Here is a 288,358-nt window from a genome sequence, read left to right on the forward strand (position 1 = left end):
TACCCTCCAGTTCCATCCACATAGCTGCAAATGGCAAGATTTCATTCTTTTTGATTGCCGAGTAAGACTCCATTGAATATATATACCACATCTTCTTTATCCATTCATCCATTGATGGACACTTGGGATCTTTCCATACTTTGCTATTGTTGATAGTGCTGCTATAAACATGGGGGTGCATGTGTCCTTTTGAAACAGCACACTTGTATCCCATGGATAAATGCCTATTAGTGCAATTGCTGGGTCATAGAGTAGTTCCAATTTTAGTTTTTTGAAGAACTTCCATACTGTTTTCCAGAGTGGCTGTGCCAGTTAGCATTCCCACCAACCATGCAAAATAGATCCTTTTTCTCCACATCCTCGCCAACATCTGTTGTTGCCTGAGTTGTTAATGGTAGCCATTCTGGCAGGTGTGAGGTGGTATCTCATTGTGGTTTTGATTTGTCTTTCCCTGATGGTGAGTAATGTTGAGCATTTTTTCCTGTGTCGGTTGGCCATCTGGATGTCTTCTTTGAAGAAGTGTCTATTAATGTCTTTGCTCATTTCTTCACTGGATTATTTGTTTTTTGGGTGTTGAGTTTGATAAATTCTTTATTGATTTTGGATTCTAACCCTTTATCTGAAATGTCATTTGCAAATATCTTCTCCCATTCTGTCGGTTGCCTTTTAGTTTTGCTGATTGTTTCCTTTGCTGTGCAGAAGCTTTTTATTTTGATGAGGTCCTAGTAGTTCATTTTTGCTTTTGTTTCCCTTGCCTCTGGAGATGTGTTAAGTAAGAAGTTGCTGCAGCCAATGTCAAAGAGGTTTTTGCCTGCTTTCTCCTTGAGGGTTTTGATGGCTTCCTGTCTTACATTGAGGTCTTTCATCCATTTTGAGTTTATTTTTGTGTATGGTGTAAGAAAGTGGTCCAGGTTCATTCTTCTGCATGTCGCTGTCCAGTTTTCCCAGCACCACTTGCTGAAAAGACTATCTTTATTCCATTGGATATTTTTTCCTGCTTTGTCAAAGATTAGTTGGCCATACGTTTGTGGGTCCATTTCTGGGCTCTCTATTCTGTTCCAATGATCTGAGTGTCTGTTCTTGTGCCAGTACCATACTGTCTTGATGATTACAGCTTTGTAGTATAGCTTGAAGTCTGGGATTGTGATGCTTCCTGCTTTGGTTTTCTTTTTCAAGATTTCTTTGGCTATTTGGGGTATTTTCTGGTTCCATACAAATTCCAGGATTATTTATTCTAGCTCTGTGAAGAATGCTTGTGTTATTTTGATATGGATTGCATTGAATATGTAGATTGCTTTGGGTACTATTGACATTTTAACAATATTTGTTCTTCCTATCCAGAAGCATGGAATCTTTTTCCATATTTTGAGTCTTCTTCAATTTCTTTCATAAGCTTTCTATAGTTTTCAGTGTATAGATTTTTCACATCTTTGGTTAGATTTATTCCTAGGTATTTTATGGTCTTTTGTGCAACTGTAAATGGGATCGATTCCTTGATTTCTCTTTCTGTTACTTCATTTTTGGTGTATAGGAATGCAACCGATTTCTGTGCATTGATTATATATCCTGCAACTTTGCTGAATTCATGAATCAATTCTAGCAGTTTTTTGGTGGAATCTTTTGGGTTTTCCATACAGAGTATCATGTCATCTGTGAAGAGTGAAAATTTGACCTCCTCCTGGCAGATTTGGATGCCTTTTATTTCTTTGTGTTGTCTGATTGCAGAGGCTAAGACTTCCAATACTCTGTTGAATAACAGTGGTGACAGTGGATATCCCTGTCTTGTTCCTGACCTTAGGGGGAATGTTCTCAGTTTTTCCCCATTGAGGATGATATTAGCATTGGAGTGTTCATATATGGCTTTTATGATCTTGATGTATGCTTCTTCTGTCCCTACTTTCTTGAGGGTTTTGATCAAGAAAGGATGCTGTATTTTGTCAAATGCTTTCTCTGCACCTATTGAGAGGATCATATGGTTCTTGTTCTTTCTTTTATTGGTGTGATGAATCACGTGAATTGTTTTGCGGATATTGAACCAGACCTGCATTCCAGGTATAAATCCCACTTGGTCATGGTGAATAATTTTTTTTACTGTATTGTTGGATCCAGTTGGGTCATATCTTGTTGAGGATTTTTGCATCCACATTCATCAGGGAAATTGGTCTATAGTTCTTTTTAGTGGGGTCTCTGTCTGGTTTTGGAATCCAGGTAATGCTGGCTTCCTAGAAAGAGTTTGGAAGTTTTCCTTCCATTTCTATTTTTTTGGAACAGCTTCAAGATTTTAGGTGTTAACTCTTCCTTAAATGTTTGGTAGAATTCCCCTGGAAAGCCATCTGGCCCTGGACTCTTGTTTTTTTGGGGAGATTTTTGATTACTAATTTGATTTTCTTACTGGTTATGAGTCTGTTCAAACTTTCTATTTGTTCCTCTTTCAGTTTTAGTAGTGTATATAGGTTTCTAGGAATTTGTCCATTTCTTCCAGATTGCCCATTTTATTGGTGTATAATTGCTCATAATATTCTCTTATTACTGTTTGTATTTCTGCTATGTTGGTTGTGATCTCTCCTCTTTCATTCTTGATTTTATTTATGTGGGTCCTTTCCTTTTTCTTTTTGGTCAAACTGGCTAGTGGTTTATCAATTTTGTTAATTCTCTCAAAGAACCAGCTTCTGGTTTCACTGATCTGTTCTACTGTTTTTTTTTTGTTCGTTTGTTTCGACAGCATTAATTTCTGCTGCAATCTTTATTATTTCCTGTCTTCTGCTGGTTTTGGGTTTTATTTGCTGTTCTTTCTAAGCTCTTTAAGGTGTAAGGTTAGGTTGGTTGTGTATTTGAGACCTTCCTTCTTTAGGAAGGCCTGGATTGCTATATACTTTGCTCTTATGACTGCCTTTCCTGAGTCCCAGAGGTTTTGGGTTGTGGTGTTCTCATTTTCATTGGCTTCCATGAATTTTTTAATTTCCTCTTTAACTTCTTGGTTAGCCCATTCATTCTTTAGTAGGATTTTCTTCAGTCTCCAAGTATTTGTTACCTTTCCAAATTTTGGTCTTGTGGTTGAGTTTGAGTTTCATAGCGTCGTGGTCTGAAAATATGCACAGTATGATCTTGATCTTTTTGCACTTGTTGAAGGCTGATTTGTGTCCCAGTATGTGGTGTATTCTGGAGAATGTTCCATGTGCACTGGAGAAGAATGTAGATTCTGCTGCTTTAGGATGAAATGTTCTGAATATATCTGTTAAGTCCATCTGGTCCAGTGTGTCATTCAAAGGCATTGTTTCCTTGTTGATTTTTTGATCAGATGATCTGTGCATTGCTGTGAGTGGGGTGTTGTGGTCTCCTACTATTACGGTATTACTATTGATGAGTTTCTTTATGTTTGTGATTAACTGATTTATATATTTGGGTGCTTACACATTTGGCACATAATTGTTTACAATTGTTAGGTCTTCTTGGTGGATAGACCCCTTGATTATGATATAATGCCCCTCTACATCTCTTGAAACAGTCTTTATTTTAACGTCTAGATTTTCTGATATAAGTATGGCTACTCCGGCTTTCTTTTGTTGACCATTAGCATGATAGATGGTTCTCTATCCCCTTATTTTCAATCTGAAGGTGTCTTTAGGTCTAAAGTGGGTCTCTTGTAAACAGCATATAGATGGATCTTGTTTTCTTATCCATTCTGTTACCCTGTGTCTTTTGATTGGAGCATTGAACCCATTAATGTTTAGAGTGAGTTCTGAAAGATAATAGTTCTTTCTAGTCTTTGTTTCTTTGGGTCTTTATTTACCTGTTTTTGTTTTTTTTTTATCTTTTCTTCCCTCAGAAAGTCTCCCTTAAAATTTCTTGCAGGGCTGGTTAGTGGTCACAAACTCCTTTAATTTTTGTTTGTCTGGGAAACTTTATCTCTCCTTCTATTTTGAATGACAGTATTGCTAGATAAAGAATTCTTGGCTGCATATTTTTCTGATTGAGCACATTGAATATATCCTGCCGCTCCTTTCTGGCCCGCCAAGTTTCTGTGGATAAGTCTGCTGCAAACCTGATCTGTCTTCCCTTGTAGGTTAAGGACTTTTTTTCCCTTGCTACTTCATGATTGTCTCCCTTGCCTGAGTATTTTGTGAATTTGAGTATGATATGTCTTGTTGATGGCCAATTTTTGTTGAAACTAATGGGGGTCCTCTGTGCTTCCTGGATTTTGATGTCTGTGTCTTTCCCCAGGTTAGGAACATTTTCTGCTATGATTTACTCACATAACCCTTCTACCCCTATTTCTCTCTCTTCCTTTTCTGGGACCCCTATGATTCTGATGTTGTTCCTTTTTAATGAGTCCCTGATTTCTCTAATTCTCAAATCATGCTCTTTTGCCTTAATCTCCCTCTTTTTTTCTGCTTCATTATTCTCCGTAAGTTTGTCCACTATATCACTGATTCTCTGTTCTGCCTCATCCATCCTTGTTGCTGCAGCATCTATTCATGATGGCAGCTCAATTATGCCATTTTTTATTTCATCCTGACTAGTTTTTACTTCTTTTATCTCTGCAGAAAAGGAGTCTAATCTCTTTTCGACTCCAGCTAGTATTCTTATTATCGTGATTCTAAATTCTGGTTCAGACATCTTGCTTGTATCTGTGTTGATTAAATCCCTGGCGGTTGTTTCTTCGTGCTCTTTCTTTTAGGGTGAATTCCTTCCTTTCATCATTTTGAAGGGAGAAAAGGAATTAATGATGTAGAAAAAATAAAAAAATTAAAATTAAAAAATATTAAAATTAAAAAATTAAACACACACACACACAAATCCAATAAATGATGGTAGATTCTAGGTGTGTTTTGGTCTGGGTGTTGAAAGTGGTTTTATAGATTAGAGAACAAAGAGGGGAAAGGAAATCGTTTGAGAATTTGAAAAAATGAGTACATTGAAGTAGACTAAAATGAAATGGTGGGAGTTAGAATTTGAAAAAATTAACACAAAAATAAAAAATATAGTAGAAAAAAATTAAGGAAAATATTTTTAATAAAAAATTAAAAATAAAAATGAATTTTTTCCATTCTCGTATTCAAGAAAAAGAGAAAAAGAAAAGAAATGAAAAAGAGAAAAAAGAGGGAAAAATAAGGAAATCGTTTGAAAATTTGAAAAGGTGAATACAGTGTAGTAGACTAAAATAAAATGATAGAAATAAAATAGAATTTGAAAAAATTTTACATAAGAGGAAAAAATGTAGTAATAAAATTAAAGAAATATATTTTTAATAGAAAATGAAAGTAAAAATGAAATTTTTCTCTTTATTCAGGAAGAAGAAAAGAAATGAAAAAGAAAAAATAAAAAGAGAAAAAAGGAAATCGTTTGAAAATTTGAAAAAGTGAATACACTGAAGTATACTAAGATAAAATGATGAAAGTAAAATAGAATTTGAAAAAATTTACACAAAAGTAAAAAGTATAGTAAAAAAATAAAGAAAAATATTTTTTAATAAAAATTGTAAATAAAAATGAATTTTTTCTCTTTTTGTATTCAAGAAAAAAAAAGAAGTGTAAAAGAGAAAAAAAAGAAAATTGAATAGATGGACCTGCTAACAGATTGAAGTAGGACTGAAATTGATTTGTTTTCCCCTAGAAGTCAGTCTATGTAGTGCTTTATAGTCCATAAACTAAGCTGGCGGTGAGACTTGTGTTCTTGAAGAGAGAGGTTGGCCCAGTTGGGTGGGGCTCAGTGTAACAGCTCCATTCTCCACTAGATGGCGCTGCTAGCCTACTGGGGTGGAGTGATGTGGTGGTCATAGTTTCGTATGTGCATGTGCAGGAGCGGTGAAAATGGCGTCACCCTACCCAGTCTCTAGTATCAGAACTCTGTTCTCCCTGATCAGCAATTATGCACCAATCCTCTGTCTTCAGCTTTCATCCACTCCCCACTTTTTCACTGTCTGTGACCAAGCCCCAGGCAGTACCTCTCTCTCGAGTTTTGTCTCAGATGTGGCTGTTTTCCCCGGCCCCTTACTTCTGAAGGACTGCGCCTTTGATCTGTTCTACCCCTCTGCGGGAGGGTCTCACAGAGCAATGGCCGAATATTGCCTGCACCCAGGAACACCCACTGGACCCTGCTGTTGCTGGTGCCCCGAGACTGCAGCTAGGTGCCAGCCTGCCCCAGAAAAACTTTGCGAGACAGTGTAGCAGCATTTCAGGGATTATGGAAAATCACAACACACATCTGGCACCAGGATTCACCCTTAATGACCTTGCCCCAGCACTAGTGAATGTGGCCACCTTCTGGGGTCTGCTGGGACCAGGTGGCTTCAACAGTCTCTACCAAGTGCCCTTCCAGCAGTGGAACCGCTTTTCTCTGTGTGGCCCAAGAACCTCCTGGACCCCACTCTGTGCCTGGGTATTCACCTTCCCACCAGAGCACCTCCAGGTATGGAACTGCGGAGTTGCAGACTTTGCACTCCCCTTGTTTACAGTCTTAATGGAATTTAAACCCTCTTCTTTCTCCTTTCTCCCTTTTTTAGTTTAGTCCCTGTGGCTGTGTCCAATTTTCCACTTTCTCTCCAACTGCTTTTGGGGAGGGGTGCTTTTCCCGTATTCTCCCCCACCCAGTCTCCGTCCTCTCTCTGCCCGCAAAAGCACCTCCCTTCCTGCGGCTTCTCGCTCCCCAAGTTCACCTCTCCATTCCGCGTACCTGCTGAATTCTGTGGTTCAGGTTGTTCAGATTGTTGTGTTCGTCCTCAGATCAGTTTTCTAGGTGTGCAGGATGGTTTAGTGTTGGTCTGGCTGCATTTCATGGATGTGAGACACACAAAAAACTTCCATGCTGTTCCACCATTGTGGCTCCTCCCCAAGCCAATGATAATATTGATTTCATGGCATGTGAAGATGAAATCTGATAATGCACATGAAATACTTGGCACAAGAGATCCGCAGTGTAAATCTTGTTATCACTGTTGTCATCTTTATTATTACATTTGAGTTGGGAGAGGGGAGGAAGGAATTCTTCTGTTCTGCTTTTCAAACCTTCAAACTTCTAGAGCGCACATTTCTGCTTTCACTCACATGTCCTTTTCCTTTATCAAACAAAGACCTTGGGAATATCGTATTCCATTCCCCTTCGCCTGCACCATGTTGTAAACAGATGCAGTACAGGTAACATGAACACCCAGGACCAAAGAGTTCCAAGCTTTAGGGGGATATATAGAAAAAGGCAAGGGCTGGTCACTCATCCTGGCTTCAGGATAGCTGGGAGTAAGTTTATGCTGGTGTAAAAGCTCAATGTCATCTTTTTTTTGAAAAATTAGCTTACAGAATCATGTCTTTTTCAGGCCATGGGACCATGAAGCCAGTGCAGTAAAAGAGGTCTTCCAGAACATGCAGAATAGGGTGTGGGTCTTCCCATTCTGCCTACTCTGGTCACCCTTTTGAGTACTTATTCTCAGTCCCTTAGGAGACATGGAGACCAAATTCTGTGCTGGAAATCTACAAAAAGATCCATGACAGTCATCTGGTAGGGGTAAGAAGTTACTGGGGCTTGATGCTTCTGAGCCAAGGCATCCAGTTCCAAATCCAAGGCCAGTGTAGATTGAAGCCAAGAGTGGTCCTGATAACCTAAAGTATCCGATACAAAATAAATGCTTCTTATCCCATAGATATTGCCCTAGACAAGCACCTGAGCCTTCCCAGCCACAACTTGGCATCATCAGCAACATGAGAAGCAGAGAACCTTATTGTTTCTTAAAGAGAGGGCCTTGCATGGCATCTGTAGGTGGGCTGCTGGAAGACTGTGCCCTACAGTCTGCATATCTCTGGGTGGTGGGCATAGCCATACATTGATTTTCAGCCTACCAGTATGACAAGTCCCACTGGAATACTAGGACCATCATGAGGCATCTGGGAATTGGCAGAATATACACCATGATTAGGAATGTGGGATAGTCAGATAAGAGGTGGGGTGGTGAGGAAAAAGGCATAAGGAATCCATTGTGGATCCCCACCATTGGCTTGCATGATCAGACTGAGAGTTGTCCTGGTGGGAACAGAAGCACATGTGACTATATGTCCATAATGATAAGTCCCTATTTCCAGGCCCCATGTAGTCTTTATTTTATTTTATTTTATTTTATTTTATTTTATTTTATTTTATTTTTTAAAATTTATATCCAAGTCAGCATATAGTGCAACAATAATTTCAAGAGTAGATTCCTTAATGCCCCTTACCCATTTAGCCCATTCCCCCTTCCACAGCCCCTCCAGTAACCCTTTGTTTGTTCTCCATACTTAAGAGTTTCTTATGTCTTGTCTCTCTCCCTGTTTTTATATTTGCTTCCCTTATGTTCATCTGTTTTGTATCTTACAGTTCTCATATGAGTGAAATCATGATATTTGTCTTTCTCTGACTGACTAATTTTGTTTAGCATAATACACTCTAGTTCCATCCATGTAGTTGTAAATGGCAAGATTTCATTCTTTTTGATTGCTAAGTAATACTCCATTGTGTGTGTATATATATATATATATATATATATATATATATATATACCACATCTTCTTTATCCATTCATCCATCAATGGACATTTGGGCTCTTTCCATACTTTGGCTATTGTGGATAGTGGTTCTATAAACATTGGGGTGCATGTGCCCCTTTGAAACAGCACACCTGTATCTTGTGGATAAATGCCTAGTAGTGCAATTGCTGGGTCATAGGGTAGTTCTACTTTTAATTTTTTGAGGAACTTCCATACTGTTTTCCAGAGTGGCTGCACCAGCTTGCATTCCCACCAACAGTGCAAAAGAGATCCTTTTTCTCCACATTTTCGCCAACATCTGTTGTTGCCTGAATCGTTAATGTTAGCCATTCTGACAGGTGTGAGGTGGTATCTCATTGTGGTTTTGATTTGTATTTCCCTGATGATGAGTTATGTTGAGCATTTTTTCATGTATTGGTCAGCCATCTGGATGTCTTCTTTGGAGAAGTGTCTATTCATGTCTTTTGCCCATTTCTTCACTGGATTATTTGTTTTTTGGGTGTTGAGTTTGGTAAGTTCTGTATAGATTTTGGATACTAACCTTTATCTGATATGTTGTTTGCAAATAACATATTCTTCTCCCATTCCATTGGTTGCCTTTTAGTTTTGCTGATTGTTTCCTTTGCTGTGCAGAAGCTTTTTATTTTGATGAGGTCCTAGTAGTTCATTTTTGCTTTTGTTTCCCTTGCCTCTGGAGATGTGTTGAGTAAGAAGTTGCTGCAGCCAATGTCAAAGAGGTTTCTGCCTGCTTTCTCCTCAAGGGATTTGATGGCTTCCTGTCTTACATTTGGGTCTTTCATCCATTTTGAGTTTATTTTTGTGTATGGTATAATAAAGTGGTCCAGGTTCATTCTTCTGCATGTCGCTGTCCAGTTTTCCCAGCACCACTTGCTGAAGAGACTGTCTTTATTCCATTGGATATTTTTTCTTTCTTTGTCAAAGATTAGTTGGCCATACGTTTGTGGGTCCATTTCTGGGTTCTCTATGCTGTTCCATTGATCTGAGTGTCTGGTTTTATGCCAGTACCATACTGTATTGATGATTACAGCTTTGTAATACAGCTTGAAGTCCGGGATTGTGATCAGGCCCCATGTATTCTAATGTGTGTCTTCCTTTCTTCAAACATATAACCAAAATGATGCCCAGGCACAGGAAAATCATGCTCATGGTATTGACTCCTAGGCTACTTCAAAGTGAGCTCCCTACCAGCTGGCAGGAATATACATAAAAGCATATAACCTTAGTGTTGGGTACTTCATTCATTTGAATCCTTAACCTGTGAATTTTTTTTTAACAATTATTTATTTTTGAGACAGAGAGAGACAGAGCATGAACAGGGGAGGGTCAGAAAGAGAGGGAGACACAGAATCCGAAACAGGCTCCGGACTCTGAGCTGTCAGCACAGAGCCCAATGCGGGGCTCAAACTCATGGACCGCGAGATCATGACCTGAGCTGAAGTCAGACCCTTAACTGACTGAGCCACCCAGGTGCCCCTACCTGTGCATTTTTAATAGGGTCCTTTAGAGGGCAGCAGAGACAGTCCTATGGCACCCATGAGGAACCTGACCAGAGGTGGGGCTAGAGGTGGTGGTAGTCACATTCCACTGGGATTGCTGAGGGACTGGCGTTTGATTTAGGAGGATTTGAAATTAACAGTAGAAAGGAGGATGTGGCTGATAAGGGAGTGGAACTTCATGACCTTAAAAACTTGGGGAGGTTTGAAAGTGAGTCATTGCAATGGGCAAACATTTCCTGTGAGTGATTGTGTCTGCTTTGCCACGGAGGAATATCCTAGGCTTAGGACTTTGTGATCTTTTAGTGACATTTAGTGAGGTATGGCATTGAGTGTGTTTTCTACCATCTCTGCTTTCACATTCCTCCCACTGGGCTATAGTGAACATCTGTCTATTCCTCTGGACTCGAGGGCAGAGACCAAGTGCTACAGAAATTTATATTCCCAAATCCCCCCAGCAGGGCACCTGCTACCTCATGGGTGCCAGGCAAATGTTTAGTGGATGAGGTTGAATTATCAGCTGCCAAATCTTGATAGGTATAAAATAAACTGAAAATGTCTTCTTCCCTTTTTGAGAAAGTGTTTGTATTGTCCCCAAATTTCTAAGGCCAAAACAGAACGATGATCATAATCATCCTTCACAGCATCTCTTTTTGACCATCTGGACCAATCAGGTGGTTGCCATCTTTAAGAAATAGTTATTGCCCCTAGGACCCTTCTGCCAAAACAAGTACCCCTCCAGGTGGTGGTTAAGGAACAAGAGGACAATGCGCATGGATCAGCGAGGATAAACCAAGTCCAGAAAGAACTTTGTGGGCAGTGAGCATGCACTGCCTTGCCCTTCTTCCTCCACTCTGTTTGGTGGTCTCTTCATGCACTGATGTTCTCCAAATGGTTACACTGGCATGGTTAAGAGTTGAAGGCACAGGAATCTGGCAGCCCTCTGGAGATTGCCGTTCTTCCCTCCCAGCCTGGAGGCTGGATCTGTTATGTCAGCTGCTTCTTTTAAGTACAGGGACTAATTCAGGAGTTCTGTTCTGAGAGCATCTCAATTAAGGAAAGTGGGTGAGGGGGAGGTGGGGTTAGGGGATAAAGGGAAAGTGTGGGTGGGTGGGTACATGGACTGGGCAAGCGGGGATGTGGGGAGATGGGAAAGGGAAGTTGTTAGGGATGGTCGTTCTCACTATCACACCAAATCCTCTTTATTGATGAGCATACCAGGAAGGCATCCCAAGTAGTGGCATTAAAACCTAGAGATTTCATCGTGGTTTGTGAATTCGAGCCCCACTTCGGGCTCTGTCCTGACAGCTGGGAGCCTGGAACCTGCTTCGGATTCTGTGTCTCCCTCTCTTTCTGCCCCTCCCCTGCTCGTGCTCTCTCTCTCTCTCTCTCTCTCTCTCTCTCTCTCTCTCCCTCTCTCAAAAATAAATAAACATTAAAAAAAATTAAAAAACAAACCTCAAAATTTCAGCAGGGAGAGTGTCAGGTGAGGGCTTCCAGGGATGGGAACAATGTTGGAGTAAAGCATGGAGAACAAAAGGAAACTGGAAATAAACAGAGGCAGAAAAAGGGAAAGGACACAGGTGTATGCAGTTCAGAGGACCTGGGTCTGAATCTGCATGAAAATCTCTGGAGCTGGTGTGACATATGCTGCTAACATGCCATGGGAGAGTGACAGGGCAGGGGCAGCCGCCCATCAAGCTCATGTCAGTGCTGATACCTGTGAGGTACTTGCTTCTAATCAGCAGTGTGTTCTCCTTCCTAGCTTTGCTGCTTGAGAGGGAGGCCAGGATCAAAAGTCACTACTGCTTTATGTTGAACGCAGTGCTTGTGAGATATGCCCTTCCAGGGCCTCATTCTCCTTCCTCCCTGTTTTCCTGAACTGGATACATGTAAAGGAGGGTGTCTCAGCACACTATGGGGGGGGGGTGGTCAGGAAAACAGTTTCTATAGCCAGATGCTCCCCTCACCTTTGAAGATGAATGAGGGGAACATGCCTGGAGTGTCCCCACCTGGCCTACCTCTGCCTGGGGTCTTGACTGAAATCCCCCCTAAGGTTCCAGAGCTAAGGAGATCTCAGATGCACTTGCATCTCACATACACTTGCATTCTGGCAGCCCCTGGGGGTGTATCACTATAGGCAGCTGTGGCTCCAAAAGCTAAGCATCTGCGGTGTGTATGTGGGCTACATGTGCCCACACAGGACTAGATGAAACGTCTTTGCCTTTCCACGGGAAAATCTGTACTCCATAGCTGGTGTGATCTGTTTGCCCATAACTCAGGTTAGTCCTTCCTCACCTAACAAATACTCGTTTTCCCAGGGAGAAGTGTCAGCACACCCCTTAATCATGAATTTGGTGTTTTTACTGCCATGGACATCTTTAATGATGTTCTAACAGCTTTAACTCATCTGGGCATCTGGGGTGAATTATGATTTTGTTCCAAAGTGGTTTCCAGTTTCCAGGAGCTGCTCTGATTCTCCAGGGCAGCCTATACCTGTCACTGTGCTCTGAAGGTCTCAAGGCTGCTCATCCCTGTCCTATAAACACTATCATTTTTCTCCTTTTCTGTAGAATGGAGGGCGACTGATTTCTCTTGACAAGATTCAGGTTTTGCATATTACACACATGCACACAAACACGCACTGGCGATGTGTTATGTATGACTTGTAGAAATCTTGAGGTGGTTTGTGTATCCCTGGAAGCTTCTACAAGAATATCAGTTTAAGGTGCTTTGGTTTAAATGGAAACATTCTTATTATTTGCATTTGATACTGCATATGCATATGCAGTTGGACAGTTGGGTAACTGTCCATATTCTCCTCAAAAGTCGCTCTTTCAATACCTTTACAACCTTTGTGTCATTGCAAGTCCACTGACAGCTCTCCCCACTCTTTTGAGGGAGGTGCCTGAGAGGTGAGGTGGTACAAGGTGGCCCCAGGAAGTAGGAGGCAGGTTGCCAGGGTTCACAGACATTACCATTAAGGTTTCGAGTTCTGCCAATTATTTCCTGACATGAGTTTTTATTTTTATTTTATTTTATTTTTTAACGTTTATTTATTTTTGAGACAGAGAGAGACAGAGCATGAACGGGGGAGGGGCAGAGAGAGAGGGAGACACAGAATCGGAAGCAGGCTCCAGGCTCTGAGCCATCAGCCCAGAGCCTGACGCGGGGCTCAAACTCATGGACCGCGAGATCGTGACCCGGGCTGAAGTCGGATGCTTAATCGACTGAACCACCCAGGTGCCCCGACATGTGTTTTTAAAGACAGGGGGCTGGACCAAAGCTCTGGTGGCAGTCATGGGGGTCCCAGCTCTCATGTCCCTTCAAGAGAGAACTGGGGTTGGGGAGAATCATCTGGTAGCCTCCAGCTGCAGTGCCTCAGATGCAGCCCACTCTCTCCCAGGAGAGTTCCCAGTGACAACGTGTGGCAGGGGTGCCAGACCTGGCCATTTATGCCATTGACAACTTTTTTTTAATGTTTATTTATTTTGAGAGGTTGGGGGGAGCAAACATGAGCAGGGGAGGGCAGAGAGTGAAGGAGAGAGAGAATCCCAAGCAGACTCTGCACTGTCAGCACAGAGCCTGACATGGGGCTTGATCCCATGAATCGTGAGATCATGACCTGAGCTGAAACCAAGAATCCAATGCTCAACCAACTGAGCCACCCAGGCTCCCCTCTATGGGAAAACTTTGATGTGGTTGTGCCATCTGAGACTTTTCACAGCTTCACCATGGTCTGAGGCTCTGCCTGCCCATCCTTCCCACCCCCTTTCATCACAGGTGTCACATCTGTGCTGTGCTTCAGGCTTCCCCTGCCTGCTTCTGCTTCCTCTCCTCTCTTTCCCAGGCGTCCCGCCAATAAATCTCTTGTACTTCTAACTCTGTTTTGGTATCTGTTCTGAAAGGGCCTGCATGGACACAGCTCTGTTCACAGGTGACATTGTTGGGCACTTCACACAATCCCACCTTACCTTCCCAGATCCCTACCTGCAAACAGCCACCAGTTTGCCAACCCATTTTGTCACAGAGTTAAAAGTCTATTAGGTGTTAGTTTCCATCCTTGTGGCTATGCAAGTGAGCAGGGTTCATCATACCATCCCATTCAGCATCCTGTAGGGTGCTGAGGTTCCCCAGGGATGAGACAGAGGCGTGAGATGGTCAAACACACACTTTATTTCTGTATGGAGATTCTTTCCAGGATCCCAGGCTGGATAACAGAAACCTCAGGAACGACCGCTGTCCACTTATAGACTCTTCTTGAAAACCAGGTCAATGAGGTCAGCTCCTGAGTCCCCTTTTCCCAGGAGACCTCTTAGTCCTTCCAAGAGAAAGGACATTCCAGTGTGTCTTCAAATTCTGGTGGGGGTGGGGAGGACAAGGATTCCTGGCCTTCAGTTCCTCCCAGAAAGGTCTCCCACCCACCCCTCAAATACTATGATTTGACTGAGTTTGTGATATATGTCTCAGCTCCTTTCTGTGACGAAATGAAGAGGAGGATTGGCACAGTACAAATAACACATTGACAGCAACTGGATCCCACTTTTTGGAAGTAACATAATAAAGATGGCCCCATGATATCTTATATTCTTTTACTACTGAACACTATACCAAGGAAAAACACTCGGGAGATAAACACAGGGTGACACATTTCTATAAAAATGAGACCCATGCACAGTGCAAATCATGGTGTTTCTCACACATGGGAGCTGACAACATTTTAATAAGTTCAGTGGAGAATGGGTTAGAGGAAGGCTTGCTGGGCTCTCTCAGTAGGATGTTCTGCCATAGTTGAACTAGCCAGGACCATCCAGTATTCTCTCTTCTTATGTGTGGTGTTGATGCTGTCCAACCACATCCCTTCAGTTCCCTTGGTGGCTCCCTTTGCAATGATCTCAGAGAGCTCATTGCAAAAGTCTCTCTGAAGGTGCTAGGTTTTGGCTTGATTACCGCTGTTGAGGGTAGGTCTTTAAAATCCTGGGGAGAATGTGCTTCTCAGCTGCCTCCATGCCTGATGGGTAGTCTCGACCTATTAGGACAGGTGAACTAGCCACAAACCAGTCTGGTAGGTTCCTCAAGAGCGGAGGAGCTTTGTGTCCCCAGCTCAGGGCTAAGCACAGAGCAGGTACTCAACAAATTGTTGAATTCAACTCTAACCTCTTCAACAGAGAGGATGTTCCCAAGTCCTAGACACTTTTCTTCTTGGGTATTTTTTATAATCATTCTGGTTCCTTATATACCCCTCTGGAATGAATAACATGGTGCAGTTTTTATTGGAAGTATAATTAATGCTTTGGGCATTGATTTTTTTTTGCCCCTAAATTATGTCTTTCATCCATATGTCTACACTGAAATAACTTTATTTAATTTATTTAATCCTTCCCATGCTGCTCTGCAGAATGTGGCTATTGGGTTATTTTGGCGTATACTGTTGCTATACAACTTTCTCAGGGCTGCTGATGCCCTGGTAGGGTTATAGCCCTCATGGCTAGTAAAGGCTAGAGAGCCTGTGGGCAGCATTGGTCTCTGTCAACACCACAAATGCAGCACATGTGCATCCATTCTTCAAACCACAAGGAAGACATTCATGGATGTTACATGAGACTTCTGCTTTCAGCCACATCTGGACAAAGCACAAATCTGGGAGACATCAAGAAATTGTGTGCTCACCTGCTGGAAACCTCAAAGCTTTGCTGAGACATGGAGGATTAAATTCATGGCTCTTGGTAGACTGACTGTCCTGTGGGGTTGGTGGGTCTTCCCACCCCTTTCAGACAGGAGGCCAGTTAAGCCATGGGGGCAGGAAGGGAGATTCAGAGAATCTGAAGGGAAGATATAAGGTGGCCTCTTCCCACAAGTGGAGCTGCAGGGTCCAGCCTCCTTGCTCACTGGACATCTGAGAATAAAGCTAGAATAATAGAATAAAGCTGAGACTGCATTAGTGCCCCTGCCCTAAGATACCCCAAAAGGCCAGAGCAGGGAGCCCACATGTTTATCTTCCTTGATGGCATCTCCACCTGTGGAACTTGGCCTGCTAACACTTGATGGAGAGATGCAAACTTTGACATGAAGTCCTCTGCTCTGTCAAATACCAAAACGTTCCAGAAGAAGGAAAATACTCGTGGTTTTAGGATAAGTCCGAGCATGTTTGATATGGATATTGACACGTTGTAGCAGTTGCTACTCTCCAGAAACAGGGTACTAAGTCACTAGACTTGCTGTTCTTATTCTTTTTGAGATTACCAATTGATAAAACTAACAAAAAACTCATACAATCCTTGAACCACTGAATGTTAAAAGGAGTACTTAGGTTATCTAGCTCAGCCCCATATTTTACAAATAAGGAAAGAGAGGCTCAGATAGATTAAGTATGGCACAGGCCTCCTGACTCTTGGTCTGTAGCAGACATTAGCTGGCATCACTGGACCTATTTTGCCATACTGGTTGTTCAGGACAGTCCCTGGGGATATAATCCACATGGACCTGAGGCTCTCAATCTCAAGAGGTGTCGATGCACTAAATATTGAGGTCTCTAAAGGAAGGCATCCATGCTTCCTTTTCATGGATGCTTAGAAGACAGAGTTAAACCTTTCCTTTGGATTTTATGTGGTTCCTTCTTTTGTTTACCCTGATGAGTGAAGGTTGATGTGATGTGCTCCACCAGCTAAAGGAGAATAATGTGAGCACGACTATGGACAACTTCACTGAAGTTCATGGAGGCTCCAGGCAAATCCAGGTGCTGTAGGATTCATCCCTAAATGAGCCCCCACATATAACCAAAGTTAATTTTAGAATCATGGAAGAGATTTAGGGGAAATCAAGTCCAACCTTGCCATTTTACAAGCTCAGAGAAGTTCAGCAGTTTGCCTTGGGTCACACAGCATGGGGGATATCAAAGTCATAGAAGAATCCAGATTTTTTTTTAAACTCAGGATTGGATGTTTTCCCTAAAAAATTCTGAACTTTTTCACAAACCCCAGTGTTAGGGAATTTCTGATGGTTTCTAGATCAAGGCATTATCCATGCATGAAGTGAAGCAAGACAAAAATGGTGGTGGCTGCCCCTGCTGAAGACCTGCGGTCTAGGAGAGCATGTTGGAGTAGAAGCTGAAGCTCTCTGTCATGGTCTTGGAGTTGCTGCGAGAGGAGCCATTGGAGGTCAGATCCAGGGACGAGGGTGTGGTCTTGGGACCATCCTCCAGCTCCTCCTCATGGGTCCCCACCACCGTGGAGATGGTGGTCTCCAGGCGGCTGACTTTATACACGCTGCCCTGGGTTTGGAGGTACCGGGTGGATTTCATTTCGAGCCCCTCGTAGTCGCCGGCACTGATAAAGGGGCAGCACCGGAAGGCATGCTTGAAGCCCAGGCGGAACCTGGAGAGACAGAAGATGGGAGAGGTGACCCTTTGGGACAGTCTGCTTCCAGAGGGCATTGTCACCACTATGTCAGCTCTTTAACGCATAGACAAGCCTAAGTATGACTCTCTGTTGTTATTGTTATTATTATTATTTAAAGCTTATTTATTTTGAGAGAGAGAGAGAGAGCAGGGGAGGGACAGAGAGAGAGGGAAAGAAAGAATCCCAAGCAGGCTCCACACTGTTGGTGCAGAGCCTGATGTGGGGCTTGAACCCATAAACTGTGAGATCATGACCTGAGCCGAAATCAAGAGTCCGACACTTAACTGACTGAGCCACCCAGGCACCCGGATGACCACCATTCCTGATGGGCTCTCCCTTCTCTTGCTTGTCTAAGGTTGGCTTCTTCTGCCAGAACAGCTCTCCTGATCAGTGTGACTAAGTAAGGGCCTTCCAGGCACTGATTCCTCTTTGCTTACCCTGTCCTGCTGGAACTGCTAGAAGAAACTGGGTAAAGCTGCCCAAATTGTATGATGAGATGAGATGGAAAGAGGAAAGTGAGAGGCCAGTGAAGGGAAAAGATGCCCTATGGAGAATGGTATTCTGTGGCCATCAATCTCTCTTTGTGTCTTACTCTCCCTGTCTCCCCCCCGCCGCCCCCCACTGCATGCACAGCCCCCTGTGCATGGATCCACAGGGCAGAGGGAACAAAATCACAGGCCATGAACTAGATCCAGCTTTCAGGCCTATTTATATGCATCAATAACAGAGGTTTGTTTTTTTTTTAATGTGCACCCCCACCCCCACTAACTTAGTTGCCAGTGTCCAAAAGTCAGAAGATTCACACAAAAGTATGGATGTCTGGTTCTTCTTGGAGAAGAAAAACAAAGTCCACTTTGGGCTCATAAAGCTGCATGGCAATAATTAGTAGGGATGGAGTAGTGTGGTCTTTTTGCTGCAGTCCCTCCCACCCCCTCTTGTCTCACAAAGATTTTGCTCATTTAGGTTGGCTGTTTGGCTGCTATAGAGACAAATGATCTTGTCCCTGGAGAGAGTGTGGGGGATGAGGTCCTCACCTGTCATTGAGGCAGCAGTAGATGATAGGGTTGTACATGGTGGAGCTCATGGCCAGCCACATGATGGCCAGGTAGACCTGCTGAATAAACTTCTCAAGGTAGAGATCAGGGTTGATGTAGGGCAAGAGGAAGAAGATGTGGAATGGCAGCCAGCAGATGGCAAAGGTGCACACCACGACGATCATCATCTTGACCACCTGGCAGGAGGATGGGGCAGGTGAGGTCACCACCACAGCCAACTTTTCTCATGGCTACTTTCTCTCTCCTCCCATGCCCCTCACTGCACACAGTGCAGTGTGTGGTGGGAAGTGTCTATAATAACCCCTTTCGAGGAGGAGACAGGACCATTTATATGTGGTATCAAAGGACTTTGATTATATCAGTAGTTCTCAGAGTGTGGCTCCGGGACCAGCTTTGTAACCATCATTTGGGACTTGCCAGAAATGAGAATTCTTGGACCCCATCCCACACTTACAGAATCAGAAACCCTGGGGGTGAGACCCAGAATTCTGGTTTGACAAGCCCTTCAGGTGACTCTGAAACACAGTCATGTTTGAGAACCTCTGTGTGATGTCACCCCTCTGGGCAGTGGCTGCAGAAGCCAAGGGAGAGCAGACAATGACCCAGGGGAATGGGTATTCAGTGGGGAGAGACTCAGTAAGGAGGAGGAAGCAGTGAGGGCAGGGGGGTGGGGGAAGGTGGAGAGGAGGGGCCAGGGTAGTATCAGAGGAAAGAAGAGGAAGGGAGGCATCTGGACAGCTGCAGCTAGGGAGCACCAGATGGTTAAAAGGGATTTAAAAGGTTTTTTATAAATAGTAATGTGACCCACTGTTTCTGTTCTCCATCACTAGTTTTGTTCCTTTTAAAACTTTTTGATGTTTGAACCAAGTGAATGTATTATTTTGTCAAACTTTAATAATAAAAGAGGACTTAACTCTTCAATGCATTTGTAGTTAAGTGTGTGTGTGTGTGTGTGTGTGTGTGTGTGTGTGTGTGTGTGTTAATGGCTTGACAGGTTGCAATTACTCTTAAGGCAAGAAAGAAGTGGCTCTTGCCTATACAGGCAGGCCTAGGTTACAAATACAACCAAGAAAGATCTCTTCCCTCCTCTGTCCCACATCTCCTCTCCTCCTTCCACTGTTCCACAGACCCAGGGATGTTTTGTGCCTGCTGCCTCTGGGCCTCCTGAGGTTCTGAGGCTCATATGCTTGCCAGCCTGAGCCAGGGCGGGTTAGGTGCTGCTTGCTCTTTGCTTACCTTGCGCTTGGCAGAGACCTGCTCATGGTAACGGTCAGAGGAGTCCCCAGGGATCTCGCTGGCCCACAGTGTGATTCCCACAACAGTGTACGCATAGCCAATCACCAGCAAGGGGAGGAAGTAGATCAGCACAGTTACGCAGATGTGGTACCTGCAACAGGAAGGATGGGAGGGTTCAGTCTAAGGACAGGGATGGTCAAGGCTTGCCAACCACCTTTCTCAGCATTTGCCATTAATGAGCTTGGATGATAAGGCAGCATGGAGTCTGGCCACCTGCATTGGGTGGTTGGCTGATATATGAATGGATAAACTAGAGAAAGCAAATCTCTTCAACTTAGGTTTTTCTTGTGGACTTTTTCCATAATAGAGATTCCTGTTGAGATTGAAGAAAGAAAAAACATTGATGAAAGGGAACTGAATCTGTTGTATACTTATGACAATTTCAGTTGATGGTAAGTTCAATATTGCTTACATTCCCCCTCCAAAAAAAATGCAACCTTAGGCTGCATTAATAAAAGTGTATTCTCTAGAATGCAGGAGGTGTTTGTACCACTCGGTTAATTCCAGTCAGATTACATTTAGGCTGGGCTTTTGTGCAGGAGTGTAGACAAACTTGTACATTCAGGTGAGAACCACTAGGTGGTTGGTGAGCTCTCATTCTTTCTGTAGGACAAGTGGATTCACAGGTATAAGAATAATTAGCTTGGAGGAGAGAAACAAAATTTATCCTAGAACTAGGATCAGTGGGTGAAAGCCACAAAGTATAAGCTAATTCTAAGCCTGGCCCTTAAAAATATATCTGCAAATGGAAGCTTCCTGGGTCTCTGGGTTACAGCTTGCAAAATAGATACCAATTGACTTGAGTTTGACTGGGACAAATTGACATGGGCAGGAAATAAGCTTTTGCAGTATTAAACCACTGAGAATTTTTTCTCCAAGATTTTATCTAAATTCAAGTTAGTTAACACATAGTGTAGCATTGGTTTCAGGAGTAGGATTTAGTGATTCATCACTTACATACAACACCCAGTGCTCATCACAACAAGGCCCCTTCTTAGTACCCATCACCCATTTAGCCCATCCCCAACCTCCCCTCCAGCAACTCTCAGTTTGTTCTCTGTAATTAAGAGTCTCATGGTTTGCCTCCCTCTCTGTTTTTATCTTATTTCTGCTTCCCTTCTCCCATGTTCACTTGTTTTGTTTCTTAAGTTCCGCATATGAGTGAAATCATATGATATTTTCCTTTCTTTGACTGACTTATTTCACTTAGCTATAATACACTATAATACACTGTAGTTCCATTAACATCATTGCAAATGGCAAGATTTCATTCTTTTTGATGGCTGAGTAGTATATACATACCATATCTTCTTTATCCATTCATTAGTCAATGGACATTTGGGCTCTTTCCATAATTTGGCTATTGTTGATAAACTACTGAGATTTTGATGTTTGTTGCAACAACATAACTTATTCTATTTTGTTTAAGGCAAGTGTCCTTCTAAGTAGGATGCTCAAATAATTTTTTGAATTTTGAGAAAGGATATTTTTCTCAGTGAGTGCTTTGTATATCTGGTTAGTTATAGCCCTTTTCTCCTGATGTGAGTTTAATGGAGAGGATCCATTAGTAGTAATAGTAGTAATAATAGTGGGAACAGCTAATATTTTAGGGAGTTCACTCTAGATCGCTATGTTGATAATAATGTTAATGATAGTATTAATAGCAGAAACGATAGTTAGATTTTATTTAGTGAAGAGCACAATGCCACTCACTTTACCGTTATTCTTATTTAATCCTCAAAAAAAATGATTAGGCGTGTACTATCATAATCCCATTCTGTAGATGAGGAAACTGAAGTTAAGAATTTAATTAACTTTCCCAAATTCACAGCAGGTAAAAAGAGGAGGGTGGAATAAGAAGGCAGGACTGTGACCCCAGAACCAGCTTTTTGTCACTGGAGAAAAGTCATCCAGTGATGACTCTGTTTATGCTTATTCTCTTAAATGATTTTTTTTCCAATAAAGAAAACCTACTTATTCATTTAATTTCTCTTTATCGGTACTATGTTTTCATTACTTCTTTGCAAAGCTCCACAGTTTTACTTATTCAGCTTCCTGTGAATATTAAAATTTGCAACTTGAAGACACTTGAAGAGCTCTTAAATAATGCACAACAGCTTCAGCAAAGCAGGGTGCTGAGTGCATCCGTTTTGTGCAGACAGGCTGCTCCAACAGTCTCAACAGGCTGTTAAGGTCCCCCTTGATTGTCACCTCCTCTGGGAGCCTCTGGGTTCTCCAGTCACCATGGCAGTGAGTGCATACTGAGTTTCCTACCTGATCTCAACCTCTCCCCCGATTGCTGTACTTATCACTTGGATATAAGGGGACAGGGAGACCCTGGGAACCTTCAGGATACACCTGCTTCTCCTACGTGGAAGAATAGTCCTGCCTTATGCAAACCGATACTTGGTTGATGATCAAAACACAGTAGTTGAGCTTTGTGGGGCCAGTGCCTCAGAGTGCTGAGCATCTATATGGGAGTCAGGGACACGATGGAAGGACACTGCAGTCCAGTCACCGGTGCTCCTAACCCTGAACCAGTGGATCCCAAACTTGAGCCAGCTTCAGAATCACCTGGGGGAGCTTGTACAAACACAAAGGGCTGGACCCCACCTGGACTTTCCCACTTAACAAGTCTGGGGTGGGCTTGAGAATCTGCTTTCATAACAAATTCCCAGTTCATGCTGCTGCTGGTCCAGGTTCAGACTTTGAGAAACACTGTCCTAAACCAATGGTTCTTGAGCCCGGAATCACATGAGAATCACCAGGGGAGCTTTTAAAATGATCAGTGCTCAGAGACACATTAAATTGGCCTTGATTGTAGAAGCAGGAAACCACAGCTGAGAAAAATTTCCCAAGTTATTCTTGCATATGGTTAGCACTGAGAAGCACTGTTTCAAGTCCAAGTCTGCAAGCCTGTTGGAACCCCATTGTTTGAGATTTTATGACTTCACTAAGATGTGTGTTAACCATATTTTTTAGTTTCTGTATCTGATGCTTTGAGGTCTAGGCCTTGTTGACCTGGAAAGGATTGTGCCTCCTTGGGTTAGTTAATTCCTAGAGATAACTCCTGCTAGCGTGCCTTTCCTATGCAAACTAACGAACCCAGGGCCTATACTCCCCACCCACTTGTTTTCTCAGGGGCTCTTACACTGTGGGATGATATCCAGCTGCCATGGTCACTCCAGGGCCACTTCAGACAGTCAGGGGCACAGAGCTCATGGAAATGATTCAAACTAGCCAATTCTAAGCCTGTTTATCCTGCCTCACCCATTCCTTCTCTGGAACACACAATAAAAGCCTTCCTGAAGTCTCCTGCACTCTCTCTCTGCCCGTGGCCCTATGTGGCGCACTTGCCCCTTTGTCCTGGGAACTATGAGTAATAAACTATCTTTTCAATGGCAATCATGTCCTTATCTGTTGGCCTCACCATACTTGAATAGAATATAAAACATACACTTTAAAACAAAGTACCCTTTGGAAAAATCACAGATCAGACCATTAGGAAAATGCTAAAATGAATCAATAAACATAAATTATCAGCTTCTATTTTTTTAAAAGAAGGAAAAGTAATTTTCTTATTTGTAAACAACAAAAAGTATGAACTTAATTTCAGTTAAAAAGTACTATAGTCAGGGAGAGTATTAACTTGTCCATTGTAGAACAGGGATAATTGAAAATAACACAGGAATATCATCCAGCAATTCCACTTCTAGATATATACCCAGAAGATTTGAAAGCAGGGGCTCAAATAGATACTTACACACCAATGTTCATAGCAGCACTATTTCCCATAGCCAAAAGGTGGAAGCAACCCAAATATCCCTCAAAAGTTGAGTGGATAAACCAAATGTGGTATATATTTACAATGGAATATTACTCAGCCGTGAAAAGGAATGAAGTTCTAATACATACCACAACATGGGTAAACCTTGCAAACATGTTAAGTGGATAAGCCAGACACAAGAGGACAAATACTGGATGATTCCACTTAAATCAAATATCTAGAATAGGCAAATTCATAGAAACAGAAAGTGGAATAGAGGTTACCAAGGGCTGGGGAGAGGGGATGGAATAATAGGTACAGAATGTGGGATAATGGAAAAGTTCTGGAAATGGATCGTGGTGATGGTTGCAACAATATGGTGAATGTAAAATGGTAAGTTTTATGTTATATGTATTTTATCACAATAAACTTAATTTAAAAAATCCATGAGAAAATTCTAGTGAAGCTGGGGTCTTACATCTCCAGATGAGTAGTTTTCTGCTCCCTTTGGGAGCCCCTCAACAATCTCCCTCCCTCCCTCCCTCCCAAATCATAAAAAAACAAACAAACCTGTAGGTTTGATTCTTGGATGGGATCAAAGGTAAAATGTATCCTCCTAAATCTTGCTCAGATAAGCCCCTTTTGCCTAGTGCAAGTACTCGGGATGCCTGAGTAGTTCGGTTAAGCGGCTGACTTAGGCTCAGGTCATGATCTCACGGTTTATGAGTTTGAGCCCTGCATCTGGCTGTCTGTTGTCAGTGCAGAGCCTGCTTTGGATCCTCTGTCCCCTCCCCTCTCTCTGCCCCTCCCCCAACTTGTGCGCGCACGTGCACGCGCTCTTTCTCGCTCTTTCAAAAATAAACAAAAAATAAAAAATAAAAAAAGAATTGCAAATACTCAATCCAAAAAATGTCCAAGTTACTAAAAATTCTAAATGACTACATTAAAGAAGTTCAAAAAAATTCTAAGGTCAAATGAATGAAATTCCATCATTAGAAAAAATGAAAATGAATACATTTCTTCCATCTTGACACCTTCTTGAAGAAATTTTACCATATTCTTGTAGTTAGCTGGAGATAATCCTGTTTTGTAATTTTTTTTTCCATAATCATTGTTTTAAAGAGCCCGCCAATGGAATTTCGTGTAATCTTATTATGTGAGGCTCCATGCTTTTTTTTTTTTTTTTTTTTTTTTTTTTTTTATTCTCCCATCTGATATTCCTAGGTTCCTGCCAGGCAGGGTTTAATCAGCTCTCAGAGTTAGTATCCGCCTTGAGAGAAGAGAAGAAGGGGTCAGGGGTGCATCTGAAGTGAGTGAGAGAAAGGACCAGGAGTGACAGCAAGAGGCTGTGACAGCAGGGGTGGCTTGGTTCCCACTTGATGAGATATGTCGGTGGATTCCGATCATTAAATTTTGCCAGTGGACTTACCGGTACCCTCGGAAGGCAAGTGCATGCAACAACCTCCTACCTTTGTTTCCTCCAGGTCACCCCTCTAGAAGCGGCACATATTACAAGATAAAATTGCTGTATACAGACTGTGTCACCCCAAATCCTGCAGATTCGCCTGTCCTTAATGCCGTAATGCTCACTAATCCAAGTTTACTAACGTTTCACTATCTGGAGTCACTCATTGCTCAAGCACCAACAGTTCCAGTCTCTGAAATAGTCCTCAGCATCTGAAATCAGATAGATGGGTTTATTAAATAGTATCCAGTGTGTCTTCTAATGCACTTCATGGAGGCTCTAGGTGCCCTGAGGTGGGGGAGGAAGGGAGACAAGAGGGCAGAGCTCTGGGGTTCCTGCTGTCCCTCTAAACAAGCAACTCTGCTGGGTTTATATGTGGCTTTCTGTGGATCAGGTTGTTAGGTGGTGGTGGTGGGAGATTTCAGCTGTCACAGAAAGGTGGATGAGCACTGCTGTGCTTATCTGATTCAATGCGTTAACCCTCATTCATTGTGTCAGCCTTCTCTACAGTTTCCACACCATGTAATCAGCCCCTTACTTCTTGAATACCCCCTGTGACGCGCTGCTCACTAGCTATAAAGCCAGCACCATCGGCAATACCTGGAGCTTGTTAGAGACGAAGATTCTCAGTCCCCACCCTGGATGGGCCAAATCGGAAAATGTGTACTTTAATAAGACTTTCTGGTGATTCATGTGCAAGTTCAAGTTTGAAGCACAGTGCTCTCCATCTGGGCTGCACACTGGAATCACCTGGGGAATGTTGAAAACTTCCAGTGTGTGGTTTCCAGTCTCAGCTTCTGACTTAAGACTGGCCTGCAGTGCTGCCTGGGCATCAGAGTGTCAGAAGCTCTCCAGAGGGTTCTCCTTGTGGCTGGGGCTGAGAGTCATCGTCGTTGAGCCTACTCCTGCTGGCAGCTGTGACTGATGTCGTTCCTTCTTAAACTAAGAACCTGTGGCCTGGTAGCTTTCACTACATCCTATGTCACAGGCAACAAGCTGAACCTGCCTCCTGGGATGGTCCTGCCAAGTTGAGATAACCAGGAACACGCCTGAGCCCTCTTTGCATCTCGGACTTGTGGGGCCACCCCTCGATAGACATGAGCTGAGCAGTACCCCCTTGCTGCCCTTCCTTGAGCAGCCCTCAGGCTGTCTCTTCCTCAAGCACAGTGCTAGATGCCTGCTTAACTTTTTACTTCCTTCCAAAAAATTGTCTTCTTTGCAGATAAATGTGGTTTCTTCCTAGTAAAAGAAAAAAAAAATCCATATATTTTTTTGCTCACTTTCACTTCTAGGCATTAGACCAAATCCCAAAGCCCTTGCAGTCCTATTGGAGACAAAAAGAAACTGCAGTCTACTAATTCATAAATTCTGTGGCCCTGTGTGAGGAATCCAAGCCTCTGTTCCCATTACCAGGAGCTCAGTCTTTGGGGGACACAGAGAAGTGCCGAAGAATGTAATATGGGAAGTGACTGACAGTGGTTACCTCTTCAAGTGGAGTGGAGACACTGAGAAAGGTGTCAGGGGCCTTTATAAATATATATAAAATATAAAAAATACATACATATGTAAACAATTTTTAAAATTACCCTGAAAACAGTAGGCATTTTGTTACTAAGTGCATGGAGAATAATGGGAATGCAGAAGTGAGACTCTCAACCAATCCAATCAGGGACGCTTCCTGCAGGAGGTGTGCTTGGCCACGCCCTGATATGTGTGCAGGAGGTGGGCACTACAGGTGGTGAAAACAGCAAGTGCAAAGGCACCAAGGGAGGACCTTGGCATGATGCGGTGCTGTGCTGTGACTCAGACTAATGGAACATGGCTGTGTGAGGAAGTATCAGGAGACTTAGACAGAAAGGTAGACAGAGGACAAATCATGAAGTGCATTTTATGACATGCTGGAGAGTTTATAATGTATTTTGAAGTTGATGGGAAATCACAAAATGGTTTTAAACAGGGAGTGACATGATCAGATACTTGTGCTCTGGCCACAGTGGGGCTTGGATGGAGGCAGGAAAGGCTAGAGGCACCAGCCTTTAGGAAGCTGTGCAAGGAGCCAGGCTGGAAGCGGCAATGACCTGAGCTAGAGCCATGGCAGACTGGATGGATGGGGAGGAGAGGAAGACCCCAAGGGGTGCTGTGGCTGGGAGGAAAAGCTGGTGGGCTTGGCTGCCATTCGGCACTTTAGCTGGGTTTCTGGCCTGTGTGAATGGGGGAGAGTGAGGCTGACTGTTGCAGGTATGGGGACCCGGGAGGAGGAGCAGGTTTGTTGGGGAGGTCAGCAAGCTGACGTTTGGACATGCTGACCTTCAGGGCAAGCAGTTGAATGTCTGAATCTGGCTGGAACTAGGACAAGAGGCCTGGGTGGAGATTAGATTTGGATCCCTTGGGTATCCCCAAACCCTGAGAAGATGAGGGAAGAGAGGGGGCTGGCAGAGGAGGCCCACATGAGGATGAGCCCAGGGCAGGAGGGAAGGAGGAGAGTGAGGGGTGGGAGGTGCAGGGCGGGGAGGGAGAGTCCAGGGACTGGTGGAGCCTGCCTGGGGGAGGAGTGTTGGGAGGCGGAGGTGGGATGAGGACAGGAACTTGCTCTGTGGTTTTGGAAATAGGAGGTCATGGGCAGATTCCATTTTTGTGGTGTGGTCAGCGATGATTAGAGCAGGTGGGCCAGCTGATGGGGAGTGAGGAGTGGGGGCAGTAAGTGGGGGCTCCATTCCTAAACTGCTGGGTCACAAAAGGGAGGGAGAAGTCAGGGGACAGAGAAAGACATTTGCATGGGATAACAAAGCCCTCGTGTACCCTCCCCTGCTTGTGACCAGTCTACCCTGGGATATAGAGATGTGAGGACATGTCCTCGCTATCCTTGAGAGAGGGCTGGGATCATACTCCCATCAACTGCATCCAGGCATAAACTTGGGGCAGAAATGCCCCCAGGTCAGCCTCTTTCAGGATGTGCTGACCAATCAAGGCAGATGCTCAAGTATATTCATTGAATTCACAGAAAAATTGGGTTCCCCAGATTCCTACCCCCAAATGGTGCTGCCTCCTGAAGGCAGTGGCTCAGCTCCTGCCAGTGAACAAGAGGAAATAAAACATATGTTTTTCTGCAGTCATTATCCAAACCACGCAAGTCAGAATTTTGATGTGTTCTTCTCCAGGCTCCTTTTTATGTTTTATCTGCTTCATTAGATGCTATGGTCCTTGGAGACAGAGCCCAGCGGTGTCCCTCTTTAATCACCCTTGCAGAACTGGCCCCAAGGAAACTCTTCATAGAAAGATACCATCTCAGGCTTGGAAGGACATTAGAATTCTCACCTGCTCCATACCCACAGCCAGCAAGAAGCCCCCCTGAGGGCATGCTCTTGAATACCCTGCAGGCACAGAGCCCCAGGCCTGACCATTTCCCATTTCTTCATTTTTTTTCTTCTTTCTTTCTTTCTTTCTTTCTTTCTTTCTTTCTTTCGAGAGCGAGCAAGCACAGGGTAGGGACAGAGGGAGAGAGAGAGAGAGAGAATCTTAAGCCCCATCTCAGGGCTTGATCCCATGACCCTGAGAACATGACTTGAGCCAAAATCAAGAATCAGACGCTTAACTGATTGAGCCACCCAGGCACCCCAATTTTGTAATCAATAGTTTTCTTGTTGCAAGCACTATATATTCATTGTGGATTTGAAAATACAGGCAAGCATTAAAAGAACACCTTTAGAAGTTCTTGTGAGCCCATGACCTAGAAATAAATCCTAATAAAGTTGACATCTTCCTATACCTAGCTGCACATTCACACTCTTACTTGTACATACATAGGTATATTTTATATTACTTCAAAAATAACACTGTGCCACAATCATCTTTTTATGTCAATGAATCTATTTCTTTGACAATGTTTCTAACCAGTGTGACCATGCCCCATATTATAGAAGTACATGGGTATTCAGCCTGCCTTCTAATTGGGACGTTTGAGTTATTTACAATGTTTTTATATTTAACTGATACTGTAATTAACATCTTCAATACATATCTTTGCTCTCATTCTCATTTCCCAACAATTAATTAGCCAGAATTAAAGTATTATTAAAGGTTTGGCATATATTGTCCCTCTTCAGAAAGTATCTGCTAACTTATGGCCTCTGGGCTTTCTCTTTTTCCTGCATGGTGGCACTGGGTGTTGGGATGTGTTAGTCTTTAACAACATGATAGCTTACTTTTAATATTCTTTATTCATTATAAATTGAAATTTTATAATTATGCCTTTTGTCATTGTCATTTTTTCTTTTCCAAATTGACCACTTGTATAATTCGCTCGATTTTACATGGGGTTGTTCATACAGTCCTTACTAATTTGTGAGAATTCTTTATGGCTTCTATCATATTATACTCAGAATTGCCTTTTCAATATCATAGTTATGAAAATATTCACCCCTGCTTTCTTCCAGTTTATTTATTTGATTATTTGTGTTGTAACTATTCAGTCCATCAGGGATCTATTTTGATGAGTGTTATGACAAAAGCTGCCACATTGTTTTCTTCACTAATTGTCTACAGCTTTCCCAGCACCGCTATTAGATATTGCGTCCTTTCCTTGCTGAATTGAAATTGCACTTATACCTTATACCACTAACATGTATCCTTGGCTCTGTTTGGGCTTTTGTTCCGTTTCCTTGATCTTTCTTTCTGGTGCTAGCTCCACACAATCTAGTTTTTGTGGCTTTGTAGCATATCATTTATCCATGGCAGTACAACTCTCGTATTATTTTACTCAGTTCTCCAATACGGAATATTTCTAGACCTTCTTAAGAAGAGGGTCAGGGGATAGTTTCAGTTATTTGCGGCCAGGATTTCAGCTTCCCAGAAGATATCATATGGCAAATCCACTGGCCCAACCCTGCACTGGTTCTCATGATGTCCTGGTTTCAGAGTTTCTCTTGGTCAGCTCTCTCAGACAAAGAGAAAGGTCCTAAAGAGGATGTGTTGCCGGGAATGGCTCCAGAGTTTGGAAATGCTCTAAGAAGAGACATGTAAACAATGGACTCCCAAGCAGAAAGAAACCAAGCTCCCTTACCCACACCCCTCCTCCTTCCAGTCTGCTCATGGGAATAGGGTAGAGACAGGAGGACTATACCCCTGCCTGAAATTTTCACTGGGCTATATGTTAAAGAACAAAATAAACCCTGAATTACAAAGCTTCTGCAGACTTCATAATGCTGAGAGAAGAACATAAATCAGATGGCCCTTGGTTTAGCCGAGGACCTTATTGTGTTCAGGCACAAGAAGATAGGCTAGAAGTTTAATTTGAGGAAGGGAGACATATGCTCAACCTGTCTCTGTGTAAGAGAATATCAAGAGTATAGGTAACAAGAAAAAAAGAGAAAGATGAGCGATTAGGCATGAGAGGGAGGCGAGGGGGCCGGGAGAGACAGAGAGAACAAGAGTGAGCGTTCCTGAACCCCATGACTGAAAGCAGGGATTAGTAAAAGGGCACAGCCAGCAAGAGTTTGCCTGTGGTGAGGACTGTTCAACAGAGTACAAAGAACAGTGGTATCTGAGGGTAAATTCAAGAAGGTATTATCCTGTCTTGTCCTGTAATTCTCCAATTTCTATAATCACTCCTCTCATGTTCTGTAAACAGCCTCGACAACTCCACATCAGTGGGGCCTTGAGGAAATTAAGGAGGAGGAGTTGTTTCTGGAGTGGGGCCAAGGGGGCTGGTCTGAGCTAGTGGTGGCCAGGAAGATGCCGTGGTGGGTGAAGGTTCTTACTTCGGTGGGGTAGGTAATGTGGTGGAGAAGGAGACTCTGTCTCAGGAGGCAGGGAGACAGAGAGGGAGCCCCTGAGTCTGTATTCCATTCCCTGGTCAATCTTCTCTGTCTGGCAGATGACATCAAATCATGTAGATATTCCTGGAATCCCCTTAGTAGTTTTGGAAGCCCCAACCACGCCAGACAGCCCAGATAGCGACGTTTGGGCAGACAATCACCACCAGGTGGCGCCAAACTGAAACCGGCACCCGGACCAATCAGCATTTCCTTGAGAGTGGAGGCATTTCCCCGTAACAGGGGCCTTAAAGCATCGCGCATTTTATGTGCTTGCATTCGTCGCACAGGGCCCAAGTCACCACCCGCCCCCCCCATCCCTTACCATGTCATGATGCCATTTTCCAGTATGTACCTCGGTCCAGTGTTTACCAACGTAGCACGAGCTTTGCTAGCCTCTTTGGTTTATTACAATCCCATTGAGAACAAGACTGCATTTTTTGTCTGCGACATGTTTTTTACAAGTATTGGCAGGCACTGATGAATGTTTTGCTGATACAACTCACCCACCCTCAACCCCTCCAGATAGTTAATACGCTCTGCTTGAGGTTGGCAGACTATCACTTCAGCGAATCCACCTTGCTGGATGAGTAACCAAGGACAGATCTGGGATGTGCTTTTTGCCCTGGCTGCTGCAGCCTTTAATGAAATTGGAGTTGAGGGGGACTCAGATACATGCAGCAGAACTGATGCTTGTACTTTATCATTCTCTTGAACATTTAACATAAAGTTACTTATGTATTTATTTTTTGGTGGGGCATTGTTTTAAAACTGCTCCAATCGGTGCCAAATGGTATCGGTTAACATTTCCTGATGTAAGTAAGTTGCACCATAAATGTAGGTGTTGGCTGATTTTTACACTCCCCCTCGTCCCTGGGATTTGAGGAACACTTAAAATAATCAAAACAATCCGAGTCATAATAGCCTGTCCACCCTGTCTGGACTAAGTTCCCAGACTCATGGTGCTCATGCCCAGTGCCCCTTCTCATGCTGTGTCTGCAAAGTATCTCCTCTTCACAAAGCAAATCTTAGCACTAACACCTGCTAACAAATGGCCAGTTAGTGGCCATTTTCCTTTTCTTTGGGAGATATCTTCTGATGAAATCTAGTTTGAAGCATGGTACAATATAAACAGCTGTTGGCTTGTAAAAGATGTAGAAATTTCACATTGCCTGTGTGCAGTAGTTTCATTGTAAAGGTGTTTCTGCCAAGTGGATTTGTCTTTGTGTGATTACCTCTGGGACTTGGGGTAAGAGACAGTTATTGCTAACCCCATTTTAAATTGAAAAATTAAAGTACAGGGAAGGTAATTGCCTTGTTCAAGTCACTCAGGGTTGAAATGGGAATAGAAAACAGATCTGTCCTTTTCTCTTTGCAACCCTTTGCATTTTTTCCTCTTTCTGCTCAGATGAGCTCAGAAGAAGAATGGATAAATGTCATGCAGAGCAGGGAAACCATAGTTTTTAAAGAAGGAACACATACACCAAGCACAAAAATTATCCACAGCATTTGATAAAGGCAGGTAATTTATTGAAAAATAGCATAGCTAAAAACATCAGGCCTAGCATTCAAGTTCATCTACATGGATGACTTGGAATGTGGACAAGTCTTGGATTCCGGTTTACACCTGAATTCATTCTTGTATTTCTACTGTCGTTTCTTGTCTTGAACCCTGAGCCCAAAGAGGATCTCAATTGGCTGAAACATGTGGGAAAGACAAACACCCTACTTTCTGTTCCTCAGCCAAAAGTTAGTGTCTTCTTAGCATAGACACTAGACCATTATACCATGAGCCACACAGGCCGCCAGTTTGTAGCTTCCATTAACAAATTGAGCAATGCAATTTATGTGTCTCACAAAAAATATTCAAGGAGACTACATTAATCAATTTGAAATCGGATGGGGATTGTATATGAGAGGACAAACATTTTTAATGTGGGAGTATTGATAGATTTTCATGCCTCTCCAAGCTGGCCAAAGAGAATCTAGTAATTTCTGCAACCAACTTTTATGAGCCTTTCCTCTTACAAAAAAAGGGGTCTTTATTGCTGGAATAAAAGCTAAGCTGATCTGTGCCTTAGAGACAGACATTCTGTGTGGACTTGATGTGGGAAGAAGGTTCTGACTGGGGAGGGCCTGAAGGGGGCAGTGATGCGTATGAGAGCAGGAGGTAGGAGAAGATGAGGAATTGTTTGTGATTATTGCTGTGGACAACGGTTTTTGCCTACTTTTTAATAGCGTTCCTATCTTTATTACTTTTGCCTATTAAACTAGGCTTCCTACTAAGACCGATGCTTTGTTATTAAACAAAGTTCAAGACTGCTTGTTTTTGACGACTTTGACAGTTTTGAGTCAGGCATTTTGTAGAGTGTCCCTTAGCTGGGATTTGTCTAATGTTTTTCTCATTACAAGATGGGAGACATGGGTTTTTTGGAGGAAGACCCCAGAGGTAAGATGCCATTCTCATCACATAATACCAAGGGTACATGCTATTAATATGGCTTATCATTGTTGGTATTGATTTGGATCACCTGACTGAGGTAGCATTTGTCAGGTTTATCCATCCTAAAGCTACTCCCTGCCCCTTTCCATACTGTACTCTTTGGAAGAGAGTCACTACACACAGCCCACACTTGAGGATAGGGAGTTATGTACCCCTTCCTGGACAGTAGGGTATCTACATAAATTATTTGGAATATTTCTGCATGGGATAATATGGGACCAATAGAATATTTGTCTGTTCTTCCTCACCTACTTGTTTATTCAATCATTTATATAAATATGGACCTATGTATATGTATTCTATACCTTGGATTATAATCCAATACTACTTTATTTATTTTGTTCTAATTGCCCCAACTTCAGTCATTGGGAGCTCTTCTGATTGCCCCTCCATGTCTCTTGACTTCCAACATTGTTTGTTTGTGTGTGGAGGTGTGTGTGTTGGTTCCTTTTTGTTAAAGCCAAAATTAGAAACCAAGATCTGGGTACTGGGTGATACAAAGCCTCATTACCTTTTCCAAGTGCAACCATATTTATTTTGTCATTTTCTCCCGCCCACCTCCTTCCCTCCTGCCCCAGCCAATCCCCCTCAGAGTGAGTAAAATCATTCCAACTCTACATAAGAGGAAACTAAGGAACTGCCCTTCAAAGATCATGCAGCAGATCTCAAACGAGACCCTAAATCTCACACCTCTGAGTCTCAAGTTATTTCCCCATCACACCTATGCTCTGTACTCTGTGCTCCTCTGTGCCTCTGGGGAAGTTTCATGGGTTCAAGACTTCCTGCTCACTTAATCTGCACGGCAACCAGAGGAAATAGATGCTCCTATCTTTATCTCTACTCTGAAGGTGAGGAAGCTGAGACACAGTAGCTTCTGCATAGCTGTGCATCTGGTGAGTCGTGGTGGTGGAGGGGAATGGTCAGGTGTGGACCCAGGTCCCCTGACACCACACGGGACTCCATGCTTTAGTCCTCCATGGCATGGGCTACAAACTACTGCCCATCGGTCAAGTCAGGTGACCACCTGTTTTCATAGGGTTTGTGAGCTAAGAATGATTTTTACATTTTTAAATGATAAAAAAAAAATCAAAAGAAGATTATTTCATGTCATGTGAAAATTATGTGAAATTCAGATTCAGGGAACATAAAAATTCAGGGACCATAAAAATCTCTTGGAACACAGCCATGCCCATTGCTTTAAGTATGTCAGCAACTGCTTTTGTGCTGCAGCGGCTGAGGGGAGGAGCTGCGGCAGAGACCCCAGGTCTTGCAAAGCCTGCGGTATTTACTACCGGCCTCTTAAAAGCCACGGGCCCCTGCTCCACTGCACTGCGAAGAGAAGGGGTTGGGTCACAGCCACTGCAGAGGAAAGCAGTGCTGGCCAGCGCAGTGCCTTCACCGGTCTCATTTATGCTCCTGGGCTGTGCTTCCTTGTGGCACCAGCCCTAGCCCCACCCTTCTTCGAGGGTAGCTCCAAGCTTCTGTTGGAAGCTTCTCTGGTCTTTTTAACCCCTCCAATTCCTCTGATCTTCCAGACCACTTTCCCTCGACTTAGTTTTTGATTACTTGATGCCTTATACTGTTCTTCATTCCATGCACACGAGCTTTATCTTCCAAGTTAACCTGCAAGTTCTCTGAAAGCAGAAGCAGAGAGTATCTTTCTTCTCCACTCCCTAAATTATCACCCATAGATTAAGCTTGCCTGAAACCCAGCTCTGATCAGTGATACAAATGACCTCCCTGTTCAGGCTTCCATCTGCTTACCAGAGTAAGCATGAACTCCTTAGCAGGATGCTTAAAGCTCTCTGTAACATAATCTGCAACCCCTGCTCTTACTCGTGAGCTGGTGCCCAGATCAGTGCTTGGAACCTGGTGGATGCTCAGGAAATGTTCCCTCCTGCTCTCACCCACATTGTTTTCTCTTATGCTCTTCCCACAGTGGAAAAGAACTGAGGACAGACTACTGGATTTGACAATGATGAGGTCACTCATGAGCAATTTCAGCGTCAGGATGGGGACAAAAGCAGATAGCAGGAACAAAGGAGTATGTCAATGAAAACTATAACTTCAGTGAGCATCACATAGATGTTTGTGCTGAGATGGCGTAGTGGTGAGGCAGCCAGGAGGCCAATGTTTAGTCTGGGGAGAGCTCTGCATGGATTTGTGAGTGAAGACAGGAGTCAATGGTGCTATAAAGAGGGGGTTAGCTGGGGATAGCTCAGAAGGAGCAGGACCAGGCCTCAAGTGTAGGGGGAGAGAGGGAAGGGAGGAAGGAAAGGTCCAGTTTCTGTCTTCTCGGTGGGGTTGAAATGAATAATCTGCTGAGTCAAAGGTACAGGGAAGGAACAGAGACCTGAGGAGGGCAGCCACAGGAAGGCAACTCATGACATCAATATGGGAGGTGTTGGTAGGTTGCCGGCAGTGTGGACTAATACAGCTATACTTAGCCAGATTTCCTGATTTCTGCTGGCATTCCTGGGACGTGCAGGTATGCTAGGGGAAAAAAAATGTAAGAATATGAGGTGGGAGTGCAGAGGCTGCAGATGGGCCATGGACACTGTGGAAAATGTAGGGAGTGATGCCTTGGTGAAGTCATTTTTTGAGCTCCCCTTGGTTTAGCACCAACTGCAGGCCAGCAAGTTACCATGCATTACCCTGTTTAATGCCTACACCAATCTGTTAAGGTGGGGTTTCATTACCTCAGTTTTCCACTTAAATTTGAGGTGGACTGATATCACAGTACTAACATGAAGTTTGAGCTGGGATTTTAATCTCTTTCTCTTTTTCCACTCTACCATTCTGCCCTCACACTGTGGAAATGAGGTCCCAAGAGGCCCCAGGGTACCAGAGATTAAAGGAGTAAGAGAGGCCTTGAAGGGTTAAGAAACTCTTTAGCACTCTCACAGCTGTCCCATCCTGTGTCCCTCCTCATTATGAAGCCATTCACAGAACCCCTCCTGGCTGTCTCTTGTGTTCTGCTGAATTGTCGGTGAAAAGCAGAACCCTGAGGCCACCACTGTCCACCTGGGGGAACCACGGGCAGGTGGATGGAGGAGGCCACTTGTTGCATTCCTCTCTCTCCAGTCCCACAAAATCAGGAGTGGGAAGGGGACCGGTAAGGGTCCAACCTCAAAACCTCTTTGCTTTTCACTGTGACTCTCCAGCAAGAGCCCTGCTATGGACTCAATGTTTGTGTCCCCCAAATTCACATGTTAAAACCTTAACCTCCAATGGGATGGGATGGGAGGTGGAGTCTTTGGGAGGCAATTAGGTCCTGAGGGTGGAGCCCTCATGATAGGATGAGTGACCTCATAAGAAGAGGTGCAAGAGAGATGATCTGTCTGTACCAAGTGTGGATACACCAAGAAGGCGGCTCTCCTGGGTCTCGCCGGGAACGAAATAGGCAGGCACCTTAAGCTTAGACTTCCCAGCCCTTAGAACTGTGGGAAGTAAGTGTTGGTGGTTGTAGCCGCCCAGTGTATGATATTCTGTTGGCGGCAGCCCTAACTGACTGAGACAACCCAGGCTTATTCCAGACTCTGAGTTCATTCCTTGGGTCAAAACCTGTTTTGGTGCCAACTGGACAATAACAAAAATTTGTTTTAAAGATAGGAAATAAGTTGGCTTCCTGGGCCTAGAAGGAGAAAGCCTAGAGGTTTTTCCCATCGTGTGAAATCCCGTTGGCTGTCTTCCATCTCTATGGCTGTTGTTCTCAGATAGATTGCCTAAAACAAAAAATCACCATGGGCATGTTTTTAAAAAGCTGATTCCTGGGCCCCACCCCAGAGATTCTGAGGGAGGGCCTGGGACCTGAGTGTTAACCAGTGCCTCAGTGGTTCTGAGGCAGGTGGCCCCACCTACATGTGAAGACAACTCAAAGAGGGAACCCAAATCCATCCGCTTAAAACAGTATAGATCCGGATTCAAGTCTAGCTTAGAGCAATTGTCCAAATTCCTCCCTAGACAGATTAGTCAGTGAACTTTACTGCAGTTTGAAAGAAAATGGGTGTCTGTGGCACACAAAGATGTCTCTGGGGATGGCTGACTGGTTGGCTACAAGAGACCCCCAAAAGGCATTCACCTTGCTGAGCTCTTTCGAGTGCAGGAGCTGGCCCCAGGCTTCGGGCCCCAGAACCCTCATTTGTCAGCCTCAGAGGCATGGGCATGCTAACCGTGCTCTCAGGAATCTGATTTGTATGCCATCTTCTGGGAGAGGTATGATTGGTAAGCAGACCAGATGCTAGTGCTGGCCAGATCCACAGGCTGCAGATCACATAATCAGATGGGGCACTGGGAGGGTTGCTGGCTGAACGGGGCCTCCTGGCATCAGACTCCAAGAGGCTGAAATGCAGTGCACCCTCCTTCACAGTGGGGATCTGTCAGGGGTGCGAACACGCCTGCCCCCCCAGGGGACACCCGCAGCTCGTAAGTGCCTGGCACACAGCTGGTGTCCTGAGGATGGCTTAGCAAGGTGAGGTCAACTTCAGGACACTTTTGCTCAAGCCTTCAAGGTCTGTGGTTCACAGACGTCTACATTTCGTGGAAAAAGTTTAACAAAACTTGTGGACTGATGTAGGTTTTCTTTCTTTTTTTTTTTTTTCAGTCTCTTGCTGTGTCAAGTAAGGACATTACAAATACTAACCTAAGGTAAGCCAACTTAAGCTAAACCAAAGGAAACTAAGCTAAGCTACTGACTCCTGGCATCATTACTATATTCAGTAAGTTACATTTTAACTACGGAAAGATGTAAGGGCATAATTTCTGCAGAAGAGGCAGACCTTTAAATTAAAACATCTCACTACATTAAAAGAGAAAACTTCACTAGCCACCAGCATTTAGACTGGGTGTCTGGAAATCACTGAGAATCTGGCCATTGTTCAAGGACCATCATTCCGTGTTGTTGCCTGTGATCGCCATCCAGATGAGCTACCGTCCGTTGACTTCATTTCCCACTCCTGGCTCCCAACTGCATTGCAGCCCCCCACTCCCAGATGACCCTGACTGGGTGTTGAGGTGACCCCCAGCCCTGCAGCCTGGCCTTCACAGACAGCTCTTGCATCCTGTGTGTGGAAGTGCCCAGTGACATCTAAAGTCAGAGGGTGACTTCATTTCTGAGAGGAGGAGGAGGGATGAGAGGGGTTGTGACTGTCTGCTGGTCACCAGCCTTGGTTCCTGTGTCTTCTGTCTGACCACCTACCTCCGAGGGAGTGTGTGTGATAAGGGGCTGCACGTGATGTTGTTGCCAGCCAGAAAGGCAGCAACTGGTGTGAGCCCAGTTACTAAATGGGGTGAAGGCCAAAGAGAGAAAGAAACAAGAGGGACTGAAGGACGAGGGCATAGTGGTTGCTCACAGGTGAGGGTGCTCCAGGGACTTTCCTTGCCCAGAGTCAGGTGGGCGCCCACTGAACTGGTCTGGCGGGGAGGGAGCTGTTAGCCTGCGGGGAGGGCAGGCTGGCATAGGCTTCTCTGTCTGGAGACACTCAGGGGGAGGTAGGAAGACAGAGAAGAGAGTCCCCCTGCCACTTCCTGAGACACTCTTCTGGCCATTTAATGGGATTCTGGGCAGATTCCTTTTTGGACTAAGAGACACAGGCCAAATAAAGCAAGGCTCCCAAACCTGCCGTTTGGGACCGTTTCTGCCAGGCAGGGTGAGGCAATTACAGAATAGGTTCTCCTGGGCCCACCTGGGAAGCCCTTTCCTACCCTAGGGCTTTGAACCTGAACCTGAAGGCAACTTCACAATCCCTGAAGTGAATAAAGGATGCTTACAGTGGCCTCTTGCCATTCTGTGCTCTGCCCAAATAACAACAAAAAGATGTCTTGGAATTATATTGCACCTACAGTGTCTGAGATAAACCACACATATTAGAATTTAGGTCACTAATTAGTGACTATTTTTTAAAAGCATTTCTCATGTTACACTATTTACCAAACGGATGGAAGTATCAGACTACTTTCACAACAGGTGCAGCTGTGCGCATGCGGTCCTGCTAAATGCCAGCCCAGCTCACAAGAAGCACCAAGCCTATTTGCAAAATGAGGAACTGTTGACACAGGTGTTGACTTGTGCTGTCATAACTTGCTGCAAGGGAGAAAAACCGACAGTGGTGGTTCCTGTCGTCTTTGTTCCCTGAAACCCCCAACTCTGGCAAGAGCCCCATTAAGTCTGCTTTGAGACACAGGCATCCATCAGGAGCTCCTGGGTGTACTCAGACCTTGTGGGGGAGGCAGAGTTTGGATTACATGTCCGCATAACGTGGCTCTATAGCATGTGGCTGATTCTCCCAGCAGACTGGCCCTGGGGCCTGTATCATTTTTGAGATGTGTTTTCGAGCCATCACATTTCCCCAGCCGGGGGAAACAGGGATTTTTAGAAAAACAGCTACTAAGAAACTGGCATACAATGCAATGTGATCCAGATTTTTCTTTTGAAGTAATAAATAAAATTCTTTCACTCACCTTATTCACTGAGAACAGGGATGGTCCTTTGGAGCAATGTTTTCAGGTGAGAAGGTAGTTCAGATTGCAGCTATATGCTGCCATCTGCCCCCATGGAGACCAGGCCTGTTTTGTGTGTGTGTGTGTGTGTGTGTGTGTGTGCACACGCGCATGACAATTAGGCTCCTTGCATGGAGTAAAATGTTTTAGGACTAATAGGGTTGGAAGACAACGATATGTGTAGTGTGAGTATGTGACAAGCTTGTGGCTTGCTTGGGATTTTTCTGGTTTTAAAACAAAAAGTCCTGCATCTGAGGAAACCTGTCAGTTCTAGGCAAATCCGAATGGTTGGTCACCTTAGATGTGGGGGCACTGTGAATCTCCTCTTCCTAGTTGTCTCCTCTCTCACTGGCCTGTGATAGGGCTGATTATACACTACTTAAGATCCATTCCTTTGAGTGCAGACATTGTCCCGCATTAAAATGCAGACATCTTTGAGAGGGGTGACCCATTAAGCCATTACATCTAGAAGCAGCATTCTATGCAGCTGATCACTTCCTGCTCCTGAAACAACTATGTCCTTCCTCAGGAAAGGCAAATTCAGACCACAAAAAGATTGCATTTCACATTTACTAGATAAGCAAAAATAAAGAAGCCCGACAACACCAAATGTTAGCAAGGACATGGAACAAAAGGAGCTCTTATTCACTGCTGGTGAATGTGCACTGGAACACTCACTTTGGAAAACAATGATCTTAGGGGTGTTATCTTACAAAGTTGAACATGTACAAACCCGTTGATTTCACTTTAAGATATGTGCCCTAGAGAAACCCTTCTACTTGCAACTCAGGAATCATACATAAAAATGTTCACAGTAGCAAAAAGTGGGTAACCACCCAAGTGACAACGAGTAAAAGAATGGATAAGTAAACTATGGAGTCCTTACACATGGAATAGTATGCAGCAGTTAAAACTAATAAACCACAGCTACATACAGTAACAGATAAATCTCAGAAACACAAGGTTAAGCAAAAAGTTTAAGCTAATCATGAAAACTACTTGAAGTAGGACACCATTTTTATTAAGGTGAAAATCAAGCAAAACTAAGCAATCTGTTGTTTAGGACTGCATACAGACCACATATGGGAGGGAAGGAAGGAGGATTTCTGTGGCTTAATAATGCTCTAGTTTACAAGATGCTCATCTCATGTTTCAAATTATTAATATGTCCCATTACTTATATATGTGCCATATACATTCATTTATAAAAATAAAAAATATACATAATAAATATTCTAGGAAAATAAAAAGGTAGAAATAAAAAAACATGTCAATGATCATGATAAATGTAAAGAGACTAAATTCACTGGCTGAAAGGTTGGGACGGTAAGATTATATTTTAACAACAACAACAACAACAATGATTCCAGCTAAATGCTCTTTATGAAAGATACACATAAAACTTAAGGATACAGAAAGACTGAAAGGAAAAGGACAGAAGAAAATATTCCAATAAGAGGCACTATGTTAACATCAGACAAACAGACATTAAGGCACAAATTAGGAATATCTAATATCCTAATGTCCAACATTAGGAATCAAGAGAGTCTCTATAAAACCACCAGAAAGTTATAACTTATTTGAATCTGTACAACATAGCTCCACTATGTTATACTATGGGTATAAAGCAAAAGCTAACATAATTACTAGGAGAAATGGATAAATGCACAAACGCGGTGGGCAGGAGATTTTAACACCGCAAGTGAGTGGCAGACATAGGTTTGTGCTTGGATCTGCTCTGCTGTTCTGTCTCTCCTAATTTCCTATGTAATCTTGAGCAAGTCTTTTCCTCTTGCTAGACCTCAGTTTCTCATATCTGAAAAGAAGGGAGTGGGCCATTTGGGTCAGATTCTATGAAATACTCATACTCCCATGTCAGGCAGTGTCTGGGGAAAGACCTTGTCACATGATGGATTCTTCTGAGCCCTGTGGCAACTGGTGCTCTTTACTCAGCAGGTCTTGGGAGAATCTATCACCTGCAGTTTTCCCTGACAGTTTCACCTCCCCAACTCCCCCCACCCCGATCCCAGGCAGCTTTACACATATAAAAATTTATAAAGCTCTTTGTCAGCTGAAGAACAGCCTGGTTGATGCAACTTCTGGGAGCTCCATGTCTGGTTTGCCTCTTGAAGTCAATTAGGAGGTGACAGAGTGAGGAAGGCCGTCCAAGCCGCCTCCACTGGAAGGCTGGCATTAATACAGAGCAAATGCTTCTCCAAACGTGGAAGAGGCCATCTGTGAAAACTGGGAGTCTAGCCTCCCTAAGTGGCAATTCCAAGTGCAGCATAAAGGGGCTAACAGGGCATGGCTAGTGTGGTAACAGGGGCTGGCTTTGCTGGCCTTGATTATCACTGTTGCAACACCGGGCTAGCTGTGGCTTGTCTCTGCATCTCTTCCTTCTCTCTGTAGTGATGGGCTGGGTTCTCACCTCTGAGGCCTCCCCAGCTCTCATAGACACTGGAAACTCTAAATCTTGGAGAGGTAACTCTTTTGTTTATTGACTATTTTCCTCAATAGGAAGACGGGAGGAAACTAGCATATACCAGGTGCCTACTAGATTCCAGATGCTTTATACAAGTAATTTCACATAGTTCTCACCACACACCTGTTATTACTTTAATTTTACTGATAGACTGAGGCTCTGGGAGGGAAGACTCTGGCAGTAATACTGACAGGATTCAAACTCAAGTCTTTTGACAAACAGAGACTGTGCTTTTTCTGCCAATCAACCGACAGTGGCTAGGACATCTCCCCTAAGAGGGGAGATGGTTCTGCTGTGAATTTTTCTTCCTATATGATGAAACTTTCAGAAGGGGCTAGAAGGAAGAAGAGATTGTTGGTAAATGCCTGACACAGTGCTACAAAAATCCATAAATATCTGATGATTGACTTGGTAACAACAAATACATGAATATCCTGGCTAGAGATCTTAGGAGGTCATCCCAAGGCAGAGAGACCTGTAGTCAACAGGTCAGCATGTGCGTTCATTCATTCCTTCACCCATTTGCCATTTTCTGTGCATTTACTGTGGAACAGGTCTGGGATGCTGGGGGTATAGTGATGAATAACGCGGACTCTGTCCCTGCTCTCTTCATTCACCTGCTAAATTCTTGGCAGCCTGAGTCCACTGAAAATTCAGAGGATTCATGGAGGGAAGAATGGTGGCTCAGAGCTGTCAAGTTGTGATGATCAAGAATACAAAACTCAATAATTAAGGAGCCCAGGATTAAATTCAGTGTCCCTGTCCAGATTCCATTTGGATTCTTGGTTATTGTCTCATTTGGGTTGGGAGTAATGGATTTTGCATGAATTTGCAAGTTGTGTGACCTTGAGTGAATCTCTAAACTTGCCAAATCTCAGTTTATGTATCTATAAAGTGCAGATTATGTTATAGTTCTCCTCATAGGAGTTTCTGAGAGGCAAATGAGATTGCTCATTTAACGTGCCTAGCATATTTTCTCCTCTAGGATTTTGATGGTTTCTTGACTCACATTTAGATTTTTCATACATTTTGAATTTATTTTTGTGTGTGGTGTAAGAAAGTGGTCCAGTTTCATTCTTCTGCATGTCACTGTTCAGTTTTCCCAGCACTGTTTACTGAAGTGACTGTCTTTTTTCCATGGGATACTCTTTCCTGCTTTGTCAAAGATTAGTTGGCCATACAATTTGTAGGTCCATTTCTGTTCCATTGATCTATGTGTCTGTTTTTGTGCCAGTGTCCTACTGTCTTGGTGATTACAGCTTTGTAATGCAGCTTGAAGTCCAGAATTGTTATGCCTCCAGTTTTGGTTTTCTTTTTCAACATTACTTTGGCTGTTCGGGTTCCATACAAATTTTGGATGTCTGTATCTATATATCTATATGATCTATATTTATATCTATATATAATGGAATATTTCTCAGAGATAAAAAATGAAATCTTGCCACTTGCAACAATGTGGATGGAACTAGAATGTATTATCCTAAGCGAAATAAGTCAGTCAGAGAAAGACTATCATATGATTTCACTCATATGTGGAGTTTAAGAAACAAAACAGATGAACATAGGGAATGGGAAGGAAAAATAAGATAAAAACAGAAAGAGGGGCAAACCATAAGAGACTCTTAAATACAGAGAACAAACTGTGGGTTGCTGAAGGGGAGGTTGGTTGGGGGATGGATTTTTTTATAAATAAATAAAAAATAAAGTGCCTAGCATAATACCAGGCTCACATAAGGGCTTGACAAAAACCCAATATTATTTAAAATAAAAAAAACTTAATTTCCATTAGTTCCCTCTTGCCTCTGTTTTATTATTTCTCCTTTCTATTAAGATCCTTTTCTTCCAAGCAGAATATCCAATGTCATCTTGGTTTGCTTTCCCATGTTCTACCCCAACCTGTTTCAATCACACCATTCAACCACTTTCAACCTTATGGAGGCAGCACAGAGGTGTAACCAGGACCCTGGTAGGGATGTATTCAGGGGAACTAAAGATCTTCTTTGGGCATCAGAAAAGCAAACTGTAACTCATTTGTTCCTTTTCTGATAATTGTGCTGTGTGCAAAATTCTTAGCACCATGACTTGCCTCTTGTAGATTCTGGATAGATGAGAGCTCTTTATCCCTAGTTCTTCTTCCCCTTCCCACCATCTTTTAATCTATTCCATCATAAATCCTGAAGATTCTCAGAATTATAAGGGGAAAATGTGACAAAATAGTTCTAAAGTTCAAGTGTAGTGAACATAGATGTTGAACCATACATCCACAAGCTCTCTGGCAAACCTAACAAAGCATCAAAATCCTGTCTGTACTTGAGGCCCCACCAATGACAGGGAGCTCACCACTTCACAAGGCAGCCTGTACCATTACTTCTCAGTAGTAATTATTCCTGAATTTATCTTTACATGGAAGCCACATGAAGTGCCTCCATGTCACTTCCATTCATTGGTCCTAGTTTTGCTCTCCAGAGTGACCCAAAGTCAGTCCCACACCTGCTCCATGTGGTAGCTTTTTACTCCCATTCTCCTATTCATCCCTTTCTGTCTCAACACATGATTACTACTGTAGGTTGTCCATCATAGTTGAAGGGGCTGTTGTAATAAGTCTTCTTAGCATGTATCTTTGTGTCTAGTCTCTCCCCTCCAGGCTTTCTTCCCTATTCTTTCCAGATTTCTCTTCCCCAACCTGGATTACTTTCTCCTGGTTAAAGTTCAAATGTTGAACTTGGCCCGTGAGCCAATGCTACCATCTACCCTGTCCTTCATGCCCTCCACTGCTGGTCCCCAGCTGTCCAACCTGCCTTTCCTGCCTCATCTCTCACTGACTGTTTCCACCAGTGGTACCAGTGGTATCTCTAGTCACCATGGACAACTCGTTGCTAAGAATGCCTTGTGATTTTCTCCTTCCTTGTTTTCATTCATTCCATAATCATTCGCTCTCTGGAATGTTATCCTGCCTCACCCTCTATGTTCAAATGAGACTTATTTATATCTCAGGAGAAGTCTAGGTTGTGCTTCTAGACCTAATACATTTTTGTTCATTATAAAGTAAATCGTTTCCATCCATCCTGAGAGATTATTCTTCAGGGAGATGTCCCAGTTGTAGCAACATTCTGGAAGATGGATACCATGGTTGTCTCTGGGGTTATCTGGAGGGAAGAAGACTGAAAGTGGAGAAACCATTTCATTTCCTAAGCAGCCATGTCATGTCGGGCAGGCTGCTACCATCACAAGGTGCAGAGAAGGTTGCCAGAAGCTGGATTTGAAGTAATTAAGCTGATACTGACAGCTCACAGCACAGAAGGAGGTAGTTACTCTCCAATCTTACAGAAGATTGTTCCATGTCTATTACTTACACTTCAGGATATTAAGATTGGGACAGAGATAATTCTTACTGAAATTAGAAATCGAAATGCAATTAGAACTTCCTAATTAAGTTGTTATAAATATTTATAAGAGTATAATGCACATTTCAAATGGCTGTAACACTGAATGTCTCTTTGAATGTTCTGAGCAAGAAAAATGTAGTGCTCAGTCACTAATCCCTGAATTGGATCCCCAAAAGGCTGAAAACACACAAAGCACATACATGAAAACACACTCCCACACACACGATCATCATCTCTTCCCTTGAGCACCTGTCATTGTTGGTATGCTCAGAAACAGCTCTTCATTTGGACTTTTAATAGTTACACAGTCACTGGCCCATTGGGCCAGTTATAGCTACATTTTATAGTCTTTTTAACTCAGAACTTTGGAAATATGTTGCATTACCCACCATACAAGAACATTATTAGGAGGCTCAGGAAACTGATGTGGTGTCTAGAGCCATCACTTGGTTTAGGGAAGAAAACATTTTACTCTAGAGGTCAGAAGACCAGAACTTCAATTCTGGCTTATTTACTCACCAATCCTATGAACTTGAGTAAGTGTTTTCTCCTTTCATACTTTCAGACAGGGCTAATAGGAACATCTCTACCTTTGAGGGCTTTGGGGAGGATATGTAGAAATAACCAATGTGAAGTACTTAGGAAAGTTAAAAAAAAGAATGAGGCACCAGGTATTATTGTTGTTGATGTAATTACTACTCAGCCCAACTAGCTGATGGATTAGCACACACAGAAGAAACACTTCCTAAAGTGTAATACCTGAATGGGGAAGGTTGGAGGAGGGAAGCTGTGGGCAGGAGCTGAATGCGAAAATAGGGGATGTGCCATGAAAATGGATGGATTAGTCAGGAGGAGCCAGGGAGGAATCCTCTTCACAAAGCCAATTGGGAAAGTGCCCTGATTCCAGGCCACTGACAGACTGCTTGTGAGAACAAAGGCATGTCAATCAATGCATCAGTCCCTCAACCCATCCCACCACAGGTGCTGGGAGGAAGACAAAGAAGCACTAAGCCTGCCCCTGGGGGAAATTACCATTGAGTAGAGAAATATGATGTACACTCAGGAAACAGAATAAGACTGTATAATAAATGATGTGAAATTGTATAAAGGGAAAGTACATTAGTGCTGCTAGCCCTACCCTTATGCCCGGGGAAGAAGGGGTCACCATCTTGTGCCCTATGCTTTAGGACACATAGGTCCTTGTATGACCAGGCCCACCTACACAGATTGAAGAGTCTATGCCTTTCTTGGAGTCAAGAAGACATGCCCACAGGTGACCCCTTTACTCTTGTCATGATGATGTACTTGGGACCCTGGAATTCCCTACAGCCTACTTCTAGGGCCTGTGTGGGCCTCTTGCTTTGGGACAGTCTTCCCAAGGATGGACAATGCTCCTTGTGTTGCCTGGGGTGGCCAAGGCACCAAGAAGTTGGGGAGGCACCAAGGCACCTGGGGTTGCTCTTGGGGGCTGGGGGTGGACAGAGCTTGGATTCAGAGATTGGGGTGTCACATGGGTAGGGGGCAGAGGCAGGGGTGCAAAGGGAAGTGGGCCAGGCTGAGAGCTAGAGGTTGGGCTGTCCTGCAAGGCCATGTTCCCACAAAGAACTCCAAGGATTAAAAGGTTCAGACTTGGCCTCCAGGTCCTTATTAAGGTATAAGTTTTCAAGATAAAAGGATAGAGATTTTAATTAATGTTTTATTAGCTTGATTTATAATTTGTTAGTATTTATACAGGATATAGTGGCTGCACTCTTATTTTTGGCCTGCAAATGTTAGCGGCAGATCTGAGTGCTAAGGTAGTTCCAGAAGGGAGAGATCAACATTTCCTAAGCATCTGTATCACCTCAGGCAGGCTGTTGCATCACAAGGTGCAGAGAAGATTGTCAGAAGCTTGATGTATCCATCAAGGCTGGGAAAGAATTCCAAGGCACATGAATGATTGAGGCAAGTCTTGGAGGTAATGAGGTGACCTGGCTGGAGTCAGTCATTGCTGATTCCTTCCAGCCTCTACCACTGTCGCTACTCCCCATGTGGCTAAATTCCTGACCATTTCTTTATATCTTACTGAAGTGCCACCTCCTCTATGAAGACTTCTCAGATTTTTTCATCCCATAAAATCACTTCTCTTTTCTGGTCCCTTTAAAATACTCTATCCACACCATCAACATGCACAACATTTTTTCAGAGAACATACTGTGTACATGGGCATTACTAGTTGGCAACCCTGTTGAGAATTTAATTGTGAAATAATAGTTTCAGAGATGTTAGCTTTGTCTCCCTAAAACTCAAACTTCCAGAGATCAAGAGCCCTTCAGCTAAACACAGAGTGATTACAAGAACTGTGGCAAGCTCATTCTGACAGCTCTGTGTTGTTTGGGTTGAGGAAAGGGCAAATGGAGAAGGAGGAACAATTACTGGTCTTAGACTTTTTGATCAAAGTTGCTTCTTGCAGCACAGGAACTGGGAACTTGTATCCTCCTGGGATTCCGAGGGCATAGCCCAAAGCTATGCATGTCGAGCCTAGACATTTATGTGAAGCCTCTTGTTTTATCTCCAAATTTCATGTAGATTTTATATTCTACTCCATGATACATTTTTGTATCTGTTAAATTTTTAAATTATTTATCACTGACTCTTGGAAGATTATCATGCCAGTTTTAAAAAGTGTGAATTATTCTCAGGCTAAGCACAGCACTTGGCACATGGTGGACATTCGATAAGTATTTGCTGAATGAATAAATGAACGAACAACACTGGGGAGTCTCATGTCCCCAGTCCATTTCATTATATTCCCTGGAGGAAGCATGCCAGGTTTGAGTAGCTGGGGATTACATCACTGTTTCAATGGTCCATGTGTGAGAGAAAGGACCCAGTCAGAGTATTGGAAGTATAGGGGAAGGACAAATATGAGAGATGCTTCATAGGAAGAATAAACAGGAATAAAACACTGGCTGAAAATGGAGGCCAAGAGAATCAGAAATGGGGAAGTTTCAAAAGGGAAGGAATGTTTAATTCAGCTTTGCCATTTGAGTTTGTGATCATGGAAGATTCAGATACTCTAGGGTCATCTTTTCCAGGCAGAAGAAATTGTCAGCTCAACATGCAACAGGCAGAGAGTCACTATCACTGTGACCCGGAAAATATGAAAACTTCAATCTGATAGAAGAAACCATCACTGTCTAGACCCCATCCCGTCCAATATGGTAGCCACTGGCCACATAGGACCAGCAGGAATTGAGCTGTGCTGTAAGTGTAAAATACACACTGGATTTTGAGGAGAGTATATGCGCACACACACACCCATATCCACATTCAAAGAGTATAAAATAGTCCATTAATAAATTTTAAATTGATTTACTATGTATATGTTAGGTTCAATAACATATACTATTAAAATTAATTTCATCTGTTTCTTTTTACTTTAAAAAATGTGGTTACTAGAAAATTTTAAATGATATATGTGTCTTGAATTTATAGTTTACATTATGTTTCTATTGGGCAGTGCTGGTTTAGACTGAGGAAGTAAGACAATTTGGTCACAGATCCAGGAAGAGAGATCCCAGTAGCTCTTCCCTAAGGACTACCAAGGACAAGCCTTTGCAAACTTCCCTCTGCAAAACAATGTTTATCTCTCTGGTGTATTTGGAACACACTGTTAATAGATGGTTGCAGAGAATGATCATCATTCACCACACACATCTGATAGGGTTTACTATTGAGAGAAGCTGTAGAAGTGTAAATTCGAATCGAAACTAATTAAAACCTTTGCCTAAAGAAGCCCTATCAGTCACAAACAACTTCAAGCAGAGATGTGTGATTAAACTCTCTTTTGTGTTAGTCAACACTTACCCAGCTGTGTCTTCAGGTTGTCATGGACTCCTCCACCCCTTGCCATTTTAAACAGTAAATAATTGGACTTCTGCGCATCTCCTTGCCATTACTTAGCACTTCTCCCCTGCTGAGACCTGGTTCTTTAAACGAGTCTTATTCCCTTGGAGGATGTTGCTTAAATATCTGTCACCAGTTCTAGCAGATTTAGGATTCCAATCGCCTACTTCCTGTTTGTGGTATTTCATGTAGCAAAGTGCTACATGGAGTTACATAGAGAACCTGTAAGGAACTTGGCCCCCCCGGCCCCCAGCGACAGGCATCCAGGGATGTTTTGGGAATCCTTCCAAGGGAAATTCCCGTCTGTGGTGGAATGAGCTTCTCTCATCTGCAGTCCTGCCTTGCCTGGGTCCTTGCTTCTCTCTCTGACCTGTGCCTTGTAGTGTGGTCCCGTGGTGTGAGGCTCCAAGCCACCCCTCTAGTGACAGGTGGATAGGCGAAACCCAAACCCTCAATGTGGCCAGCAATGCTTTGTGTGACATGCCACCCCAGGCCACTCTCCCCTGCACCCCACTCCAGCCACCCCCGCTGGCATTGGCTCTTGTCCCTGTCCTACTGCTTCCAGCCTTAGTGTCTCTCCTTGCAGTGCTTCCAGCTTGGAATGAGATCCTCTTCCCTCCTTCGTTAGGCACCAGCTCTTTCCCAAAACAGCCCCTCTTTCTTGAAACCTCCAACCTTTTAATTCGCTCTCATACAGGCCTGGGCTAGTCTTTCAAAGTGCTCATCACAGTTGATGACCTATGGTTTCTGTAGTTGTGTGCTTATTTGATGCCTTTGCCACTTGATTTCAAGCACCTGGAGGATGGGGATAATTTTTGTTTTGTTCACTGCTGTAGAGACTTAATAGCTATTTGTTGAATAAATTTATAAATGTGTTTGTTCTGTTCCCCCTGCAGACTGCCTGGAATAGCCCTAGTGGGGGTACTGACCGTGAGGCTGGGATGTGGGGGTGGAGAGACACATGGTCCTTCCTTCTTCCATCAGGTGGGGACCCCTAAGGCTATAGACCTTAGGGCAATGGTAGGGTAGCTAGGTCAGTTCCCAGCAAACATATGGAAAAGGTAGGACTTCTGGTGTAACCTGCACCTCTCAAACTTCCAGTCACTGCCCCCTTTCAATTCCTTGGTCCAAGCTACTTTCCTTCCTTCCCTGAGATTTCCTTCTCTTTGCATTTCAAATCTTCTCCCCTTTCCCTGTAATTTTCTGCCCCAGCTGCTTTCAGCTTTTTCCCTCCCTTTCCATCTTTAAGCTAGTCTGGCAGTTTCCCACGGAGAGCTTCGAGCTCTCAGGGCATGTGGAGGCAATTTTCCATCTGATCATAGTGGTTTCTAGTTTTAATGCACCTGCATAAGGCAGCACAGGCTCAGCGAGCTATCTTGGAAGCTCATCATACGGTCCTCTCTTTGGCATAGCACACAGGGCTGGGGGCCTGGTACAGAGTTTCAGATAAGGCCACTGGTTAGAGCTCTTCATGTTCCAGAGATGGCATCTGCCACCACTTTTTACAGTAAGATACCTCATGGCTCACCTGATGCATAAATGCAAGATTTTTCATATGCTAGTTCTCCCTTCAAAGATATATCAGGAATCAGATCATTGCTCACCACCTCCAAAGGCAGCATCTTGGCCCAAGCCACTGCCATCTTTCTACAGAATGACTGTCATGCTCTCCTTGCTTCTGCCTTTGAGTCCCTAGTTCAGCACTGCATTCTGCATGATCTTATTGAAATGTAATTCCACCATGCCATTTCTCTGCTAAGATCCTCTAACATAAGGAAATGCTGCCATTTGAAACAACATGGATGGACCATGAGGGCATTGTGCTAAGTGAAATAAATCAGAGAAAGACATCGAGCATATGATCTCACTTATATGTGGAATCTAAACGAATTTATAAATCAAAAAAATTTTTTAAATGTTTTATTTATGTTTTAGAGAGAGATTGAGTACGAGTGGGGGAGGGGCAAAGAAAGAGGGAGATACAGAATCTGAAGCAGGCTCCAGGCTCTGAGCTGTCAGCACAGAGCCCAATGTGGGGCTTGAACCCACAAGCTGTGATATCATGACCTGAGCCAAAGTCAGATGCTCAACTGACTGAGCTACCCAAATGCCCCAAAGAATCTATGCAAATTTAACTCATAGAAACAGAGTATAGATCAGTGGTTGCCAGAGACAGGGGAGCGGGAGTGGGAGAAATGGATGAAGGTGGTCAAAAAGGTACAAACTTTCTGTTATAAGATAAATTAACCCTTGGGATGTCATGTACAGCATGATGACTATAGTTAACAATACTGTTTTGTGTGTTTGAAAGTTGCTAAGAGAGTAAGATCTTAAATGTTCTCATCACGCACAAAAAATTTGTAACTATGTGAGGTGATAGATGTTAACTAAACTTACTGTGGTGATCATTTGGCAATATAAGCATATATCAAATCTTATGCTGTACATCTTAAACTAATACAACGTTATATGTTTAATTGTATCTCAATAAAATTGGGAGGAAAAAAAGATCCTTCAGTGGATTACCCGCTGAGAGTGAAGGTGACATTCATGCAATTGCTCCCCACAACCTCCCTCTTACTGCTCTCCTATTGCTCATTCCACTCCTGCAAACACTGACTTCCTTCTGGTTCCTGGACTATGCCAAAAATGTTCCTTCCTCTGCATTATGTATTTGCTGTGTCCTCTGCCTGGAATGCCAACTCTTCAGTGTGCACACGGCTCATTCTCATCTCCTCCAGGACTCTGCCCAAATGTGATCGTATCAATGTGTGGACCCTGCGTCTTTGTTCTAACCCTGTATTTGTCTCCTCTTGTCTCACCTCTCTGAAAACAGACAGGCACACTGTTGAGATTATGGGGAAACATTGTCTGGCTCAGAGCCCCCTCCAGAAAATCAGCGCTCCAGCTTGAGGGCATCTGTAGATTTGTAAGAGACCACAGACACTAGGGCGATGGTTTTAAACTTTAAAAAAATAAATGGAACCCTTTCATCAAATGAAACCATATGTCGAAGATCTTACTTTGGCAAGTTTTAGAGAAATGAATTGTATGAACACATGAACACATTGCTGGGAATAGAAGCTGTCACTGTCTTAATTGACAGATTAAGCGAGTGAGGCCAAGCCAAAAGAAGTTAAATTCTTAGTGTAGGAGCTGGAAGCAGTGAGGGGAGACTGGGCTTGGAGGCCTTGGATTTGTCACTACCACTGCATGTCCCACCCTCCCCCCTCCCCCAACCAGAGTGCATTCTAAGGGTTTTATGAATACTAAAAAAGAAAAAGAAATTTCTAGAAAGCACAGCATTAAATGGCTTAAAAAGTCTGGCTTAAAATGAATGCACCAAATATGGCAGCTCATCACCACCCTCACCTCCATCAAATCTTTATCATTACTGTTAATCTAATTGTCTGCGTCGTATCACTTTGTCCAGAGGGATGGTATGAGGACTCATCGCATGCATTTACTAAAACAAATGTAACTCCCCACCTCCTTCAGTTCTGCTCAAAGTTCACTTCTCAATGATATGACCATCCTACTGCAAAGTGGGACCCTCCTTTACCCTCCCCTGTTCTCTCATTCCACTCACTCCACCCTGCTTTGTTTTTCCCATAGCGCTTTTCACCTTCTAACATGTTTTATAATTTACTTATTTGTTGTTATTTTTTTTTGCTCCCCTCTGCTAGAATGTAAACTCAGCATGTGCATCCCCTCTGTCTGTTAGCATTCCATTCTCCCTTCAAGTTCCAGTCAGGGCCCAACTTTCTTTCCTGGCTCTGGTTTGCATCGATTCTGCCTCCTGATTTCTCACATATTTCGGTGTTTGATAGAATTACTTATTGTAATCTTCCATTTCTTTTGTGCTTGGAAGTAGAAAAATAATTTCCCACTGAGCCTCCACTCCCAACTGTGCCATTACTCAATGGTGACCTTGGGAAATTATCCAACCACTCTGAACTTCAATCTCTCCATTTTATAAGAAGCTGAATTAGATGATATTCCAGTCCTCCCCAGATTTCACATTCTAAGAGATTAAAGCAATTTGATAGTAGCATCCATGAACAACAGCAACAGCAACAGCAACAACAACAACAACAACAACAACAACAACAATAGCTCCCATTCAGAAGTGGGAGGACCCTTCAACTACACCATTTCCAATTCTCTCAATGATCCAATAAAGGAAGTACTATTATACCCACTTTACAAATTAGGAAAGTAATAACTCAGAACTTAAAAAACAATCAGACTTGCTTAAATGACTATCAGTGAGATAGGGCCTGGAGTCTATCTTGAGTCTGTCTAACTTCTAAGCCTATGTCCATTTTCCACTTTGATATGGTCTCTTGTATTATATTTCTTTTATATTACTTTTGGTTATGAATGAAAGACTTGGGCACAGTACATGGTCTGAGGTGACTTTTGAGTCATACTCCAAAAGAGAGGAATCCATTTGCCTTTTCTTGCTTGGCTCTGACACCTGACTGTTGCATGGGCTGGGCTGTACCCTCTAGGATCTCCTTGATGCTGGCAGTTGGGCAGAAGGCAGACACATGGGGAAGAAGTCATTGTTTTACTCACTAATGTATGACTGTGGACATGTTACATAAGTTTTATAAGCCTTAATTTACAAATTATTTTCATCTATTAAATAAGGACAATAGCATCTACCTCCTAGGATTATTAGGAGAAATTTAAACAAGGAGATGAGTGTAGCATCAGCATGTTGTGTTTTAAAGTTTTTTTAAAAAATTGTGATAAAATATCCACAACATAATATTTATCATCGTAACCATTTTTAAGCCTACAGTTCAGTGGTAATAAATACATTCATTTTGTTACGCAACAAACACCTATCTCCAGAACTCTTCTCATCTTGCAAAACTGAAACTACATGTGGTGTTTGTTTTTGTTCCAACTCAATATAGATGCAGAACTAAGCACACTTTCTAATTCTCTCAAAAGCACACACACACACACACACACACACACACACACACATGCACACACACACACACACACACACAGAGAGAGAGAGAGAGAGAGAGACAGACAGAGACAGAGAGACAGAGACAGACAGGGAGAGAGGCAAAGACCTCCCTGATGATCTTACAAGGTGATACAAGAGTGTTTAAATCACATTCACTGTAGCAAACAACTAAATGCCCACATTCTGCATTACCTTTCCCCAATCCTCACGGGTTCCCAACTCTTCCATTCCTTCCCAACTTCAAATACCACCCCACCTTTGATTATGCAGAATGCAATACCACCAGCTTTAATCTCCAAACTTATGTTTCCAACTCATTATGGTGCTCAGAAATCAAGGTCCCCAAAGTTAACAGGATTCACTCTCTTTGGACAGTAATTGGGATTATAAATAAAAAATATTATTTTCCTTATGCATTATCATCATCATTATCTTCATCATCAAAAACTCTGGTTGGTAAGCTGGAAGAGCAATTCAGAAAAAGACAGGACAGTTTAATCAATTTTCAAAAGAGTTACAGAAAAACAGATCAAGAGAATCCAATGCTGAATAAAGTAGCTCTGAAACGCAGCCTCCTAAGCTCACAAAGACTGAACCAACTACATCCAGCAACTGAAGCTCATCTATCACTCCACACTGGTTGAGTATACTGATCCTGCACCTACCCCAAATTCTGGGTGGGGTGAGGAGGTCTCCAAAGACCACTTGGCACTGTCTTACCAGGACGATCAGAGCCCTCCTCCCTGGGCTGATATGTGGGGTCCTCCATAACCTGGTTCATGAGACCAAGCTCAAAGAGCAACACTCCCTATCATGGACTGTCTGCCAGGAACTACCATATCAGTGTGACTACCTCTGGAGGATTCCTTCCAAGAATTAGGTGGAAATCCAATTTATCTGGATAGCTTTACATGAAAGCTATCTGGAGTTGTGGAGAAATGGAGAAATGGAATTAAAGCTACCAAAATAAGAAAATTCCTGATCAGGAGTCTTTGACTAGTCTTTGTCATCTACAGGCCAAGTTATTTTTTTGTGTGGTAAGCTAAATTTGTTTCTGATACCTTAGTGAGCAATAAATCACACCAACAATGGGTAGTATGCAACAACAGAAAGCAGACTGTGTATCTGGGCACGGGGTCCTTTAAAAGTACACAGGAGGAGAGGACAAGAGAAAGGGCAAATATGTTGCAATTTCATATTTACAATTCACAACAACCTACCAATGTTTAATTCTGACTTTCTTCTTCCTCACAAATTAATCTCCCATTTCCTCCTGTATGACTTTCCACAGAACCGAAAAAGGATTTACCTGAATATTGAAGATTTTATCTTCTATTTTTGCACAGTATCTATGCACTGTAGATCGTAGGAGTTAGAGATGAGGCAATGGAAGGGACCAGAGGTTTGTCAGTGACAGCTGTAAGCTTTGCTCTCTTAGCTAGATTTTCTCCATAATTAAACTTGGAGCAGAATGAATCCGATCTACTCTTAATCCCCCTGTGGAATTCTTAACAAATTCAAGACTGAGCTGGCTAAAGGCACTGACAACAGGCTATGGTGCAGGTATTAGAGATGAAAGGCCTTGATGTCTGGGAAGAATAGACAGGAGTCTTGCAGCCATTCAGTCTGCCCATCTGTACCACCAGATGCCTTGCATTTGGTAGTTGGTAATTCTAACTCTTTGTGCAGTTATGGCTGCCATTTTCTGTTTGATTTGTAACACCTCAGCTATTTGAGGAGGGAACTTACTGAAGGGTGAGGAACCTGGGATAACTTCATGGAAGAGGTGATATTTGATCTGAGTCTTGAGAGAGGATAGAGTTTGGATAAGCAGAGAGAGACGGTGTTTCATGGGGAAGAAAGCAGGGGCTGAGGTTTAGGCATTGGAATGAATGGATCAGTTTGACAAGTGGAGGCCCATGAGATCTGTTGGATAGACTCACTGTGGTCACACTAGGGGAGACCTTGGATGCTCAGGTAAAAAAATCTGGGCTCCCTCTTAGGGCAGGGCTTCTGAGTCAGGACAGTTGGTGCTCATTTAATATCTCTGGGTTCCCCTTCATGTTGAAGGGGCCCTGTGAGTGTGCTCTGGCAAACAGGAATGTGGCACATCACTTTCACTCAGGTCACCTTGTCTGACCCCTCTGCCTCTTCTGACCCCTGGGTGCCTTTGAAAATTCTCCAGGTGATGCAGCTACAAGATGGCAGAATCTTCATTACCCAGGACCTCGACTATAAACAGAAGGACCCAGGACACATGCTATGTGTGAGAAATAAGGTTTTGTTGTGATAAGGGCCTTAAGTTTGGCAGCAACCTGATAGTTTCTAAGGCTTGGGGTCAAGCAGAGTTGGGGGTTGTGGGTGGGTGAAGGGATATGTACAAGGTCACATCCTCTTCATCGATGAAGCTTCCTCTCATGTGCAATCAGATGGCGCGTTACTCTTCTGGGCCCTGGGGAGAGCAGTTGATTATAAATCTATGAATGCCTCTCCTTTTCGCTAGGCACCATCCCTCTCTCTGTGCTGCTCTTTGAACACCTTGGAACAGCGGGGTTGACATGGAGAGTGAGACACTTGAAAGGAAGTGTGATACTCTAGTTGAAGCGGGAGTTTAGGAACCAAGACCCTTTAGTTCTTTCCAAATATCAGCCAGTCAATGGAGATTCTTTAGAACTCCTAGTGCATCTGAGAATCCAGTTTGAAAATACCTTGGTAGCATGGAAAGTGCACAGGAATTGGATTTAGAAGATCTGGATTTGACTCCTGGCTCGACCAGTTACTAACTGCATGAATATGGGTAAATTTCTTCATCTCTCTAGGCCGCATTCTTCATGTGAAATTGGATACAATAACTGCACCTCCTACTGTACAGGCTATTGTGTGTGAATGACGCTTTGTGAACTGTGTAGAACTCTGCAAATATGTGTGGTTTGTTCATTATCATGCATGCATGGCTGCAAAGCTGTTTCAGTTGGGGCCTCGTTGCTCCCTGTTACATTGCTTATGTTGTACATTCCAGAACCTTCTCCCTTCTTTGTGTGGATGACCTTGCCTTCCGTTTCACAGAGACTATCAAGAACTTCCAACTTCTCTCTATACCTTTGTACATTCTCTTATTGTTCTCTCCCATTTCAGGGGAAGATAGTGTTTCTCTCTGTTCCAGCGCCAAACCCTCCACTTGGGCTCGCAGCCCCATTTTAGCACAGCTTCATAACTGCTCCATCCATCAGCATCTATCTCCTATATTACAGTATTTCTGTCCTGTCAATCAGAGAATGTGTTCAAGTCTTGTACCCTAAAAAAATTCCCTTACCATATTGCCTCATAAGGCTAAGTCTTATCTTCTCTCCTTCTCTTTACTACATATACTTCTGAAAGAATAGCCCATGTTCCCCACTTCCACTCCCATGCCCACTTGGAGCAGGAAGAATGGAAGTAGATATTTTTGGCCACAATTAAAGGGACAGCTAACTTTTTGTGGGTGTGATGAATGTGGGTAAGGAAAGGGAGGTGGTTCTTCAGAATCTTTTGTTCTGAGTAGGTACACAGTATCACCAACAGAAAACGTTTCACAGCCAGAGAACTAGACAAAATAACTCTGTAACTTTTCTTTACACTTTGGGTTTTCAACAACACTGCTGCTTCATTGATTTTTTTTATTGTAGGTGATGAAACTATTTCTGTTCTTTGAAGTGTATGAGTATATGAGTATTTGGAGACTTGAACCAAACATCCCCTCACCTAATAAATAGCACACTCAGGATAAGAGCTAACCTGGGTCTTTTAAAATAAATGACAAAACCATGGAACTCAACATGGGAAAAACAAGGGCAGTGACAGATCATCATATGGGGGCAAGAGTCAAGTTTATGGGGGCCAAGCCAGTTGCAAGTACCCTTTCTCACTCCCAGTTTGGGATGAGCAGCCAACTACTGTTTTTGCCCTGGTTGGGGGGGGGGGGCACTCGATTTAGAGGCAGACATTATGTACCCACTAAATCCAAGAGAAAGACTGTATTTCTTCCTATTGCTCAGCTAGGACATGAACAAGTTGTTTCTCTCCTCTCTAGGGATCTGCATCAGGGTAGAGACATGGAGCGTTCAGTCTCTCAAATCTTTGCCTGCTCCTGGGTCTACCCAGATTTTCATCAGGCACCCCTGGTTGGTGGTGACAGCTAGTGGTATGTTGGTAACACTTATATCTTTGTAAAGAAAAATCCCTAATTGGTAGCATTCTGTGGTGTAAACACATTTGCCATGGCCAATTTCAAGCCACGCCATGATGTCACTGGATATGGAACTGGGAAGAGATGTGCACAGTTGGAAGCTGGAAGCACACTACTGAATAGGCCACACATTCTGTTAACTAGGTAGTAAACATACCATAGAAAATTTGAAAATCATGGAAATGCACGGTAGTTTGCAGAGAGAAAAATGTGCTAGGAGCTTTATTACCCCCCACAAATATAATTTGACATATTCCATTTTCAAAAAGGAAAACTATACATAGATTGCTTCCAATGTTTGGTTCTGCATATTTGTCATCATCATCCTGCAGTTTGGTTTCCTTTTTATGTCTACTGTAACATAAGCAGTGCCCCATGTTATTACAAATTTGTCCTAAACATTTTATTTCTTTAAAGAATTTTTTAAAGTTTATTTCTTTTGAGAGAGTGAGGGTGAGTGGAGGTGGGACAGAGAGAGAGGGAGAGAGAATCCCAAGCAAGCTTCTCGCTGTCAGCAGGGAGCCAGATGTGGGTCTTGATCTCACCAACTGTGAGATCATGATCTGAGCTGAGATTAAGGGTCAGACACTCAACTGACTGAGCCACCCAGGTGCCCCTATGCTAAACATTTTAGGAGCTGCTGAATATTCCAATGCATGAACAAACCAGTACATATCATGGGACATTGAGGTTGTTTTTGATTTGTGATAAAAAACAATCTTGTTTACCATAATAAACATCCTTAAATCTTCTAGAAATACTTCTGAGGAAGCCAAGGGAGCAGGTGTCCTATGAGTACCTCTGTGAATAGCTGCCTCCATATTGGCCAAACTCCGGGGGATCACAGGGCCTGAACTGAGGGACTCTTGTCTGCTAAAAAACTTACAAGCATTGTCCCTGAAACCACATTCCTGTTGACCTTGCTCCCAACCATTAAGGTCACTCTACAAGTTGACTCTCATCTCCCTACTTCTGGGTTCATCCCATTAGCTAATCTAGTCTCTCTCACTTCCCTCTCCTGCTCTGCCTTTGAACTCCTCCTTTGTGGCACATAAACTCCCATCTATCCTCACAGTTTTAGGAATGTTCCTTCACTTCCAGCCTTACTAGAACCCTGGCTGGCCCCTGAAAACATGTGTTCTCTGTACCTCTGTTCTCTGTTTTTCTTCTCATTCTTACATTTACTCTCCTCAGAGCCAGGAGGTGGGTGCTCCTCATTGCCACTTCCAGACCACTTCCTCCTCTGTCCTATCAAATACTATCCCTTTGAGGAACATTTATCCAGCCACAAACCTCTCTCCTTCATTGCTGTCATCCTTCAATCTCCAGGTCACTCTTCCCTTGTCACTGAGGACTTTGCTCTAGCTGGAAGCTTTCTCCTCCATCCTGCCTCTGTCTCACCATGGTGACTTCTTTCTCCTGAGGAAGACTGCCCAGCACTCTGGCATCTCAGCTCTCAGACTACTTATCTGTCTCCTCAATTCAATTATTGGTTATTGGCTTCCTGGTCACACCTAGAGAAAAGTGTATACCACTTTTGAGATATGGTTTTCAAACATCCCCTCCATACATATCTTGTCCATCCTCCTGCCTCACTTGCCAAAGAACCTCCACTGTCACAGTTCTGTCTCAATGGAACTCAAATAAATTGAGCCTGCCACTTTCTTCCTATCCTTCAGCCTCTTCAAGTTTTATTTCCCTCCTTGTCCATCAATATAATCACTCTTTGCAGCTGCCACCAATTCCCTTACCCTTTTCCACCCTGTATGATATTCACAGGATAGCATCTCAGGCCTAGATGAACGAACCACTCATATTCTTGTCTGCTGCTTCTCCAGATGCTGAACACTGGGAGAGGTTAGCAGAGCCAGACTGACTTGATTTTCAATTTCCAGGTTCCTTTCATTCCATGATACCATGACTCTACACCCTGAGTTCCTTTCCTATCCTGCTGGCCACTGGTTCACAGTCCCCTTGGCTGAGTCCTCCTATTCTTCTGACTTTCTCCTTTGTCCAGAACTTCCATGATTAACTCTCCCCAGGTGACTCATGTATCTCAAAGGTTGTAGAACCATCTATGAGCTCATGGCTCACATTTTTATATCTCTAACTCGAACTTCACTCATGAGCTAGACCCATATGTCCACTGGGATGCACCTCACAAAGTGTCTCATAACCACCTCTTGCTTCAGGGTTTTCTGTTCCAGAATTTACTCCCCACTGTTGTCAGGGTAAAGTCTAAATTCCTCAGTGGGTATACATGATCTCTAGCCTGGTATTTCTTCATTTATTCCCCATCCTGCCCCACCCTCCACACCACACACACATACACACACACACATCACTCAAATACACAGAATTTCTTCAGAGAGGCAGGAAAATATATAGTAGCTAATGAGTGAGTTCCACAGCTAGAGTTCCTGGGTTCAAATTCTAGTTATGCCACTCACCACCTGGCAAATCTTGGACAATTTACCTACCTTATTGAGCTGCTATGAGGATGAAATGAGATGAGGCATGTAAAATTCTTGGTAGAGTGCCTGGAACACCATAGGGGCTTAATGAATGTTAGCAATTATCATTTTTAAAATTCAGTTTTTTCAGCATAACACATGATCTCTCTTTTACAGCATATTATTGCTTCAACCTGGAATTCTTTCTTCCACTGAACCCTGAATACCCTTAGCCCTGCCCCATCCCTACCACATGCTGTCTGACTAACTCAGACTCAACCTCCAGGACTCAGCCAGTTACCTACTTGATCTGTTGAACATTTCATGACCCCTTCTTTGTGCTCTCCTGGCACTGTAGGCTTTTTCTTGTAACACCTATCACCCACCACAGTATTTGCATGCACCTTTACCTCCCTGATTTCCTAGTAGACTCTGAGAGCATTGAGGGCAGGAGTGCATCTTGGCCATTGTTGTATTTCCAGCATAGTTCCTGCCATAAACTAAGTGTTCATAAATAGTTGTTAAGTGAATGAATGAAATGATAAACTGAGTAACCATAGCTCTCCTCTTTTAAGAAGAATAAATCAAAAGAGAAAGTTTATGGGAACTAGGAAGTAATTTTGCGATTCAGAGATGCAACCCCTAATTCACTAAATATCCTTGGTGATATGAATAAGTGTTCCCTGAAATGGATAACTACAAAAAAAAAAAAACGATACTGGTGAAATAGCTAATTTTTGTACTCAGAAATATTCAATAAGATGCCATCTTTAAGAAACAAAAGGAAACTTACATTAAATGAGTTCCAACATCTAAATCTAGCCAACCATGATGAGAATCATGGTTGCTGAATTAAAAAAAAAGAAAAGAATAGTAAACAACATATTGGACAAGGCAGAAAACTGAATTAGTCAGGCAGAGGACAACTTGACTATTTTCTGAGACTAACTTAGATAAAGGAAAACAGGTGAAAATAAAGGTATGACATATAATAGGAATAGAAGTGAGATTGCAAGAGACTCTAGTTACCAAAAAAAGATAAAGGAATAAAGAAAGATGTTGTATCTTTTTTTAAACAAGTTTTTCCAGAAGTGGTGCTGTAAGATTTTCATAATTGTAATAATAATTAAATAAGCAACTTAAGAAATAGTGGCTATCTGCATTTATTGGATGATTACTATGTACCAGACACTGTGCTAAGGGTTTTACATGCAGTATATCATCTAATCCTCCAATAATTCATGGTGTAGGTACTATTATTATTCCCAATTTTAATATGGCAAAAGTGAGGCTCAGAAGCAAAATGAAGCAATTTTCCCAAAGTCACATAGCTGGTGAATATTGGTCCTGCTGTGGATTACTTCAGGAGTGAGCTCTTGACCCATGTTCGGTAAATCATCATCATAATTCTATAACTTTACCTTAGAAATAAATGCCAGGCTCTCTTCAGCAACTAAAAGTAAAGACATGACCATATTTTCTGCCATATGGTTTGGCCAACAGCATGTTAGCAAATGCAGGGCAAGCAGAGATTTGAAAAGCACTGGTGCAATGGGGCTTATCCTCTCTTGCTGTTTTTGGAATCCAACCACCATGTGAAGAAAGCTTAGTGTTCCTGCCAGATGATGAGAAACTCATGGTTCAGACACCTCTGTGACCTAGGCTGGCAATCTTCTAAGTGCCAGATATGGAAGTAAGGGTTCCTAGGTTATCCAGCAGCCAGATGACCCACAGCTGACTGAAGACAGATGAGAGAGTCCTACAGAGTTCACTTGAGTTGACACAAACCAGATCAGGAAACCAATTCACAAAATCATGACCTACATGAATAGTTGTTACTTTCAATAACTGAGTTTTGGAATAGTTTGTTACTCAGCAGGTCTAACTGATACACTTTGCAAAGTCAGCTTCTATTATTTGCAGCCAAAAGAGTACTAATTATAATTGTAATTATAATAAAGTTAAAAATTTTTATATCTAAAATATAGGTTGGCCAGAAACTGTACAGTGACAATCCTGTTAGGGGAAAACATAATATTTCAATCCTGTTTGGATTTCCTAGATTAATATGTAATCTGATAAGTATCTTGGAATACATTTCAGGCTAGTCCCAAAAGAAGAAAACATTTTGACTTCAAACAACAAAAGAGTGACCGTTACAAAACTTAAAAAGACACAGGATACTCCACCAATATACACCCAAACTATTTGTATGTATATGCAAGAGAAAGGTATTTTCAAATATGAAGGAAAGTACTCTTTTCTGCAAAGAAACTACCAAAAGACATGCCCTAGGACAATGAAAGATGAATCAAAATGAGAATTCAAAATCAGGAAGCCCTGGAGCTAATAAACTGGTGATGATTAATAAAACACAAGTATATAGAGACAACCATGGGTCATTGTTTATAAACCATAGTTATAAAATGGAAGAGAAAATACTTGTAAGACAGGTCTGTATCAGTTGTTCTCAACCTCTTTGGTCTTAGGGCCTTTTTACACTCAAAAAAATTACTGAAGATCCCAAAGAGCTTTTGTTCATGTGGGTTCTACCTATCAATAGTTACAACACAAGAAACAAAAACTGAAGAAATTTGAGTGTTTGTTAAGTCGTTTAAAAATAACAGTAACACCTCTAGAGCCCAGATCTTTGTTTCTAATACCATTCTCCTGAGACAGAGGAAAGGGGCAGGAAGTATGATTTGCTATGATTTTCATCTTCCCTGCTCCCTCTCCACTGTAGAGGGGAGATTAGAGATACTCAGAGCCCAGTCCCCCTTCTCTGGTCATCAGGGTTCATGACTACAAATGTTGAAGCCATTGGGAATCTGGGCAATGGCCCCTGAGCTGGCAGTTTCTTCCCCTGAGGCCTACTGCACATTCCAGAATTGAAAGGTTCAAGGTCTAGCCTTACCCATTCCCTCAAGCCCTTCCTTAGCATCACCGTGCAGCCTTCTGCACTGACAGATTCCTGACACTTGTTTTCCCTTGTGAGTCGTTCTTCTTCCATCTGGCTGCATCCTCCCTCTATCAGGTCTCAGGTGCTCAGCTACCTGAAAAACTTGGACCCTGTCCAATGGGTAACACCCTGCACTCATTTTCTAGAGCTGAAATGGGTTTCTACATTTTTCTGACAATTTTAGGGGCTATTCCAGAAGGAGAAGTAATTAACTATATTGGACTTAAACTAGAATATTACATTCAAATTTTGAAATGATCCCTTTAGGATATAGGAGTGCTGATGCATAGGGGCACACGTACCCCAATGTTTATAGCAGCACTTTCAACAATAGCCAAATTATGGAAAGAGCCTAAATGTCCATCAACTGATGGATGGATAAAGAAGATTTGGTTTATATATACAATGGAATACTACTTGGCAATGAGAAAGAATGAAATCTGGCCATTTGCAGCAACGTGGTTGGAACTGGAGGGTATTATGCTAAGTGAAATAAGTCCGTCAGACAAAGGCAGACACCATATGTTTTCACTCATATGTGGATCTTGAGAAACTTAACAGAAGACCATGGGGAGCGGTGGGGAGAAAAAAGTTACAAACAGAGAGGGAGGGAGGCAAACCATAAGAGACTCTTAAATACAGAGAACAAACTGAGGGTAGATGGGGGGGTGAGGGAGAGGAGCAAGTGGGTGATGGGCATTAAGGAGGGCACTTGCTGGGATGAGCACTGGGTGTTGTATGGAAACCAATTTGACAATAAATTATATTAAACAAAGAAATGATTCCCTTTATATTTTTCAGCTGGTAACCACAAATTAAAAACCAGTAATAGATATGGAAAATATTAAATAGAGAAAGGAATCCAAGCATATCACTAAAGAAAGCCAGCTAATGGTGAGGAAAGAGAGCAAGAGAAGAAAGGAACAGAGGAGAACTATAAAAACAATCATAAAAAAGTAACAAAATGGCAATAAGTACACACCTATCAAAATTATTTGAATGTAAATGGACTGGACACTGTAATCAAAAGATGTAGAGTGACAGAATAGATAAAAATGTAAGACTCACCTATAAGAGACCCATTTCAAACCTAAAGATACATGCAGATTGGAAGTGAAAGGATGGAAAAGCATTTATCAGGCAAATGGAGGTGAAAAGAAAGCCTACATAGCAATACTTACATTGAACCAAATAAACTTTAAAATAAAGGCGATAACAAGAGATAAAGAAGGACACTATACAATAATAAAGGGAATAATTCAACAAGAAGATATAACAATTGTAAATATTTACTCAATATGGAAGCACCCAAATACATAAAGCAGCTAATAACAAACATAAAGGAAGAAAGTAATTGATAGTAATACAACAATAGTAGGGGACTTTAACACTCAACTTTCATCAGTGGATAGATCATCCAAGCAGAAAAATGTCAAGGAAACAGTGCCTTTGAATGACACATTGGACCAGTTGGGTCTAACATATATATTGAGAACATTCCATCCTAAAACATTCCGTCTACTTTTCAAGTGTACATGGAACATCCTCCAGAACAGATCACATATTAGACCACAAAACAAGTGCCAACAAATTAAAAAAGATTGAAGACATACCATGTATCTTTCCCGAACACAATGCTATGAAACTGGAAATAAGTTACAAGAAAAAATCTGGAAAGAACACATAGAAATCTAGAAATACATGGAGGTTAAATAACACGCTACTGAACAATGAATAGGTCAACAAAGAAATCAAAGAAGACATAAAAAATGCATGGAGACAAAAGCAAATGAAAACAGAATAGTCCAAAATCTTTGGGATTCAGCAAAAGCTGTTCTACGGGGGAAGTTTATAGCAATAGAGGTCTACTTCAAGAAGCAAGAAAAATATCAAATAAACAACCCAACTTTATACCTAAAGGAGCTAGAAAAAGAACAAACAAAATCTGAAACTAGTATAGAAGGAATAATAAGATTAGGGCATACATAAACAAAATAAAAACAAAAACAAAAAAACTCCAGATCAATGAAACCAGGAGCTTGTTCTTTGAAAAAAAATCAGTAAAGTTGATAAACCTTTAGCTAGACTCATCAAGAAAAAAAAGGAAAGAGAACTCAAATAAACAAGATCAGAAATGAAAGAGGGAAAATAACAACTGACACTAAAGAAATACAAAGGATTGTAAGAGAATATTATGAAAAATTATATGCCAACAAATTGGATAACCTGGAAGAAATGGATAAATTTCTAGAAACATATAACTTCCCCAAACTGAATCAGGAAGAAATAGAAAATTTGAACAGATCAATTACCAGCAATGAAATTGCCTTAGTAATAATAAAAAAAGAAACAACAAACAAAAGTCCAGGACCAGATGGCTTCACAGGTGAATTATACCAACATTTAAAGAAGAATTAATACCTATGCTTCTCAAACTGTTCCAAAAAATACAAGAATAAGGAAAGCTTCCAAATTCATTCTATGAGGCCAACACAACATTTCTCTGATGCCAAAACCAAATAAAAGCACTACAAAAAAAAAAGAGAGAGAAAGAGAGAGAGAACTACAGGCCAACATCTCTGATGAACATAGTTGAAAGAATCCTCAATAAAATATTAGCTAACCAAATCCAACAATACATCAAAAATATCATTCACCATGATCAAGTGGGATTTATTCCTGGGATGCAAGGGTGGTTCAGTATTCACAAATCAATCAACGTGATACATCACATCAACAAGAGAAAGAATAAAAACCATATGATCATCTCAATAGATTCAGAAAAAGCATTTGACAAAGTACGACATCTACTCATGATAAAAGCCCTCAACCAAGTATGTTTAGAGAGAACATACGTCAACATAGAAAAGGCCACATATGAAGAGCCCACAGCTAACATCATACTCAATAATGAGAAACTGAAGAGTTTTTCCTTTAAGGTCAGGAACAGGACAAGGGTGTCCATTCTTACCACTTTTATTTAACATAGTGCTAGAAGTCCTAGTCACAGCAATCAGACAAGAAAAAGAAATAAAAGGCATTCAAATTAGTAAGGAAGTAAAACTTTCACTATTTTCAGATGACACGGTACTATAGAAAACCATAAAGAGTACACCAAAAAACTACTAGAACCAATAAATGAATTCAGTAAGGTTGTAGGATACAAAATCAAGGTACAGAAATCCATTGCTCTTCTATACACTAATAATGAAGTAGCATAAAGAGAAGTTAAGAAAAACAATCCCATTTACAATTGCACCAAAAATAATAAAATACTTAGGATAAACTTAACCAAAGAGGTGAAAGACCTGTACTCTGAAAACTATAAAATACTGATGAAAGAAATTGAAGATGACAGAAACAAATGGAAAGACACTCCATGCTCATGGACTGGAAGAACAAATATTGCTAAAATGGCCATACTGCCCAAAGCAATCTATAGATGCAATGCAATCTTTATGAAAATACCAGCAGCATTTTTCACCAAATTGGAATATTTATTCCTAAAATTTTTATGGAGGCATAAAAGACCCCAAATATCCAAAGCAATCTTGAGAAAGAGGAACAGAACTGGAGTTATCACAATTCTAGATTTCAAGATATACTACAAAGCTCTAGTAATCAAAACAGTGTGTTCCCAACACAAAAATAGTGAGATCAACGTAACAGAATAGAGAGCCCAGAAATAAACCCAGAAAAGAGAGCCCAGAAATAGACAATTATATGGTCAATTAATCTTCCACAAAGGAGGCGAGAAAATGCAGTGCAAAAAAGTCAGTCTCTTTAATAAATGGTATTGGGAAAACTTGACAGCTACATGCAAAAAAAATGAAACTGGACCACTTTCTGACACGATACAGAAAAATAAATTCAAAATGGATTAAAGACCTAAATGTAAGACTTGAAACCACAAAAATCCTGGAAGAGAGCACAGGCAGTAATTTCTGTGATATCGGCTGTAGCAACATTTTTCTAACTGTATCTCCTGAGGCAAGGGAAACAAAAGCAAAAATAAGTATTGAGACTATATCAAAATAAAAAGCTTCTGCACAACAGAGGAACAATCAACAAAACTAAAAGACAACCTACTGAATGGGAGAAGATACTGACATATCTGGTAGGGGTTAGTATCCAAATAATGTATCTAATTAAAGGTTAGTATCCAAAAAATATAAGGAACTTACACAACTCAACACCAAGAAAATAAATAATCTAATTTAAAAATTGGCAGAAGACATGAACAGACATTTCTCCAAGACATAAAGATGGCCAACAGACACATGAAAAGATGCTCAGCATCACTCACCATTGGGGAAATACAAATCAAAACCACAATGAGATATCACCTCACGCCTTTCATAATGGCTAGAATCAAAAAAAAACACAAGAAACAACAAGTGTTGGTGAGGATGTGGAAAAAAGGAGCCCTCTTTCACTGTTGGTGGGAATGCAAGCTTGTGCAACTACTGTGGAACAGTATGGAACTTCCTCAATGCAATTCCTATCAAAATAATGCCAGCATTCTTCACAGAACTAGAACAAACAATTCTAAAATTTGTGTGGAGTCACAAAAGACCCAGAACAGTCAAAATAATGCTGAAAAAGAAAACCAAAGCTGGAGGCATCACAATCCTGGACTTCAAGTTGTATTACAAAGCAGTATTCATTAAGACAGTATGGTATTCGCACAAAAAGAGATGACACATAGATCAATGGATCAGAATAGAAAACCCAGAAATGGACCCACAAACGTATGGCCAACTGATCTTTGACAAAGCAGGAAAGAATATCCAATGGAAAAAAGAGCCTCTTCAGCAGATAGTTCTGGGAAAATTGGACAGTGACATGCAGAAGAATGAAACCGGACCACTTTCTTATACCACACACAAAAATAAATTCAAAATGGATGAAAGACCTAAATGTCAGACAGGAAACCCTCAAAATCCTACAGGAAAAAACGGGCAACCTTGTGCAATGTTATTTTTAATGGCTGCAAAGTTTTTCTTTGTGTGGATGATATATTGATGATTTAATCAGTCCTGTATGATGGCATTTGTTTCTAATTTTACACTTATAAACCATGGTGATATCAATATCTTGCATATATATTCATGCCCTCTTGACTTTCTGTGTATAATTGCTGATCCAAATCAAGTGCATATTTAATCTTTTTAAGTTCTTATTTTAATTCCAGTTAGTTAACATACACTGTTATATTAGCTTCAGTACAGTATAGTGATTCCATATTCCATACATTATCCAGTGCTCATCATGACAAGTGCACTCCTTAATCCCCATCATCTGTTTAACTCATCCCCCCATTGCCTCCCCTTTGGTAACTATCAGTTTGTTCTCTATAGTTAAGAATCTGTTTTTTGGTCTCTCTCTCTTTCTCTCTCTTTCTGTTTTTCCCTTTGCTTCTAAGTGTCTATCAGTTGAATGGATAAAGAAGATGTGTTATATATAAATGTATATACAGTGAATATTATTCAGCCATAACAAAGAATGAAATCTTGCCATTTGTAACATGGATGGATCTAAAGAGTATAATGCTAAGTAAAATAAGTCAGTCAGAGATAAATACTATATAATTTCACTCTCAAGTGTATATTTAAAAACCTTGATGGATATTTTCAAACTGTCCTCCTGAAGACAGTGCTCATCTTCCCCACAACCTTGTTAACATTTAGAATTTTCTTTAAGTTTAATCTGGGCTAATAAAATAAAGAGAAAATTGGAATACAGTTTTTCATATCCTTTTATGAGCTATTAGTTTTTTGATTAAAAAAGCCTTATTCTTATTGATTAGTCAGAGCTTCTCTATGTTAATTATATTCATGGTTTGTCTCATACATTGTATTTTTCTCTTAATTTGTCATTTGCAGAACTTCCTCACAGAGTTTCTTTAATTTAAGAAATATATCTATATCTGTATTCAAACCAGCAATCTCTTTCATTTTGGATTTGCCTTTGATGTTAGGAAAACCCCTTCTCCATCCCAACTTACATGGAATTTATACTGGTCTTAAGTTGTGAGAAAGGAATACAGCTTTATGATTAGCCCAGAGGTTCCCCAGAATATGTTTTATGGACAATGTTTCTGTGGAATGTTAAAGATATTAATCAAAAGAAGGATTCTATGATCAAATAAGCTTGGGGAACATAAGGTTTAAACATAAGGTTTAAGGTGTCAGTTTTATTGACTTCGATACTTAATCAGGGTGGAGCCAATTTATTGCAGTTTAACTTGAAATAGGTAAACACTAGGAACAATCCAAATATACATGAAAATCATAGCAGATAAATAAATGATGTTTTATCCACATGGAGGAATACTACACAGCCGTAGAAAATGAGAATGCTTGCTCCATATGGTGAAAAAGGATATCTGAGATAAATTGTTTATTGAAAAAGCAAGATTCAGGTATATTATATATTTTGTACAAGAAACAAAACAAGATTATATACACAAAATTTTAAAGATAAGCATAAAGAAACTTTAGAAAGCTCCCAAGAAAGTAAGAACAGTGGCTAGAGGGAGAAATCTTCTACTGATTACCCTTTTACACTAACTGTTTATTTTAAACCACATGAATGTATTTCCTATGAAGATAAATTTAAAACATTTTTGAATGAAAAGCCTCTCAGAGGCTTCAATATGCTAATATATATTGTGACTCTCTCCAAGTTGTTGGCAGTGGTGGGTTACGCAGTTGCCTATAAAATCATTTGAGTTAGAAAATTCCACAGCATTTTGGTTGATCAGGTTTCCCTCCAAATTTATGGAATAATACTCACAGATATGACATGTCATCTGTAGCATATAGTAAAGACAACATTTTAGAGTCTTGGGTTTCTGTGTATGTGTATGGGTGTGTGATTTCTGTTCTGTTTTTCTATTGATTAATTCTATCCCCAGAAATGAGTATTTTCATATCTGGAAGAGCATGCCATTTCTTATCATTGTTTTTCATTACCTTGCTGATATCAAAATTAATTCTTCTTGTTCAAGGTTTTGTATTTTTTTCCAAAAACAAATTTTTATTTATTTATTTATTTATTTATTTATTTATTTATTTATTAAAATTTACCTCCAAATTGGTTAGCATACAGTGCAACAATGATTTCAGGAGTAGGTTCCTTAGTGCCCCTTACCCATTTAGCCCATCCCCCCTCCCACAACCCCTCCAGTAACCCTCAGTTTGTTCTCCATATTTATGAGCCTCTTCTGTTTTGTTCCCCTCCCTGTTTTTATATTATTTTTGCTACCCTTCCCTTATGTTCATCTGTTTTGTCTCTTAAAGTCCTCATATGAGTGAAGTCATATGATTTTTGTCTTTCTCTGACTAATTTCACTTAGCATAATACCCTCCAGTCCCATCCATGTATTTGCAAATGGCAAGATTTCATTCTTTTTGATTGCTGAGTAATACTCCATTGTATATATGTACCACATCTTCTTTATCGATTCATCCATCGATGGACATTTGGGCTCTTTCCATACTTTGGCTATTGTTGATAGTGCTGCTATAAACATTGGGGTGCATGTGCCCCTTGGAACAGCACACCTGTATCCTGTGGATAAATGCCTAGCAGTGCAATTGCTGTGTTGTAGGGTAGTTCTATTTTTAGTTTTTTGAAGAACCTCCATACTGTTTTCCAGAGTGGCTGCACCAGCTTGCATTCCCATAATTTTTTAAGTTTATTTATTTATTTAGAGAGGGAGACAACAGGAGTGGGGGAAGAGCAGCTAGAGAGGGAGAGAGAGAATCCCAGGCTGGCTCTGTGCTGCCAGCACAAAACCCGATGTGGAGCTTGAACCCACAAAGCCATGAGATCATGACCTGAGCCAAAACCAAGAGCTGGACGCTTAACCGACTGAGCCACCCGGGCATCCACAATCTTTTCTTGAATTATTTTTACTCATTTATTATTTCAAATGATTTGCTTTATCAGTTACCTAAATATGCTTGTGGGAAGTTTGTGGAGAGCTGATAGCTTTATGGAATTATACAAAGACAGAAGGGTGTTTCCACCTTTTGACTATTGTGAATAATGCTGCGATGAATACTAGTGTACAAATAGGAGAAAAAAGATGGAAAAGGAGACTGTTTCCTATACGCCCTTAGATACTTTCCAGGGTTTGAGTCAAGTGAAATGCACTTCTCAAATATTCTCTTATGCCAATCAGTAAAGTCTAAAATAGCATGATGTTTTTCATTTTCTTCATGTAACTCCTATTTCTTAAATACTCAAAGTGTTATTTTGTTTCTGTTGTAAAGGAGATCTGTTATTCATTTATTTTCTCAAGGATTATTGCTGATATAAGCTATTGTTTCTTTAGTAGATATTACATTTTAACAAATTTATTTTGACATTTATTGAAACAGATATATGATGTTTTCCTTTTACCAATTAGTTGAATGAAATATAATAGATTTCCTGATAAGTTACTAACATTATTTGCTGGAAAAAGTCATGCTTAAAAACAAACCATTGTTATTTTAATATAATTTTGAATTTTGGGGGTGACTTTTAATTAGGTTCTTTGCATCTATGTTTGTAAATGGAATTGGCCTGAAGATTTGTTTTTGAAGTTCTCTGTCAGTTTTTTACAATTATGTTGTGCCAAATGCATATAACAAATTATCAAGTTCTCCATATGGGTCTGAACTCTTGAAGAGCTTATAGGGTATTTGAAAGAATTTCTCTGCAAAAATTTTGGTACCAGTGCCTTTTATAAATGTAATTCTTGAGCAGTATTTTCATCCCTCTCCCCTCGAGCAGCATCAATTTGATATTTGTGGTTTTGTAGGAAATCATCCATTTTTATCTTACTGTGAGTTACACTCTCTGGCCTGTGTGTGCTTTGTCCTCAGTCTAAGAGCAGCTGCTTTTGGAAGCTGATGGTGGCAGCCCAAAGGAATCTCCAACTAGGGTGGTGGGTTCCCATCTTTCTCAGGCCTACACTTTCCTCTCCTAATTAGGGGCTGCTAGTTTATGTCTTGCTCATGACAGTCCTTGGTGGCTGCCTCCTCTTTGGCTCTTTCTGCTCAGTGTCTACCAGAAAACCGAGTGAAATTTCTGGCATTTGTATGTCAACCTTCCTAGTTTCTGCATTAATGCAGGCTTTTTTCCCCCTCCTCCTCCTCCTTCTTCCTTACTTTGCTCACTCTAATTTCTTTATGGAGTCGAGGTTGAGGGATTGTTTTTATGCTACCATCTTTCCCTGAAGTGTTAATGTACTTTTCATTCTTGGTTTAACTGCTTTTCATCAATAGCCGAGACAATACCAGGGGCCCTCAGCTGTATCTATAAATGTAGCAGGTGTCAGGGGAGGAGATTAATCATAACAGCTAGCATAAACAATCAGTCCCTGGAAACACGAATATGCTGACACCCCTTTGGCCAAGGCCTGGAAGAGCTTGGCAAAGGATACACATTTCTTTCCTTTCATTTATTTGTGAAATAGTCAAGGAGGTGGAAAATTTGAGAAGTAATGTTGCAGATACGTTTTCTGATATTCCCTTTCCCCCTCTTATTCTGTCAATTAGTTGACTTTCAGTTTTCAGTGCTGTTAATGAAATTAAAGATCTGTATAAATATAAAAATTTCAGCTAATTTCTGATGATGGAGTGTAACACATAAAAGACAAAATGCTGCAAAAAAAATAACAACACATATTTTTATAGTCTTTGTTACAACTGGTACTTATAGAGAAATATATTAGAGTTAATATATACACATTCATGTACACTTCTACAAATTTTCTAAGTAACAGAGTCATGAATGATGCTATTTTCTGGCATCACCTCCTTCCCAAGTACTACTGATAATATTTGGAATTCAGGATAGGCATGTCTTTCTTCTTGCTACAACTCTACTGCATCGTTCGGTACATACAAGTTTAATTAATAGAAAATGATATATGACCAATATTAATAAATGATTCAGGAAAACTGAAATTCCCCTGGCTGTCTCAATCTTGTTCTTTTGGATGTCTTTCTCATTTTTCATCCTCATTACAGACTTTTTCTTGGCCTTGATGGTGGGCCCTCTGATAAAGAAATGTTGGCTCATTCATCTTCCTTGTCCTCAGGGGCCTTGCCCCTTCTGGGACCACTGCAAACTGACAGCCTGTATAGCATCCTCAAGTGTGAGTTTGGCTCTGAATGACTTTGAAAGCTATGGCACATTCCTCCGTGTTTTAACAGAACGGGGAAGTCTATGCATTTTTCAAAGCCAGTGGTTTCTCTTTTATACTTGTCCCTTCATGTGCATTTTTCTAGACCAGGAGGAGTCACTTTGGGTCACCCAGGAAGCCAGTCAATCCACTCCCCCTTCATAGGACTTCCTGGGCAGTTTCACAGTTCACCAGAGCAGCAGCAGCAAAGCTGGCAGCTTGCAAATTATGGCAGGATTCCATTACAGATGATGATATTATTGCATTAATAATGAGCCCACATCTTCACTTTCATCAATGTTACAACATTAGGATATTTTCTATAACCATGCATTGTAAAAATAAGCAGAATGGCAGAGGACCCTGAAGTAGTCCCTGCAAGGATCTAGGAATATAGCTAGAAGCAGCTTATTTTAAAGCTTAGTGTTTTGGAGGCGCCTGGGTGGCTCAGTTGGTTAAGTATCTGACTTCAGCTCAGGTCATGATTTCATGGTTTGTGAGTTCCAGCCCTGCATCGGGCTTTGTGCTGGCAGTGTAGAGCCTACTTGGGACTCTCTCCCTCTCTCTCTCTGCCCCTCCCCTCCTTGTGCTCTCTCTCTCTCAAAGTAAATAAATAAACTTAAAAAAGCTTAGTGTTTTATCTTAAGTCAGCTAAAAGAACCCACTGGAGTAATTAATTTTCAAAGAGCAGATTAGTTAACAAAATTATTATTTATGCACACATTTAAACATATGGGTATATGTTTTCATATCAGGTTGTAGAAACATGTTTAATGACACAGGTAATCATTTATGGTATGGTAAATGAAATAAGCAGATAATAAGATGTATATACAAATTATCCATTTTATGAAAAGATATTCAACCCTACTCATAATAAGAAAAATGCAAATTTTTAACTATAATGGGCAAAAATCTAAAAGTTTGACAATACAGTACTTTGTTGGTAGGGTACAGAGAAACAGGGACTCTCATACACTATTTGTGAGAATGTAAATTAGTACAATCCCATGTGAAGGGCAAATGTCAAAATTAAAATGTTATATATCTTTGACTCAGCAATTCCATTTTTGGAATTTTTTGGCTATGGATAGCCTGACATGATACATGTAAAAGTTATCCATGGCAGCACTCTGTAATAACAAAAGACTGGAGACAATCCAAAGTCCACCAGAAGTGATGGCTTAAATAACACTGTACATTTGTATCATGGAGTACTATGTAGCTGAGAAAAAGAATATAGAAGCTCTTCATGAACTGACATGGAAATATCTCTGAGATATATTAAATTAAAAAAATAGGGTACAGAACAATGTGCATAATAAGCTACATTTTGTGTTACAGAGAGGGAGACAATCTATATTTGTGCTGACTTGTATGTATGTAAAACACTTCAAAAGAAACTAAGAACAGTAGTTCCCTAGAGTTGGAATAAAAGACTGGAAGAATATTCTTCAAAATGTTAGAGCCTTTGATAAATGATGGGCATGTGGGTGATTAAAGAAATTATAGGACTTTTCAGTATACTCCATGACTTATTTGTATTTTAAAATGCAAAATACAGTTTTAAATGATTTTCCATGGCACAAAAACAGACACATAGACCAATGGAATAGAATAGAAACCCCAGAACTAGACTCACAAACGTATGGCCAACTAATCTTTGACAAAGCAGGAAAGAACATCCAATGGAAAAAAGACAGTCTCCTTAACAAATGGTGCTGGGAGAACTGGACAGAAACATGCAGAAGGATGAAACTAGACCACTTCCTCACACCATTCACAAAAATAAACTCAAAATGGATAAAGGACCTGAATGTGAGACAGGAAACCATCAAAACCCTAGAGGAGAAAGCAGGAAAAGACCTCTCTGACCTCAGCCATAGCAATCTCTTACTCGACACGTCCCCAAAGGCAAGAGAATTAAAAGCAAAAATGAATTACTGGGACCTTATGAAGATGAAAAGCTTCTGCACAGCAAAGGAAACAACCAACAGAACTAAAAGGCAACTAACGGAATGGGAAAAGATATTTGCAAATGACATATCGGACAAAGGGCTAGTATCCAAAATCTATAAAGAGCTCACCAAACTCCACACCCGAGGAACAAATAATCCAGTGAAGAAATGGGCAGAAAACATGAATAGACACTTCTCTAAAGAAGACATCCAGATGGCCAACAGGCACATGAAAAGATGCTCAACGTCGCTCCTCATCAGGGAAATACAAATCAAAACCACACTCAGATATCACCTCACACCAGTCAGAGTGGCCAAAATGAACAAATCAGGAGACTATAGATGCTGGTGAGGATGTGGAGAAACGGGAACCCTCTTGCACTGTTGGTGGGAATGCAAATTGGTGCAGCCACTCTGGAAAACAGTGTGGAGGTTCCTCAGAAAATTAAAAATAGATCTACCCTATGACCCAGCAATAGCACTGCTAGGAATTTACCCAAGGGATACAGGAGTACTGATGCATAGGGGCACTTGTACCCTAATGTTTATAGCAGCACTCTCAACAATAGCCAAATTATGGAAAGAGCCTAAATGTCCATCAACTGATGAATGGATAAAGGAATTGTGGTTTATATACACATTTGAGTACTACATGGCAATGAGAAAGAACGAAATATGGCCCTTTGTAGCAACGTGGATGGAACTGGAGAGTGTGATGCTAAGTGAAATAAGCCATACAGAGAAAGACAGATACCATATGTTTTCACTCTTATGTGGACCCTGAGAAACTTAACAGAAACCCATGGGGGAGGGGAAGGAAAAAAAAAAGAGGTTAGAGTGGGAGAGAGCCAAAGCATAAGAGACTGTTAAAAACTGAGAACAAACTGAGGGTTGATGGGGGGTGGGAGGGAGGGGAGGGTGGGTGATGGGTATTGAGGAGGGCACCTTTTGGGATGAGCACTGGGTGTTGTATGGAAACCAATTTGACAATAAATTTCATATATTGAAAAAAAAATGATTTTCCAGGAAATTGACCAAGTCTACCTGTAGCATTTTTTAGCCCAGAGGTATATGCTTATGAATACAGCAGCAAGGGATCAGGGCTGTGGAGACTGTCTGGGTCTTATTTTCTGGTGAACATTTGTCTCTCCCATCAGGGACAACATCTGTCCTATATTCTCTTGAACAAATTGGGAAAATTCCAGGTGGGCTTAAGCGTAAAAGTCAGCAAGGCAAAATGCACGAGGTCAAGTAAACATGAGAATGAAGTTGGCTTATTCAAAGGTAAATACTTATGAATAATATCATTCCAGGCAAAGTCCCACACCTCAAAAGGTAGTTTCTTATGAAGGAACTCTTAGGATTGTTCCAATGAGAGCAGTTTCTTAGGAGCTTGTAAAACCAAAACCCTTTGAATAACATTTAATTTTAAGTTAAAAAATATGAAACATACATTCCAGAAAAAGTGGATGAAAACAATTACCTGGTGTTAGGAGTAATTTTTAAGCAAACACTCATGCTACTACTATCTAGCTCAAGAAATATAATAGTGCCCGCCCCTCAGAAGCACCTCTAAGTGCATCTTCTTGATCACACCCCTTTCCTCCCATGAGAGATAAACATGCCGTTGCTTTCATGGTCCCTACTTCTTTGTTTGCATTTATAGTTTTGCCACCTACTGATGTGCCCTTGAAGATGTACTTTCATTTTGTTTTAAATTTTTGTTTGTAAGGGCCATCCATGTTGCATGGAAATACATTTTGTTCGTTGTATTAATTACATAGTATTCTGTAACATGCTTGTACCACAATTTTTACCCATTGTACTGATGATGGACATTTGGAGTATCTCCAATTCCAGGCATTAAAAAAAAACACTGATATGCTTTATATGCTAGATGTTTCTGGGTGTATACATGCGTGAATTTCTCCAGGGCAGTTACCCCTCAGTGAAACTGTGGGGTTATGGTGTATGGATAGTTTCTGCTTTTCTAGATAATACAAAACGTTTTCCAATATGGTTTTATCAATGTATACATCTAGCAGTCTACAAAGGTTCTCATTGTTTCCTAATTACACCGAAAGTTCTAAATTCTTAGTTGAGTCTGACTTCTTAACATTTGCTAGTCTAATAGGTGTGCAGTAAGATGTCACTGTGGTTTTAATTTATATTTGACTGGTGATGAATGAAGTTGTGTGCCTCCTCATGTATTATTGGTCATTTGGACATTTCTTTTTGTGAAGTGCATGTTCAAAACTTTTCCTTTCTTTTATTGGATTGCTTTTCTTTAATAGTGCTTAATTTAATCCATGTATTAATAAAGAATCTGAATGATGAATGATCAGGACTGGGGTTTCACCATGCAGCCAGAAGGCAAATGCAGCAATCTAAGATTTTTCACAAAACCCTTTTATATGGTTAGCTGACACAGATTTTTCATCAGGCAAATTGGGATTAAGCACCTGCCCACCACACTGCCAGTCATCTGTCTGTGCATCCAGATCAATGAATGATGCTGATGGCTGTAGTTAACACTCACCAGTCTCTTCTCCTGTGCCTGGCACCGGGCTAAGCATGTGCCTTATTTACTTCTCTCAATACCTCTTTGTGGAATGTTCCATTAGGCTCAGAGGCTTAAATAACTTGACTGTGATGACTCAATTAGAGTGTGATATGGCTGGGAGTTGATCCTTCATTTAACTCCAGAGCCCATGTTCTTATCCTACTCTTTATACTGTCTTAAATGAGGTTTCTTTCTGGTTTCAAATTTGGGATTATTGTGTGCTTTGGAAATGGCAATCAGTTTTAGTAGAAGAGAATATAAGGGAGTACTTAGTTTAGAGCTAGTAAAAAAAATCCCTCAAAATATATCATAATGCATTATGAAGGATATTGACAAAAAATTGGCTTACATAAAGCTTACTATGCACTTGAGATATGTTCACTTCACTTCACAGTCTGTACGTGGATGGCAAATACGGATTCCTTTAACTTACTACTGCATCCATAAACAACTGACACATCTTGAATAGATAAAATCAGATGCTCTTCTCCAGACTCATTTTTTGAGGTTAAAATCATGAAATAAACATATGGTATTGTCTTTCTCTGACTTATTTCACTTACCATTATACTCTTTAGCTCCATCTGTGTTGTTGCAAATGGCAAGATACCATTATTTTTTATGGCCAAATAATATTCCTCTGTGTGTGTGTGTGTGTGTGTGTGTGTGTGTGTGTGTATACCTCACATTTTTATCCATTCACCCTCACTCATATATGGGATTTAAAAAACCAAACAAATGAGCAAAGGGGAAAAAAAGAGAGAGAGGGACAAACCAAGAAACTAGAGTGAACAAACTGAGGGTTACCAGAGGGGAGGTGGCTGTGAGGATGGGTGAAATAGGTGAGCACTTATCATGATGAGCACTAAGTAATATATAGAATTGTTGAATCACTGTTATGCTGTGTATCCCTGAAATAAACATAACACTGTATGTTAACTATACTGGAATTAAAATTTAAAACTTAATAAAAACAAATAAATAGAAAAGAAGTTTAAAAATCATGCAGTAAACAATGATGGCAAATCTAATCATGCATCCAGTACAGCCACCCTAAATTCTCCTAACCGACTGAGCCACCCAGGCGCCCTGCCCTAAATTCTCAAAGCAAGGAAATAAGACAATCTGGCACACTTTGTTGAGTCTCAAAGGGCTTTCTAGTCATTAATAAGCATAAAACAGCAGAATGTTCAAAAGTAAAACTTTAAATACTACTGTTTCTTGGACAAAACTCCAGAGATCTGTGGAAAAATAAACCTTTATTTCCACATTAAACTTTGAATTTGTTGGAAGATAAATGAACTATATTTTGAAGCAAAACTTTAGAATGGTGACCAGACTTGGAAAAGATCTTGATAATCAAAAGCTGTGCTATAGTCCACACAGTTGAGGGCAGTTTCTAAGCAGTTTATAATGGGATTTAATTCAGAGGGTTTTTATTTTTCCCTTTTCAGGGAACCTTCTGGTTTGAACACATTCGCAGGCCCTGTATGGTTTGCAAAGCTATGTTCTTTCTCCCGCTGAGACCCCGCTCAGGCTTGTGGTGTCATTTGAAAGAATAATTTCCAATGTCTCCTTCTAGGCTGAGCATTAATCCCCCCACTGCTTGATCGATTAAATCCCACTGCCTGTGTCTGGAAGGCGAAGTCTGAGCTTTATGTATTGCTTTCTGGCAAGCCCCATTTCCATGCTCCCCGGGACAGATGCAGCAGTATAACTCTATGCAACAGGCTTTTGGACCCTCAAATCTTGGGGGCAACAGGTAATGTCTCATGTAACCATCTAATGAGATTAAAGGCCTATAATGACTATACTGCTACCTGATGAATTCGGCTCGATAATAATATCTTGCCTTTTGTATGGCATTTAGTTGCTTACAAGGTGAGGATACATTATCTTGTTTGCTCTTCACAATAGTTGTTTATGGGAAGCAGTGTTTTATCATCTTGCATTTTAACAATGAGGGGAGATTGTTATCCTTGCCCAGAGTCACATAGCTGGTAATGGCAATCTTGTTATTAAAACATAGATCATCTGATTATTAACACCAGTGTACTTTTATGATTCACATAATAAATCCAAGATTGGAGGATTATAGAGAACTTTCAAAAGGACCCACATTATCCATGTGCTCTGAGTCCAGAAAACTGATGGTAATATAAATGTCACATTGCCGCTCACCTGGGCAGAATGAAACAAAGAATAAGCCATTTCAGTGTCACCTGTAGGAGAAGTAGACTTGGAGAAAATTGCCAGAATTTCTTTGGAAAACCTTAAATGTGATCAGTCAGGCCCTGGAAGATAAGCAGGCCTGCCTTGTAGGAAACTTGTAACTCATAAGGTCTCAGTGCCCTGGCCTTGCCTTCCCGTGCATTTTGAATGCACCTGGAATGCATTTTCCCCACCTGGAAAGCCCTAGAGGATAGGTGGTTTGGCTTGATTTTCCCCAGAGGAACATCCTGAGATAAAGATTCAAGTGCAAGTGACTTGGTTAGGGGGAGAAAGAGATACTAGTAGGGAGTGGGCCGGTGGTATAAGGAAAGGTGTGTCATTGAGCCAGATGCCACTGGGGTGACTGGAGCTTAATCCCAAGACAAAACCTTGGGTATAGTGTAAAACCCACACTTCAGAGACATCCCACTTGAGAGGTGAGGGAGCTGGGGTGTTCATACACCAACTCCTATCAGTTGTTGAGAGCTGCTGCGTGCAGGGGATAATTCCCCCACCTTCTGGCATGCTGAGCAAGAGGGTAGAGTAGTGTTCTATAGGTGAGGAAAAGGCTCCCAGGCAAAGCAATGCAGACACTGGCAGGGCAGAGTTGTTGGTAAATGGTGGGAGGATATGGAAAAACACCTGGAGGGTAGGCTATAACGGGATGCAAGTCTGACAATTTTTCTAATTTTCATTCAAAGTCCACAGTAGTATTTGGGATATAATAATCCCTTGATAATTATGGACATATCAACTTGACATCAAGAGTGGCTATGAGAAATGCTTATAGATGGACACTAAATCCTAACCAACAAAATAACATGAAAAGAAAGAAGAAATAAGAAAAGGCAAAAGAGGTACCGGGGAATCACCCCTACTCACACTTTCTCATAAATCTTGTTGGGATGCTCTGGCCATTCAATCATGCACACCACTCTGTTGGGCATGGTCTCCGTGGTCGAATAGTAGCCCTGGGGGAAGGCCAGCAGGAGAGCCAGGACCCAGATGACACAGATGACCACCTTGGTGGCCGTGGCTGACAACCGGGGCTGGAGGGGATGGATGATGGCCATGTACCTGGAACAGAGAAGAAAGGACAAATTTTTGACTTGGTCACCAAAATTTGCATTAGTGATTAGCATTGTTCCTATCAATGAAAAATTCCAGGGAAACCTTTGACTTCTGATGATTTTTACAACTATTTTCTGATCCCTTTTTGCATATTCTATCTTTAAGTTTTATGACTCTTAGGACATAAACCCCTAAAATCCATGAGAAAAGTCATCCAGGTTCTTAAGTATTTTAGAGCCCATCTAGCAACATTCTAGGAGAGAAGTTTTCATCACTAGAACACTCATGGTCTGTACCCAAGTATATATCAGTGGCCTACAGTAGAATTAGAAGAATAAGAACAATGTTGTAAATTTATTCAGTATAAACACTACCTTTATCCTTTTTGGATTAAAGAATAATGCTGATAGAAATAGTGGTTTTTAAAGTCTTTATGTGGCAATTTAAAAGGTGAGATGTAATTTAAAAGGTGGCAATTTAAAAGGTATATGGTGAGAAAGTAGTAGCCTAACAGTAAAACATCAGCCCCTGGATAAATCTTCAAGTTGAAGTTCTCTGAACATCTACAAGTCAGTGTGTGGCTCACAACACATGCTTCACGGAGGAAAGTCTCCATTTGCTGAAACAGACGCACTTAAGTTTATTATAGTCCAGGGTAGATGGAACGTCTACCCTGAAGGGAAACAGAGTGAATGATGACCCAGGACTTGGAATTGCTCCCTCCTCCATCTCCTCTCACCTGGGATGGAGCACTGAATGGTGTCAGTTGAACAAGTGTGTCCACCTCTGAAATGCAGCAGAGATCTTAGGAATAATAAATATTCCAATCAGCATTTCATACCAATTATAATCCCATCAATTCTGCATCTTCCCTTTTGAAAGGCATCCTGCCCTGCATGTTTTTCTTGCAAAATTTATGGATCCATCCCTTAAAATATGCATTTTTTTTGTCAGAGTAGAAATTATATCTCACCCTGCCTTTGGGACTTAAATATTATCTGACAAAGCCTCGTATGTGATTTTCTGACACGCAGGTATTTCTGGCTCCTGTGGGACAGAATGGTCAATGGAGACTTCAGAAATGAGCAGACAAATAGCATCCCAGCTGTCAGCTGTCTTCACATAATTCCACATAATTCTTTTTCTACACTCTTTGGACTCCTAGGATCTGTAGGCCAGAACTGGTGCCACGGTTGCAAGTAAAGCAATTTCATTCAGTATGTGCTCTACACACTCACACTGGCACCTGCTGCATGTGGAACACAGCTTTTCCTTCTTGGCTCCATGCTTCTAATTTCTTCAGGGAGAGTAGGCGCATAAATAAACAGCCACAAAACATGACAGTGGGATATGTGATCTCAAGTGGTAATCTGATAAATACCTTAGAGCCTTACTGAGGGTGAGGAGGTAATCAAGTTGGTATGGCAGGGGGACTGCTGGAGGGGCTTAAAGAGGTGTGCTTGCTGGATTTGGGACAAGTCTGCTGAGCGTCCAGCTTGAAGGGCCCGAAACATTCAGAGCCTTCCTCTCTTCTCTGTTATGATTAGATCTGACTCCCTGTCTGGGGAGCTTGATGGCTCAGTTTTTGCAAAGGTTCGTTTGAGTGTCCTATCATAATTCTCAATTTTTTTAAGTTTATTTATTTATTTTGAGAGAGACAGAGAATGCGTGAGTTGGGGAGGGGCAGAGAGAGAGAGAGAGAGAGAGAGAGAGAGAGAGAGAATCCCAAGCAGGCTCCACACTGCCAGCACTGAGCCCGATGCTGGGCTCAAACCCACAAAACCAGGAGATCATGACCTGAGCTGAAACCAAGAGTTAGACACTTAACCGACTGAGCCACCCAGGTGCCCCATAATCCTAAACTTCAAAATACTTTTCTGGGGCGCCTAGGTGGCTCAGTTGGTTAAGCATCTGACTTCAGTTCAGGTCATGATCTCACAGTTCGTGAATTCAAGCCCCATGTCAAGCTCTGTGTTGACAGCTCAGGGCCTGGAGCCTGTTTCAAATTCTCTCTCTCTCTCTCTCTCTCTCTCTCTCTCTCCCCCCCTCACCTGCTCATGCTCTGTCTCTCTGTCTCTCTCTGTCTCTCTCTCTCTCTCTCTCTCTCTCAAAAATAAATAAATAAATATTTTAAAAAATTACAAAAATATAAAATAACTTTCTCTACATTTTCTTGCTAGGGACCTAGGCTTTCTTCTTTGGTCTTTTATAGTTATGCTCCCGAAGGTGTTCAGTGTGTAGAGGCTGGATATTAGGGTACCTCAGGTCAGCCTTTACATATATGATCAGAAGTGATAACCTTCAGGAAGGAACTCCCCAGAATATTTACCTTCTGCCTCTTTTGGAAAGTGAGCAGGCAGTCTGGAAGTCAGGAGAGAGTAGAATTAGGAATAGATTTGGAACAGATATTTTGGTGGGGGCAAGCAGTAATCTATAAATCTTTGGGCAAATCTCCTCAGTTGAGTTGGTGGCTATAAAGGTAATCATTCAGCTGTTCTCTAGAGCACCAAAAGGGCAAAGACGACTCTCAAGATACTGTGAATCAAGCATTGTCTGTCTTCTTTAGGTGACTTCAAGAGGAAACTAGCTGTTTCCTAGTGAGGTCCACTACATAATAGACCTGATGACCTTCCATCCTTGGGGTGGTCTCCTGAAAAAAACCCTGAGAAGTCCTGGTTTCCCTCCTGAAGGAATTTCTTGCTGCCTGAAGGCAATGAAGCACTGGTTTTGTCTTCAGTCATGGGGTGGCAGTGGATAGGGAACCCAGAAACAGAGCCGGCAGAGGTGAACTGTGAAACCACTATTGTCCTTTCCGATTTGGTGAAGAGCTGGACCTGGATAGTCAAGGCCAGAATCTCTTTGAATGTTTGCATTAATTTAGGATTTCTTGATCATTTCCCAGAGGCAAGATCTTTCCCCTACAAAGCTGGACACATAGCCATAAAGATGTCTTTCCTTTCTAGCACCATCCAGGCTTCTGCTCTCACTGTAGCTGTGCCATTCTCAGGCCTCTGCTCTCACTGTAGCTGTGCCATTCTCAGGAGCTTGAGACCCCACAGAGGACAACGTGCTAATTATATTGCCCTCTTTTAATATTATTTCAAACGCAAGATTTTAATTTTCATTTCACTCAGCATAAACATTCAATCTTAAATAAACATACCTTACAACCCATCCCCAACCCCACATTGGTGATACACTGTTCAGAATCAAATGTGACTAGGGCTTAAGGGGAACTGCATCAGCATATTGGTGATATAGCTCCAAATGGGTTGCAGAAAGTCATATTTTATCTTTATTGCAAAAATTACAACTTGGGAGCCCATTTCAGTTAACTCTGCCGTTTCTTGAGTGTAGGAGCCATTTCAGTGACAGATGAAAGCATTACGCACATAAAGCCAGAGAGAATACAGAAGATTGGCCTTAAAAAATGTATGTATTTTCATTTGTTCAGAATAGAGCCATTTATAAATCTCTCTCTTTCCTTTCATTTTTTCTCCCCTTCCTTCCTTCCTTCTTTCTTTGGCAATCCTCACTTCTGGGGCTTAAGAGACACGCTTCTCTCTTATTTACACCAAACCTAGTACCACTCAGGTAACTTGTCCACTGATGAATGTGTGTTTTCTTTCCTGATGACCATTCTGAGCTTGGATTCCATTAATATACACTTATATAATTATTTGTAACCCCCCTGAACAATTCTTGCTTATTCAGTTATGAGTTATCATTGAGCAAGTGCTCTAAGCCTTAGGAAAATGCATTCAATAAATATTTATTGACTGCACTGTGCTCAAGAGACCAGAAGGCAGTCAATGAAACGTCCTCCTGGTTTACACATTAATCATCAGGCTGCCAGAGACAGGGGTCCGGAGGCTGTGTGGGGTGTGGATTATGTTTTCCACGTCAGGTTGCTCCAGTCCCACGGAGGGCCAGTGGCTCTGATTTGAATTGCATGTGGCCTCTGAGCTGAAACATAGCACCTGAGGTGCTATCTTCCTCTCGCGTGATCATGCTTTATAAAAAGAACTCTCCATAGAGTCCCTGAAATCTGGCAAAATATAAGGCTGCACATTTTTGTAAAGGCAGAGTGAAATAATCTTACTGTGAAAAGGAATTCCAATCTTCTGACAATGCCCAGTATCCTCATAACGTCCTCTTGTACCAGCCCTAAATCACCTGGCAGAGAGGATGTCTTTCCTCTGCCAAGAGACCCGACCTCCCAGGCCCTTCCTCCAGGTCCAGTCCCTGCCCTCCTTTACCCCCACTCCCTCCCTCCTGGGATGGTAGAGTTTCTGTCAAGGGACTACATCTTCCTGGGTTCAAATGATGAGGAATAGTGGCAGCTGAGAGCATGGCTGCTATGGTCTGGTTCAAAAGTTGGCAATCTTTCTCTGTAAAGGGCCAGATAGTAAATATTCTGAGCTTTGTGGCCCATAAAGTTTCTTTCATAACTACTCAACTCTGCCTTTGTAGTGTGAAAGCAGACAAGGCAACTATTCATGACTGTGTGTCAGTAAGACATAATTTACAAAACTGGTGGTGGCTGGGCTTGACTGTAGGCCATAGTTTGCTGACCCTTGGTCTGGTTTATGGGAAGTGAAGAGCAGGAGGAATTAGAACCATAGGAGAACATGGTGTACTCTTCAGAAACACTCTTTAACTTTGGCAGACTGAGAACTCTAAGACTTAAACTCACTGGGTGGATAGATCTTAATGCCCACAAGGAGTTAGTAAAGTGGTCAGCTACCATTCATGACCCATAATCCAGCCCCTTGTCTGAGTATAGTGGTCACTAACCCATGATGGTTTTACTCCTCCTGGATGGCTCCTACTTATTTTCATGAGTTGGCCCATTTATCATGTCCCATGACTGGGTTTAGGTGCCCTGCCTTTCCTGCTGTGAAGATCTCTAACCTTGTATGGACCACATTTCAGTTTATTTGCCTGTCTACCTTGTCTCGATTCATCCTTGACAGATTCTTTGGAGATGGCAGCTGCTGTGACTTATTCAAGCAGGTTTCCTTGGCTTCCCTCAGTGCCCAGGACATAGTAAATACTCAGTGAAAGCTTAATTGAATAAGTGAATATACAAATTTCTTGGTACATAGCAGGGGCTCCATAAATGGCTGTTGAATAAAAATAAATGCAACAGGAGAACTACATTCTTACTATACCTTCATTCGTCCCAGTCTGAACATACGTGAGACTATTATGTGGGAATAATTATTCCTTAGTATTTTCTGTCATACAGACATCCAGGATAATCTTGCAGGAAGGGCTCACTGGACCTAGGTCTTCAGAAGTTCCTATCTCTTGACATTAAACCCTTAGGTAAATTCTCAATAAGTATTTGCTGACTAACTTTCACATTGACCACTATGTAGAAAATTCAGTCTTTCTACATGGCATCACCGTCCAACTCTTCCTCTGAACAAGAGGTTGCCCCATGCTTTCCCCTCCTACTACTCACCCCTTTCCATCCCAGGGAGCACCTGTTGGGGCATTAGTTGGGGTTCTCTTCTAGGACATTTCTTTAATTATCAAAATCCTCATTTAGCCAGATCACTTGACCAGCAACTTTGTCCATTCAACTAAGCTTAAGCGTCACACAACTATAATCAAAGAGGCCTTTGAGCAGCCAACAGATGTGGCCTGAAGTTCACATACTACCAAAGCATTTTTGTTCATGGCAAAGCCCCTTGAGTCCTCATTGCTATGTTATGCACGATTCTAAGCATGACTTTTTGACCTCCAAACCCAACATAGATTCACATCACTGTTGGTGGACTCATTTCAAAAAGGGTTAGCTGACAGCAATGGCACAGTCAATAAAACCATAATAAACAGATGCAAAGACAAGTGGAACTGAGAGCCTGGAACAATTTAGAGTTAATTGAGCGGGGGGAATTTAGCTAACTGATGGCTGAGCTGTCCTGCCCTATGTGTGATCAAAGGATCTATGTGGTCCAAAGGTGATGCAGATATAAAGTCTTCAGTCAGGGCTACCATAAAACTATGCATGACTTAGGCCTGAAATGAACTGTGGGGGAAAAAACAGTAAAGATCCAAACCAAGTACAATATCTGAAGGCTTCTACCTATAGAGGTGGGCCAGATTTGCATGAAAACTTAAAGCAGGGGCACCTGAGACAGAAAGGTTGGGTGAGGGGAGGGGCGGTTCAGAGAACGGCATGTTCCCATCTCCTCCACCAGAGCACCCTCTCTTCTCCCACAGGCCTCCTTTCTTCACCAGATAAAGGCAGGATCATGTGAGTGAGGCACTCATTGCCAGGCTTGTACAAATACAGAGTTGGTTCTTTGTTGATAATTTTGATATTTTGCTCAGCATATATTTTCTGCGTTAATTTTTTAGATTTTAAAATATTGCATTAAAATATTTTATTTTGATTGCTGAATCATTTGTGCCAAACTTAAATTTGCACCCAAGGTTAATGCCTCCCTTGCCTCACCCTAATCCCGGCCCTGATAATATCTCCCACTCAAGTACATTAGGCGGGACAATCACTGGTGAAGTGAAATATACTTGGACTTAGGTAGTGGTGGGACTATTGTTCAATGTTTCTAGTCCCATCAACCACCTGATAAACAGTCAGTTATGCTGTGTCTTCTCCCTATAGCCTTGTAATGCCCAGGTCACCAGACCATGGTTGGCAGGGTTGATATGAGGCCTGGAAAATTATCACTAACATAAGCAGAATAGAGGCTGAATAATTCTACTGTATAGAGCAATTTGGACACTCTTTCTGTAGTGATTTTGCCTTTTGTTGTACATGCAAACCATCAACTATTTATTTTATTGACTGATTGGCTGATAGTGCTTTCTTAGTTAAAAAAAATTCTCTGACAGCAGTAATTTGTTAACAAACAAAAGTGTATGTTTAATGCCAAATTATAGGCTTGATTTCTGCTTTTCACTAAAATTGATGATGAATGTATAACCTGAACAAAGGGATTGTAGACATGTACCTTCGTGTGAAAATCTGAGGACATAAATCTGCTGAAGAAGCAGCATCATCTCCACCAAAAACTTAGTAGTTATTTTAAGCCAATGTGTCCAAAGATGTTGATTTAACATATGCAGTGAAAATGGTGTGTTTGCCCATTACTCTGTGAACCCATGATTTTTCATTTAGAATAAATAAGTGTTCTAAATTAATTCCACCAATTTTCAGTTCTAATTTTTCTTGTGCATGTACAAAAGTTCCAGTGGTAGCTATTAGGATCTTGGCTCGGTTAGCAGAAGAACTTGGCAAATAGCTAAATGATTCTAATTTTATATGACTGTCATCAGATATTTCAAATAGGAAATCAGGTAATATCAATTATGGTTCAATTCTTTTGTAATCTAATTCATGGAGTCAAAGTTTTTGGAAGTAGAAACAACTGGTATTGTGAATATTATCATAAATTCACTTCAAATTTCAACAGGGAAGATAAATTGTTTTGTTTTTATACTAATATGAATAAATGTGGTAAACATAATGTCCTTACTAAATTAAGAAACCTATGGAACAGAAATGTACTTGCAATAGATTGTGAGACATGTAACTTGCAAAACAAGCTCTGATACTTTATCAACTTAAAGCTGACGTTGTTGAAATTTACAAAAACTTTTGCAGGTGCAGGGTAACTGAACTAATTTCTTTTCTTCTTTTGGTAGTAAATTTGATGATGAATATAAAAATATACTTCAGTGGGATTTTGGACGCATTGACGCCTTTGACAAACTGTTTTGTGAATTAACCTATGTAATAGTACTAAACTTTTTGCACCTGAGTCCTCTCAGTTTTGGTTGCACTTGTTTAAGATTAGTTGAGTATCTTCAATTGCAAATATATTTAAAAAAATTTTTTTTTTTTGGGAGAGAGAGAAAAAGCACATGGGCACAGGTGCGCAAGCTGGGGAGGGGCAGAGAGAGAGAGAGAGAGAGAGAGAGAGAGAGAGAGAGGGAGAGAGAGAGAGGGAATCCAAAGCAGGCTCTGCACTATTAGCATGGAGTCCAAGGCGGGGCTTGATCTCATGAACCATCATGAGATCATGACCTGACCTGAAATCAAGAGCTGGCAGCTCAACTGACTATGCCACCCAGGCACCCATAATGCAAATATTTTAAATGGAGTATCCCAAAATATGAGCTTCTGAAACTTTTAGAAATTTGTAATTTTTGAATACAAATATGATAAACAAAAAGACATTGAAATTTATCCCTATAAGGGCAAGAGAGGAACTGCGTAAAGTAAGCAATGGAAGCTCGAAGGTGTGCACAACTTAATTTTGGAATTCTTGAATTGCCTTTAGGAATATTTTGACCTGTGGAAAGACTCTCTTGACAGATCTCTACTTTTTCAGTAAATAATTTGTACTCTGTCTCAGAATGGACTGGTATGAAATTGGGATGGATTATAATTTTGCAGTATCTAAATTTGGTAAATCAATAAAAAGAAACAGAGAGACAACCTATTTACTAACTTAGATAACTTAGTTTTGTCTCTTAAATCTATGTTTTTGTGTCTTTGTGCTGCCTTCTGGATACTTATTTTGGATCAATCTTCCAGTTCCCTGATTCTTTCTTCAGCATATGTAATCTACTATTAGACCTGTCCGTTAATTTACATTTCAACTCTTATTATTTTTCATTTTTATAATTTTGACTTGCCTATATTTCAATATCCTTGGTCATTCTTTATATTATTCCCCTGGTCCTCATATTTTCAAGCTTTTTTTTATAGGTTCTTTTATATTTCTTTATACATAATACACATAGTTTATATTCTGTCTCTGTTAATTCCAATAACTGAAGTATCTGTGGATCTGCTTCTAAAGGTTCTCACTCACATTGATTTATTTCATTATCTGTCTCATTTTGACTGCATTATTTTCCGTGGAACTTTATCTGTGAGAATTCATTAATGCCTGGATTGAAGGCGGTTTCCTTTAGAGATTTGCAGCAGTTTCTGCAAAGAACCTGGGAACACTTCCAGGTTGGGACCACTGTGAACTAGATTTCTGTGTGAGATTTTTTTTTTAGATCAATCAACTGATATGAGTTTGGCCTGCATACCATGTGTGGACTCCTTTTCTGCTGCAAACTTTCAAAATATATTTTTTTTTTCTGTTTACTCGGCACCACAATTAGAAATGAATAATTTTTCTTGTAGTCCCTGAGAGTGTAGCCCTTTGTGTCTCAACTTTAAGCGAACTTACCCTGTTAGACAGCCCACAATGGGCAGGTCTTAGGCTTTGAGTCTTGTCCCTGGTACTTTACCTTGTGAGTCAAAGTCAAGATCAAATACCCTCAAGACAAAAGCTAGCTTTACTACTGTGTCCAATAATTAGAATTGCTGCCCTCATTTAAATTTTGACCTCAGTATTCCTGACTTTCTTGCAAGGTAATGAATGCATTGAAGAAGTTTGTGTGTGTGTGTGTGTGTGTGTGTGTGTGTGTGTGTGCGTGCACATGTGGTATTGTATCCAGAATTTTTTAATTTAAAAATCATCCAACCAGGATATCTAGTCTGTAATTTGGCTGAAAGAAGAAGTTATGATGTCTTATTTTTATTTTATTTTTTTGTTTTATTGTCAAATTATTTGGTGTAAAATTTCAAACAATACAGGAGGAGAAAAAGGGAAAGCCTCTCTCCCACTTCTGTTCCCTAAGAGAAACACCTAGCTAACATACTGAGCACTTGGGAAGTGCCAGGCTCCATTCTATGTGCTTTCGGTGTATGAACTCATTTTATCTTTCACCAACTCTTCAAGGTAGGCCATTTTTATGACCCTCATTTTCCAAATGAGCAAACTAGCTCAGAGAGGTCAAGTAACTCATCCACCAAGTAGTGGGGCTGGGTTTGAACTTGACCAGTCTGGCTTCAAAGCCTTTGTACTGCTTTGTCCCCCCCTCCCCCACCCGCCTTTTGCTTTGCTTTTATTTATTTTATTTTTAAAAAAAATTTTAATGTTTATTTTTTGAGAGAGAGAGAGAGAGATAGAGCGTGAGTGAGGGAGGGGCAGAGAGAGAGAGGGAGACACAGAATCCGAAGCAGTCTCCAGGCTCTGAGCTGTCAGCACAGAGCCCAACAGGGGGCTTGAACTCACAAACCCCAAGATCATAATGCATGAAGTTGGATGCATAACTGACTGAGCCACTCAAGTTCCCCTGCTTTGCTTTTATATTATGGCACTATCTAGGACTCTCATACCTACTGCTAATAATGGATGCAAGTCTTCTTTTCTCTGCACATATAAACCTATATATTCATACTTTTCCCTGATTGATTCCATCCATTCGGTAAACATATGGATTCCTTTCTATGTGTCAGGTAAGAGTTCAATATGTCTCTGTTTTGAAAAAGTCTGTTTAGTGGGAGAGGCATACAGTTATACTGTAATGAAGACACAATGCCTGTGTACTGAAGGAAAGTTGCAATGTGTAGGAAGCATGGGACAAATAGGTTGCCATTTTGGCCTGGGCACTGAGGTCAGGGAAGTTTCTCAGTGGAGTTGGTATTTAAATTTGACCCTGAAGGATATATTGGTGTGTACATCAACAGAGAGCTGTATGCAACATACTTTTCTAGGAGGAGGCAACAGCATATACAGAAGTCTGCTGACCTGGAAAGAAATGGCTTGTTTATAATCACTTAAAACATTTTATTAGATGCTTCTCAGGAAGGAGCAGCTAATACATCTTCTATTCTTACAAATCCCTGGCTGGGCCCAACATAGGCCCGCAGTAATCACCTATTAATTGACTTAATGCACTCTCCCCCCAGTCTATTAAGCAAGCAGATGTTGGCCTCTAAGTTTGGTCCCTCCAGATGTTGATGGAAAAACAAGGATAGAGGATTGAATGAGGAAGGACACGGTCCTGTGGTCTCTGTTGAGGAAAGTGCCCAGAGAGAAAGCTAGCATCCAAGGGAACATATGGAGGATGCTGAGACCAGGGCTGCCAAACAGAGCAAGATCCCAAGAGAGAGAAACATGCTTTCTAGAAAGCAAACACTCCTCAGGCCTGTGTTTACAGACCACCCTGTGGCCTGTCCTGCTGGTGATGTTGGACTTCCTCAGTCTGCATTGCCAGATGCTGGAGACCCTGCTGCCTGAATTAGGACTTTCTTCTTCCCAAGGAGTTCTCAGCACAGAACATACTTCTTTTCCTCTCCCCCTCGCTCTTACTTACTTCTTTTTCAGCTCTTTAATCTCTCTCAAAGTGATTTCTCAGTGTCAGTTTTCTCCTTGTGAAGTAAGGACATCTTTGTTGACGAACATTCCCAGAGGCAACATAGTATCTTCTCAGAGGCTCAGTGCCTAGTTTAAATCCGGCTACCAGGTGCAATAGACACACTGCATAAACGTCAGCAAGACTGCCCAGATCCAGGGTCAGGTGCCCAGAAAGTATTCAAACAGCAAAAGGCTGATGAGGCAGTGGCCTCAGCTCAATAGCTGTTGTCTATAATGGAAGTGCTCAATTTACAACTTAAATAGTATTTCATGGGAAAAATATAAAGGGGAGCAGTATTCATTTCCCACAGTTCCCATGACTCTACTGAGACATTTAAGCATGACACTTGCTGAAACATGATGTCACAGACTGACAAGGGGCACTAAACTTCAGCCAACTACACATCAGACCTTCTCTAGGGTTTGCTGGAATGAACAGTCTCCCCTGCAGGGGACCCCAAGCCCCAGCTTGCCTGTGGAAGAGGAGCCCGATTCACCCTCTCCCCATCTCCCAGGACTCCCCCTCCATGCAGCATCCTGTTTCACTGCCTTTTTTTTTTTTTTTTTTTTTTTTTTTTTACAAATGTCATTTCTGAGAGTGGTTGCTAGAGGCCCACCAGAGAGCCACTGTAACAGCAGGGAACTAGCAGGGTGTTGTCAGAGGACAGAGCACTGGCTGTGAATGTGGGGACTGCACAGGAGACAGCATCTTCTCAAGCAAGAAGGAGCGGGTGGAGAAGGCAGGAGTTGGCAGGACGGGGGCATGTGGAGAGGGGGCCAGGCACGTCATCTGACAGGGCACAGCCCACCAGCTAGCATTTCAAGTTCTCTGTCCAGCCTTCCTCTCTGGCCTTCGGAGTGGTGGTTGTTCCCTTGGGACATGTGGGTCTGACTCTAAGGGGCTTGGCCCTCACTCCTTTCCAAACAGCCCACAGCAGGGGACTCAGCATTTCACTCACTGGTGCCGCAGAGTAACAAAAACAAAATCTCCTTGGACTAGGAGTCAGAAAGAACTGAATTCTAGTTTTGTAAATTTCTCTGCCCTGACTGGTGTGAGTTTCTGGCAAATCACCTCCTCTCTGCATCCTGACGTCCTTATTGGTGAGCAGTTTCTGTAGAGTTCTGTGAGGTCCGAGTACAAGTCTGGCTTTGAGTCTTGGCCCAGAAGGTGGAGCAGGGCTGCCGCTCCCACCTCCTGAAGGCTTTCCCCCTTCACCCCTGTCCCACCTCACAGGACCTCTCAGCCAGCAGCTCTCAGAGTCCCCTCACTCCCATCAGAAAGGATCAAAGTCATAACAGGGGCTTTAATTTTTTTTTAATCTCATGTGCTCATGGTGAAAATCAAATAAGAAAATAAAAAACTGAGGCCTGGTAATCATTATAGAGGCATAGTTAGGCAGGCTCCCCAAACAGGCTCCCCAAATAGGCCCCGGTAAGACAGGAAAAAAGGCAACTCATCAGGTGTGTTATGCCACCTTTGGAGCTTTAGATAGATCATGGACAAGTAGAGGTGGATGACAGCAGAGGGGGATGCCTGGCTGAACCCGTGGTGCCCACACTGGCTCAGGCAAGGACCTCAACAGATAAGGATCTCCTTACTACAAGTTTCTATGGTCCCTTAGGAGAAATTGTTAGGTCAACTGTAAGTCACTATGAGAAGCAACTCAGGCTGTGGATCAGGTGAGCATGTCCATGTTTCTTGCATGCCGATGGCACATGGGACCTCAGTGACTATGTAGGGCTGTTAGGGCAGTGAGGGGGATTAGAGGTTGTTTAGTGCAGTCCCTTCACTAGACATGGGAGCTCACCAAGGCCCAGAGAGGTGGCATGAAAAACGAAGGTCAAGTTTAAGGCTAAGTGGTAGCTCTGGAAGTTCTATACTGGAAGGACTAAGGCGAAGATACTGGGTTGAAGGAAGGTGGGGGGATATCTTGAAGCTGCTTTTATGTAAGACTTTACATAAAACTGGAAAAATGTCACTTGTCTAGTTTAGCAAGTAGGAGGAAGGAGCTAGTGCAGCTGGGAGAGAACTAAAGCCACTCTTGGGCACCAACACGACTTCATGCCCAAGAACTCTGCTCCCCTGCTCTTCTCCACTAGATGTGGCCACCTGAACATTTTTAGGTGTAGGGGAAAGAAGACAGTTTCTCCTGTGTCCACAACAATGAGCCCACCGTCTGGACTAGGCAGCCCTACCCCCCCACCCCTGCCAGGGTCACGGGAAGCACTTGTGATGAGCGGAGTGGCGTCTGGCCTTGGCAACCGATGTTCACTGTACGGAGACACCTGCACTTCGATCTCATGCCCAGATTTGGAAGATCAGGAAAGTGATTTCTAGCAACAAACTCATTAGTACCAACCTCTATTACCCAAAAGCAATTTGGAGGGCTGATGAAATTCATTAAAATGGGATTTTCCTGATAATATTAACTACAAACAGAAAAGACAGTGACTTATGCCCAGCTTTGCAATGCCCTTGGGGAGGTGTGTGTGAAAGGATTCTCTCTCTCCCACTGAGTCTTGAAGGGCTCTGACCTTCTGGGACCTTTTCTGTGCCTAGGCGACAGGTGTCTCAAACAGATTAAAGACATTTGTTTAAACAGCTTTAATGGTTTTGTTTGTTTCATGACTACCCAGACAGCTTTTGAGGTCTCTCTTTCCAACATTTGCTTGCTTGCTTCTTTCTTTTCTTTTCTTTTCTTTTCTTTTCTTTTCTTTTCTTTTCTTTTCTTTTCTTTTCTTTTTTTCTTTCTTTCTTTCTTTCTTTCTTTCTTTCTTTCTTTCTTTCTTTCTTTCTTTTCTTTCTTTCTTTCTTTCTTTCTCCCTTCCTTCCTTCCTTCCTTCCTTTCTCTTTCTTTCTTTCTTTCTTTCTTTCTTTCTTTCTTTCTTTCTTTCTTTCTTTTCTTTCTTTCTTTCTTTCTTTCTTTCTTTCTTTCTTTCTTTCTTTCTTTCTTTACTATTCACTCTGAGTGGTTTAAATCCCCTGGGTGACTGACTAACTGACAGCTGTGGCCATGGGCCACTCCAGGAGCTGTTGTCCAAAAGGAAACGGATGCTTTGTATTTCAAGTGGCTCCTGGAATCTCACTGCAGTTCTGTCACCAAGTCTCGTACCCCACCTGAAATGAAATGGGACACTTTGCTTCAACAGATTTGATATGGTGTTGTTGTTGTTGTTTTAACATGGTGGGGCAACATGTAGAAATGTTGTTCTGATATCGAATAATGTGCAGGAAGTTACTTCTCTACCCCCGCCCCCACTCTTGCTTATCTCTCTCTGGCTCCATCTTTAAGGGAGGGTTGGTGAAGATGTGAGGCTGAGAGATGGGATGAGGTCCAGCAAGGGGATGGAGGAGTCCATTAAAGCACCTGGGATAATGATGATTGGATTTCTACCAACATGTCTTTGCCGTCAAGTCTCATCTATTTACAGCTGCTTACTTCTGGGTATCCACTGGGTCAGAGACCATCCACTCCTCCTCTGGGAAAGTAGTGCCCCTTCAGAGTCTCTGAGAACAGTGCCTTTTGTATCAGATATCCAGTTTATCATCCTCTGGGATATGATGAGCAGAGCCAGGTGGTGGGCCCACCCAAACTATGTTCTTTCCCTCTTCCTCAGTAACAAAACCTTAATTTGAGTCATGCAATTTCTGGCCAAATGGATGTAAGTGGCAGGTTGTGTAAAAGTTCTAGGACAGAGTACTTTTCTCCCTTCTCCTTTCATCCTGTTTGCTGCCTACCACGTGGGTGCAATGATTGGAACCTCAGTGGTCACTCTGGACCATGAAGTGGTCTGAGCATGGAAGCCATGTGTGGGAGAGCAAAAAGAGAAGGAGCCCAGGCGTCTGATGGTTTCACAGAGCCATTATACCTGTCCTTCTGTGGCCACTGACTTTTTAGCATTTGCCTTCCTCTGGCATCCTTAGACTGTCAGCCTGCCTCCCTCTGGGACTATTTTATGTAATAGAATAAACCTCTGTGTGTTTAAAAATAGTAATCAGTCCTCAGTTACTCTTAGCTGATGTGAATTCCAACTGATACCAGATTTTGGCACTTGTAAGTAACAGAAACTAGAATAAGCCAGCCCCTATGGCAGGGGCTGGGGGTGCAGAGGCAGGGATCATAAATACAACCCCTGACTTTAGGGAGCTCTGGTCTTATGAGGGTGAAAGACAGTAATCAACTAAACCTACAAATACATGTTCAATTACAGCTGTGGCAAGAAGTAGGGCCATGATATTATGTAACAAGGGATATTTGGACAGCCTTGGGGGTGAGGAAACATTCTCTGAGGAAGTGACATTTGGACCGAGACCTATAAAGTGAGTTGGATCTGGTAGGTGAAGAGCGATATGGGAGTGGAGTCATTCCAGAGAGGCATGGAAAACAGCATGCTCAAAGGTCCTGTGGTGGGAGAGAGGCGGTATGTACAAGGTACAGGAGCACAGGGAGTGACAGGGAGGGGTGCGAGATAATGACACTAGCTAATACCACTGGGTGCTTACTCTGTACCAGGTGCTATTTTTAAGTGCTTTATGTCTATAAACCCATTTAATCTTCACAACAACCCAAACAGGTAGATACTATTATGACCCACATTTCACATACGAGGAAACTAAGTTACAGAGGGATTAAGTAATGCACCCAATTTCATATTGTTACTAAGCAGTTTGAGTCCCCAGAAGCCAGTGAGCAGAGCAGTGAGCAGGGTGGGGAGGTGTCTTTACCCAGATGTGAATGGGAAGCCACTGTATGTTCTTAAGGTGAGAAGTAGGGTGGCCAGGTTTGCACTTTGAAGGGTCCAGTCCACTCTTGGTGCATGACAGCTTTGGGTGGGGTCATCTTAGACCTTCTGCCTCCAGTCTTCATGACCTCACAGGACATGTTCTCAGTAGTGACAGGCAGAAGAATGATGCTAAGTTATAAAAACCACAGTCCCCTGCATTCTATGTCCTAAGGGTTCTGTAGCTCAGGCCTCAAGAAGAACAGAGGTTACTAAGAGTCTGAATGAAGCCTCTGCAGGCATTGAGAAATCCATCTACCATGCCTCTTTGCTCCAATGGGAGGGATGAGCAGAAGGCAGGCTGTCCCTTCTCTCCAAGTCACTGTGATAGCCTCTCACCTGGGACCAGGGGCCTTGGAGGCTGCAATGGCTCCCTGCTTGCTGACTGGCCTCACTACCTACAGAGTGTCATGGTGGCCTAGATCACTGCTTCCCACGCCAGACTGCTCATCAGTTACCCAAGGAACTGTAAACAAAAGTTAGATGCCATCACCCCTCTTTAGATCTACCAAATCAGAATTTCTGGGAGGAGGCCCAGAAATCAGTATTTTGAAGAGCTCCCAGGCTGAAGCAAATCGCTTCTAAGGCCTCTTCTTGCTTCACAATGGTGATTTTTGTCTTCCTCTACATTTATCAATTGAAAGAGGAATAGGAAGAATGAGACACAGTGCTAGGACGCTTTATATATTTTCTATTGCTGAATGCTCACTCCAGCCCTCTGAGGGTGGTAATACCATCATCACTGGATGGATGATGAGACTGGTTCAGGATGTTTACTTCCCATTCAATGCCTCACACTTGATAAACACTGGAGCCACTGTTTCTCTAATACCCAGTCTCCTTCCACCAACCCGGGTTAGGGGGTGGGGGCAAGTGTTTTCTTAAAGGGTCAAACAATCAATATTTTTGACTTTGTGGACCACATGGTCTTTATTGTAACTACTCAGCTCTGCCTTCACAGAGTGAAAGCAGCCACAGGCAACATGTAAATGCATGTGCAGAGCTGTGTCTCAGTGATACTTCATATATAAAAGCAGATGGCTGAATGGATTTGGCCCATCAGACGTAGTTTGCCCACCCCTGCACTAAACAGTTAAAGTGTTGATTTAGCCTTCTTAAGGAAAGGGAAATGAAATGAGCATTTTTTTAAACATTCATTAGGGGATGTCTAACAAACAGGCTACCCAGGCATCATGCTGGACTCTTCATGGCTTTTATTTCCTATAGATGGCTTTGTCACCCAGGTGCTATTGTCCATATTTTACTCATTAGGAAACTGAGGCACAAAGCAATTAAATTATTTGTGTAAGGTCACATTGCTAGTGAGGCAAAGAGAGTGTCTGAGTTGGCCTATTAGGCTGGAGGCAGGGATCTGGCAGGATTCGAAACTGGGTTGCCCGACTCCAGCATCTGTAATTTTTCTGCGAAAATGAGAATGGCAGAGGAGAATCTATGCAGCTGGCTTCCCTGCTGTGGTCACACAGGTGAAGCTATGGATCCAGTTGCTTCTGTCTGACCCGGGGGCTTAGGTGTCCTTTCCTTCCTGCTCAGGGAAGTTGTGTAAAGCATCATCTTCCAATGCACTTCGGCCACACTGGGTGCCCCCACCCCCCGCCCACAGAGAATCAGGAATTGTACACGAAACTGAATATTTCAGAGCTTTCTTCCTTCCGTATATAAACAAGTAAAGCATCAGCGTTCAATATTCTGGTAACAAAGTAATCTCCTTCCTGTTGAGCTGAAGATAAAGGATTTGAGAGGCTCCACTGGGGGAGAAATAAGAACCTTAATTGTAAGTTTATTTGAGACACAGCCAAGATACTAACATCTCATTCAGAAAGGGAAAACAAGAGGTCAAGAGGTAAATACTTTCAGACATTAGGTAACACAACAGCCCTTGTCAACACCCCCCAACAAATGAGAATAAAAATTTAGTTTATTAATTCTAGATGCATGTCCAGGTTGTTAATGGGGAAAGAAAACATACAATTCAGAAATCTGTATTTGTTCCTTTTAAAACAACATGCTTTCATTAAAACTAAAATTGAAGTCCTGTGATATGGGGGGTTATTCTCTGGACTCTGTAAGATTATCTCTACCTTTCCAGGCCACGGTGGAAAGGGAAGTACTCAATTTCACCCATTAGATTTTGGAAGTTACAACTTTGAATTTCTTTCTTTCTTTTTTGTTTTAAGTTTGTTTTATTTTATTTATTATTATTTTTTAACTAATTTATTTCAATTCATGTTAGTTAACATACAGTGTAGTAATGGTTTCAGGAGTGGAACCCAGTGATTCATCACTTACATGGACACCCAGTGCTCATCCCAACGAGGGCCCTCCTTAATGCCCACCACCCCTTTGGCCCATCCCCTCACCCACCTCCCTCCCATAACCCTCGGTTGTCTAAAGTAGCCTGCTTTCCTCAGTATTGTGTGCCGACATCTACTTATTAACAGCAAGGGCTGGGTGGGTGGTGAGTGCCTGCCTTCCTCCCACTCACCGTAATTCAGAAAGGCTGAGAGCAAATAAAAGTGGCAGTCGGGTGCAAGAAGTGGCATAAAAGGGTTCTGTTTTGTTGTTGCTTGTTTTTGTTTTGTTTTGGGAAAAGAGCAGAGGCAGGTAAATGTCCGTCTGGAGAAATGATTTTAAAAAGTCATCATAAAGAAAAAGGAAGCCAGATTTGCTTGTGAAGGTTACAGGCAGATTCTGTGAGGCGTGAGATTTAAATGGGCAGGGGACAGAGCTGCTTTTGTCTGCCTGGGTGCTCCCTGGCTGGTCTGTTTTGGGAGGTTCCGACAGGGAGCTCCTGAAAAGGCTGTTCCCATATTCTGCCAAACCAATCCGGCATCTCCCTTGTAAGACGCAACTCAGGGTGACCCTCAAGAAGCCCTTCCCAAGGCCTTTCTCTAATCACCTCCATCACTCTTTACTGAAAAAGTAAAATGCAGCCTGAAAGCCCGTTGTGCAATGGCTTTATATCTTGTCTGCACAATGAGACTGGAAGCTCCTTGAGGAGAAGGCCAGGTTGCCTGTTAAGTATGCATTCCTCGTGGTATTGGCAAGAAGGATGGCAAATTCAGAGGATTTAGGAGTCACTTGAGAAGACCCTGCTCTGCCCTTCAGAGGTCCAGATTAACTTGGATCAAATTGTCAGTTTTATAATCTCAGCCCTACCCATGCATGATATGTAGAGATTCTCATGGTCTTTCTTCTCACGGTTCCCGTTGTGACTAGTTCTTCAATGCATATACTATCTTTTTTTTTTCTCCTCAGTCACCTGGATGCAAAATTCTCACTTTTCTGGTTGGTGAGTCTAGTAAGAACTGGGGATGTAGAGATCACGGGAGGCGCTCTGGGTAACTCACATAGTCTTGGTGGCCCTCTCTTTCTCTTTCATTTCCTCTTAGATTGCCCTAGAAGTCTCAAGTCATTCTCCCTTGAATATATGGACTCCCCCGCCCCCTTTCCCCCAGCTTGCAAATCCCCATCTACTGGGTCTCAGCAGAACAAAGCTAACTCATCCTCCTTAAAAACAGAGCTTGAAATGATAGATAACCTTTTCTTGCTACATTAAACAGGACTTGCCTCTCTAACAAGAATCCCTCCTTAATAGAAGTGCTTTGCAACACTGATGATTTTATCTGAGAGCAGGAAGTTCAAAGTCTCGATGCTGGGAGGGGCAGGTTTGATATTTTATATTTATATTATATTTTATATTATACAGAGATTACATTGGGAAACGAAAGTGGCACAACAAAAGGTCATTATCTTTAAATGACTATTTCATAAAGATTCTATAGTAGAAAATTGATCTCTTAGTCTCAAATCTTAACATTATTTGTTATAATTTAAACTACATTTATTTAAGCTCACCTAAAACTTTATGCATATCAGGGACTCTGTGAACTCTGGACACCTCAGAAAACAGCAGAGGAAACAGAGCTCTGTCTGGGATGGCTTAACCACATCCAGATGTGGAGGCCAGGGCATGGACTAAATGGCTTGTACCATCTTCAGTAAACAACTCATTCCCATTACACATAGTCTAGAGGACCAAGGAAGTAGGAAAGAACAAGGGAGAAATGGTGTCAAGCTGTGTCTTTGCCCTCCCACTGCTCAGTGTACAAATACTTTCTGGTCCTCTCTCAGGCACTCTCCTAGATATTAGGACAACACAGATGAATGAAGTATGGGCCTTTCCCTGAAGAGCACTTATATGTGCTGGAAATGTGTTCTACCATGTCTCCATGAGTATTCTTGGATATCCTGAGAAGGTAGCTTGCTTGGTCTATCTCAGTGGTTTGGTTTTCATATCTTCTGCAACTGCGGTCTGCTTGCTAGACTGGACTCTATAGTTTCGGGCAGCTGCATCCCGCACCGTCTACTAGTCTCCCCACAAGAGTCCAGGCCCAGGCCTGTGGCTGCTTCCCATTGTTCTGCTGCAACATTTAGTGTATTATACTCAGTGCTTCCATATATATTGCTTCATTTTATTCTCATAACAACACTATGACAACCCATTTTTGGCCCTCTTTTATGAGGACACTGAGGTTCAGAGTGCCTAAAGTAACAGCAGGTGGAGGCTAGTGGAGGAGAGATGGGCTCAATCGCAGCATCCTCAATCTGTTTCCCATGTCCTGTCTAGCACACTGTTAAGCCCATTGAAAGCGCTGGCTCGTGCTTTCTGGCTGTTCAGTGTTTTCATTCTTCATGCCAATCCTCATGCCAACCTTGATTGCCAGATATTTAGGTCTCAGGAGATGGCTGTTATAATATAGTCCCTCTGATCTCCTGGGCCTCCTTTCTCAAGAAGACAGAAGGTTCACAGTAAGTTTGGCAAACAAGTCTGGTATATGTTGCCAAACAAAAAACAATGATTTCTGTCTCACTTTTAAGCTCCTAAGTCTCTGAAAGTCAAATGGGGGTGGGTAAAAGCAATGAACAACAAAGGATGGAAACACCTAAGAGGCTGGCGGCTCAAACATTTGGGGAAGAGGCGATTCAGTTATTCATTCATGCAACACATTTCTGAAGGCCTGGGGCTATGTAAGTTGCTGGGGACACGAGACGGGTATGACATGGTGCCTGCTCTAACAGAGTTCATGGCCTATTACAGAGGGGAAGGCATGCTAACCACAAAGGAGGGTAGATTAACCAGAGAGAAGGCATGTTAACCAGAGAGGATGTATTATGTAGCCTAAACTTGGCTCGTCCTCAGTTGTTTTATAAACATACGGATTCCTGGGCCCCACTCCTAAAGAATTAGAATCTTCCAGAACCATCATTTATATTTTTTAATAAGCTCCCAAGTTGATTCCAATAATCATGGCAGTTGGGAGTAAAGCCTCACAGTCACATTATAGAGAAACCTGCACTGGGTACAGTGTGGACCAAGGAGGGGTCTGTTGCTGTAATTCTGGGCTTCACAGAGAAGATGATACCTGCAGTGAGCCTTCAGAATTGCAGTAGAGGAAAAAATGTGCACAGGTGTGTGGAAAAGGGGAAATGGTGGAGGGCTTCCAGGTGGAAAGCTCCTAAGAGCAGAGGCCTGTAGTGTGAAATACCATGATAAGCCAGGAGGTGTGGGTGGGCTGGAGCCTGAGGTGCAAGAAAGGACTAGGTTAGAGAAAAGGCCAGAATGTGGTCTAGATCTCAGGTAGCCTTGTTAATTCCACCAACAAACTTAAATTTTACCCTCTTTGAAATGGACAACCATTCAGAGATTTAAATCAGTGAGTGAACTGATCAGCTTTCATTTCAGAACAATTACTTTAGAATTTCTGGAACAAGATGGAATTTTGAGCCTACACATTTAACTCTTCTCTTCCTAAAATTTTCATGGAAATATCCAAACAAATATAAAAAGGAGAAAAATCAGGGAAGGATGCCCTCCTCAAATTCCAAGTGTTGACACTCTTTGTATTAGTTAACATTGACCCAGCATTACTGGGTGTGGGCATTGTCTGGAATGCTTGGCATTACAGTACTCCATGAGGGAGGTGCTATCATTATCCACGCTGATGGGCTATTATTATCTTCTATTACAGATGAAGAAATCACAGCACAGGGAAGGTAACTGAGTCCATCAGTCCCATAGCTCGTGGCATAGCTGGTATTTGAACCCAAAGAGTCTGGCTCTAGAGACCAAACACTTACTCACAGCATTATACTGCTTAAGATATTGTAAAAATATTGTGCTAGTGGTCTTCTGTGACTTGTGGACCAAGGTCCCTAATTCTTTACATATGATGGAGAAGCTGATCCAGGTGGTGGGTGCATCAGGTAAAGAGTGCAGTCCCACTAATTTCCAAGCTCGGGGGGGGGCCTTCAAACAAGGGAGGCCATGAGCAGGGTGCAGAGGGAGTATTATAAGACCAGAACCTATGACAACAAGAGAAGAGGAACATTCTCCAACGGTTCAACAATGAAGTGCCCTTCCAGCAGTCTGCCTGCAGTTATAATTACTTTCCTAGTTTCCATGGTCAAGGGGAAATCAAACTTGGCACAAATGCTCCTAACTTTGAGCAGTGGGGCCAGGACTCCATGGGGCCATTACTGGGACAAAGGACATGGTCTTTCATAGTGTTCAGAAAACACAGTGGGAGCTGCTAGACGGAGCCCTCCTAGTCTTGGGAGGTGAGATAATTACTAGAGTGTGGGCATAGCCTGTGGGGTTCTGAGATAACCATGGGCTTCACTGTACACTGGAAGGAATCCCTCAGCACCACATGCGTTTCTCTTGTGCAGATGTCTCTGACTGCAGCCTTCCCTCACCTCCCCATCCCCTATGGCCAACTAAACCTGCACACTTCTCTTTTCTCTTTTTCTTGGACTTGAGATTTTACATAAGCATTCCCATGATCTCCGACAAAACCACTATAACTCACAACCCTGAATAGTACTTTCTCAGGAAAGTTGGGCAAACAGAAACATCGGCAGATATGTGAAATGGTTCAGCAATTTGAAAGAAGGAAATTAATCTGAAGACTCAGACAAATGCTCTCCTCTGAAGGAAGCTTACTCCAAAAAGTGAGACAGAACCAGAAGCAAAACAAAATGGATTCATATTCTTAGTGAAAAACATCGCTTAAACATTTTTTTTAATTTTTCAATACATGAAATTTATTGTCAAATTGGTTTCCATACAACACCCAGTGCTCATCCCAAAAGGTGCCCTCCTCAAAACCCATCACCCACCCTCCCCTCCCTCCCACCCCCCATCAACCCTCAGTTTGTCCTCAGTTTTTATCGCTTAAACATTTTTAAGAATTTAAACTTTTAAAACTTCAGATTTTAAGTTTCAAATTTTTATTTGCAAGTGGTAGCTGTGAATAACAGATTAGATAGTACCAAAAATCATATCAACGATTCAAAAGTCCAGTTTGAGACATTTTCCAAAAACCCAGAAACAAAATACAGAGATGAATATAATATACAAAAATGTAAGAGATACAAGGGTGTAGGTTTAGGAGATAAAATACAGTATAATGGGAATTCTGAAAGGAGAAGCAGTAATTAATTAATTCATAATGTAGTCCCCTGAGCTGAGTAAAATTTAAGTTCTTAACTTAAATGGGATCTTTCTAGAAAAAAATAGACTACAAAGATAAATTTAATATTAAGAACTCTATTAATATCACTTATCATATAACTAGATCAAAGGAGAAAAACTTCTAATCATTTTTTGGGGTAACTAAAAGACATTTAATAAAAATTTAACATCATTTCCTAATGTGAAATAGTGATAGAATAATATGCCATTAGTAATATAAAGCATATATATTTAATTTAATGATGAAAGGGCTTTTAACTGAATGATGAAAAATAGAAGTGGTCTGTTCTTATTAAAGTCAGAAACCACACAAATGACCATTATTACCAGCAGTAACATTGTTCTAAGCATACTACCCAATGCAATTAAGATAAGAAAAAGGAATAAGAGGCATAAAATGATGTAAAATAAGAGAAAACTATCATGATTTGCATATGACAGTCTATCTACAAAACCAGAGACAATCAATGTAAAAACAGAGATAAATTAAGGATTTCAGGAGGTGGTTTCAAAACAAATGCATAAATATCAACAGCTTTCCTATATACCAGCATGACCATTTATAAACCATAATGGAAATAAGATCACATCACAAGGGCCATAAAAACATACAACACTTAGAAATAAACACTTATGGAAATATATAGGGCCCCCATAAAGAAAACTACTAAATATTCTTTTACTGAAAGAAATAATGGAAACTTGAATAAATGAAGAAGGATATCCTGCTGAATGCATAGATGCAATCCTGCAACATTATAACAATCTCGTTTGTGGAATCTGAAGTTCTTATTGCACGCCCAAGTGGAGGGATACGGAAAGCACATAGGATATATATTTTGAATTCAGATGGGAGGTCTGGGTTGGCAACAGAGATTTGGGAGCTAACACTATAGAGTGAATGTTTGTAGCCATAAGCTGTATGAAACCCCTAGGAGTGTGGAGTGCAAAGAAAAAAGGACCAAAGACCAAATTTTGGAGAACATCAGCATTCATAGGGTGCACAGGGACAGAGAAGCCAGTAAATGAGATTGAGATGGTGGGCGTTAGGATGAAGGAGAAAAACCAGGAGGGAGAACTATCACAGAAACCAAAGGAGACAGCCTTAAGAAGCAGGGAGTAGTCTACATGGTCATTTGCTACAGAGGGGTCTTGCAAGAGAAAAAATGGAAAGAATCTATGTTATTTGGCTTCTAGGAGATTACTGGTCACAGTGGCGAGAATAGTTTCAGTGGAATTTGAGGATTCCAAAGTTGAGGCGAGGACTGTTGAATTTCTTATGATGCTAACAACCCCATGGACTCTACCAGTTGATGTGGGAAGTCACTAAACCCTGACAAGTCCCATTTTCCTCATCTATAAAGTGGAGTTGCAGTTGCAGGAAAAAAAAGTGTGATGACTGTAAAATATTTTATAAACTATAAACCACTATATAAACAGCGTTATTTTTAGTTCTGATGATCTTCCAGGCAATATTTTAACATGAAATGTGTTAAAGGTGATGGCACTGAGATAATGGCCCTGAAAATTTTCCCCATTGCTTCCTCTGTAGTCCCAATTTTTCATCCCAAGGCAGGTTCTGCAGGCTTGTTAACACAGAAACATAATCTGCTATGTGCTTCTGCACTGACGCACTAAGCTGCTGGGGAAGCCAACTGATCTGAAATGTTTTGCAATGCCATGCATTGTTTCAGCCATCGAAAAGGGAACAGAATTCCAGCTCCAATAAAGTGAGGTGGCAGAATGTGTTCCTGTTTGTCTAAGTAGATGCCAACACTTAAATAAATACCATGTTCCTTCCCAGAACTTAGTTGGAAAGCGCTCCCTCCAAACGTAACCCTGAGATGCTTGGCACATGGCCCAGACCATCTGACATTTCAATTGTCCTTCCCACCATTGTTGGGATCTCAAATGGCCACAGAGCTGGTATTTCTCTAGACCCTCAGTGGGAACATTTCAATGACAAACTATCAAGTGATCATATCATAATGGGCTTAGACCCACTTTCATTCCTTTCTTCATCCATCCCTACAAAGTACATTTGTTAAGCATCTATGAAATGCCAGGCACTTCACCAGGGATAAGGCTCACAGAGATGAATGACACTGAGTTGCCCTTGAAGAGTTCGTTGTTTAGTGAAAAAGAGAAGCATGGTAGCACTTCATTAAATACAGTGAAATAAAAACTTGAATAGATGAATGTCCAAAGTGCTATGGGAAGCTTGAAAAGGGCATCTATCCTGCCAGTTCAGACAAAAGTCCAAGAGTTGAAGTGTCAGAGGTCTGACTCCTTTTAGCTCTGAAAACAGAAAGTGTAGTAGTTGGTACATAGTAGCTGTTCAGTTAATGCCCAATAAATGACTGATGAATACTACTAAACATGCCTATCGACCACAGCTCTCCTAATCACCTCACATCTATTCCCATAAGGGTAGTTGATTTCTAAAGGGATAGTGACTGATGCTCCCTCAGAGAAGAGACTATATATCACACTCTGCCATCCTCAGTAGGTGAGCCAATGACCATTAATCCCAAAGAAAGATGGGGCCAAAACCCCTTGTAAGAGTTATTTTAGGCAAAAGTTCAGCAGGAGAGCAGGCCCGGAATGGCACCATGGTCATGATCACCCTGATTGAATCTAAAAGACAACACAGCACAAGATGGAAGCAGAGGTCAACGGGAATCTTCTGAAGTCATCCAGACCTCAGTGGGACATTATGAAAGATTGCTGCTAGGAAGATAGCCCTCCTGACTCTGAAATGCGGTAACTCGCCCAGGACAAGCCCTTGTCCCCCTTGAGGGTCGCTGACCCCATTTGTCACATCCCAGTGCTGCCTGGCTATGCTCAGATATCTCTTCCAAATCTAAGAAACTAGGATTTGTGTTTTTGAATCAGGAAAAAATATTAAAACGAATCTCTTAGTTCTTAGAGTAGTTGTGACCACTGGGGAAGAAGCGACGGCAAGATTCTTGAAATCTACCCAACGCATTCCCCATTTCCTTCCACATGGCTGCTAACACTTTAACTTGTCAGGGCAAAACATCCAGGTAGGACAGCCCAGGAGACAATTTTAACTCCTGTGTGCAAGAATTAGATTTCTCACACGTCGTCTCTCCCTCCTCACATTAATTCCAGGTTGTCAGTGTCATGTAAATAGTGTAACCAGGCCCATTTAACCTTTTACTGGAGTTGCTGGCTGTGGACAGCACTATTCAGCTCCATTCAGGGTGTCGTACTAAGAAAATCACTGGGGTGTCCTTGCTGTATAAGGACATCATCAGCCTTGGTAAGGGGCTGGCCTCCCTATAAGATTTCAAGAAAAGCTGTGCCTGATGGCTAATGGGTTAATTGAAGGGCAGGGTGGGGGCCTTGCTGTGCTCCCTCAGGTGCTCTATCAGGTGCCCCCTGCTAGTGCCCAAAGCAGTGCCTGGCCCCACAGGAAGGCTGCCTTTCTCCCAGGCTCCTGGCTTCCCCTCGGATCCCAAGGATCAGGGTCACACTATCGCTGCTGAGGCATGAACATCTTGTTCCTGAAAGCCTCCAAATAACAATACCCCTGAGGGGGACCACCAGGGAGTAGTTAGACCTTTCAGACTTGAGCATGTCACAAGGGAAGACTGCATTACTAAAGCCTCTCACTCTGGGAGATTTCTAATTGGAAGTTTGGCCCTAGGGAGGTAATCAGCCAAGCAAGAAACACTGGGGATTCAGGACCAAATCCAGCATCACTGAGTGAGAAATGCCAGGCTGTCAGCCACCCAGCTATGGTGCCTCTCTCTGACAAGTGTTTACCATCTGTCCCCTCCCTTTCATCACCACTGTAGGACAGGCGCTCGTGCATCCTGCCTGCACTCTGGCCAGAGTCTCCTGATTGTCCTGTGTTCTCTGATCTTCTTGCCCCAGTCTCTCCCTGTCCACCTGCCCTGCATTCCTGTTGCTGTCAGAGGAGTCCCCTAAAGCACTCTCCAAAGCGTTGCTCAGCTCCTGTTCTATACCCATCACTCCTTCTTTCTCACTATGTGCTGCTGGCTTCAGAGGCTGCATCCAGTCCATTTACCACCTCAGTCATGGGGGGCAGCCTGGGGAAGCCTCCCTCCTCCACAGCACTCTGGGCTCTGCCACTCCTTGGATCGCCCAAATTCAGACAGAGCACATTCATCTCTGACCCCACTTCTCCACATCAAAGGAAGGAACCGGGCAAATACAACTTTATTTATTTTAGAAGGTTGTTACGCCTTGACTTCCATTTTAAAAATAATAAAAACAAAACCAAAAACACTCAGGAACTTTCCCCAAGCCTCCTTGCCTGTCTCACCCTCATCCTTCAGGGATGCTCTTTCCATTCTTGAGATTTCAGCTCCTAAAATGCCTGAATTCTCTTCAGCTCTAATTGCCCTCTTTCCTGGTATGGCCTAGTAAGCCTCAAGCTCACTTAGCATCCTCTAGGTTTAATTTCCTCTCTTGCCATAAGCAACCTCATTTCATCTTTCTGTCTCTCTTCTCTCCCTTCCTTTTCCCATCTCCCCTGCTCTTTGCTTACATCCTCTCTACCCCCTTTCTCTCCTCTCTCTGCTCCACCTCCCTCACTAATGTCATTAGTTCCTATCAACAGCCCGTTCATCTCACCCTATCTCCAGCTCATCTGGCCCCTCTCATCTGTCTGTGTAAGGTTCTATTCCTTCCACAGAGGTTCCATACCCTGTTCTGACAGGTCACAGAGCTCAGATACACATAGATAGGGTCAAGACCATCACCTTCCTGCCATGGGAAGTCACCAAATTAACTCTCCTTTATCGTATTTCTCATGAAAGTGCATTTACATTTTATCATATCCACATGGCTGGGGGAGAGTTTTGGAAAGGAGAGGGGTCACAACATGTGTCGAAAGACATAGAAATCTTTAGATTAACAAAGACAGAAAAGATAGTTGGCCTTAATAGAAGGTTATTAGAGAACTTTGAAAAGAAATTCAGATGATTTAAAATATATTCAAGTACTCTAACCCAAAATGGGCAAATTATAGTCCCTGGCTTGTTTTTTAGATGGCCTATGGGTGAACAAAAGATTTTACATTTTTAAATGGATGATAAAAAATAAAAGGGGGAACATTTGATAATGTGTGAAAAGTCTATGAAATTTGAATTTCAGTGTCCATAAATTAAATTTTCTTCTAAAAAAGCCACACTCATTTATTTATGTATTATCTGTGGCTTCTTTCATTCTAGCTACAATGGCAGAGCCTAGTAATTGGCGTCACTGGTGAGACCCATAGGCCCTCTGAACTAAGGATTGACCCCTGGAACTCAGGAAACTTCTGGAGGCATCTGCCTGTTAATTTCATCTTTTAGGAACTAACTAATTGTTGGAAGAAGAAAAGAAACATTGAGGCAGATGGTGGTGCAGATGAATCAGAAAGTACCTGACAGTTACCTCAGCTTCATTATCATGTTAAAATCCCATCCCTTTCTGAATATTCATCCCAAGCCTTAATAAAAGGAGCCTGCTTACCCCTTTCCCAGGAGTGATGGCTTTGGGCATTATTCCCTGTGATCTCCTTGTTTGTACAAATAAAGATAACTTTGTGTGGCAACTCCATCTGGGATAATCTCTGTAACTCACCAAGAAGCAGATCCACTTTAGTCTAATCACGTTGAGACATAAAGTAGTTACAACAATTATAGCCCATAAACCCTAAAATATTTACTATCTGACTTTAATAGGTTGAATGCCCCCCCCCTAAAAAAAAAAAACATATATCCATCCCCTGATACCCAGATCCTGTGCATATTACCTAATTTGGAAGAAGAGTCTTTGCAGATGAGATTAAGGATATTAAGATAAATTCATTCTGGATTACTGGGGTGGGCATCAAATCCAATTTCAAGTGTTCATAGAAGAGACAGAAGAAGAAAAGATAGAGGTGGAGGAGGAGGCTATATCCCCAGGAAGCAGAGATTGACATTACATAGCTGCAAGCCAAGGAAAACTGGGAGTCACTAGAACCTGGAAGGGGCAAATAAGGATTCTCTTCTAGAGCCTTTGCAGGGAATGTAACCCTGCTAACACTTTGATTTTAGGCTCTGACCTCTAGGCCTGTGAGAAAATAATGTGTTGTTTTAAGCCACCCAGTCTGTGGTAACTTGTTAAAAAAGCCTTAGGAAACTGACACATTGACCTTTTCCATAAAGTTTGCCAACCTCTGTTCCTACTTGTATTCTACATTGCATCTTGTTATGCTCCTTCAAGTTTACTTTATTCTTAAAGGACTTAGTGGATACATTGTTTTTCTATGAACTTAAGATGAACAAGAAAATGTGAAAGCTGGCTGTGTGTCTGGCTGGCACCTCTTGCCTTCCCAGGTGGCGGTGGGAAGGGGGACCGGGTGTGCTCCATTCATCTCTCCAAAGGACTCATCCCTTCAATGTATCCCAGCACTGCCCTGAATCAATGATGGTTGGAAACTGAGGCTGGGAAGGATTATCTTCTCCGTTTTTACTGAAGTTTGTGGTAGTGGCAGGATGAGGTTTGGGAAGGGATAAGTAGGAAAGAATACTCCTCGGAGCAAACTGATAACTGAGACTAGACTCCACTCTAAGTCTGAACAAATCACCTTTCCTTCCATTTTCCTTTGCACCACCTGCCCCCTGCCGTCCTCCCCATCCACTCATGGAAGCAAGGTTCACTCAGCCGCCAGAGAAGGTACCCACACTTCTCTTTCCTACACTCCCCAAAGAGAGACTCAGGTCCCACAGATAAACCTTTCACAGGCAAGGTAAGGACTTAAAGGCAAGGATTGGACTTAGTGGAATCAGAGAATGAACTGGAAAGAACCTTTAAAGGAGGACTGCATCCACTTGGTTCCCCACTGTTTATGTAGTGTGCTAGAGAAGGGCAGATAAGTAGCCCGCGGCCCCCAGATAGCCCAGGGCCAGCACCACGACAACTGGCATCAATGGGAGCCCCACCCCTGCCCCAGGTCAGAGGCTAGGCACATGGATGCACTGCCCTCACACCTTGGTGGATTTGTCCCCCCACCCCCCCAAAACACACACACAACAACAACAACAACAACAACAACAACAAAGGAAAAGGAAAAGGAAAAAAATTATAAATGCACTGTATTTCTTTTACTAAGGAAGAGATGGGTCTGAAGCAATTTAAATATCTTATTCTGTTCTTTCAGTTTTGGCTTCTGGCCATTATTAGGAAGATGTGGGAAGAAGCCTGAATGAAAATCTTCTCATTATGGAGAAAAAATTCACAACAGTGAAGCAATTTACAGCCTTTGTACCTAGAGACAGGGAGGTAAGAACCTTCTGAGTCCAAGTCCCCATGGAAATGCTCTTCAGAGCTTGTCTCTCAAAGAACTTGCATATAGACACATGGATTTGTGCAATTCTCATCATAATCTCATAGGTTAGCTCTAAACCACATTTGATATTTGAGAAAATGGAGCCTAGCTTTGTTGAGAATTTATCTAAGGTCATAGAGATAGTTGAGGCCGGAGAGAGTATGAGTGTCCACCTGTGACCCAAGTTGGTTTTCCAACACTCCTCACCACTTTGGGGTCTAATTCATTTCAGGTTAATGTCTCTGAGAGCTTCAGATGGGCAAAGGTCTGGGAAAGGCATTATTCCAGGTACCTGATCAGTATAGTTTCAATTAAGCAAAGTGGGCATGGAGAGATTTCCAAGATTTACTAACTCCCTTTTGTTCTGTCTTCTTCGTAGGCAGAACATGCATATTGTGTATTCCCAGGGTCTGATTTAATAAAAGGGATTTCTATGAGAGGCAGCAACAAGACAGCTATTTTCCAAGATAAGACACATACTTAGATAAATAGCAAAAATAGAAATGGCCCTAACAGGGGGTTCTATCCCAGGCCTCAAGCAAAATTTGAACCTTACAATCTGTTAGTTTTTAACAGCAGGGTTAGAAGTTGTTTTTGTCAGCTTTGGGTGATCGCCATATATTTTCATCAATTAATTTTTGTTGAAATGCCTGCTGAGTATGTGGTGTAGCACAGGGAGTCAGCTGACTGTTGGCATCATAATCTAATTTGGCAGCTGGGCCCTGAAAGCTGAGTATTACTCAAATTAACATGCCCAGGATAGCAGAGGAAGCAGAACTGAAGACAGGAACCTGGTCAGTGAGATGCTTGCTGTGCAGTTATTAGTGAGAATTGAGGCTCTGCTTTGAACTCGGATGGTCCTGTATCCCAGCCCTGGCTCTGCCTCGGATCAGCTTCCAAGTTACCTCAGTCTCTGAACATCTGCTTCCTCATTTGTAAAACCGAGATAGTAATCGCACCAACTTCTAATGGTGTTGTACTAAGTGCTTCAGATGTATTATCTCATTTAATTCTTACAACCACCAGCTGTGATAAATAACTTTTTATTGGTACTTTTTTGGCAGAGGGGAATAAGTAAAGTACCTAATTTGGTTGGAAAGGCTAAGGAAGAGAAGACCTGATTTCTAGTCCAGCTTGGCGATTAATTCTAGATCTTCAAGGCCTCAGAAAGCAGATCCTAACAACATGCCTTCTCCATTTGCATTATTTAAAGTATTAAGTACTCCAGCCAACTGAGACACAGCAAAGTAAAGAATTCAAATGGGGAAGGCATGTCATAAAAGGTCAACTGGTAAGTACTGAACCCAGTTAAGTTTAGATAATTGTTAGCTGTTGTAGTATTTTTTTATTAAAAAAAAATCAAATTTTTCTTTCCTCCAACTTACTGAGAAATAATTCAGGAAAGAAAAGAGAAAGAAACTAGTTTCTATAAAACTGGAAACTCTGAGTATTTCTCAATGCCAGGAAACAGAAAGAATTTCTAATAGTCAAGGTTCTGAGGAAGCTTACAGGCAGGAGAAAGGAGAAGGGTGGTAGGACACTCTCTAAAGCTATGTCTCCTACAGATCTTTTCCTTCAAAACATGGAGTCTTACCACTCCATGTGGTAAGGGAAAGACAACCTAGAATAATTGGAGCCATTTTAAGCACATTTTCCTTGGCATTAATTGCTGTCTTCTTGCATGAATTCTGGAACTGTAATTACCCGCAAAGCTGTGTGACGGGAGGTGCTTATATCTAAGAGGGTCAGGTTGGCAACTGTTAGGAGCTAAGCCTGACAGAGTTGTGGTGTATTCTGGGAGTTCCATCGAATACTGGAAGAACTATATACTAAGCATTTACTATACGCCAAGCAAACATACCATTCCCTAGGTTAGGTAAGTAAAAAATTAGAAAAGATGTCTGACTATGCAGGAATCACTGCTGCTCATGAAAATATAAAACAGGCAGTGGGACTGGATTGTCTCCTGGCAATACATTTGCACTAAATAAAAGACTTCAAAACAATAAAAAAATTGGCTAGAAAATATGAATATCAAATGAAACTTGATCTTATGATCTGAAATGATAATTCTATCAGCAATTATGTGGACTGTGAGGTGAACCAAGTTAAAAAACAACAACAGCAGGGGGCCTGGGTGGCTCAGTCAGTTAAGCCTCTGACTTTGGCTTGGGTCATTATCTCACTGTTGCTGAGTTCAAGACTGCATCAGGCTCTGTGCTCACAGCCTGGAGCCTGCTTCCGATCCTCTGACTCCCTCTCTCTCTGCCCCTCCCCCACAGGCTCCCATGCACACAAGCTCTCTCTCTCACTCTCTCTCTCAAAATAAATAAACATTAAAAAAAACCCAACAGCAACAATGTACATACATATGGAGTTTACAGTAAAACCTAATCTGAGAAGACCTCTCTATATTAAAGGTTGAATAAAGGGGTGCCTGGGTGGCTTAGGCAGTTAAGCATCTGACTTCAGCTCAGGTCATTATCTCACAGTTCTTGAATTTGAGACCTGCATTGGGCTCTGTGCTGACAGCTCAGAGCCGGGAGCCTGCTTCGGATTCTGTGTCTCTGTCTTTCTCTGCTCCTCCCCCCTTGCTCTCTGTCTTAGAAATAAATAAAACATTAAAAAAAAAAAAAAAGGATGATTAAATAGAAAAAATGAAATTTAGAACCAATGACTTACGAGTGTGTATTATAAGAGGGGGAGAACATAACACTCAAAAGGCAAGGGAAGAACATAGTTTGAAATAACAATTTACTACAGGTTTCAAAACAAATTCTTTTCAGTGGTAGAGCATTTGACTGCAGAAACAAAAAGAAAAAAAAATTTTTTTGAGAGAGAGAGCATGAGCAGGAAAGAGGGGCAGAAGGAGAGACAGAGAGAATCTCAAGCAGGCTCCATGCTCAGTGTGGAGCCTGATGCAGAGCTCAACCCCACAACCCTGGGATCATGACCTGAGCTGAAATCAAGAGTTGGACACTCACCCAACTGAGCCACCTGGAAACAAATTTTATAGTACAACTGCTTTGGGCTTTAAAAACTATTTAAGATAACAAGAACTCCACGAAGCAGACCAAGGATGAGATCAGAGAAATTAAAGCTGAGATAAGGAAAGATATAGCTGGGGGGGGAAAAGGCAGGAATGAAAAAAGAGTTGATTGACATGAGAAACCATTTTTCATTTTTCTGAGTTAAAAAGTGATTCAGAAGAATCAAATACTGAGAAGAAATTTTAAAAATACTTTAAACATATTATTTTGCTTATAGTCATCTCTTCATATAGGCATAACAGTGATATATTATTTAAAAATAATGTATAAATACATCCAACATAGTACTTAGGATAATATACAATGCTAAATGATAAAAAAAAATGAATTATATTTGAAGCAGCAATGTTTTTCTTTTTCTTTAAAAACAAATTTTTTTGTAACGTTTATTCATTTTTGAGAGAGAGGGAGACTGAGCATGAGTAGGTGAGGGGCACAGGGAGAGGGAGGCACAGAGTCCAAAGCAGGCTCCAGGCTCTGAGCTGTCAGCATAGAGGCTGATGCAGGGCTCAAACTCACGAACTGATCATGACCTGAGCCGAAGTCAGACACTTAACCGACTGAGCCACCCAGGAGCCCAGCAGTGTTTTTTCTTTTAGTGGTATATAAAATAGTTTGCCTTACAATCAATATTATCATAGATTTGATGAAACAAAGTATTGCAAATATTATAATTGAGGTCTGGATTTAAATAATATGTCACTAGTAATAAAAATATTGTTCTATATGAACAAAAATATATAATTATAAAATATAAATTGGAGCAATTCTCATAGGAAAGAAATTAAGGTCACATAGACTACTAGCCTTTATAAAAGCAAAATTATCAAGAAAATTTAGGGACTAGATTAGTGGCATCTTAACCTTAAAATTAGATTAAACTGTTTTTAGATCAAGGTTAAAAAAAAAGAAACCTACAATATCTTCATTAGTCCTTAAAATATACATATTTCGTCTTTACAGTTGCTTGCTGGAGGAGAGACAATTTTGAAGGAGTTAAGAATGCAGCTACAGAATTAAACTCAGCATTAGAATAAATAAATTTCAGAAAAGCAATATATAAACCAGCTTTAGAAATTGTTCAGAATGAAACAGAAAAGGAAAAGAAGATAAAAATTATGAAGAAATTGGGAATCTTGAATAGGAGAACTAAACAATTTGAACAGAAATAATGATTTAAGATGTAATAGAGGAAAAATGTTTCTGATTGAGTAAAGAGCTGGGGCTGCTTATACTAAGCAAAATCAATGTATATGAGAAAGACGTGCACACCTAGAGATATTCTGATATATTTTTTTTCTTATTTCAAGAGTAAAGAAAGAATTCCACCAATCAATCAAGAAGATAAATATATTTTGCCTGTAGGGGGAAAAATGCTGGCCTCATAATTCTCTCCTACTTTGATGCCAGAAATAAAGGAGCCACACTTATAAAATTATGGGAAGAGAAATCTTATAGTCTAAGAATTTTCTACCTAAGGTGTTATTTGTTAAGCCAAAAGAAAAAAATCAGGAACATAAAAGTTCAGAAAGCATACCAGCCATCCCATCCCTGAGATAACAACAGCAAACTCCTAAACACCACTCAGAGATATTATCCAATTGGAGAGAAACAGCTCAGAATAGTATAAGAAAAGAGAAGTTGTTCAGTAGAAGGGTTATGGTTAACACTGCAACAACTTAAATAGGAAATTAAGGCTTAATAATAGTTGTGATATTATTATAAGGCTTGACAAAAGTATTAAAAATAGCTGCTAAAAAACAAAACACATAGCATAAAATACAACATAAAAATATGAATTAAAATTCCATATATAGCTTTTGGCTACTACGGCGGGGCTGGAGAGATCCCAACCGGGCTGAGGACATTAGATCTCGCTGTCTTCCCAGCCCTTTGACCCCTGCCCCTACTGAGGTCCTCAGTAACATGGTTTGAACCCAGGAAAAATTCCGTATAATAACAACAACAACAACAACAACAAAAACTGAGAGAGTGAGAAAAAGACAAAAAGAAATTTAAAATGCATGCTAAAATATCCCATAGACTTAGCCAATAAATACAGTTTTGGTCCTGGTATTTACATCAATAAAAACAGTTTCAAGAATTTTTTAAAAAATGTAAAATTAACCACTAGAAAAATAGCAACAGAGCACAAAACTTTCAAATCACTAGAGAAAACAAAGTTAAAGAAAATTTAGTCCATCTAGTAAAGGATGGGGGGGTAAAAATAAACCCAGTAAAACAGTAAAGAGACAACAACAAAGAAATCATGAAAAACAGAAGCAGAATCAGACCAGGCATATTCATTAGGACAAGAATTAATGTAAAAACACTTTTACTGAAAGAAAATGAACCTAAAGATCAGCAGCATATAGTTGCTAAACATGCAGTTTTAGGAAGTATAGACTTCCTAAAAAAAAAAAAAAGCAAAAACAAAAAACCTATTACCTGGGAAAAGTTGCAAATAAAATGATGGACACTCTGTGTATAAATTCAGCTTATGGAATGGAGTCATATCTCCTCATCAGCTGGTGAGAAAAACATTGACAGTATTGGGTCAAGAACAAGTAGGTGAATCAGGTAATCATTAATCCAGAGTGAATATTTGGTGAATTTATCAAACCTGAAGCAGAGAAGCCCAACCAAGACTCTAATAAGACTATCCTTAAAAAAAAAAAAAAAAAAAAAAAAGAAAGGTATGTTGGAAATCTTCCCATCAATATCACTTAGGAGCATATTGGAAATCTATTTGCAGAACATGAGCCAAAGAACGTTATGGAAGTGCTTTTTAGTATAAGATATTCTTTTGTGACATCTACAAATTCAGAAGACAGTCATGCTATAAAAAGTTTAAATAATCAGATTTATGAAGGTCAAAGGCATCTCAAAGTATTGTATGTTTTCATGACCCCACATAAATATGTATTTAAGAAAGATTGACCAAATTTTTAAGTGTGGCAGAAGCACACACTATAATATAACATACCTTAACTAATTCAAGCCAATGGCCAATGGTCCTAGAGTCCCAAATAATACCAGAAGAAAGCCAGTGCCTTCAGATAAAAGTCTACAATATTTAGTTCCCTTATTTTGGGGAAGAAAGCCATGGGACAAGAACAATAAAACATACCAGTGGAAAGGAGAACTTCAGCTAGAAGTGAAGGCTATATCAAAGGGAGTCGGTTCATTTGAGCTCTGTTTTACATCAGGCATATTTAATTACACTTCATGACTTTCTTGGTTGAGGAGACAATTTCCTGTAATTGAAGGTCAATATGATTATATTTTTAGCATATTTTTGTGTGTGTACTATTTATGTCTGGGTGACACTCAGGGTGCCGACTTTTTTTTTTAATGTAATTTATTGTCAAGTTAGCTAACTTACAATGTATACAGTGTGCTCTTGGTTTCAGGAGTAGATTTCCATGATTAATTGCTTACATACAATACCCAGTGCTCATCCCTACAAGTAAGTGCCCTCCTCAATGCCCATCACCCATTTTCCCCTCCCCCATCCGCCCATCAACCCCACTTTGTTCTCCGTATTTAAGAGTCTCTTATGCTTTGCCTCAGGCTCTGTTTGAAACTATTTTTTCCCCTTCACTTCTCCCATGGTTTTTGTTTGTTTTGGTTTTTTTTTCTTTTACTTAACATCTTTGTGTGCCTCAATTTTATGTTACCATTTCCTTTAAAGATAGATGACTCAGAGAAATTTTATTGATATTTCAAGGTTGTTAAAATTTCATGCTAGGATTCAATTTACATCTGAATATGAAGCACTATGTGTTTTTCACTTGTAGGAGACACTGCTGAGGCCCTCCCATATCCAGTTATTTTCTCTGTCCTAGTTCTCTTAGAGATTAGAATTCTCAGTCCCATTGCAGCTGGGCAAGGTTGTGTGGCTAAGTCTAGCCAACAAAATGGGAGTGGAAGCAATAAGTGTTATTTCTAAGTGAAGACAGTTTAATTGCTGATATACCACTTCCACTTTCCCTCTTATCTTGTCAGGGCAATCTTGGAATTCATATGTTAAAATGGCAGTGTCCCAAGATGGAGAAAGATTTGATTCCTGAGTCACCAGATGGAGGAGAGCCTCCACTGACAAAACATGAGACTTTGGGAGAGCAAGCAATAAACCGTTGTGCTCAACTACTGAGAATTCAGGGTTTGTCTACTGCAGCTGCTACTGATGACTTGCCCTAACATGAGATTTTTTTGTGTGCTTCCTTTAAGCTTAAGTTACTTAGGACCTATAAATATTTTATATGAACGAAAATGTGAATCAGCTTCTAGCAGATAAAATGTATAAAGTCTAAAATAAAGGCAGTTATATCGTCCCTAATAATCAATTTAATGTTTCATTTACATGTATTCTATGAAGTGTAACTCTACATTGATTGTTTGCTAGGGCAAATATTGCCAGGTTTATTTATTTACTTATTTTTCACTTAAATCTTTATCAATACCCAGGAAAAAAAAAAGTGGAGATAGGAACAGTGAACTTCCTAATGACTTGTTCTCAGAAAGCTGGTGCACAGGTATGTTAAAAATATGATATTCAACTTTACTTTCCCTCAAAGTATTTTGTGATTTATTTTGAAGAAGATTGTCTATTTAATATAAAAATGTAGATGTCATAATAACAAGGGAGGTGAGACAGAGAGAGAGATTCTTATTCTAATATTGCACTATTACTCTTCATGACCTTATTTATTCTATTCAATGAAATTTCAAATGAATCACTTAAGGGACACCTGGGTGGCTCGCTCAGTTAAGTTTCCGATTCTTGATTTCGGGTCAGGTCACAATCTCACAGTTTGTGAGATTTAGCCCCGTGTCAGGCTCTGTGCTGACAGCGTGGAGCCTGCTTGGGATTCTCTCTCTTTTTCCCTCTCTCTCTGCCTCTCCCATACTCTCTCTCAAAAATAAATAAATAAACTTCAAAAAAATAAAGTGAATCATTTAAGTTTCTCCATGTAGGTTAATCAGTTTATATTTTGTACAAATGATTGTTCTATTTCTTTGGAGTGTTTCATGAAGTAGTGTGAACAACTGTCCTCTTACCTTTCACTAAAAACACGTACCCTTCAAAAAATATGGATGTAGAAAGATAGATCAGGCATAAACTGGTGATCTAAAAAGAACAATAATCTTGGAAATTATTTGTGGAAAGACTGGGCAGTTTAATAGGTAAACTTTTATTTAAAAAGATTATATGATTCCTATGATATATAAACACAAAGAAAAAGAGGCAAAGCTCCCAATTCATTTCATGAAGTACAATCTTAATGAATCATCAGTCTGCCCTCATGGGTCTTCCCTCAACTCAAAAAAAAAGCTAAATAAAATATCTGCAATACCAATTCACAAATACAAGGGCAAGATAATATATCATGGCCTAAGCAGAATTATCTATGACTATAATTAATGTGGCTCCTAGGGTTTCAGGAAGGCCTTGTCTGTCGGGCTCCTAGTCCACCAAACCCACTCCTATTGGTCCAGCTTGAGCCTGGACTTGGCCTCTGCAGAGGCTCTTGACAATGCTTAGTCTCAGGCTCCATCAACACTTTATGGAACTAATTAGTGGGTAGGATAAAGCCAAGGCATGAGGCTGGGACCATGACAGCCTGATACTGAACTAGCACCAATCCTGCTCAAGATTTCATGGCTCTTCCTGTTACGGTAGGTGTGTTGAACTGGAGGGGTGGATGTGATGCAGCCAGCAACAGCAGGGACTCTGGATGAATTGCATGAGCACGGATATTCATCTTAGTGTCCTTCCAAAGGGACTTGTCAGGCGCTAGACTAGGGTTCAGATTCCCTAGATTCTCATTAGGAAAACCACTAAGAAAATGTCTCAGCATAAATTGGCCATAAGTCCCCTTCTTGCCCTTTCTGAATAAAAGATCATGAAAGAGCAAGGGGAACAAGGATCTATCTGCTCACTACAAACTATAGATAGAGAATCAAGGGATGATCCTCACTTGAGGCTGTTGTCCTACAGTCCCTTCTTTGGAATGGAATATCAGGCTGCTTGGGTAGGCTGGGAGGGGCCTTTGATTTCTCTGCCCCTAGAAAATGAGTTCTCATGATACAAGGTGTGCCCAGCCTAACTCTGCCACTCATCATTGATTCTTTTTTGCCTTCAGGTGTCTGTCCATTAGTCCTCTGCTCCTGATATCACAAGTGACCACCAGTAGAATCAGGAAGATAGTCCACATTCTGTCAAGGTCTCCTCCCCAGCTCACGTTTCCCTGTCCCTCTGTTATATAGTGAACTCTCCATCAAGCTCATAGCTTTCAAAATGACTTTTTAACAAGGAGAAAAACTCGATACTTTAATGAGCCAATTCAAACAGTTAACATCTATTATGGAGGACCCAAATATCTCTTTCATCTTTACCCCTTAATTAAAAAGTCATACAAATGAGCATTCCCTAAAGGGATGTTTTTTCCCAACACTGGGAGTAGGGACTGTTGGACAATCCAAAACATGTAATCACAAGCACACTGCTCTATTAATAAGAAAATGTCACATCATTAGGTTATGGGAGAAAAACATGTGGCCATCAGGATAAAGACCAGAAATGGATTCAGTAAAATTCAATGTCCATTTTTTTAAGTAATCTTTATACCCAATGAGGGTGGCTTGAACTCACAACCCCAGGATCAAGAGTCACATGCTCCCAACTGAGCAAGTCAGGTACCCCTCAACATCCATTTTTGAGGTAATCTTAGAAACTAGAGGAGATCCTTCCTTTACATGATAAAAAGCATCACAAATCAACAACAAAAAATATAGAGTGATAAAGTTATAAAGGTATTTTTATTTTGGTTCAAATGCCCACTATTACTACTACGGTTTAATATTATAGGTGCTTTAAGCAATTCAATACAATAACATTATTATTTAACTTGAAAATTCAAGAGGATTGCAATGAACGCTTACTTGACTGTTGGCCAGTAATCAGCACCCTCCCTTACCCCAACTTATGCTGTCATTGGTCTTTGGCCTCTGGGCCATCACTGACTCTTCCAGGAGTACAAACTGCAGCCCATCTGACTGATAGTCTCTTCCCAAGGCATTTTGGAAGAGACAGAGACAGTGAGGGAATAAGAACACAGCAAAGCAGTGAGCTAGAGATTATGGGTGGTTGCAGTTGCAAAATGTAACATTTGAATGCTTTTGGAGGTTATATCCTCTTTTATTTGGTTCAAGTTATGAGGTATGCTATTTTCTGGGAGACAGAATGAGAGATGGAACAGCACACAGAGAGGTCCAGAGCCAAGAGACAGGAAAGCCCAGTTTTAGTTCATTCTGAGATGAAGGTGTAGTCCTGCTTTTAGGTTATGTGAGATGCCTTAGTGTTCTTATAACAAAATATGCTTTCTGCTTGTGGTAGTTTGAGTTGAGCTAATGCAGGGAGGTAGCCAGTTGCAAACTAGATATGAAATAATAGATTTTTCATATGTTCACACTAATAAATAAGAACATATATGATAAAAATATTTTTCCACGGTAGCAACAAAAAGATAAACTATAGGAACAATCCAATTAAAATGTGCAGGATATTTGTATAATGAATACATTGAATACTTACCAGAGGTAAAATGGAAAACTTGAAAATGGAGGGCTTATAATGTTGAGGGAGTGAATTAACTGTCAATCATTTTATATTTTAATACAATTCCAACAAAACTTATAGTGAGATTTTTCATGGACCATGACTTAGTGATTCTAAAGTTCATCTGGGAAAATAAACTGGCAAAAAAGTGCAGCAAATCAGAAACAGAGAGGAGCATGGCATGTATAGGGAGGTTGGTGGTGGGAGGCATCTTCCTGCCTAATCAGATATAAAAGTTAAGTCCTACTAATGAGAAAAGTAGTGTCAACACAAGGATTAAAATATAGGTCAAATAACTATAATAAATTGCCTAGAAACAGATTCTACTACATACAAGAATTTAGTATAAAATACTCATGACATTATAAATTTATGGAAAAATAAATCCTTTTGGGCATAATTGGTATACTGTCTAGAAAAAAAATATTCCATTAACTCATCCCTTAAAAAAACTGAAAGGAAATATGAATAAATACCTAATCTTGGAGTGAAAGAGGACTTCCTAAACTTAAAACTAGTGACAAAAAATGGTTAATAATGTAAAACTTCTGAATGTCAAGAAATATTTTTAAAGATATTAAGTAAATACCAAAGTTGAAGTATGTTTGTATCTTATATTAAAAAGGGTTAATATTGGGGCACCTGGGTGGCTCAGTCGGTTAAGCCTCTGACTTCAACTCAGGTCATGATCTCACGGTCCGTGAGTTCGAGCCCCGCGTCGGGCTCTGTGCTGACCACTCAGAGCCTGGACCCTGTTTCGGATTCTGTGTCTCCCTCTCTCTCTGACCCTCCCCCGTTCATGCTCTGTCTCTCTCTGTCTCAAAAATAAATAAACGTTAAAAAAAAATTTTTTTTAAAAAAGGGTTAATATCATTAACATAGAGATAACTCTTAGAAACCAATTTAAGAAACAAGCAAGTAAACCCCAATATAAAAATGGGCAAAAGAGTTAATTAAGCTAGTTTAAAAATGTAAGAAATACAAATGGCCAATAGAAATATGAAAAATAAAAAAAGGTTAGGCTTATTAGTAAGCAAAGAAATGCAGTTGGTACAATAATATGGTAACATTTTTCACTCAGCAATTTGTCAAATATTAAAGTTTATTTACATAGTCTCCAATTGCCAAAGTACAAGATGAGGCATTTCATATGGCACTGGAGAGAGATGAGTTTAGACCTTTCAAGAAGTAAATTCAACAGCATGTCAAGAGCTTTGGCATTTGAAAAAATAACCTTTGACTTGAAATTCCAATTTTAGAAATTTGCCCTATGGAAATACACAGTTTGCCAGATGTATGTGGAAGAATATTTGTTATTTAATATTTTTAAAAATCTTGAAACCGATGTCCAACAAAAGGGAATTGGTTTAATGAATTATGACCATAAATAGTGTGGCAGGCAGAAAAATGCTCTCTGCCCCTAAAATGTCCAAGTTATAATCCCAGGAGCCTGTGAATTAATACATTATCTTACAGGATAAAGGGACTTTGCAGGTATGATTAAATTAAGGACCTTAAAATGGGGAAGATTATCCTGGATTATCAGATGGGCCCAACTTAATCACATGGGTTCTTACAAAGAGTCTTTCTCAGCTGGTCTCTAGGGGGCATGACATCAGACAGTTGGAGAGACTCAATGATACTGGCTTTGAAGATGGAGGGGCAATAAGCCAAGGAATGCAGTTGACTTGTAGACCCTGGAAAAGGCAAGGAAACAGATGCTTCGCTAGCATGCCAGAAAAGAACAGAGCCCTGCCCTTCTTGTTTTGCCCTTCAAACAGAGCCCTGCCAACACCTTGATTTTAGGCCACATCCCATTTCTAACCTTCAGGTAAGAGAATACCTTTGTATTGTTTCCAGCCATTAAGGTTGTGGTGATTTATTACTGTAGCAATAGAAAACTAATACAAATGAGATACTTTGTGATCAGAAATCAAAAATCATATTGGATGCGAATTTATTTAAAGTAAAAAGCAGATTACAAAATTGTAAGGATGATAGCCGAGTTCCAGTGATGAAATGTAAATAGAGCAGCATGATTATTTCTGGGTGCTGTAATTATCAGACTTTTCCTTGATGATCTATTTTCCAGATTTTCTAAATTAGCTCTCCTTTGTAACCAGGAAAAAATACATATAAGTGTGAAGTAAAATACTCTTTTAACTTATATTTCTCTAATTACTTACTCAACAATAATAATCTAATTTACAATGGCTTTACTTCAATGGCACCTTCCCCACCCTACCTAAATCCTAGTCTTAAGCATTTCAGTAGAAACATAACGTAATGGAATTCACTTCTCTTCACTAAAATAACACTTTTCCTTCCTGGTATCTTTTTAGAAACATCTTAAAAATCCAGTGAAAGCTGCCCTCATACACTGGCATATGCTCAGCTGTTACCCTGAATATCCAATGCTATTGCAGATTTCTGTAATTTTGTCTACTTTGCTGGATATTATATTGTAAGCACAAGGTCTGAAGAGGCTTTCTCAGGAGTTATTGACTGACTGCTAGATTAACTGTGAAGCTACAGTCACCAAATATTTGTTGATAATGAGTGATTCTGGAGTGTGTCCCACTGTACTCCACCACATTTCTACTTTTTAGTTTATTTTATTATTTTATAAAAAAATATTTTATTTTATTTTTTAAGATTGCCAAATCACTGAGAATGCACAAGGGGCATATATCTTCCTGTAATAAAGACCTTGGGTCTGATTTAATCTCATTTTTAAAGCCTTAGCAATCAATGAACCAGCCACAACTAAAAGGTAGCAGCTTTGCTTGGGTGGAAAAAACAGTCTGGTTTGGTATAGAGCCCGTTTCAAATCATGCCCCTCTTCCATTTTTTCCTTTCTTGAAATGTCTTGATAAAAAGATACCTGGCAAATGAAATCTGCCTTTAATCAATCATTACATTTTTTAAACATTTACATTTTTTAAACACTTACATTTTTTAGACATTTAAATAATTTACTTAAACCAAAAAAAAAAAATCAAACAGTTCACCCATTTCTCCTATCCCCTATCCCCAGCCTCTGGCAAGCAACAATCTGTTCTCTGTACCTATAAGCTTGGGTTGTTTTGTTTTGTTTTTTAGATTTCACATATAAGAGAGATCATATGGTGTTTGTCTTTCCTTGTCTGACTTATTTCACTTAGCTTAATGCCCTCAAGGTCCAACCATGTTGTTGCAAATGGCGATATTTCATTTTTTTTATGACTAAATAATACTCCATTGTGTATGTATATCACATTTTTTTTATCCATTCTTCAGTTGATGGACACTTAGGTCCATACCTTGGCTATTGTAACAATGCTTCAATGAACACGAGGGTGCATATATCTTTTCAAATTAGTGTTTTTATTTTCTTCAGATAAATACCCAGAAGTGGAATTGCTAGATCGTATGTAGTTCCATTTTAAATTTTTTGAAGAATCTCCATACTGTTTTGCATACTGCCTGCACCAATTTACATTCCCACCAACAGTGCGTGAAGTTCTCTTTTTTCCCACATCCTTGCCAACACTTACTTCTTATCTTTTTGATACTAGTCATTCTGACTGTGTGTATCTCATGGTGGTTTTGATTTGTATTTCCTTGATGATTCGTGACATTAAGCATCTTTTCATGTGCCTGTTAGCCATCTGGATGTCTTTGGATTTTCTGTCCATTTTTATATCAGATTGTTTTTATTTTTGCTATTGATTTGCATAAGTTTTAAAAAATACATTTTGGTTATTAGCTCATATTATAGGTTTGCAAATATTTTCTCCCATCCAGGAGGTTTCCATTTTATTTTGTTGATGGTTTCCTTTTGGTGCAAAAGCTTGTTAGTAAGATATAGTTTCACTTGTTTATTTTTGCTTTTGTTGTTATCTACTACGCTTTATTGTTCAGGGTTGTTTTACTGCTCTCTTTGGGTTATTTATTAAATCATGAATAATAAATAAAGGTCACTTTTCACTTAGGAAGTTGGCTTCTGATTTGGTTGAACTCAAGGAGTGTGAAAGATGAAGGAGGGATTTAGCAGCTGACTTCTTCTCCGTAACAAGCCAGGCAAAACCAGCATAAAACAATTATTTTTCTAACCTTCACATAGGGGTGAGCACAGAGCAAATCATAAAGTGAAGTCTTGTCTAATTATACAATAATTATCTACTCTTTTAATTTGAAGGAATATTCATCATACTTCTCCCTCACCAAAAGGAACATCCTCTGACTTGGTAATGATCAAACTATATTCTTAAGTAGAGAGAAAGGCAGAAATTAGACCTTCCTGTTCTTATGCAAAGAACAGTTCTGTAATGAGCTGTCTTTACCTGCTCCATTCTTTGGAGTCATGTGACCTTCCAGCAGGACAGACGCCTGATGTGCTAAACAATATGATGGTGCCTAGTCTCTCTGGTGAGGGCTAATTACAGCACCGTGGCTCAGGAACTCAGGAACAAAGCAATCACTCTCTTGTCTTGACTCCTCTCCCACTCCTATGCTACACCACCAACCCAAAGACTTCCGTGTCTTGGCTCCCAACATGTGCATTACCCCCTCTGAATTCTGTGTTCCTTTCTTTCCAAGTCATGCTGAAATCCCCCAGTGGACCCTTGAATGGCACTGATGTATTACATCCATGTAACACAGAGGTCTATCATGTATTGTTTCCTAACATTTTTCTTCTGGAAACAGTTGCTAAGTATGCATCACTTTTGCAGATAACAAATGGCTGCTGAGGGAGGAAGAGGTATTATATAAAAGAAGATTCCTTTTTTCCTCCATAATCCATAGTAATGGAGACTGAAAGAAGAATGACTCCTTTCTTCTTCTTTGCCATTTAAACTGAATTAATTCTCCCCACTTGTGAATTTTTATAAATGGTTCGGGATTTCCATTAAAGACACTTCCCTGGGAAACTAAAAGGTTCTGGATGGGGATGGCTTCTATGATCCAGTGGAAGTTCTATTCTCAGACCGTTTCAAGGGGAGGGGAGGAGGAGGGACTCAACACAGGCTTTTAAGAAATCATTAAGGAGTCTTTATTGATCAGTCAGAATTCTGATAGTTTATTGACCTTTACTCTGAAACAGTGTCTGCTTTGAGGTGACTGTGTGCCAAGTAACTAAAAGTCCATGAAAGCATCTTTGAAACTGCATTTCTAGCTCAAAGAAGTCCTCAGATATGAATGCCCAGCTTTCCTTGCTTCTAGATAATGGGTACTTTCTTTTGTAAAGTGAGTATTTGTTTTGGTTGTCGCAGTAACTCCAGGGTGCTGCTGGCGTTTAGCTGTGGGGGCCAGGAATGCTGGTTGTCCTGCCCTGGGTGGTATGGCCCTGCACAAAGGAATACTGTCCCACATTCCAAATGATCATTGGCTGCCTCTCCAGACAGTCATCCAGGTAAAAAAACCTACTTATAATTATCCAAATCCAGAACCTAGCGTTGAGTTTTATATAAAGTAAATTAATTTCCTATTACTTAAAGTGATACAAATTTATTATTTTACAAGTCTAGAGATCAGATGTCTGAAGTGGGTTTTGCTGTACTGAAATCAAGATGTCAGCAGGCTGTTTCTCCTGGGGACTCCAGGGGAGGATTCATTCCCTTGTCATGTCCAGCCTCCAGAGGATGCTTGCATTCCTTGCCTCATGGCCTGTTCCTCCAGCTTCAAAATGAGCACCGTGGCATCTTCAGCTCTCTCTCAACTTTGACCCTTCTGCCTCCCATTTTCTTTATAAAGCCCTTCTGACTACAACCACATAGCCCCGGACAAACTCCTCACCTCAAGGTCCTTAATTTAATCACACCTGCAAAATCCTTGGTGCCACATAAGGTGACATATTCACACGTTCCAGGGGTTACGATGTGGACTTCTTGGGGGATAACATAAAGAGTATTCTCGAACTTAAAAAATATCCTAAATTTTCTAGGAGACTGCCGTAGAATTAAGAGAAGATTATCTTTTGCTTTTTTCATGACCAAGAATTTATCCTTTTTCCCATGTCAAACATCGTGACACTGACAGAAGCATGGCTCACAGTATTTGAATTGCCAAAACAAACAAACAAACAAAAGTAAAAAAAAGAAACCCCGCTGCTGCATCTGCCTGCATCTGTTCCTGTCACATTCTCTTTATTTGAAATAACGGCATAAGCTTAGCATACTCACCTTGTATCTTCATGTTGTATGCCTGAGCATTTCCATATTGAAATACATATTAATTTATTATAAACTGCTTCTTATTTCTCTTTTATAATATACTTAGGACATTATATTGATTTTTTCCCTTGAAAATATATGTATAGCTAGATTATAATATCTATGAATTTTATTTCTAAATAGTAAAGGGGACATTACAAAATATTCGTTGTAAAAAAGTAGAGCATTGAGTCTGATGTGTGCATGTCAGATTCTACTGCCCCTTTCGTTTGAAGAAGTCTCTTTTTTCCAGGTCAATGCTATCTATGCATTGGATTTTACTCCCTTCAATCTCCTTCAAAACCCTACTGGACCAATTCTTGCTAATGGCATCAAGCAAGCCCCCCATGACATATTCTATAGTTCTGGTACACACTCTACTCCCAAGATCATGAAAATTCTAGGAAAAACCTCTAAAGGAGTCCCCCAGACCTTCAAGAGCCACTACAAGATGTCTCAGTTTCCAGTACCAATGGTTCCCCATTGGTGCTCTAATTAGGAACACTATGGACCTTCCTCATAATGATGGCCATGACCAAAACCATCGCTCCCTACTTCTGTGTGTCTGACCACCATCCGAGGTCTGAGCTTCTCTCGTCAAGAGCTACCACCCTGGCTCTTATCTCCAATATAGCTCAAAACATTTTCCTAGTCTGATGCACCCTCCCACCCTGCCATTCCTATGGAACACATAGTCCGTCATCAACAAAATCCTCACCTCTTCTTCAAAGGTTCCCTTCACCTTTTGCTACCTGCAACTTGGCTGTTTCAGAACACCACGTCCACTACTGTAGTAGTCTTAAGTGCGTTGGGCTTCCTCCAGAGTCCACGCACCACAGAGCCAGACCAAGGGCAGATGTGCACACTGTCCTCATTCCACTTCTAGACCATTATTCCTTCTTTATCTTTTAAGCTCCATGCATCTTTGATACATGATAATGGACTACACTTGTTGTAGCCACTCGCTGACTCATCTACTGCTCATTCTCCTTCATCCTTTGGAGATTTTAGCTATGTTCCCATCATTGTCCCTGTCTTCACTTTTGGGGACTGTGATATACACAAACATGATCAATCCAACTCCCTGACTCACTTCCTTGACTTCTTCACTTCCTGTTATGTTTTCCTCCACTTGCCTCCAACCTTCCACTCTCATGGTGAATCATTACCTGTGTCATCCCTAGTAATTACATAATTTCCAAAATTTCTGCTTCAAACCTCTTACTCTCTATCACCTCCTATCTTTTCAGTTCATGCCCTCTTGTACTCCAAGTCCAACAACTGTTAGTACTCATTAGGATCTCTAGCTCCTCAATCTTACCACTTTTTATTACCTATCACCCCTCATATCCTTGCTTCTCTATTCCTCTAGCTAGGACCCCATGGTTCACCTCTGTGGTCCCTCCTTGCATAGACCCTTGACTCCATTTTCCTCCCTCTCTCCATTTCATCCATATGACAAAACCCAGTGCTAATAATCTCTAAGCCTGCATTGTAGAAAAACACACATTATGTTGACTGGTCTTTAAACTTTCTGTCAATTCACAAATCTCAAGTGGCCCTTCTGTATTGCTCAACCGTCGTAAAGTATTTTATAGTCACTTCACTCTTCAGCTCTGCAACAAGACTATTTCAGAGCTTCTCCCCTCTTCTCTACCCCTAACACTTCCTCCTTCTCACTGTCAGCTGATGACCTTGATTTTTATTTTCTGGGAAACATAGAAGCAATAAAAATGAATTATCTGATTTTATCATCTTTTCCTATCTTTTCCTCTACCCATATGTCCATTGTTCTTCTGGCCACTGTGTATGGTCTCACCTCCTTTTAAAGGCCATATTTGGACATATCCCCATTTGCACACTCAAAAACTTTGCTCCTATGTTCTCCACTCCACTCACCAGTATCATAAATTTCTCTTTCAATTGCCCCACACTTATCACAATACATACATGCTGTAATTTCCCCTTAAAAAAATCCTTCCTTAAACTTATGTCCTTTCTGCCTACGAAGCTTTTCCTCTTCTCCCACTTATAACTCTCTTTTCCCCTCACAGTCTTCTGTCAGCCTATCCCAGCCAATCTCCACCACTTTACTAAAGCTTCTTTTGTCAAGGTCAATGCTGATCTCATCTTGTCAAATCCTTGACCCTCATCTTGCTTAACCTCTCAGCAATTTATGACACTGGAGGCACTTCTTCCTTCCTGAAAAGCTTTCTTATTTAGCTTCCAAAATACCTCACTTAATAGTTCTTTTAATTCACTGGCTATTCCTTCTTGGTCATATTTGCTACTTCCTACTCTTCTTTCCTGCTTTTCTAAATTAAGAGTTCCCTAGGGCTCAATCTGTGGCAATATTCTCTATTGCTCTTTCCACTAGGTGGTTGTATATAGCTCCTAAGTATATGCTAATGACTCGCACATTTGTATCCCAGCCCTTACCTGTCTTTCTGAAGTTCAGATTTAAAAATCAACTGTCAGTCCAAACAAGACATACAGGAGGCCAACAGGTACATGAAAAGATGCTCAACATCACTAATCATCAGGAAAGTGCAAATCAAAAGCACCATGAGATACCACCTTGTACCTGTTAGAATAACTATTATCAAAAAGACAATACATAACAAATGTTGGTGAGGATGTGGAGAAAAAGGAACCCTCAGGCACTGTTGGTGGAAATGTAAACTGGTGCAGCCACTATGGAAAACAGTGCAGAGGTTCCTCAAAAAAATTAAAAATAGAACTACATATGATCTAGCTTCTTCTGGGTGTTTATCCAAAGAAAATAAACACACTAATTTGGAAAGATATATGCACCCCCATGTTCATTGCAGGGTTATTTAGAACAGCCAAGATGTGGAAACAACCTGTGTCCATCAGTGGATGAATGGATAAAGAAGACACACACACACACACACACACACACACACACACACGAGTATTATTCAGCAATAAAAAAAGAATGAAATATTGCCATTTGTGACAACACAGACAGACCTCAAGGGGATTATACTAGGTGAAACAAGCCAGACAGAGAAAGACCAATACCATATGTTCTCACTTATATATGGAGCTAAAACAAAAGCAAAACTGAAAAACTCCCAAACTCATAAATACAGAGTACAGATTGGTGGCTGCCAGGGGTAGGGTATGAGGGATAGGTAAAATGAGTGAAGGGAGTCAAAAGGTACAGACTTCCAGCTATAAAATAAATAAGGCACAGGGATGTAATGGACAGGACGGTGACTATAGTTAATAATACTGTATTGCATATTAGAAAGTTGCTAAGAGAGTGGATCTTAAAAGTTCTCACCACAAGAAAAACATTGTTTTGTAACTTTGAATGCTAACAGAAATAACTAGATTTAGTGTGGTGATCATTTTGCAATATATAAAAATATTAAATCATTGTTATACACCTGAAACTAACATAATGTTACGTGTCAATTATACTTCAGTTAAAATAAAATAAAATAAAATAAAATAAAATAAAATAAAATAAAGTAAAAAAAAATCAACTGTCAGTTCACTCAGTATCTCCACTTGTCTGTCTGCTACCTTTTTCAAACTTATCAGGGCCAAAAATCATTCCTGATTTCTTCTTCTGAACCTATTTCTTCTCCATTCTTCCTCCATCTTAGTAAATTAAATCACCATTCTCCAAGCTGCTTAGTCTCAAGCCCAGGAGTGATTCTCGATTGCTTTTCTCTTTTATCCCACATCTACTCCACCAGTAAATCATTTGTTCTACTTTCAAAACATATCTCAAATCTGATCAATTACCACCCCTATCATTATATCCTAGGTTAAGTCACCATCATCTCCCTCCTGGGGTCACCACAGGAGAGCTCTTAACTGGTCACCCTTCTTCCACATTTGCCTCTCTACTCTCTATTCTCCACATGACTGCCATATGATCTTTTAAAATTACAGATATGATCATGCTCCTTCCCTGCTTCTTATCTTCTAATGACTTATCATCACATATAGAATGAAAAGCAAATTTATGTTGCTGTGGCAGAAACTTTTAATGCTCACTGAACATTCATTTGCTCTCCCACATTTTCTGGAGCCCATGCAGTTGGACCTGACCATATGACTAGTTATTGCTAATGGATTTTGAGGAGACAGTGATCTGTATTACCCCTGGACTGGGTTGGGTTAAAGCTCCCATGTGGCCTCACCTCTTTCTTCCTTTAATGTAGCAACTGAGCTGCTCAGGTTGTGATGGCTAAGCCACAAGATGGAAACAGCCCTTGACCAAGTATTGTTTTCAGGGGGCTTCCCAGCAAAGAAATTGAACCTGTAGTAGACTTAGAGTGAGTAATAAACAAACTGTGTATTAAGCCATTGCGATCTGGGGGTTTGCTTGTTACTGCAGCCCATCATAGCCTACCCTCACTAATACATGTGATCTACATGGCTTTCTTATCTAATTTCATTGGCCTTTCTTCCAGACTCACTCCCATCCCCTCTCACCCAGGTTTTATTGCCAAACCCATTCTTGCCTCAGGGCTTTTAAGTCTAGCTGTCCTTGTACCTAGGAAGTCCATTTTCAAGATCATCATACCACACTACTTTTCACCACTCTCTATCCTCTTATCCTTTTCATTAAAGAGGTTCATAGTATTCAAAATTACATATTTTTTAGCTTGTTTACTGCATATATCTCTAAATAGAGAATAAAGACTTTTTGTTGTTGTTCTCTATTGTATCCTCGGAGTCTAGAACAGTGCCTGGCACACAGTTCACATACAGATTAATTGCACTAATGGTATCAACTACTTATTCCTTACTATATCCTTGCCCTAAACAGATGGACTTTGGTTCCCTAAGTATGAATCTGGTTTCTTCTGAGGGCTTGTTTTGCCCAGTGGGGCATTAGTAGATGTGACACAAAAATAGACTGGAAAAGTGCTTGCATGTGTCTGTTTACCTTTTGTATCTTTGCCATTGCCATAAAGACATACCTTGGCTAGTCTGTGGAAGGATGAAAGACACATGGAGCACAGCTGAGCTGCCCATCATCTTTGCTGAGGCCAGCTTAATCAGTTGGCAGCTCACTGCCCCCAGACATGTGAATGAACCCAGCCAAAATCCAGACAAGCCTAGGCCAAATCAACTGAGTGTTTCAGACTAATGAACTAGACAATTGCTTATTGTTTTACACCCCTGAGATCTTATGGTTGTTTGTTACATGGCACTACCATGACAATGGATAACTGATACAACAGGGACTCAATAGATAGCTATTGAATGTTTACAGTGTATATGGAGATGTTCTACAGTTGGTATGTAGATACTCTTTCCTAACCTGCTCTCCCTCCTGTATTCATGATTTGACTATCCATCTACCTGTTCTCCCAAGTTAGTAAACTGAGAGAAGCCTCGATTTCTTCCTGTCCTTCATTTTCTTTTTTTTTTTAAAAATTTTTTTTTTTCAACGTTTTTATTTTATTTTTTGGGACAGAGAGAGACAGAGCATGAACGGGGGAGGGACAGAGAGAGAGGGAGACACAGAATCGGAAACAGGCTCCAGAGCCATCAGCCCAGAGCCTGACGCGGGGCTCGAACTCACGGACCGTGAGATCGTGACCTGGCTGAAGTCGGACGCTTAACCGACTGCGCCACCCAGGCGCCCCTCCTGTCCTTCATTTTCAACTCCTACTCCCTTCTAAACATTGAATAGCCCGCAACATTTTACAATGCCACCCTAAAATCTCTGGAATCTGGTTTCTCCAGTCCCATAGTTCTAATAATATTTTACCTCAATATTATAATAACTTCCTATTTGGTATCCCTACCAATAGTTCTTTTTCCCACTCTAGAACATCCTCCAGACTGCCATTAATTTTGCCAACCTCAAAAACAAATATGGATTTATAGTTATATAAAAGATTGAGGGGTCACTTTGAAATACTGCTTTCCCAAATTCCTTAGAAAAATACCTAAGAAATAATTTTTAAAAATACAGCCCATTGTTTCTTAACTGTCTGAATAATCAATTTATTATTCCTCATATAATATCAAATATTGAGATTATGGAAAGTAAACAGAAATGGATGCAACATTATCCCTATGTTCATGTCACTCATGCATTTGCTCTGCTGAGCAGGAAATAAAGGGTAGACTTACAGTGAGTATTTCCAATAACTCTCTGCCTATTTTGTCTGCCCCACAGCCTGCAGGGAGCTTCTTTTATTACTGAGACTCCATTAATAGTTGTGGTGGTAATAAATTACCATAGTGCTCATCAATTACAATTTTATGTTTCTTCCATTTTCTTTTAATTTTATCCATGGATAAATTTGTAATATGAAAAATGGCAAGCGTAAATGGAAAACATTGGCTTTTCTAATGTATCATACTTCCTCTTGCCCAGGGTCTTCATAAATGCAGTTAACTTTTCTAAACTCTTTCCCCTCCACACAACTTCCCTCTGTTTATCGTGGGCTTAAAGAAATAGAGGTTTCATTGTTTTTCATAACAAGAAGGCCAAAGCCAGGTAAGGTAGTTTAGGGCTGGTATGTGGGTCAGTGATATGCTCAGGGCTCTAGGCTCTTTCTAACTTTCTGAACCACAATCCTTAGTGTGTAAGGGTTGTTCTCATAGGTAAAATGTGCTGCTAGCATCCAGGTCTCTTGAACCGGTTCTAGAGAGGAAGAAGGGGAGAGAGCAAAGAGTTAAAAAAAAAAAAAGTGTTTTTCCTTGTAGACAGTGCCTTTTTGTTCAAGCAGAGAAGTTCGATCTAGAGACTTTCTCCTGCACCCCACTGGCCAAAACTTTGTCATATGACCAATGCTCCCTTCAAGTAAGACTATGACATTGACAATATCTCTAGTAGAGGATGGGAAAGAAGGGGGCTGTAAATGGCTTTTGTGTAACCAACCCAGTGTCTGCCACTCTGCTCTTCCTAATTCCTACTCATCCTTTAGATCTCAGCCCCAAACCATTCAGACTAAGTGAATTTTCATATACTCTCATAATATTAATATTCTTTAATAGCTGTTAGGACACTTTGCACACTGATTTGAATAATCAGTGGATTAATGTCTTATTAATATCTGTTTGAGGGCAGAGATCAGGTTTGATTCTTGCTGACCACTGTATCCCTGGAGCCAAAGTATGTATGGTATTTCACTTAGCAAAATATTCTTTAGCTCCATCCATGTCATTGCAAATGGCAGGATTTTTTATGGTTGAGTATAATACTCCAATATATATAGATATGGGTATAAATATAGATGTAGATATAGATCATATCTTCTTTACTCATTCATCAGTCAATGGACACTTGGGCTATTTCTGTAATTTGGCTATTATAGATAATGCTGCTATAAACACTGGGGTGTATGTATCCCTTTGATTTAGTATTTTTGTGTTTTTTGGTAAATACCTAGTGGTGCAATTGCTGGATTGTAGGGTACTGCTATTTTTAACTTTCTGAGGAACCTCTATGTGTTTTCTAGAGTGGCTGCATCAGTTTGCATTCCTACCAACAGTGAAAGAGGGTCCCCCTTTCTCCACAACCTCGCCAACTCCTGTTGTTCTTGTGCTGTTGATTTTAGCCATTCTGACTGGTGTGAGGTGATATCTCATATTGTAGCTTTGATTTGCATTTCCCTGATGATCAGTGATGTTGAGCATCTTTTATGTGTCAGTTGGTCATTTGTATGTCTTCTTTGGAAAAATGTCCATTCATGTCTTCTGTCCATTTTTTAAATGGACTATTTGTTTTTTAGGTATAGAGTTTTATAAGTTCTTTATGTATTTTAGAAACTAACCTTTTATTAGATATGTTATTTGCAAATATCTTTTCCCATTCCATTGGTTTCCCTTTAGTTTTGTTGACTGCTTTCTTAGCTGTACAGAAGCCTTTTATTTTGAGAGTATTATGCTAAGCAAAATAAGTCAGTCAGAGAAAGACAAATAACATATTTCACTCATAGGTAGAATTTAAGAAACAAAACAAACAAGAAAAGGGGAAAAAATGAGAGATAGAGGCAGTTAAGAAACAGACTCTTAACTCTAGGGAAAAAATTGATGGCTACCCCAAAGGAGGTGGGTGGGGAGATGGGTGAAACAGGTGATGGGGATTAAGGAGCACACATGTGATGAGCACTGGGTGTTGTATGGAAGTAGTGAATCCATTACTATATTGTAACCTAAAATAATATTACACTGCATATTAACCAACTGGAATTTAAATAAAAACTTTAAAAAGAAGTATGTATGGTACTGACTCTATAAATATTTAGATCTACATCTACACAGCATGAGAGAGTTCAGTGTTAATGGAACATAAAAATGATTGTTTTGTTATGTGATGAAATGAAATGTTTCCCCAATCAATTTACATTAATAACAACATGTTAGAAACCAACAAACTGTATATATAATGATTTTTTAAGCCACAAAACAAGATTTATTTATACTTCTTTGATAGTATCTCTTTGTTTGCCTTATTCATATTGCTTATAGGAAGGGAGAATCTGGAAAAAATAAAACCGGATATTTTAAAGATAAAGCTTTGGGCGCCTGGGTGGCTCAGTTGGTTGAGTGTCCAGCTTCAGCTCAGGTTATGATCTCACAGTTTGTGAGTTCGAGCCCCGCGTTGGGCTCTGAGCTGACAGCTCAGAGCCTGGAGCCTGTTTCGGATTCTGTGTCTCCCTCTGTCTCTGCTCCTCCCCCACTCGTGCTCTGTCTCTCTCTCTCCCTCAAAAATAAATAAAACATTTAAAAAAATTTTTTTTGAAAAGATAAAGCTTAATTCTTTTAAACTGCAATTTTTATTTTTCCCTCTAAAATGCTAAAATGCTAATTACTGAGGTCCTTAAATAAGCCATTTTATTAATCACGGTCTTGTTAAAAATCTTATAAAATGCATATCCAAGCTGAAAAAGTCTGTGCTGCTCCATTTTGCTTATCTGTATATTTTTCTCAATTTTGTAAAATCTGTGTCTACCCACACGGATGTGTCTCTCTTGGGATACTCTGTAGTGTGCCAGAAAAAAAGATGAGCGTTGAGGCTCAGCCTCTTTCCCGAGCTAGGAAGCTCCACTGCTGGGCTCTTTCCTGCTCCTTGGGCTGGCTTTTACATTGATCATTGTCATAAAAAATGTGGCTAGGTTCTCTCCCTGCTATTATATCATTGGCTGGCGGGACTCCTAACCTGAGAGGGTAAAATCTGTTAACTACTTTGTAGACCTTACTTCCACTGTTTTTCTGAATCAATAACCTATTGTGTTATTTCTTTTTTCTTTTGCTTGACATGGAGGACCTGGGGAATGCCCTGTACTACTGTGTGATGACTACACAGAGAAAGAATTGTAAGCAATATCTTCTAGGAATATTTCTCGCCACCAAGTTCATTTATTTCAGAAAACATAATACATTTCAGAAAATGCTTATTTCCTCATAGCCCTGAAACCAAAACTTGCAAAGACAGCACCAAAAAATGAAATGACAGTTGCACTTTACAGCAAAGATACAAAAATATAAATTAGGGGTGCCTGGGAGGCTCAGTTGATTAAGCCTCTGCCTCCTGATTTTGGCTCAGGTCATGATCTCACAGTTTGTGAGATCAAGCCTCATATAGGGCTCTGTGCTGTCAGCTTGGGATTCTCTCTCTCTCCCCCTCTCTCTGCTCCTCTCCCCACTCACGCTCGTGCTCCCTCTGTCTCAAAATAAATAAATAAATATTTAAAAATGTAAATAAAATATTAGCAAGCAAATCTAGCAGTATAATAATAGAACAAAGCATATAACCAAATACTGTCTATTCTAGAAGTTCTACAACAGCTGAAAACTAGGAAATAAGGCAATAAAAAAAAGGTTGTATCCTTAACACAGTTCCTGCAATTCAATATGTAACTTAAAAATGAAGATTTAAATTTAAAAATTTCCAAGGTCATGAATAGGTTATTCATAAAAAAGTAAAATATAAAGGAATAGCAAATATACAAAAATATCCAATCTCACTAGTAAGAAATGCAAACATAAATAACATTTTAAATCTTTTAAATTGGGAAAGATACTTCTGAAATTGTTAGGAATATGAAGAAACACTTTCATGTAATGGGTGTGTATATTCTGATTCACGCTACTAACTTGCTAAAGCTTTCTGAAGTAAGCAAAATGAAGCCAAAGCTTAAATGTCCAGCACTCTGAACAAACTTTTCTTCTAAGAATCTATCCTCATAACCACGCACATGTTTGAGTATAGCTAGAGCACATTGATCACACAAATTATATATTGTAGCAAAAGCTAGAAATAAGTACAAAGCCTCAGGATGAGCCATTATTTAAATTATGATACTTTGTAACCATAAAACATGATCTTTTAGAAGAACATTTAATTACATGAAATGTTCTTTATTATGTTAAAATAATTTAAAATATGCCATAGGAGTATAGTTATGTAAAATATACTATGCATAGGGAAAAAATCCTGTACTGAAATAATTTCTAAGAATTGACAATAGTGAGATGAGGGTTGATTTTGCTTTTGTTCTTCATCATACTTTATTTTCTGTAAGGTGCTAATTCTCCTTAGTGTATACATAATGGTTTATATTAGTGTTAGAAATATATATATTAAATGTTATCAAAAGGGAATTTACAGTTGTGCAGATAGTATTCAACAGTAAGTTATTTTTCTTTAAAAAGTAGCATAAGTATATCTTAATTTTACACAGTGTTATAAGTCAAATACATTCCATTTTTAAAAAGTAGCTTAAGCTTAAACCTAAATAAATAGCCTTAAAGAATATGTTCAGGACCCTTCTGGACTCATCTGCTTAATCAGAATCATAGTACTTTGCATTTTTTAATTTTTAACATTTTTTATGTTTATTTTTGAGAGAGAGAGAGAGAGAGAGCATGAGTGGGGTAGGGGCAAAGAGAAGGAAACACAGAATTTGAAGTCTGGCTCCGGACTCCAAGCTGTCATTACAGAGCCTGATGCAGGGCTCAAACTCACGAACTGTGAGATCGCGACCTGAGCCAAAGTCAGACACTTAATCAACTGAGCCACTCAGGCACCCCAGTACTTTGCATTTTCAATATTGCTGTGTAAATCTACTCTTCAATCGTTTTATGCACAACAGCTTTTGTTTTTTTTCTGCTCCAACTCCATTTTTCAGGCAATGATATTTATTGAAGTCATGCAATTTTCAAACCGTTGAAGAGGAGTTGAGAGGATAGAAGCAAGGGATTTTTGATCCAGGTGTAGAGAGAAAGGGAGAAAGGAAAGACAGAAAAAGGGATGCGAGCTTTAGATCAAGTGTGGGTCCAGACAGGTGCTAGCAGAAAGCTCAGCTCTTGGAAACCTGGCCCTACCCCAGGATTTGTAAACAGCACAAATCCACTGAAGATGCTGGAGAGGTAAAGAATCATCTTGGCCATCTAAACAGGACTTCACTGCCCTGCTGCCCTGAACCCCAGCCTACCAGACCTTTAGGACTGGCTGGGACCATGACCCAAAGTCCCTTCTGATGACGATATCCAAGCTACAAAATTGCTACATATTCATCAAAGAGAATCAGTGACTTGCAAAGAAGTATGAAGAACAGAACAGAAGCAAATTCAGCTTCTACCACCTAAACACAAATGCAGAGTTCACAGGGATTGCAGCACTGAGACAGTTCCAATTGTGACAGGAGAAGGTCTTTCAGCAACAGTCTGGGCTCGTGACAACAGCTCCTTGTGCTTCCCAGCAGTCTCCTTGGTAGACACATGGGGCCATGTTGTAAAAGTCAAACTCTGGATACACTGAAGTACCTAAATCCCAGCACTCCTTGCATATATGACTCAGTCCTCAAGACTGTTTGTCTTGGTTCTTTATACTCTTTCCTGCTCACGAGGAGGTAGCTGGAAAGGAGTATGTGATTAGAATGAACACATTCCCATTTTAAAATACAAATGGAACTTGGAAGGTAGAAGCCCAGACCATTCCCATCTTAGTATGATTTTAATTGGATACTCTTCCCTTGATTCAACTCAATTTACTAAACTGGATCGGGCTGTGAAGAGAACAGAGCAGTAATTTGGGACCATGCATTTGTGAGGCAGGATCAGGGAGTACCTTCTTGCAGACTTAGAGCATTATTGAGGGAAACGGCCAGAAAGGGAAGAGGATAGTATCTTTGCCTTCTTTGCATTTTGCCGGGTTTTAGGTTGGCAGTGCCTTAATTGGGCCACTGGAAACCCCTGATGACTGTGATATGGCTCATATTCTAGCTGAGTCTTTAACATATTAACTTCCAGACCCCTTATCATGCCAGCTGGAAAGAGAAAGGAACTGGTCTTAAGGATTTGGATACAGGGTTTCTAGGTTATTGTCTAAGTTCCTCTTTAAGAGCTCAGATAAGTTGTTGAGCTAACTAGTTGCATTTCAGCCTCAGGACTGCTTCCCTTTTAGTTCCCATCATGAAGTGGGGCATTTTTAAGCACCCCCCCTTCCCACCCCTGACACCCTGGGACTATTTGGGAGAGTATTTCAGCTGTTTGTGGGGCTTTCTTTTGTTTAAACATTTTCAGAGTCAAAAAAATCCTCTTACGAGAGCATATTAATTATTCAAGAGGATCTTTCTCCACAGTAAAATAAAATTAATAAATCGTACAAGGTGAGTATTAAGCTTATGCTCCTAATCTCCCCACATGCCACTAAATGTGTACATGAGACTTTTCAAAATTAGTGTCTCAATTATACTCTATGACAGAGCAGAGGGGTAGCTAGCACGACTGTTCACCCTTCCTGCACGAGCTCAGGCAGAAGTGTGATTTGTGAAGGTGGCTGCTTGTTAGTCCATATACGGCTTAGGGCACTGAATTAAGCTGTAAGAACAGAGCACCACTTATTTTTTATGATCTGAAATCTAGGGCACTGAGAAGGAAGAGAAGGGAAAGGAACTCAGCACTTCTAGAGCTATAAAAAAGTCATGAGAGTCTGTCCTCGGAGGAAAACCCAACTGAAGAAAGAACATCTCATGATCCAATTGGAGGATGCAAGGGCACCAGTTCCCTTCCAGGCTCTGAGAAGAAAGGCCCTCCCACCAAAGACTTCATGCCAAGAGGAATGGAAGCTGCTGTGTTGACCTTCTATATAGGATGAACACAGTGTCTCTGGGCATAGATCTGAAACATGCTGACGGCCTGAGTTTGTCAAAACTAACAGGCACTACTTTTCCTTTTTTTTTTTTTTTCGATAGGTATGCGCTTTTCTTTTTAAATTTGTTAAAATTTATTTTTGAGAGACTGAGAAAGATAGAGAATGAGCGGGGAGGAGCATAGAGAGAGAGGGAGACACAGAATCTGAAGCAGGGTCCAGGCTCCTAGCTGTCAGCACAGAGCCTGACCTGGGGCTCGAACTCATGAACCATGAGATCATGGCCTGAGCCGAAGTGGGATGCTTAACCGACTGAGCCACCCAGGTGCCCCACATTTTCTGATGATTCATGTGAAGAAACAGGATACATCCAGAAAAATTCTGACACCTATTTTCCATGACCTCAAAGTCTCAAAAAAGAAACTGAAAGACCCAGGACAGATGGTGATTTTTTGGTCACTTTATCCATGGCAATGAGCCAGTATGAATGAATGGAGGTCCATTAAGAAGGTAAAAACATAAGAGAGTATGGAATGCAGCTAATTCTACTCAGGTAGCAAAGTGACTGAATGCAAATTTGGGGTGGGATGAAGTTTTGCATGATTCTATCTATGTAATTCAGATGATAAGACTTTTTTTCAATATATGAAATTTATTGTCAAATTGGTTTCCATACAACACCCAGTGCTCATCCCAAAAGGTGCCTTCCTCAATACCCATCACCCACCCTCCCCTCCCTCCCACCCCCCATCAACCCTCATTTTGTTCAGTTTTGAAGAGTCTCTTATGCTTTGGCTCTCTCCCACTCTAACCTCTTTTTTTTTTTTTCCTTCCCCTCCCCCATGGGTTTCTGTTAAGTTTCTCAGGATCCACATAAGAGTGAAAACATATGGTATCTGTCTTTCTCTGTATGGCTTATTTCACTTAGCATCACACTCTCCAGTTCCATCCACGTTGCTACAAAGGGCCATATTTCGTTCTTTCTCATTGTCCTGTAGTACTCCACTGTGTATATAAACCACAATTTCTTTATCCATTCATCAGTTGATGGACGTTTAGGCTCTTTCCATAATTTGGCTATTGTTGAGAGTGCTGCTATAAACATTGGGGTACAAGTGCCCCTATGCATCAGTACTCCTGTATCCCTTGGGTAAATTCCTAGCAGTGCTACTGCTGGGTCATAGGGTAGGTCTATTTTTAATTTTTTGAGGAACCTCCACACTGTTTTCCAGAGTGGCTGCACCAGTTTGCATTCCCACCAACAGTGCAAGAGGGTTCCCGTTTCTCCACATCCTCTCCAGCATCTATCGTCTCCTGATTTGTTCATTTTGGCCACTCTGACTGGCGTGAGGTGATATCTGAGTGTGGTTTTGATTTGTATTTCCCTGATGAGGAGCGACGTTAAGCATCTTTTCATGTGCCTGTTGGCCACAGATGATAAGATGTTAAGATGAAAATCGGAGAAGGGTAACACTTGAAGGAAGCCAAGGAGATGCAGGGCACATTGAACTATTCGATTGCAGTGGTAAGGTGTGGGTGGGTTCTGTGGGCACTGAGAAGGCAGAGTTCCACTGTGAGAAGGGCTCAGGGCTTTGGGCTCCTGGAAGACACACCTGGATTCCGATCTCCAACACAGTCTCCGAGGCCCCTTATGGAGAAGATGATTCTGCCACTGCTGCTTGTGTAACTGTGTAACGTGGGAAAGGCGTTTTGTAAAATCAAATTGGCGATGAAGAAATGGCATTTCTATATAAGAAGTGTGTGTATAGTAGTGAACTTTATGATCAGTATATGTTACTTGTGTGTGATTTGTTTTTAATATGTTGGAAATGAGAATCTGATATATTAGAGAATTTGACTCACCACATTTGTAATTTTAATTGAAACACTTAGGAGGATTTAACTAATTAGTTTTGTAGTCAATATGTAGAGGCTCGTAAGAACCTCATTTACTGAACTTGTAAGTTCAATTCTTAGAAAGTTGAAATGCTTTAAGAGAACTTACTATGCTAAATTAGAAGTTTTGATTTATTAGATTTACCAGAACTATGCGAGTCCTGAGAAAGATTTTGTTTCTCCTACTTATAAGTCATCCTGTTAGGGATTTGAAGTTTTAAGAAAACCAGATGTATTAAATTTGTGTATTACATTTGAAATATTTAAGAGAATTTAATAATCAACTTTATAAGTACAGTTTACATTATTAAGATTATTTGATTTTAAAGTTTGCAAAATTTGTGACTAATTGGAAATATGTAAGATTATTTCACTAAGTTTGAAAAAGTTAAAATATTTAGGAGGAAGTACTCCATCTCATGTTTAAGAGCTAATTGAGTATTAGCCAAAATACAAGGGAAAATGAATGTTTAACACTTTAACTAGATTTATAACAAAACTTCCAAGATTTATAAGATGTGTTCAAAGGCAAAAGAAACACAACTTTAACAAATTTAATATCAACTAAAACACATGCAGCTGTAAGAGGTTGTTTTGTTTTGTTTTGTTTTTTTGCTATTATCCTCCCTTACACATTTTTGCTATGACTCTCAGATGTTTTTATGTCAAACATTAAACACTCAAATGATGCTCCACGTGAGGGTGGTGACTTTGTGACATACAGGATGTGGGAAGTGAACATGTGGTTTTGGAGATGGTATCAGTGAAAATGATTTAGTTTTTCTGGACTGTGATATGCAAATCCACGTGCTAGGCTTCTGGTAGAGTATCTCCACAGGTGGGAAGGATGATGGATAGCGTTTGGCAAGAGGTTTGCTGTCCCAATTGGAAGGATTTTAAACTATAATTTAGGCAGGGACATAAGTGCTTCACCCTATTGCTGTTATCCCTGATGTAGAAGGAATTCAAGAGGAGATGAGATAGGAATGGTGTGTAGAATAGGTCTAATGGTGTGTCAGGGTTTATTATAGATCATAATATAACCATTAACTGAGATCTTACTGGATTTCAGGCAATGAATCAGCAACTTCCCATACATTTCCATACTTTCCCTTTCCCCCTCTCTCCCTGCAACGATACTCTACAAGGTACCTTTTATTATATCCCTTTTATGCGATGGGGAAACTGAGGCCCAGCGAGGTTGAGTGTCTTGCCTACATTCGCATAGCTAGTAAATGGTAGAAGCACTGCTGGGACCATGGCCTGTGCTCTTTCCTACACTAAACTGCATTATCAAAGGTGAGATATAACGTTATTAAAGGACATTCTTATACAAAAGATATGCAAGGCACTATGTAGAGTATCCCAAATGTTAAATATAATGATAAAGCTGAATTGGAAGGTAGATCAAGTAAAGAATTATAAAAGAGAGGAGCAAGGAATCAGGCTCAGGGCTGCTTAGATAGATTTCCTAGAGCTTCACGTGTTGCATCAGTACTCAAGCTGAGATTTATCTCTTAAGGACATCATTAAAGTGTCTCTTCATCCCTGGGGATTCCTCATCCATAGAGCCTCATATGTCCTCTTTGAGTGAGTTGGAATAATAGCTTCTCAAGGTAGCAAGAGTTTTGGGCAATATAAGCCAGTTCCTCAGTCTGTCCTCCAGGTCTGTGATTTTCTCAGGCTCTCTGCTGGAATTTTCCTGTGTCTGTGGTATTTTAATATAGTATAGACTAGCTGTTCAGACAACTGCTGTGGATATGGGACTTGGAGTGTTAAGTGGAAGTTAGGCTTTTGCTTTTCCTGACTCAGGAAGGACAGGTAAAGCAGAGAGTACACTTCCTGTTGGTAGTAGGGGTGTTGGAGAAAAAGCTAAGGGGTTGACAATAGTTGGGTCACAGAGGGGTCTATGAAATACCTGAGTTTCCAGTATTCCTGGATAGACTAGAGGTAAGATAGAAATGATAAACACCTCCTTTGATTAGAAGTGTTCTCCTGAGGTGCAAGATCTACTGGGGATGGGGTGTGGGTTAGGAATCCAATAGGGCCCAGTCAAGTGAAGTGTGGAGGAGGCAAGTGTGAATTAGAGCACATAGTTACTCTACAATAGGTTCAGAACACCTGTTCTGAACCAAACATTCTGTAGTGTAGCAAAACTTCATTGTAGGCATACATTTGGCCCAATTTTTATTTTCCTTCAAGGTAGAACATCATAGGTATGTTTGAGGTCTGCCTGATGCATTTGGTCTGGTTTTCAGATTTTGGCTGATGTGTGCAGAACAGAGGTACAGTCAAATCAACCACTATCCACACATTGTAGTGAATATCTGTTCTGTGTCAGGCAACGGGGTAGCTTCTGGGAACAGGTATAAAGTGTCCCTGTTTTCATAATGCTTGTAATCTAGCAGGCAAGGAGGTGTGGGAGAGACCAACAAGTTACAGAAAATTGTATAAATAACATGGGATTAGGTAAGAAGGATACTTTATCGAGACTTGAAGGCTTAGTGCAGGTGGTACTTGTGCTAAGTCTAAGAGGACAAAGTAACCAGGTAGGATGCCATCCCTATAGCAAATGAAGCCAGACAGAGTAACATTAATAAGGCAGTGCACAGTTCTGGGTATTAGTTAACCTCTCAGTTAAGAGGTCCATTAACAAATGGGAATAGCCAGTAGAGACTAAGGAGGATGGAGAGATGAAGAAACTAAGGGCAGTTAACCAGGGATGGAAAAGCTTTAGGAGGGATATATCTAAATGACTGCCACATAGAAGAGGCATTATATTAGTAGGAGCAGCCCATAATCAGAGGCAGATTTCAGTTCAACAAAAGGAATAATTTTATAATGAACCAAAATGTGAATTTAACAAATGAGACAGACTGAGTAAAATATTTAAGCAGAATTTGATATTCTCATAATGGCCCTGTCTAGAAAGTTGTGGGGTTGAGTTTTTGTTTGGGGGGAAAATTTTCAAAAGAGCCTGTAACATCCTTTCTGGCACAGTAGGACCCTTATGTCACTTTTCAGCCTTCAATGACAGCTTTCTTTAGATGATATAACATCCAAAAGCCACCTTGAGTGGGAGTATGTAGGCAGATGTCTAAGGCACAGGAATGCAAATTGCATGGGTCTCCAAGCTATGAGGGAGTAAAGAGTGGGAGGATGACGCTAAAAGAAATAGTTTCTAATGGTCTTTCATGGCAGAAACAGAATCTCCATTGCTATTGAGGATTAGATGAGACAATGGATTGGAGAGGATGGAAACATAAAGTATCATTATCATTTTTATTAACATGAAATCTCTTTTCTAGTGTCCAAGTGACAAACACTTATAAATCATTATAATTCCCAGTCGAGTGTTCCTGAAATTAATTTAAAAAATACAAACTCCACATTGTTTTCTCTGCACTTTGTTGTTTCTTTTCTCCTCCTCTGCTCCTTCTTCCACTCCTTCTTCCTTCACTTCCTTTTCTTTATTTTACCAGTAAGTTTTTCCCATATTCCCAATGGCAGTTCTTCCCTCTGTCTCCAAGCTCCCTCAGCATGGTATTAATTACATTGGGTTAAATTGGTATTCATGACTTTATCATCCCCCAAAACTGAGAGCACAAGGGCAAAGGCAAGTTTTACTGCCTCAGAATTTGGCATATGGTAGGTGCTCAGTAACGGTTGGATGGATGGATGGATGGATGGATGAGGAAGAGGACATTCTCCTCATTGTCATCTAATTTTATCCCTCCTTATCATATTCTGCTAATACTACCTTTCATAGCTACCAGTGTTCTTTAATTACCAAATCCAATGTCCTCATCAGCCTAGGATTCTAATGACACTGATGAACAGAACCAACCACAAGTCACCTCTCTTAACCTTTGTCACTCTACATAGCCTGATTTCTCCACTACCTCTCTGCTTCTTCCGCCATCCCCCCGCCCCGCTCCCACCCCATTACTTGATGGACATTCTCACGAATTGTTGATGTCTTTGCCTCTTCTCTGGAAATGTGTACAGGTAAAAGAGATGTTTTCTTCTTTCAAACTCAAATAAGCCATCTGTTTGGAAAACTCCTAAATCCACATTTTCATCCCTGGCTTCTTAGTTTCTAGTCCCATATCTCAAGTTGCCTTGTTGGGCATTTCCAACCAATTGTTACATTTTCACATCAAATCCAGCCAAAATTGTATTCATCTCTTTCCTCTCCATTCATTTCCTGATTTACTAACCTCTGCATTCATTCCCTGATTTACCTGTGAACTCACTTCACTTGAGTCAAGCAGTCATTCTTCCCAAACATTTTGCAACTTTTTGCTTCCATAATTTTGTCAAACAGTTTCTTTTACCTGGAAGGTCACCTTTCTTTATCATCTTCTCTAAAAAATTTGATCTAGGGGCGCCTGGGTGGCTCAGTCGGTTGAGCGGCCGACTTCGGCTCAGGTCATGATCTCGCGGTCCGTGAGTTCGAGCCCCGCGTCGGGCTCTGTGCTGACAGCTCTGAGCCTGGAGCCTGTTTCAGATTCTGTGTCTCCTCCTCTCTCTGACCCTCCCCCGTTCATGCTCTGTCTCTCTGTCCCCAAAATAAATAAACTTAAAAAAAAAATTAAAAAAAAAATAATTTGATCTAATCTTCAAGGTCCAAGTCAATTGCCACTTTTTGAAGTCTTCCTTAATCATCACTGCTGGACATAATGTTCTTCCTCTTCTCTCATATTCAATTTGTCTATACAATCATATAAAACATATTCTAGCACCTTATATTGTAGCTACCTCTATATCAGTTCTGTTTGCTTCAATATGTAGCATAAAGCTCTTGAGGGAGGACATGAGACTTTGAGTTAGGAAACATCACCTTACCTGGTGGCATTATCCATCAATGGACTGAAGATCTTTGTCCAAATTTAACTGAGTGTTTCTACCTCAGGATCCTCATTCAACATTTGCTAATTTGACATCAATAATAATAACAAAGTCTTGTGGTCCTACTACTTGCATTTACATTGAGAATTACTCTTCATTTCCCTTCAATTAAACCTATGTTTCTGCCAGTTTTTTTAAAAACAAGGTCCTTGACCATTTAGCATACTGGGAGCTCCCATGAGTAGGGACAGGATGTGACAAGTGCAGTGCGACAGCTCCAGGGAGAGAGTAGGTGGTCATTGAATTTCTCCAGGAAAGATCCTTCAGTCTAATTGACCCATCCAAGATGTTAACAAGCTCAACTTTGATCTATGTCAACTCAGACATTTGAGGTTCTGGATTTGAAAAGACAGGGTCAGTTGTGATGGATAAGCTTCTAGTGAATGACCATTCTCAGTATCCCAGAGATGCTTGGTCATGGGTTGTAAGGTTCATCTAAATTAGTGAAAAGATTCTAAAATCTATGTTTGACCTCTGGGCAGTGAAGAATTGACCTGAGATATACAATGGGATCCAAGTCTAGTCAACAAGGTGGGGTTCAAGGACAGACTACAGGTCTGGTGGAGACCTGGGAAGCAGGCTATTTAAATTTGTAGCTGAGTGTGGCTGGGAGAATGGGACAGACATCACAGAACCATCAGAAGTTTTTGTTGTTTATGCATGTCTTTGCTTTTGGTTCCTCTTTTACTCTGTCAGAGCGCTCACTCCTTCTTTTGCCTTCAACCATTGCCCCTATCTGGGCAACTGTATATTTGGTCCTGATCATATTTCATATTGTTCAGAGACCATCATATTCTAGATGTTTCCTTTCACTCAAACAGAACATCCAGGACCAGTCTGAGGAGTGAGCAACCTTCTCCTTTCAACTCGCTGAAATTACACTTGCCCCTTCCAGGTAGAGAAGTGGTGTTACCAGCCCGGTGCTTTCCTGAGCTTCCTGTTGCTGTGTGTTTAATTCCCAGTCAGGTTGCCTTTTACCTCTATAGTCCCTCTTGTGGGGCTTAGGAATTGGCCTATTTCCTTCCTTCTTAGTGCTGCTCTTCAGTACTAGAACTGACAACCATCATGGGTCTTTGCAAAATGGTGGTGTCACTTCTTAGTGTCCTCCAACTTCTGATTTTATAAATCACACATACCTTCTAATTTTTCTAGTAGGGAAATTTTTTCCTTTTTTAAATTTTTATTTAAATTAAGGCAACACTATCAACAATAGTCCAATTACAGAAAGAGCCCAAATGTCCATTGGCTGATGAATGGATAAAAAAGATGTGGCATATTATATACAATGGAATATTACTTGGTGATCAAAAAGAATGAAATCTTGCCATTTGCCACAATGTGGATGAAACCAGAATGTATTATGCTAAGTGAAATAAATCCATAATAGGGAAAATTTTTTGAATTTCATTTTAAGTGGGAGAAATTATAGTTTCAAAAAGTAAAATCCCTGATGTGTTTTGGAGTTTAATTAGAGTTAGATCTGATCTTATTTAGGTATATTTGTCTCTGCAACCCTTTTATTCTAGATAACCATTGCCTTCAATAAATAAGTATTCCTTCTTCAGAAGAAGAAACACTCTTGTTCTCTCTCTCTCTATGTCTCATTCCCCACTCTATGGAAAGATAACAGAAAATAATTAAATTAGTACTGTAATTTACAGGTGAAAGTCTCTTTTTTCTCTGTATATATGTTTTAGTTCTAGAAGAAAATTTGGCAAAGTTTACCAGGACAGTTTGAACTAGCAACTCTGTATCAAGGAGTTTATTTTGAGGAGAGAACAAGGAATGCTCTCAAAGATTTATATCTGGGATACTTGTAGTTATTAAAAATGGAAAAAATTTACATATGAAAATAGGGGAATGGTAAAATAAATGATTATAGCCACGCAGTATAATGCATCCATTTTTAATAGATCAAAAATTCTATTTTGCAAACTATTTCATGACATGGAAAACACACATGAGATGATGGTAAGGAATGAAACAAAAAAGCAACTATTGAAACTGTTTTTATTATGATCCAAAATTTAGCCTTAAAAATGGGAGTAACTGTTTGTGGCATAAATAACACAGATAGAAAAAAGCCAGTATAAGCTAGCATTCCAGAATTTTAACAGGTTTACTGCCAGTAGTGGGATGGTAGATAATATTTACATTTTCTTTACAATTTTATGTATTTTTCTAAATGTTCTTTTGGGAAGATGTATTATTTTGTTCATTCATTCACTTATTTAACAAATGTGTAGTGACTGGTGACAGTACTGCCTTGTGCTGAGGAGATAAAGTAAACAAGACAGAACAGACGTATTCCTTGCTTTGCTTAGAGTTTACAATCCCTTAAAATTAGGAGGAAAAATGTGGTTTTTTTCCCCTTAATTCATTTCATTTGACCCAGTAATTCCACTTCTGGGAATCTATCCTAAGGAAATAATCAAGAAAGGAAAATAAAATTACCATATAGAAATGTTTATTAGTGCATTAACCATAAAGCAAAAATATTCAGAAATCACCTAAATACCCAACAGTAGGAGGGCAGTTAAAGTAATAATAGCACATGCATATAATGGAATAATATGAAGCCATTAATATTGTGTTACTGGAGACTTTTTAATAATATGGGAAAATGTTACTAATGTTTTCCATTACTATCAATGGAAAAAAGTAAGCTGCAAAATTATACAGAACCTGACCTCAATTATGTAGTGTAATAGTCATAAAAGAGAAATTAAAATGTTAACAGGTGTTATTTTGGCATGGTGAAGTAATGGCTGATTTGTATTTTGTGTCTATGTTCTTCGTATTTCCTGAGTTTTTGCAATGAACAGGTTTAATTTTATAATAAGGAAAACCATAATGCTTTTGTTTTTTAAGACTTGATTCAGATTATCTGTTAAAAATTCAAGGAACATACAAAAGATAATTTAACATTTCCTTAAAGTTTGCACTGCCTTGGTGGAGAAAGGAGAGATAATTGATATGATGACTGCTTACAGCCCCTTACCTTTCTAAAATATTCTTGGGAGAGAATGGATGAATATACATGCAGTGGAGCTACCTTCATCAGAGGGTCTGGGGGGATTAACTCACTGTGCTCATGAGGCTGAGCAAGGAAAATTAGAACAAGCACTTGGATGACTTGGGGACAGAGCCCTGAAGCCTAATCCCAAACTCTACCTTGGATTATAACCTTGAGCATGATGTTGATAATCTCCCTGGGCTGTATCTGGACATTAGGGACTTGGGGGCATTTCTTGCTCCTGTCATTTCCATCAGCTCAGGCACCAGGGCTCCTCTGACCTCACTAAGCAGCTGTCCTGCAGGGTCAGGGTCCCTGTCTATGGTTTGCCTAGAGAGAATAATGGAGCCTGAGATGCCAGGGTCAAGGCAACTAAAATCTGGCTCCCTACCCATTCCAATGTGAAGACTTTGACCCTGGCTTCTGTCCTTAGCCTTCTAAGTTCAAAGGGAAAGAGCATGGCTGTGGAACATGTCATTTCTGGGTAAGCTGGAGCAAGAGATCTGTCTGCTGAATGCTCAGAAGCACACTGACTGACAGGTCTCCCTTGAGCTCACACAAGGCCCAAGTGCATTTAAAATACCAACTTTCCCTCTGATTTAAAGTTCATCAAGGCTGAATGAAATCACACCACATTTCACTGCACCTATATTCATTCATATGTCATGCTATGGGTTTTCTAAATTTAAGGGGTCTGCTGTCCAGTTAAAGGAACAAGTCAGTGCAGAAAGACTTACAGACATACTTCACGTTCAACAAACTTAGTATCTGAACACTAAAGTAGCATAAAAGATAAATTTACAAAAGAACTCATTTCACTACCACTTTGAGTAATTGGTTTACCGTCTACATTTAAAATATAAATTGATTCACCGCAGTGTGTCACCACAATGTACCAAGCACATAGAGTTGCATAAAGGGAGTTGTACATGGAATTTAGAAGCCAGCATTTGGTTTGGACACCACTGCAATGATTTCTTACATTTCTCTGATTTTACAAGTGTTCATTGACTACAGAAGCTGAAAAAGACCTCAAATCAATTGCCAATCATAAACAATATTTATGCTAAAAGAATTTAGTAGTTTGGGAATTTTGAGGGGGGGGATTTTTCTCCTAGGTCCTTCTTTGGGTTTCTCATAATTCATAGATCTCAGTAAGGCCATGAAAAGAACTCATTTCAAAATCACAGTGGCAGGTGTTTTAAACATACCTCCCCATCCCAGGTAAGCATTGAATATTTGTGCACACATAGATACACACTAAAGACCTATAACACCCACAAAAATATCCACACAGAGGAAGATGTGCTCTACTAATCGATTTTCCATCCTGCCACCTGAGGAGCCATTCGTTCCAGAACGCAAGCCCTAGTGTTCGAAAATGCCAACATTTTCCTTATCAGCCAGCTTCTGAAACCTTAGTTGGGTGCAGGAAAAAAGAGCTTTCAACTGCCTTTGCCAAGTACATTTCTCTGTAGATACAGACAGGTGAAAAACATTGACCTTACATGACAAGAGAAATTTAGAAAAACTCCTGGGTAAGCTCCCTGGGCCCCTATTTGCGGAGTTCCTGAGGAACAGCCTAGCAGCATCTCATTGCTGAATGACAGCTCCAAGCAGCATAGATGGAGCTGAATTAGAATCCTGAGTATCTTATGATTCTAATGAAATGCTCTTCACATAGAAAGAATATTGGAGAGTTGAGGTGGGAGCAGTAAGTTCCTGAATATCCAGGAAAAAGTGAAAAATGAGAAATTTTACCTAGGCACGCTTAAAACTGGAAGGCACCAAGAGGCTGTCCAGCAGAATAGTAGGCTTGCAGGGATTTACAAAGCCCCAGCCAAGGGCCAGTCCCTTGGCCAAGGCTGGAGTATCCCCTTCAGGCTTTCAGGGTAAATGAGAGGAAGAATATATGGAAAGAAGCAAAGCAGTAGTTGAAAGAAACCTATCAAGAAGATGGGTGCAGAAGGGGTGAAGAAATAGAATTAAGTGAAGGAAAAAGGAGGTGTGTGAACAAAGGGAGACTGGCAATGAATGAAAAGGAAGATGAAAGGAAAGAAAAAATAGAAAAGCAAATGGTGAGATAAGATCAACAACTAATTCAACTAGCTGTCAGTAATAACCCCAGGGTCCAGGTGACCAATCTCCACCATGAACCAGGCACAGTGCAACCCGGAAGCTCACAGCAATGCTATGGTATGGACAATTTCTCCCTTTTCCAAAAAGGGCAAGCTCACCTATCGAAGGCCACAGCAGTCATGGAATAGATGCTGGCGAAGACAGCGGCGATGGGGAAGAAGTTGTGGAACTTGCAGTAGAACAGGCCGTAGTACCATTCGTTGTGGACAGCATAGGTGAAGTTCACCACCGTGTTGAACGCAGCCATGGATGCCTCTGCAAAAGCCAGGTTCACCAGGAAATAGTTCGTCACTGTCCTCATTCGTTTGTGGGCCAGGATGATCCACATCACCACCACGTTGCCCACGACGGAGGTCACCACGATGACCGTATAGGCAGCTGCCCAAAGGACAATTTGCCAGGCCGGCTGCACGAACTGGTTGGGCTCCGAGGTGTTGGTGGAGATGTTTGGGAAGAGGTCTGAGTCAACCTGGAGGACGTTATCCATTCCTCTGCTAGGCGGTTAAGCCCTCTTCTCTGCACACACCCTGCCTTTGCAGCAGGCCCTGAGGCTGACGCCTGGGGTCAGGGTCCTGCTTATTCAAGACAGGAGGGCTGCAGGCTCTTTCTGGGCAGAACTCTTTCCTTGCAAGCAGAAGAGTTGGCTCTCAGAAGATAAAACGCTTCTAGATGCGCTGTCTGCTCCTCGTGGCTCTGAATTCCTCCACTTTCAAGCTTCAGGAAGCATTTGAGTTCAGAAATCCGGAGACAGCGTCTCTCCTGCGTGGGACTAGGAAAAAGAAAGAAATCCCAGGGGTCACGCTTCCAGGAAGCAGGAGACCCTCGCCTTTTTGCACCTGCTGCTATTTGCAACTCCTATTCCCCCTGCTTGCAGCTGGAAATGCAAAAAAAAAACAAAAAACAAAAACAAAAAAAAACCTGTTCTGCAGGAGGACTGGGGGCAAAAGGGTGTGTTCGTCACCACGCGACCTGTAAAAGTTCTGAGTCTATAGCCAGTATTCTGGGGCCCCGTATCTGGCTGGAGATGTTTTCCTTTGCTTTCGCTGTGTTGCAGCTGCTGCTGCCGCCGCCGCCGCGGTCTGCAGCTTCGCAGGAGCCTCTTTGGCTCGGGTCCTGCTCTGCTCCGGAGTTAGCAGAACCTCGGTAGGCTGCGCGCAAGGTTTTTATAAGCCTCTGCAGAGACGTCACCGGGAAGGGGCAGTACCTGGGCTGCCAGTCCCGGTGCTCAGGGCAGCAGCTGAACCAGCTGTTGGCAACTGTCTTACTCCACTAACGCAGCCACCACGCCTTTTGCTGTTACCTGCTGTGGGAGTCTTTAAGCCGGGGCGGGGGAGGGGGGAAGGGGGCCACGCACTCCGCGAGGGGGCGCTAGGTAGCCTCGGAGTAATTGCGCCAAACGAAGTCTGCAGCTGGAACCACAGAAAAGGATTTGAGAAAGAGCTGTAGTGATGGACACACAACTTACACAGAGAGCAGCCCGGAGCGCTGCGACAGCTCTGCAGAGGCGCCTGCCTGTGGCTGTGGGAGTCCGGCAAGAGTGGGAGCGACGTGCCAGAGCTGCTCTCCGGGCCTCTCTCCAGCCCGAGTGCACCACGGGCTCGCTCTGTCGGCTACCGAGAAGGAAGGGGCAACGATGCCCAGTTGCAGGTGTCCGAAAAACAACTTTTCTGAGAACGTATTTAGGAAATATCCCCAAATACCTAGTTCCTTTTCCTGGGTAGACCGCTTCCCCAGAGGAAGCAGTGATAGACTCTAAGCTTTGGGGACACCTTCCCAGGCTCTCTGGTGGTTTGGCCCCTCGGTCCATGAAAAGCTCCAGCTGAGCTCTACAGATGAGCCCCAGCGCAGGCAACAGGGACTGACTGGGCTGGGCTCCCTGCGAAGCTCAGTGAGCCTAGGAGCCACCTACAAGCAGTGTGTCTTCCAGACGCGCCTCTTCTGGCTCTCTGCCAGCACTCACTGCGGCCTCGCGTTCATCGCCCAGAGACCTAGCAGCCTCTACCTCCGAGCCTCCCGGGCCTGCCGGCCACAGCCCGACCGGGTGGCGTCGGGGTCTCCTTCCCCTACCCCGTCTCAGGTTTGCAAAGGGACTGGAGGGCAGGTCTGTCTCCCATCTCTCTCCACCTCCACCCTGCCCCCGGCGGGCTTCAAGGCTTCATCTGTCAGTCCAAGGCCATTTCAAAAGGCCGAGCTGGAGTCAGGCGCTGGGAAGAGGTGGGAAAGGCTCTCCAGTGCGTGCGCATCATCTTGAAGAAGCCGAGATGGCATGAGGTTCGGAGCGCGGTCCAGCCAGAATGTCTACGAGACACGGTTCCGCGGGTAATCGAATCTTCCGAGGCTTTCTGGGGGCCATCTACCCCTTTGCCTCCCCTCGCTCCTTGCCCCCCTTTTCCTGCGGGGCACTCAGAACTGTGAGACGCGGGTGGGGATGGGTAGCATCGCTCCGCGTTGAGGCTCGGGATGGCGCAAGCCTGCACTCTCCAGGGAGCAGCGTTTACGCACTAGTCCTGCCTGGTTGCGCGCCTCTCCTTCGAGCAAGCATGTATTTGGCAGGAAGCGCTTTTAAGGCTTAGAAATTTATTGTACCGATTTATGCCGGGCTAAAATCGAATACATTCACGGTGCGAGGGTGAGGGGCCGAAGTGGAGGTTTCTGTTAGTTCACTTTGGTTTTGCTGAAGGCGAGAACTTCAGCATTTATATGAACCGCACCTTGCACTGCCTGTTCCTCCAGGCACCCCTAAATCGAAAGAGAAAACTAATTTAGCCAATAGATTGTGAGTGGAAATGATGTATGTCACTTCTAGGCTGAAGCATAGAAGAGAGAGAGAGAGAGAGAGAGAGAGAGAGAGAGAGAGAGAGAAAGAGAGAGTGAGAGAGAGTGTCAGAGGGAGAAAGAAATGTCTCTTCGTATTCTCTCCCAGCCAAGTCACAAATGATGCAGCCACAAGAAGACAAGTCTTGATTACCTTGAATTCCCAAGTGACTGTATAACCCAGGCCACTGCCCAGTCATTTTGGACATGTAGCATGAGTAGGAAATAAATTTTGTTGTATTAGGGCACTAGGGTTTGGGATTAGTTTGTTACTCACCATGATCTAGCTTATCCTGAATAATATAGGAATAAAATATTCTGATATCTGGTAAGGTAGGTTCATCTGGATGCTCATTTCATGCTTTTTAAAATCCATTTGGAACATCACATTTAAATTTTAATATTTTAAATTCAATTTAAAAATTAAACAAAACACACTGCATCAGTATTCTAATTGGAATTGTCTGGAATTTATCCAATTTTGACAAAACTGAATTTTTTTATATTAATTTTTTAAATCCAAGAACATGGTATGCTTTTCCATTTATTCAAGTCTTATTTATGCCTTTCAAAAAGATTTTATAAATTTGAAAATAGATTTTATATTAAAATTTGAAAATAAATTTTAAAATAGATCCAATCTTTTGGTTAAATTTCTTTCCATATATTCTGTAGATTTTGTTTCTTTTTTAAATGAACTACTTTTTCCTTTTTTATCCCAGATCAAAGAAAATCCATTGACTTCTGTGTGTATGTATTTGTGTGTATGTATGTATCCTAGTCATTTTACTAAATTTCCTATTTATTTTAGTGCTTTTTATTTGAATTCTTTACATTTTCAATTACATCATTAGCATATTCTTGTCTCACTGAATTTCCTTTACCTTCTAGAACAATGTTAAATTAAAATTGATGATAGCAGATATTTCTGTAGTTTCTGAATTTAAATTTAGATGACTGTGAATTTTAACCATTTAGGATAGTATTTGTTGTAAAATTTGCTAAATAGTCTTTAATGTTTAGTTTCCTTCTACTTTATTTTACCTGGAAGTTTAAATAAGAATGTCTTGTAATTTCTTTTATTTTAAATGTCTTTTTCAGGATGTCTTGCTATGATTGTATAATTTTTTTTTCACTAATTTGTTGACATAATGTATTAAATGAATAGATTTCCCAACACTGACTAAACATGGACTCACCCTAGCATTCCTGGCACAAACTCTGCTTAGTCTGAGGCTATATTATTTCTTGATATATTGCTGAATTCAACCTGCTAATGACTTATTTAACATTTTTACATCTGTTTTTCTAGTTGAGATTGATGTAGATATTCTTTTCCTTTTTTTTTTTTCAGATATTAGTGTTATGCATCAAAAAATGAATTGGGAAGCATCTCATCTCTAACTACAGCAAGAAATAGTAGTCCTTGTCCCTGAACTACCCAGGAACCAGTCAGAAGTGTAAGTCCTTGGGCCAGCACAGAACTACTAAACTAGAATCTGCATTTTTGTAAGACAGGTTATTTGTATGCACATTAAAGTTTGAGGAACTTAAAATAGGTCCAGTGCTTTCTGGATTTCTTAATGATAAGAATCTCTTAGTTACTTGTTAGTAAACATTATCATGTTCCCCTGAAAATTCTCATTTGGTAGTTCTGGGTTGGGACTCAGCAATTTGTGTTTTTACCAAGTACCCTGGGTCAGTCTTCTCTTCAAGCAAGTTTTATAAATATGTTGGCCTTTTACTTTAAACAGCATGAAACTAGATGAGTCCTTTCTTCATCTCAAGGAAATTTTCAGCTAGCATGTTTTTGAAATTATTACTTCTTCTCCATCAGTCCTTTTTTCTCCTTTTGAGAGTCTCATTGCTGTCATGCTAGGTCTCCTAGATCCATCCTCTGAATGTTTTAAAATTTATTCCTGCCCCCATTCTCAGATTTGAGTACCCAGGCCCTTCTCTTTCGGTTCTTTCTCCACGTTCCAATGCTGATCTCCCAGCAAAGCCTAGCCTGTCCAGTTGAACTGTTCTCTTAGCTCAACCCCCACAAAGCCCCAGGGCTCCCTTATGTCCAGCTGTCCTTAAGCTTGAAACCACGTGGCTGATTGGAGAGGACATTGGAGTTGGCTGGGAAAGGGAGGGCAGCTGCGTTCAGGTCCCCATCAACTCTGGTCTTCTGAAGACCAGAGTTGTGGATGCAACTGATGTGGATGCAACTGATGTGGATGCATCCCCTTCATCCTCCACAGTGTGCATGAGTTGCTACAATTAGTCACTGGCTCCCATCCTCAGCCATCCTTTTACAAGACAAACTGGTGTGCATTATATCTCTTGGAAATTAGATTGTTAGTTCCCTGAGAGCAAGAACCACGTTATTCAACTACTCATTTGCTAGAAGTGCCTTCCACACAACACAGTGCTTGATCAATACACACGTATTAGGTTGGATTGAATTGCTTGACAGTGGTTGAATTTAGAAAGGTGGTGTGAGGCAGGGAGGCAGCAACAGATTAGGATTCACCAAACTGTAAATCTTCCCAACACAAAACAACAATAAGCATTAATAATAATAACAGGAAGCAGAGGGAGAAAGTAGAGGGTAGCTGGCTCTTAAACAATGTTTACCATGGGCCAGGAACAACTGTTCCATGTGCTTTACATATAGTCACTCTATTTGCCAATACCTTTAGCTTTAGCTTTCTTGAATCACTCTGTTTTATTTGTGCATCTATATATACTGTAGCATATAGCATAGATTTTGAGTTTCTTCTCATAAGCCATTGTAAAAATCATTTTCTTTTAAGTGAGTTAAACCTGTTCATATCTGATGTTTGATCTTAATTCTGTTACATTATTTTATGTTATATTCCTGAGTGCATTTTTTTTACATTATAGGCAAATGTATATGTTATATTTATGGTCTGTTTGCTTTAAAAATATTAGTGTGTTGTATAGAAAGATTTTTGTGTGTGTTTTTCCAGTAGCTACCTTTATACTAGTACCTTTTATAATGTTCTTAGCCTCTTTTGGCTCATATAGGCTTCTATTATATGGTTTATCAGCTTTAGTTATTTATTTGAAATTTACATGAAATTTATATGAAATTTATTGTCAAATTGGTTTCCATACAACACCCAGTGCTCATCCCAACAGGTGCCCTCCTCAATGCCCATCACCCACCCTCCCTTCCCTCCCACCCCCTATCAACCCTCAGTTTACTCTCAGTTTTTAAGAGTCTCTTATGGTTTGACTCTCTCCCTCTCTAACTTTTTTTTTTCCTTCCCCTCCCCATGGTCTTCTGTTAAGTTTCTCAGGATCCACATGAGAGTGAAAACAGAAAGAATGAAATATGGCCTTTTGTAGCAACGTGGTTTATCAGCTTTAAATGACATTGTAAGTCTTCTACCTGTTACCCAGGTAGTGATCTATGAGCCTTTCTTATTCAATTGAGCCATACTAACCTGTTGTCTTTGTAGGTAAAATATGGCTGATTATCAGCAATGTCATATGGCTTAATCTGTTAATACTTCTCCCTTTTTATATTTTGCCTTCTCCCACTTTGGAAAGTTGTGTTATTTCTACTTTGACAACATATTTAACATGTACTCATAATTCTTTGACATGTATCTTCACTTTTTGTTTTGGTTTTAGGTCTATAATGAAATATATTCAGTGGTCACTATCAGTCCTTTTGCTGAAATTTCTGCATTAACCTTTAGGTTGAAAGAAGCTCATTCTGTAGTGAGTTCTTCAGAAAGAGTTCATAGGTAGAGTTTTGCATTGTTAAGGCTGTTTTCTGTCGCGTTCACACTGGAAGTTTAGCTTCAGTGTATATGTATATTTTTTACTTTAAAATAAATGTAAAAATGACACATACTCCTTGGCACCTTTTACAGACTTCTATGATTTTACAGACGCAAAATTTTCACAGGGCTTTGTATACCTCTCATTTCTTAAAGAAAATCACTATTTTCTATTACTGGAGAATATTTTCAGATCTGTTAAGTTGTTCTAACTGTTTAAGTATTTCTGTTCTATTACTGGAGAATATTTTAGGAGAAAAGTTAAAGACCATCTAATACTTGAAATGAAAATGTGTACCATTATTTATCTTTTAAATACAATTTCATTGAAGTATGTATCTATTCAGAAAAGGACACACATCATAAGTGCAGAACTCAATAAATCACAGAAAGTAAACACACCTGTGATACACAACCTAAGGGAAAAATATTCTATTACCAGCATGATAGAAACCCCTTTATACCCTCTCCAAAGGTAACCACTACCATAGCTTCTAAAACTGTGGATTCAATTTGCATGTTTTTGAATTTTAAATTAATGGAATTATGCTTGTCTAGCTTCTTTCATCCACATTACAATGGTGAGATTCATTAATGTTGTTTGTAACAGGCATTCATTTTTATTGCCATATGACATTCCATTGTTTGAAAATACTAGTTTATTCATTTACTGTTGATGGACACTTGATTAGTTTTTGTTTCTGGCAGTAAGAACAACGTCACTATTTTTTAAGCACATGTTCATGCATTTTTGTTGGCAATATGCCTGGGAATACAATTACTGGGTCACAGGTTTGCATATGCTCAGCTTTAGTAGATACTAACAAACAACATAGTTGCTTGTGACAGCTACACTCCCACAGCAACACACATGAGTTTTCCAGCTGCTCCACATCCTTGCAGATAAATGGTATTGGCAGTTTTCTTAATCTCTGCCATTCTGACAAGTGGGTTATGCATCATGGATACCCCACTGTGGTTTTAGTTTGTGTTTTATTCATGAATGAAAGAATGTGGTGGAGCACCTCTTCATACAATTTTTGGAAAGTGTCCATTCTGGTTGTTCATTTTTTAAAAAAATTAGTTTCTCTCTCTTACTGATTTGTAAGAACTCTTATGTGAAATAGGTCCTTTGTCAGTTATATGTATTGCAAATCTTTTTGTATTCTGTAGTTTGCCTTTATGATGGCCAGAAATTCCTAAAATTAATGTATCCCAATTTATCACCTTTCCCCCTCTTTTTAGTCAGTGCTTTTCGTGCTTTAAGAAATCTTTGCTTACCCCAAGATCATGAAGATGTTCTTATGTTATCTTCCATTAACTTGATTGCTTCAACTTTTACATCTAGATCTAAAAGCTACTTGGAATTGATTAATATGAATGGTATGAAGTAGAGGGTTAAGATTCATTTTCATCTTCATTGATATTGAATTGTCCTAGAACAGTTTACCTAAAAGAATGTTCCTTCTCACTGTTTTCAATGGTGCCTCTGCCATAAATCAAGTAATTCTGTATGTGAAAGTCTATTTTTGGATTCTCTATTTTGTTCAATTGGCCTTTTGAATATCCTTGCCCCAGCACCACTATAGATCTATAATAAGCTGTCTTGTAATCCAGCAGTATAAGTTCTCATTTTTTTTTTTCTTCAAAGTTGTCCTGGCCATTCTTATAGCCCATTTACATTTGCACACAAATTTTGGAATTTATCAGTTTTTACCAAAAAAAACCAACTCTGCTGCAATTTAAATTGGGATTGTTTTGGATATCTAGATTAATTTGGAAAGGATTTACATCTTTATGATATTGAACATTCCAAGCCAAGAATGTAGTGTATCTTTAATTAATTAGATCTTCTTAATGTTTCTCAATTAAGTTTCATAATTTCCAGTAGGGAGGTCTTCCACATCTTTCATTGGCTATATTGCTAGATGTTTGATCACTCTGATGCTGTTATAAGTGGAAATTTTTCAAATTTTACTTTCTAAATGCTGCTGTATATAGATATACAATTGATCTTTGTGTTTTTATTTTATATTTATAACTCTGATAAATTCATTCATTAATTCTTAGGTTTAATTTTGGAATCCTCTGGAATTTCTATGAATACAGTCACTGAAAGGAATAAATACAGTTTTAATTCTGTCAGGTTTTGCTTCATATATTTTGACATGGCTATATTATTAGGTGCAGACAAATTTAAGATAAATATGTATATATTTCTGTTAACTTCACCCCTTTGTCATTATGAAATACACCTCTTCATCTCCATTAACATTTCCTTCCTTTGAATCTACATTGTCTGATATTGGTATTGCTGTGCCTTTATTTTGGTTAGTATTTACAGAATATATTTTATATTTTAGTTGCAGAATCTTCATTTATTTCTTTCATGGTTTCCAGTTCTCCACTGAAAATTTTCATCTTGTTATTTAATATCTTAAACACATTATTATGATATTTTTAATGTCCATGTTTGATAATTATAATATTTTGATATCCTGGGGGTTTGTTTATGCTGTCTATTTTTCTCTTGATTTTTGGTCAATTTTTGTATTTTTTGCATGCTTAATTATTTTCATTGTATGACATAAAAGGTGTCTGTAAAATTATAGAGCTAATTTTAGGCATTGGATAATGTTATATTCCCCCAGACAGGAGTTATTTCTGCTCCTGGCGTGTGGTTAGAATGACTTTAATCCAATCAGGGCTTGAGCTGATTGAAAGTGACAGTTTGGTCTTTGTGAGGTCTGGTCTATTCTCCGTTCATCATCACTCCTTGAGTAATGGTTTTTGGGAGTCCACGCTGAATCCTTGGACATTTACAAGGGTCCTTCCTTCTTTGTGCACTGAAGTCCATTTGTGTGGGTATTCCTTTATTTTTAAAACTTTTTTAGTATAATTGACATGCAATGTTATATTAGTTTCAGGTGTACAACACAGTGATTCGACAATTTTATACATTATGCTGTGTTTACCACAAGTATAGCTACCATCTGTACCCATATTTCTCTATATCAATATCATTGATTATATTCTTTATGTGACTTAAACATTTCATAATTGAAGCCTGTATCTCCCACTCCCCTTCACCCATTTTGCCCAACTCCCCATTTTTTGTCTTGTCAACACCATGAAACTACTAACACCTCTGCTCAGCTCATCAGCCTCTTAACCACTGCTTAAGAAAAGGCAAAAGCTTTGAGGGAGAGGGGTCAAGGTGATTGGTGGGAGAGGGAGGCAGCTACTGGGCAATGGGCAGTGCCTATTTAACAAGTATGGCAGTGTTTCAACTTTTTAAAGTTAATTGACTTTATATTTTAGAGACATTTTCGGTCTTTTATTTAAAAAAATGATCAGCATATACAGAAAGTACCTATATACTCTGTCCTGCCACCATTGTTATTAGCCTTAATTGTGCACAGCAGCTAAGTAGCTGCTCTGATTTTTTGCCAGTGCCCCTGTCTCATGGGAGAGGAGCCCAGAGAAGCTGAAAGTTTTAGGGTCCTTATCTGTTCCCACCCTGATGACTTTTGGCTTCTATCTGCTTGTCTGAGGTGACAAGCTGGCACTAGTAAGCACATAGGTAAGGGGTATTTTGTCAGTGAATATCTATGAAGAGAATTGATCCCCCACTTCAGAGCCAAAATTCTATCCTATAGACATGGTGTCAAATCATGCTGACAGACGCGTGCCTGCGGAACCATGGGCATTTTATTCCTTTCATCTTCCTAATACAGTGTTACTGGCAGTAGTTTAAAAAAAATTAAAAAGGAAGGCTTGTGAGGATCAGCTAATGCCTCCACTGGAGCCTGAGCTAAGCAAAGCATAAAAAGCCCTCATATTCCTCTTCCTACTAGCCTCCAAAAAGGGGAAAACATTTCCGACTTAATTTCCTAAGTATTGATCCTGCTTGGACCTGATGCCTGTCTCAGATTTAAAAAGAACTTTGTAATATTGAAATGTTGCCTCACAAATATCCTTTGAGTTAAACTTCCACAGAGCCCTTTAGTTTAGAACTTTACAGGGGCCTTAACTATCAATAGTAGTTATGACATGGACAGAAGGTAATAGCGGAAATCTTTTCTGGGACAGTTCCCACTCTTACCTGGACTACTATTATACTTAATATATTTCATAAAATCTAGATAAAACTGGCATTGGTCAAGGATAATTTCAAAGAAATTTCAACCAGGTGATTGAGGACTTTTGCCTGTCTAATGTCTTTCTGTGTGCCATCAAGTAGTTTTTTCATCTACCACCTTCTTCATTAAGCATTAAAATTGAGAGGGGCTCTGGAATTCTTCAGACACCTTCTTAAATGGATAAAAGCTTTCCAGGAAAATGCAGGCTATTTTTTTCCTTGTCTTCAAGACCCATCTGCATCTGGGGTATCTACTCTGAAATAGTAACACAGTGAACTGCTTGCTTCTTATCAAATAACCCAGTACATCTTGTACCACAGGGTGCTCTGTAATCATCAATATTAATCATGTAATTAAAAGCATGGTATTCTACATACATCCAACTGTTTCTTCTTTCTCACAACCACAATGGGAAGGCCCATGGTCTGTGGGTTTTGGTAATGATCCAGTTAAACATCAGTTCTTAATATGATTCCTCGGATCATTAATTGTCAATAGATCTTCCCTTGAATGCTTGAGTCATTTAGTTTTATGGTGTGCAGGTTGACTTGAACACACCCCATACCACATTCTTGTGGAGAAAATTGTCTTGCTACCGCTCTAAGCACTTTATTTCCATCTCTCCTTCACATCTCAGAAACTGAAAGCTCATCAAAGTTAAATCTGTCTGAAGTCTGTTCATGGAATTTTCTAGAACAGTACTTGGGATGAAAGTGATTTGGGGGTTATTTTATTTCCTGCTTGTCTCCATGTTCTAGTATGAAGACTACTGTGATTAATGGAGAACATAATGAAATATCCCATCTTCCACCGCCTTTAAAGGTATTAGTGTTTGCTCCAACTAAGGCTTTTTCTCTCCTACCAATTCCATGGACTATGAAAATATATAACAGCTGGCTCTATAATCTGTTCAATGAATTTCAACCTCATCTGTGATTAATAATCATCTTTGGTTTGCTCCACAAATATCTGAGTGCCAGACTCTATGATACATATGGTAAATAAAGTAAGTATGATCCCTGTCCTCAACAAAGGGGCAAATAAATAGCAAAGACAATATAGCATGATAAGCACCATGTTCGAAAAAGCATGGAGCATATAAAAAGGGGACCTGCCCCAGGACTGGGGAGTCAGAGCAGCGTCACAAGGGGAGTGACATCTGAGCTAGCTAGGTCATGCTATACTAACAAACAGTCTCTATGTCCCAAATAAAATAAAATTTTATTTCTTGCTTTTGCAAGAAGTATTTCCTAGGTCAAAACTAGTCACACGGTTGTACCAAGCTGCAAGGTAGTTACCATGTGCCCAGAAAGAAGAAATGTAAAATAGAATTTTTTACTGCATGACATTGTCTCTGCCACAATTGATCCTTCTGGTCATCATATATTCATTTCATTTTTCCTTCCACACACAGAATACACTGCCCAAGGAAGTTAATTCATTATCCCATCCAGTTAGAGCACCAAGCTGCAAGGTAGTTACCATGTACCTAAAAAGAAGAAATGTAAAATAGAATTTTTGAATGCACAGTATTGTCTCTGGCACAGTTGATCCTTCTGGTCACCATATATTCATTTCATTCTTCCTCTCACACACAGAATACACTCCCGAAGGGAGTTAATTCAATATCCCATCCAGTTAGAGCATCAAACTGGATAGAGGATCTCTGGATAAATCAGGTATGAATGTGGATTCCATTGGTCTGGAGACATATGAACTAAAAATAGACAAATATCTGTGTTTTCACCCTACACCCTATATGCAATTCTAAAATTGGATAGGAGAAACCATAATCATAACATTCTCATTTGGAAAGGAGAAAATAAGAAACACGCAGTCATCACTACTCAATGGCAAGTCTAAAAAATCCTGCTTTGCAGACCTTATGGAGTTCCTCCAACCTAGGATGGTGGTTCCAACCAGGAGCAATTTTGCAACAAGAACATTTGGCAATATTTGGAGACATTTTTGGTTGTCACAACTGGGGAAGAGACACTACTGGCATTTAGTGGGCAGAGGTCATGGATGCTGTTAATATCCTAAAATGCATAACCTACAACAAAAACCTACCTGGCCCACAGGTCAATATTGCCAAGTCTGAGAAACTCTGACCTGGGGGTAAGGAGGATTCCTTGATGAGGCCCTGGTCCTACTCCCGAGTTCCCTATGGCCTGTGGCTCCTAGTTACTGCTTTCCTGGAGCTTCCTCCCTTTTCCATCTTCCTTTATGGCCACATCTAAATTGTGCACTGAGGACTACATCCTCCTTGAGTACTGCACAGTTGTTACTCTTGTGAGGTGGCATTCAAATGTCTTTTTAAGTCTTGAACAACCACAATTTCTTTCTTTTTTCTCAACTGTTGATTTTTTTAAGTTTCTTTATTTATTTTGAGTTGGGGAGGGGCAGAGAGAGAGGGAGAGAAGAGAATCCTAAGCAGGCTCCACACTGTCAGTGCAGAGCCTGACGTGGGGCTTAATCCCACACACCATGAAACTATGACCTGAGCTGAAGCCAAGAGTCAGATGCTTAACAGACTGAGCCATTCAGGCACCCCTTGATTACTGATTTCTTAAACAGTTAAGCCTTTTCCAAAACATATCTATTTGATTCTGATCAGTTCTTTATATCTGTACCTATACCTGCAGTACTTGATAAGACATATCTGCTCTTTTTCTTTGCTTTATTATCCCCTAAACTCTCTCTTTTTTTTTTTAACGTTTATTTATTTTTGAGACAGGGAGAGACAGAGCATGAACAGGGGAGGGTCAGAGAGAGGGAGACACAGAATATGAAGCAGGCTCCAGGCTCTGAGCTGTCAGCACAGAGCCTGATGCGGGGCTAGAACTCACGGACCGCAAGATCATGACCTGAGCCAAAGTCGGACGCCTAACCGACTGAGCCACCCAGGCGCCCTCCCCTAAACTCTCTTAATGGAGACTCTTGAATTTCTATGGAAAGGCTTCACAGTTAATCTGATCTCTGACAAGACTGAATTGTAATGGGCCTTTGCCACTCCAAGACTTTCTTAACACCATCTATTCCTGTTTGGGTATAAAAGAAATTGGCTTTTCTAGTTCTTGCAGGCCATGAATTTTTGTGCTATTTATTCCCTTTCATTTCTGCTTAATCCCTTTCTGATTTCACCTCCTCTTGTAATTCCTTGCCAAACATAGCCAAATAATATTCAACACATATTACTAAGTTTCTTCCTTTCAATGTTTTCCATGAGAGAGGTGCTTGGGTGGCTCAGTGGTTAAGCGTCCAACTTTGGCTTAGTTCATGATCTGTGAATTCGAGCCTGAATTCGACACAGTTCATGCCTGTGTCCGGCTCTGTGCTGACAGTTCTGAGCCTCGATTCTGTGCTCTCCCTCTCTCTCTCCCTCTCTCCCTGCTTGTGCTCTGTCTCTCTCACTCTCTCAAAAATAAATAAACATTAAAAAATTGAAAAAATTAAGTCAATGGTTTCCTCATATGAGAACCAAAACTCCATTAATCACACAAAAAAATTGACTAAGTATTTTTCCTCTTTATAACATAAATTAACATTTCCTAGCCTTGAGTGTCAATTTTCTTACCTCTGCCACCCATCTGCTAAGCCAATGTGACATATATTAGGTTTTTCTGTGTAGTACCCAATTACTAATACCATTTTCTCTATTAGCCAGAGGATACTAGACCATGCTATGGCAACAGACATTCTCGAAACCTAGTGAGTTAACAAAATGCCTCCTGGTTTTTTGCTCACAAAGCCTGCAGTGAGCTTGGATGACTCTCCTCCTTATGACCACTCAGAGATCCCACTTCTTCAATCTTACATCTCTGCCTTCTCAATATGAGGCTCTCAGTTTTCCAGGATAGGAGAAGCCAAGAGACATGACAACCAGGCAGAAGCTTTCAACTGCCTCACAATGCATATGACACATATCACTTCTGATTATATTTCATTGGTTAAAGCTGGTAATATGGCTCCACCTAACATTAATCACTAGGGCTGAGAAGTGTACTTCTGTGTGTGTCCCAGAAGAGGGAATATGAAATTGGACTTGATGAGTACAGAGTATTGTCTCTGCTTAGCTGAGAACTTGAAGGATTAGGAGTCAAGTCAGATGAACAGATGTGAGGAGTATTCTGGGTAGAGGGGATTACCTGTGTGAAAGCCTGGAGGCTAGAAAGAAAGTGAATCATTTCGGAAGTGACAGAAGTGTTCTGTGGTTGAATCTTTGTGAGGGCAATATGGGATGAAGGAGGTGGACGGGAGTAAAGGAAAACCAGCTAGGGGCTGCTATCATGCAAAGCCTTGTAAACCATAGTAAGGAGGAAGGACTTTATCTTATGTCAAAGTGTTATAAGCAGGGGAGTGATAATTTCATAGATACTTATTAGAAAATCATTCTGGCTCCACGGAGTCCAGAAAAGATTGGAGTGTGTAAGACGTGAGACAGGGATACAGTTAAGACATTGTTGCAGCAGTCCAGGCAAGAGATTGCCTGAATTTGAGTAGTTTCAGAGAGGATAGAGTGATGCAGATATGTATGAAAGAGTCATAGGAAGTAGAGTCAACAGGAATTGATGGCTAATTAGCTCTAAACAGGCAGAGGAGTCAGGGATAAAACCCAAGTTTCTGATTGGGCAACTGTGTAAACTGTAGCATCATCACTGATGGTAAACATAGCCAGAAGCCCTTAGACAGTTACCCCAGCCTGTGATATTTTATAGTAGAAACCTGGCCTGATGTTGACTGCTGAAAAGACTTGAAAATTACATTAGCCACCTGAACATCAGGAGGAGGCAAGGCCTTCTTTCAACCTAGCTTTTGTTTCTTTTGTGGTTTTGTGTGTGTGTGTGTGTGTGTGTGTGTGTGAGAGAGAGAGAGAGAGAGAGAGAGAGAGAGAGAGAGAATCTGGAGGGGAAAAAAAACACAGACTGCTTTTCAATATCAACCCTTTCCTAACAAGAAACTGAAGGCTCACTAATGACCCTGTGTTAGTATAGCCACTTTGGAAAAATAGTTTAGTATTACCTAAAAAAGTTAGAATATATACTATAATGGTTAATTTTATGTATCAATTTGGTTGGGCCACGGTGCCCAGATATGAGGTCACACATTATTCCAGATGTTTCTGTGAGGGAGCGTGTTTTTATTTATTTTTTTCTTTTTCTTTTTTTTTTAAATTTTTTCTTTTTTTCTTTTTTTATTTTTTTTTCAATATATGAAATTTATTGTCAAATTGGTTTCCATACAACACCCAGTGCTCATCCCAAAAGGTGCCCTCCTCAATACCCATCACCCACCCTCCCCTCCCTCCCACCCCCCATCAACACTCAGTTTGTTCTCAGTTTTAAGAGTCTCTTATGCTTTGGCTCTCTCCCACTCTAACCTCTTTTTTTTTTTTTCCTTCCCCTCCTCCATGGGTTTCTGTTAAGTTTCTCAGGATCCACATAAGAGTGAAAACATATGGTATCTGTCTTTCTCTGTATGGCTTATTTCACTTAGCATCACACTCTCCAGTTCCATCCACGTTGCTACAAAGGGCCATATTTTTAGATGAGATTTACATTTAAATCAGTGGACTCTGAGTAAAGCAGATTGACCTCCATAATGTGGGTAGGGGTCATCTAATCAGTTGAAGGCCTGAGTAGAATAAAAAACAGATATCCTCCAAGCAAGAGGGAATTCTACAGCTGATGGCTTTTGGACTCGAATTGCAACATCAGCCATTTCCTAGGTCTGTAGCCTGCTGGTACATCCTGCAGATTTTGGACTTGCCAGTCTCCATGATCATGTGAGCCAGTGCTTTAAAATCTTTCAACAGATAGCTAGCTAGCTAGATAATAGATAGTATACCTATATATATTAATTTATATAAGTGTATAAACATCCTATTGGTTCTATTTCTGTGGAAAGCTCTGAGTAATACATATACTAACCATGTAACCTAGTAATTCTACCCCTTGGGATATACCAGAGAAAGACAAGCAGATGAGTACCATTCTTGTACACATACAAGAATGTTAATAGTAACATTGTTCACATTTGCTAGCATTGTTCACATTTGTCCTATACTATAACTACATAAATGTACAACAGTAGAATATATAGACAAATTGTGCTGTGGGCGTACAATGGAATGATACACAGTGAATGAATGGAATGAATAGAATGAATGAAGGCACACACAAAAACATGAATGAATCTTATGAACATAACACTGAATGGAAAGAAAGCAAGATACAAAAAACTATACATGATAAACTCCATCCATATACATTTCAAAAACAAACAAAAGTAAATTATAATTTTAAGGATGCATACTTAAGTGGTAACACTATAAAGAAACTAAAAAAGAAGCGATTACCAAAAAATGCTAGAGAATAGTTATTTTTAGGGGATATAAAAAGAAACATATAGGAGACTTCTGAGTGCTGGCAATGTATTTCTTGTCCTGGGTGGCGATTATGTGAATCTTCACTCATAATTATTCAATATACTATTCATTTATGTTTAAAGCATTTTATATATATTTTCCCTACAATGTAAAAAAGTTTTTAAGAGAAATCTACTTATGATACTTTTCTGAAATGCTCCTCATTTTTTTTTCAATGAGAGGGTGTTTTGTTCTGACCACTGGATCAGATAAAATGTGCCCATCTTCCTCTCTGCTCCAGTAGAATGGTGTTAGTTTGTGTGTGGTGGGGGGGGGGGGGGCTGGCTAATCCTAATACGGATGGGGCCTGGTCACTCTTATTCCCTAAAAAGATTAACAATCCCGACATGACCTCAAATTGCTGGGCAATATTCACTTTAACTTCTACCACTAAAGCCTGTAGCAGAACTTCTGTGTCTTTAGGCTTTTCCTTCTGTTCATTTGCTTTTTCTAATTACAAGTGACAGTGAGGATCTAAAGAGGCCTTGAGACATTAATACAATCTGAGTGTCCATAATACCAAGTCACTGTTTAGTCTCTGTTGTCACAGGTTCCAAATAGGCCTGCTTTGGCCAGTCTCCAATTACTGGTCTTTGTTCACTGTTTTTTTTTTTTGTTTGTTTGTTTGTTTGTTTGTTTGTTTTTGTGATTAGCACTTTTGACATAGTTCCAACTGGTAGGTGGTTTTGCCTGCATTTTGATGCAGTGTTAAATGTCCATGAATTTTTGTTTAGATAGTCACAACAAAGGCTCTAGTAATTTTGAGGTTATATATGACCTCTAGTGCAGAAAACACTGACTTTCTACAATTTTTCTTTTCTTTCCTGTGTCAGGAACCTGCCAGTAGGGCACCATTTCAGTAGCATATTGTAGATACAATTTTAAAATCTCTTTCTGCATGAATTAGGCATCACAGAGTCCCCAAACATGCATATTTGGTGTACCATTTGCTTCTTCCCTGAATTTTTACTGCTTTCCCTCTTGCCTGTCACAGAGGCTTATCCCAAGGGATTCTGCCCAGAGAAATGAAGCAGGACAGGGGATTTGGATCAATCCAAACTTAATTGCTATCATGAGTCTCTCTTTCTCCACTTTAAAAAAAAAAAAAAAGTAACAAATTTGGTTTCAGTTGATGCTGGCTTATCCATAGCTTCTAGGACCTCTCTTCATTTGACACTTCTCCTACCTAAAGCAATTCATGCAAATTTGTGATTTTCCCATTCTATGTTGGCCATATATAGCCATGAAGTGTTCAGTCTAAATTCATAAACAATGTTTGTCCCCAGGAAATTAACCAACTTCAACAACTATTCTCTTTCTTGGGTAGGACTGGCCTAACCTTGGGAATTAGCACGTATTTTGAGGCATGACTCTGTCAGTGGTCGAGCAGTCATGATGCAGATGCCCTCCTGACTCTATTTTCTGGAAAATGATTACTTTATTATGCTGATGGACATTATTTCAGAATTCATCTATAACCTTGGACTTAAATCCTCCAAAATATAATCTTCGTTTACAGAAGCCATACTTAAATGTGGGGTTGTGTTAACTACAAAAAAATCTGATTACAATGGTTCGTGGCCCCATCCATTATTAAAAGAACCATTTTGGCCCCTGCAAACTCTCCTCCAGTTATTTCCAGAAATTTCCAGGAAGTCTTTTTTTTTTTTTTTTTTTTAACATTTATTTATTTTTGAGAGAGAGAGAGAGAGAGAGAGAGAGAGAGACAGAGCATGAGCAGGGGAGGGGCAGAGAGAGAGAGGGAGACGCAGAATCCAAAGCAGGCTCCAGGCTCTGAGCTGTCAGCACAGAGGCCCACAGGGGGGTCCAACTCATGAACCGGGAGATCACGACCTGAGCCGAAGACAGGCGCTAAACCGACTGAGCCACCCAGGCGCTTATTAACAAATCCTGTCAGACTCCAGTTCAAGATGGCGACTTCGGAAGGCTCTGAGCTCACCTCCTCCACAGAGCACACGGAATTTACACGTATAAATAGGATAGTTCCTCCCGAAGAGATCTGAAGGCTGATGGAACAGCTACTGAACAGCCAAAGACAGGAAGAAGGACAAGGCGGAGACACGGTAAGAAAGGGAAAACCCACCCCGACCCTGCGAGCCACAGTGGGGAGGGATAGTACTGAGGAACCCGGAACAGATTCTCTGGCCTGGGACACAGAAAAGAAGCCACGGTCTACAAGAGAAACAACACTAGAACTCTGCCGAGCGGTGGAGGAGAAAGCTGACCTGGTCAGAGGGGCGGGAGAACGGTGCGGTTTATGTTCCCAATTCTACCTTAAAAGCCTGGGCCAGAGCAGGGTCACCATAACGGGCAGTTCCAGTCCTGACCGGGAGCTCTCGTGACGGGGAGCTCACGACCTCAGTGAGCGGAGGGTCGGCAGGCCCACGCCAGAAAAAAAGCACAGAACAAAAGCCACAGACTAAAAGGGGCCAAGGAACTGTGGGAGCGCTCCCTAGCCGCTTCCCACCTCAAAAGTCCAGACCGGAGTGGGGTCTGGCCGCCACAAGGGGCGGTGTCCAACACCATTAGTAGTGTGTCCTGACACCATAACTGGTGGGACAGATGGTCACAGAAGGCTTGCCACCTCAGCAGGCTCAGGGTCTGCGGGCACACAGAAGAAAAAAAAAAAAGCTTAAAAGAGCCAAGTTAACTGTGGGAACGCTCTCCCCTCCCCCCACTTTGAGCCCAGACTGGAGCAGGGTCTGGATGCCTTAAGAGGCCTGTTCAGTGCCATCGTTATTGGGCCGTGATGCCATAACTGGTGGGTCCCGTGGTCACAGGGAGCTTGTGACCTCAGCAAGCCCAGGGTCCTGAAGCCGGTGCGAGCCCCATTCGTGCTGGGGCACAGAGAAAAAAACGCACAGTTTAAAAGGGCCAAGGCACTGTAGGACCTTTCTCCCCTCCTCCACCTTAAAATTCTAGACCAGAGCAGGGTGCAGTGCATGGTGAACTTGGGACCTCAGTGTGCTCAAGGGCCACAAGCCCATACGGGGCCCATCACCCTGTGGTGCTGGGGCACAGAAAGCAAGCCACAGTTTTGTGGGCTGTTTGGTTTTTGTTTTTACTTTTAAAATTTTGTCTTTTTATTCCCTTTTCCTTCCCCCCCCTTTAGAAGTTTTACATTTTCTATTATTATTATTATTATTATTATTACTATTACTATTACGATTTCTTTATTCTTTCTATAAAACACCACAGTTTAAAATAGTAATTAGCATATTCAGCCACAGCTACACCCAGCCAGCAAAAGTCACCAAGCACACACAGTCTGCATGGGGGACACCATATACAAGACCATGCCTTCAACTATAGAAGAAGTAGGCATTTTGCCTAATCCACAGAAACGAACACAGAAAGTCAAGCAAAATGGGGAGACAGAGAAGATGCTCCCAAAGAAAGAACAAGAAAAAAAAGCCTCAAAAAGAACTAAATGAAACAGAGTTAAGCAATATACCTGATAAGTAATTTAAAGTAATGATTGTAAAGATACTCACTGGGCTAGAGAAGAGTGGAAGAACTCAGTGAGATTTTTAATAAAGAGATAGAAAAATATTAAAAAGAACCAATCAGAGTTGAAAATTCAATAACTGAAATTAAAAAAACAAAACAAAACAAAAAACACTAGAGGGAACCACCACTAGATTAGAGGATGCAGAAGGCTGTATCAGCAATCTGGAAGACAGGGTAATGGGAAGCACCCAAGCTGAACAGCAAAGAGAGAAAATAATTTTTAACAAAGAGGGTAGATTAAGAGATCTCTTGGACAACATCAAGCAAACAAACGTTTGCACTATAGGCGTCTCAGAAAAAGAAGAGAGAGAATGTAGTAGAAAAATTATTTGAAGAAATAATAACTGCAAACTTCCCTAATCTAGCAAGGGAAGTAGATATACATATCCAAGAAGCACAGAGTTCCAAACAAAATGAACCCAAGGAAGTCGACACTATGGCACATAAGAATTAAAATGTCAGAGGTTGAAGATAAAGAGAGATTTTCAAAAGCAGCAAGAGAGAAACAAAAAATTACCTTCAATAGAAAACCTTTAAGGCTATCCACTGATTTTTCAGCAGAAACTTGGCAAGCCAGAAGGGAGTGGCATGATATATTCAAAGTGCTGAAAGGTAAAAAAAAAAACCTACAGCCAAGAGTATTCTACCTGGCAAGATTTAAAGGAGAGAATTTCCCAGACAAACAAAGGGTAAAAGAGTTTATTCACCACTAAACCAGCCTTACAAGAAATGTTAAAGGCACTTATTTAAGTGGAAATGAAATGGACATAATTAGACATAAGAAAAATATGAGAGGTGCCTGGGTGGCTCAGTTGGTTAAGCATCTGACTTCAGCTCAGGTCATGATCTCGTGGGTTAGTGAGTACAAGTGCAGCATCAGGCTCTGTACTGACAGCTCAGAGCCGGGAGACTGCTTCAGAATCCGTGCCTCCCTCTCTTCTGCCCCTCCCCTGCTCATGTCCTGTCTCTCTCTGTCTCTCAAAAAATAAATAAATGTTTAAAAAATAAATTAAAAAAAAGGAAAAAATGAATAAAAAGATGTAAATTATAACAACATATACACAAATATAGAGAAGGGAATACAAAGAGAAAAAAAGGGGAAAAAGATCTTTTTCTGTTTTTTTAAAGAATGTTTGTGAAATTAAATGACCATCAAATTAATATGAACTGCTATTTACTTAGGATGTTATATATGAACTTTATGGTAACCACAAACCCAGAACCTATGATAGATACACAAAAAATAAAGAGAAAGGAAGCCTAACAAAACACTATAGATACTCATTAATCACAAAGAAAGAGAGGAAGAGAAGAAGAAAGTAACAAAGAACTACAAAACCAGAAAACAAATTTTAAAAATGATAATAAGTACATACCTATCAATAATTACTTTAAATGTAGTTGGCATAAATGTTCCAATCAAAAGACATAGAGTGGAGGAATGATAAAAAAACAAGACCCATCTTTATGCTGCCTGAAGAGACTCACCTCAGACCTAAAGATGCATACAGACTGAAAGTTAAAAAAAAATTCGCTGTGCAAATGAAAGCCAAAACAACAAACAAACAAACAAACAAAACCCAAACCCAAAACAAAGATGGAGTAGCAATACTATCTCAGACAAAATTGACCTGAAAACAAAGATAAGAGACAAAGAATTGAATAATGATAAAGGGATCATTCCAACAGGAGGATATAACAATTGTAAATATCTTTGCACCCAAAAGTGGAGTATATAGGTACAGAAAATATTAATAAACATAGAGAGAAATTGGCAGTAACACAATAATAGTAGGGGACTTTAACACCCCACTTACATCAATGGATAGATCATCCAAACAAAATCAATGAGAAAACAATGTTTTTGAATGACATATTGGATCAGACGGACGTAATGAATATATACAGAAAACTCCATCCAAAAATAACAGAATAAACGTTATTTTCAAGTGCACATGGGACATTCTCCATATATATCACATATTAGGCTGTTAAACAAGCCTCAATAAATTTAAGGAGATTGAAATCTTACCATGTATCTTTTCCAACCACAACGGTATGAAGCTAGAAATAAATCACAAGAAAAAAACTGGAAAAAACACAAACATGTGGAGACTAAACAACATGATACTAAACAACCAATGGATCAAAGAAGCAATAAAAAAAAATGCATGGAGACAAATAAAAATGAAAACACAATGGTCCAGTATCTGAGAGACACAGTGAAGCAGTGAGGGAAGTGTATAGCAAACAGGCTTACCTCAGGAAATAATAAAAAACTCAAGCAATCTAAAATGACACCTAAAGGAAATAGAAAAAAAGAACAAAGCCCATAATGAATAGAAGAAAGGAAATAATAAAGATCAGAGCAGAAATAAATGATGTAGAGACAAAAAAAAATAATAAAAATAAATTAAAAAAAACAAAAATTAATGAAACCAAGAGCTAGTTCTTTGAAAAGATAAACAAAATTGACAAACCTTTACCTAGACTCATCAAGAGTCTGGACCCAAATAAATAAAAGGAACCAAATAAATAAAAGCAGAAATGAGAGAGAAGTAACAACTGACACCACAGAAATACAAAGAATTGTAAGAGAATACTATGAAAGATTACATGCCAACAAACTGGACAACCAAGAAGAAATGGATAAATTTCTAGAAACATGCAGTCTTCCAAAACTGAACCAGGAAGAAATAGAAAATCTTAATAGACTGATTACAACTAACAAAATAGAATTGGCTATTTAAAAACTACCAAAAAAAAAAAAAAAATCCAGGACCAGATGGATTCACAAGTGAATTCTGCAAGACATTTAAAGAAGAATTAATACCTATTCTTCTCAAACTATTTCAAAACCTAGAAGGAAAGCTTCCAAATACATTCTATGAGGCCAGCATTACCCTGATACCAAAGCCAGACAAAGACACCACAAAAAAAAAAAAAAAGGAAGAAGAAAAGAAAAAGAAAAAAGAAACATACAGGCCAATAGATGCAAAAATTTTTAATAAAATATTAACAAACTGAATCCAACAACACTTTAAAAAGATCATTCACTGCAATCAAGTGGGATTTATTCCCAGATTGCAAAGATGGTTCAATATTCACAAATCAATCAATGTCATACACCACATCAATGAAATGAAGGATAAAAATCATATGATCTTCTCAATGGATGCAGAAAAGCATTTGACCAAATTCAACATCCATTCATGATAAAAACACTCAACAAAATGGAAGTAGAAGGAACATACCTCAACATAATCAAGGCCACATGTGAAAAACTCACAGCTAACATCATCCTCAATCATGAAGAACTGAGAGCTTTTCTCCTAAGGTCAGGAACAAGACAAGGATGTGCACTTTCACCACTTTTATTCAACATAGTCCTGGAACTCATAGTCACAGCAATCAAACACCAAAAAGAAATAAAACCATCCAAATTGGTAAAGAAGTAAAACTTTCACTATTTTCAGATCACATTATATTATATATAGAAAATGCTAAAGACTCCACAAAAAACTATGAGAACTAATAAGTGAATTCAGTAAGGTCATAGGATACAAAATCAATAAACAGAATTCCATCCATTACATTTCTAATAATGAAGTAGCAGAAAGAGAAATTAAGAAAACAAACCCATTTAAAATTGCATCAAAAATATTAAAATACCAGGATACCTGGGTGGCCAAGTCAGTTGAAGCATCCAACTCTTCATATCAGCTCAGGTCATGATCTCACGGTCATGAGATCAAGCCTCACGACTGGCTCTATGCTGAGTGTGGAGCCTGCTTGGGATTCTCTCTCTCTCCCTGTCTCTCACAAAATAAATAAACTTTTTTTTCAAAAATCTTAAATAATAAAAAAATATATCTAGGAATAAACTTAACTAAAGAGGTGAAAGACCTATATATGAAAACTAAAAAACACTGATGAAAGAAACTGGAGATGACACAAACAAATGGCAAAGTATTCCATGCTCATGGATTGGAAGAAAAAATATCATTAAAAGGTCCATATCACCCAAGGCAATCTACAAATTCAATGCAATCCCTATCAAAATACCAATGGCATTTTTTCACAAAGCTAGAACAAATAATCCAAAAATTATATGGAGCCATAAATGACCCCAAATGCCAAAGCAATCCTGAGAAAGAAGAACAAAGCTGGAGGTATAATAATTCTAGATCTCAAGATATACTACAAAGCTGTAGTAATCAAAACAGTATGGTACTGGCACAAAAATGGATACATAGATCAATAGAACAGAACAGACACCTCAGAAATAAACCCATACTTCTATGGTAAATTAATTTATGACAAAGGAGAAAAGAATATACAATATGGAAAAGATAGTCTTTTCAATAAATGGTGCTGGGAAAGCTGGACAGTTACATGTAAAAGAATAAAACTGGACTGGTTTCTAACACCATACACAAAAATAAACTCAAAATGGATTAAAGACCTAAATGTGAGACCTGAAACCAAAAAATTCTAGAAAAGAACACAGTCAGTCATTTCTCTCACATCTGCCATAGTAATATTTTTTAGATATGTCTCCAAATGCAATGACAGCAAAAGCAAAAATAAACTATTGGAACTACATCAAAATAAAAAGCTTTTGTACATAAAGAGAAAATAAAAAAGACAACCTACTAAGTGGACAAATAGATATGTAAATTATATATCTAATAAAGGGTTAATATCCAAAATATATCAAGAACTTGTACAACTCAATATCAAATAATCTGATTAAAAAATGGACAGCATTTTTCCAAAGAAGAAATACAGATGGTCAACAGGTATATGAAAAGATGCTTATAATCACTGATCATCAAGGAAATGCAAACCAAAACCACAATGAGCTATCATCTCATGCCTGTCAGAATGGCTAAAATCAAGAAGGCCAGAAACAATAAGGGTTAGTGAAGATGTGGAGAAAAAGGAACTCTCATGTGAATTGGTATAGCCAGTGTGGAAAATAGTATGGAGGTTCCTCAAAAAATTAAAAATAGAAATAGCATATCATCCAGTCTTTCCACTATTGGGTATTTACCCAGAGAATACAGAAACACTAGCTCAAAAAGATATTTGCACCCCTATGTTTGTTGCAGCAGCATTATTTACAATAGCCAAGACATGGAAGCAACCCAAGTCCATCAACAGATGAATGGATAATAAAAGTGTGGTTTACACATGCACACACACAAACACACACACATTGGAATATTACATAGTTATAAAAAGGATCAGATCATGCCATCTGAGACAACACAGATGGATCTACGGGATGTTATGCTAAGTGAAATCAATCAGACCGAGGAGGACAAATACCATATGATTCCACTCCTAATGGAATCTTAAAAAAAATGATTAAACAAACAAAAAGCAGAAACAGCACCATAAATACAGAGAACAAACTGATGGTTACCAGAGGGGAGGGAGGTGGGGGATTGGGCAAAATGGGTGAAGGGGAGTGGGAGAAAGAATCCTGTCAGCTATCACATAGTGCTTGCTATTTCTTAACCCCTGCTCCAGCTCTCTTTCATGAGACCTGCCATTGTCCCCCCATCTCGGCTGCCCACTAGTGAGCAGCCACCCTCTAAGATCTCTAACCCCAACATGCCTCATTGAGAGCTAGTCTAATCAGAAGTTGGGGTGCTGTTCATGCCCCCTTTGAATGACTTTCTTTGCACCTCAGTGTCCTACAGTGTTTCAGTGAAATACTTCACCCCATTTTGTTTGCAGCCGATCTCTCAGGACACACTCATGAGCCTTCACAGAAGTAATTTCCATTCTTCCTCAATTATGCCTTCTTTTCAATCATTTACATACCCCCAAGAGTTCTAAATCCAGCCCTGTTGACATCAGACTTACATTTTACTTTAAAACTTTTTCTGCATTGAGATGCTTCTTCATAAGTGGAGGAAATTCAAAGACCATGACAATAATAGGAAGAAGAAATAGAAATATCTTTAGGATCCAAGTAATCCTCCCCAAAGAAATGTATTAATCTTGTCATGCCATTTGAAAGTTTGAGTTCTGGCTTGAGAGTGATTCTTGGTGAAAAATTCAGAAAACTATTTGACAAGGCTTAATCATCCATATTCTCTTTAGACATAAAATTACTCTAGCATAGAGCTGTATTCTGGAGGATAAAGGGTAAGAAGCTCTGGTGGTAATTGGAGGACACAGAAAGTGACTCTCTGGGGAATAATAAAATTGATACAGGAATAGAAAAAACAAGATAGTGCTTCCAATGATTATAAAATAAATTCTATTTGCCATTATTGAAGAGTGTGCTGTCAGAGGGAAAGTAGACTAGAGAGGCACAAGCTATGGGGTTTTTTTGCAAAGTGAGAAGTGAGTAAAGATACTGAAGTCTAGACATCCAGGGAAGTTTGGTTCAGGCTGGTGGTGGGGATGCCAGTGGAATGAGATGGTTATGGTTCTGCAGATCAGCAGTAGCAGGAGCAAGGGCTGAGTACACAAAGCACTTGCTCTCCCATGAGGGCTAACCTGTAGCTTGCCTGTTACTTGTGGCAGAGTTAGGTGGAGTGGATAAAGTGAAACTAGTATAACCTTGGCTTTCCACAGATTTAGGAGATAGAAAACCTTCCAGCACTTAGGTGTTAGAAAACCACGTGGCCTGCTTGGGCTGCAAACAGGTCTTTTGGTGAGTATGCATCACTTCCCATACTCATAGGAACATTAGGGTCCCTTCTCTTTTTATCTTCATTGTTAGACAACCCCGTTTCTCTTTATCCAAGTTTCTGCTTCATGATATCCCTACTTTTGGCCAAAATCTCATGGAATGTGCATTTGCCTCAGCAATGGCTGACACTGTGACATTCAGAGTGGTTTCCAAAGGCAGCAACCATCACGAATGCCTCTTGGTCACTATAGACATGCAGAGCTTTATCTCTGCTTGACAGGTTAGAGCCTGAAGTTATCTTAGAAATCAACTTCTTCCATGTGATAGTTTATAGTTTATTAGGCCAACAGTTATTTATTGATGATCCCCTACGCTAGATGCTGGAGCTACAGAGATGAACAAGACAGAGTGAATCCTACACTGATGGCATTTACAATGGACAGACAGGGGTAAGATTGGGTGTGATGAAATTCCATTGGGGCAGCCCCTACCCTTGCATTGAGGGATCAGGGAAGGTTTCCTAGAGCCAATGACAGATGAGCTGGAACCAAAGGATGAGAAGGAGCAGCCAGGCAAAGTGAAGGCAGGAAACTGAGGTCAGAGAAATTAAGAGTAGAGCCAGGACTATTTCTCAAACCCTCAAATTCCCAGTACCTTGTTTATTCATGGAACATAGAATGGTAAATCCTAAGCCGTAGAGTTACAGAGAAGAAATCATACCCTCTTCCTTCAACAATCCCATTGTCTGATAGAGAAATAAGTACATAAACAAACACAACATGATGAGATAAACACTTTGATAGCTTCAAGCACCAAGAATTTATTATGTGTTCAAAGGTGACATTTTACTCTGACTGTGGTCAGGAAGGGGGATCAGGTGATTTTGGAGGTAAATTTGGATGAAAATTAGGTGGTCACCAGGTAAAGGGACCAAGGAAAGCAGTTCAGATACTTTCCTGGGAAGCCTCCTTTTCCTTTGGAAGGCTCAGAAGCACCCAATCCAGTGGCATATTTGATGAATTATGAGTCATTCAATATGACTGGAACATGTGTATGGGAAAGGGAAGGAGATCAGGAAATGGGACTAGAGAGGCAGGCAGAAGCCACATTCCCGAGGGATTTGTAGTGGGTTATGTTAAAAAGTTAGAAATTATCCTTGAAACAATGGAAGCTAGTGAATGACTTAATTTGAGACTAGCCACATTTTTTTTCCTTGAAAGAACACTTTATCGATAATATGGAGAATGTGTGGGGAAAGGTAAGATTAAGGTAGGGAGACTAGAGGAAAAGCCATCAAAGGAGTCCTTGTGTCTGTGGTTGTCTGAATTAAAGCAGTGTGAATGAAGGGAAGTAGAGGATTTTGAGAAATACTTAGGAGTGAAATTAAGGTTCTGACTTGCCTGAGACCTTCCTGGTTTTAGCAGTGAGAGTTCAAAATGCTAGAACTCCTCAATCCTGGGAAAAGTAGGATGATTGGTCATCCTCGATGGAATTAACCCTGCAGTGAGAGGGATAGGTAGAAAGAGAAGTCAAAGGTGACTTTCAGGGTTTTAGATGGTCATCTCGGCCAACAATGGCAACATTTATTAAGATAGGGAAATATAGAGAAGAGTTGCAGAGTTGGGATCTGGGTAATATAAAAAAGTTATTTTGGACATGATGGGTTTAGGTGATTATGCTATATCCATTGGAGATTTTTAGATGGTGGGATATGGTTCTAGAGCTCAATCATCAGAGCTGAGTTGCAAATAGAGACTTGGGAGTCAAGTACAGATAAATAGTATTTGGAAAGACTTTGGTCAATATGGAAAACAAAGCAGACACAGGAAAACCTCTGTCCTCTGTCTGTTAACTATCATCTATCTATCTATGCCAGATAATTTGGAATCAGTTTACTTTAAACATATAGTCAATATTTAAAATATAAAAGTAAATTTTTAGGGATCAGAAATGAAGAGAAAATCCTAAACCATTGTGCTGAGCTACATTGTAAACAAAGATCCAAGAGACGAATAGGGAATCTTGTGGACACTAACTTTTTATGTAAGGTCTAAAGTCAAGGATCTAAACTGAAACAGGACCCTCTGTATGAAGTTGGACATCAGGAAGGGGCTGCCTTATCTCTGAATGAGCATGAAGCAGGCCACCTGTTCTGAATCATTCTGGGAAAAGGGTAATTTCAGAGAAATCAGAACCTCAGTCTAACGCTGCATAGATTTCCTTGTGATGGATGTCCTGTGGGAAACATTCCTGCTGAAAAAACAAAGCACATGAGGCAACAGCGTGAGGGTAGACAATCCCTAACATGAGAATCAGAAAGCACAAAAAAATGACAGAATTCACAGATAATAAAGCATTCTGGAAGAGACTTTAAAATAAATTTGTTTAAAAATTTACAGGAATAAGGGAAGGAATAAAATATCTAAGACTAGCATGGGGCATTATGAATAAAGAACAAGTAGACAAAATAAATATTTAGAATAAAAAACATTTATTGAAATTAAAAAAATCTGAATAAATAGGTTAAACATAAGACTAGATAGCTAGAGAATTAGCAAACTGAAATATATGAAGAAATGACCCAGAATGTAGCACAGAGGGATAAAGAGATGGAAAATATGAAAAAGAAATTAAAATATATTTAGAACCTAATGAGTAGCTTTAATATACATCTAAACAGCATTCAAGGAGGGCCTAAAGAGTGTAAGGGAGAGAGAATTTCTAAAGGAATATTGGTGAACAGTTTTTCAATATTAAAAACTGGTGTGGGTCTTTAGAGAAAAATGATATGCCAAATCCTCAGCAGGATAAGTCAAAGAAATCTATACTTAGACAACTTGTAATAAAATTTCAGCCATCATGGATATTGAGAAAACCTTAAAAGCTACCAAAGAGAAAGCACAGATTATTTATAAAGAAATGACATTCAGACTGACAGCAGATTTCTCATCAACAGCAGATGCCAGGGACAAAGAAAAACCATCTTCCCAGTGCTGAGGGAGGAAAGAAAACCCAGAACTCTATGTAAGATTAAATGGTCACTCAAGAATAAGGGCTAAATAAGAATATTTTCATAAAGAAATTTATTGCCCACAGGCACATCCTCAAGCAATTGCTGAAGGATTCACTTCAGTAAGAAGTATATTGAAATCAGGAAAAAAATGGTGAGAAGAATAATAGTTGAACAAAGATATTTGTAAAATGCAATCTGATAATGATTGACTAAAAAATATTTTTAAAAAGTTTTATTCAAAAATAAGGTGAAATTATGTGTTCAACAACAACATGGAATATGGGAGAAGTTTTCTTTGTGGAAATGTTCTAAGGTACTTATGCAGGGGGGTGATAGGTATATGAGTAATTTTGGAGTAGAGTATGCACTTTACAACTTAAGGATGGCATGGAAGCAGCCTCGGTATCCACTGATAGACCAACACACACAATGGAATATTACTCAGCCATAAAAAAAATGAGATCTTGCTATTTGTGACAACATGGATGGACCTAGAGGATATTATGCTATGTGAAATAAGTCAGACTAAGGAAGACAAATACCTTATGTTTTCACTCATATGTGGGAATATAAAAACCAAAACAAACAAATAAACAAACAAAAAAAAGCAGCATCAGACCTATAAGTACAGAGAAAAAACTTATGGTTGCCAGAAGGCAGGGAGGTGGAGGATGGGCAAAATTGGTGAAGGGGAGTGGAAGATACAGACTTCTGATTATGGAATGAATAAGTCATGGGGACAGAAATCACAACATAGGGTATATAGTTAATGATATTGTAATAGTGTTGTATGGTGATAGATGGTACCTATACTTGTGGGCATGGCATAATGTATAGAGAAGTTGAATCACTGTATTGTACATCTGAAACTAATGTTAACATGTGTCAACTATACTCAAAAATTAAAAAAAAAATAACATAGAGTTTAAGGATGGCAACAAAAATAATATAAACAAAATAATTTCCAAAACAGTAAAGGAAAAAAAGGAAAAGGGAAAGAAAGGAATTAAATAAATTCAACAAATGACAGGGAGAGAGGAAAAAAATACATCATAAAAAACACCAAGTAAAATGGTAGAAATAAGGGACGCCTGGGTGGTTCAGTCGGTTAAACAACCAACTTTGGCTCAGGTCATGATCTCACGGTTTGAGTTTAAGCCCTGCATCAGGCTCATTTCTGTCAGCACAGAGCCTACTTCAGATCCTCTGTAAATAAAAAAAAAAATCATTAAAAAAAGAAATAGGATCTGGGGTGCCTGAGTGGCTCAGTTGTTTAAGCATCTGACTCTTGATTTCAGCTCAGGTCATGATCTATCTCACAGTTTGTGAGTTCAAGCCCTGCACCAAGTTCTGTGCTGATGGTGCAGAGCCTGCTTGGGATCTTCTCCCTCTGCCCCTCCCCTGCTTATGCACACACACACTCTCTCTCTCAAAATAAATAAACTTTTTTAAAAACTTGGGAATTTATTCCAACATGATTGATGTATTAGGGGGTATTTGGAGCATAATAGAAAATTTACATTTACTTTTGTATGATTCTGTCTGCAAGAAACACTGGATGGATACTGAAAAGGACACCCTACTGGACCAAGCTGTGTAGGAGTACACAGGATGCAAGTGTTCCAAACATCCATCGGCTCCTCGGTTCACCCCAGGTGCTGTAAGCCACACCCATCCACACCTGCTTCTAGATGGCCCTCCTTCCACAGCGTCCTAAGAACTGCCAGCCTCCTGACAGCTACTTCCAAAAGCAAACTTCAGGTGTTTTCAAGGTAAAATGTCAAATCTTTTGCAGTATGTCTGTATTTCTTAACTGAATAAAACGTATAAAACTGTGCTACTATGTTTTTCTATCTTTAAAAAAATATGCTACTGATGATGTTTTTGAGTATTGTTCCTCTAAACCCACTTTTCTCATAAGCCCTGTGATTTTTTTAAAAAAAATTGTTACTGTTCATTTATTTTTGAGAGAGTGAGCGTGAGTGGGGAGGGGCAGAGAGAGAGGGAGACGCAGAATCTGAAGCAGGCTCCAGGCTCTGAGCTGTTAGCACAGAGCCCAATGTATGGCTCAAACTTGAAATTGATGAGGTCATGACCTGAGCCAAAGTCAGACATTAACTGACTGAGCCACCCAGGAACCCCATTAGCCCTGTGATTTTTACTGCCATCACAGATTTTTACCATCACAATGTGGTAATTTTAAGAATGTATATGTCATATCACAGTGGAAGTCACTGTATATTTAAACATTAACTACCAGAGTATAATAACATAAAAGGTTTAATATTAAAGGAATGAGCTATACTAGCAAAAATAAACCAAAAGAAAGTTCAGGTAACAATTTTAATATCAGACAAGGAAGAATTTCAAATAAAATGTATTAATAGAGTAAAGATGTTTGGGTTACAGGAAAAGATTGGGGGTCAGTCTTTATTGGGAAGAACATCTCCACTGAAACTGGGAAGGAAGAGGTTAGGATGAGCCAGAATAAATGTGTCCCCAGAGGAGTAGGGATGGATATTGGGGAAACTCCTGCCTGGTACCTGTATTCTGCCTTGGAAGCAGGAAGAAATCAATGTGGCAGTATGAACAATAGCTCCCAAGGGTGTCCCTGTCCAAATCCCTGGAACATGTGAATATATTACCTTGTATGGCCAAAAGGACTTTGCAGATGTGATTAAGTTAAATGTTTTCATATGGGGATATTATCCTGGGTTATCCAGGTGGGCCCAATATAATCACAAGTATCTGTAATTAAGAGGAAGGCCGTGGGAGCAAAGTCAGAGTAGGAGATGTGACCACAGAAACAAAGGTGGTAGTGATGTGAGAAGAGGGGCGGGAGGGAGGCCTTCAGAAGCTTTGAAAAGCAAGGAAACAAATTCTCTCCTGCAGTCTCCAAAAGGAACACAGCCCTGCCGGTATCTTGATTTGAGACTTCTGACCTCCAGAACTGTAAGAGAATACATTTATACTGTTCATGTGAAGTCACTACCTCTGTGGTAATTTGTTACAGCAGTAGCAGAAAACGAACAACACCAGCTCCCGTATGTAAGAAGAAAGCCCTTATGACAAGGGCTTGAGGAAAGTGAAATGCTCACTGTAGAGACCAGGAGAGGAAGCTGGGGAGGGACACACACACAGGTTTCTAGGCAGCAACAAAGCCCAGCATATATTGGCAACCTTGAACGTATCATGAGACCAGAGGTTGTGCAGGAAAAGAAAAGGCAGAAAACTGGGTTCATTCGGAACTGGAGTTTTTCTAGGCAAGTGTGGCAGAGGAATTCATAGGCAAGAGAGAACTGCAACATGCAGCCTCAGCTGGCTACAGGATTTGTCTAGAAACCTCCTTTGATACTACAACTTGAGTAGTTGCGACAGGGAATGTATGTCCCTCAAAATCTAAAATATTTTCTATCAGACCCTTTATGAAAAAAGTTTGCCAAACCCTGCTCTGTAGTATGGCTGCTTTGGCGAAGTTGGATGTGAAAATCTTCACTGGTCATATCCTTTTTTTTCCTTCTGTTTTCCTCTCTTGGTTCTTCTGTCCCATTAAGTGGGTTGTTACTTTCTCTGTTGCCTCACCTGAGCTCAGAGCTGGTTATTAGAACACCATACTCAGCAAGCATCCTGCTGCTGGCAGGAGGCCTGTTCTGTAGAAGCAGACCGACTGTCGACCTCTTCTGAGGAAGCTCCCCTGACCCCTGGGCTCTGTGTACTCTTCACATTTCTGAGGCAAGAAAACTCAGTCCATTCAGATCCCCCTTCACCTTTTCTGAGTCAAGTGACCCATATACTCATGTAAGGACAATGTCAAATCTCTCTCCCTACTCTAGATCTCTAGGCATCAAGTTCTTTCCAAGATTCCCTGCTTCCTGATTCTCTCATCTCTGGCCTGTGATGCTCTTCTCCTGATATGTGTCCGTCCCATGAGGAGAAAGACCCATAGCAGTTCTCTTTGCTGAGACTTCACAAAAAGTCTCAATCATTATACTTAAAGCCCACAGGCCTGAGAAGTCCTTTGGCTTGGGAGAAGCAAATAGCTCAGAACTGGAAATTGGGAAGGAAAGGAAATTATTGTCAAATCCTGCTGTTTGCAGAATCTTTATTTGTTCAATAAATACTTACTGAAAACCTACTTTGTTCCCAGCACCCAGCTAAGTAATGAAAACATTGTGCTGAGCAAAACAAGAATGATGCCTTCCTTCGAGGAAGCTAGTGGACAAGACAGACATTGAAAAAGTGATCCCATAAATAGATTCATAATTATGAATCTCGATAACTGCTTTGAAGGAAGAGTCTGGGATGATATAAGAAAGCACAATTGAGAGCTGAGTGAGTCACACACATGCCCACAAACTGATTAATGCTTAAATCACTCAGTTTTGCCACTGTAATCCCTCTCTGAGAATATTTTTGAATTTGCTTTCAGCACCGTTTTTCTCATGAAAGCATCCTCTGCCCTGGCCATGTTCACTGAGGACATGCTATATTAATATTTACAAGCAGTAATAAGCCTCATAAGGTTAAACCTTTTGGAAACATCTGGCTTTTCACTCTAAAGTGATCCCAGGTTGAAGCTATGTTATCCTGAATTACTAAGCAGAACAAAAGTGACAAGACTGTTCATCACTGATAAAATATTTCCTCCAGCGAACAAGCATGAGGATTCTTAGGATATGTTTAAAAGATGTTGTGGTTGGGGTGAGGGAAGGATAAGGCATAAAGGTGGGGGCACAGCTGGCTTCTGAACTAATTTCCCAGAAATATAAAGCTCAGTAGTAAATGACTGTGACAAAGCATCATTTCTTCATCAAACTGAAATGAATGAAAGTGAAGGTGATATTCTTTGAACCAGTCATTGTTACAGCCTTTGCTTTTTATTGCTGGGAGGAATTGTGCCATAATAATATAATAAAATAATATAATTTATATATACTCACTTTGCATATATAAATAAATTATGATTATATGTATATATATAATCTCATATACATATATATGTAATTATAATCATATATATATATATATATATATATATCCACAGTGACTATACATGGAGGAGAATGGTGAAAAGGAAATATAATGTCTAAGATTAATCCAGGATTTCTGATTTTTAAAATAGTTTTAATTTATATTAATTGATTATAAGTAAGAAAAATTATTTCCAATATATGTTTTGACCATTTGGGGAATTAAATTGCTAGTTCATATCACTTATCTATATTCCGCTAGGGGTTTCAGGTTTTCCTTGTTCCCTTATGTTAATCATTCTAGATGGATAGATATGGATATAGATATAGATATAGATATAGATATAGATATAGATATAGATATAGATATATAGAGATAACATCATTTTATTACAGTCAAAAATACATTACATTCAAAATGTTAGCCGTCTTTTACAGTACAGTAGTATTAACTCTATGCACATTGTTGTGTAACAGATCTCTAGGACCTTTTCATGTTTCTAAACTGAAACTCTATATCCATTAAACAACTCTCCTTTTTCTCCTCCCCCAAGTCCCTGACAATCACCATTCTACTTTCTATTTCTAAGAGTTTGACTATTTTATTTTTTTAGTTTTTTTTTAAATTTTTTAATGTTTACTTTTAATTTTTTTTAATGTTTATTTTTGAGAGAGACAGAGACAGAGTGTGAGCAGGGGTGGGGCAGAGAGAAAGGGAGTCAGAATCCAGAACAGGCTCCAGGCTCTGAGCTGTTAGCACAGAGCCCGACGCGGGGCTCGAACTCACAAACCCTGAGATCATGACTTGAGCTGAAGTAGGACGCTTAACCGACTGAGCCACCCAGGTGCCCCTTTTAATGTTTATTTTTGAGAGAGAGAGAGACAGAGAAAGACACAGAGTGCCAGTGGAAGAGGGGCAGAAAGAGAGAAGGAGACACAGAATCTGAAGCAGGCTCTAGGCTCTGAGCTGTCAGCACAGGGCCTGATGTGGGGCTGGAACTCACAAACCATGAGATCATGATCTGAGCTGAAGTCAGACACTTAACTAACTGAGCCACCCAGGCAGCCCTGAGTTTGACTATTTTAGATATCTCATATAAGTCAAATCATTCAGGCTTTGTCTTTTTGTGATTGGCTTATTTCATTTAATATCCTCAAGATTCATCCATGTTATATATAGCATGTGAAAAGATTTCCTTCTTTGTTAAGGCTGAATAATATTCCATTGTATATATACCATGTTTTCTTTATCCATTGACCTGTTGATGACATTTAGGTTGCTTCCACCTCTTAGCTGTTGCAAATAATGTTGCAGTAAACATGGTTGTGCAAATATGTCATTATGATTCTGTTTTCGACTCTTTTTGATAAATACCTAGAAGTAGGATTGCTGGATTGTATGTTAATTCTATTTTTAATTTTTTGACAAATGTCCATATTGCTTTCTATAGCAGCTGCATCATTTTACATTCCCACCAGTAAATAGTGCACCAGGGTTTCAGTTTCTCCACATCCTCATCAACATTGTGGTTTTTCAATTTTTTTTATAATGGCTGTCCTAATGGGCATGAGGTGATATCTCATTGTGGTTTTGATTTATATTTTTCTAATGAGTAGTGATATTGAGAATCATTTTAGATGGTTGTTGGTCATTTGTGTATCTTTGGGGAAATGCCTGTTTTTTATGTTTTTTGTTTGTTTTTTCTTGTCTTTTAAATTGAAAAATTTTAATTATAAGAGTTCTCTGTATATTCTGGATATTAACCTCTTATCAGATATATGGTTTGCAAATATTCCATTCCATAGGTTGCCTTTTTACTATATTGTTTCCTTTGCTGCAGAGAAGTTTTTATGTTTGATGTGGTCTCATTTGTCTATTTTTGCTGTTATTTTTTGCTTGTGTTTTTGATATCATATCGAAGAAATCATTGTCAAAGCCAATGTGCCAATGTAATAAAGCTTCCCCCTATGTTTCCTTTTAGGAGTATTGTGGTTTTAGGCCTTACATTTAGATCTTTAATCTACTTTGTGTTAATTTTTGTACTTGGTATAAAATAAGGGTCCAACTTTGTTATTTTGCACTTGAATATCCAATTTTCTTAACCTTATTTGTTGGAAAGACTCCCCTTTCCCTATTCTGTAGCCTTAGCACCTTTGCCAAAGATCAGTTGACTGTATATGTGAGGATTTATTTTCAGGTTCTCTACTCTGTTTTGCTGGTCTATATGTCTGCCTTTATGCCAGTATCATATTTTTGTGATTACTGTAGCTTTGTAATATGTTTTAAAATCAGGAAGTGTGAGGCCTTCAGCTTTGTTTTGCTTTCTTAAGATTATTTTAAATGTTTAGCGTCCTCTGAGATTACATATGAATTTCAGGATTTTTTTTTCTATTTCTACACAAAACATCAATGGAATTTTGGTAGGAATTACATTAAATCTATAGATCATGTTGGGTAATATGGCTACTTTAACAATATTAAATCATCCAGTCCATGAATGTAGGATGTTTCTATTTATTTGTGCCTTCTTTAATTTCTTTCAGCAATGTTTTGTAGTTTCAGAGCACACATTTTTGCCTCCTTGATTAAACTTTCTCCTAAATATTTTATTTTTTGAATGCTATTATAAATGGAATTTTTTCTTAATTTTTTTTTCAGATTATTCAGTTAGTTTATAGAAATAAAACTGAGTTTTGCATATTGATTTTATATCCTACAACTTTGCTGAACTTTTTTATAGTCTAACAGGTTTTTTTGTGGAATATTTGGGATATTCTACATGCATACAAGATCATGTCACCCGTGAACAGAGATAATATTACTTCTTCCTTTCCTATTTTGACGCCTTTTATTTCTTTTTCTTAGCTAATTGTTTTGGCTAGGTCTTCCAGTAATATGTTGGATGGAAGTGGTAAGAATGGGTATCCTTGAGTTGTTTGTGATCTTAAAGAAAAAACTTTCAATTTTTCACCATTGAGTATGATGTTAGTTGTGGACTTTCCATATATGTATGACTATACATAATGTGGTAATTTCCTTGTATTCCTAGTTTGTTGAGTGTTTTTATCATGAAGAATGTTGAATTTTGCCAAATGCTTTTTCTACATTGAGATAATCATGTGGTTTCTTTTTTCGTTCTGTTAATGTGGTTTATTACACTGATTGATTTTTGTGTGTTGAACCATCCTTGCACTTCAGGAATAAATCGTACTTGGTCATGATGTACAATCTTTTTAATATGTTGTTGAATTTGACTGAAGTATTTTGTTGACGATATTTTTTATCAATATTCATCAGAGATATTGGTCTATAGTTTTTTGTTTGGGCAGTATCTGTCTGATTTTAGTATCAGGGCAATACTGGTCTCATCTACTGAGTTTGGAATTGTATTTCCTATTCAATTTTTTGAAAGAGTTTTATATGGTGGCTTCACTGGTGAGTTCTACCAAACATTTAAGGAGGAATTAATACCCATGATCTGTGACTCCAAAGAAAGAGTATAGATTTTTCTATTTCTTCATGATCCATTCTTGGTAAGTTGTATGTTTCTAGAAATTTATCCGTTTTTTTCCTAAACTATCTAATTTGTGGACACATAATTGTTCATAGTTGACTGTTATGATCCTTTTCATTTCTATGGCATCAGTTATAATGTCTCCTCCTTCATTTCTGATTTTTGTTATTTTGAGTATAGTTTTTCCTAGTCTAGCTAAGAAATTATTGGTTTTGTTTATCATTTCAAAAAATCAACTTTTCATCTCACCGATTTTTTCCCCATTGTGTTTCTATTCTCTATTTCATTTATTTCTGCCCTAATATATATTATTCCTTTCTTATTCTAACTTTGGTTTAGTTTGTTCTTCTTTTTTCAGTTCACTGTGAAAGAAAATTTTATAGCATTAAGTAAAAGGTAATTTAGAGAGTTCAATAAATGGAAGCTACTTGATCATTTTTATAGTCTATGAAAAGAGATAATGATACAAGTTGAATCACAAATCAGTGAAGAAGAGATTCAATAAATGGCTCTAGAACAATGGATTAATTATTAGGGGAAAAATCAATTTATACCTTTACCTCATATTACAAAACAAAACACATCCCAAAAGAATTAAAAAGTTAAGTGCAAAAAATAAGTTCCAATAGTAAAATTCTGATTAAAAGCAAGAAAAAATAAGAATGCAGCCAATGCTCTAGAAACGCTAGTCAATAAACTATAATGAACCTTAAGTGAAGTTGAATACTGGAAAAGGAAAGTCAAAATATGAAAAAAATATTGACAAAAAAAATTCGATTCCTCAAACTATAAATTATGAGAGCATAAAAAATAGAAGAATAGTTAGTATTAATATGAGTTGAGTAAAATAGCCAGATATAAGATAAATATTTTTAAAAAATCAATTGCTTTCCTATAAATCAGTAGTAATATAAATATATAATGGGAATAGATGCCACTCTTAATTGCAATGGCAGTGAACATACACACAGAGAGATTAGTTAGAAATAACTTTAACAAAAAGTGTGGGAATTACTAAAAAGTCTTTATAATTTTACTGATTATTACAATGGAATTAGGAAAACTAAATAACAGTGTAATTTTATCCTGAAATTACTCTACAGTAATTGTAATCAAATTTGCAATGAGTTGTTTTGAAACTTGTCAAAATAATTCTATAGTTAACCTGGAAGAAAAAACATGAAAATACTAAATGAGGAATCTTCAGGGGAAAAAGACAGCAATGAATGGGAATGGGAATGTGTGGAAGGGTGGTTGGTAACACAGAAGAGTAAAACATGTTATTAAGCTACAATAATCAGTGTGAAACTGCTGCAATAATTGTTAGATTAATAACATAGACACAAAAATGGACACAAAATGCATTATGATAAAGGAAAAATCACAAACTAATAATAAAAGAATAAATGAATTTTTCAAGAAGTGATGTGAGGAAGATTGATTAATTGGGGAAAGAAAGTTAGATTCTTAACTTATGGTTCTACATCCCCAAATGCAAAATTTTAACTACAAAAACTTCAACAATAAAATAATCAGAATAAAACAAAGGTGTACATTTGTTAGGTCTTATATGGAGAGTATCTTATTAAACAGGATTCAAAAATGTTACAAGCCTTATATAAAAATACATAGGAAAAAAGATAGGGGGAGATATACCAAATATTAGCAGTGTCTATCTAAATGGTAGATATTGGGTAATTTCAGTATTTTTCTTGATACATTTCTATAGTGTTCAAATTTTCTACAATGAGCATGATTTACTTGATTATGTAATAAAGTTTTTTATATAAAAATGATCACAATAAACATTATTTATAAATGTTAAGTGAAAATTCAAAATATAAATGTAAAATTAAGAAGTATAAAATATAGAGGGGAAATTATTTCCAACCTAGAATTCTATATCCAGCAATATCGTCAATAGAATATGAAGTAATTAAATTAATTTCAGAATTCAAAAGGTGGATAAAGTGTGTCTGGCTGATAGAGTTGGGTAAGTACTGGCTAATTCATCAACCCATTGCTTAGTCTCCTTGGCCCTCATTATGTCTCTACATTTATCCTAAGGGGAGGATATCAGTATCTGATGAGTTCATGCAGCTTCAAAGGCTTTTCTATTAATGGATTCATTAACCTCAAGTAAAACACAGGATAGGGCGTGGTCTGTTTTTTAGGTTTGTAGTAGCCTGGAAAGATGATTGTTCCAAGGATCAGAGGGAGTGAGTTCTATACCAACTCTTCCAATACAAAGCTGTGTAATCTTGGGTAATTTGTTTATTTTCTGTTCTTATCTTTTTCTCCTTGGCTAAATACAGTTAAAACTACCATAATAAAATTCTATAACTTGTAAATTAGCTTGCATATTACTTTCAAAACCATAAAGCCCTGTAAAAAAAAATCACTATTGAAAATTTTCTATCTACTCAGATACCGTCTTGCCACATAAATCTTCCTACTGACTTCTGAAAGGAATTATGCAAATGTTTTCAGTAACAGTTATTTAAAAATTGCTGGATCTGAGGAGAGTTGTTATCTAGAGACAATGTTTTATTTATAATATTTGGGATTAATTAAGATGGAAACTGATAGTGAAATGGGCCAAGTCTAATTTACACCTCTTTCTTTAGTATTATGGAATTATAGAAGTATGGTTTTCTTGGATCTCTGGTGCCTCTAGGATTGTTAGTTAATGGATGGGCTTAGTTTCAGGGATGCTCGAATTTAATGAGTAGCTGCATTATACAGGGACTTAGTCAGGCCTTCACCTGTGTATTTCTACAACCTAAGAGAGTGCAGGGATGGCTGCATTTGCTTGTGGTGGGCCAATCTACTGTTGAGCCTTCTAGTGAATTTTTTCATTTTTGCTTCTGTAGTTTTCAGTTCTAAAATTTCCATTGTTTTTGTTTTATAATTTCTCTTTACTGACATTATCTATTTCATGAGACATTGTCATCTCCTTTCTCTTAATTCTTTAATCATGGTTTCCTTTAATTTTTTGAACATGTTTATAATACCTGCTTTGTCTGCTAAGTCCAACATCTGGGCTCTCTCAAAGGTTGTTTCTACTGCTTACTTTTTCCTGTGTATGGGTCACACTTCCTTGTTTCTTTTCATTTGTCATAGTTTTTGTTGAAAGGTGGACATTTAGATAATATACTGTAGCAATTTTGATACTGATTAACCCCCTATGTACGTGCACACACACACACACACACACACACACACACACTTCCACTGAACACAGCGGCTTGGTGGTGTTATGTGCTTCCTTGTTTATTTAGTGATTTACCTGGACAATTTCAGTCTATTTCCCTCTGTGGGCAGCCTCTGATATCAATTCCAGCAGGGTTCTATCTAGATATCTCTTCTATTGGTTCTCTAGCTAAAATTATAGCTGCTCTAAAGTTGAATTGGTTGTTCTCATTGTTTTGACAACATCCTTGGGCTTGAACTTCTACATTCTGTTCCAAATAAATTCAGTTCCCTTGGTTGGGAACTGAAAAGCTTTCTGTTTTTATGGTCTGCATTTCCCCCTAGACAAAATTTCTACACCACTGTTCCAGGGCTGGATGTGGGGACAGTGGGCCACTTCTCTTGGAATGACACCCTTGCTTTATGAATGGGACATTGTGTGGGGACATTAACTCTGGTCTTCCTGACATCCCTCTTCTGGAATGAAACTTCGACTCTGTGAGCAAGCTGGAATAATTGGACCCAGTATTCTCATCCTGATATACAATAGACTTCCCTATAAGTGGGGACTAAATGGAAGAGAGCTCCAGATCTCTCAGCTGCTCTTGCCTAGAATAGAGCTTCTGCAACAGGAAGCCTGGAGTTAACAGTAGGGATGGTTGGTGGCCTATTTCTCCTGGGATGATATCATAGTCATGGACTTGGAGCTAGAGAAGAGGCAACCTGTGTTCCTGGCTTCACATGCCCATAGTGGAAGCTCCCATCATGCCAAGCTGGGGGACAGAGGAGGAGCAGGTCATGGATCAAATGCCACAAGTTCTCACTCTTCTTACCAACATATCAGATTTTCTTGAATGGATGTTTCTCTATTTGCCATATGCCCTTGGGACAATTTCTAGAGACTTGAAAAAGAATTTTTTAATAGTTGTCACCAGTTAACAGTTATTTTCCTGAGGAGAGAGTTTGCAGAACAACTCACATTGCCATTCCAGAAACCCTAATAACTATGTGTTAAGAAAGATGTTGATACTGTTTCAAATTTCACATATTCACAAAAGTTATAGGAGAGGGGAAATGCCAACAAAGACAATCATAGGAGAGGCTAATTACATGGAAGATATGCAGAGGATTGCACACACACACTTTAGATTGTATTTCTAAAATGTGTGGCCTCATTTTATTAGCCCTTCTCTGTTATTCAAGAAGCCTCAGGGTATCATACGACCAGATTGTTATAATAATATCAACCAACATTTGTGTGGCACTTAACAGTGTTAGTCTTTTCATTTACATAATCTTATGGCTGCTATATGATACTAAACTTTGCTCATGATGGAGTCTTTCAGGCTTTGTCATCTCTGCCTTATCTTTTCCTGCATCTGCTTTGCATATAGTACTAAGAAGAGTGAATTTAAACCCTGTTAGAGAAGAAATGGCTATGCCATCCTTTAGTAATTTATTTTTCCTTTCTAAAGCATATGGTTTATTGGTATTTGTTAGGAGCACACAATGTACACAGCATTATATGTGAATTTATGTATGATTTATTCATACTGCACTTTGTTTCATCAAGAATGTAAGGCAACTTTCAGAATCTTGTACAACAAAATAAAATAAATAAAAAGAGACAAAGGGAAATATCAGTGTAAAAAAAAAGTAAGCTGGTGTGCCTGGGACTGTCCTGCTTGTAGCACTGAAAGCCCACATCCAGGGATATCCCTGAGTCCCAGGCAAACCAAGATAGTCGGCCATCTTAATAATACAAGCAAAACATTTTTTGGCTCTTTCAGTTTACTGAACCCTGTTCTAACCACTTTATATCTACTATCTCATTTTATACTCCCAATGACCCTTTGAAAGAAGTTATTACTTTCATGCCTACTTTTTAAGAGGAAACTGAATCACAAAAATGCTAAATAATTTGTTCAAAGTCACACATCTATTAAATGGCAGGGCTGGGATTCAAAGCCAGGACCCTGAGCTCCAAAACTGAAGTTCTCTACCACAAGCCATAAAATGCATTGAGGTCCTCCATAAGTGCTCTAAATTTTGCTCTAAGTTTCCAAGTAGTCAAAGTAAAGAGGAAAATGTGATCAGTTACAAAATTTACATTGTCCATAAAATAAACCACTTCTAGGAGCACAGTAATCTCTAGTGCTAAGACCATCTGTTTGCTCAATAAATATTTACCAAGTTCTTATTAAATATTATTTTTTAAATGTTTATTCATTTTTGAAAGACAGAGAGAGACAGAACACAAGCAGGGGTGGGACAGAGAGAGAGGGGGAATCTGAATCTGAAGCAGGCTCCAGGCTCTGAGCTGTCAGCACAGAGCCTGATGTGGGGCTCGAACCCACAAACCATGAGATCATGACCTGAGCCGAAGTCAGACGCTTAACTGACTGAGCCACCCAGGCACCCCTACCAAGTTCTTATTATAAACAGGCATCATTCTAGGTGCCGGAGATATGACAGTGGATAACACAAATGAAACCTCTACCCTTGTGGACCTGACATGCCACAAAGACATCTCAGAGATATGTCATAGAAAGAAGAAAGCAGGAGGAGGATGGGAGCTTCTGGGGAGTGAGGAGGCTACAATTTTAAATAGGATGGTAAGGGTATAACTCAATGAGAAGATGATATTTGAGGAAGGTCTTGAAGGGTGAAAGAGAGTCTTTGTTTTAGGTGGAAGAAACAGCAGGGACAAGGGCCTTCGCTCAGTGGTGTCAGAAAGGGCCCTGGTGAGTCTGAGGCACTTTGAGTAGAATAAGTCAAGGGAAGAAGAGTAAGATACAAGATCAGAGAGGACATGAGATAATGCAGGTCTTTGTTAGGCATTGTACAGACTTTGGCATTTATGGTGAATGAAATGTGGGTTTGATAGAGGAGTGATATGACCTGGCTTCTATTTTAAAAGGATATCTCTAATTGTTATACTACAAATTGATGTAAGAAGGAAAGGGGAATCAGGGAAATTAAGAATAAGGCTATATCAATCACCCAGGTGAGAGAGGAGAGGACTTGGACCAGCAAGGTAACAGGTGTGATGAGAACATATTTTGTCAATATAATTTTGGAGGTAAAGTCAATAGGATTTGTTGATGGGTTGGATGCAGGGTGTGAAAGCCCTGGGACAAGCCCCAACTCCAAGATTTGGGGGTAGCTGAAAGTATGGGATAGCCACTAACTAAAATGAGGAAGCCTACAGGGGTCAGGTGGTCAGGTTTATGGACAAAGATCAGAAGTTCAATTCTGGACAATTTGAGTTTCAGGTGTTTGCTAGAGTCCAACTAGAGATGCTTAATAATGGAAATGTAATTCTGTAAGTGGGAGAGAGATTTGAGCTGGGAATAAAAATTTAAGAATCACCAGCATATAAATTATATTTAAAACCATGAAACTCAATGAGATCACCATGAAATGAAGTGAAATATAAAATGGAAGTGGTCCTGAACCTTGGCCCATCCAATACTAAGAATCAGGGAGAAGATGAAGATCTAGTAAAAAAGGCAAAGAAGGAATAGCCAGTGATGTAGGAGGAAACCAAGCTGGACAAGATGCTCTGAAGGCCACAGGAAGAAAGAGTTTCAAGGAAGGGAGAATGATCAACTATGTCAAATACAACTATTGGAAAGATTAGAATAGGGACTGAGAATTGACTATTGGAATTAGCAACATGGAAGTCATTGGTCATCTCGATAAGAACAGTCTCAAGAGAGTGGGGAGGTCAACAGTTTTAAGACTGAACAGGAAATTAATGATATAGACCAGGGTTCAGCAAACTGTGGTCTAAGTTTGGCTTGCAATCTGTCATTGTAAATAAAGTTTTATTGGAACATTGTCAAGCCTATTCATTTATGTGTCTCTGACAATTTTTGCATTACAATGGCAGAGTTAACAGAGCCCACTGGCCTGCAAAGCATAAAATACTTCTTGTCTGGAATTTTACAAAAAACGTTTGCTAACCTATGCCATAGACAATAATCTTGAGTTTTATTTCAAAAGGGGGCAGAAATTAGGCTGTATTAGGGAAATAAAGTGGAGTCAAGAGAATAGTTTATCCTGAAGAGAAAGACTATAATGTACTGAACTACATCTTTAGCTACAACTCTAGAAGAAATACAGCACTGGGTTTTAAAAGGCTATTTCTTATAACTGATACCACAGAAGTACAATTGTAAGAGAATATTATGAAAAACTATATGCCAACAGGTTGGATAACCTAGAAGAAATGGATACATTTCTAGAAACATATAACCTACCAAACTGAAGCAGGAAGAAATAGAAAATTTGAATAGACTGATTACCAGCAAGGAGATTAAATCAGTAATTAAAAACTCCCAACAAACAAAAGTTCAGGACCAAATGGCTTCACAGGAAAATTCTACCAAACAGTTAAACAAGGGTTAATGTCTATTATTCTCAAGCTATTTCAAAAAATAGAAGAGGAAGGAAAACTTCCAAATTCATTCTATGAGGCCAGCATTACCCTGATACCAAAACCAGATAAAGACACAACAAAGAAAAGAGAACTACAAGTCAATATCTGTTTTTTAAGTTTATTTATTTATTTTTGAGAGAGAGAGAGAGAGAACGCATGCAAGCAGGGAGAAAAGGAGAGAGAGAATCCCAAGCAGGCTTTGTGCTGTCAGTGCAGGGCCCAACACAGGGCTCTATCCCATGAACCATGAGATCATGATCTGAGCCAAAAATCAAGACCGGACGCTCAACCAACTGAGCCACCCAGGCACCCTGCAAGTCGATATCCTTGATGAACATAGATGAAAAAATTCTCAACAAAATACTAGCAAACAGATTCCAACAATACATTAAAGAAAAATAATTTACCATGATCAAGTGAGATTTATTGCCAGTATGCAAGGGTGGTTCAATATTCACAAATCAATCAGCATGATATATCACATCAATAAGAGAAAGAATAAAATCTATATTACCATTTCAATCAATGCAGAAAAAGCATTTGATGAATACAACATCTATTTATTGTCAAAACCCTGAACAAAGTAGGTGTAGAGGGAACATATCTCAACTTAATAAAGGCCATATATGAAAACCCCACAGCAAACATCATACTCAATGGGGAAAAACTTAGCACTTTCTCTCTAAGATCAGGAGTAGGACAAGGATGTGCACTCTCACCACTTTTATTCAGCATAGTACTGGAAGTCCTAGCCACAGCAATTAGACAATAAAATAAATAAAAGCCATCCAAATTAATAAGAAGTAAAACTTTCACTATTTGCAGATGACATGATGCTATATATAGAAAACCCTAAAGACTCCACCAAAAAACTAAACCTGAATAATGAATTCAGCAATGTCACAGGATACAAAATCAACTTACAGATATCCATTGAATTTCTATACACTAATAAAGAAGAAACAAAAAGGGGTACCTGGGTAGCTCAGTCAGTTAAGCATCTGACTTCAGCTCCAGACATGATCTTGTGGTTTGTGGGTTCAAGCCCCACGTCGGCCTCTATGCTGACAGCTCAGAGCCTAGAGACTGCTTTGGAGCCTGGAGACTGCTTTGGATTCTGTGTCTCCCTGTCTCTGCCACACTCACACTCTGTCTCTCAAAAATAAAATAAGACATTGAAAAAATTTTTTTAAATTTAAAAAAAGAAACAAAAAGAGAAATTAAGAAAAAACTTCCATTTACAATTGCACCAAAAATAATAAGATATCTAAGAATAAAACTAACCAAAGGAATGAAAGACCTGTACTCTGAAAACTATAAAACTTTGATGAAAGAAATTGACAACATAAAGAAATGGAAAGACATTTCATGTTCATCTATTAGAAGAACAAATATTGTTAAAGTGTCTATATTACCCAAAGCAATCTACAGATTTATCATAATCTCTACCAAAATACCAAGAGCATTTTTCACAGAACTAGAAGAAAAAATCATACAGTTTATATGGAACCACAATTCTGAATTGACAAAGCAATTTTGAAACAGAAGAGCAAAGCTGAAGATACCACAATTCGAGACTTCAAGTTATATTACAAAGCTGTAGTAATCAAAACAGTATAGTATTGGCTGAAAAATAGATACCGAGATCAATAGAATAGACTAGAAAACCCAGAGGGGCGCCTGGATGGCTCAGTCGGTTAAGCGTCCGACTTCGGCTCAGGTCACAATCTCACACTCCGTGAGTTCAAGCCCCTCATCGGGCTCTGTGCTGACAGCTCAGAGCTTGGAGCCTGCTTCGGATTCTGTGTCTCCCTCTCTCTCTCTGCTCCTCCCCCGTTCATGCTCTGTCTCTCTCTGTCTCAAAAATAAATAAACATTTAAAAAAGAATTTAGAATAGAAAACCCAGAAATAAACTCACAATTACATGGTCAATTAATCTTCAACAAAGCAGGAAAGGATACCCTGCTTTGGAAATAGGACAAGGACAATTGGAAAAGGACAGTCTCTTCAAAAAATCATTTTGGGAAAACTGGACAGCTACATGCAAAAGAATGGAGCTGGACCACTTTCTTATACCAGACACAAAAATAAATTCAAAATGGATTAAAGACCTAAATGTGAAACCTGAAATATAAAAATCCTTTAAGAGAGCACAGACAGTAATGTCTCTGATATCAGCTGTAGCAACATTTTTCTAGATATGTCTTCTAAAGCAAGGGAAATAAAAGCAAAATTAACTATTGGGACTATACCAAAGTAAAAACTTTCTGCACAGTGAAGAAAATAATCAACAAAACTAAAAGACAGTGTACTGAATGGGAGAAGATATTTACAAGTGATATATCCCATAAGGAGTTAGTATCCAAAATACATAAAGAACTTATATAAACTAACACCCCCAAAACAAATAATCCAATTTAAAATGGGCAGAAGACATGAACAGACATTTGGCCAAAGAAGACATCAAGATGGCCAATAGACACATGAAAAGATGCTCAACATCACTCATCATGGAAATGCAAATCAAAAGTATCTTACACCTGTCAGAATGGCTAATATCATAAATGCAAGAAACAAGTGTTGGTGAGGATGTGGAGAAAGGGGAACTGTTGGTAGGAATGCAAACTGGTATAGCCACTCTGGCAAACAGTATGGAGAGTTCTCAAAAAGTTAAAAATAGAACTACCCTACCATCCAGTAATCATGCTACTAGGTATTTACCCCAAAAGTACAAAAACATTAATTCAAAGGATACATGCACTCCTATGTTTATAGCAGCATTATTTACGATAGCCAAATTATAGAAGTAGTCCAAGTGTCCATCAATAGATGAATGGACAAAGAAGAGATGGTATATGTAAGTATACGTATGAATGTAAAAGATATATATATATATATATATATATATATATATATATATATATATATATTATAATGAATAGATGAACAAAGAAGAGACAAATATATGTATTTGGAATATATATTCCAATATGTATATGGAATATTATTTAATCATAAAAAAGAATGAAATCTTGCCATTTACAATGACATGGATGGAGCTAAAGAGTATAATGCTAAATGAAACAAGTCAGTCAGAGAAAGACAAATGCCATATGTTTCATTCATATGTGGAATTTAAGAAACAAAACAAATAAGCAATGAAAAAAGAGAGAAAGAAAGAGAGAGAAACAAGCCAAGTAACAGACTCTTAACTATTGAGAACAAACTGATGGTTACCAGAGGGGAAAAGAGTAGGGGGATGGGTTAAATAGATGATAGGAATTGAAAAGTACACTTGTGATGAGCACTGGGTAACGTATGGAAGTATAGAATCACTATATTGTACACCTGAAACTAATATTACACTTCATGTTAACTAACTGAATTAAAATGAATGAAATGAAATGAAATAAGACAAAATGAAATGAAAAAGGCTGTTTCATATAACAGTCCTCATATTGGCCAAAGGCAACTCTTCAAAATTCTGTTAGTAGAAATATTTTAGAGGTGACAGTGTGCTTCAATTCAAGGATCTGTCTTCCCAGTACCCTAGTTTAATGTGAGGGTAGCATTTATGTATCTGGGAAGGAAGTCCTCTATACATTTAGTTCAACCTCTGTTGATTTTTTTTCTTTTTTTTTTTTTTCCTGATAAAATTTTAAAGGATGGACAGTTATTTTGCTTACTTAGCAAGTACCAGGAGTGTAGCTAGTGTGTGTTGCAAATTTGGAATTTAGCCATATTGACTGAACTGGGTAGCATTGGGGTCAGTTTAAAAGAAGAATGTGATATGGTCCCTGGTCTTAAGCAGTTTACCATCTGGAGAAAGAGATAAAACAGGCACATGCATTTGCAACAGTACAAGGGGGCATGTGATATTAACAAAAGTAGCTAAGGTTTCTTGAGTAACAAGACTGAACTGTTGCTCTCTCCCACCCACAGCCGTCCACATTCCAGCAGGTAACATCTTTCCAATTGCTCACATTGGATGCCTTAACTGTTCATCTCACATTTCATATCTAATTCCTCAGGGAAGGCAGTTAACTTCACCTTTAGTTACATCCAAGTCCAGCCATTTCCTACCACCTCCGTGGGTATGCCCCTCTTACCTTCCCTCTTCCACCCCTCATCCCAAGCTCCAGTTTGAGCCTCCACCACTTCTCACATGAGATACAGTAGTAGCAACAGGTCTCCCTGACTTCACTTTTCTCCCTTACAATCTATCTTTAACAGAGAACCAGAGTGATTCCTTTAAAATATAAGTCATATCATGCCACTCCTTCCCTCAGACTCCAGCAAGATATCACTCAGAGTGAAAGCTCAAACTCTGAGACCAGCCTTTAAGGCTCCAAGTGATCAGAACCTCTTATTGGTTTGCCTTCATCTCCTACCACTCTCCCCTGGCTCCTTCTTATCATGCTGGATCCTTGCCATTGGGCTTTGGCTTGAGCTTGGAATGCCCCCTCCTGGCTCTCCATTCAGTTCACTCTTTCACCTCCTTTGGGTCTTTGCTCCAATTCCACCTTGATGAGGCTTCTTGATTCCTACACAGTGGTGAAACTTTCCCTCCTTCCAGCTGAATCCTCCCATTACCTCACCCTGCTTTACTTTTCCTTTTGTTTCATCCCAGCTATCATTGTCCAACACACTCTAACATTTACCCATTTAGTCTATTCATAGTTAACGGTGTGTCTCCCTCGCTGGTGTATAAGATTTGTGTCATTCTTGATGTGTTTTGATGGCTATCTAGAACAATGCCTGGTCTACAGTAGGCTCAATAAATACATCATTGTTTAATAAATAAATGAGTTCTGACTATGTGGCAGGTAATGTATTAACAACTTTACACAAATTATGGAATTGAATCTCCACAAAATTTCATGAATATCTTCATTTTATTGATGAGAAAACAAAAGTATATTGGGGTTCAGCAACTGGCCCAAAGTCACACAGCTAACATGTGGCAGAGCTGGGATTTGAGTCCCGTGAAACAGGGTGAAAGACTTGTCAAAGAGAGACTCTCCACTCCCCAAACTGGGACAATTGCAAATAACTTCAACTTCCAGGAACCTTGCCAGTAGGGCCCTCATCCTTATGAGGACATTTGAACAGGAGGGAAGCTTGCTGGATAATTAGCCTGAGTCTGTTGGGGTATAAACTCCTCAACTGTGCTTTGCTGCTTGCATTTAACATTCATTGCTGAAGGAATAGTTAATAACCTCATTGTACTTTGTTTCAATTAATCATGGAAGAAAAGGCAGGTAGAGAAGTGCAGACTGGTTTTTAGAGGCTTCTTACCCTTTGGTTTGACAGAGCGTGTTTTTTTACACCTCCCATTACAAGTAGGTAATCTTTTCCTGTAAAAGCAGCCGTAAAGCAAGACGCTGACATGAGATGCCACACTGCTCACCTGAATTCTTTGCCAGCATCTGCAGATACCATTACAAAGGGGACATTAGATTACACAGTTTCCCCACAGGAAGATGATCCAAAAGCAAGCAAGGAGTGAGTTCACCGTGAAGGTTCCAGGATGTTTGATTAATCTAAGGAATATTTTCCACACAATAAATTGAAGAAATATACATTGCTTCTGCAGAGGCAGGCTGTGATTTCATGTGAAAAAATAAAAGGAAGAAAAAAACCCCCATGATGAGCGCATTCTATATCTGTCAAGTATTCTTATGACTCAACATGTAGTCAGTCAGCTAAGAGTTAGAAGTCTGGTTGAGCTGGAACTTCCAAACTTAATAATGCATGGCATAGTGTCATTTATTGGAGATGAGAAGTTTGTTATGTTTTCTGAGTTTTCACCTTTCATAACAGTTCCCCAGAAGTTTTCCTGTCTGCAAACCACAAAGGAACACCTGAAACAAAGTCAAATTGCAGAAATGTGGCAAATATTTTGCCTTTTCTCCCCATCTAGACATCAGCTCTGTTTCTGTTAGTGGAAATGGCCTAATGAACAAATTGGCTTTGTATATAATAATTATTAAAAGAAATTCAAATTTTTCCTCACTAAGTAAACAACGAGAGATGAAAAAATATGAATTTGGAGAGGCACCAAATCATTAGCCTTCCCAGCCTGCCTTGTGGCCCCAGGAGAATAATCACTGTCTCCGATAATGATAACCACTAACACCTGTTTGTGTAGTTACTGTGTGTTAGGTACTGTCCAAAGTGGTCTACACACATTATTTCATATAATCTTGCAACACCCCACAAGGTAGGCATATCAGTCACCTATTTTCACAATAATGCTGCCTGACAAGCAACAACAAAATCTCAGTGTATTCAACAATAAGTATCTATTGCCCAGGTATCTGGGGTCAGCTGGGTGGAGGGGGATGTCTGTGGTGGTGGCCAGATGGCTCTGCTGATGGTGGCTGGCTCACTCACATGCCAGCCTGTCAAGGCTGGCCTAAGCTGGGACCACCAGGGAGGTTCAGCTTCACTCCAGTACGCCTTTCTTCTTCCAGCAGAATGGTTTGAGTATATTCCCCAGGTGTTGGCAGAGGGGCAAGAAAGCTAGCAGAAAGAAACATACAAGTCCTTTTGAGGTCAGAACTGGTGCACTGTCACTTCCACTTCCTTTTATAGGCCAAAGACAGTCAAAAGGCTGAGCACAGAATCAGACTGGGGAAGTACTATAAGGTTACCTGGCTTGGATACGGGGAGGGTGAGGAATGGGGTACATGAGAGCAATCTATCACAGGAGGGGGGTGTTGTCATTTTACTCATTTTATAAGTGAAGATACAGAAACAGAGATGATAAGTAATACACCTAATGTCACTTAGCTAGTTAGCAGAAGCAGGAAATAAATCTTGCAGTCTGACTCCAGAGTCCATGGCTGTTAATCATTATGCACACTGCTTTACTCCTATTTCCATCTTTAGCCTGAGCTCTTCTCGGGTTAATCAATGCCCTCCTATGGACAGATCCAATAGCCTTGGCTAATTGTCAGCATCTCTATCCACTCTAACACTATTGCAAGCTGCATCCTTGAGGCTCTTGTTCCCTTTGATTCTGCAGGTCCTGTGCCGTTTCTCTTTCGGCCACTCCTCTGCCCCGGCCTTCTCCACTCACCATCTAGTACACTCACTTCTATTGCTTGGCATCTCCCTTCCCAAGCCCACCCACTCTTATAGTTTCCATTACTACCTCTCTGTAGATGACTCTCATTCAACTCACATCTCTGGCTCTAAGAAAGCTCACTATAATTTCCAGTTACCTTACTCAGTGGGTTGTCCCTCACAAATAACAGCCTGGGAGAATCAGGCTCTTCTCACTAGCATCTGATCATTTCCTGTCACCTAGCAACTATTCCAGAGCTTAAAATTCCATCATGAGAAACTTCTTACAAAAATATTACCACTGGAAAGTATATTATATCTGAAGGCTCTCATCCTACTTTTGCTCTATTCCCATGACATTTAAAACTTATGAAATTGCCCCAAGGTGACTGTTTTTTACCTATGAAGGTAGCAATTTCACAGGTTTCAGCTAAATAGCGCTTGTTACATTGTACTGTAATTATTTATGTACCTGTGTTTCCCCATAAGGCTCAAAGCTCTTTGATTGAGAAAATCATACTTTCTTTTGCTCTAGATCGAGTTGCCTAGTATGTGACACCATATAGGGATTGGACTAAGGAGATATTCAGTAACTATTTGGTGAATGAAAGAATAAAAGAAACTCTCTGCAATCATGTCCCAAAGTCTGGAGACAGAGTGCTAGAAAGAGAACAAGAGGGGGATGGGGCACCAGAGCAGAAGTGGAATCAAAGTCAGTGTTTGCAACCTGACTATTCCTGCCTTGCATCACTCGCGAGCACCTCACGTTCTTTAAATAACACTTAAGGCTCTTCCAAGTGGCAAATGCACTGTGTTCTTACTATAAAATAATGTAAAAAGTTCAGTATTTCTAATGTATAAATAATAAAATCCAAGCCACTCATAATTCTGCCACCTTTTTGAAAATAGCCATTAACATCAATATTAGTGAATTTCCTTTAAGGTTTCACCCACAATATTTCTTTATACATGCTATATACACAAACATTTATTTTTGGTCTAAATCTTAATATTATTACATTAGCACTTTCTAATGTTCGTGGAGGTATTTCCCAACTATCACTTTTATTATTATTATTATTATTATTATTATTATTATTATTATTATACGTTTATTTATTTTGAGAGAGAGAGAGAGAGAGCAAGAGGGGAAGGGGCAGAGAGAGAGGGAGAGAAGGAATCCCAAGCAGGATTCTCACTGTCAGCACTGGAACTCACAAACTGTGAGATCATGACCTGAGCTGAAATCTAGAGTCAGACGCCTAACTGACTGAGGCACCCAGGTGTCCCCTAAATACCACCTTTTTTAAACGATGAAGTTTTTTACATGTAAATATTTCTCTGTATTTGGGTTATTTCCATAAGGCATTTTCCCAGAGGTAATACCCAAAAAGTCGTTTTAACTGGACCAAAGAGCACAAAAAGTTTTAAGGTACTTTATACACATTTATACAGCACCTGAAAAAAAAGTAGTACCATGGTACACTTCCCCATTTCTAAAGTGTGAGTGCCTGCCTCACCACATAAAAATCAAAGTTGAATACTATTATTTTTACCATTCCTTCATAACTTGACTAGCAAAATTTTAACCTATTTTTAAGTTTGACTCTATTATTATTATAGTTAAATTTATAACTACAAGTGTCAGAGGTAACCACTTTCAATTTTTTTAGGTGTTTCTTCTGTACATACTTCCATTTTTAAAAATATTATTCTTACTTGGCCATTTTTTGTGGAAGAAAAGAATTTCACTCTCTTTTGTGTACAAATCCCTCACTTTTCCCTCTGCCATCCCCTTCATGTAATTAAAGTGCAATTTTTGGTTAAATTAGAAATCAGTATTTCTTTTTCTTAAAATTTTTAATGTTTCTTTATTTTTGAGACAGAGAGAGAGAGAGAGAGATAGACAGAGAGATACAGAGCACAAGTGGGGGAGGGGCAAAGAGAGAGGGAGACACAGAATCCCAAGCAGGCTCCAGGCTCTGAGCTGTCAGCACAGAGCCCGACACAGGGCTTGAACTTACGAGCTTGGGATCATGACCTGAGCTGAAGTGAGATCTTAACCGACTGAGCCACCCAGGCATCCCAGAATTAAGTATTTCTAAATGCAGTGTGGAATCCTGTATTGGATCCTGGATCCTGGAACAACAACAACAAAACATCAGTGGAAAAAGTAGTAAAATGCAAATGAGTTTAGCATAGTAGTGATGAAGTTCCATGGTTATATAAAGTGTTAACATGGGGGAAGCAGGGTGAAAGGTGCACAGGAACTCTCTGTACTATATTTGCAACTTTTCTGTAAATCTAAAATTATTCCAAAGTACAATGTTTATTACATTAAAACAACAATGAGATAGCACGACACACCTCTTAGAATGGCCAAAAGCTGGAACACTGACAACACCAAATGCTGGCGAGGATGTGGACTGACAGGAAGTCTCATTCACTGCTGGTGGAAATGCAAAATGCCAGTTTGGTTAAAGGAGTTGTCCACACAAAAACCTGCACACAGATGATAGCATTTTTACTCATAATTGCCCAAACTTGAAAAGCAACCAAGATGTCCTTCAGTATATGAATGGATAAATAAACAGTGGTACTTCCAGACAATGAAATATTATTCAGCACTAAAAAAGAAATGAGATATGAAGACCTGGAAGAAACTTAAATGCATGTTACTAAGTGAAAGAAGCCAATCTGGAAAGGCTACATACTGTATGATTCCAACTATATGACATTCTGAAAAGGAAAAATTATGGAGATAAAGGTAGTGGTTGTCAGAAGTGGAGTTGTGAAGGGGGGAAATGAATAGAGAATTTTTAGGGCAGTGAAAATACTCTGTATATTATAATAATGGATGTATGACTTTATACTTTTGTCCAAATTCCTGGAATGTACAACACTAAGGGTGGATTTTAAGGTAAACTTTGGGCTTTGTGTGACAATAATGTGTCAACAACGTAGGTTCATCCTTGTTAAAAAAAAACAAAAACAAAAACATACCATTCTGGTGAGTGATGTTGATAAGAGGGGAGGCATGCGTGTGTACAGGTATAGGATATATAAGAAACCTTTATATCTTCCTCTTGATTTTGTTGTAAACCTAAAATTTCTCTTAAAAATAGTCTTTAAAATAAAGTTTCAAAAGCAAATCAGTGTTTACATTACTATATACATACATTTGCTGTTGAGCCAAGTAGAATGCCCTTATTATGTTTCTTTTGGAATACAACATTTAAATTTTTTTCTGGAGTTAATACTTGTCTCATTTTAAATTTATTTATGTAACTATTTTTCAAATCCTCTGTTTTCCAAATTATCCAATATGTCTGCTTAACAAATATGGTAAATGTCTGTCAATATTATTATCTAGATGTTTAAATACATCTGATAATCTAGCAGTTAAATATGTTTTCCCTGGGTATCTCCTTCCCTAAGTCCTTGATCCTACTGCTTTAATCTAGTTTGATGGATCTAGGACTTTCCTTTTCCTCTTCCCTGTTTTGAATTTCCTGTATCTTGGACTCCTGTTTTACTTATTCTTAGTTTATTCTTTAATTTTTCTAAAACACATCTTCTAATATTTCTCTAAGAAGGAGTAAATAAAGGATACATATTTGAGTTATATCTAATAACATCCTTATTCTACCCTTACATTTGTTTATAATTTGAAAGGTATAGAGTAATACTTGGAACTAATTTTTCCTCAGGATTTGGAAGGCATTACTCCATAGTCTTTTAGCTTCAAGTGTAACTATTAAATAGTCTAAAACATTCTAATTGCATATTTTTTATGGACCTATTTGTCTTCTCTTCAAGTTTCTAGAGTCATCTCTGTATCCCTGAAGTAATAAAATTTTACCATGGTATATCTTGATTTAGGGTTTCTTTTTTCATTCTTCTGGGTATTTTGATGAGACCTCTTGACCTAGAAACATGTCCTTTGGTTCTGGAAAGTTCTCTAATAATTTTCTCTGCGTTTTATTTTCTCTGATTTCTCTAGAATTCCTACTAAGTGAATCTCCCAAATTGATCCTCTTTCTTTTCTTTTCACTCCTCTCTTATATCTTTTGGGGTTTGTTGTTGTTGTTCACTTTTTGAAACATTTTCTCAATTTTATCTTCAAACTCTTCTATTGCTTTTTACAAATGTGGCTATTTCTGTTTTTTGTTTTGGTAGTTTATTTTTTCATTCTGAAAGTTTTTAAAAAAAATAATGTGATCTTAAGTTATCCCTTCCCTTCTTATTTAATACTTATTCTGTATTAAAAACGTAATTAGGGGAGAACTATTCCAAATGACTTTTAAGTACAATAATTTGACTGTACAACTCTACTGGGTTATAGTTCAAAGACAAAAATGACTACAAAATATGTTTCAACTGTTTTCAGTAATCATATTGTTTGTAGAAGTTTATATTTTTATTCTAAGACCATAGTATATGCATTGTGGGGTAAAGGAAATGAGTAATTATGTGAAATTCTAATTCTGTCATCCTCAGTACTATTGAAATCAGGATTATCTGCATGGCATAAAGAGCAAGATAGAAAATATTTAGCAAAAGCTCTGTCCTGAGTTTGAACTGAAAATACCATTTTAAATTCATCCCGTATTTTACTTTATTTTGAATCCTAGCACTGTCTACTGTAAAGGTCCAGAAATAATGACCAACCCAGTATCCCTAGCAGCCAGATTATAGTCTTATAATATCATTTCCCATTGAAAGCAACCAGAGTTACTTAGAGAAATGGCTCAGTCCTGGCTGGAATAAATCGTCATACAGACAGCAAGGAAAATTATGAGTGACTAATGGTATCATGTCAAAAGGACTCAAGAGTCCACTTTAAAAGGCCCTTTAGCCAAAGATAGAACAAATTGAGCCTCAAAGGGAAAATAACTGCAACATACTAAAACATATCAAATACTTTTAAAATCACGTGCTCCAAAGCATATGAAAAGAAATCTCATTGGTCAACATTAGAGAATAGTGGGGAATCAACTTGTTATTTTGAAAAGTGGTAAATAAAAAAAAACACAAAAAAACCCAGCATCAACTAATTGATGGGAGAAGTTTCTCTTTGTATAAATGTTTTAGCCAATAAATTAATATAAAATAATAGAATTACAATATAGCAATATTATAAAATTAATGAATTTAAGTATTGAACATCAGTGACTGCTCACATTCAAAAAAGACACAACCAAACATAATTTTCTTCTGATGAAAGAACCTAGTACCACCTATGAAATAGTCTTGTCATAAAAACAAATCTAAATCTGATCAGCCTTAAATCCAACTCTCAATTTAAAGGAAATATATAGGACAAAAATCACATTAAATTTAGTATGACCAATTGTCCCTGGTTTAAGTGCTGAAAAGTCCCATGTCCCAGAAAAGCCCTCAGTCTTAGGCAGAGAGGGACTGTCACTCTATCAAGAAAAGCCATCTGCAAAATCCAGAATATGGGAAACTCCCCTAGTGGGCTAAGGTACAATGACCTTGACTTTAATCATTCCTTCTGTTTTCAGTTCCAAGCTTCACTTCTGATAGTTGTGCCTGGGCCTTTCTAGAGCCCTGTGAAATAAGAGGCCTGCTTCTCTTGGCTGTCCTCTTCCACAGGCATTCACATTTTGTGGCCACTCTTCCATCTACTTTTTCTTTTTAATTTTTAAAATTGTGGTGAAATATATATAACATATTGCTCACGATTTTAATTATCTTTAAGTGTACTGTTCAGTGGCATTAAGAATATCAAAAATATGTGCATTGTTGTGCAACCATACCCACCATCTGTAGTCCATATCCAGAACTTTTTCACATCATTCCAATCTGAAACTCTATATACCCTTTAAAACAATAACTCCCTTTGCTCTGCTACCCTCTCTGCTGGGAACCACACTTTCATTTTCTGTCTCTAATTTTTACTACGCCAGGTCCCTTGTATAAGTGGAATCATACAGTATTTGTCTCTTTGTGACTATCATAAGCACATCTTTATTTCACTTAGCTATGTGTGTTTAAGTTTCATCCATGTGGTAGCATGTATCAGAATTTCCTTCCTTTTAAAAGCAGACTAGTATTTCATTGTATGTGTATCCCACACATTGTTTATCCATTCATCTGTCGATGGACATTTGAGTTATTTCTACCTTCTGGCTGTTGTGAATAATGCTGTAATGAGAACAGTGTGCAAATATCTGTATGAGTCCCTGCTTTCAATTCTTTGGGGTATATGTCCAAAAGTGGAATTGCTGGAATCTTTTTTAATTTTGCAGATCTCTCGGCTGAAAATTTGACTTCAATATTGCTTTGTGGTTTTTTTTTTAAATTACTTAATTTTTATTAGTTTTTCATTATTTCAAAATATACATAACATAATATTTACAATTTTACCTATTTTTAAGTGTAGAGATCTTTGGCATTACATATATTCGCATCGTTGTGCATTTGTCTACTTTTTGTCTTTTAAAATTTTGTTGAGATTTTATGGTTTCCTCTCCTGTTTGCTTTGTTTTCACAGCTTTATAAAACATATACATGTGCTTCTAAAGTACTACTTGAAGAAGAGGAAGGATAAATGCATGTGGTTAAGCTGCTGTGGTTAACGATGTCTCTCTGTTATATATTTTGAATGTGTTCTCTTCAGTTGTGCTTTGTCTTTTAATTTTATGTATAATGACATATGGAAGTTGTAAACTTGATGTATTTACATTTGCTTTTTCTTTGGTTCTTTTTTTCATATCAGGTATTATATTATGTTCTCCATTTAGGGATGGTCATAAAATTAATTTCTCTTTTATGTTTGTTTTTCTTTTTTATTCATTAATATTGGACTATTTTAAAAGTCTGAAGTTCACTCTGAAGTTCAGTGGATGACAAGGACCTGAAAATCTTTTTTCCAATTGAGATAATCAATTGTCCCATTTTATAAATGTTTGTTTCTTTTCCTAACTACTACCTGTGTGATCTTAACCAAATAATATAACCTCTTGCAGTCAGAGTCTTCTCATAACAGTTTATACCTCACAGGACTGTTGTAGTGATTTAGTGAATTAATATTGTCTCTCTCTTTGCACAGTGCGCTCATTTATGCCTCAACTGTCATTAACTGTACATGTAATAGGATATTAAAATCAAATTTTTCCTTTTTTTAGAGTTTTAACTTACATCTTAAGCCTGGAGAAAATGGGTATTAATTACCTCCTCATTCAAAAGCCAGTTCCTCAAATATCTCTTCAGGACTTGCACTAGGAAGACAAAACTAATTCTGCCATCATTAGTGCCTATCACCTCCAGGCTATCTAAGGACAAACCAAGGATTCACCAAGAGGTAGAGAGGGAGTCGGTGTGCTGGGGTATCCCCCACCCACAGAGGAGAAGATGAGAGCTCCTCAAAAAGTCCAAGATAATAGGTTGGCTAAGTGTTGTGACAGCACAGAGAAGGGAGACACTCCTGACTTCCACTGGATAAGAGAGTATGTTTCCTGTGATACAGATGAGGACTCTGAGTTATCCGGAAGCCAGCAGCTGATGGGGGCATCACAAGTGGCCTATGGAGGAGGCATTGTGCATAACATGGAACTGTAGTTGGAGGGGTCCAGCTGGCGGATCTGCAACCCTGGAGGAGCCAAATGTAGAGTCAGTGGGGAAGATGGACAGAAGATCAAGGTAGAGCAAAATAATGAAGGACCTTCACAGTCCCTTTCCCTATGGTCAATATCAGAATCTGATTCAGACAGAGCTTAGAAAGAAGGGAAGTTTTAGATTGGATAAAAGATTAAAGTTTCAGAATTTGGTATTACAGTTTTAGACTTTTGAATATATAGAAAAATTCTGTAATTTGCCTGAGATTTCATCCAGTGTCACAGAAGGAAGATCAGAAAGACCCGGTTTAGTAGAAACAACAAGAAAAACACACACTAGCTTTCTGTTTACACCCTACTTAGTCCTATTCAGTTATGTGTAATAGTATTATTGTTTATTTGTGGATTTTCATTTATATTCTATTATCTATCTACATTCGTGTGCCAGGAGTAGACTGATATCCATGGTAACTTCAAGCAAATTTTTAAATATCTAGTATATAAAAAAATTAGTTTCCATTGGGAGAGGGTCTACTATGCATCACATATTATCTTTAACCCTCACAGCAAGCATGCAAGGTTACTGTGTTCCTTATTTTAAGGCTGAAATTTAAGGGATTTACTGTAGCTCACAAAACCATCATGTGGCTCTCAGATTCCAAACTTTCACTCTTTACATTGGAGACAAGTCTTTCATTCTTCTTTTTGTAAAAAACTTCATAGGGGTGCCTGGGTGGCTCAGTAGGTTAAGCCTCCGACTTCGGCTCAAGCTCCACATCAGTCTCTGTGCTGACAGCTGAGAGCCTGGAGCCTGCTTTGGATCCTGTGACTCCTTCTCTCTCTGCCCCTCCCCTGCTCGTGCTGTCTCTGTCTCTCTCTCTCTCTCTCTTTCTCAAAAATAAATAAACATTAAAAAATTAAAAAAAAATTCATAGGTATTCTTGCCTGTTCATTTTTCCCTAAGAACCTAGGGTAATTTTGCCAGTGTATTTTTGTTGAACTAATAGTGTACCTGATCAAGTACACCCTTTTTCCAGGTTCTCTCTTTCAGAGGAGACATATCTTCTAAGAGACACTTAACTTTTTTTACAAAATAGTCACTCCATACAGGCAGATCTTCAAACTATTGTTGAAAAATGCTTTGTGTATTTTCATACGTGAGCATCTTCATCGTTTCTTTCTATCTGGGTCATTTCCTTGTAACATTGTCCCTCCAAAGTGTCCAATGTTTTTCCCCAACTTTCTGCACTGCTCATATTATTTTTTCTACATTAAATATTAGGAATTAACTGGTCCCTTTTCTCTCCCACTTTTACTTCTTCAAATCATCCCTTTTTTTAAAGTCCAATTCAAGTTTCAAATGCATCACAATTATCCCAGTTAATGGCAGCCATCTTTCGTTCCAAATTTATTATATACTGCTTTATAGTGTTAGGTACCTTGCTGTGATTTCATGTCTGTAATTAACAGCATGGCCCTATCTCAAGGCTTACTGAGAGTTCTCAGTTGTCAGGGGGGCACAAGCCTGTCCATGGGGTGGGGGTGGAAAAGTTGGGATGGATAGGCCAACCTCTGTACCAGGCATGATCAGCTAGCTAGCTGCCCAAATGAACAACTCTAAAAGACACTGCCAACCTGAGTCTGAGTCTAGCCAGTACCTATCTCCAGGTGTCCTTGACTCAAGGATTGAGGTTCTTGGGCATCTGGAAAATAAATATTACATGCCTATTCTACTGGTGGGAGAAAGATAAGTAAAGGGTCAGAAGCTCATGATTACAGTCATGGACTTATACCTTAAGGTAGTCTTTCTGAGTTAATGGAGAGAAATAGGGGAGGGTCTAGAATAAAGATTCTCAACTGAAAGTGATTTTGTCCCTCAGGGACATTTGGCAATGTCTGGAGGAGATGCTTTTGATTGCTATAACTGAGAGGGGATAAGGTGGGTTCTAGTGGCATCTAGAGAATAGAGGATCTTTTTGAAGCATCCTGCGATGCACAGGACAGCCACCCACAAAAAAGAAATATGCTGTTCTAAATGTTGATAGTGTCAAGGGGGAAAGGGGCTAAAGACATCCGGTCTCTGACTGCACTCCATGGGGCGGGGGGACATTCAGGGATGGGTCCACTAATAATATAAACAGGCACGGGGCACCTGGGTGGCTCAGTTGGTTAAGCGGCCGACTTTGGCTCAGGTCATGATCTCACGGTCCATGAGTTCGAGCCCCACGTCGGGCTCTGTGCTGACAGCTCAGATCCTGGAGCCTGCTTTGGATTCTGTGTCTCCCTCTCTCTGACCCTCTCCCATTCATGTTCTGTCTCTCTCTGTCTCAAAAATAAATAAACATTAAAAAAAATTAAAAAAAATATAAACAGGCACTAACAAACAAAACAAAAGCCTAGGAACTAGGGCAGAGGGCCAATTGGGTGAATAGTCTACAGGCAATGGTAGAAAGGAAGGTTGTGTAATACCAATTTAATCTCATGCAGCTGTCACTCAGGATAGTCTGGCCATAGCAAATAATTCCCAGAGCACTCTAAGGAAAAAGAGGGCCTAACATGTTTGTCATGGACTTGGAATGACGCTATAGGTGGAGGTAAATATTGGTAGAGTGAGGTGGGGTCAATAGGATTGATAATAGCATTTCAGCATTTTCTACATAATTTAAGGACAACGACCGGTTCTTATGCATGTTTATGTTCCCCATAATGCTAACACAATGTACTATAGTTTTTCAGTTAGTGCTTATTAGTTGATTAACTGATTGATGATTTTCTTAATTGATCATGCTATTCACATCTATCTATGCTCAGCACCACCAGGACAACTTGGATACATTCCAGTGTCCTGAGGAATTAAATCTCCCACTGAGGACCCTGACAATCATATCACCACAAGACTTGGATTCAGCTCTGCATTTAAATAGAAATAAAACAAGCACACTTCAACCCTCTAGGTGGAAAGTAGCATAATCTGCTTACTTATGTCTAAGCCCCCATGAGAAAGGAAAGTAATAGGCAGTAACTCCAGTGATGAATTATAGAACAGCTTCATTTAGCTCACCCCATCTAGGTAAAGCATCCTGCTGGCCTCCAGAGAAATTAATGCACCTTAATTTTAATTAGTAGATAATTTCAGATCAGCTATTTTACATACCTAGCTATTGCTTCTTTTTTCCTAGGCTATCTCGTCCTCTCAATCTGCCTGAATCTGGCCCAATAGCACACTTTGATCCTAGTTCTGGAGGCTGAATATTGAAGACAAATATTTTAGAAGCTAAATATTGAAGTAGAAATCAATGGACATGTGTTGTGTCCTTACCCTCCCAAAAGATGGCAAAACTTGTCCTTTCCACCCAGATCCTTGACTTCTGTTTGTTTGCAATACTGTCATGTAGTTTGTGGAGGAAGTTATACCTCCTCCCAGAGAAGGTCCATGAGAAGAGAGGACCCTAAAATTTAAAAGGGCTTTACAATCCAAAGAAAATTACTCTTTAGTGGTAAGATTTTAGGCACCACAAAGGCAACATGGACAGGGAAAGCCTCAAAATGCCCCTAAAACTCACAACATATCTACAAGTGATTAACAATGCCATCACTTGACCCTTAACTTAGGTATGAAACTGCCTCCTTTTGTGTCTCTATTTCTTCTTTCGTGATGATACTTGTTCCCACCAATCCATACTGATGAATAGACATATTTTCATGTGATGAGAAAGCACATCTCCCACTGAAGGGAGCCAAATGCAGTAGACCAAACCAGAACCTGTCTCTTTTTCATAGTAGTTTTATCCATGGTGGTTCTGCATCCCTGCCCCAGACCCTGCTCGGTGCTGAAGGGGTCTTAAATGATAATGGGAACAAAGTTTTCTTTCTTCTAATGTTGCTGCTCCTTATTGCTGTGGTGACTTTTCTTATAACATGTTTCAATAGACATTTAGGTAACCTAGTACAGTGATAGAAAACAGCGAAACTAGTTTTTTGAGTTGAAAACAGGACTTTGGACAGCCCTCAGCATCTCAGTAAACTTTGTTTTTCTATACAGTGAAGAGAAATTGCCAAAGAAGCTGCCACTTCATTCTCTTCTGTGAAGTAAAAACAAGGGCAGAGAGCATTTTCTCATTCTAGAGTAAGTAGGAAAAAAGCAACAGTTATTTTTACTTTGTTTTAGAACACTCAAATGGACCGAAAACCATCAACTATCTAGATATATTGGTCTTGGAAAGAAAATCAACTATACGTGTTCAGAAGAAAAAGTGCCTACCTGCAAAGTGAAGTCAGAGTTTCACAGAGGAGTCACTTTACCTGGTCATTGAGTGCTGGGAAAAATAGAACTTTCCTAGACATACCAGGAATAACAGGACATAAGACCTGCTTCTGTAATAAACAACCAACAAACATTAATAGCTTAGAATAGCAAAGGTTTATTTCTTATTTATACTCCATGCTCGTTATGGGTCAATACGCACAGTGCTCACGGTAGTCATCCAGGAACCAGGCTCCTTGTTTGTTGCCCTGCCGGAGAGACAAGTAAACATAGCCAAACAAACTAGCTCTGAAAGTGACATGGTACTTCCACCCAACTTTCACTGGACAAGACAAGTCACTGTCCATGACTGCAAGTGGACAGGAAAGTCATTCTTCTGTGTTCCCAGAGAGTGGAAGCCAGGATATTTGTGACTAGCCTTAATAACTATCATGAAGTATGTTTGAGGCACAGCAAAAAGTTCCATAGTAGGAAAACTGAAAACCTAGGTTAGAAAACCTTGTATGCCACACTGTCTGGAATTTGTTCTGAAGATGTTGTAAAAGATAAAAGTGTCTTTTGTTATCTTAATGAAGTGACTTTTGGAAAGCCCCTAGGTCACCTAAGGAAAGGGACTGGTTGCCAGGGGAAACAACCCAGTAATTATAGGATTAGAATTTTCAGTCCCACCCCTCAGACCTGGGGGTAAGGGAAAGGGGATAGAATTTGAATGGATTACTAATGGCCATGATTTAATCAGTCATATGAATGTAATGAAGCTTCCGTAAAAACTCCAAAAGAACAGGGTTCAGAGAGCTTCCAGGCTGGTGAACTTGTGGAGATTCAGGGAGAATGGTGAGCTTGGAGAGGGCTCAGAAGCTCCATGCCACTTCCCACACACCTTGCCCTATGCATCTCTTCCATCTGGCTGTTCCTTAGTTGTATCCATTTGTAATAAACTAATGATCTAGTAAGTAAAATATTACTCGGAGTTCTGTGAGCCACACTAGCAAATTAATTGAAACCCAGGAGGTGGTCATTGGAACCTCTGATCTATAGCCAGTAGGTCAGACATGGGTGATAATTTGAACTTGCCAATGACATCTGAAGTGAGAGGCCTGTCTTACAGGACTGAGCCCTTAACCTGTGGGATCTGATATCTCCAGGTAGATATTACCTAAATTGAGTTGAACTGTAGAACACTTGGGTTGGTGTCAGATAATTTCTTATTGGTATGAGGAACCCCTGCTCCCCACAATACACACACACACACACACACACACACACACACACACACACAAATACCCTAGAATTGGTGACAGGAACTTTAGCCAGGTATCAGAATATCCCAGGTAAGACAATGCCCCAGACAGGACATCTGGTGCTTACAATATATATCAGATAACACTGGTAGGTGTGGGGTTGGAATAGAGGGTCTCCACAAACATAACAAATGGTAAGGAGAAGACATAGCTCCAAACCAGCCAGCAATCCCCCCCATGCATAGTCTGGCCACTGAACATTTGCCAAAGGATAACCTGGCCTAAAAATGATAGAGGAGGGCATCTGCCCTCAGAACATCTGAGGGCACATTTCAGAACAGTCCGATATGTGTGTTCACAGTCCTAATGGTTTTGGCTTCAAGATGCTATGGTTTATTTGAGTTGGACTCAAGTCACTAACAGAATTTTATAGATGATAGATCAAGTTATGCTCAATGCTTCTTCCAATGGGAAGCATTTATTTTATGAATTTTTATATTTAATAACATAAGTATCATTTATGTTTAATAATTTTAAAATTCCAGGTAGAATATAAATTTGAAAGTTACAGTGGAGAGCTTTCTCCCCTAGAGGTAAGGGCCTATCATCAGGGATCACTAAAGACAAGATGAAGTATGCAAGAGCATGGCCTGTAACTTCAGTTCTTTAAAACATTAAAATCTACCTATATATCTATCTAAAATTAATAAGAAATATCCATTCTCCAAAAATATGGGATAGAGGTTATGTGAACTAGAAGATCAAAACTGCCACATTGCCATCCTTCTAATAAAAAGAAACTAGTGAGAAGATGATCTGTTACTAAGAATTTAATTTGGCCGAGGGGAAAAGCAAGGGTAATTCTAAAACCTAGTCTTTCCATAGCTAAGCTGTAGCCATTAAAAGGTTTAGAATTGGACAAGTAATAATTTTTAAATCATCTTTGAATAAGAGTACTGCAAGCAGAAGGAGTAGCATGTGCAAAGGTCCTGAGAAGGGAAACATGTTTAGTATGGTTGAGGAGCAGAGAGAAGAGCTAGCTAACTAGAGCATGGGTGATGTAAGAAACAAAGGAAGAAGGAAATGGCAGATAAAATTAAATTTCCTTGTAACCTCCAGCCTTTGACAAATACCTGAGGCAGGTGAGTATAACATTTCTCCAGGAACTCCTTACTGTCTTAATGTTAATGCTTTGCTAGAGGGGAAAAACAACCTTAGCTTGACAATAGCTAGGCATCAGTATCCTGTGAGTCTTCTTCAGCATATGGAAAATCCTTTGGAAACTTCCCCTTGCCTTTACCAACTCCCAAGTATATAAGCAGTCTCTCTTCACAATCCTGGGGCAGCTCCTGCCCATGGGTCCTGTCCCTGTGCTTTAATAAAATCACCTTTTTTGCACCAAAGACTTGGCCATCAGCTCTGGAACCTGCCGCCACTCCATGACCACATCAATGGGAACCAGGGGAAGGCTGGGAAGAAAATTTTATGTAATAGCCAAGGGAAGATCATGTAGGGCTTTATAGGACATGTAAGAACTTTGGATTTTATTTTAAGCAGAGAAGTGACACATTTTTATTCCTGTGCTACATGTGGCAGATGGACTAGGTGAGAGGGGTAAGAGAAGCAAAAAGACTGCCTAAGAGGCTATTGCTTTTGTTCAGGTGAGAGAAGAAGTGGTTTGGACCAAAGTCATAGCAGTACAGTGGTATTAAATGGTCATATTTGTGATGTATTTTGGAAGTGATCTTGATAAGACTTACTGCTGTATTGGATTTGAGATATGAAGAAGAAAAAGGAATCAAGGTTGTGGAAAGAGCTCTAGAGAACTGTAGCCTTTTGAGAGCTGATTGAGAAAAAGATGCCCAAAGGAGATGATAATGCACAGTGCTACCTCCAAAGAAAACAGGGCTGAAGACCATGGCCACTGGGAAAATTATAGAGCAACTAAAAAAGAAAAAAGTCCTCTTTTTCAGGGCACCTAGGCGGCTCAGTCAGTTAAGAATCTGATTCTTGATTTCGGCTCAGATCATGATGTTATGGTTCATGAATTTGAGCCCCACATTGGGCTCTGCACTGACAGCACAGAGCCTGCCTGTGTTTCTCTCTGCCCTCCTTTGGGTGCTTTCTCTCTCTCTCTCTCTTTTTCACTCACTCTCTCTTAACATAAATAAGTAAACATGAAAAATTTTTAAAAAAGAAAAGAAAAATAGTCCTCTTTCTCAATATGGAATTAGAATGTGATTTTCCCATTATATGTTATTCTTGGAGAGAAGGAGACTGACTACGGGCATAAATTGAATTACATCCTCCATAGCTATGCAGCAATTGTATATTTAGCCCAAGCAAGACATATGACATGATCTCCTGTGATAACCTAGTAGATAGAACGGAAAAGTATGGGGTAGATAATAAAAGGATTTATGATTCATTGAGAGAATTTGGCCCAAATGTCAAGAGGCTCAACTTCAGCTTGGAGGAATGTTTCTTATAAGTATAGAAACCTGCCCAGAGCTGAGATAAAGAAATAGAGGGTTTGCTGCTTAAATTTGTGTACAACATAAAGCTGCAAAGAAACATGAATATATAAAAGAAAGAATCAGGATCCAAAACCATTTATATTTGTATCTAACAAGATTCATTTAATGAAGGTTCACATAAGATCTTACACATGGGTCCAAAAAGAACAGGTGAACAAATGCAGTGTGGAGAGTCAGGAACGGGCAGACACATCAATAAAAAGACACTGAGGTTTTACCATTCAGAAAGATCAATATTAGCCCTCAGTGTGATGTGACTGCCAACGAAATTAATGCAATTCCAAGGATATTCATGATGTGTTATCCAGAGAGAGAGAGCGATTAATTGTGGCTCTTAGAAACCACAATTTAATGGATACTGAAAAAGAGAAATAAAAGAGTTTAACCATGAGAGAGACTAAAAAACCACATCTAAGATATGGAAGACCTGGGTTATGTTTAATTTATTCAACATAGATTTGCCCTGTAATTACTCTGTATCAGGCACTGTCATAGGCATTAGGAAATAAATCCTAAATCTTAAGAGGATGAGATTTCAGAAAGAGTAATAGCTAACAACTGTCATCTAGGAGAGATAAAAGACACACTCTGAATGGCCCAAAGGAGCAGAAGTTATAATGATTAGGAGCGTTAGGGAAACCTACTTTTTTTCAAAATTAAAAAAAGAAAATTAACAATCAGCCTTTTGTGAAGGATGAGTTGTCCTGACATTAGCAAGTTCTATGTTACTAGAGTCGTTAAGACAAATAAAAAGCTGTGTATTCAGTTCTTCTTTAAAGGCACTTTATGTGCACATTCCAGAAAATGTGAACAGTAGAGTGTAAAAAAAAGAGAAAAATTGCCTTAATCTGATAACCTGGTATAGCCTCTTTCTCTAGGTATTAGGTATCTATGTCCTTAAACACATAGACACACACACCAATAATCCTATCTACATATTAAATGGTTAAGATCTTAACTGCAAAACAGCTTTATGTGCTTTTTTTACTGGTGAGGCAATATTTTATTATATGGATGCAATATGACTTTTTGAACTATTCCTTTCACACTGGAAGCTTAAGGTATTTACTCCTCCCCCCCTTTTTTTGGTCATAAATGATTCTGTGGTGAGTATCTTTGTGCTATGTGTGCTCCCATCCGACTGTTTACTTGGAATAGAGTTCTGACAGTGTAATTGCTATGCAGGAAGCTATGGAAATTTGTAAAATTTTGGATACATAGTATAAAATTAATTTCAGGAAGGTTAAGCTCATTTACATACCCATTAGCATGAGAATACCAATATCACCTCACTTTTAGCCAATATTATTATTTTTTCAATTTTATTTTTTATTTTTAAAAATTTACATCCAAATTAGTTAGCATATAGTACAACAATGATTTCAGGAGTAGATTCCTTAGTGCCCCTTACCCATTTAGCCCATCCCCCCTCCCACAACCCCTCCAGTAACCCTCAGTTTGTTTTCCATATTTATGAGTCTCTTCTGTTTTGTCCTCCTCCCTGTTTTTATATTATTTTTGCTTCCCTTCCCTTACGTTCATCTGTTTTGTCTCTTAAAGTCCTCATATGAGTGAAGTCATATGATTTTTGTCTTTCTCTGACTAATTTCACTTAGCATAATACCCTCCAGTTCCATCCATGTAGTTGCAAATGGCAAGATTTCATTCTTTTTGATTGCCGACTAATACTCCATTGTATATATATATACCACATCTTGTTTATCCATTCATCTATCGATGGACATTTGGGATCTTTCCACACTTTGGCTGTTGTTGATAGTGCTGCTATAAACATGGGGGTGCATGTGTCCCTTTGAAACAGCACACATGTATCCCTTGGATAAATGCCTAGTAGTGCAATTGCTGGTAGGGTAGTTCTATTTTTTAGTTTTTTGAGGAACCCCCATACTGTTTTCCAGAGTGGCTGCACCAGCTTGCATTGCCACCAACAATGCAAAAGAGATCCTCTTTCTCTGCATCCTCACCAACATCTGGTGTTGACTGTGTTGTTAATGTTAGCCATTCTGACACGTGTAAGGTGATATCTCATTGTGGTTTTGATTTGTATTTACTTGATGATGAGTGATGTTGAGCATTTTTTCATGTGTCAGATGGCCATCTGGATGTTTTCTTTGGAGAAGTGTCTATTCATGTCTTTTGCCCAGTTCTTCACTGGATTATTTATTTTTTGGGTGTTGAGTTTGAGAAGTTCTTTATAGATTTTAGATACTAACCCTTTATCTATATGTCATTTGCAAATATCTTCTCCCATTCTGTCAGTTGCCTTTTAGTTTTGCTGATTGTTTCCTTTGCTGTGCTGAAGCTTTTTATTTTGATGAGGTCACAGTAGTTCATTTTTGCTTTTGTTTCCCTTGCCTCTGGAGACGTGTTGAGCAAGAAGTTGCTGGGGCCAAGATCAAAGAGGTTTTTGCCTGCTTTCTCCTCGAGGATTTTGATGGCTTCCTGTCTTACATTGAAGGCTTTCATCCCTTTTGAGTTTATTTTTGTGTATGATGTAAGAAAGTGGTCCAGGTTCATTTTTCTGCATGTTGCTGTCCAGTTTTCCCAGCACCACTTGCTGAAGAGACTGTCTCCATTCCATTGGATGTTCTTTCCTGCTTTTCTGGTAGGGTAGCTTTTCCAACTAATCTTTTCCTGCCAAAGATTAGTTGGCCATACGTTTGTGGGTCCATTTCTGGGTTCTCTATTCTGTTCCATTGATGTGAGTGTCTGTTCTTGTGCCAGTACCATACTGTCTTGATGATTACAGCTTTGTAGTACAGCTTGAAGTCAGGAATGTGATGCCTCCTGCTTTGGTTTTCTTTTTCAAGATTGCTTTGGCTATTCGGGGTCTTTTCTGGTTCCATACAAATTTTAGGATATTTGTTCTAGCTCTGTGATGAATGCTGGTGTTATTTTGATAGGGATTGCATTGAATATGTAGATTGCTTTGGGTAGTATTGACATTTTAACAATATTTGTTCTTCCTATCCAGGAGCATGGAATATTTTTCCTTTTTTTTTTTTTTTTTTTTTTTTTGTGTGTGTGTGTCTTCTTCAAATTCTTTCATAAGCTTTCTATAGTTTTCAGTGTATAGATTTTTCACCTCTTTGGTTAGATTTACTCCTGGGTATTTTATGGATTTTAGTGTGACTGTAAATGGGATTGATTCCTTGATTTCTCTTTCTGTCACTTCATTGTTGGTGTATAAGAATGCAACTGATTTCTGTGTGTTGATTTTATATCCTGCAACTTTGCTGAATTCGTGAATCAAATCCAGCAGTTTTTTGGTGGAATCTTTTGGGTTTTCCATATAGAGTATTATGTCATCTGCGAAGAGGGAAAGTTTGACCTCCTCCTGGCTGATTTGGATGTCTTTTATTTCTTTGTGTTGTCTGATTGCTGAGGCTAAGACTTCCAATACTATGTTGAAAAGCAGTGGTGAGAGTGGACATCCCTGTCTTGTTCCTGACCTTAGGGGGAATGATCTCAGTTTTTCCCCGTTGAGGATGATCTCGAGGTATGCTTCTTCTACCTCTTGAGGGTTTTTACCAAGAAAGGATGCTGTATTTTGTCAAATGCTTTCTCTGCATCTATTGAGAGGATCGAATGGTTTTTGTCCTTTCTTTTATTGATGTGATGAATCACGTGGATTGTTTTGCAGATATTGAACCAGCCCTACATCCCAGGTATAAATCCCACTTGGTAGTGGTGAATAATTTTTTTAATGTATTGTTGGATCTGGTTGACTAATATCTTGTTGAGGATTTTTGCATCCTTGTTCATCAGGGAAATTGGTCTATAGTTCTCCTTTTTAGTGGGGTATCTGTCTAGTATCAGAATCAAAGTGATGCTGGCTTCCTAGAAAGAGTTTGGAAGTTGTCCTTCCATTTCTATTTTTTGGAACAGCTTCAAGAGAATAGGGGTTAACCTTTCCTTACATGTTTAGTAGAATCCCCCTGGAAAGCCATCTGGCCCTGGACTCTTGTTTTTTAGCAGATTTTTGATTACTAATTCGATTTCCTTAATGGTTATGGGTCTGTTCAAATTGTCGATTTCTTCCTGTTTCAGTTTTGGTAGTGTATATGTTTCTAGGAATTTGTCCATTTCTTCCAGATTACCCATTTTATTGGCATATAATTGCTCATAATATTCTCTTGTTATTTTTATTTCTGCTGTGTTGGTTGTGATTTCTCTTTCATTCTTGATTTTATTAATTTGGGTCTTTTCCTTTTTGTTCTTGATCAAACTGGCTAGTGGTTTATCAATTTTGTTAATTCTTTCAAAGAACCAGCTTCTGGTTTCATTGATCTGTTCTACTGTTTTTTGTTTTGTTTTGTTTTTGTTTTTTTGTTTTCAATAGCATTGGTTTCTGCCCTAATCTTTATTATTTCCTGTCTTCTGCTGGTTTTGGGTTTTATTTGCTGTTCTTTTTCAGCTCTTTAAGGTGTAAGGTTAGGTTGTGTATCTGAGGTCTTTCTTCCTTCTTTAGGAAGGCCTGGATTGCTATATTCTCTCCTCTTATGACTGCCTTTGCTGCATCCCAGAGGTTTTGGGTTGTGGTGTTATCATTTTCATTGACTTCCATCTACTTTTAATTTTTAATTTCCTCTTTAACTGCTTGGTTAGCCATTCATTCTTTAGTAGGATGTTCTTCAGTCTCCAAGTATTTGTTACCTTTCCAAATTTTTGTCTTGTGTTTGAGTTTGAGTTTCATAGTGTTGTGGTCTGAAAATATGCACAGTATGATCTTGATCTTTTTGTACCTACTTAGGACTGATTTGTGTCCCAGTATATGGTCTATTCTGGAGAATGTTCCATGAGCACTGGAGAAGAATGTATATTCTGCTGCTTTAGGATGAAATGTTCTGAATATATCTGTTAAGTCCATCTGGTCCAGTGTGTCATTCAAAGCCATTGTTTCCTTGTTGATTTTTTGATCAGATGATCTGTGCATTGCTGTGAGTGTGGTGTTGAAGTCTCCTACTATTATGGTATTACTATCAATGAGTTTCTTTATGTTTGTGATTAATTGACTTATACATTTGGGTGCTTACACATTTGGCGCATAAATGTGTACAATGTTAGGTCTTCTTGGTGGATAGACCCCTTGATTATGATATAATGCCCTTCTGCATCTCTTGATACAGTCTTTTTTTTAACGTCTAGATTTTCTGATATAAGTATGGCTACTCCAGCTTTCTTTTGTTGACCATTAGCATGATAGATGGTTCTCTATCCCCTTATTTTCAATCTGAAGGTGTCTATAGGTCTAAAGTGGGTCTCTTGTAAACAGCATATAGATAGATCTTGTTTTCTTATCCATTCTGTTACCCTATTTCTTTTGATTGGAGCATTGAGTCCATTGATGTTTAGAGTGAGTACTGAAAGATATGAATTTATTGCCATTATGATGGTTGTAGAGTTGGAGTTTCTGGTAGTGTTCTCTGGTCCTTTCTAATCTTTGTTGCTTTTGGTATTTATATATATATTTTTTTCTTTCTTTTTTTTTTTTTTTTCATCTTTTCTCTGCTCAGAGAGTCCCCCTTAAAATTTCTTGCAGGGCTGCTTTAGTGGTCACAAACTCCTTTAATTTTTGTTTGTCTGGAAACTTTTTATCTCTCCTTCTATTTTGAATGACAGCCTTGCTGGATAAAGAATTCTTGACTGCATATTTTTCTGATTCAGCACATCAAATATATCCTGCTACTCCTTTCTGACTTGCCAAGTTTCTGTGGATAGGTCTGCTGCAAACCTGATCTGTCTTCCCTTGTAGGTTAGGGACTTTTTTTCCCTTGCTGCTTTCATGGTTCTCTCCTTGTCTGAGTGTTTTGTGAATTTGACTATGATATGCCTTGTCAATGGTCGGTTTTTTTGAATCTAATGGGAGTCCTCTGTGCTTCCTGGAATTTGATGTCTGTGTCTTTCCCCAGGTTAGGAAATTTGTTTCTAGGAATTTGCTCACATAGAAAAGAAATGAAAAAGAGAAAAAAGAGGAAAAAAAAGGAAATCGTTTGAAATTTTGAAAAAGTGAATACACTGGAGTAGACTAAAATAAAATGATGGAAGTAAAATATAAATTGAAAACATTTACACAAAAATAAAAAGTATGGTAAAAAAATTAAAGAAAAATATTTTGAATAAAAATTGAAAATAAAAATGAATTTTTTCTCTTTCTGTATTCAAGAAAAAGGAAAGAAGTGAAAAAGAAAAAAAAAGAGGAATGAAATTGAATAGATGGATCTGCTAACAGATTGAAATGAGACTGAAATTACTTCGCTTTCCCATAGAAGTCAGACTATGAAGGCCTTTATAGTCCATAAACTAAATAGGCGGTGAGACTTTTGTTCTTCAAGAGCGAGGTTGGCCCAGTAGGGCGGGGCTCAGTGTAATGGCTCAGCTCTCCACTAGATGGAGCTGCTAGCCTACGGGGGTGGAGTGTTTGGTGTTCGTAGGTGCGTATGCGCGTGCACGGGAGCAGTGAAAATGGCGGCACCTAGCTACCCAGTCTCTAGTATGGGAACTCTGTTCTCCTGGATCAGCAATCACGTACCCGTCCTCTGTCTTCAGCTTCATCCACTCCCCGCTTTTTCACTGTTCGTGACCAGGCCCCAGGCAGTACCTCTCTCCAGAGTTTTTTCTCAGATGCGGCTGTTTTCCCCAGCCCCTTACTTCTGAAGGATTGCGGCTTTGACCCGTTCTGCCCCTCTGCAGGAGGGTCTCACCGAGCAATGGCCAAATGAGCAATGGCCGAATGTCGGCTGCACCCAGGAACACCTGCTGGAACCCTGCTGCTGCCGGTGCCCCGAGACTGTGGCCAGGTGCCAGCCCGCCCCAGAAAAAATTCTTGAGATAGTGTAGGAGCAGCTTTTCAGGGATTATGGAAAATCACAACACACATCTGGCACCAGATTTCACCCTTAACAGCCTTGTTCCAGCACCAGCGAATGTGGCTGTTCTCTGTGGTCTACTGAGACCAGGTGGCTTCAACAGTCTCTACCAAATGTTCTTCCAGCAGTGGACCGCTTTTTCCCATGTGGCCCGAGAACCTCCGGACCCCACTCTTTTCCTGGGGATTCGCCCTTCGTACCAGAGCACCGCCAGGTATGGAGCTGCGGAGTTGCAGACTTTGAGCTCCCCTTGTTTACAGTCTTAATGGAATTTAAACCCTCTCCTTTCTCCTTTCTCCCTTTTTAGTTTAGTCCCTGTGGCTGTTTCCAATTTTTCACTTTCTCTCCAACTGCTTTTGGGGAGGGGCGCTTTTCCAGTATGCTCTCCCTGCCCCCCGTCTCTGTCCTCTCTCTGCCTGCAAAAGCATGTCCCTTCCCGAAGCTTCTCATTCCCCAAGTTCACCTCTCAGCGCAACGTAACTGCTGAAGTCTGTGGTTCAAGTTGTGCAGATTGTTGTGTTAATCCTCAGATCAGTTTTCTAGGTGTGCAGGATGGTTTAGTTTTGGTCTGGCTGTATTTCATGGACGAGAGACACACAAAAAACTTCCTTGCTCTTCTGCCATCTTGGCTCCTCCTCATTATTATTGTATTTTAAATCTTTCCTAATTTCATGCAAAAATTAGTGTTGTGTTTTAATTTGCTTTTTTTAGAATACTAATGAGGTTGAACATTTATTTCAGATGCTTATTAACTACTTGTCTTTTCTAGAAATCTTTGGATTTCTTACGTTCTACTAGATTTTCCAATGGTATTACAGAGTTTCCCTTATTGCTTTGAACATGCTTTCAAGACATATTACTTTATAATATTTAGTATGCTCTTATGGTAACTAATCTTCCCTCATTGTCTCTGTTATTTGGTTTTGTCAACTGTTTTTATATAGCGGAGAAAAATATTGATAAATTTGATTTTACAAAATTAAATTTTTGGCAATTATAACAATATCAAAATGAAATACATTACCTAAAATTACTTCCTAGTATTTCCAACAAAATATTAATATGCTTAACATGTGACAGCTAAAAAAATCCATTAAAAAATCTAAAAATGCAATAAATAAATAGAAAAGGATAAAAACACAATAAACCCAAGAAACAGTTTAATTTCACTATCAATAAAATAAACTGAAATAAAACATCAATGTTTAAATTTTAAATATTAAATGATAATACTGCTATCTGTGTGGTCATTAGATGCACAAAAACTGCTAGGAAGCAATTTGGTAATATGATATGTATTAGAAACTTTAAAATATTCATTTTCTTTGTCTTGGAAAATTGTATTGAATCCATCAGAGAATGTGGTTACATATATATGCACAGGTATGTTTACTACATCATTATTTATATATTAAAAAAGTAAGCCATCTAAGTGTCCAATATCAGAAGATTTGAGTAAATTATATTCTATTCATAAGGTGAAATATGCTGCTAATTAGTGGTGTATCATCTTGGAAATTAAAACTCTGATAGCTAAAAAATTTTCAATAAAAGGTTTGGGAGACAAAATGAGGCTATCTCCTGGCAAGTAGAAAAAAAAAGACAAAAATGAGAATAAGATCAGAGAATCTATTTGGGATGGCCAACTTCCAACTAATGGAAGTTTCCAAAAGGGAGAATAATAAACCGCTGGGAAAGAAAATAATCAGGAGGAAAAAATGCAGAGACATTTTCAGAACCAAAAGATATTTATTTCCAGATTGCACAGTCTAACCAGTGTCCAGCGCAATGTATAGGGGGAAAACACACCAACATAATCATGAAAGTTCAGAACTCTGGAGATCCAGAGACAATTATAATGCTTCCAGACAAGAGACTCAGGTTTCAGACAAAGGACTGAAATGAGAATGGCAGAAGGCTTTCTCAACTGCAACAGTGGAGGCTAGGAAACAAAAATGCTTTTAAAAATCTGAAGGAGAAAAAAAATCTGAAGGAAAATGATTTTCAACCTAGAGTTCCCTATCCAGCCAACTCTCAATGAAGTAGAAGAATAAACTAAGGGCATATTTTGGCAAGCAAAATCTCAAAAAATATGTCTGCATTTACCCTTACTCAAATCTTAAGAAACTGAAGAAGTATGTTTTTTTTTTTACCAAAGTGAGAAGTTACAGTGAGAAAGAGGAAAGGCAAAGGCTCACTAAGCAAGTATCTCAAACAAGAGGGAAGCAAGGTAAATCCAAGATGGAAGCCAGGGAAGCTCCAGAGAGAACTGTGCAGCAGGTTGAAAATGAAACCTGTCTTAACAAAACCAGGTAGACAGAGGAGCTCTTGATGAATATATCCTTTGGTTTACCATAGTCCCCACCACTCCTCATAAATCCTCCAACCCGCAGAGGCTACCTGATAGGTTAGAATGTGTGAAAATTTATTAAGAGATGTTTTATAGAACTATTGAAAAGACTAAGTTTGAAAAGACTAAGAGATTCAAAGAAAATGAACCAAAATTTTAATGAGACACTATGAACTCCAAAGTAAAGACAAAGTTGAACAATAATTATAGCTATATACTTAGTACTGCTGATATGTCAGTTAATATTCTAAGTCCTTTTATACGTAATTACTCCCTTAATTTTTACAGCCACCATTACAAGTTGGTATCATTGATATCTCCATTATATTAGGAAAAAATAAGAGTGGTGATTTGTCTAGGGCACCAGAGTGGGACTCAAACTCAGTCTGTCAGGCTCAAACCCACCTGTCTAAGAAAGGAGATAAAATCACAACACTCCATTTGGCTCAGCAGTGAACAATAAATGCATAGTCGAAATGATAAAAACCACTGAATCCAGATTGACCTCAGAACTGTTATATAACCATATTCAGAGGATGGAAGAGTGGGGAAAAAAAAGGAACACACAAATAACCAGAGGACAACAAATAACTTTACCTGCAATAATAGAAAGTCAGTAAATAATTTCTACACACATATACATATGTATATATCTTATATATGTATATATGTGTGTATGTTTAGATATGTATTGACTTGCTGTTAGTACAGGTGGGGTGTGCATGTGGATGAGTGTATATGTTTGAAATATAGAAATAAATACCAGAATAAAAGAAAAAAAAACGGTTGAGTGGTAGCTCCTAGTAGCCATTTAGTAGCATTTAATTTTTAATTTAAAACTATACACATGTATTACACATAAACACACACACACATCTATATCTGTAATATATCTCTATGCATATTTGATGCTGACAAAGATTTTTAAAGCTACTGGTCATTGTCAATAGCCTATGCACACAAGAAATACTTACATATTTGTTAATAGTTACTATCCAGAGCCCGAGTGTACCTTTATTCTACTGTCTGCTCTGGAACCCCTCCATATCCCCCAAACCTTCCTACGATGTAGCAACTAAGGGCAAAAGCATGGCAGAGGGCTCCAAGACCCTACTCCTACCCCAGAGCCAGCTAAGCATTAGTTTCACCTGCATTGGGTCTGTGCCTATGTTCTCTCAGCCGTTAAATAATTATTAATGTCCTCTTTGCTTATGAAATGACACTAAGTGAAAGAACAATACAAATTGTATGTCTATAAAATCAGTAAAAATGTGGCTCAGTTGGTTGAGCATCCGACTTCAGCTCAAGTCATGATCTCGCGGTCTGTGGGTTCGAGCCCTACGTCGGGCTCTGTGCTGACAGCTCAGAGCCTGGAGCCTGCTTCAAATTCTGTGTCTCCCTCTCTCTCTGCCCCCCCCACTCATGCTCTGTCCCTCTCTCTGTCAAAAATAAATAAACATTAAAAAAATTTTTTTTAATCAGTAAAAATGAGTTTATATGGGGAGTAATAGATTATTTTTCTCATACTTGTCTGTATCTTTTACACTTTCCATAAAAAGCATATTAATTTTATGACTGACAAAAAAATAAGAACATTTAAAAAAAAGCCATAGGTGGGCACAGTCTGGGTTTGTATTATGCCTAACTCCATGACTGACTGGATCATATAAGCTGGTAAAGGCCAACCTCCACTTTTCATAAACAATAGACCTGAAAAACCCTTGAATGGCAAATGTCTAAGTGTGATGCTGTAAGTGTGATGAAGCGAGTCTTGATCCCAGAGAATTTTAATGATTTTAAAATCTCTGTTTACAGTCCTATGATTACAGGAGAAGCCACCTCCCTTGGGTACAGGAGGCCAGATAGACAGTGAGTGTCCAGCTAGGCAGGAGGCAGACACAGACAATCCCAGGTCAAGTTAGATGGTTGGCCATCCCAGCCATTAATTCCTTGTCCAGCTGCATTAAATATATGAAGAAGGGATAATAAGCAGTCTAATTTGTCTAATTTTTCCCCTCCTAGAGACAGTACATCCTAAACCACTTCTCCCCTGCCTGCATATACAAGTTCTTATGATAGGTTGCTTATTTCTTCTCCTACAACCCTTTAAGCTTTCCAAAGCTAGGGCAAGAGGATCCCAAGGGTGTGCTTCTGGTGCCCACAGTCCCAAATTCCAAAGTCTTTTTGGTCTGCTGGAGATAGGTTGACCAATTATCTCAGTTTCCCCAGGACTGAGGAGTTTTTCAGGAAGCAGGACTTTCAGTGCAAAAATGGGGAATGTCTTAGGCAAACCAGGATGAGTCGGTCACCCTTGCTGGAGGTCTAAGCTATAGATCATTACTGGAGCAGTGGGAGGGGATTGATGGGCATGATGCTAGGGTAAGGGCTGACCTGGGGATACCATTAGTCCCCTGGTCTTTCCCACAGTGGCAGTGGCTAGAAGACAGGAACCTCATCATAAGAGAGTGTAATTCATATCCTCTCAGATGACTTGTGAAGAGAAAATCAGCCTATGTAAGAGGCAGCTTTTAAGTATCATGTGTAAGGCCAAAAGGAACTTGTAGGGGAGTGCCTGAGTGGCTCAGTCGGTTAAGTGTCTAACTCTTGATTTCAACTTGGGTCACGATCTCGTGGTTTGTGTGTTTGAGCCCTATGTCGGGCTCAGTGCTGACCACATGGGGCCTGCTTGAGGTTCTCTCTCTCTCTCTCTCTCTCTCTCTCTCTCTCTCTCTCTCTCTCTCTCTTTCTCCCTCCCTCCCTCCCTCCCTCCCCAGCTCACTCTGCACACTCCCTCTCTCTCAAAATAAATAAATAAACTTTAAAAAAAAGAGAGAGAGAGACTGGTAGGTAAAGCAATGGCTGGGGAATCCAGATGGAGTGGGTGGGGACCTTGTTACCCTGACAAGCCTCTCTTGCTTCCCTTAACCTCTTTAGCCCCATTGAGATTGCCAGAGGAGGATTAAGACCCAGTGTGGTGAGATCTTCCCATTTTACAGAAACCTGTGAAAAAAAATTTTTTATGTGAAATCTCAGCCTTTCAATGTGGACAACTAATTCCAAAAACATGTAAACACTGCAGTCTTTCAAAACTAGTGCCTGTGAATAGGTATGATGTATGATCTCTGTAAAAGTAAGACCTCTGTCTCTGTGATACTAAACTTTCACTATGTGGTACAGAGGATGCCTGGGGGGTGGAAGTGGGCATCAGAGAACTTCCACAGGATTCACCATTCAGTCTCAACTGCTTTGTAATTATGGATCTCTTTCTTTCCTTCTCCAGATGTGTAGGTAACCCCACCCTCCACCCAGGTGCCAAACATAGGCAACGGGGAGACTTCCCTGACTTGTTTCTCTGCTCCTCTTTCATCTCCCCACTCCTCCAACCAGGTTTGAATGTTCAATTGGCCACTCATCTCTAAGGTGGCACATAGCTTTAGAACAACTCGAAAGCCCAAACTTACAGGTTGGTTTCAGTATCTTGTATTTTAGAAATTTCTGCTGCAGAGCCAAATTCCTTTGAAATGAATATCCCATGCAGGCACACTGAAGGGACACACCCTGGGCCAGAGATGGCTAATGGGGATGAGCAGATACCTATAGTCATTGGTGTCTGACAAAAGGCACATGCTAGGACTCCTAATCAGCTTTTCAGAAAATAATTTTCTTTTTTGCAGATTGAGGTTGCCCTTGTAAATTTATAAATGTAGGCTCTTTGAGATATCAGTGCAGGGGAAGTCATCCTGCACTGAACTGCCAAGTTTGGCACCCTCACAATCCCCATAGGAGGTTGGTTCCTATGGATGGTGCTTCTCAATGTGTCATCTAAAGGCCACTTGTATTGAAATAACCTGGAGGTCTTTTAAAGTACAGATTTCAAGGTCCAACTCAGCCTACTGAACCAGAATCTGCAACAGAGCAGCCCAAGATTCTGAATTTTAACAAGCCTCCTCAGGTTGTTCTTAAGCACAGTAAATTATAAGACCCACCACTACATGGACTTTCTTCTGCTTTCTTGGCAGCCACCAAGGCCTCAGATTTCAGGTTGGGAAAGCAAGGGGAGATTAGCCATGTCTCACCCTTTGATCAGATAAATGGGTATAATTACTAGGATAAAAGAATATGAGGGAAGAGGAATCATTCATTTGAAGATTAGGAAATCAAATTTGAAATGAGGGTGATTTTTTCAAAGAGCCAATTATGAGAGGGAACAGCCCAGTCTCTTGATGGAAAGGGCTCCCCAAAAGGCAGGCAGGATTTATATTCAATGCACCTCATGCCAGGGGCTCAGCTAGTATTGTTATTCATTTCCTCAACATTTACTGAATTTGTATATGTGTATGTGTATGAACATATTTATTATATATATATATACATACACACACACACACACATATATATATATATATATATATATATATATATATATACACACACACACACACACATATATGACAGGAATTCAAGTCCAAACACATTAAATGAAATACATAATTTAGGTACATTTAATATTAATAACATGTATAGGCCAAATTAAGGTGTAACAATCATTATACTTGCTGTGCAAATAGCATACACTGTTATTAAGATAAACATAAGCTGTAAGACAATAGTGGGATATTTTGACATACCACCAATCAATCTAGTAAACCAAATAGATAAAACTTTGTATTAAGAGAATTTTAATCACGTGATCAATAAGTTGAAGTTAATAGATGTATAGCAAAGTGTACAACCTGAAAGACATAATCCTTAGCTGCCCTCGAAGACATGAATAGACATTTTTCCAAAGAAGACATCCAGATGGCCAACAGACACATGAAAAGATGCTCGACATTGCTCATCATCAGGGAAATACAAATCAAAATCATTCTGGGATACTACCTCACACTGGTCAGAGTGGCTAAAATGAACAACTCAGGACACAACAGATGTTGGTGAGGATGTGGAGAAACATGAACCCTCTTGCACCGTTGGTGGGAATGTACACTGGTGCAGCTGCTCTGGAAAAAAGTGTGGAGGTTCCTCAAAAAATTAAAAATAGAATTACCCTACGACCCAGGAATTGCACTACTAGGTATTTATCCAAAGGATACAGGAGTGCTCGTTTGAAGGGGCACAGGCATCCCAATATTTATAGCAGTGCTATCAGCAATAGCCAATTATTGAAAGAGCCCAAGTGTTCATCAACTGATGAATGGATAAAGAAGATGTGGTTTATATATACAATGGAATACTACTTAGCAATGAGAAGGAATGAAATCTAGCCATTTGCAACAATGTGGATGGAACTGATGTTATGTCTAGTGAAATAGATATCATATGGTTTTACTCATATGTGAAACTTAACAGAAGACCTTGGGGGAAGAGAAGGGGAAAAATAGTTTCAAACAGACAGGGAGGCAAACCATAAGAGACTCAAATACAGAGAACAAATTGAAAGGGTTGATGGGGGGCTGGCGGGGAAGGAAAAATGGGTGATGGGCATTGAGGAGGACACTTATTGGGACGTGTACTGGGTGTTGTATGTAAGCGATGAATCATGGGAAGCTACTCCTGAAGCCAAGAGCACACTATATACGCTTATGTTAGCTAACTGGACAATAAACTATATTTTAAAAAAATCCTTAGCTGTCCTCAAACATTGATTACGTGCATAGGCACAATTTTTTTCAGGGAGTAGTTTGATAATATGTACCAAAATTCTTTGAAACGTGTATCTTCTTTAATCTTGAAATGTTTTAAGTAGGAATTTATACTGTGGACCAAGTTGTATGTACAGAGATGGCAACTGAAGTATATACGTGTCCAAGAATGGATGCCAATTAAATAAATGAGGGCCTTTCGTATATTTTTATTGAAGCAAATGTTTCTCCAGATGAAATTGCAAAGCACAGTTTTTGAAACTCTGGTTGAACTGGAGTATTGGCCTCCAGAGCATTGTGCATCCCCAAGAGAAGTTCTTGTTTTCAGTGAGGAATGGTGGGAAGCCCTGGGGCCTGCGGTGCCAGCAGAGGGCGCACCTTAAACTGGCTGGGGCTGGTAGGGGATATAGGAATCTCAAGGAGCTCCTTCACAGGAGGTGGCCAGGTGTGAGAAAAAGGTGAAACACCTTAGAAGCCAGGTATTTCACTGCAAATCAAAACCATACACCTCATTCCTTGACATTATACAGATCTACACTGAAACCAGGCACCACGGGGAAAGGGGGGGCCATGAAACAATCCTAACTTTTTCTGAATTTATCTGAAAGTAAGTAGATCAAGGAACATAAGAAAAGAAACGTGTGTCACTAAAACCAGAATAGCAGGGGCGCCTGGATGGCTCAGTCGGTTAAGTGTCTGACTCTTGATTTTGGCTCAGGTCATGATCCCAAGGTTGTGGGATTGAGCCCTCTGTCAGTCTCTGCATTGAGCATGGAGCTTGCTTAAGATTCTCTCTCTCTTTCCCTCTGCCCCTCTCCCCTGCTTACACTCTCTCTCTCTCTAAAATAAAAAATTAAAATGAGAATAGTACTTTCCTCTTGGGGAGAGGAAAATTGAATAAAGAAGGATATAAGGATATTCAAATGTGTTGATAATATTTTTTTAATTTAATTTATTTTTTTAATTTACATCCAAGTTAGCTAGCATATAGTGCAACAATGATTTCAGAAGTAGATTCCTTAATGCCCCTTACCCATTTATCCCATCCCTCCTCCCACAACCCCTCCAGTAACCCTCTGTTTGTTCTCCATATTTAAGAGTCTCTTATGTTTTGTCCCCCTCCCTTTTTTTTATATTATTTTTGCTACCCTTCCCTTGTGTTCATCTGTTCTGTGTCTTAAAGTCCTCATATGAATGAAGTCATATGATATTTGTCTTTCTCTGACTGACTAATTTCGTTTAGCATAATATCCTCTAGTTCCATCCACGTAGTTGCAAACGGCAAGATTTCATTCTTTTTGATTGCTGAGTAATACTCCATTGTGTATATATATATATATATGCCACATCTTCTTTATCCATTCATCCATTGATGGACATTTGGGCTCTTTCCATTCTTGATTATTGTGGATACTGCTGCTATAAACATTGGGGTGCATGTGCCCCTTCGAAACAGCATACCTATATCTCTTGGATAAAAACCTAGTAGTGCAATTGTTGGGTAGTAGGGTAGTTTTAATTTTTTGAAGAACCTCCATATTGTTTTCCAGAGTGGCTGCACCAGTTTGCATTCCCACCAGCAGTGCAAAATGCCCGTTTATTTTGCCCATTTCTTCACTGGATTATTTGTTTTTCGGCTGTTGAGTTTGATAAGTTCTGTATAGATTTTGGATACTAACCCTTTAAATGATATGTTGTTTGCAAATATCTTCTCCCATTCCATCAGTTGCCTTTTACTTTTGCTGAGTGTTTCCTTCACTGTGCAGAAGATTTTATTTTGATGAGGTCCCAATAGTTCATTTTTGCTTTTGTTCCCTTGCCTCTGGAGACGTGTTGAGTAAGAAGATGCTGTGGCCAAGGTCAAAGAGGTTTATGCCTGCTTTCTCCTCAAGGGTTTTGATGGCTTCCTCTCTTACATTTAGGTCTTTCATCCCTTTTGAGTTTATTTTTGTGTATTGTGTAAGAAAGTGGTCCAGGTTCATTTTTCTGCATGTTACTGTCCCGTTTTCCCAGCACCACTTGCTGAAGAGACTGTCTTTATTCCATTGGATCTTCTCTCCTGCTTTATCAAAGATTAGTTGGCCATACATTTTTGGGTCCATTTCTGGATTCTCTATTCTGTTCCACTGATCTGAGTGTCTGTTTTTGTGCCATGTGTTTCCTTGATTTTGATGTCTGTGTCTTTCCCCAAGTTAGGAAAGTTTTCCACTATGAGTTGGAAAACTTCTACCCCCTTTTCTCTCTCTTCATCTTCTGGGACCCCTATGTTTCTGATGTTCCTTTTAATGAGCCACTGATTTCTCTAATTTAAATGGCACTCTTTTGCCTTAGTCTTCTTTTTTTTTTTTCTGCTTCATTATTCTCCATAAGTTTGTCCTCTATATAGCTGATTCCCTGCTCTGCCTCATCCAAACTTGCCGCCGTGGCATTCATTTGAGATTGCAGCTCAGTTATAGCATTTTTTATTTCATGCTGACTAGTTTTACTTCTTTTATCTCCACAGAAAGGTATTCTAATCTATTTTCAACCCCAGCTAGTGTTCTTATTATCGTGATTCTAAATTCTGGTTCAGTTATCTTGCTTGTATCTGTGTTGAGTCCCTGGCTGTCATTTCTTCCTGCTTTTTCTTTTGGGGTGAATTCCATCATTTCATCATTTTGAAGGAAGAAAAGGAATTAATAAGCTAAAAAAATTAAACTTAAAAAATTAAGAACAACGCAAAATAAAATCAAATAAATGATGATAGATCCTAGGTGTGTTTTCATCTGGTTGTTGAAAGGACCTTGATAGGTTAGAGAAAAAAGGGGGGGAAAAAAAGAAGAAAAAAAAAAGGAAAACTTTTGAAAATTTGAAAAAATGAATACAATGATATAGAATAAAGTGAAATGATTAAAGTAAAATAGAATTTGAAAATTTTACAAAAAAGTAAAAACTATAGTAGAAAAAAATAAAGAAAAATATTTTTAATAAAAATTGAAAATAAAAATAAAATTTTCTTTTTCTGTATTCAAGAAAAAGAAAAGAAAATTGAATAGATGGACCAGTGAACAGACTGAAATACAATTGAAATCACATCGTTTTCCCCTAGAAGTCAAACTGTGAAGAACTTTATAGTCCGGAAGCTAAGCAGTGAGGTGTTCCTGAAGAGCAAGGTTGGCCCAGTTGGGTGGGGCTTAGTGTAACAGCTCCATTCTCCACTAGATGGCGCTGCTTAGCTTACTGGGGTGGATTGTTGTGGCGCCTTGTATGTATGTATGGGCAAGCGTAGGAGGGGTGAAAATGATGTCAACCAGCTACCCAGTGTCTAGTAATAGGAACTCTGTTCTCCCTAATCAGCAATCACACAGCCGTCCTTTGTCTCCAGCTTCTGTCCACTCCCCGCTTTTACACTGTCTGTGACCAGGCTCTCAGGTTGCCAGGCAGCACCTCCCTCCTGAATTTTATCTCAGATGAGGCTGTGTTTCCCAACCCCTCACTTCTGAGAGACTGCAGTTTTGACCCGTTCTGACTCTCTGCAGAAGGGTCTCACCGAGCAATGACTGAGTGCCAGCCACATCCAGGAACATTTGCAAGACCATGCTGCTGCCGATGCCCAGAGACAGTGGCTGGGTGCCAACCTGCCCCAGAAAAAGTTCACGCGATCATGTAGCAGAAACGTTTCAGGAATTATGGAAAATCACAACACACAACTGCCACCAGGCTTCACCCTTAACAACCTTGTTCCAGCACCAATGAATGTGGTTGTTCTCTGGGGTCTTCTGGGACCTCTGGGGTCTGCTGTCATGGCCACATGGACTCTACCAAATGTCTTCCCAGCAGGGGAACCGCTTCTTCCCATGTGGCCTGAGGACCCCCTAGACCTCACCCTGCTCCTGGGGATTTGCCTTTCCCATGAGAGCACCACCAGGTATGGAGCTGTGGGATTTCAGACTCTGCTCTCGCTCTGTTTATAGAGTCTTAATGGAATTAAACCATTTCTTTTCTCCTTTCTCCCCCCCTTTTTTTTTTTTTCAGTCCTGGCAGTTGTTTCCAGTTTTGCACTTTCTCTCCAGCTGCTTTTGGGAGGGTGCTTTTCCCGTACTCTCGCCCCATCTCCATCCTCTCTCCACAAGCAAAAACAGCTCTCTGCCCTTCGCGACTTCTGTCTCCCCAGTTCACCTCTCTGTGCCATGTACCTGCTGAGTTCTGTGGTTCAGGTTGTGCAGATCGTTGTGTGAATCCTCAAATCAGTTTTCTAGGTGTGCAGGATAGTTTAGTGTTTATCTGGCTGTATTTCATGGATGCGAGATGCAAAAAAACTTCCATGCTGTTCCACCATCTTGGCTCCTCCTCCAAATGTGTTGATAATATTTTATATCTGAAGTGAAATAGATGGTAGGTACTTATCTGTTTGCTATATCAGTCTTTATGCTTCTCTATGTGTCTGGAATATTCCATAATATATGTTTTTAAAAGGTATCTGTTACTCTGCTGGACTGAAGAGATAAACTGTGTAAGGACTGTGACATCTTGGGCTCAAGAGATAGATATAAGAAATGTGGAGAGATTTCTTTTATGTTTTTTAAATTTATCTTTCATACAAAACAAAAAACAAAGCTTTAAAACAAAACCAAACAAAAGTAATGTAGCAAGAAAGTAATGGTGAGGCCATCTGTAAACATCGGCATTGGAATAGACTGATTTTAAATGGCAGATTTGAAGTTATCTCTGCCCTAGCTTCAGAGGCAGCTTCTCCCATTGTCACCCAACAGCTCTGCTCTGGGGTCGGTGGTATACAAGATCTCAAAATTTTTTCCTCCCATAGCTTATGTGTGTCCTTCTTCGAATTACCAGCCATTACACAGGCTCTGTGTGTGTGTGTGTGTGTGTGTGTGTGTGTGTGTGTGTGTGTATTGGAAGGCAGGAATGGGTTCAGAGGAGCACAGAGGCTCCCAAGTATATAAGTGTATGAATGTTTGATTGCTATTCTTCATTCCTGGTCTGGGAGACAGATCCTTTTAGCATTTTCTTGCCTGTAATACCTTGGCTCCATGTCCTTGTGAACATGCAAGGGACATGTGGACATGGACAGAAAAAGGAGAAAAATACAGTGAAGATTTGGCACTCTGCCAAAAAGGGAAGAAGTGGGCAAGAGTACAGATCCATATTAAGTAAGACTGCCCTCATTCTGAGGGGCACTGCTACAGTCTAGGGTACACCCTGCCTAAGGGCACTCTCAAGGGTAAGAGGTCTAGAGGCAGAGTGGCAGATTGATCTAAGCAATAGCAGGAGTGCAGAAGGCATCAGTGTGCAATACATAGGCATAGCCATGAGGGTTTCCTGTGTGGTCAATGTGGAAGTCAGAAGGCGGATGTGAAATGTGTTCATATGAGTGCAGCCTCTCCCAGGGTACTGGGGCCAGGGTGACAGAAATAAGATCATGTCCCAGAAAGGACACCTGATGGCACTGTTGGAGGATCCCAGGTAGCCATGTGCATTGGAATAACCTTTGTCTATTTCTCCCACCACATGTCCAACCAACATACTGAGCTGAATTTATTGTCACAGTGGAAGGAAAATCCTTCTTAGACATGTAAATGTAAAGAGACCTTTACTAAAATTATTATGAGATGAAGATTAATGTTTTTCATACCTTTCTGTACTGACTCTGTGAATGAGTAAATTAAGAGGTATTAAAATGGCATGATAAATGAAACTAAAATTAGGGAAGAGCTAATTTATGCACCTATTTTTCCTAAACAATTAAGTCTAAACATGTTATTTATGCTCAGTCATGAATATAATGTGGCTTTCAATTTCTCCATGATTGAAGGATGATTGTTTCCACAGGCTTATTTAATGTTGGTCTGACATCATTTAGTATCATATAATAAACTGAATTGAAATTTCATTTACAGAAATTAATGGGGTCATGATCCAACACAATATTTTATAGCCAAGATGCATATTTATTGAGAAAAGTAAGATTCTCACAGTGCAAACCACAATAGGACTGAATCTCTCTTGTTGTGTCTTCAAGAAATCAAATTTTTCAATCATTGATGTTAGGACCCTTCTAGGAAAGCATTGTTTTATAAAGTTGTACAAAAAAATGAGATTTTTTTCCCCCAAGCTTGTTGTTGAAAAAGTAAAACTAGATCATTTTCAGTATCAAGATTTGGCTGTAAACAAGTCACACCCCAGAAACTAAGACAAATTGGATGAAAGTGGAAGAAGATGCCCGTATTCAAGGGCGTCTCATGGGGATGGACAGTCTTAGGGCTGTGTAAGCCATCTGTAGAATCCCATCAGGCAAAAGAAGATATACGCTTACCTGGGATAAGGGCCAAAATGAAATGGATTATATGCCAATCAGAAGAGATGAGGCAAAGATGTGGGTGGCAGAAGCTGCTAGGTTGAGTGGCTAAGTCAGGTATCTTGGATGCAAATTCACAGACACTACATTGTGGGGGATGTTCCTTTTATGTGTGGCCTAGCACCTTGATGGAACAGGAGCTGGTCTGAAAACTGGTCTTGGGAGCTTGTCCTGAGGAGCTGCTAGTCCTGAGAAGTTGGTCTTAGGTTCCCAGAGGTGGGTTATGGTACACAGCTGTAACAGATGGATAGCAGATCAGGGCACTAACATCTCTTCCAAACTCCTCCTGGTGTGCCTTCCTCTGCCACAGAAGCTGAAAAGCTAAAAATTTTGTCCCACACTTCCCTGAACTAAGATGGTCAGATGCACTCATTTGAGACCTGAATTTAGAACTGACTTCTTCAGGGAGGAAGATGGTGGCACATGAGCATTCATACTGTTGATGTGGCCTAATTGGCATATATAGCTGGTGGCAGCTTTTTGATCCCCAGTTAGAACCAGAATGCTATATGATCCTGGGGCCAGCATGGGGTACAGTGGCTTCCTGATCCACCAACTTTCAAATCATAGCACGGATAGCAGTTCTTTCAGTCAGTTTTGTTCTAAAAGTCATTCCTAGAGACCTAGCCTAGAATCTGCTTTTCTAACCCTTCCAAAAACTTGGAAGCAACTAATTTCCTCTATTAAATTCTTTTCTATTTATGTGCAATGAGACCCTTACTGAGATCACAGCCCTTTCATTTGACTAATTATTTTGGCTAATCTTTCTGGTACCTGGAAGCCCAAACCAATAATTCCTAGAACAGAAATATATGTTGAGATATTAATAGGTTGCTTTTCCCTGTTCCATACTCCACCATCTTTGCTTTAGGCTTTAGCCTTTTTCTCAAACAACATTCAGAGGAAGCAAACATATATATAATGTAGAGTCATTTTCTTGACTTTTGGATTCCTTTTTTTTAATGTTTATTTATTTTGAGAGAGAGGGAAGAGTATGAGTTGGGGTGGGAAAGAGAGAGAGAGGGAGAGAGAGAATCCCAAGTAGGCTCTGTGCTGTCAGAGTGTGAGATCTTGATCTGAGCCAAAATTAAGAGTTGGACACTTAACAGACTGAGACACCCAGATGCCCCTTGACTTTTGGATTCTTAAACAGACTTGCAAATATTTGATTACGAGCATAGTCTTTTTTTAAAAAAAAAATTTAAGTTTATTTATTTAGAGAGAGAGAGAGAGTGTGAGTAGAGGAGGGGCAGAGAGAGAGGGAGAAAATCCCAAGCAGACTCAGCACTGTCAGCATAGAGCCTGCTGTGAGGCTCGAACTCATGAACCATAAGATCATGACCTGAGCCAAAATCAAGAGTTGGACACTTAACCCACTAAGCCATCCAGGCGCCCAAGAACATAGTCTTAAAAGTCAATGCACTATTGATTTAGAAGAACTGGGTACATGAGAGAGAAAGAGTATTTATTTTGAATTCTTAAAAAAAATGGCTCAAAAAAAAAAAAACATGCCTAGAGAACCAAAGGTAAAGAGTATATACCATAAAATATAGAGTTTGAAAAAAAACTCTGTAATACAATTTTTGATGTTTTGATGTAATAAAAATTTTCTTTTCCAGATGAGGTGAGAGTTCCATCAGTCAACAGCAAGGGAAAGCTAGAGGGGATTTCATGAGAACCTGGTTGCTCTCAGGGTCACTAAGAATGGACTCAGGCCCTTGTGTCAAGTTTCAGGTGCTGCACATGTGATGTGAATCTGAGATGTATATTGAGGACTAATATGACAGCAGAGCATGTGTCCTTGGGATTCACTTGTCAGGGTATAGCCCAGGAGATGCAAGCCTCACCCCATATTGCTCCTAAATGGCAAATTGCTCCTAAACGGTGTCCCATGGAGGGGTTGGGGTAGATGTGCCTTGGACAACTCACACAATCAGCACTTCCCAGCAAAGGGGATTTACCATGAAGGAAAGGAAGCTTAGGTTCAGGGACCTCCCATTCACAAATCCTTGGACATGTTCAACAATGTGTTCGCAAGTAAGATATCTTAACTGCAATCAGTTAAGACCACTATCTCTCTTCTCCACCTGCCCCTCCATCATAATTCCCTTAGAGGGGATGGCCATAGACTGGGATCTGTAAAAAGAAAGCTGTGTTGAGAGTACATTCCAGATACTTATGTCTGGATATACTTATATGGCTAGTAGGCACTTCCTTGTACAGCCATTCTGGTGCAGCAATAGTTTCCAAGAATACTCCTATTACCTTAAACTGTACCATCTCATCTGGCACCATGATAGGAAGATGCAGTGCCTAAGAAAATGTGTAATGCGAATATGCCCTCTGGTGCCCAGAACTACTGGAAACATGCAGGTAGTGGAGAAGAAAACGTATCTGAAATGTATGGGACCAGAAATTAATCTGTAGGAAATTCTTCCAAACAATAGTTGTGTAAAAATGTGAAGTGAGGATTTAGTTCTCCTTACCATCTCGTCAAAAAGGAAGGTCCCTCCTATTGGGAACAAACTCAACTTGTTTGTTTGTTTCTAAATGAGAATCATACGAAATATAATTTATCAGAATATATTTGTTGGTAAGGCACAAACTTATAATAAAGCTACCAACAGAGAGTGTGTCTATGTGTGAAGCCACATGTTTTACCAACCATACAAGAGGAAAGACTGAATTATCCTATTATTCTATTCAAAGAAACAATATTCTAAGTTATGGTCATAAAAGAGACAATTGAGAAATATGCCAAAAAATAAGACAAAAGTATTACTGAGCTGACAGTAATAATTAAAAGTATTTTTCTAGATTTTGTGATGGCTATGATATGCTGGCTTTTTAAATGTGTAACTTGTGGTCTCCCATTCTACGGAAAAGGTCACTTTTGTTTCTAATTTTGTATGTTTTTTTTTCTTAAAAGAGGCCCCGCAAATTACACAAAGTGCAGGCTCCATAAAACCAGGATACATCTTTAATTTCCAGCCTAGCGTTCCTGAGTCCCCAAGCGTCCGCAGAAATTCTGAGACAGCTATGTTCCAAAGGGGTCTGTGCTCAGACTGAGGAAGATGCCACATGCATGGTACCTATGGCCTGAGGGCAAGATAGGAACATGTGTAGAAATGAGCATGGACCAGCAAAGGGAGAAGATGCTTTCAAAGCAGAGTTTCTCTCCCCACAGTGACTGCAGGTAGCTCAGCCTCCCTACCCCCAACCTTGTCCCAAAGAGGAGGACAAAAATAAAAGGGGGGATAAAAATCTCAAATTGCCTTAAAACTAGAAGTATCTGAGCTACCTTGAATTGGCAAGATTAAGTTTTCAACCATTAGTGGAAATACAGTCTTGACAGCTAACTTAAGTTCAGTTACAGGAAAACAATAAAAAGTATGTATTTGAATTCTGGAATCAGTGACTTGAAAAACTCATCCAGCTCCATGAATATTTTGGCTTCTTTCCACAAGCACCAAGACAAGCTGCAGGGGTAAACACTGCACAGTAGGGCTCTCTTTAGTGAGATACACTGAGAACTGGTGCGTTGGCATGATTTGAATAAAGGAAGGGAGTTGGAGATAGCCAGGTATTGGGCCAGATACCCCACATTGGCCCAAGAGCCTGCCCTCCTTATTGCAGGATGAGGGCCAGAGTACAGAACTAGTTGTAGATTCCCCATTAATTAATTCATTCATTCAACAAATATTTACTGGAAGCTTCCTACTGAGTGTAGTGCTGAAAATATAGCAGTGACATAACAAAGTCCCTGCTCTTGTGAAGTCCCTCAGAGAGAAACAATACCCAAGTAAATTAAAGCCTCATGTATTAGGTGGTATGCAGAAAAATAAGGCAGAGAGTGGAGGGAGCACAAGATGACAGGGAGAGGGTGCTACTTCACACAGAGGGATTAGGAAAGTCATTCCAGAGAAGGTGAAAAACGTGGAGCTATCTAAGGGAATGAAAAAAGTCACCCCTGGGGTTATGGTGGGAAAATTTCCCAAATAGGTAGAACAAGTGCAAATACGCAAGATAGGAATCTGGTTGGCTGTCTGACAAAGGGGAAGGAAACCAGGGAGACTGCAGCAGAGGGAGGAAAGGAATTCATAGATGTGGCCAGAGGCTGGGGGTGGGGGGACCTGGGTGAAGAGTTTGGGCTTTACTCTTAGTGAGATGAGAAGCCACTAGTGGGTTTGGGGCAGAGGAATGATTTTGTCAGACTTTGTTTTAAAATTAATCCCTCCAGCTGTTATGTAGAAAATTGATTGAGAAGAAGGGGTAGAAGCCAGGAGAACTATCAGGAGATTACTGCAATAATCTAAAAGATAATGGTGGCTTGAGCTGCCACATAGAGGTAGTGAGAAGTGTGTCTCATTCTGGGTATGTCATGAAGGAAGAACCAACTTGATTTACCAATGGACTGGATATATGTAGGAGAGACAGAGCAGAGTTAAGTACCACTCCAAGATTTTTATACTAAGCAATTCTTAAAATGGAATTGCCATTTACCAAGGTAGGGAAAACTTGAGGAGGGGGAGACTTGGGGAAAGGAAATCAAGAGTTCAGTTGGAGAAAGATGGTCAAAAGTACAAGCATACAAGATAAATAAGTTACTAGGGTTGTAATATACAACATGGTGACTTTAGTCAACACTGCTGAATGTGCATATAAAAGTTAAGAGAGAGTAAATCCTAAGAGTTGCCATCACAAGGAAAAAAAGTCACATTTTTTTCCTTCTCTCTCTCCCTTTCTTTTTATATCTACAGTTGTCCCTTGAACAACATGGGTTTGACCAGCATGAGTCCACTTACATGTAGATTTTTTTTGATAAATACAGTACAGTATTATAAGCATATTTTCCTTGTGATTTTCTCAATAGCACTTTCTTCTCTCTTGCTTACTTTATTGTAAGTACATCATATATAACACATATAATATACAAAATATGTGTTAGTTGTTTATGTTAATGGTGAGGCTGTCAGTCAACAGTAGGCTATAAGTAGTTAAGTTCTGGGGGAGTCAAAAGTCATAGAAGGATTTTCAACTTCACAAGAGGCCAGCACCCTTAATAAAACTGGTAAAAAATGTTCAGTTTTGAACATATTTTGAGTTATCTATTAGATATCAAAGTGAAGAGGTCAAGAACGTAATTGGGCATAAGAGGTATGAGTATAAGGGAGAGAGGTAAAAATTTGAGAATCACTGATATACAAATGGCATTTAAGCCATGGGTCTGAACAAGATCACCTTGGGAGTGAGGATAAGTAGGAAACAAAGAGAGAGCGAGAGAGAGCAAGAGAGAGCTAAAGCCTGGGACACTTGGATATTCAGAGATTGGGGAGTTGACAGGGGCACTTCTACCACCTCCCCACTGGTTGTCTCAGAGCTTACCTTCTGTCTAGTGGGGCCACTTCATACATGAATGCCCAGGCTAAGTAATGTCAGAAAAACCAACACCTGGAAGTGACAAGGAAATAGGAAACCATAAAGAATTAACTTTCAATAAAAAGCAAGGAGTTTTCTGGCTGCCTTTTGAACTGAAAGTAACAGTCACCTGACTCTAGATTTATACCAAGTGGATTTCAAGACAGCAGGTATCTTTGAAGGTAAGATCTGGATCCAGATCCTGATCCTTCCACATGTTAACTTGGACCAAATGGATATTTATCAGAGACGAGTGTCAGTACTGATGGGCCTATTAATCAAAGGACTATTCCCAAAAAATTCAGCAAGGCAAGGCATGTTGTGTATCAAGTCTACATCAATAAAATTTTAAATCCTGATGAATCGTAATATTTAAGTATAAATTATAATAATTACCTAAGAAGTAGTAGAAACTTGAATTACATGAGTGATAATTATAGAACAAATGTTTAAAGTTTGAGAACCATATCCCAAAAATACTGAGCCCAGATAATTGTATTCTTTTATCCTTTCAACCTTTTCAAGGAACAGGCAATTCCTATGCTCTATATAAAATATCCTGGAACATATACTAAGATGAAAGCTACTTAATTCATGATATTAAGATAGGATAACTTCTGCTGGTAAAACTTGAGAAATATAAAACACACACACCACACACAAAAGAAAATACATAAACTACATCCCCCATGTTGATACATTTTTAAATCTCAATAAAAGAGTGACCTGGTATCACTACTTTAGTGATACTGGACCAAAGTCTTCAGTTACCACCTTGGTCCCTGGCACCCTAGACCCGTGGGCTACCATGGGTGAGCCCATTTGTTACAAGCTTCTATACAAATGGGGCTGTGCCTCCCGGAAGTCTTTGGGCCAACCAATACCACCCCCATTTGTGCTGAGTCATTTTCTATTAGCTGCTAACTATGGAGAGTTGAGTACCATGGTGTGTGTGTGGGGGGGGGGAGGGGCAGTGGCACATAAAGGGTGGAAAAGGGTGGAAAGGACAAGAGTGTTCAAGCTCCTTCAAAATCCATATCCATGTGTTACAAACTCTGATTCTGAGACCAGAGACAGACAGTGGGGGTGGTACAGAGAGTCTGCTTACCTATCTTCAGGATATATCTGTATAATGAAACAAAGTCCTTGTTTTTGCTTTGTTTTCAAAACTAATTTAGGGGGCACTTGGGTGACTCACTTAAGTGTCCAACTCTTGATTTCAGCTTAGATCATGATCTCACGGTTCATGAGATTGAGCCCCACATTGGGCTCTGTCCTGACAGCATGGAGCCTGCTTGGGATTCTCTGTCTCCTTCTTTCTCTCTGCCCCTTCCCTGCTCACTCTGTCTGTCTCTCAAAATAAAAAATAAACATTAAAAAAAACTAACTAGTGTAATATGCCTCATAGTTTGTCAAAATTCAAAATTTGAATTTTCTGGTGTTGTGTATTTCTCTAAATTTCTTTCTTGGGTCTTATAATGCAAAGTTTGAAAGAACCATAGAGAAACTGCTGTTCATTGCCACTTTGAACTGGAAGTCGAGGCCACTGGATTCTTTAACTGAACTGATGCATCAATACTCATCAGAGTCCCTCATTTCTTGGGACTCAGTGCTGACATCAGAAGATACAAAGGGGACATGAGAGACTTGGTTGGGTCTGACAAAGTGTGATTTCCCTCTAGTTTGCCAGTCTTTCTCTCTAATCTTGTCCGGAACCTGACATTGCACATTCCTTCTTATTTCTGACTCGGTCATGTTTCCTGAGCTCAGCTTATTGAATCAGTATTTTCATTCCCTTCCTAGCTGTGTATTACTAATTCTCCAAAGGGTATGGCTAATAACACAGAGCTGGAAATGTGTCCTCAAGCAAGAATGTCACAAAGGATCCTTTTGTATCAACTGCAAAATAAATATGTTTCCAGCCGGTGAAAGGAAAAACATGTCAAAGTTTTCCGTTATTTCCTAGAGAGACCAGTACCCCTGGGGGAAATGAGTCCAGTTCAAGCAGACATTTTTCATTAGGTAAAAATAATTAGCTGAAGTGCATCTTGTTTCTAAAAGCAAGATTTGGAAAAGATGCCAAGGGCCTTAATGACACTCTGGATATAATCCAGAAGAAAGGAGAAGGACTCTTATCTTGGGGGTCCTGATTCCCCCAGCCTTTGGGGTGTGATCAGGCTGGCAAATATACAAATAAAAGTGAATATTAGTTCCCAGATTAGTTTTGAGCAGGAACAGATCACAGAGCAGTGCAAGTAAGGAAACCAGCAAAGAATTTGCATCTCCCCTAAGCCTAAGGCATTTCTGGTTAAAGGCCTGCTGTGCCCACTGTGGATGGAAGAGGAAAGCCACCTTCCTCAGCCTCCTGGCAACCTTCTTTTTTGCTCTGCAACTGGGAAGACCACTCAGCAGATAATCAATAGCAGCTGGCAGTCCTCACGGTGGGGGGGGGGGGGGGGGTCCTCCAGGCCCTGTGAGCATTTGGCAGCACTGATCAATGCAGCGCTCCTGCTAACAATGGGAGGCATCTGTCCTGGACAGCCCCAGTCCAGCGTGGCTGTGCTGTCCTGTCCTGCCACTCCTGCCCTGGGAAGCTGCTGCTCACAGACAGCACATGCTTGTGTTCATGCACTGCCCTCTCCCTGGCCTTCACCACTCTTTAGTTTTTATTTCTCTTGATTTCTAGAGAAAACTCTTTGCTGTTCACATTCTGTTGTCAGATGCTTTTGTACTGAGGCAGCACAGAAAAGCCACACAGACGGAACAGCCATACCATTGCAGGGATCCATGAACATTACCTGACGACAATGTGCAATCTTTCTACTGTCCTGTGCTCCGTCTCAGCTGCCTTCTCTTTCCAGATCTGTTTCTTTTTTTTTTTTAATTTTTTAATGTTTATTTATTTTTGAGAGGGAGACAGAGTGTGAGTGGGGGAGGAGCAGAGAGAGAGGCAGACACAGAATCTGAAGCAGGCTCCAGGCTCTGAGCTGTCAGCACAGAGCCCGATGCAGGGCTCAAACTCATGAACCGTGAGATCATGACCTGAGCTGAAGTCAGAGGTTTACTGACTGAGCCACCCAAGCGCCCCAGATCTCTCTGTTTCTAAGATGTCGGGTTCAACAGGTCAAGTAGTTACTCCTCGTATGAGGTCCCAGTATGTAGACAGGGAATGCCATGCAGTATGTGGTAAAGTATGCAAATTTTGGAAGCATCAGATTTGGACTTCAGACCTTGCCATGCTGCCTGCTAACTCAACTTGGTAAAATTACCGAACCTCTCTGCACCTCAGTTCCCTATTTGTGAACTGGGACACAAATCCTTACAATGCAGAGCCACTGTATTAGAGATAATGCATGCAACGTGTCTGCATAAACACCTGGCACTTAGTAGGTACTTAATAAATAATTGCTATTATCATCACTAGCTGACTTATATTATGTTTGTTTCTTGGTGAGGATTAATTGAGGTGTGAAAGTGCTTTGAATAAATGGCTAAATAAATTCTAAAATATTGTCCTACTTTTTACGTACAGAAATGTCACATGTGTTATAGCAGCTTTTATTCTTTCACGGCATTCTGTGTGTAAGTTTTCTAAACATAACGGCAGATTTATTTAAATAATACATGTTGTGTGTTTCAGGGGTTATTTTGATCATGCTGTTGTTAGTTATAGAATTCAAGTTGATATTATATGGTACTTTTTTGGTTGCAAGTGAAGAAAACTAAACTCCTATGCTTTATATATTATATAGAGAATTATATTAAATAGATATATAACTATGGATATCCAAATGCATAGAATATATATAAAGAAAGAGGTAGCATATATATAAAGAAAGAGCTCACAAAACCTTTGGAAAAGGTATGAAAACTAAGAACTGGGGCCTAAGGATCTGACACAGGGTGGTCAGCACCACTAGGATTGTCACTGTCCAGTTCTTATCTCTTCTCCAAGTGGTAGTGACCTTGGTCAGCAAACCACCATCAGCAGGGAAAGCTTATTTCTCCTCATGTTTGCTTGGGTCATGTGACCACACCAGAACAAATCACATCACAGGGCAATGGAGGCTTATGAGTGGCCGGGCCTGGTCTCACTGGTCCCTATCTAAGCCAGCAGAGCAGAAGCTCTTAATACAAAAAGGGGAAAGGAAAGTTTGCTGGGTTAAGTCTATTTCCCTTGTAATTTGTACCATAATCTCTTACATTCTAACCACCACAGTCTATTACATTCTACTTTATGGCTACCCCAGGATTACACTAACCTTTATTCCCATCCTTCCTATTCCAGAATTCCCAGTGTAACACAATTGTCCCATGTGAAATCACATATGCATTCACCACCACTTCCTGAAAGGAAGATCACCACAAATCATATCCAGTTATCCACTCTAGCTTCAAGGCCAGGACCCCTGGGTGATGGGTATAGTCTGGTTGTGGCTTCTTTTAGTCTGTCAATTTATGGCTAATTGATAAATTTAAGCATCCCCAACATACTGAAGAATCAGTAATAGAGGAAAAGCAGGAAAACCACAACAGGAGCGCCCATCTATAAAGGGGGAAGCTGAAAATGCATGAGACTTGCCATCCTGGCCCATAGCATGTTCTCTGTTTCTGTGCTTTGTTGGCCAGTGTGGCTTCCTCCGTCTCCTCCTGGTGAGATTTCCTGTATCTGTTTGACCTCCAGGACTGTGGTTAAACAGCATGTAGGGATGACTCCTCTTCAGGGAGCTGCTTCAGTGGTCCCCTTCCTATTGATTTGCAAGCCTGGGAACTGTTTTTAGGAGTTCAGTATCACAGGCTTTTTTTATACGCTGGATTTTCTTTGTTAGTTTAACTTCCTTAAAATCCTAATAGGCTGCCAGTCTGCTCAATACCGGGGGAAATTTGTAACTAGTAACTTAAGCAATAAATTTTAAAATCATGATTCTTAACTCTGGGCCATACCCCATTACCTTACTGTTTCCATCTCTTTGCAACAGGCCTGGGGGCTCTGCCCACTGGACCACACTTCAGCCTGCACTGGCATGGCACAGCCCAATGCAATAGGCCTGCAGGGAGGCAGAGTCATCTCCTCCCTATCCCAGGGTATAACTCACTGGGGAGTGTTTAACAGTGGGAAAATGATCGCTTCTGATGGGCATAAGCGCACAGCAGGACATGTTTAGGAGAGTGGGGTTAAGTTCTCTCTTTTCTGTAGATCAGCCAGATTTCAGTCTTACATCACGTATGAGAAAGAAAAGGTATAGAGGAGCCCTGTGTGGTGAGAGAAGCGCCAGGGAGCACATTCTCCCCATTTGTGAGGACGATCCTGTGCTCTGCTTCATGTTCACCTTGTTTCCATCATCACTCTGCTTTTTTTACTCACTCTGAGACTTCAACTCACCTTCAGAGGTCCTGGATTACTGGTGACAGGAGAAAACTCAGCTGTATTTGGCTCTCTTTCTGCTTCTATCTCATGGTTCAACTTGGACAAGGGTTTGTTTCTTGCAAGATCTTCCTGAAGGCCAAAGAAGTGATATTTAATCATTCACTGTAGGACCCAAACTGAAAGAGCTGTAGCCTTAAGCCTCTTTGTAGTCCCTTCACTACTCTTCTCCTTTCCCTGGTGCCTTCGTTCCTCCCTGGGAAATCCTAGAGGACACCACAGCCAACAACTAAAGGGTCAGCATGGGACCCAGCAGCACCTCAGGACCCAGCTCCATACCTGGCATCCATTCTGGTTGGAGGGCCCAGGGCTGTACCAGTTGTTAACCATATTTTGAATATCATTCTTGCTGAAAGCCACAAGAAGTAACCGATATCCTTGAATAATCTGACATTTTCTGCCAACTCCCTGAAGTTTCATGTGAGGCATATGATCTCAATGCCAATAAAAAGTTAACAGTTTTAACTATTGTTTTTTTTTCTGTAGTGCATTAAATGGATCTGAGTCAGGATAGAATGAACCACAGAGCATGCTTCCTTCCATACCATGAGAAAACCAAATTTTAAGATATTTTAAGTTCTGTTATTTGAATACCTCACTTCAGGTTTGAAATTTTGTGTTAATTAGTATTTTTAAGTGTAAGTAACACAAACCAACTCTGTCCAACTTAGGCATAAAACAGTATTTATTGGAGAGATAATGATAGTTCTCAGGGAATGAGAGAATAAGAAAATGACTCTAAGTTTTAGTAACATACAGAAAATCTGTATGCAAAAGACTGTTTACCTTCAAAGTACTCACTTGGAAAAACTTCGTATGTATTCCAACCATACCATAACTGCTCAGACTTTATTTTTGGACTAACTTTGAATTGCCTTCAGAATCCACATCTCGTTTTTTTGAATATCTGAATTATGTCAAATTTTTGCCCTTTGAAAGTAGATTTGATTTTCTTAGAAAATCATTTGAAATCACAGCTAGTGGATGAGGTGACTTATCAAGGTGAGTAATACTGGTTTGGGTGATGATTTCTTTCTTTCTTTTTTTTCTTTTTAAGTTTCTTTTGTGACAGACTGAAAAGTAGTGGCCAATTTTCTCTCCTTAATATTACCTAAGGTTCTTCCCCCCTCTGTCTAGGGAATTGCTAGGCAGTAATTAGCTAATAATTGGCTGACAATTGCCAGCCAATTGTTACCAGCCCCAAAGAGAGAATGTGTGCCAAGGAGAAAGTAAATCTCAGATTCCAGGCTCAAATAGGTGCAGCAAACTGACCCAAGGGATTTAGAGAAGGAAGCCGTTAATGGAAATAACGGAGGACTGTAATTCTGCCTGAGAGACCAATTTAGCCAGAAGATAGGGAAGCTGTGGAGAAAATCATGGACTCCTAGCAGTGTGTTGTTTTGAGAGAGTATGGTTATGGCCTAAATGCCTTTGGAGTAATGTAGACCTGAGTTCAAATCCTGACTTCTCTGTATGACCTTGAGCCAGTTACATAACCCTGTTGGGTGCCAGGTGCCCAAGCCACAAGGTAGGGATTTTCACATCTACCTTGTGGGTTGTTGTGAGAACTACATGCGATTCCTTAATGTATTTTATTTTATTTTATTTTATTTTATTTTATTTTATTTTATTTTATTTTTATTTTATTATTACTTTTAATGTTTAGTTTTATTTTTGAGAGAGAGAGAGACAGAGTGCCAGAGGGGAAGGGGCAGAGAGAAAGGGAGACACAATCCAAAGCAGGCTCCAGGTTCCAAGCTGTCAGCACAGAGCCCGATGCGAGGCTTGAACTGTGAGATCATGACCTGAGCTGAAGGCTGAAGTCAGATGCTTAACCAACTGAACCACCCAAGCGCTCCCCTTTCTCCCCTGAGTCCTTATTTTAAAAACCTAGTGCAATGCTTCATTGCATCATAAAGAAATAGTAATACTATTGTCTCACCGTCAGTGCCAGAAATTAGTATGTGTTAATTTATTCTTAAATTCATCCCTGAGAAAAGAAGGATTGAGGGAATCCTACATTACATACCAATGTAGTAACATAAGGAATCTCCAGATAGGAAACCATTCAAAAATAAATTCAGGAAGTTTAGTATTCTGTGTGGTCCAAGGTCAATAAAAATGTGTCAAAAAGTATGACAAGTGTGAGGAGATAAGAAAAGAAATTGCTTCCTGGGTGAACTCCTCGGAGTCCCTTCCTTTGCTTTTCCTTTCCCAGGCTTCCCGCAGCTTCATCTGATTTCTCTGCTGGCTGCTGTCTTCTCTCTGCCAGCCTCTGGGGTAGCCGGGTCCACTCACAGGAGCCCAGCAGGGGGCATCTGGGTTCCCACAGAGTGTTAAATCTACATGATGTTAAAAGGATTGAGCACAGTGTTCAACCTCTGACCCCTGGAGCTTCTGGTTTGTCAATGAATGCTCAGAAGGGTGTCTTTTCTTTTTTAATTCTGTTTCCTATAGCAACTAATTTGCAAATGTTTACTCCTTCTGAGCCTTCAAATAATTTGCTTTACTTGAATTTTTCCTTAGAGCCTTTGTTAATTTTATTGTATTATTATTTTTTAGTTAACTAATACTTCAGAAAGGAGCTATCCAGGCTTGATATATAGCCACAGAATTTTAGGAGGTATCACTTAGGGGGTACCTAGCCCCTGGCTACTGCTACCTCCCCTCTTCCAACTTGGACTTAGAGGTATTTCTGACTGCTCCTGCCCAAAGCTCTTGGGCTTGGCCAGAAATCTCCTGATGGACCCTCTCATCTGTTCTCTGAAGGTAGGAGAGAGTCAGCTCTAATTTGCAGCTCTCCTGCTGATATATGTGGTACCTGAGCCTTCACAGCTTCCTGGGCTTTCCCTAGGGTGACCACGGATCCCACAACACAGTGTGGCCCAGCTAGTTCCCACTCACATCTGTGCCTTTTCTCAAAGTTGGATTTGAACGGAAAGACATGCTGCTGTGTGGTGGATACAGGGGAGCGGCAAGCCAGACGACTCCGAAGGAGGTTTCCATCGTATGGTCGGCATTGGGCTCCTTGGGTATCTGTCCATAAGGGCGAGTTGTGGGGATGAGGTAGGGCAAGGTATGTGCAATCCGATCTTATATTTCTCAACCTAACACCCACTGATAAAGGCTGTCATTAGAAATTCCCCAGACTGTTTTACTTACCTCCATATTCAGTGCCTTTGCTAAGTTTTTCCCTTGTTACAGATCTCCTTGGGTATTAAAATACAGTGGTGAGACAAGACAAAGAAAGCAGCATTAATCTACTATGTGATAATGCAAGACTTTAATTTAAAATTTATTTTGGGGGCACCTGGGTGGCTCAGTTGGTTAAGCGTCTGATTTTGGCTCAGGTCATGATCTCGCAGTTCGTGAGTTTGAGCCCTGAGTCGGGCTCTGTGCTGACAGGTCTGAACCTGGAGCCTGCTTTGGATTCTGTGTCTCCCTCTCTCTCTATGCCCTTCCCCTGTTTGTACTCTCTCTCTCTCTCTCTCTCTCAAAAATAAATAAACATTAAAAAATTTTAAAAAATACTTATTTTCTTTGGTTGCTCTGGAGTGTCTCTATCACCATTTGTTATACATTTATATAAAGTTCAGCCAATCCATTTGATCTTTTAGACCTCTCTGTTAAAACACCTTTGAATTTACATCAAATTTGTTGTTAAAGTAAAGGTGAATGGTATATAATATATAATATAAAATAACATATTTTACGTTATAAGTATATAAATTATATACATTATATTATATAATAATATGTTATATGACATATGTGACACATGTCCAATAACTCATGTCCATTAGGCCCACCACTGCCTGTCAGAGCTATTGAGAGCTATCTTGTTCCTCTGAAACCAGACATGTATTCGTCTATAGATGATAAAGAATTTTTTCCCCATGGGCATTCTTCTGCTTCCCCTGCTAACCTGAAAACCTCTGCCTGGGTATTAAGGCATTGCATCACTATAATTACAAAGAGCCTCTGGCTCTAACATGGCCCAGGCTTCAGATATCTGAATATTTCTTAGAGATACCTTTTGTTTGTATACTAAGACATGCTTGAAAACAGCAGCCATTCATTATGTGGAGAATGTTTTTCTACGGATAATTACAGAGCATAGGCAGATTGAAATGTTTATCAGCCAGGAGAATTTTATGATTGATTTATTATGATGCATTTTGGATAGATGGTTTTTAAAAACTTGTGTCCATGACCTCATGATAAAATGGTTCCAGGCCAGTTATTACAATTTTGCTCAATTCTGCTAGCATCCTTGTTCACCTAAAACCCACATAGTCCTTGAGTATGAGGTTGTTTTCTTCTGGAATAGCTCTCTTAGATTTTATTATGCACCAGGTTATTTATCTGCTAAGCAAAAACAAGCCAAGCATCCCAGGATCTGTTAAGTACCTTCACATTCGTCCATTCAAATCCACAGGCTTTCAGGCATTAACCCATCCCCACACAGTCTTCGTGAAATAGCTCATCAAATGCTTGGCAACAGGACGAAGCCATCTGGTGAAGAGTAAATTGTGATTATAACCCATCCAAATCTGCCTTCTCATCAACAGCAACACTATCATCTCCCTTACCCTTATAATCAGTCATGAAACCCTAGCAAAGAAAGATGAAAAAAAAAGCAAATCTGACCACCCAGAGTTTTTGGTGTCTTTTTTTTCTTTTTCTTTTTTTTTTTTTCAGTTGGTAGAGCCCTATCACATTCATCTCTGAGTTAAAAACAAACTTATCTTATGGAAATTCCCTTGGTCACTGAAGACCAATATCTCTCAGCATTTGTTTCCCCAGCTGCTTGGCACATGGGATATTCTGGGCCATCGTCATACCGCTCCCTCAGCAGGAAGCCCCTGAAATCCGACAACAAGGTGATTCAATAGGAGCTCCACGGAGCAAGCTCTTTTCGGTGCATTTGGTGGACTTCTAGGCATCCTCAGGCCCAGAGCAAAGTGCAAGAGCCACAAAACCATTCTGAGGAGTGAGTGACATGCCATGACCAATTTCAGCAGACTTCCAATCAGATTGCTTAAGCTGCCATTCCTGCAAAAACACTGTTCCAATCACATGGCTAAGCAGTGGGCAGAAGAACAAGTGATCTTGGCTGTGTGATGAGATCTCCTGATGCCTGAGTCTCACCCCTGAAGCTGTCTCCCCATTTGGTTTTAGTGTGCAGTCGACATTGAGTGCTTCAAGTGTCATTAGCAGACCAACCACAGAAGCATCATATGGGAAGCTTGTTAGACATGCAGAATCTCAGCCCTACTTCAGACCACTGTCTCAGAACCTGCATTTTCATAAGATCTCCAGGGACTCCAGGACTTTGTATGCACATTGCTGTTTGGAATAGAGCACTCCTTCCCAGAACATGCTACCCATCAAAATCTCTGGGAGAGCCCAGACTAACATCAGAGTCTCCAAGGGTGGAGCCTAGAAACCTTGATTTATAATAAGCTTTCTAGGTGTTTTGTATTCTGCCAACCTGATACAAACCTGTGAACAGTAGTTCACATAGTTCAGTAGCTCCCAAATGCCTTTGACAATAAGAATCACCTGGAAGAGGAGGCTTATTTTTAAAGAAAATCTGAACCCACTTCCCAGACTATTTTATTTGGGGCTTGGGGTAGGACATGAGAATCTGTTCTCTCCCTACACACACACGTGCACAACTGATCCTTGTAAAACCTGGGAAACATAAGTGTGGTCCCTAGCAATGGCTCTTAAATGTTAGTGTGCAGCAGAATTATCTGGAGACCCTACTGACAATATTGTTTCCTGCAACCTGTAAAAATAAATAAACACCACCCAAATGAAAACAGGCAAAGTCTATTTATTCAGAACTTGCCATAGCAAGGGAGTCAGCACCATCACTTGCATTTGGCAGAAACACAAAGGTGGGAAGTGGAATGTAAACGGTTATAGTGAAAAAGGGAAGGACTCTGGTATGCCTTGATTGGAGGTTGCTGGCATGGGGAAGCTGGAAGAACTAACGAAGTAGAACATCATATGTGATTAGTTAGGAGAACACATTTAGCTTTCTCTGGTTAGTGCTATGTTGGGAGCAGGGACAAAAATTAGGGAAGCTGGCAGTTAATTGATCAAATCATGGCTGTTTGGGGCTGATTGCTGTGGAGGCTGTGGTTTGGCTTCATGGACTGGCTGCTGCAGAGACTGTGGGTCAGACTTCTATTTTTATATATAGTCTGGCCATGGGCAGTTTGTCAGTTTGAGTTTCTCAACATCCACACCAGAATTACTAAATAGAAACAATGGTGTAGGCCTGGGCAGTGATATTTTAATAAGCTCCCCAGGTTTTCAAATTTGTGAACCACCTATCTGGAGACATCCTAGCTTTTAGCTAACTGTCCTAACACATTTTCAAAGGTATCAGGTAGCTTTTACCCCAACTCTGACCCTCACACACCATTTGAAACAGGAACTTCACAGTCAGAAGACGCTTGTTGGCAGCTTCTCACCATTTATACACTTAACTTTAGCTTCATTATTGGTGGTGGGCATGAGGCCTGCATTCTTGGGCCGTTGGGTGTTTTATTTGGGGATGGAATGGGGAGAGAAATTGGAAAAAAGACGTCAGGATGTCTTTCTATAGATCTCATCTGAAAATCAGATATAGAGTTCTCCACCAGAATCTCCTAGACAGCTTCCACAATCAAATGAAGACTCCAGAGGAGCATGCATCCCAGAATTGTCCATGTGGAAGGAAGTATACTTTGAAAAAGCCACTTGATGATTCTGATATTCCTCTATACCCTTTCGTTGAGAACCACCGATGTAGAGAATATAATAATTCGGGGGTTGCAAACTTCAACGCCTACGTGGGCCATGAGAGTAACATAAATTAGTAGGATGGCTAGATATTTTAAATGTGTCTTTGACACAGACCCAACTTGTTTGCTTATTAAACGTATGGATTTTTTCATTTGCATAAATAAATGTAGTCTGTCATTTATCTTTGGGGGGAAAACAGTTCTTAGCCTGCCTTTCATTTTTTTACTTTCAAGATATGATATTTTGCTATTACTCATAAAAAGAGCTCAAGCATGATGCTAAATGGCAAATGAAACTCAGTATCAGGGAAAAAGTTGTGAATGATGGACAGACTGGGGGTGGACAGCTGCTACTCAGTTCTATGCAATTAGAGTTTATGGGAAATACAAACCATTGTCTTACCTGATTTTATCTTATTCTGATTTTTCAAAAAAGTCAGAACTGAAAGTGTTTATATGAAATCACTTGATCTTTAGATCTTGGCTCAATTTATTTTTAAGATTGTGAAGATCAAACAGATAAGTTTGATGGGCTGGATACAGACCCCAAGCCAAGTTTGCAACCTTGGTATTACAGTATTCCATGTAAATATAATGTTAGCACAGGATCCAGTTCTTGCCAGGCGTATCAAAATGTTCCCCAAACAAATACACACAAACAGCAGGACCACATCAACTCTACCTAACCCCTACCTAGTTGATCATTTTCATAGTGTATCTCGACCTTGTTTAATATGTCACCAGAAAGCAAAGATGTCAGCCAGATCTACTCATGGCCTCCTTTTCAATGATGAAAATAATCTCTCTTTCCTTTCCCTTTTGTCCTCTTTAATTCATAAATCCCAGTGGTTAGGCAGACTTTGTAGAAGAAATTATGGGACTGGAAAGTGACTAATCTCTTCTTGGCACTAGACGTAGTTAAGTTGTTGGTATCTTAATTTTAATTTAAAATAGATACAGAATCAACAGTTTCTAGTTCTTCACTGGGCTAAAGAAAAAAAAAGATTTTACATTTCCAAAAGTTTTCAGCTATATTTGGGATCACTGGACTCACATTTCATTAAGGATTGGGGGACTGTTGCTTTGGAGGATCAGAAAGTAGAGAAATTCTTAAATATTTTAACAAATCTTTCTACAAGTGATATTGAACTTGCTAAATATTTCTAGTATTTTCAGAACCAATCAGAGTCAAGCAAAAGTGGGCTGTAACACTTGGAAGTGGGTGGCTTAATGAGAATAATATTTTTTGCTAGAGCATTTGATTAAAATTGATATTTTGGTTAAAATGGTTGACTCACTTAAGCAATACTTTGACAGGTAATATCTTTTTAAAAAATCACTGATGCAAATCTGAATAATGGCATTAATTAATTAAGATTCCCAACTAGTGAAATATAAATTGAAATTCCAACCTTCATGGGAAGTTTTGGAAAAGTGTTCCTCGCCAGCATCTTCTCATTTTTTTCTTATCTATTTCTGTAATGCAGGTATCTAAGTTGCATGGTGCAGCCCAAGGTTGGACCACGAACTCAGACCAGCAAAGCCAGAAGTCAGGTGAGCTACCATTCTGAAACTAAGTGATACATAACAAATGGCTGACTATGTGACAAAGGTAATAAGTTGTATCAGCTAAAATCTTTTTTTTTAAGTTTATTTATTTATAAATAAATAAATATACTGACTTATAAATAAACTGACTTAAAATGCTTCACCCAGGAGTTGTCTGGTTTGAAAAATTACATGAAAGAAAGAAAGAAAGAAAGAGAGAGAGAGAGAGAAAGAAAGAAAGAAAGAAAGAAAGAAAGAAAGAAAGAAAGGTGACATGTAGGAAATTCTTTCTTCTAAAAATAAATAATTCTTTATTCTTAAAAACAGAGTATAAAATCTTCGTAAGTAGTAAATAAGTTTATTCTCATCTTCATTTTTAAACATGAATAAATATTTGTATATAGGAAATTAGTTTGCTTCCTCAGAGTTTAATTGGACATGGTTTCACATGATCACTCGAGCCAATAATCATGGAAGCTCATGCCTGTGCATTACTGAGGATTGAAAATGGGGAGCCAGTGAAGAAGAGGAGGTGGCAATTTTTAGAATTAAATGTTTATGAGCACTGATTTACCAAACAAAGACTTGAATTTCATATGTCTAAAAATGAAAAGACTATGTGTAAGAACTTTTAGAAACTGTGAGGGAAAAATGCTAATGGGACTGTAGGGAAGAGACCAAATAGATTAGAATAGAAGGACACTTAAGGACAGTTAAGATGGACTGAAGCCCTTAAAGAACAATTGGAGCCCAGAAAAATCACCAAACATGGCGGTCCAATCAAAAAGAGAACCAGATATGATTAATCAACAAGCTGTAACCAACACAGAAAGCAAACAGAGAAAATTGCTGGAAGAGAGAGCAAGCACTGAGGTGAACTTTGAGAATGTTCTATTTCATGAACTTCACATTTCAAAATCTGACGCAAATATGTTTTTCTTATTCAAAAGAAATCAGTTTTCTCTCTGCTTAGCTTTGCCCAATAATCATCAGGTCACAAAGGCAGACTTCTGAAGAAATTTGCTGAAATCTGTAATTGGCTTTCCACTCTGTGGGGCTTTTTCAGGAGTTGTCACAGGCTTCCTTGGGAGTTGTAACTGAGAAAACAGGAGGTTATTTGATTATACAGTGGATTTATATATATATTATATATATATGCACACACATGTGCATATATATGTGTATATATATATATATATACACACACACACACAAAATACACATACAAAAATATATATACATATACATACATATATATGTATATATAATATACAAAGTACACATAAAAGTATGTATAGATTGTAAAATAATATATGTAAATAATTATATATAATTATAAGTTACAAATTATAATTATATATATTCATAATTTACATATTTATAGTTTTATATAAATTTTATATATTTTATTATATATTAAATTTTATAATAAATATATTTATGTATATTATAAATACATATATATTATATATTATATTTATTATATTTTATGTATTATATTATATATTATATATATTTATTATATTATTTATTAACATATATATTTATTTATAGATTACATTTATATTTATATTTATATTATATAATATTTATATTTTATATATTATTTATATTATTTAATATATATTATATATTATATATTGTATGTAACAATAAATTATATATAATTTTATAATAAAATAAGTATATATTTTATATATTAAATTTTATTTATTTTAAATTTTATAAATTTTATATAAATGTATATAAATATAAATTTATATATTTATAATTGCAACTTATAAATAATATATGTAAATTATTATAATTATACACATATATGTGCTTAAGTGTAATTTGTTGAAGTATTATCAATAGCTAATAAGATCAGTCAGAAGGAATTGTGTTACATCAGGGAGAGCTAACACAAGCATATCTATTTGAAGGGGTGTGAAATGATTAGCCCACCTGCAGCACCCTATGCATTGTTTCACTGTGGCCTGGGCTAATATGAGATAATAGAAAATATACATATTGGTTTCTTCCCTCAGTTCCTGGCACAAAGGTCCAAAAACCCTCATAAATTCCTAAGTGATAAAATCACTGGGAGCATCTTTTGTTCTAATGAGGTGACTCTGGTGAGCTTCTGGATGGCTACTGGATGAATGGTCACCAGAAAAACTGAGTCATGGTTAGAAGTTTGAAATTTTCAGCTCCATCCGCCATCTGACTGGGGAGAGAGTTTGGAAATAGAGTCAATACTTGATCAGGCCTATGTGAGGAAGCCTCCATAAAATCCTAATAGTATGGGGTTTGGAGAGCTTCCAGGAGGGAACACATCCACATCCACATCCAGAATGGTGACACCCCCCCAACTCCCTGAAGATAGAGCTCGGGGACCCTCCAAAACCTCATCCTATGTATCTCTCCATCTGGTTATTCATCTGTATCCTCTATCAGATCCTTTAATGAACTAGTAAATATCAGTTTTTCCCTGATTTCTGTGATCTGCAATAGAAATTTAATCAGACCCAAGGAGGGAGTCTTTGGAACCTCTAATTTGTAGTCACATCAGATAGAAGTTGTAGGAAATGCTGGGGGGGGGGGACTTATTACTCGTCACTGGCCGTCTGAAGTGGGCATAGTCTTGTGAGACTGTGGAATGTGGTGGGATCTGGTGCTATCTCCAGGTAGATGGTGTCAGGATTGAGTTAAGTAGTGTTGGAGAATTGGTTGGCAGGGGAAATCCTCCCCACATCTGGTGTCAGAAGTTCTGTGCCTTTGGTAGTGTGTGAGGGTGAAGGAGACACATGGGAGGAGGACTGAGATTCCCCATCATAGCTAACTTTCCTCCCATTTCCTTCTTCCTTTTATGCATCTCCTTCCATCCCAACTCTCCTGGGTTTTAAAGCTTTAGATCTTCATTCTCTGTGTGCCTTTTCCTCACTCCTGTGTCATGGGTTGTTTTCCCCCCACCTCTAGCAAGCACTTGGACTCATTAACCTAATGGCCTACTTCCTGAAGCACTCTATGGCAGGGAGATGGGAGGCAGGAACAAGAGAGGAAGAAGAAAAAAAATACTTTGAACACAAGTCTCTTTTGTGTCTCTGAGGAGCTCTATGACCCAAGAGACTGGGGTATTTGTGAGACTAGGGCAAGGTGTTTATTACTGATTATTTAAACTGGTGTTTTCTTTATTTAATTAAGCTCACCCCCCTTATTAAGTTGTATTAGTTGCCTATAAGAATGGGATGGGAGCAGAGACTTACTGGAAAGTTTCATCGGAGATAGTTTCCCATTTCTCTGGGCTTGGGCAGGAGTTAAGTACAAACCCCTAAAACGTCAGGGCCCCAGGATATCTCTCATCAAAGGTTACAGACAACTTTTTTTTTCTGCCATCTTCAGACTCAGTCATAGGCTGCTTCATGCATTTTTGTTATGCTGCAAGCATGTTTTCTAAGCATGTCTGTGTTTGCCCTTTTGAATTTTTGAAACCCCATTAAAAAAAGTGCTGATCCATTGTGGAGCCTTCTTTTAAAAATTTGATTACTCTTCCATATAGGAAATAACATTCAAGATAAAGCTACTGTCTTACATTTATCTCTAGCTTCCAGCTGCTTGGTACTTGTGCTACTTTTTATTGAGGTTTGCAACAATTTTCAGTGGACTAATTTTTAAATCTTAAGTAGAGCCATTGATAGTAATAAAACTTTATACTTAAACAGACTTTTCTTAAGAATTTGAAAATGGATTCCAAACTTGTGCTTTGGTTCTTTGCTCTCAGTTGTACAGATGGGACCAATTATTCCCTCTAGCCATGGAGAAAAGCAAATTTTCCTTTACTCCCCAAATACTTCTCATTTGATTTAGGTTTGAATTGCCAATTATTCCAGCTGCTCTAACTTCCAGGTCACTTTTCCACTGATACAGGAATCATATAAAAAGCAACCTAACTCTGTGTGTCCATTTATTCAGTATAAAGGATTAGCTCAAGAAAAAATGGTTATTCATGCTTGTATTTGAGATCCTTCCCAATCACTGCCTTCTGCTTTTGCTTCTTTCCTAGAAAACTACTACTTGATAATGTTCTTAGACCACTTCTGTCTAGGCTAAGGATCCTGCCTAGTCCTGCTCCATGTGGCAAGCCAAGTTCCCCTCCTATTTTTGTGGGGAGAAAAGTATTCCTAAAACAAAGTTATCTGATACAGTGATTTATAAAATGCTGATGTCTGAAGGCTCCCAATGAGCTTTCAATTTTAATAACAAAGATATGCTTACTCCAAAGGAGTTTAAGGCCAATTGAGGAAATACTCTTTTCAGGGAGGTAGAAGGATCCTTAAGATACCTTCTAATAACCCCACACAGTTGAAAGTATATTCCACCTACACCAATTCCTTGGTCAACACCCTTTCATCTAGAGTGGATATAAAGTCTCCCTACCAACAACCAGTAGGACCATTCCTCCAGTCTGGAGGTGGCCATTTTCCATGCTCACCAACTCACACACTCACTCCCACTTCCTGAGCACTCACCTTGTGTCAGGACCATGTAAGACACTAGGAATAGAATGTGATAAGAATAGTTCCTGTCCCCGAGGAGCTCCTCATCTTGTGAATGAAGCAAGTGTGCAGACAAAGAATTATTGCAATGTACTGAGTATTTTAGTAGAGCTTGGACAGGGCTTCTTCATTCTTCTGGGACAGGTCAGGGAAGTCTTCTCTGAAGAGCCTTTACTGTTTCATCACTGTCAGTTTATGTCAGTGTTGTCTTCCCAAATACATTATAAACTGTCCTTTTGTCCCTCATAATCCCTAGCACAACACTTCACATGTACTAGGCACCCAGTAAGTGTTTGTCAGTTTATTTAATAACCATAAATAAACATGGCTTTGCCCAACTTTTCTTAACCACCTCTTGAGAATCAGGTACAGTGATAGAGAACATCCAATGGGCTGTCCAGCTATTACTTTCAACGAAGCCTTTGCTTGATTAGCACCTTGATGTTGTCAACTCTCCAAACTGTCCCATATATCCCACCAGCATTATCCACCCTCCACATCCACAGACAATGAACATACATTGTTCTGACATGCTGGAATTTTGAGCAGTCTGAAAATGAGGAAATTGCATCTCAAGACTAAATAAAACAAGCTCTCATCAGCTCATCTGCCCCCCTGCAATTCCCCCAGGGGGTGGCTCTCCAGCATTTGTCATAAACAGAATGGAGGTCATTAAATCCTGGCAAAACCTAACAACATATCTAATTATAGGTTTGAAATCATAGAGCTGAGCAGTAACGACAGGACATGCTGAGTTTAGTTACTTCTGAACACACTTTATTGCTTTGCTCTGGTAAATCATTCCCCATACTTAAAAAGAAGTGAAGATTTGTAGCATCATCTCCAAAGGGGCAGTCACTAGGACAGTATCCTCCGGCAGAAATAAAGAGTTCTTGAAATTTTCTAAATGGACTTTTTAACAGAGTTAAATGTAAAGTGCAACCCTTAGCAGCAGGCAAAATGAAGCTTAAGGTCATCTGAAAAGAGTATCTGATAACTTACATTTATCTCCTAAATGTGTTCCCCTCAAGTTCTTACTAGCCATAAGAGAGTTGCCAAAGTTTCTTTAAATTGCAAGGGGAACAGAAAAGAAAATGAACAAAATCATGGTTGTGGTTTCTGTTTGTACTTTGTTTCTGGAGAAAAAAAACCTACATCATGTATATGTATACATGTATGCATATATATTATATATACTGTTCTAAGCCTTTAACATAGTTCAGAAATAATATATGGACATATATATTATGTTTTGTTCTATGTCTTTTTAAATATAGCCCAGATGTAATATGTATACATTACATATGTGTGTATACATGCATATATACTGTATCTATGTTTTGTGCTATGTTTTTTAAAAGTAGTTCAGGGGTACCTGGGTGGCTCAGTTGGTTAAGCACCAATTTGATCTCACTCAGGTCTTTATCTCAGGTTGCGAGTTCATCACACATTGGGCTATGTGCTGGGTGTGACCCTACTTTAAAAAAACTAATTAATTCATTAAAATTAATTAATTTAAATAAATAAATAAAAGTTGTTCAGAATAGGAAAATCTTATAACAATTGCTATGTTGCTGTTATGCAAAATAAAGTATGAAAAGTTAAAGATATTTTCAGGACTTACTGATTGTTCCTTTTTATTAATAAGAACATGTCACTTAAAATAATCATACTGATATAAATATAAAAATGTATAATATGCTATTTCTTATATCATAATAGGATTGGATGATCTTCCCTATAGTGCACATAGATTATTAGTAACTTAAAATTATTTTTTAAAAACATTTTTTAAATAGGAGCGCCTGGGTGGCTCAGTTGGTTAGGCATCCAACTTTGGCTCAGGTCATGATCTCATGGTCCGTGAGTTCATTGGGCTCTGTGCTGACAGCTCAGAGCCTGGAGCCTTCTTTGAATTCTGTGTCTCCCTCTCTGTCTGCCCCTCCCCCTGCTTATGCTCTGTCTCTCTTTCTCTCTCAAAAATAAATAAACATTAAAAAAATATTTTTTAATACATGAAATAAAAATAATTATTTTCAAATTATTTTACCTTGTAAAATATATCATTTTATTAGTCTTCTTTTCAAAATGTTATGAATATTCATAGGCTGTCTGAGTGGCTCAGTCAGTTTGACTTCAGCTCAGGTCATGATCTCCTGGTTTGTGAATTCGAGCTGCACATCAGGCTCTGTGCTGACAGGTTGGAGCCTAGAGCCTGCTTTCTTGCTCTCTCTACCCCTCCCCTGCTCATGCTTTGCCTCTCTGTCTCTCTCTCAAAAATAAATAAACATGAAAAAAATGTTTTTGGATATTCTTGCCCTTTTATTCCTTTAGAAAAATCTAGGTATATATGTCCAATTCCTAAAATCTCCCTTTAGAATTTTGACTGAAAAATATTATAGGTATAAGTTCATTTGGGAGATATTGTCAACTTTATAAAATGAAGTCATTTTTATTTGCTTCTATGCTGCACTTTTAATTCCAAGCCCTTTTGCACTTTTGCTTTTAGTTTTATTCATGTAGGGTCCACACAATTCTATGTTTATTTGTAAGTATTATGATTGTTATATTTGGTTATTCTTTTATTTTAATAAACACTCTACTAGTATTATTGCTAATATAGATGCTTAGGAAAGACATCAGTCATGGTGAGTAAATCTTTCTGCCCTTTGCACTTGGTCACTCTATAGAATTGACATATGAGAAGCAGTTTGATCACAAATTAGGGTCTGCAGTTTGGAAAGTTTCCTCTGTAAGTTCTGATATAGAGTTATTTATTTGAAACCACCATTTGATTGATTGTTTTCGTGTGTGTGTGTGTGTGTGTGTGTGTGTGTGTGTTTTGCTCCTCTTTCTCTGTCGCTTTATTACCTGTGGTATTTTTCTTCTACTCAACATTCACGTATGCCTCCCGTGCCTCTGTTTAGGTAGAAAGTGCTGCCCATCTCTCCAAGAGGCCTTCCTGGGAGACCCAAACAGTTATTTTTGTCTCCTAGCCTGTTTAAAATCAGATAACCCAGCCTCCCAAACACAGCGTCCCAATTAGTGGAAATTCAACCATCCATTTTCATGAGATAGAATCATAAACATATTACATTTATACAGTTTATTTAATATATATTCATAAGCAAGGTCTGTTTGGGATTTTGTTTTTCATAGCCTATAGGTTTTGTTCTCAGACAAAACTTGCTTCTTTTCTTTTTTTCTTTCTAGATAATACTTAATATAGACTGCACACGTTGCTGTCATTTTCTGAACTCTGAAATAATTTCCATAGGGTGGTTGATCTTAAGTCTTTGGAAGTTTGAAATGACATTTATGAAAAGTCACCCAAATGTTGTGCTTTGACACCTGTTCCTTTTCTTCTCTGTCCATTCATTCAATTTGTTGAATGTCTACTCTGCCGGAAACTGTTAGGTATGTTTGAGTTTCTACTTATTCTTGATTCAATTTGGAGTAATTATTTTGTCCTGGTGATTCATCCATTTCATTGAGCTCTTCAAATTAGTTGAATGGCATGATGTACTTCTTTTTTTATCATTTTTGAATCTCCTTTAATTTCAAGTTTATAATTGTGTTTTCTGTCTTTTCTTTTTGATTAAACTTGTCACATTTGTGTACTCTATTGCTTATATTTAAAGAATTTGTTCTGAATACCTTAATTCTGCTTTTTAAGTATACAAGCTTCTGATATCATCATTTATATTTTTTGAATCTTTAAACTTTTCTTTTTTAAATTTGTTAATCCATATTATTTCCTATCTTTAAGAATGAAGGTACAGTAATGAATTTTTTTTTTTTTTTTTTTTTTTTTTTGGTTAACTGCTCTGGATGCCTCCTCATACATTTTTTGTGTATACTACTTTATATTTTTATTTTATAAAAGGTCCATAATTATGGGATTTATTATATTTTTATTACAAACAATATATATTCTGTAATATTGCATTTCTCAAAAGAAACAGACATATTTAAGTGAGCAGCAAACTCTTCATATGGAGCCTATATGTCTTCTGGATCATAGCAATTTCAAGTATTACACCTTTATTAAAGAGCTTATCTGAAAAATTAAGATACAGATATTAGTTAATGGAATACTAACTTAAATTTCATTTTTAAGAAACTTATCCTCTTATACTGACTTTTAGTTAATTGTGTACTCTACTGGTGGGGTTCAGGACATGCTACCCCAAAATACAGCACTCTGACATACTGAATATTTTAAGCTGAGGGAGTTTGTGAAAGTAATAGAAGCAGGAAGGTCACTCTGACCTTCCCCTTCACCCCACCTCTCTTGAAGTAAGTCATAAAACCCTCATGTGAAACGCGTCCTCCCTATACCAGGAAGAAAGGAACATCTTTATCTCTGAAGACAAAGAGGCACAGGAAGATTCCAAGCAGGTTTCCTCTAGCTTGCCACACTTATCTCACGTTCTCTAACCTATCCTGTTTCTCCATGACTGTCCACTCTTTATCAAAGCCAGCATAAAAATACTGAGGTTTAATGGTCACTTTGGGTCTTCATTTCCTTATGAAAAGCCTCCTGTGTCATATAAAACTTAGATTTTAAAAATTGTATGTTTTTCTTCTGTTAATCTGTCTCTGTCCATTTAATTTTCAGACCCAGCCAGGGACCCTCATAGAGTCAAGGAAAATATTCCACCCCCCACCCCCATACTATGAAGGCAAAATTTAAGCTTTGTTGATATTTTTTTTCATTCTCTAAGACTTGCCTAGTGACAAGCTCATAAGTTTAAATAGATTTTAATTAAACACAAAAGCAGCTGATAGACAATATGGTCATCAACTTCAAGAACCTAAGTAACCTTTGGAAAACTATGTCATATTAGAGCAGCTGCTGTAAGAAGTAATGGAAACTCAACCTAAATTGGTTTGAGAAAATAGAGAGAGGTTTATGGTAGGGTCTGTGGGTTGAATGGGTCACAAGCAAACATGCTTGGATCACAACAATATTATCAGGGCTCTGTCACTCTTGTTGCATCTTTTGAATCTGCTTTCTTGTGTATTTGTTGGCTTTGTTCTTATTAAGCCTCACTCCACATACTTGGAAAGATGCCAATAAGCATACATGACCTACCAGCTAGCAATCCTAGGGGGAAAAAAAATCAAGATTTTTTTTTTTAATTTATCTCCCAAGTAAAACCACCAGAGTGCTCAGACCACCACATTTTGGACTCAGTTCCTGAGGCTGGGAGGGTGAAATGTTCTGAGATTCCAGTTCCTGGGCCATGTTCACACCCTTAGGATGAAGGTGAAGGTGGGGCAACCATCCTTCACCATTACCTGGGTCCATGCCCAACAGACAGAGCCTGTTTCAGAAGACAAGAGGATGAATCCCAGGGCAGGCAAATAGTAAGGAATATTCCTAAATCATTTATTTTATACGTTTGAGTGTCCTGTTATTTCAGTTAAGACTTGTTGCCTGACATTAATCCACAGCTCTGAGCAAACTGAAGAGTTCCCTGGTCCTAAATTCTCTACTCATAGTGCTTCAGCTAGATCTCAGCTCAATTTACACAGCTTCTCTTTTTCTCTTTATGGTGGTGGTGGGGGGAGTTACATTGAACTCCAGACTTCTTGGGGAAAGTTAGAAGCTAAATGATGTTTGATGGTCCATTTTTAATCAGAGGAGAGCAATTTTCCCCTCTCAAAGGAGGACTCCTCACATCAGGTATTTGGGTTGAGAGGTGCTTGCTGATTAATTACTTACATTTACATAATATTAATCTCCTTTCTAACAATTTAGCAAGCTTCCAACTGATGCCCCCATATCGGTCTGACAGAACACCCTTGTTCTTAAAAGGCCAGAACTATTTTTCCAGTGCATGGAATTGGCAGTATTGTTCTTACATGGGGCAGGAGGGACTCCTGGTGCCCCATTCTTTTAGGGTTCTGCTGTGGCCCTTCCCCAGCTCTGCACTGCCCCATGCCCCCCACTATCTTGACCAAGTTATAAGTAGTCAATACTTTGAGTTCCCTAGCTAAACATCTCCAACTCCCTTTTGCCACCTGTGTTGACCTCTTCCCCAAGTCCAGCCTCTTGAAGACAGAATATATTGGCAGTGTGTGTACCCCCCAGTCCCAGGGAGTGGCCAGTGGGGACTCTGGGGAATGTGGCAGGAGCTTGGACTGCAGCCTAAGCTGTCCGCACACATGTATGTGAAGCCCCTTATTGTAGGAGTGAGGGAATAAGTGGGGCAGGCTGAGGTCCAGGGCCCAGGGATAGGGGTTGACTCTTTTATACCACTAGGGTCCATCATGGAAATCCAAGGAATCTGAAAATTCTAAGTTTGAGCCTGGCCTTCAGGTCATTATGAAGATATGTTTGTCAAGGTAGGAAGACAGAATACATTTCATATAACAGTTTGTTGGCTTGATCTGTAACTTTCAAATATGGACATGTGTGGTAGATGTGCCTCCATTTATACTCTTGCCCGGGGCCTCAGAAATGTTAGAGCAGTCCTGGGAGTCAGAGAGGCTGCAGAGGCTGTTCTGAGCAGAGAAATAAGGCAGAAGTGACCAGAGATGGGATTCAGGGAACCCAACCACAAACAGGTTGGTATAACATCCAGATGGTGTGGAAAACAATTAAGCAGGTATCCGTCTTTCCCACCAGGTTGTCAACTGTTTTTGAAGTGAGCTTCTATGGAACTTGCACTCCTGTGCTTGGCAGAGCATTCTGCACAAACTAAACTCCCAGTTCATGGTAGATACATTCATGTTGAACAAATGTTCCCACCCAGAGGGAAACTGCAAATACACTTGTCATCATTCACTCATCATAAAGACAACTACAGATAAATGGATAGTAGTCTTAAATTTTATTAATTAATGTTATAAGTGAGCCAGTTTCATGCTATGTTAATTTCAAATAACAGGTAATAAGCAGAAAAATAAGAAAAATAAAATATGGCTAGCATAAAACAATTGTATTGCAATGTACTTTTCTAAAAAATTGGGGCCTGTTGTACTTACCCGGGCCACCACTGGCAGGGATGCAGGAATGCATTGAGCACTCTGAGGGGCAGGCGTTCCATGCGATATTTTGTCAATGACAGCTCAGCACAACCAACCCTCTGACTTATCCACAAGGCTTCAGCATGTTCACTCTTAAATGTGCCAACTTTCCAAGGCAACTTAAATGTAGGTGTTTAAAATTTTTTAAGGCATTTTTTTCCCCACAGGCCCAAGGCAGCCAAAAAAGATATGCCAATGACCTCTAGTGTCTGCCCATGGGGCCTCACACAATCTTACTCAAAAACCCTCATAGATGAACATACAGTTTTTTTGTCGGAGTGTTTCTTTCCTGTGTGTGAGGGGAGGGGCAAAGGAGAGAGAAGGGAGCTGGAGAATAAGGAGATGGGTGGAGTAGTAAGTGAATGGTAAATAAGTGGCAGATGTGTGTATAGGTAAGAATCTCCCTGAAGCTCATATCTTATCTTTTTCTTCACCGCCTTCTGGGCCCTCTTCTGTGCACATGGATGTTGACCTTACCACCTTGCCTCTGCTGGTGCTTAATAGTCTCCCCTTTGGTGGAATCCTTCCACCTCCTTGTACACAAATAACCCCTCTCAGTTCTGCACCTTTGCACATGGAGCTCCCTCTACCTGGTCTTCTCCTCCCACCTGCTTTTCCAGATGGCTTTAAGTTATGCTCCTCAACCCCATCACAAACCAGGGACGCTGCCCTTGATGCTTCAGCTCTGGGTAGCTGCCCCTCCATCTGCTCCCATCGTTCACTATGTTTTCCCTACTGTAGCATTACTACATGATATTGTAAATGTCTACTTACTTGCTTGTACCTTCTACTCAACTACAAGGTCTATGCAGATAAGGAACAGTACTCTAACAGCCTTGGTCATGACCTCCATAGGTATTTGTGTATGCATTTGTTGACCAAATGATTAGAAGAATGAATGAATGAATGAATGAATGAATGAATACCATCCAGATTGGCAGGTAGGCTTATGGTGGAGCCTCAACTCCCCATTCATTTCTCACGTGAAAGTTGGGCCAGGACTTTGCCACAGGTAGGGTCACATATCAAATAGGTGCAGGCAGAAGATGAAGTAGGCACAAGTTTGTAAAAAGTAAGGACCTACTGTGCCAATCATGGGCAGGAATGCAGGAATGCACTGAACACCCTGTAAAGGGTGAGAATGTTATTGGCCCAGCTGTATATATGAAGAGAAAATTTATCCCATATCTACTGAATATCTACTAATGATAGGCACTCTGCCAATTATTTATATATGTGATCTCATTAAATCATTACAACAACTCCACGGAGGCATTAGCTGGTATCTCCATTTTACCCAAGAGGACACTGAGGCCCAGAAAGATTAAGCAATTTGGTTGAAGTCACCCAGCAGTGGATTTTGGATCTAGGATTTAAATCCAAGTCTGACTCTTACCACTGTATCATGCTGCTTCCAGAGGTGGGGTGAGGAATCTTAGAAGCACCATGTGACTTCCAACACTTGGAAGCCTATTGGCAACTCCAGGAGGGAAATGAGGAGGATCTGAACTAAAATACTGTGGAAAGCTTTGGGAAGAGGAAGAGATAGATGTAAGAGCTCTCTGTGAGGTAAGAACTAGATTAGTGCACTAATACAATGCTTACTCATTTATTTATTCATCCAATATTCATCAAGCTTTTTCATGTGCCAGACACTATGTTTAGTTGGCCCAGGAAATGTAAATAAGAGTAAAACTTGGTTTTGGCACTCAGTGAACTCAGATTCTAAAAGAAGCAGTAGATGAAAATAATGATGCTACAGGGTCACTACATCTTTTGATTCTATCTTTTAACATCTCTGTCCATTACTTCTTTTCTCCTCACTGATTTGTGGTTCACAGGCCTCCGCGGATTGCAGCCATTACTGCCAGGGTCTCAAACATGGCCTTCCTGGCTTGCACACAGCACTAGCTCTAACTACATTTTAAGGCCATTTCATGAATGCTTGCCGGGAACCACTTTCTCAGTTCATTGGCAACATGATCACAGCTACAACTGCTTACCTTAAAAGGTGTTGCATGAAAACACAAAGATATTAACAATCATTTATTCAACACCTTCTATACATCAAGCTCTTGAGCAGGCACCAAGTACAACACTATGAATACAAGAGACGTGGCTGTCTTTGAGATTAAATTTAAAGGGAAATACAGACAAGTAAATGGGCAGATGCCCATTAAGTGTGAAAGTACAAAACTGTGTAATTGGGTAAGTTATGGCAAAATATAGGAGGGCATCTCCTTTGACCTAAAGGAGTCAGAAGGAAGCAATGACATTCAAATGTAAAAAAAGAGAAAGAAATGTATATCTAGAGATTCTATTCAAAATAGGGCCCTTTTTCCCACTCAAAAGAATTGTTCTGAATGTATCTTTTGAGATATAGGGAGTAAAAAACATTAAAGAAAAAATGGGTTATTTTTCCTAGAATCTAAGAAAATAAATTGAAACATGGAGAATGTTCCCTCACTAATGGCTTTAATCAAAAACTCAGAATCTATGTATCATCTTTAATACTCAGAGACATGTTATGAGGGCACCAACCAGACTCTGTCTTTCTAATCCTTTTTCTGAGTCATCTTTTATCCTTCCCATTGCTTCTGCTGAAAGAACTGCCAAACCTCTATTTCCCTGCCCTGGAATTCAAGTTGATAAATGGAAAGACTATTTCCATTGGGAATATTGGCAACCTCCAGACGTTGACTCTTGGGTTTTGAAAGAGGATTCTGCTTTTGTTAATGGAAATTCATGAGTATTTGGAACACACTGATGCAACAGTTCCATAGTCTGAGGTCAAAGGGGGCCTGTGTGTATTAGCAGGAGGCACTGGCTCCGATCTAATCAGTAATAACCTTAGGACCATTAGAGATCAAGCAGCTCTTGAAGTGGGTCCATAGCAAAGTTTGCTGCATAGCTGTAAGTGGTGTTGCTGCTGAAACTCGCAAGATCTCTCTATGCTGCTTTGACAACTCTGCTTGCCCCATCTGAACCCAGCTGCAGACCATCTATGCCTGATCATGTTTCCAATTCCCTAATGGGACCCATGCCAAGGACTCTAGTCCACCGCAACAGAACCCTGATGCTTGCCTAACCTCCCACAACCTTGTGAGTTTGGGGTGAAAGTGTTTAATAGTCAGTTTGAGAGCAAAGAGGGCAAGGAAGAGATCTATAAACACACATATTATTTCTTTCTCCCTCTTCCTCTCTCCTTCTGTCTCTCTCTCATTCCCTCTATCTCCTTTCTCTCTCTCTCTCTCTCCCTCTCTCTCTCTCCCTCTCTCTCTCTCAGTGCAGACTTGAAAAGTCAGCTCATTTTCATGGTCACAAAATCTTTCTGGAGAGTGACATTTCATTTTAAATACATCTCAACAAAAGTGCGCTAGACATATGTGGACTTGTCATCTCACAGCTCTTTCCATGGTGACTCCTGGAAACAGCATTTCTCAAAATTATGACTATAAAAGGAACATTTGAGTACCCATAAGGAGAAGCAAAATAAAACAATAACCACAACCCCAAAGCCTACAGGGTATTGTTTTAAGAAGCATTTTTTAAAGATTTTAGATTTTTTCCCCCATATCTAATTAGGAAAAATTTTAAATGGCCTGTCCCCAAACCACCTGCTGAAGGCTTGTACTGGGCTTGCCCTGGGGTCATGGATTGAATTTGCACAGAATGGGACGGAGCTGTACTGATGCAGAAGGCTGAGCTGGCCAAAGCTGATTTAATAAAAACCCGTGGGGACAGGCTACAGGGGATCATCCCAATGCAAAAGCTGTAGCAAAGACGGGCAGCACAAAGGGAGTGAGACAACACAAAGGGAGTGAGACCTACATCTATTAATGGCATTGGTCCCATCAAGGATCAGGCAGGATGATAATGAGGCAGGCTCTGGAATTTTCACCTGAGATGGGGGCAGGACTGACACTGACTTAACTGGCAAAGTAGTTTATGTGTGCAGTACCACTCTCCTCTGGGTGGCTACTTTGGCTGGCTGTCCAGGGTGGTGCCTTTCTTAAGTAGATAGATAAGCAAGATACGTATAGTGTCTCAAGTGCTCCCATTCAATGAAGTTTGTTGTCAGAGCATCCCCAGAAGCCTCTTGTCCTGGATGACAGAGTTCCTGCCCAAGAATTCTCTTGCCCTGGATGACATTTGTCTTTCAGCTTAGGAAGGAGCTTCAGCATGAAAACTGGGAGCTTGAGCTTTGAATATGGACTGTGTTCAATACTGTCCCCCCCCCCCCCATTTGCTAACTGTATCACAGAAGGAAGTTCCTCATTTTCTCTGGACCTCTTTCTACTCATCCATAAAATATTGGTGCTGTACTAATACACTAATACACAAAGTTGTGAGAATATGAAAGTGATTAATAAACAGAGCATGCACACTGAGCCTGGCATTGTAAAATCTCAACAAATGGCAGCCATGGTTGCTGATGGTGTTAAAATGCCACGGGTTTCTTTATCCAGGGATAATTGCATCACAGTCACCAGGTATTTCTCCAAGTGGGACCAGGCCGTCTCTCAGGCTCCTGCCTATGTCAGCTGAGACTCCCGTTGGGAGAGACCAGCTCATTCAGCTCCCTGTGCACTACCCTCTCAGCGCTGTCATTGCTGGGCTTTTGCACACTACTCTTCATCTCCCTATACCGACCACTGTGGAGGCTTCAAAGAGATGAAGATTTTCTCTTCCTCAAGAAGAGGTTAGGAACTCTCTCCCCAAGTTTCTTCACTCCATACCAGGAGCTTCTACCTATTGGCCCAACCTGATGTTTAGCTCTGTGTGTGTGTGTGTGTGTGTGTGTGTGTGTGTGTGTGTGTGTGTGTGTCTGTGTTTAATTTTTTAAAAATGTTTATTCATTTTTGAGAGAGAGAGAGCGTGCTAGCAGGGAAGTGGCAGAGAAAGAGGGAGACACAGAATCTGAAGCAGGCTCCAGGCTCTGAGCTGTCAGAACAGAGCCTGACTTGGGGCTCGAACTCACAAACCGTGAGTTCATGACCTGAGCCGAAGTTGGCCACTTAGGCGACTGAACCACCCAGGTGCCCCATCTGTGTGATTCTAATTCAAGAAAACAAACATTTGAGCTCCTGACCCTTACACTGAATACTGGATACTCTTGTGGATGATTGCCCAGTGTTTGCATAGTCCCCATTGCAGGGCTTTCTCATTCTTCCTTTTTTACTTTCATATCTGGCCACTTCTGGCTGACTTTCTAGCTCTTAGCCTTTTTGGAATAGACTATTCCAATGAAAATTGAGACCCAATCCAAAGTGAGCTCATTTTTTAACCTAATTATACCAATAATAGCAGCTTCATGAGCCACCCTTCCCAAATATGGCTGCTTTTAAACATAGAATTCCTATGCATGGTGATAATTAAATTCACCTGGTGGAGTAGCAGGTACCATGGTAGATTGTGAAGGGTTATGTTTAATCAGAGAATGCTCCCACTAGCACTGACTTTTCTACTACATCTCCTCAAACACATAACTGCTCATGAACGGCTGGGCATGGAACCAAGTGGCTAAAAATATGCCCCAATTTATTAAGAAAACTAGAACTTTTTTAGAATACTGTTTTGCTCCTTCATTTGACTCTTTTAATCACTGCGGCAATTTGGCATTTAAAATCAAGTAAGAACAAATCTATTTATCTCTTATTCTGGATAAATACTGTCCAGCTGTACCAGACAATCAATGGTGTTTGGCTTTTCATTTTTTAAACACACAAAAATATTTATTGGAAGGATTTCTGGGACCTCACAAAATTGACAGGAAGCCTGAAGCTCCAGACATGACAGATATGCGGGAGTGGAGGCATCAGGTAGCTGGGAGCACAACTAAGGTCAGGCCCCAGGAGCAGTCTGCATGGGAAACTACTCCACTCCACTGCCACCAATGTGAAGACTCTCCAGTTATTTCATGCAATTTGTGCCACCAGCTCAAGGTTCAAGTCCCAGGTGGGGGCATCCAGTTGGCTAAACCTAGACCATTCCCACAACCAGGGAGAAGGGGAAGGGAAGACATCTCTTTAGGTTCTTTAATGGGAAGTGGAGTCCTACCACCCACCTAATTTGTGACTTCTTTCAAGTAGCACAAGTGTTGATATGCCAGGTCATCCCCTCCCCGGCCCACTCACTCTTAAAAAAAGGTGGGGGAGGTGTCAAATATTTACTCCATCAGGGAGCCAACAAATTTGATCTCATCTATGTGATTTTATCTAGTACCTTAAGCCACACCATTGTCTTTTTCTTCTTCTCCTTAAAACTGCTTGGGGAACAGATTTGGTCATTATTTTTGCCTTTTAGTTCACTTTGACTTCCCATTTTACATGAATAATCTTAGAAAAATATAAATTTCTCCTCATAAACTTATTTGGGTAAATAAACTGTTTTCATCATTTGCTTCTTTTCCTTATCATCTATGACACTGTGCTTCCATCAGAAAATGTGTCTCTGTGATTCTTTTAGAATCCCTCTTCACACTTTGAAACTGATGCTGATGCTAGCTTGTTCCTGGCATTTATAACTACCTTCTTCTACTACCCATTCTGTATTCCCTTTGCTTTCAGCAAGCACCTCAGCTGGTTGTGGTTCCTTACCTGGTGGGATGACCCAAATCTTCTTTCCTAAAGGGTCTGGGCTATTACTAATCCTACCTGGATTGTATTGTAGTTCTCTATTGACTTTCATCACTGGTCATGGTAATACTAACAGACACCCTGAGGGATCTCCTGTATTCCAGACATACTCCCTCTTACCTCCATTTTTGTAGTAGTAGTGCAATTTCTCCTTAGTAGTCAGGATCAATTACCCTAGCAAACACTGTAACTCCCTTATTTACCTTTTTATTCAGAGCCATGAGGAGTACAAAGTTACCAGGTGGTCATCATAACTTCTAGTCCAGTGACATCATGGCTGTATTACCTGGGAGAAGTATTCCTTCCTCTGGAACTAAAACCTCTAGTCCAGCAGAGCATAAAGTCATGGGAATAAAAAGCAAAAAATTTGCTACTGGGTCACCAGGAATAATAATGAGTGTTCCCTTTCTCCTTTCTACCCCTTGATTCCTGGACTCATGAATCCTGGCTATTGGAGAAATGGCACCATATATTGAACACTGATTCAGAGCATATATAGCTTTTTGGAGAACCTTGCCCAGCCTTGCACTTAGCTGGTGCTATAACTGAGTCTTCAAAAGGTCATTCTATCAGGTCAGCTGCTTCAGGATAGTAGGGAACATGGTAAGACCAGTAAATTCCATGAACGTGGTCCCTTTGTGACACTTCTTTTGCTATTAAATGAGTTCCTTGACCCAAAGCAATGCTGTGTGGAATGCCATGGTAGTGAGTAAGGCATTCTGTAAGTCCATGGTGGCAGTTTTGGCAGAGGCATTTGGTGCAGGAAAAGCAAATCCATATCCAGAGTTAAGTATCTATTCCAATAAGGAAAAAACACTTATTTCATGTTGAGAGCAATCTAATGTAATCCACCTGCCACCAGGTAGCTGGTTGATCACTATAGAAAATGGTGCCATATCAAGGGTTCAATGTTGGTCTCTGCTGGTAGATTGGACACTTTATGGTGACCACAGCCTGATCAGCCTTGGTGAGTAGAAGTCCATGTTGCTGAGCCCATGCATACCCTCCATCACTGCCAACATGGCCACTTTGTTCATGAGCCCATTGGACAATGACAGAGGTGGCTGGAGAAGGAGGATGAATGGTATGCACACAATGGGTCATTTGAACCTCAAAATCCTCCTCTGCTGAGATCACCCTGTGGTGAGCATTCACATAGGACACACATATCTTTATGTTTTTCACCCATTTTAAGAGGTCTATCCACATAGTTCTTTTTCAGATTTCCTTATCACCAGTTTCCCAGTGATGTTCCTTCCAAGTGCCTGACCAACCAGCCAAATTATGGGCCACAGCCCATGAATCAGTATATAATTTCACATCTGGTTATTTTTCCTTCTGAACAAAGTGCACAACCAGGGACACTGCCTGAAGTTCTGCCCACTGGAAAGATTTCCTTCAGGAATGTCCCAGAGAGGGGCTATAGTGCTGCATATAGTGCAGAACCATCTGTAAGTCATACCTGAGTCTTCTCTTCCTCTGTCAACTGATCATGGGAAATTCATCATGAAGCTATAGGTGCAGGCTAGGAGTGAGAAAGTAGTGTAGCAGGTACGGGGACCATTGGTACTTGGGCAACTTCATGTAACTTACTTGTGCTTTCAGTTCCTGTTCAAGCCTGATCACATATTTACCATTTCAATTTGATTCAACTAAATGGCTTGGTGGCACATACGACACCCCATCCATATGAGAAGCTCAGGTCGCATGGTAATCTGGTGGCCCATGGTCAAGTGTTCAGTCTCTAAGGCCTAGTAGCAGACCAGAAGGTGTTTCTCAAAAGAAACACAGTAGTTATCTATGGATAATGGCAGGGCTTTGCTCCAAAATCCTAAAACTGCACCTATTAGGGCTTGCCAAAGGCTCCAAACAGGGGTGCCGGGTGGCTCAGTCAATTAAGCATCTGACTCTTGATTTCAGCTCAGGTCATAATCTCATGGTTCATGATTTCAAGCCCTGCATCAGGCTCTGCACTGAGAATATGGAGCCTGCTTAGGATTCTCTCTCTCCCATTCTCTCTCTCTCTCTCTCAAGTAAATAAATAAACATTTTTTAAAGACGCTCCAAACAGCATCCCTATCTGCCAATGATACTTAAGCACCATTGGATCTGCTGGATCTTATGATGCAAGTGGCAGAACAGCTTGCACAGCAGTCTGGACCTGTTGCAGAGTCTTCTTTTGTTCTGGGCCCCTCTCAAAACTAAAACTTTTGGGGTCACTCAGTAAATGGGTCATAGAAACACACCCAAATGAGGAATATGTGGCTTCCAAAATCCAAAGAGGCAAACTAGGTATTTGTCTTTTTCTTGGGTGAAGGAGAGGCCAAATGCAACAACTTATCCTTTCCCTTAGAAAGGGCATCTCACCATACCCCTTACCACTGACCTTAGAAATTTCATTGCCATAGAAGACCCCTGAATTTCAGTTGGATTTATTTCCCACCCTCTGTCACACAAATGTCTTACCAATAAGTCTAAAGTAATTGCTACTTCTTGCTCACTAGATCCAATTAGCATATTAGTAGTAGACTAATGAATTAGTGTGATATCTCGTGGAAGAGAAAGGCAATCAAGATCCCTGTGAACTAAATTATGACATAGGGCTACAGAGTTCATATATTCCTGAGGTAAGACAGTGAAGGTGTATTGCTAGCCTTAGAAAGCAGACTAATTCTGATGGGTCTTATGGACAGGTGGGGAGAAAAAGGGATTGCCAGATCAATAGCTGTATACCAAGTACCAGGGGATATGTTAATTTGCTTAAGCAGTGAAACCACAACTGGTACAGCAGCTGCAATTGGAGTCACCCCCTGGTTTAGCTTATGATAATCCACTGTCATTCTCCAAGATCCATCTGTCTTCTGCCCAGGCCAAATAGGGGAGCAGAATGGAGATGTGGTGGTAATCAGCACCCCTGCATCTGTCAAGTCCTTGATGGTGGCACTAATCTCTGCAGTTCCTCCAGGGATGCAGTATTGCTTTGATTTACTATTTTCCTGGTAGAAGCCTTTCTAATGGCTTCCATTTGACCTTTCCCACCGTATTAACACTTGCTCCACAGGCCAGGGAACCACTGTGGGAATTCTGCCAGCTGCTAAGTATGTCTCTCCCAATTATGCATTCTGGAACTGGGGAAAATACCACAGGATGGGTTTGTGGACCCACCGGATCCACTGTGAGGCAGACCTGAGCTAAAAATCCATTAGTCACCTGACCTCCATAAGCCCCTACTCTGACTGCAAGGCCATAACGATGTTTCAGGTCTCCTAGAATCGGTGTGCTTTCAGAACCAGTGTGCAATAGTCTCTGAAAGTTCTAATTATTTCCTTTTCTCAAATGTTCAGTTACCCTGGTAAATATCATAATCCCTTTGGGGAAGGCTAGGAGAAACATTAACAGTATAAATTTTCAGTGGTGTACCCAGGTCCTTCCTTAAGGTAGCCCAGCCTCCTAACTATAAAAAAGAAAAAAGACAATTTAGTAAAAAAAACAGGCAAAAAGATTAAATAAACACTCTATTAAAAAAGAGCATCCAACCATCTAACAATAAAGTGTAGTGTTCAACATCATCAGATAAATACAAATTAAAGCCACAATGAGATACCCAATGCATCAATTGGAATGACTAAAATTTAAAAAACTAAATACAACATATATATATATATATATATATATATATATATATATATATATTCACAACAGCAGCATTTTGATATTTGAAAGCTGGAAATAACCCAAATAACATAAAAATAAAATTAGTAAATAAAATGTGGTAAATTTCCTAAAATGAAATACTACACAACAATGAAAAAGAACCAACAATTGCGATATGTAATAACAGTGAATCTCACAGACACACTCTTAAGTAAAAGACGGCAGTATTATAGAGTACACACTATATGATTCCTTTTATTTAAAGTTTAAACAGCAAAATATAGTGATGGAAGTTTAAAATAGTAGTTAACTTTGCAGAAGGTGTAATGAAGGAGTATCTGATGTTGTGTTAATATTCCAGTTAATGCAATGGTTACAAGAGTGTGTTAAAATTTGTAAAATTCATGGAGCTGTACAATTAACAAATTTTGCATTTTACTGTCTATGTATATGTTATACTTCAGTTAAAATTTTACTCAAGGAAACCATAGAGGAATATACATGGGAATGAGTTTTGAGGGTATTAGGACAGGGGGCAAACATTTAATTTCTGATTTGGTTAGTTTTATCAATACAGGTGCACATACCATATAGTCTGGATTTAATGTGCTAGCTTGAGCAGGTAAACTGGCAAATTATTTGCTCAGTTGAATGCTGAAAGTTAGACTCAACAGTGGCTTACACTTAATAAAGTTGGGATTATATAAATTCATTTTATAATTGGAATGTGGAAGTAGACAATGAATTTTGAAAAATACTATGCCTGTATCCCACTTCTAGAGAGTCTTAGAGGTGTAGACTGGGCAATAGGAATTTTAAGAACTCTCCACCTTGTTTTAATGACCAGTCGGGTTGAGATGTACAGAAAGGAACCCAAAAACTTATGCAGATAGGAATGTAGTAGGATAAATGAGACCCATTCCCTTTCTAGGACCCATTTCCACTTTTAAATGGTCCCTAAAATGCTTACTTCACAAATCCATAGAGAAATACACTGATAAAGGGATCATCAGTATAAAAAAACAAAGCAATTTTTTTAATGTTTATTGATTTTTGAGGGAGCGAGAGACAGAGCATGATTAGGGGAAGGGCAGAGAGAGGGGGAGACACAGAATCTGAAGCAGGCTCCAGGCTGAGCTGTCAGCACAGAGCCTGACATGGGGCCAGAACCCTCAAACCGTGAGATCATGACCTGAGCCAAAGTCGGACGCTCAACTGACTGAGCCACCCCAAATTTTGCTCCCCAAAGCAAAATTTAAAAAAAAAAGAAAAAGAAAAAGAAAAACTTTAGTGGCTGCTTCCTATTGAACAAGTATGTGGGTAGTAGATGCCATCTTTGAAATAAGCTTCATAATTTCAGTGGGGATGAATACAATCCTGGAATAGACACAGGCCAACTAGCAGCACTTACCCAACCAAGACAAGATGGAACTGGTTATCACAATAGATCCCAGTACTGGGTTGATGACCAAATAACCCAATCTACACAGGTCTCTGTAATATTTAATTAATCATGAGGTCTTAGGACTGAACTAGATGGAAAATGGACTAAGGTACTAATTAATCTGCATAATAAAATGAAAAAAAAAAAACAAAAAAACCTCTAGATCTGGCCAACAGAGGTCTGACTTGAGCCATGATAATGGGAAATGTAGTTTATCTATCACTGAATTCTCAGACCTGTGATTAGTTCAGATAAGCAGAGTTCCTTGACTGAATGGAAGCCTAGTGTACTTGAGGTAATAACACAAACTGTATCATAATTTTCTCTCTGTCCTTCCTTAAGACATCTGTGGTCATTCACCAGGAAACCTAT

At 39.9% G+C, this 288,358-nt stretch overlaps 1 protein-coding gene across 1 annotated transcript; it reads right to left on the reverse strand.

The window, feature by feature from the left end:
• Positions 1-14,239: 14,239 nt before the first annotated feature.
• TACR1 (tachykinin receptor 1) lies at positions 14,240-155,806 on the reverse strand. The gene is made up of 5 exons (XM_007083489.3): positions 155,145-155,806; positions 81,995-82,189; positions 19,713-19,863; positions 18,456-18,652; positions 14,240-17,397 (listed from the first exon to the last, which is right to left on the reverse strand). The coding sequence occupies exons 1-5, from the start codon at positions 155,531-155,533 to the stop codon at positions 17,106-17,108; spliced, it is 1,224 nt and encodes a 407-aa protein (XP_007083551.1). The 5' UTR covers positions 155,534-155,806; the 3' UTR covers positions 14,240-17,105.
• Between the last annotated feature and the right edge of the window lie 132,552 nt (positions 155,807-288,358).

The sequence above is a fragment of the Panthera tigris genome, chromosome A3, assembly GCF_018350195.1.
Source record: "Panthera tigris isolate Pti1 chromosome A3, P.tigris_Pti1_mat1.1, whole genome shotgun sequence".
In the NCBI taxonomy this organism is placed as follows: domain Eukaryota; kingdom Metazoa; phylum Chordata; class Mammalia; order Carnivora; family Felidae; genus Panthera; species Panthera tigris.

Coding starts and splice junctions, on each gene's coding strand:
- TACR1 (XM_007083489.3), bottom strand. CDS start 155,533: ATGGATAACGTCCTCCAGGTTGACTCAGACCTCTTCCCAAACATCTCC. Junction 18,653..19,712: donor AGGTCTCTGCCAAGCGCAAG/GTAAGCAAAGAG, acceptor TCCTCCTGCCAG/GTGGTCAAGATGATGATCGT. Junction 17,398..18,455: donor TACTGCTGCCTCAATGACAG/GTGAGGACCTCA, acceptor CTGTCTCTCCAG/GTTCCGCCTGGGCTTCAAGC.